This window comes from Lontra canadensis, unplaced genomic scaffold, assembly GCF_010015895.1.
Source record: "Lontra canadensis isolate GAN:19392208 unplaced genomic scaffold, GSC_riverotter_1.0 scaffold43, whole genome shotgun sequence".
Classification (NCBI taxonomy): domain Eukaryota; kingdom Metazoa; phylum Chordata; class Mammalia; order Carnivora; family Mustelidae; genus Lontra; species Lontra canadensis.
In genome coordinates, this window is record NW_022631037.1 from 6,317,633 (window position 1) to 6,605,990 (window position 288,358).

The window sequence follows — 288,358 nt, forward strand, 5'->3', positions numbered from 1 at the left end:
GGGAAATCTCTCCACTCTGTTAGGAACTGCTCTGCAGTGTTCCCAAAATTCACTGTCACTTCTGGTCATTTGACTCGGGTAATGCTTCTCTTGTGAAGGCTACATCCAAATTCACACAATGTTGGTTAGACTATAGGGAGACTGGTGTGAAAGAAGTTGTAGATGTCATGGCTTAAGCATCCGTGTTTTTCTTTAAGATCTTGTGATCGCATAACAACTTTTTTTTTTTTTTTTTTAAATAGAGCAGAAGTTGTATTTTCTAAGAGGAATGTACGAATGGACTAAATTGTCATTTGGGGATATCTGGGACCTACTGGAAGTAGGAGAAGGCAGAACCGTTTTCAGATATGACATACCCTGGCTTAGAACACAAAACTGAATCACTCTGTAGTCTAGGCCAACCTTAACAGAAGCTGAGGTGCAGAAAAACTGTATGTATACAACTGTTATCTAGGTGAAATGTACAAAAACTGGACATAGGCAAGAAAATATTTGAAAATGACATGTCTGACAAAGGACTTGCCTCCAGAATACATAAAGAACTCCCAAAACTCAATAGCAAGAGAATAAATAACCCGATTTTTAAAACGGGCAAGAGACTTGAACGGACATTTCATCAAAGAGGATATACAGATGGAAGATAAGCACATGAAATATGGTTCAACATTATTTGCCATGAGGGGCATGCAGATTTAAACCATGAAAAGATACTACTACATATCCAGGAGAAGGACTAAAATAAAATAATCACAACACCACCCAGTGCTAATAAGGACACGGAGCAACTGGAACTCTCCCACAGCACATGCAAATGTAAAATGGTACAGCCATCCCTGAAAATAGCTTGGAAGTTTCTTGAAAAGACGGGTAGACAGGAAAATGTTGCCCAAAAGGTGCTCATGCCCTATTTCCCAGATCCTATGACAGCACTACTTTCAAAGGCAAAAGGGACTTTGCAATGTGATTAAGGGCAGGGACTCTGAAATGGTGATGTTATCCTGGAATATCTGGGTAGGCCCAATCTAATCATGAGTCCTTGAAAGCACTGAATTTCTTGCTGGGTCAGAGAGAGGTGCAATGTAGATGGGACACAGCTGGCTGTTGTTGGCTTTGGATATGGAGAAATGGGACCTCGAGGCAAGGAAGGATTTAGGGCTCTCAGTTCTCCAACCACAAGAAACTGAATTCTGACAATAATGGAATGAGCAAGGAAAGGGGTTCTTTTTTTCTCTTTTTAAAAAGATTTATCTATTTAAGAGAGAGAGAGAGAGAGCCAGTTGGGGGGAGGAGCAGAGGGAGAGAATTGTCAAGCAGATTCCCTGCTGAGCACAGAGTCTGATGTGGGGCTCGATCCCACGACCCTGAGATCATGACCTGAGCCGAAACCAAGAGTCAGACTTTTAACCAACTGAGCTACCCAGGCCCCCCAAGGAGTTCTTTTCTAGAGCTTCCAGAAAGGGATGCAGCCCTGCTGACAGCTTGGCTGTCCCCACTAGATGTAGCCCACTAAGGCCCATGTTAGGCTTCTGACATATAGAATTGTGAGATAATAATACATTATGGTACTGTTTAAGCCATTAAGTTTGTGGTGATTTGTTACGGCAGCAATAGAAAACGAATACATCATATGGTCAAGCAATGCTGCTTTGGGGCATCTCTAGAGAAGTGGACACTTATGTTGACACAAAAAAATCCGAGATGCAAATTTTATATCACGGGTTTTCCTTTTTAGCCACCATTGCAAAACAAACACCAATGCATGACTATTTACAGCAGCTCTATTCGAAATAACCCAAACTTGGAAACAATCCAGATGTCTTTCAATGGGTGGATAAAGGAATGGTGGTACGTCCATATAGCAGAATGCTCCTTGATAATGAAAATGACCAAACTACCGATGTATGCAACAGCCTGGTTGACTGACTCTCAAAGGTATTATGATGAGTGAAAGAAGCCAGTCTCAGAAGGTTACACACTCTGTGGCTCTTTTATGTATTCTTGAAAGAAAAAACTGTGGTTATGGAGAATGGAGCAGTGACTGACCAAATTTGTGGTGTGTCTATGAGAGGATGACAGGAGGGAGTTGTGATAAAACCTTTGGTTATTTTGATTTCGACTGAATTTGAAAAAATTTGGTCATTAGGACTATGCTCAAATGTATATACACGTGTATTAAAGATTCACAGAATTGCACTCAAGAAAGTCAAATCTCTGCAGGATTATTTTAAAAATATTGAAGAAACCCAAACCATAACAACCTAACAACAATTAAGCAGAAGCAAAAACGGAGACAAAACTCATTGGCTGACACAGCTCTCTGCTCCGTGGTACAGGTATTTCCAGTCTGAGGGAATGTACCATGAACATGGCTTTCTTTACGCCCTGGGCGCCCCTCAATGTCCAAGAATGGAAGGAGTCCCAGCGGGAGTTCTGGAGACCGACCCAAGATTTTCTCCCCTCCACAAAAGGAGGGGTTGGCTTACGCAAGCTTGGGAGTCCTTCAGAGCAGGGGACTCACCTCGGCCTCCTGCTACTGGTACACGTTGACCTACCACCCTGGCTTGCCCAAGATGGAGGAGAGGTTCCCAGTTTGTGTGACCTCCAGTTTTTAAACTGGGAAAGTCCTAGGGTAAATTGGGATAAGTTGGTAAGCCTCACATGACTTGGGAAAGTCACTTCATTTATCTGAGCCTCTGTTTGTTCATATGCAAAATAGAAAGAATGAGTACCCTGACTTCTCTACCAGGTTATTGTGAGATGCTAACTTTAAATTGTAACTTCTATATAAATGTGAGTTTGGGGACATTATTATTAACAATGATGATGATGACAACGAGAAAAGCCAGGTGGTGGGTATTAGGGAGGGCACGTATCGCATGCAGCACTGGGTGTGGTGCATAAACAATGAATTCTGTTACACTGAAAAGAAATTAAATAAAAAAATATTTAAAAAATTCGTGAAAAGGCTCAGTGCTATCAAAGGAAATCATGCAGTTGGAGGATGTGTTTGTGCGTCTGATTGTACACATTGTTAAGATTGCGGTTTCAATTTTGTGACAATAAAAATAGAGGCACCTAAGAATGTAATTTTTGTCTTTGGCAGCCTGCTCCCTGGGAAGTTTTAGTTACCTGGATCCCATGACAGGCTAGGGGAATGATTCTCAACCTTGTTATACTCTGGAATCACCAGGAGATCTTTCAGACAGAGGTGCCTGGATCCCACTCCCAGAGATCCAGACTTAATGGATGTGGGCTTTGGCTAGGCTTCGTAATTTTAAAAATCTCCCTGAGTCATTCTAATATGCAACTGTGGGCCTTTGTTATATGAGGGCTGGACATCACGCCCATGGGGCAGTGGGAGGTTTGTTCATTTGTACTCACAGTCTAATGAGCTCACTCCACAAGGGAAGAATCAGGTACGCCTCCAAGGCAGCTGACTTCTGATCTCCATAGGACAAGAACTCACATCTACAAAGAATGATCAACCAGTCACTCAAGGTAGTTAATACTGTGATTATTACTGTTTTTCTAATTTAAATTTTTCTAATTTAAATCTAATTTAAAATTTAATTTAAAGGGGTCAATTCTGGATTTGGGCGGGGGGTTGTATTCTGTTTGTTGCTGGAACAAAGTACCACAAACTGAGTGGCTTAAACAATGGAAACTTACTGTCTCAAGGTGATGGTGACTAGAGGCAAGTGACTGAGGTGTTGGCACTAGGGAAGGTTTTGTTCCAGACTGCTCTCCTAGCTTCAGGTAGCTCCTTGGCTTGTGGTCATAGAACTCTAATTTCCACATGGTGTTCTCCCTGTGTATGTGTGTCTATCTCCAAATTTCCTCTTAATAAGGATACTAGTGATATTGGATTAAGGCCCACTCTTGTGACCTCATTTTAACTCAATTACCTTTATAAAGAACCTATCTCCAAATAAGGTCACATTCTGAGGACCAGGAGTTTGGACTTCAACATAGGATTTTGGGGAGGACACCATTCACCTCCTAACATGAGAGAGAGTCACAGTTTCCATGTAGGTGATGCCATTCATATGGGCTCTAAAACGCCATGGTGGGATGTGGTCAAAAGGGACAGGCGTCCAGCCCAGTCTTGTGGGAAGGCAGTCCCTGGTGGGCAAAGGAAATCCATGCAAGGAGGCCTATTCACAGATGATTTCTTACTGATAAATCAATATCTTGGTCGAACGTTGTAAGAGATGAGATTTAAAAAAAAAAAAAATCTTGGGCGCCTGGGTGGCTCAGTGGGTTAAAGCCTCTGCCTTTGGCTCAGGTCATGATCCCAGGGTCATGGCATCGAGCCCTGCATTGGGCCCTCTGCTCAGCAGGGAGCCTGCTTCCCCCTCTCTCTGCCTACTTGTGATCTCTGTCTGTCAAATTAAAAAAAAAAAAAATCTAAAGAAATAGGATCTGCCCACCAACATCATTTCATATTCCCTTTCAGGGAAATACTTGATCTGGACTGTCTATATGCCAAGGTAATAAGTCTATTATCCACCCAACTTGTTTTGTCTTCCTGTTTTCCCATCCTGTATTTTTGCTGATGAAAGATGGATTTCTCCATTGTGAAACACCAACAGTCGAGCGATTCCGGTGGGCTTAGTTATAGATGGCATAATTTCTGCATTTTCAGAGTACTGTGGCAACACACAGCTCCCTTGTGCTGAATCAATTCTTCAGCAACATGATTAATTAACCTGTGTTCGAACGCTGTTGCCTTGAAATGCGCTAATCTTGTATTTTGCTTTTAGGCTTTTTCTACCCTTCCATGCCAAAAATCATTCTGTGGTGTTTTTTGTTTGTTTTTTTTTTTTCAAAACCTTGGGCAAATGAACAATGTTTTAGTACGTGCTTTATAATCCTTTCACTGCAATCATACTGTGAGTTTTATGGCGAAATATAGGCAGTATACACTTTCTTCTTCAGCAAAATACATTATGTTGTTCTAACATTAGTAGTACTACCTAGTGTAGACAGGTTTAAACTCCCACCTCATTTTCTTTTTCATTCACTTTTTCTCTACTAGAAGCAGGAAACAGCTAAAACAGTTTTAGAGAGCAATAAACTGCCTTAAAAAAAAAGATTTATTTATTTATTTTAGAAAAAGAGAGACAATCTCCAGTAGCCTCACCACTGAGCACGGAGCCTGACACAAGGCTTGATCCCATGATCCTGGGGATCATGACCTGAGCCAAAATCAAGAGTCAGCCCCTTAACCAACTGAGCCATCCATGTGCCCCAACAGTAAATTACTTTAAAAATGTATTCTGTAATCATTTATTAATTACTGTACCATGCCTTGTGTGAGGGATAAAAAAAATATATACGGACTTTGACTTACAGGGCTTCAAGTCTAGTGGAGAGATACATGCCTCTGTTTGCTGGCCAAATTACTTGCAAATTTAGTATAATAAAGCCTTTATTAAAAGGTTTGCTGCTAGAGGGGGATGGTGTGGGATTTTAGAGTGTGACTCCTCCTAGCTAACATTTTCACCTTCCAGGGTTCTAGATAAAAACACCCAGTGCACCAAAGAGACACAGAAGAAATAACAGACTATTTGAGCCAGTTTTCTGTCTTCTCATTTCCCTCCCAATGATAACTGATTGATCCCCCTAGCTGTTGGTGTTGGGTGGGATAGCCACAGTGAGAGAGACTAGTTGCCTTTAGCCAGACTTTCGATTTTTGTTACCCCATGGAGAGAGGAAGCACAAGAACGTCGGTAGGACCAGATTTTAAGACTGTAAGATGCAGTAACCCAGCACACTGGGTAAAAATAAATTAGTAAATAAATGCAGTAACCCAGTGTGCATCTGGACAGACAGGTCAGCAACTTGTCTTGGGGTGGAAGTTCTAGGTTCAACCCTCCCGAGTGGGAAGAGGGGCCAGATGCACATGGAAAAAATGCAGAAGTGGCATTTGTAGAGCAGCAGTGCTGGGCACGGGGGACAGGACGTGAGGAAGAGGTGAAGAGAAAATGCGTCTTGAAGGATGGGAAGGGATAGATGAGGAAATGAGGCTGGAGAGAAAGTGGAAAGGGTGCTAGGGAACTACTGAAGAGTAGCAAGGGGGCAACAGACTCAAATATGGGCTTCACAAAGATAATTCTGACAGATATGTGGTCGGCTTATTAATGGGGACAGGTGTGCCAGAGAGGCAGGAAGGCATAGTGCCTTCATTGCCCTTATCCGGGTAATAAATGGGAAAGGCCTGAAAAACAGGCAGTGTTTGCATGGAACACAGGATTTAAGAAAAGTCCTAGAAACAGTACCTGTCTTATCCTTTGTTCCAAACTCACCAAGCATAGAAGTCATTGCCCGAGGGGGGCAGAGGCAGAGGAAGGCCAAGAGTGTTACTCTAAAGGAGCTTTCTCCACGTACAGGTAGGGATTAATGACCTTGAACCACACTAATCTCTGCCAACTTGCAGTTCCCTCTGTTCTTTGGAGTCATTGCTATACTCCAGGAGGTTTATCTAGTGCCATGGCACTCTGGGTTTGGATGGCTGATGTCACTGTCCTAACTGAGTTTCACTGGGAGGCTATGTGGGTTGAATGGAAAAAATCCTCACTCACATACTGTGGGGTTTCTGTTTTGTTACTCTTCACAGAAACCAATTTGATCTTCCACACTGGACCACACACACCAGCTGGAAGAAGCTCACTGAAGTGGTCCTAGGCCCCATCTGCCTAGACACACGATGCAGTCATTTCCATCCTAGGGACAATGAGGAATGGTTCTCCTCTGCTCTCACAGCTAATATAATTGGAGTTTTGCTGCTCCCGGAAAGTGGCCCAGGATGGGGGCCCCAGGCCTCCTTCTCAGAGTCCCCACCAACATTTTTGTTCTTTCTTCCCTCCCACAGCCACAGGAATTATTTCCTAGATGGAGAGTAGGAAAGCCTTGCTCTTCCTCCTCAGACACAGCCACAAAACTTTGATCTAAATCACAATTCCTTTCTGGTTCCCTAAGGAACCAGACTTTTTTTTTTTTTTATTAAGATTTTTATTTATTTATTTGACAGACCACAAATAGGCAGAGAGGCAGGCAGAGAGAGAGAGAGGAGGAAGCAGGCTCCCCACTGAGCAGAGAGCCCGATGTGGGGCTCGATCCCAGGATCCTGGGATCATGACCTGAGCCGAAGGCAGAGGCTTTTAACCCACTGAGCCACCCAGGTGCCACGGAACCGGACTTTTGAAACTCGAAAAAGTACATGTTGATCTCACACCCCGTTCTTGAGGCAAGAACATTAAATGGCCTACAAGTTCAAATACGTGACAAAGAAGCAGGAGAAAGAGGGGCGCCTGGGTGGCTCAGTGGGTGAAGCCTCTGCCTTTGGGCTCAGGTCATGATCTCAGGGTCCTGGGATCGAGCACCGCATCAGGCTCTCTGCTAGGTGGGGAGCCTGCTTTCCACCCCCACCCCCGCCTGCCTCTCTGCCTACTTGTGATCTCTCTCTCTCTGTCAAATCAATAAATAAAATATTATAAAAAAAAATAAAATAAAATCTTAAAAAAAAAAAGAAGAGGGAGAAAGAAAACAAATGAGAAAAGCTTTGGTTAATTTCAGTTGAACTTCCTTTATATAAACCACATTCACGTGGGGGCTAGGATCACGTCTGTTTTGCGTCGCCGTCTCTAGTACTTAGCAAAGTATCTGGCATCTAGTAGCACGTGTTAAGTGTTTAAGTGAATAAATGAATGCAAATGCATGAGGGTTAAACTGGGAACTAAGCCTTGGTAATGGTTAGTACATTACCCATTCAACTCGGCAAGTATATATCGAACACCTACTACAGGACAGGCAATGTGTGAGATCCTCCTTGATGGGGCTAGATCCTTCCTACAGTATGAACAAGACGAATAAATCCCAGCCTTCGTGGAGCTTACTCCCATTGTTAATAGGGAAGACAATAAACAAACAGATTACAAACTGGTAAGTAATTGATAAGAAACAGTGAAGTAATGGAGAATAATTTAGTGACGTGGGAATGGGAGTGGGGGGTGCAGTGAGAGCTCGTAATCTGATTGCACTTTCTCTCAAACTTAATCTGATTGCACTTTCTCTCAAACTATCCCAACCCCCAAAAGTAAAAATGAAACTTAAAAGAAGTTACAAAAGTAGTATTAGTTAAACATAAAGTCACATGAAGAAAGTGCCTACAGAATTTCATGTAACATTTAGGTAATCATCATTCAGGCACATGTGGATAGTTGTGTTTAAAACAGCTTGAGTATTTTATTTTTATTTATTTTATTTCTCAAGTTAAGTTTCCATGGGTATATTCTGTTTACAGTTCATTTCCTCAAAAGCTACATGCAATAGAGTATATAAATTGTTTTAATGGTAGTTCAGTTCTTTCTGTTCTGTAGATGGCAAAATTCACGTTTGTTGGCCCCTGAAAAAGTTGCATTTCACTTTAGCAGAGAAAATAAAAATGTCCATTTCCCCCCAGAAAAAGGATAATATTTTCTAATTTTGCAAACACTTTATGGAGGTATCATTTGATTCTGTATTTTTACAGCTGCCTAGCATTTATTATTGGAGAGCTCCTTCTCACAGTGTGTTTCTCTTTCATTTCTAGTCAGGGGGTGTTAATATTATTTTGGAATTATTCGAATTTGAGAGAGTGATAAAGGGCCTCTCTTGAGGGGTTCTTACTAAACAAACCCCTGACTTCTTACTCCTTTAAGGAAAAAATAAGGAAAAAAAAATAAGGAAAAAAAAAAGAAAAAAAAAAGGAAAGAAAGGAAAAAAGGTTTTAGATTTTGAGTTTCTTGGTTTGGGAATCAGAACTATTTGGTGTGGTAACTTTAATACCTTGCATCTTGTCTGGCATTTGGCAGGTGCTCGGAAATGGTCGATGAGTTGAACTGGTTTGGGAAGAGTCAGGGGATTACCCTCGTCCATATACAGATGGGGAAACTGAGGCTCAAAGAACTTGTAGATGTGTTTGCATTGTGTTTTGTACTTCACTAAGGGCTCTCACTCAAGTTAGCTCATTAAGAGTGGGTTTTCACCACCATTATATATAAAGTAAGAAATGTCAGTAAAAAGAGGAGAGTAATGATGTGTTCAACAGACAGTGAATTAGTCATTGCCAGACTCCCCTATATATAGCAAAGCATTCTCTGCTGCTAAGGGACAACTAAAACCTAATGATGAAAAAAATTCAGGTCCTCAGACAATGATAAAAAGAGGATTACTCTTCTAAGGACAAAAACAATCAGAAAAGCTATTGGCTATCTTTGCACTAAAAAAAAGTCGTATAATACATAGAAAACAAACTCACCTACACTATTGGTGTTGGTGTAAATTGGTCCTACTTTAATGGAGAATTTTTGAATATCTACCAAAACCTAAAATGAACAAACCTTTGACAGAGCAATTTGCTTTTATGAATGTATTTCCACTATAGCCCTACTGGCATAAGAGGGCATGTGTATATGAAGAAAAGGATTTAGTGAATGTAAGAATGTTTGCTATGACATTGTATGAGAACAACTTGTAACAGCTTAAGGGTTCATGAACAGACTGATGGCCGCCAAAACTATGAGTTATCTGGGTAGTGTTATTTTACGTAGACATTTGAAGTAGAACAATCTATATATTGACATGAAAAAGTGACCCCAATAAATTATGTCAAAAGCAAGCTGCTGAACGGTTAACTGTTAGTCAACAGTTAACTTTTGATTAACTTTGAGTAAAAAACACTCATCAAAGTATTTGTGATGACTATCTCTGAAAAGTGAGATGAGCTACTTTTTTCACTTTATTCCATACTACTTGATTTTTCAATAGAAATAGGTTAATTTTCACATCCAGATGTTAAAGAGAAGCTGTTCCAACTCTGGCCACTTGAGATTTTTACTTTTTAGCCAAGAATAAGAGGACGCAGGAAATGGATATTTTTGTTCTACTTTGCTATGGTGCCTCACACTGTGTCTGGCACACTGTGGGTGCTCAGTAAGTACCTGGGGAATAAAGGAGTAAGGATGACCAATCCTGGTCACTCTTTCATGAGGTGAGGTGGAAGGACATAAGAACATTTTCTAACCCTAGAATCTGAGCTAGTCGTCAACGGAGAAGCTTATCACATCAATAGGGCTGACTTGTGTTAAAGACTGACTGACTAGATAAACATCAACTCACCAAAAAATTATCTGGGGGTTCTACTTGCATTAGATAAGGATTCTTAATGAGTCCCCACCATGTTTCTTTGAGTGTCTCTTGGGGGTATTTATCTGTCGGGTTTGGAGGTTACAGAAGCATAAAGAGGAAGAAACCCCAGACATGCCAATTCACATCCTGAACCTCCTCTGTACCACTCTCATAAGGGGTCCAGATTGAGCACTTCCTGGAACAGTGCTTTCACTTGCTCTGGGGGAATTCTTGCCTGGTGAGCCCTAAATCCCAGAAAGTTCCTGACTGCACAGAACTGGAATCTGTCCCTTTGAAGAACTGACCCACAGACCCAACTCTGCCCCCAGAGTCACATACAATGGATCTAAGCAGCTCTGCAGAATAGTTTAAGAGAATGGGCTGTGCCACACCTGCCCTGAACTCTACCTTCCACGTGTAGGTGCCCTGTGACCCTTAGGCAAAGATTAGCAACTCTCTCTAATCCTAAATTTCTTCTTTACAAAATGGGGATGATTATAGTTTCTACCCTATGGGGTTGTTTTAAGAAGATAACAAAGTAACCTATGCAAGCTGCCCATCCCAATGTATGTCACAAAATGCCCAACAAAGAATATCAGTACAATTTTCATAGGCCTCTTCCATGAGGTATTCCATGAGGCAGGAAGGAAGGAAGAGGCACAAAATAGCAAAGTTAACATATGAGGTGTCTGTCAGTAAAATGCATGCCTGTGGACCTTGATTTCAAGTCTCCTCTGTTTTCTTCACTTAGAAACAAATTAGAAAAACACTCCCAGTAGGAGGAGGGAAATTTCAGACCATTAATTTAGCAAAAACAAAAAGCCTGCACTTTCACAATTATAGACACTAACTTATAAAAGTAACTCCGGGTGTTTGAGAATCTCACTCACCTCCGGGGAACACAAGGAAAGAGCTCCCTCAGGGACTTCTCTCAAAAATTGCCTCCCTGAAGCTGGCTAATATTCACGTAGCTGTCAGGGGAGGCACGAGTTTTCTTCAGCCATTCTGAAACTTCTCTCAGGGCTAATGACTGCCTATCAGCCTGGATTTGACTTTATGCTATTATTGAAGACGTAAATTGTAAGTCCTATATATAGTCAGGCGTGAATGGGGGGAACACAACACAGACCTGTATTTACGATACACATCCGTATTCTGTGCCATATGAAACTTAACAGACTAAGAGACTTTAGGATTAGGACTCATTTTTGACCTGGCCACTAACTCCATCTGTCACCTCTTAGGATCTCAGTTGACTCATCTATAAAATGGTTACAACTGAGAATTGTTATATTCTAAGGAGTTCTAGGTTTGCACAGCTGTGCTGGGGGCTGCTTTAACAGGGCCTCAGGCTTCTCTCTCAAGTACAGCAGCAATATTTAAAAAAAAAAAAAAAAGCCTGTTACATATATTAGGATTCTACCTAAGAATTCATTTTAAAAATGAGTCTTTTTCTCCAAAAGATATTTGAACATCACTGAATCCCAAGATCCTCAAGGTTGGGGTCCCTTTTCTCGTCACTGTTTTTCAGAGGTGGGGAGAGAGTGATGAGAACAAGGAGGAGGAGGAGGGAGGGAGGGAGTGGTGAGAAGAGACCATGGTGACAAACTGTAACTTCTGGGTCTTACCAGCCATGGTCTGGGAACAGGGTATTCTGATTAAGTAATGATTATTACTCACTTTCTTCCTAAGTATGTTACCTAACAATATCATAATAGTGGATATGAATAAATCCCTTTATACCATTCAGTGTGTACCTAACTAATGCCCAGGACATTTAAAATGACGTCCTACCCACTCCACCCCAGTTGCCAGCTGCAGGTTTAAATCCTTAATGGAGAGAAAATCTGTAGCCCTCCAAGTCAACGGCTCCTTCCTTCCAGGAACTGTCTAGTGGCATCCTTACAACAAAAGAGCTTAAGATGGAAAGTAATCAGTTTGGAGGGTGGTATCAGCAATCATTGAGACCAGTCTTGAACTCACAGCAGGGGAGTTCATGGAGGAGTCCCGACAGCAGAAGAGGTTCCAGATGCTTCTCTTCCCGTCAGGGACCCACACATGTTCCTTCTGGCAAGGTCAGCCTACACAGGGCAGACCCCTGATGGGAGCCAGTCCCTTTACTGGAGAAAAATGTGAGCTGCTCAAGGAAGACTGCTAGAAGGGCATTACGGAGCCGCCCTGACCTGGTGAAGGTTTGGGGGAGGAGGAAGCATTTATAGGAAAACAGTGGGGTTATGTGGGGGCTCTGTCTGAGGGAAGAAGGAGCCTCCTGGATCTCAGCGGCGGCTGGAGAGCACAACTGCGGAGCTCAGCTGTGTCAACAGAACCACAGCGGCCTGCATGTTGGGCTTTGACCTCCATCTGCAGGGACGGTGGGGAGCAGTGGAAAGGGGGCCGGACGCAGAATCACAAGACAGGTGTGACTTTCAGCCCCAGGAGAAGGTGCTTCATTTCTCTGAACCACTATTTCCCTAACTGAAAAACGAGAATAAAAATACCCACAGGATTGTCTGTGTTTTAGGCACGTTGTGTGGTTTAAATAAAAGAGGGTCTGAGAAGCTTTTGGTAAATGAGAAAGCCCCATACACATGTAAATTATATTCCATGGCTTATGACACGGTTGCCCACATGTGATCCTTAAGAAACCTCCAAAAGCTTGCTCAGATCACTTTCCTAAGATACTAATATAAAAGGCCAGTGACTTATCAAATAAGTGAAGTGCTTCACAGTGTTCACTAATTTTCCAGTCAGTCTTCATTACAAAAACCATGGTATCTGATATTCTAGAAAGAACTATATATAAAATTATAAATCTAATTGTATATGAAAAAATATACATATTATAAAATCTAATTATATGTGATTTCAAAAAATGCAACTAGGTGATTCTTAATTCCTATAGTGGCAGTTGATCTTGTAAATGCATACACTTGTATCAGAAAGTTTTACTGTACCATACGCTCATTCATACGTGGAATTTAAGAAACAAACCAAACGGACAAATTAAAAAAAGAGACAAAACAAAAAAACCAGACTCTCAAATACAGAGAACAAGAGGGTGGTTGCCAGAAGGGAGGTGGGTGGGGGGATGGACGAAACAGATAAAGGGGATTAAGAGTACGCTTATTGTGATGAGCACTGATTAGTGTATAGAATTGCTGAATCACTATATTGTACACCTGAAACTAATATGACACTATATGTTGCTGACACTTCGATAAAAAAAAAATTCTCATCATAAGCAAAAAAAAAAAAAAAAAAAAAATAAATATATATATATATATATATATATATATATATTTTTTATAAAAGTAGCCTAAATCCAGGTCTCTATTTCACAACTTCAGAAAGTAGGGTATGTTTTGCTCCTATTTTAGACCGTTGCATGTTGGGGGTCATCCACGTAGAATGAGATGTTAGAAGACCATGGAGCTCAGCTTCCTACAGAAGACCATCAGCTCTTATGATCGGGAAGTCCTCTGGAACAATCCTCTTCATTCTCCTCTGAGTAGGAGAGGTTCAGGGCACTCATCACGGGATGGATCCAGGATGTCGTCTGTGTTACATGACTTGAGAAGAACAAGGAATGCAATTATAATCCAAAAGACTGCCTGTCCTTCTACCCGTCCACGCACGTCCTGATCCCAGTGACACTGCTTCCTCCCTACGACAGCCCCTCGTGACAGGAAGCAACTGGAACTCCATCCAACAGTTTTAAAAATTCTTGGGGTAAGTTTTGAGGTTCAACCATGCCCACTTCTTTCTTTCTTCTTTGGTAAAAAGGAATGTGGGAGAATGTGTCATCTTTCACTCCTTGCTTTTCCTTTACCCAAAATTCAGTCAGCAAGTCCTGGGACTGTCTTCCTGAAATATCTGTGGGGTTTTTTGACCTCCTCTCCTCTTCCAGTGCTATAGCCTGGGTCACTGAAATTGCTTGTCTCTCTGTCTGTTCTGGTTCTTTAATTCAATCTCTACTCCAGCCAAGAGAACAAATCATATATTGTGACTCACCTGCTAAAAATTCAGTGCCATCCCATGCCTTCTGGATCAAATACATACTCCATAGTATGAAATACCTTGCTTTTTTTCTTACCTGCCTCAACAATACTTTCTTCTCTGCCACAGTCTTTTCCTCCCTCCCACTTTGTTTATCTAGTTAACTCCTACTAATTCCAAAGAACTGTCTCCCTCAAAATTCCTCCAATCTGTGCTCCTGATCTTATCTCTTGTTACACTCATAATATTATAAGTGCCTATTTATCTTCAATAAAGAAGTAAAAGAAGTTACTGCATAAGAAGCTCCTTGAGGGCAGGAACTGTGTTTCTTGTCTGAATTTACGGGTGCTTCCCATGTGCTCAGAATAGATGATGAGGCATTTCAGGGAAGAACAGAAGCAGAGGGAAGGAAGGATCCACCACAGGTACAGGGCCTGTTCAGGGAGTGCTGAAACATCACAACCGGGGCCCCTACCTGGGTGCATGCTGTTTCTCTGACTTATCCACCCCTCAGTCTAGCTGAATGAACCACCTCAATCCACCACTATCTACCCAGCTCCCGAGTGTTGGACAGGTGGCTGCCAGAATTAGGATGATTTGTTTCTTCTTCCTGGATACTTTTTCTTCCACTGGCTTACCCCACTGCCCTCATCCATCTAGATCAGTTTCCCCCAAGCGTATCTTATCCAAACTCAACCATGGAAAGTAGTATCATGTCTTAGATTGAGTCTGTCTGAGGGTTGGCACTTAGGAGGATCAAATACGATTGGTGGGGGGGTGGTGTCTAAAAGTTTCTCCTAAATCACAGAATGACATTTCCAAAATATGTTTTTAAAGGGTTTTTAGTAACTTTTATGTAAAGAAGATAATTCTATGATCAAATAAGTTTGAGATACAATAGGTTAAACAGAGCTAAACGGGTTTCTTTACTGTAGGATTCCCTTAAGCCTTAACTGTATTAACATGTTCTATGACTCTCCATGAGTATGCAGTGTTATTCAAACTAACATACCCCTGTTAGCACACATGGGACTAGCATTCCACAGACCACAATTGGGGAACTATCACAAAAATGCACTTACTTTATTGGCTGTTGATGACAATAATTGAAAATGTTGGACTTAGTACAAATGGGCAGTTCTACTGTCAATGGTGATTTGGTTTGTTTCTGACTCTCTATCCCAAATTCATTGCATACCCCCCCAATACAAATTGTTCAACTCCTGCATTTAAATATTAAAATTCATCTTTCCATGGAAGATCACTGATAGTTTCATACTGGGGTAAACGGATTCAAGGTGTTTTAAGGTGGCAAGGCCCAAACATCTTCGTAATTTCAAAAGCACAGAGTGTGGTTAAGTGGTACAAAGAATCATTCTTCTGTTGACAGTAATCCACATTACTATTATCTCTTTAAAATGGTTTATGGTTTAATGGAATTTCTTATTACGGAGGCGAAACTTACTAAAGCACTGGATTCTGCACAGGTTAACTTCATTTCAAGGTCTTGGGGGCCGGGGGTAGGGAAAGCTGGAAGTCTGCCTAAATTGAAAGTGGTTTTAAAGAAATACTAATGAGTGTAACATAAGAGGGCCAGGAGGCCGCTGCAAGGTGAAATGAGGACACATCATTCTGTATGAAGCACCTGTTTAAAACTAAAAGGAAAAACTTGATGAGACGGTTTTGCTAATTTTAAAATCTTGGTATATTTACTTTGATGTTTACCAGCACATTTATAATATCTTAGCCTAAAGAAGAGACTGTTATAAATCCTCCCTCACCACCAATGTCCCCTAATTAGGAAGTGTGGGAAGGAAGGCAAAGGGGAATAACTACCTGAGGGGCAAGTTCGGCTGCATGCTTTCCTAGTAGACTTTTTTTTCAAATATTATTTATTTATTTGAGAGAGAGACAGTGAGAGCGAGCATGAGCGAGGAGAAGGTCAGAGGGAGAAGCAGACTCTCTGTGGAGCCAGGAGCCCAATGTGGGACTCGATCCCAGGACTCCAGGATCATGACCTGAGCTGAAGGCAGTCACTTAACCAACTGAGCCACCCAGGTGCCCCCCTAGTAGACTTTTTGAAAAACAATATTCTTATGCTTAAACTAGTGTAACTGCCTTGATATGGACATTCCATTAAATTTATAATGTAAACTAAGCAAAAGCAAAATGTCTAAGGAAAAAAATGTAGTTATTGACTCTGAACAATGACTACGAGAAAGTTCCACTAGAAGGTTATCCTCGCCAGGAAACTTCATTAGCGCTTTTATTTAAATCAACAAATCTACATCTGATCTTTTCCCGAATACAAAAGCAACACCATTAAATATTAACTGATTAAGCTTATGTCCAAAGTATACTTCTTGGTATCTGTTTAAAAAACACACACCCAAACACTAAACGTGCAATTACAACAGCTACTTACTAGGAAACAAAACAAACAAACAACAACAAAAAACAACTAACAAAGGGAAACTAAACAAAGGTTTCTATGCTTCAAGTACATATTTCATTCTTAGGTCTTTTGTACAAACAAAAACCAAAGCTGCTAAAACTCAGGTGAAGTGCCTAGCAACGAGTACATATTCAATAAGTGATTATGGCTGTTTTTTTTTTTTTTAATAATTAGAACTTTGTGATTATTGCAAGAAAAATTTGGAATTCTTCCTTTGATGCTGGACAGGGCCAGCTGGGTGTATACCACTCAATTTTATGTCCTGGTGAGCATTGTGCCTAAAGAGCTTTGACATAATCGGTATGATGAGATAATCCCAGCTTTACTGGCTTGGAGAACATTCTAGTATTAGAGATATTTCCTCTCTGATTTGTGTGCTTGGTAGCTCAACTGAGAAGAGAGAATAAATCAGCCCTGTTGACTCTGTTTAATTAATAAAGACCCCATGGTTCATAAAGTGAGATGCTCCTACTTAGTATGAAAAATTTAGAGGTCTGGAGAATAAATGAGGCTGACTACGGAATGTAAAAATCTTCCATCTGAACATACACTACCTCTGGCAAATGTTCCTGCAGAGAGTGCATCTGACCTGATTTGGGGCGCAATCAACGGCAGTTCAGAGATATCTGAAAATCTAAAAAGCATAATACTACTTGCCTCTGAGTGTTTGCCAAATCTGTTGTTGGGAAACACTAATATTCGATCTAGGAAGAAGACAGTGTTGTGTTTTCTTTCTTCCATAATATTAGTAAATTGAAAGATATATTTTAGGGCCTATAAAAAAAAAAGCCCTAAGAGAACATGCTTTATTTTATTGGCAAAGAAATGTAAGTGAATTATTTAAATCCCATTATAATTACTCTCCTTATGTTTCTTACCCTCCTAGCATGCAAAATGCTTTCTTTCAAAATTAAAATTTAGGACAGCCTTTAAGAGAAAAGTGGTTTAAAGACAAAAAGTACACTAGCTTTGAAGAAATTCATTCTTAATAACTGTCTGTGATGATGAAAGAGGTTCTTCTGTTAAACTCCATTATAAATGTCACTATTTATATATCATCGTGAATTTAGCAAGGGTGCATATATGATTTTATCATGATGAAGATAAGGTTGCAAAATAATGTGATTAATTAACTTGCAATGTCTTTTTTGGGGGGGTGGGAGGTAATCCTACACATATAATATTCATATGAACAAGAAATTAAAGATAAGTAATATGTGTTAATTCAATCTGTTTCTAGCATCAATATCTTGGAATTACTGGAAAATTTTATAGCTGGCCATAAATGGCAAGTAGTAAAGACAATAAAAGATTTAAACTTAAAAAAGAATCCCAACTGAAAACAAATTGGAAAAAAAGAAAAAGAAAACAAATTGGAGGGTAAGAACAGAAAGTGAACCGTGTCAATAAAATTATTAAAAAGTCACCAAACCTTAGTGAAGCAGCACATAATCTTGCCAGACACTGGTTATGAGACTGACTAGGAATTAATAATAAGAAGAATCCATTCCAAAACATGCTTAAGAGAAAATCACAAGCTGTTTGTTCCCACTGACATATATAATTTTGGAAATATATCCCTAAATTCAAAATGGATATTTCTCAGTAATTAACTCTGTAAATATCACAATAATAGTTCCATATTTTGTAATTAAACATTTGGAAATCTAGTGGGACTCTGACCAAATATTAGCAGGATCCCATCCAAACCTTTATGGTCTTCAAGACAAACTTCTTTTTGCTACATATTTATGGCAATTTATATACAAAATATATATCTTTTGAAAATTGAAAACTAATTAAAAAACCTTTGTATCTCAGATATCACATTATTATAAGAATCTGAAGTTATCGTAACAAGTTACTTATGCATAGTATTGGAAAAAAATTGCTGTCTCTAGACCTGTAGAAGATGAACACTGAAAAGAAAATTCCTGAGAAAAATATGGAAAATATAAATTATATCCTTTTTTAATATCCTTTAAATCATATACACAGGTTTAGATTGCTGTCAATTACTGTACAGAGCGAAAACATCCCAGATCCAGAGCTGATACAAAGAAACTGTTCTACAGTCACAGATTACAGTTTTGGGCAACTCTTAAAAACTGATGCTGTTTTTCATTGTGATAGGATTACAGAATACAGAAGGCCTCAAAGAATATGTATTTATATACTGGACTATTAGATACTAATGAACACAGAATTTTCAAGTTTGTATATTTGTACCTTCTTACGTTCCCTTTGGCAGTGCCCACCAAACTTTACATTCTCCCTTCCATATCACAGCGTTGTTACCAGGAGGTAGCTGTCCAGATGCAGACTACCTGTCCTGACTATCCTTATGGGAGCCTGTGTCTAGGTCCTGCCAATCAAGGTGAGAGAACTGATGCTTGTCTCTTGTGGGCAGGGGTTTTTAAGGACCTGGAGTGCCTTCTCTACTCTTATTCCTCATCTGCTAAATGAAGGCAGAGGACTCTGAGGACCAAGGAAATGAGGAGCCATGAGTTAGGAGGAGCTGGGGTATCAAAGTCACCAGCCAAAGCATAGAAAAGCCACTCGTCCACCAGGAAGCTCTACATTGACTGGTATGTGAGCATTAAGCAAGTGAAAGGTGGAGGTTTGTTACAGCAGTTAATGTCATTCTAAATCATCATCAAGCAAGAAGAGAGTATTTCAAGATCAAGCTGTGACTATCATTCCCTCAGTACATATCACTTCTCCAAACTAAAGAGGTTGGCTTTCTAGAAAAATACAGAAGATGGGCAATATATATATATTTTCACGCTACTTTAAAAAGGTCAATAATCAAAAGACTGTCAGAATATAGATTAATGAAAACTAAATTTAATTAGAAATAACTTTGCAAGATCACTGCCAGTTTCCAGCTTAAATTCTCACTTATGAACAAAAGTGCATGAAATACTAAAGCTACTTCAATTTGTAATGTTCGGATGTTTCACTTTTTTATCCAATAAAATAAATTTAATGAACATCTGATTAAGTATGTTTTCTTAATTACCAAATTTGAAACTTAAAAAATACTAAAATTATTTGAAACAAAATTTCAACTAATTTTATACTTATTCTAATTTTCTTTTTCTTTTTTTTTTAAGATTTATTTATTTATTTATTTGACAGACAGAGATCACAAGTAGGCAGAGAGAGAGAGAGAGGAGGAAGCTGAGCAGATTGCCCGATGAGGGGCTCGATCCCAGCACCCTGGGATCATGACCTGAGCTGAAGGCAGAGGCTTTAACCCACTGAGCCACCCGGGCACCCCCTAATTTTATTTTTCTACCAAAGTTAAGTGAACTACACTAAAAATATAAGAACACGAATGTGCATATTTTATTAGAGAAGAATTGAACATTCTAAAATGACAAAACTGGATGGGACTTTGAGAAGTTTCCTCCCTCACCATCTCTATAGTCTTGACATGTTCTATCCAAATATTACCGACTCCGTAATGCATAAGTGCAAAAGCCACTTAACAGTGAGTGCTATAAAATAGAAACTTTCAATTATAGTAAAAAATTATGGGATGAACACCAAACACCAAACATACCATCAACTCATCGACTCTACAATACTATTTCTAGTAGTGTCATCTTGGACTTGTTAATCAATGGACTTAACTGACTTTTAGGAACTTAGTTTATTTTGAAGAAGAGAAAAAGTTATACTTACTATCCTCATGCTATATATGAGAAAACTAATACCGAGAGAGGCAAAATAACTTACTTCAGGTCATAAAACTGTGTTAGAGCCTGGATCTGGACTCAAATCTGACTTCTGAGAGTTTAGCCATTCTGTTAAACTCTTCCCTGAGGCTCTGTTATTTGGGTGGGTTTCAACAATAATGTGTATGGCGATTCTGGGATGGGTTAAATGATCACCTAAAGGGGCTCTTCAGACTTAAAAAATGAGGTAATTAAGGATGGGCTGACTGATCATAGATTACATAGTCTAAAATATTTTTTAAAGCACTTGCCACAAAACTCATATTTTTATTAAGTAGGAATAAAAAGTACTAGCATGAAGCCTGCTTCCCCAGAAGTTTTACACTTTTCACATCATGAAAATGAATTCTTACTATGTCTGTCTTCTTGCTCACCTGGCTGTTAACTTCTGGAGGGCAGATGCAACTTCTTTGCATCTTTACAATCTCAGTGTCAGGCTCACAGAAAATGGGGGTCAATAAATGGATGATGTATAGATCCACCAGACTTTTCACTGGTATTTTTATTAAACCACAAATAAAAAAATGCTCAGAAGTGGTAAACTAGCTTATTTATGATTGAGGGTCAGATAAAACTATCTTCAGATGGGATAATGCAGTCACCTCACTCTAAGAGATTCAGAAATATGCATAAAGAGACTCAACTTTATCAGGAAAGCGTTCAATTGATTTAAATATCCTAAACGTCACCAAATAGCCAGGACTACTAACCCTCTTCACCAATATTCTAATATCCAAGTAACTTGAAAAGGTCTATTCATCTATTTGGTGGAAGGTAATAACTGAACCACTATGATAATCCAAACAATTTTGATTAGAGTTTATTTCCTAAATAACCAGAGTTATATGTAAACTTATTCAAATCCCAGGATTTAAGTTATAGTTGCTTACATGGAACAAACACTATTGTTTTTTTGTTTTTTTTTTAAAGATTTATTCCATTCATTTGGTCGACAAAGATCACAAGTAGGCAGAGAGGCAGGTGGAAAGATAGGGGGAACAGGCTCCCCACTGAGCAGGGAGCCCAATGCGGGGCTCGATCCCAGGACTCCGAGACCATGACCTGAGCTGAAGGCAGAGGCTCAACCCACTGAGCCACCCAAGTGCCCCCGAACAAATACTATTGTTAGCTAAACAAATCTTGTGTTAACTGGTAGAATATACAATGTTAACAAAGACAAACAGATGTGATGGTAAGGGGTGGCTAAAAGCTTACACTACCCCTCAATTCTCTAACCATTACTGAAGTGATTTTACTATCCTGAAATTTTCAGCCTCTGAAATAACTCAGGATGCAGCCAAAGCCATGTTTCTAGGCATCCAACACCCAACAAAAGGATGCAGATTTTTCCTAAAGAGGCCTAGTTAATGCTGACCCTAAGTAATAAGGTTCAGGTAAGGTCTAAGAAGACCCTCCAGCCCCCTCAATGTCCTAGATCATTCATTTGATGTGGATGTTTGGGTGTGTGACAGCTAGATCAAACTTGACATCGGACAAGCATTTTGTATTTTACAATGTTTTTTTTTTTTTGATAGTGATTTCCCAATTTGCTTTTCATACAAAGCTCATAAACCTGACTTGTCTCTATAAGTATTACAACTGAAGAAACCGAGGCTCAGGGTGTTCAAGTACCCTTAGCTCACACAGTTTACTATTCTTTCATACAGACTATGCAGACCTGCTTTGAAATCCCAGATGGCCCATGTATTAACCGGGTTACTATGTGTCTCTGGGAAAGTTACTTGAACTCCGAGTCTCAGTTTCCTAATTGAGAAAACATGCAACACCTGCCTCAAATAGTGTTAAGAGATAACATGTATAAATCCTCTAGTTCCACGCCTGATGCATTCTAGGTGCAAGTCATAACCACGACCCTCTCCCCTCCACCTCTGACTCCCTGTATTAGTTTTCTATTAGTGCAGTAACAAATTGTCACATAAAATTTAGTGGCTTTAAACAACACAGATTCACTGGCTTACAGTTCTGTAGCTCCGAAGTCCGACATGGCTCTTGCTGGGCTAAAATCAAGGTGTTGGCAAGGCTAATGTTCCTTTCTGGAGGCTCTAGAGGAGATTTTCTTTCCTTGCTTTCCCAGCTTAACGGCCACCCACATACTGTGGTTCGTGGCCCCCATCTTCAAAGCCAGAAACACCGCCTGTCAGTCCCTGCTTCCACTTTCCTATCTCTTTTTTTGAACCTCTTCTTCTGTCTCCCTCTTCCACTGTTAAGGGACTCATGTGATTAGACTGGACCCACCTGGTTAATCCAGAATAATCTCCCTATTTTAAGACCAGCTGATTAGCAGCCTTAATTCCATGTGCAAACTTTACGCATGGAACCTAATGTATCCAAATATTGTGGAGATTAGCACGAGGACATCGTTGTGTGTGTGTGGGGGGAGGTCATTATTCTCCTTGCCACATTCCCCCTCCCCTTAGCTGCTTCATCCACTAAAGACTAGGGCACAAGGGAAAAGCCACTGGTTTGGATTAATTCTTGCAAATGTGCCTAAAACCTGGTTAAGTGTATAAGAAAATGGTATATTGCTCTGTAATGGAGATTATTAGATAAAGAAAAATAGGGGGCTGGAAAATTTATGGAAAGTAGTTTAAGATAAAGAAGCAACTGGTGTGAACTGAATTGTGCCCTTAACCCCTCCAATTCATATACTGAAGCCCTAACCCATTAGGTGGGCTATATTGAGAAACAGGGCATTTGGGGAGGTAAAGTTAGATGAGGTCATGGAGGTGAGGCCCTTGGGTCCAATGGGACTGATGTCCTTATAAGAGGAAGAGACACCATAGCTTGATCTCTCTGTGCACACATGGACAAGAAAAGAGGCCATGTGAGGACACAGTGAGAAGGTAACGATCTATATCCTAGGAAGAAAGGCCTCACCAGAAACCAATCCTGATGGCATGTTGACCTTGGACTTCTGGCCTCCAGAACTATGAGAAAATAAATTTTTGCTCTTTAAGCCAGTCTTGGCAGTTCTAGCAGACTGATAGAGCAACCGAATTTGGAAGGAAAGTGTTTGACGAATAAGTTAGTATTTGTTAATTAACTTAAATAAAGGGTCCTGGAGGCAGAGATAATTCCACATTTGGCTAAATAAAAGTATAACCCCAGAAAGATGATGAATTTCCCAAGCACTTCCTGCAATCCCGGAGGATTTGCTTACAGTATCCCAATAAAATGCCAAAAAACATGCTTGATGCCTCATACCTGTCACTGGTTAAATGGGGGGGAAAAAGGAGTTTCATGCAGGCTGTCTAGATCTGGATGTTTTATTCATTTCAGTGAGCTCTGCCACTCTGAATAACCCAAGCCAGCTGGCTGGCCTTTCGTTTAAATGACAGTTGCTCATCTAGCACTTCGTACTGCTATACCCCTTCGTAGATATTTATGGAAAATCCAGAGCTAGCTGTCTCAGGCTCCTGAGCAATGCAACCTCTTGGCTCCTGTCACAGGGCTTCTGTTTTGGCTAGTGGTTTCTATTTGCAGCTGTGCAAAGGTTGTCATTTACAGCCCCACCACTGTCCAACTAACCTCTGTTCAACACTCCCCATGTGCCAGGTATTTTGTCAGGGGCTTACCCCTCCCCACCCCCCGTATTTTATTCAATTCTCAAAACAAGCCTAGGAGATATAAACCACTATCATTTTTGAATGAGAAAAGGGGATATAGACAACTGAAAACAGCATCGATTATACCAAGGTCACCCTCGTAAGTTGTGCATAAATACTAGAACCCAGGTGTGTCTGACATTACAGTCTGTATTTTTTTCCCCCTCATCAATTGCTTCCCCAAATTGGCAATGACAGTATTCACGCATTTGATAAATGTTTATTCAGTCCCTATCCATACCAGGCACTGTTCTGGTTAATGGATATTCTAACTGATGGTTACATCCAAACCGGTGCGTTGAATACAATTTATTCATAAGTAAGAACTGTTTGGGGATAAAATATGTCCTCCTGCAAGCCATCTTTTGATTTCTTCATTACAGTCTCATGAAGAATGAAATGCTCAGGATTCTCATGTGTGTAGAAGGCAGTGAGGAGCTAACATGCACTCTCCTTATCTATGCTGAAGTTAGGTACACAGAAACTGCATCGTGCCTCATCAAGTGAGCCTTAGACTTATAGTCGTCTGTGAATGGGTATTTCTTAACGCACCTAAAATGAATCAAAGCAGCCAAATTAATGAGGTCTTCAGAAGGAGGGCTCCCGATAGTGTCCACTAAAGTGGACCTAAACTAGTCTGCCAAAGACTTAGGAAAAGTCAAAAGTAGCAGCTTATTATTTCCAATCCAGAAACCATCCGTTTCCTCTCCAACCTCCCCTCCAATCACCTGAATTTGTAATTACATTAGAATTACCCAGCATAGGCTATACTTGTAAAATAAAGTTAGGGGGTAAGAAAACATAACCTCCAATTTTTTCTCTTCTGTGTTCTCTATATAATTTATAAATGAGAGGACACCATGTAACTTAAGCCTTTAATTAATACAGTAAGCTGACAATGGCAAAGTCTGATTCAAATATAGGCTATGATCCACATTCTTTCCTCCCTGGGAACAACCTAATAGGATGTCCTACCTCAAGTCAATGAAGACAATCATTTAGGGTCATTAATTTCTCTGACTGGAGAGAAATGAAGACAGCCATCCTACCAGAAATCATTTATCTTTTAGAGTCATTAAAGCAAAGCTTTTAAATACTATCTTATAAGAACTTCTTTGGGTAGCTTATCATCATTTATTTCATTATTTCAACCTACCCTCTGTATTATTACTGCTCACCTTGGCAGAGTTTCTGCATTAGCAAAATGCTCTAGAAGACCAAAGATGCAAAGATGTGGCATGTGTCCCCTACACCTCTCCCCCCTGCACCCACAGCAGACCCTACTGACAAGACATCACCGAGGATGAACACAGCTTAGAATTCTTCACAAAACCATGTTTGAGACAGTGAGTTGAAATCTATTTGCCTTCCCTGCTCTAGACTGAAACTTGTTTCATTCAGAAATTACAGACTTCCTAGGTTCTACTGATAGACATTTGAATGTTCTAAGTATACTTCTTCCTATGTAATGGACAAAGTTTTTATAACACGAGGAGAGATCTCACATTGAAGGCATATCAACACAAACAGACACATGGAGAATTATAAGTTTAAGTAACTTTTAAAAACATATGATTAGGGGGTACCTGGGTGGCTCAGTGGGTTGGGCATCTGCCTTTGGTTCAGGTCCTGATCTTAGGGTCCTGGGATAGAGCCCTGCATTGGGCTCTCTGCTCAGCAGGGAACCTGCTTCTCTCTCTCTCTCTGCCTGCCTCTCTGCCTACTTGTGATCTCTCTCTGTCAAATAAATGAACAAAATCTTGAAAAAAAAAAAAAAAACAAACCCCAAATGATTATATCTACTGGAAAACTCACTAATCACTATACATAGCATCATTCCATGTTTGAAGCAAGTGTCTAATACTGACATATCTGTGTTACACAGATGTATAGGTTATACACACCCACATATATAAAACACACACATATAAACATATGTTTATATACAATACATACAAACTGTGTGTGTGTGTGTGTGTGTGTGTATTTACATATATTGTGAAATAGCACTGTGGTAGGCATCCTTTAAGACAGGTCCCAATGATACTCACCTTTTGGCAATCTTACTCTCTATACTGTACCAGGGTTGGTCTGTGTGACCAATTCACAGGAGTGATGGTATACCACTCACTTTTAGGATTGGTTATATAGACATTGTAGCTTTTGTCTTCATATTTCTTTTTCTCTTACTCTTTCTCTTCTCTCTTGTTTTGGAGGAAGCCTGCTGTTTTGTTATGTGTGGCCCTATGAAGAAAGGTCCATGTTTTGGTGAGGAACTGAAGCCTCCTGCCAACAGCCAGATGTGTGAGCTTGGAATAAATACACCAGCCCCAACTAAGGCACTCTTTAATCCCTAGCCTTGGCTAATAGCTTGATCACACCTTCATGAGAAACCCAGAGAGAAAGAGTCAGAATGATCTAGTAAAACCACACCTGGATTCTTGACCCTCTCAAACTGGGTGAGAAAATGTTTACTTAAAAGCTGCAAAATTTGGGAGAAATTTATCATGTGGCAATAGAATTCACATGATTATGATCATCAATCACAGTGAATCTGAATTTTTAACAGCAAAAGAAAAGAACACAATGAAAGCAATGTAGCAGTAATGTCTGATTTGTAAGAATTAAATTAGGTTTTACTGCTAAACATAACTCTCATAGTAATTTTGTTAAATTTTATAACACATTTTAAAGTGGAATCATACCAAAGGACTACTGTAAATCTATAATAGTATACCATTTTCAAAGGGAAGAAACTGGGTAGGAAAATGGTTAAGTAAATCAGATAATTTCATCATAGCACCATCACGGTTACTGACATTTGTTGCTAAATTTAAGAATGCTGCAAATCTCTAAGGAGAAAATATGGAAGTCTTCCCTTGAATGCACTGGTGTGTGTGTGTGTGTGTGTGTGTGTGTGTGTATTTATATGTACACACAAAAATGAGGCAATATGCATATCTATGCCTGTATGCATATATACACACACATTCATATATACAGACACATGTTTTTTAGTTCTGTGAAATGCTGGCTCTAGCAATGCCAACATTTTGATTAAATTTGTTTATACCAGGTAAAATGCTTTCTTCTCTTGCAAGAGAACTTAAGTAGATGACTACAAAGTATTATTAGGTGTGCAATGGACATGTGCAGGAACATTCAATGAGGACTATATTTGTCTGGGCATTCTTGGGACAGCACTGACAGTTATTCCTTTGCCTGAGGCTTGGCTTCCATCAGATGGAACAATTCAATTTCCGGGAAGACAGTGACAAGTGTCAGTTTCAGGGAAGAGATTATATGTATACAGGCCATTATCTCCTCCAGTGTCCTGGAAGGGCAATTTCAACCTGTTCTTTTTAAGTAAACGTGAGAGAGGCAATGACCTGAGTTCATTACTTGCTATTCCTGCCTCCAAAGTACATCTACCCGGTAAATGAACTACTCCTACCTCAAAATCTAAGGCTATCCAGGCTCAAAATTTCAGCTGGGGTAAATGGGAGGATGAAGATGAAAAAATACGACAAAAAAGCTACACAGTTCCATGAAGGACATACAATGGATGTCTGTGTATGCAGCCATTACGGACATGGCAACATCACCTATCTGAACCCAGCAGCTAGGAGCAGGAAGTAACCCTCATCAGAATGTTAAGAGTGAGGGGAGGGTGTGGGGTGGGCTGAACTGGGCTGGAAGTGTGTACTTTGGCTCAGGTGCTATGATAGGCTTTTCACATACATAAGCTCATCTGCTCTGGACAAGAACCCTATGAAGTGCTAATATTCTCTCCATTCTGCAAATATGGAGAATTAAAGCTCAGAGAGCTTAAGTAAACATGCCCAAGGTCGTGCAGCTATCCTGTGGAGACACCAGCATTTGGACCCAAGTTCCTCCAGATCCAAAGCTCAGGCTCTTCTTTCCCTGTATCAGATGGCTTTCCTATAATCAGCTCTACCTGCACTAGAACTCCTGAACTTGACTCACACAAACCCCTGCAGGCCCACACCTATTCACAAGCTATTCACATGAGTCTGATGGTCTGGAGTCCTGGCCTCCTCATATGAGAAATGCCTGGGGAAGAGGGTGAGGTGAGTAAAAGATAAAAAAGGAGAATGGGGATAAGCGGATGGCCAGGCACATTGGGAGCCGCAAGAGAAGATAGCTGGGTCTCGTTCTAGTTTATATAGCTTACCATCCCCCCGCAGAACTCACTAAAGATTTTGTTCAGTGGCCTCATTGTAGGAAGGCAGGGGAGTATGTAACACTTATTAAGTAAAACTTTGATCAAGAATAGTCAAGCTAAAATAAATACTGGTGCTTGAATGGGGTTAACTTCTAGCAGAAAAACTAACTCAGGCAAGCTACCCGTGCCTCCATGAGGCTAAGGAAAGGAAGCACTGTACAGTGTTAGCTTTTCTTATCTTTACTATTTGGCCTTTCTAGTCTCCAGGAGATAACTAAGTATTCTTAGAACCAAGTTTCTATTCTGCTATTTAAAAATGGATAAGGTAAAGAAGACATCCAAATGGCCAACAGACACATAATGAGTTAGATCTCAGGGCAAATGGCTTGTTTATTCTTTCTCTTTCCTCCCCTCCTTGGATGCTATTCTTCCTTGTGGTAGGAGCCCAGCCCAAGACTATTGTTCTAGTCCGCTAGACACAGTGGCTTAAGCCAGCTGGGTACCAGGCAAGGGGAAACACTCACCATTTGGCTGGCCATCTCTTGCTCCCTCTTTGTCTTTGGTGGTCAGTGATTGTGCCCTTGATATCCTTTCTTCACGTGGCACTAGTTAGGTGCTGACACTCAGCTTTGGGTTAGTATATACTACTGAGAGCTGGCTCTGGCTAAGGAGTCCCCACAGGGTCCAGATTCATTTACTTACATTTTTTTAAAGGCCTTTGAACCAGAACCCCGGTAAATAATTGAATGCTATGTTTGCCTTCCTTTGATCAGGCATTTCTTTTGGGGACTTTCTAGGAGATACGCGTGGCTGAAGGCAGGATGCAACTCACCACCACGTTAATACCATCCTGATAAAAGCCAACTGGTGTCCATTTTCTGAACTGTTGGGAGAACTAAATGATACAATGCACAGAAATATATACCTAACACATCCCTGGTTATCAGGTTTTGGTCAATAAATGGTCATTTTCGGGGTACCTGGGTGGCTTGGTCAGTTAAGGGTCTGACTCTAGATTTCAGCTTTGGTCATGAACCTGAGGTCATGAGATCAAGCCCTGTGTGAGGCTCTGCATTCAGTGGAGAGTCTGCTTGACATGCTTTCCCTTTGCCCCTCCCCTTGCTCACATGCTCTCTCTCTCTCAAAAAATAAATATATCATTACAAAGTTAATATGAGTGAAAAACCCAATGAAAACGTGAATGTGGTTTTTCATTTTCCTGCCACCTCTACAGTACCATGATTCAAATATTCCAGGAGCTCAACAAGGTTAACCCAGTGTATCAGGGCACAAATCTCCTTCCAGAAGAGACATGATTCATGTAATCCGTGCATGGGATTCCTGGGTTCTCTATTCCAAAAGTCCCTTTCTCCATTCCTTATAAACTATGTCTTTGTTTTATTACTTTTTGCTAGAGAACACAAGAAAAAAAATATATCACAAAAACACTCTGCCAGGTTTATCCCTAGTTTTTTTCCCTCAAATCTTTTAAAATATGAAGCTTTTGAATTCTCACTGTTTCCAATGGTCATATGATTTTTCATGCCCCCCCCACCTCATTATGGGCTTCTCCGAATGGCAAGTTAATCATAACTACTGGGCATCTACAATGTTCAGAGTTCTATGCTAAGAGCTTAACATTTAACGACGTATAAAGTAGGCCATACTTCTCTTACTTTATGATGACAAAATTGAGATAAAGAGAGGTACAGGAACCTGTGTAAAGTGACAGAGCTTGGGCATCCAGAATCTAGATACTTCTTTGGAAAATACCTGCACACCTGAAAGGACATCAAGGACATTATCTCCCCTTTCCTTTCCAAATGTGTAACAAGAGTACATTGCTAGAAGGGACGATAAAGGGAGTCTTTTAGGTCTCAGGGTCTTTGGGATTCCCATTTGCGTTCTCATAATGTCAATTCTGGCATGAATGGAGCTCCTCAGAACAGAGTAGAAGTAGATCAGTCTGCTTTGTCCAGGGTAAAACTAATAACCAGTTCAGCAGATAGAATATGTATTAATGTTGAGGCTTTGAAAGAGACCGAGCTTTGAAAGAGTCCAGGACAGAAGAATCCTGGAGTCAAAAGACTCTGATTCTATTCTGGTTTGGTAATTTTTTTTTTTTTGCCATTTTTTATTTATTTTTATTTTTTATAAACATATAATATATTTTTATCCCCAGGGGTACAGGTCTGTGAATCGCCAGGTTTACACACTTCACAGCACTCAGCATAGCACATACCCTCCCCAATGTCCATAACCCCACCCCCCTTCTCTCAACTCCCCTCCCCCCAGCAACCCTCAGTTTGTTTTGTGAGATTAAGAGTCACTTATGGTTTGTCTCCCTCCCAATCCCATCTTGTTTCATTTTGGTTTGGTAATTTAATAGCTGTGGATTTTTGGGCAACTCCTGCATGCAAGCTCTTATGTTCTTCATCCATAAAACAGCGAAAATAAGGCACACATACCTCAAAAGGTGTTCTGAACTGAGATAGGGTTTGTTCACATTATGCCCCATTTATCTTGTTAGTTATTTACGGCCTGTCTTTCCTCACTACTATATGAACTCCATGACATCAGACAACTAGTCTGTATATTCTACCACTGGATCTCCAAGGCACGGAACATTGCATGGCACAGAGCAAATGCTCAAAATATATTTGCAGAATGAATGAACTTTATAAACTGTAAAGCATTAAAAATGCTGATTATTATTAGTATTACTGCATTAAATATTAAGAAGTGTTAAGACATACAAAGTCGATTTTTTTCATTAGATATTAACTCTCATAAGTATTAATACTTTTAGCCAGAAGTGAATTCAGGCAGCCAATATTTAAGTTCAGACTGTGATCTTGTTCCAACTTTTTGCTGTTTCCCTTGAAATAATTACCAGTTTTCCCCCAACCCAACGATATCTGATATTAGCATTTAAATCACATGAAATGAAAATGGTGAGGCTTCATTTCTTGTTACTAATTTTTGTAACCTCCAAGAGGGTTTCTTGGTTTTGCTGATTATTCTGCAACTTCCAGGTTCTCTCCAGATGTGAAGGAAATTGCTTACTTGGTTGAGATGCTTGTACTTACTTGATGAAGTACTTGATTCCATCTGCTGTGTAAGCTTCCTCCCACCCATAAGGTAGATCTAGAGTGAAGGGAAACCAAAAATACATTTAATAAGATGATAAAGATAACTTTATTTCCTGGATGCAAACTTCCCACATCTTTACAATTATTTGAGTACATTTCTTGTACAAAATAATTTTCTCGAAAGGAGGAATTAAAACAATTCAGATGAGCTTTCAGATTCAGCATCTTTAGAACACAATAAATAAGTCTGGAACAGTTAACAATCTGCTTTAGTTGCATTAACTGGATTATGACTTGTCATTTACATGGGGTGAGCATTTTTGTCAGCAGGATTCAAGCAAAAATTTTTGGTGCAGGCGATGGTTTTTGCCTGAAGGCAGAAGGATGGACAAGACAGACCCTGCTTGTCTATTCTGGCTCGACATTTCCTTAATTGGCTCCCTTTACATGTTTTCGCTCAGCTCTACAGGGTATTGGTACATGAGTGCCCGATCAGCAGGGGCTTGAAAGTAGCTTCTGGACAAGACCGAATTCCTTGTGAAGTCTGAAAGTTTAGCAAAGTGATTTACAATGGATTGTGGTATTTTATTTTGTTAATTAAGAATTTTGCGTACTAAACATAAACGGCCAAACAATTTGCTAAACTTAGCTTTCATTTCTGTTAATGGGATTGAGAGTAGTTAGTGAGCTATAAAGAAATGCAGATTGAAGTAAGCAAGAAATTATTTGGCCATATTTCTGTAAATGAGTACACTTGTGTCCTCATATCGAGAGAACAGGCCCATGTTGAACAGCCACAGACTTTTATATTGCAGCTATGGAAGGCACCCCTCTAGAATACAATGGTTTCTATCCTTCTGCTATATCCCTGCGTGTTGCTAAGGATTTTAATTGACCGTTTGGATCAGTCTTTTGATCCTGGCTTGTCATGAATCCACTGATGGGTGTAATCTACATTAATGCACTAGAGAACAGACTCCACGGCTCAGGTAGTCTACTTCTTTGGAAAGAAACTGAGCTACCACAATAGCCTGCTGACTACCATTCGCCTAAGTCTCAGCATGAGGCTGAGCAAAAATGCACAAACTAGGGGCGCCTGGGTGGCTCGGTGGCTTAAGGCCTCTGTCTTCGGCTCAGATCATGTTCCCGGGGTCCTGCGATGGAGCCCCACATCGGGCTCTCTGCTCGGTGGGGAGCCTCGTTCCTCCTCTCTCTCTCTCTGCCTGCCTCTCTGCCTGCTTGTGATCTCTGTCTGTCAAATAAATAAATAAAATCTTTAAAAAAAATGCACGAACTATTTGAATGAAATAAAACATCACTCTGTCACCATTCCCTTCTTTAAGAATCTTCCTTGAGAACGGTTCTGAAGTTGCTTTTATAATTAAGGAAAACAAGAACATTTTTATTCTAGATCTATTTCCAGTCCATTAACACAAGTTGTATAAAAAAAGACCTTGGCTGAAAATTCTGTAATGGTATCCTTTGTCGAACACAGACCACCTAGGAGCGTCTTTGCTCTCTTGGTGAATAAATGTTCCTCTTTTAAGTAAAAAATGAGTGTTTCTGGGAAGGCAGCATAAGCGAATGGCTGGCTTCTTAGAAGCCCCTGAAGTGGAACCGTATCCATCTCTTCCAGCAACACATGCCCAGGCACACGGGTCCCGATAATCTGCTGCTGCACCTGTTCAAGGAGGCTTATTTTCTTTTTTCACACTTTCTGCGTTTTACACTTTCTGTGTGATCATTGATCACGGACAACCACCTTGCCTGCAGGGAAGAACGTCATGAGTATACAGAAGAATCTTGCTTTCGTGATAAAAATGCTCAGAAATACTAGACTATCCAGTCAATAAGGCAAAGAGACAGCTCAAGGTTAAGGAGAAAGTCATTCTAATAGGACTAAGGTTTTTGTCCAAATGATTTGTTTGTCCAACCATTATAGCTATAATAATATAGCTATAATAATGGTTGAACAAACAAATCATTTGGACAAAAACCTTCTGAATTTTAAATCACTGATTTTTTTTTTCATAAAAAGGAGAAAAAAACGTACACCTTAGTACCTTTTAATCCACAGTGTCCTTTAAAAATTGAGACTGACATTGGAATACCACACATTCTCTCTGCCATCAGAATAGAATTCCCACCCTGATTCTTTTCTCTTTCTTTCTTTTCTTTTTTAAAGGATTTTATTTATTCATTTGCCAGAGAGAGCGAGCAAGCACAAGTAGGAGGAGCAGCAGAGGGAGAAGCAGGCTCCTTGCCCAGGACCCTGGGATCATGACCTGAACCAAAGGCAGATGCTTAACCAACTGAGCCACTCAGGCATCCCCTGATTATTTTCTTACAATTATTAAACAAAGACTATAACTTCAAAACAGACTTATTAAAGGTACTAATCCATATTCATTTTAGTCACTATGGTTAATGAATGACTGTAGCCATAAAGATGATTCTTTTGTGTTAAATAATATGCACAGCTTATTTTAGGATAAATTCTCTATTCTGAAAAAAATAAGCATTTCTTTTTAGAAGACTGAATGGTTAAATAAATAAATAAATTGGCTCCCTTGCAGTTTCTTCTTTTTCATGCAGCTACTATAATCTGAAAAACAGAACTGGAGACTAAATTGATAGTAATAATCTCTTAGTGATAGCTTAGTACTAGAAAACACAATCACCGTCCAGTTATAAACTGAAAAACACAATACTGATAAACCAAGTAGCTTATTTTATACAAAAAGAGCATTTTTGATTTACACAAGCTTGTATGCTTAAGCTAGACCCCGTTTTCCATTAGTAAATGATTTCATTTCTTCACAGCAAGTGATCTGGGCAAAATCTAAATACTTTTCAATAACCATTATTATTCCGAGGCATTAAATTTTTTTCTCCACTCCTCATTTGCTTTATTCTTGTAAATATATAATGTTTCTATTTTTCCTTTTCACTTCGTATCTGTCTTAAAACTATTATTATAACCATAATCACTTGAAATTGTTTCTGATTGGAAGTATTTGTCCATAGACTCTCACATAACGTTCTCTCCACCAGAGATCATCTGTTTCCAATCAACCACTTCATGGGGATGGCTCCAAAATCTTCACGAGTATCTTGCCAAAGTAAGAGTATTGTACATATTTAGCTGTCACCTAAAACTCAACATATCCAAAACTAAACTCATCATGTTTTCGTACAAACTAGTTTCCTTCCAATTTTCCAGTCTATTTAGGTAATGAGATTCTCTTTGTCATATCTGGCCCATTCATCAGATATGTATCGATCACTTATTATATGTTCAGTATTTTACTTTGTGTTCAATATGCAATGATGAACAAATAAACTTGGACTTGGTCTATGGAGACTTAAAACATAATTATAAACAAAGACATCGTTAAAAATAGAAGTAAATACAATGACAGAAAAGTGTTGAATACTGTGAAAGAGTAACTTACAGCGCAGACAAAGACTAAATCCCTGAACACACAAAGAACTACACAAATCAGTAAGAACGAGGCCAATGATGAATAGGAGTCAGGGGAACATGCTGAACATTCAGGACACAGAAAAGACAAATGCACTTAAACACATGAAAATATGCTTAACTTTACTCCTTATGAGACAAATACAAATTAAACTGTTATGAGATGTCATGCATATCATGTTAGTAAAGATTAAAAAGTTGTTTAATAAGACACTGTGTTGAAAGTGTGAAGAGACAGTCATTCCGATACTGATGGGAGTATAAATTGTTAACATATTTATACGAACTTGTCAATATCTGTGTAAAATCTTTCTTTTTTTCTTTCTTTCTTTTTTTTTTTTTTAAGATTTTATTTATTTATTTGACAGAGATCACAAGTAGGTGGGGAGGCAGGCAGAGAGAGAGGAGGAAGCAGGCTCCCTGCTGAGCAGAGAGCCAGATGTGGGGCTCGATCCCAGGACTCTGGGATCATGACCTGAGCCAAAGGCAAATGCTTTAACCCACTGAGCCACCCAGGTGCCCCTATCTGTGTAAAATCTTAAGTGCTAATAATAACAGCTGACATTTGTTGAGTGGTTATGTGCTAGACTGTTCCAAGTACGACACATGTACCAGCTCTGTTCGGCCTCACGAACCTAAGAGGTACTGCGATCATCCCCATTTTACAGATGAGGGAACTGAGGCACAGAAAAGTGAAATCACTTGTCCAAGTTACATGGCTGGCGGGTGCCAGTGCCCAGAATCTGAAGCACTATTTCACTGTCCTCATGTACCTTTTAAACCTGTAATTCTTCTAGGAATCTAGCCCACAGGTAAGATTAATTGTTAAAACAAACAAGGATTGGCAATAATCTAAATGACCACCAATGGGGAGTGACTGGAGACAACATATCCAGATAATGGGATATTGTCCGGCTGTGAGAAAGCACGAGGAAGTAATTTATGTACCAATTTGGAAAGGGGGTGTGGGATAAAGGGCCTCTGGAGGAACTGTGGTTAAGGAGGTATAGACATGGGAAAGAACACTCTAGGCTGAGCAGACAGCATGTGCAAAGGCTCTGGGGATGGGACAAACTTGGCACATTTGAGGAAGTGAGACATCACTGTTGCTGGAGTATAGTGAATGAAGGAGGGGAGGATGATACAAGATTTGGCTGGACAGATAAGCAAATATGACTGTGCAAGGTTTTGCAGGGCATGTTAAAATTGTTTGAAAGTTTCTTAAAAAAGAAGCAGGAGATCTGCTTCTCATTAAGATGAGGAAAACTGCAAAGAATTTTGCTCCCACCATATGGGGGGAAAAGCTGTACAACCTAAAAAATATAATAATTTTTTTGAGTCCCTCAGAGACTGAGTTCCTCACCTGAGCTGACCCTGAGGTGAACTGAATTCCAAAGGGTGAGGAGCTCCTCCAAGGAAAGATGCAGCACATGAACTCTTTTCTCTTGGCAGAGCATAGTAAGAAACGAAGCCATTAAAGTGGGTAAGAAGGAAACATCTAAAATTTTAACAAATTTGTAAGACCTGATTATGGGCTAGCATGATAGTTTTTAGTATTCCTGGGAGCTCAGCTCCCTGCCCGCCCCAAGGAGAATCTGCTCTCCCTAAACAGCTCCTTGCTTACGAGAAAGATTGGGGATGGGCAAGAGACCCGAGAAAGCCCTCTGGGTGGTACAAGCTCATGCAAAACCTGCGAAGTTTTGAGAGGGAAGAGGGTGTACCATCCATGTTCTGGGCCTTGCATGAGTACAAGATGGTGGTCAACTACACTAGAGGGGGCAAGCATAGAGCTGCAGAGCCCTCAACCCTCTCTCTATGAAGGAATAGCTGGCTGTGGCCGGGGGAAGGCAGGAGACACTCCCCATCCTGGACAGGACACTGAGTGACATGAAGAAAAGTCATCTGTTCCTGGGGGATAGAAACTGTCACAGCCCCAACCCCTGCCCAAACTCCAGGAAAATCTTGTTTGTCCCAGTGAGGGGCACGGAGCCATAGGAAATCTGATGTCTTCTTCATCCTGCATGAGCACTAAGTCACTGTAGGGGCAAGGGCAGGAAACCTTTCAAATCCAGAATCCTATGCTGATACAAAGAAGAATCTGACTTCCACAAGGAAAGGGGCAGGAAACCCGCTTGAGCACTAAGTAGGAAGTAGGGTTGTCTGCCACCGAGGAGGGACAGAAGGCTGAGAAAGTTCTTACCCTGTGACTTGGGCACGGGTTCTGCTAAACCAGAGACTCGAGTAGGAAGACCGAGAGCCTCTCCCCAGCCCTTACTCCCCACATCCAGCTCTAACCTTGCATGGAACAAAAAGCAAGAGCCATCTGCTTGTTGCGGAGGGCAAGGGAACAACATTAAACATCCACATCCACTGTGATGTGTGTTCAGCCTGCTGCCTTCCAGCTGAGGACCAAGCAGGACACTGAGGAAAAACCCTCCAGCATTCCAGACCTTACATAAGCACAGGGGAGTGGCAGACAACCACTGGACGACTCTAAATTCATTGTGATTCTAGAAACGAAAGTAAACCCAGCTTGTCTACAAATGAGACCGAATGCCTACCCTCCCCCACTGCCATCACCTGCCACGCTAACGGCCTGACAGAGATGAGACAGACCCACTTCTGGGCTTAAATAATATTTATCCCAGTGTCCACGTTCTGTATGTTCAATGTCTGACATTGAATCAAAATTATGAGACACACAGGAAAAAAACAAGAGGAAAAAAAGAGATCGTTGTCAAAAGATAAAACTACCAACAAAATCAGATTCAGGGATAAATAAAATATTGGACTTTAAAATAATTATGATTATACAACAAAAGATCTAGTGGGATCTAGTGAATTATGGTTGTCTAACCTATATCAATGCTCGTTACTTACGTATATTGTGCAGAAGGTGGATGATTGAGCTTATGGATGCTTGAAATACCGCGACAGGACAGAGGGCCGAGTGAACTGAAGGGATTTGTAAGAATGATTGAAATAAGGGGCCCCAGACGATAAACTGAATGAGAAGATAAGTAAAAACTACAGTGGAGGCTGAAGGATAGAGAAAATAGCTGGGAGGTCTGACTGAGGACCATACAGCATGTAATGAGCTGGAAAAGTGGGAGGTTTGAGCCACTGTTGATGCCAAGGCTCTTGGTGAAAGTTGAGGACCACAATGTCAGTGGACAAAAGAACAGAAGAGTAAATGTGGTGGGTTCACATGGATGACAATGTCAGGAGCTGGGATGGGGAGCAAACTGGAGAGTGAGAATTCTGAGAATAAAATAAAGACGATACCATCAATCTCAGAATTCAAAGAGAGCCAAATTTACTTGAAAAACACTTGCTAGTGTAATTGTTATAAAGGTTCAAATACATCTTACTTCTAGGATCTGTTATCTTGAGAGGAAGAGAGGGAGGGAGAGAAGCAGAGGGTGAGGGAAGAGGGTGGGGGAAGGGAAGGGAAGGGAAAATAGAGAAGGTGAAAGACGTTTCTAACTCACAGTAAGGTTTCCCTAAAGAATATCACAATCATCACACAGTACAATTTTAACTTGATTTGCAGTCAGGAAATCCAAATCTGTATGTAATATTCTTCAAGTACAAGTCAAATAACCATGGAAAAGTAATAATTTATGAAGTCTCAACTTTCTCATCTACAGTATACAGTAGTGATTAATAGCTGTTGTCTCTCACCTGGGGGGTATCATGAGACTCTCATTAGATAATAAAACCTAAACAATGATATACAAAAGGAGACCATTATTAGTCATAGTAATTAAAATAACAGCTCATTCTTCAGAGCTATGGTTCTAGAGATAATATAGAGTAATGGATGCTTCATATAAAAAATAAGTATTTAAATTATCCACAGGGGAAATCTCTAATAAGGTGTATATCTTTATACAATCCTCTTAATACAGGAAATGATATAGTCTCTATTTCACCCATGATAACATCTGTTGAGTGGTGTGATGGTAAATATTTCACAACCACCTCTTGCGGGGGTGGGGAGGGTTGGAGAGAGCGCTCATTTGTAGCATTTACTGATTTCTGTAGTGTAATTACTCCTACCATGACTGATTTCAAGCTACTAATGTGATGTCACTGGCTACAGGGTTGGGAAGCAATGCCAAGTGGTACACCAATGCATCGTGTTCCCAGGTCTAACAGACTTAGATAAGAACAAAGATGATAGTACAGTGTAGGAAAATGATTAGGAAGTGGTGAGTTCTGAGTATTTTTAAAAATATTTTATTATTTATTTGACAGAGAGAGGTCACAAGTAGGCAGAGAGGCAGGCAGAGAGAGAGAGGGAGGAAGCAGGCTCCCTGCTGAGCAGAGAGCCCCATGCGGGACTCGATCCCAGGACCCTGGGATCATGACCTGAGCCGAAGGCAGAGGCTTTAACTCACTGAGCCATCCAGGCATCCCAAGTTCTGAGTATTTATTACCTTTTTTAAAAAATGTACTTTAAATTTACAGTTTAAATATTTTGATTTTTAATAAAGTCCATGTTTGACAGTCAGCACATTAAAAAGTACTAGCCAGCTCCAATATAATCTCTGTGGAGCCCATCTCTCTCTTAGTTTCTTAGTCCTAATAGAAAGTTCCAAAAATCAAAGGAGAGAAATACCATTTTGTCCATTAGGTGATTCCAGGAAACTGATTATTACCACCCTCGTGTGATGATGTGAAGAGTCACTGCCCTAATAGTGAATGGTGTATTTAGTAAATGTTTACATAAAGCTTTCTAGGTACCTGGCATTCTTCCAGGCATATCCTAAACATTAGCTCATTGTATCCTCCTAACAATCCTTCGCGATTGCTACTATTATTGACCTTATTTGACAGGAGAAAACTGAGGGGCACAGAGCTTTACGTAGCTTGCCCATTGTCACACTGCTAATAAGAGCAGTCACAGTTTGAACCCAAGCGATCTGATGCCACAGCCTAGGTGTTTAATCAGTGCTGTGAGGCTTTCGCTTCCCTAATTCCTGGGTGCACTGCCAACGATCGATATTTCAAAACGGTCAAATAACACCTTTGCCTAACTTTTTGTATAACAACAACAAAAAAAGAAAACAAAACTCCCATATCTCAATTTCTGCACTATTACCCAGAGAAATGCTCTTTTGAAAGGAACTAAAATAATTTTTAGGCTTGAACACAAAGCAGTCTATTTTAGAGACATTTTATGTTAGATTTACAATTGTACAAGTTAATTTGTAGGTCTGAATCGCAGTTCCAATTTTAAAAGAACTACCAGCTAATTTTACTATGAAAAAGGAATCTATTATACTGAGGGATGATTGTAATCTAAAAATAGCCAAATAATGCAGTATTTTAAATATAAAAATAATTTCTAAGGAAATAATCTCTTAAAAAACTATATAGATTTTCTGAATTTGTTTTAAACACTCCTTGAAATTAGACTTGCATAAAGTATAAACAGACATAATTTTAGACCCACGGCTTGAGTTTTTAACACATGGTTACATAAATCATTTAAACAAGCAAAGAAAAAAAAAAGCAAATGACACATACAATGTAGAAAGATTTTATATGTTTCGATATTTGTACGTCTCAAATTCAGAAGTTGAAATGCTAACAGATATAAGTTCTTTCTAGTTAGAAGTCACTCATTGAGCAAGTTAAAAAGCTGTAAAATATTAAATGAACAACATAGTAAAAATATTTCCAGAGGTTATTTGGTGGTTCATAGTCTTCTTTATCTTGTTGTCACTATTTCTGGTCAAATAAATACTACACTAATATCCACTTAACAGGATGGAAAAAGCTAATATTCATTTTCTATGTTTCTCTTCCTCACAGATGCAAAACTCAGTATTTTTACAGTTGGAAGTCCTTTATTTCCAGTTAAGATCATGGGGTCCAGATATTTGAGAAGCCAGTTTAAATGTTCTTTCTTAACACTGTTAACTCTCATCTCATGACCCAGACTGAGGAAGAGAATGCAGGCTTCTACTGTCAATTTTCTCTGTGTATTTACACAATGCTGGGGCAATGATCTGGTTTAGTTTGGTTTTGCTTAAAATCAATGACATACAATGGACTTCATTCCGTGTACTAACAGGACTGACCATAAAAGTTGCTGAAGCTATCCTCACAAGAGTGTGAGATCTTTCTCTGTATAATCAGTCTATAGAGGTGATATATGTGTGTGTTTGTGTGTGAGGGGGTCCTAATTCCTTTTAGTGTGCAAAGATAAACAGGATTTCCTCAAAGCACTTTTGTTATTAGAGAAATAAACATATTAAGAGGTTAGTGGCTGCTGAACATGAATTAATAGATCAACTAGAAGGGGGAAAAAAAAAAAGAGGAATTGCACCTCTTTTTTCTTTACACCATTCAGGAAAACAGATTTAGTGACTAGAGGTGGTAAAGTTGCTGTCAAGAAAGCTTGATATTCACTGGTTAAGACTAATGGCAGTATGTTGGGTATTCCAAAATAGACACCACTACTTGCCTCCAACTAGCAGGTTGCCTGAGAGTAATAGGAAGACAGACTTCCTAAGAAAACAGGAAGAACAGTTTGTTAACTAGGTCAAAATGCTAGCTAGATTCAAACCAACAGAGAAATTAGCATACCTCTTAAGGTGACTTCATGAGTACATCAATGGAATGTCATTAGCACTCTACTATCATCACAAACTTATAAAAGTATCCCATATCAGAATACCAGAATTCTAGAAATTATGTATTTTGGAAGTGAGCTTTCAAGGAAACATATGTTCATGATTGTACACTTTTTCTTATAAACTTAGCAGCCTGAGACAATACCCACTTATTAGCTCATCGTCCTGCAGGTTGGAAGCCGGGCATGGCATGCCTGGGTTCTCTGCTGAGGGTATGCAAACTAAAATCAAGGTGTCAGCTGAGGTGAGTTTTCACCCGAGGTTCTGGGGGAAAATTTGCTTCCAAATTCATTTTTGTTGTTGGCAGAATTCAGTTTCTTTCAAGCTGTAGGATTAAAGTCCCCATTTTCCTGTGGGATGTTAGTTGGGGCTTACACGTCGCTGGCATTCCTTGCCAGGTGACCCCGCCTCCATCTCCAAGCCAGCAATAGCATGGAACATCTTTTCATGCTTTCAATCTGACTTCTCTGTCTTTGACTTCTAGATTCAGATTTTAAGCGCTTGTGTGATTAGGCCTTCTGGGATAATCTCCCTGTTTTACCGCCAACTAAATATATATGCAACATCTCTTCACAGCAGCTCCTAGGTTAGTATTTGGTTGAATAACCGGTAGAAAGTGTGTATATATACCAGTGGCCAGGAATCTGAGGGGACATCTTAGAATTCTGTCTACCACAATGTTCATTTTATTTTATTTAATGTCTAAATCAGAGGTGTGACACTTTTTTGTCCCCAGAAAGGGAAATGTCACTAAGTGGGTTTGGATATCTGGCCTCAAATCTCCGTATTCCATCTTTCAATCTGATTGGGAATCTCATGCAAGCTGGTAAAGCCAGTTAAAATCTCCCCCAGAACTTGTCCAGCATGGTAAACTTAAAACAACCTTAGCAGGCTATTGGCTCCTTAAATGCCCAGACCCTGGATCTGCCAGGAACTTTGCTCAACACCTTTTCCACTCACATTTGTTGAGTGCTTACTATCCAAGGCCTGGTAGAATGATGACCAGATTCAGAACAGTGCCTCATACACATATACACTGGGCACTCAAGAAGTATTTGTTGACTAACTACAGAAATTTGACTCCCATGAGGCTGATGGTTCAGTGAATCCTGCACATATTTGAAATTCTACTGTTGTTCTAAGGTCTTTGTACTCACCAGGGGAACTTTCTCACAAATATTTGCACAACTGTTATTTGTAGATTTTGACAACAGGGTAGTGGAGGACCATCAGATAGGCAATTTTTACAAACACTGACACAGACCAGATGAAATTAAATCAAGATCGTTTAAAAAAGAAATCAAGATCATTGGTGTTTTCTGTATTGAGGATAACAATACCTCTAAGTATCACTAATTCCCAGTTAGCATTTTGCTGTTAATACTGTCTTTAAGTAAAAAAAAAAAAAAAGAAAAAAAAGTTTATCTGGAAATTTGTTAAAGATTTCCACGTAAAATCTGAACAAATCAGAAAACCAAAACTTTTGGATATTTGTCCTTAAGATTTAACTTTTTATTATACGTATGTTGTAAAAAGATTTAAAGAAAAGCAATAAAAACACCTTTGTAGAGCAAGGGAATATTTCAAATAATAACTTTCATGCAGTCAGATAAACTCAATATGAATGAAAGAGTTACAAACTCAAATAAAAGTGATCTGAACTTTGCCTTTTCTCCTCTACAAAGAATATTAGTTCTCACAGTATAATTTTTTTTTTAAACAAACCACAGTATAGCATTTAGGACCCTTTCAAAACACGTATTTATAAAAGGACACGTACTTGAATGTTCATTGAGCTTCTGTAAAATCCCCAGTTCAGCTGTCCATCAATTAGTGACTAGATAAACTGTGGAATATTAATCCAATGGGATACCACTCAGCAATATTGACACAGAACACCAAGGATGAATCCTAAAAGCACTATACCATTAAGTAGAAGATGTTACATACTTATAGCCTAATATGAAATTTTAGAAAAAGGGAAACTATAGTGGCAGAAAGCCTGGGACCAGAAGTAATGGAGAAGACTGATTACACAGGGGCACATGATAAAGTTCTGGAGTCATGGTGGTGGTCTATAACCGTACACATGCTCAAAACTCAGTGACTTGTATACTTACATTTTATTGCACATAAATTACACAACTTAATCTAAAAGAGCAGAGGGAAAGCTCTCAAAGCAGTGGTATGAATAACCCCAATTTAAATAAAACAAAACAACACTGGGGTGCTTGGGTGACTCAGTAGGTTGTGTCCAGCTCTTGATTTCAGCTCAGGTCATGATCTCAGGGTCATGAGATCAAGCCCCACATCAGGCTCTGTGCTCAGCACGGAATCTGCTTGAGATTCTTTCTTTCCCTCTCCCTCTGCCCCTCCCTCAAATAAATAAACAAATCTTTAAAAAATTAAAAATAAAAAAACCCTTTAAAATATGGCTCCAGTCTGTTTTGTTTTGTTTTTAAAGATTTTATTCATTTATTTGACAGACAAAGATCACAAGTAGGCAGAGAGGCAGGCAGAGAGAGAGGAATGGAAGCAGGCTCCCTGCTGAGCAGAGAGCCTGACTCGGGGCTTGATCCTAGGACCCTGGGATCATGACCTGAGCCAAAGGCAGAGGCTTCAAACCACTAGGCCACCCAGGTGCCCCTCCTGTCTTTGTTTTTATCTTCAAGTCCTATTAATCCCACTCATTGTCTTTCCACTGAGCTATTTCTTAGCACATACCATGTCTGTCTTTCCCTCTATGCTTTTCCAGATACTGTTCTTTCTGCCTGGAATGCTCATAACAATGGAATACAGTCACTCAATAATCACTTTCGAAGGAATTTCAAAGACCACAGTCATGTACCAGGGTTTCCTTGTCCAGCTTGTAGGCAGGTCTCTGATTTAGAGATTTTTCAATTGGGAAGTCTATCCAGAATTTTTTCCTTTGGTGGAAAAATCTACCCACAGTGGAATGCCCAAATCAGAGTGCACATTTACCGAATTTTGACAAATGCCTACAGCTATGTAACCCCAAATCTTTTCAAGATATAGAATAATACCATCATCCCAGAAAGATCCCTTTCCAGTGGATTCTTACTACCATTCCCCTAGAGACTAACACTGTTCCAATTTTTAAAAATATTATAATTTCTACTTTTTGAATTTCCACTTAGTTTTAAAAAATGATTTCTATTTCTTTGCTTAGATTGCCAATTTTTGCATTGATTGTGGGTGTATTTTCTTGCACATAGTTATATCAGACACTCTGAAATCCCTGTCCCTATATCCTCAACCTAAAAGTGGAATAAATAAAAAACTTATCCCATGTTGGTTTCTTGCTTTCAAGTTTTGACTAATCCCTGGAACCTGCCTGATTTTATTCACTCTCCAGAGGCTTCAGGTGGTTGTCTTTTATTTTTGCCCACGGTTTATAATTGGGTTAGACAGGATGGTTAGTCTGCCAGGAGCCTACCTGGCCATATTGGAAGTAAAACTGACAGATTTTTTGGATAGAAAGGGATCTTAGGAATCCTCTATCCAATTGTCTGATGTTACAATTTGGAGACTGACACCAAAATAGGTTGAAGGGCTTTGTCACAGAGTCGGTTACAGAGAAAGACAGTAATGTAACTTTCAATCTGGTGGCCATCCTCTATGCCACTCCACAACAATGCTGAAAGAACAATTTCTGTGCAGGGTGTAAAATGCAGACCTCTTCTGCAAATGTAAATAGTGTATTAGCTCTCAATTATTAACTACTGCCTGCTTAACAGTTTGCTATTACTATGAACTAAATGTTTGTGTCCCCACAAAATGCGTATGTTGAAGCCCCAGCCCCCAATGCCTGGTCCTGGCACACAGGGGCACTTAAGGAAGTAATTAAAGTGAAACGAGGTCGGGGCATCTGGGTGGCTCAGTCTGTTAAGCATCTGCCTTTGGCTCAAGTGATGACCACAGGGGTCTTAGGATTGAGCCTCATATAAGGCTCCCTGCTCAGTGGGGAGTCTGCCACCCGCTTATCTCTCTCTTTCTCAAATAAATACATAAAATCGTAAAGAAACAAGTTAAATGAGGTCATAAGGGTGAGGGCTCTAATCCAAGAGGATTACTGTCCTTATAAGAGACACTAGAGAGCACCCCACCCCTCCTCCTTCCCTATGCGTGCACAAAGGAGAGGTCACGTGAGTACACACAGAGATGGTGACTGCTCACACGCCAAGAGGTCTCAAAATGAAACCCACAGTCTATTCTGTAAATGCCTTTGTTTTTGGACTTCCCTGCCTCCAGAACTGTGAGAAATAAATCTCTGATATTTAAATCACCCAATCTACAGTATTTTGTTATAGTAGCTTGAGTTAACTAACACAGTTATAAAAATGGATCCAAATCTGCACACTGGTAAATCAGCTTACTTGACAGAATTACTTCAGCTTGACTACGCAAAGGTAAATTCATACTCTTTAAAAGAGCTTGAACTCAGAAATATAAAATCTGCCAATCAGTACTATAAAAGTAAAGTTGTTTTGAGGGCTAACTCCAGCACTTTCAGTAAATCTGTTATGAGGCTGGAGGGTAAATAGCGTTTCTAGAACAAATTCATCCTATTACTTTTCTTATTTTTTAAAATGCTTATATATAAACCTATTAATAAAAATCAGAGTCTAGTTTATAAATTCCTTAAATAGTCATACCTTCCAAAACAGCACATACACAGACACCATGGAAAATGAAGATCAGACCCAAACGCATACACTTTATTTGCAGACTCAGCTTCCTGATCTGTAATGGACCTCTTCTCCTCCCTCCTTAATTTCCACACCTCCTGGCCTCACAGCCTGCCCTATCATTTGGACCTCCATCTTACTCCTCAGATTCTCCACGAAAGCTGTTACTTCCATCTCTTCTCATGGTGTCACCGGGGCCCCATTTCCCTTTTTACCCAAACCGTTTTTTTTTTTTTTAAAGATTTTATTTATTTGAGAGAGAGAGAATGAGAGGGGGAAGGTCAGAGGGAGAAGCAGGTCCCTTGCTGAGCAGGGAGCCCAGTGTGGAACTCAATCCCATGGACTCCAGGATCATGACCTGAGCTGAAGGCAGTTGCTCGACCAACTGAGCCACCCAGGTGCCCCTACCCAAACATTCTTGATACTATGTGTCCATGGTGACCTGTCCTGGCATCCTGTCATATCTTTATGTCAACCCAACCCAGCACCGCCTGGACATGGAACAGTAACCAATCATTAATAAGTAAACGGCATTTTAGTGAACACAAATTAGGAAACACGGCGTACAATCGGGAACGCATTCTCTATCAGGATTTCAAGTCATACTTCTCTTTTTACATTATTCCTTCATTTCTCCCCCCACATTCTCTTTTTGTTCATTGCCACTTGCTGTTGTAATCAGGTGGTCTGTTATGGTAACATGAGGCTACAATATTTCATTTCTTACTCTAGCTTTCTTTCATCCTGCCTCTCTGTCTGGTAGCACTTAGTAAAGATCATCCATATCATAAGCTAAGAAACAGGAGAGTTATCTCTCATTTGATCAGTGATGAGTATAATTTCTGATAATTCTGGATGAAAACACATGCAATTATAGTTAGTTTTTATTTCTATACAGTGACTTGATTCGACTGATATAGACAACCATTCCAAGTAAGTTAGGTGCCAATTCTGCCAACTTTCCCTTTAACTACTATACTATACTGTTACATTCAGCTGTAGTAAGACCTCAAAGCGTTTCTTTTCCCGTTTATTGAATTAGCTTAATAAAATTACTGAACAAAAAGAAAAGTTGTTATATTTGGGGATCTTGATAACAAATGTACTTTGGCAAGAGGTTATCAACTATGTTGCTGGAATTTGGAGTCCTCTGAACAAGCCAAATTTTGGGACTGGCATTTGAGCAAACCTCCCATTTCAAAATTGTGTGTCTATTTTAATTAATAATAAAAAAGAAGGATAAAAAATGAATACAAGGGATATAAAGTCACACGAATTTGAATAAAATGAAGGGATTAGTGAAATCACTGGAAGAGGTTCACTAATTTAAAAATGGAGTTTCCTACTTTTAAGTGCACCTTGATTTGAGATAATGATCTTTAGGGATATATATATATATATGTATATATATATATATATATGATATATTTGTTGTTGTTAATTTATTTTCATCATCCTAAAAAATTTTATTATTTATTTTTATTTATATTATTTATTTATTTGGTGGGGGGATGCATATGAGCCAGGGAGGGGCAGTGAGGGAAGGAGAAAGAGAATCCCAAGCAGACTCTGTGCTGAGTATGCTGCCTGATGTGGGACTCGGTGCCACGACCTTGAGATCTTGACCTGGGCTGAAATCAAGAGTCTGACACTTAACGAATGAGTCACCCAGGCACCCCTCTTTCAGGATATATTTCAACAACTGGATAAATACCTGTAACTAAAAACTTTACATATTTATTGTTAAAGAAATGCTTCAAAAGTTCTTAAAAGTTTCTTCTTCTAAACTAATCCCTTTCTATTATTTCCATCTGCTTAGGAAATCAAACATCAACATACATGCCTAAATATGAAAGTTTACAACCTAGAGAGAAACTTCTGATCAGCTCCTGTGATGACTTTTATAAACTCAAATTACTTGGGAGCTTAAATTAACTGCCCTCTATGAATGATACGAATTGCTGTGTGGAATAAAATCTTTTTTCATTTTTTAAATATAGTCATACCTGAAAAAGAAGGAAGTAAAAATGCTCCCACTACTCTGAACTTTTGCTCTTCCCAATGGAGGTCCCACTCCTTCACTCATCTCTGCATGTGTACAGGCTACTAACTGTGCCTAGAGTCACAATTACTTCTTTTCTTCCCTGACTTTTAAGCTTCTGCTCATCAATCCAGAACCAGCTTAGATGGTACTGCCTGTGTGCATCCTTCCTGAGTTTCCTTGGCAGAACCCACCTTCCCCTCCTTTATGGCACTTACATGGTTTGCACCAGGTTCTATCACAGCACTAGTTCCTTAAGGGCAAGGACCATGTTTTATTTATCCTATATCACTTTCTGGCATGCAGGATAGTCCCCGGTGCACAATAAATGTTCAGCAATGGTTTGTTGAGTTCTTATACCCCAAGAACTAAACCTTATCCTCAGATCTTTAAAAAAAAAAAAAGAAAAAAAAAAGAAGCAAAATTGCCTGGAGAGACTTAGAAAAAAAATTGGCATTTTCATAAGAAATGCTTCCAGGTAAAAGGAATAGGCTATCCAATTAGCTGGGCAAACACACAGGGGTTTACTTTTAAGGAGTTGGGAGGTTTCTCAACAATAACAGCAAGGTCCCATGTTTTTTCTTTCTACTCTAGTATCCTTAGCGTATAGGTGGCTCATCTTCACACCTTTCACCTTCTGGTTGCAAGAGGGCCTCCAAAACTACAGACATTACATCCACATCAAAGGCAGAAAGGAAGGAAAAAGAGGTAGTCCAGTTCCGGCTGTCCTTATCTGTTAACTGAAAGCTTACCCAGAAATTCCCAAGCAGACTTTTGCTGACATCTCATTGGCCAGAACTGGGTTGTGGGGCTACCGCCAGATGTGGGAGGCTGAGAAAGCAAGTACCTGATTTTACAGTTTCTGGTGCGATAGACCTCGTCAGGCAAACACTGAACTGGCCATAGGTGATGAAAACAAAAAGATAATAGGAGAGTGGTTTAAGGTTTAGATATTAAGGTATCAGAATGAGTTTGCCTGAGACTTTGGAGGACCCTAAGGTATCAGTGCAAACGGGCATATAGTTAATTATTTTCTCAAGATATTTTCTCAACCGTGGTTGCTTATAATGGCATAAATAATGAGATAACGGTTTCAATCTTGCATCCCATAATTCTTCCAGTGCTTTTAAATTACGACAGGTTTCCTATGTCTCCCATTCACCTCAACTGCCTTTTGGTTCCATTCCTGCCCCTCAAAATTTCTCTGAGCCAAATCTTAAATGTTTCCTTCTCTATAAAGGTTTTACTGATTTTGAAATAATTTCCCTCCTTATTCTTCTGAGCTATTGGCACTTTGTATCACTCATCAAATACTTAGCGTCTTCAACTCTGCATTATGATAATTTGCATAGATATTTTGTTTCCCTCCTCCCATAGACTGCTAACTCCTTGAGGGTACTGAGTCTTCTTCCCCAGACATACTTGGTTCTAGACGTATTATCTTGTGAATTGAATATCTAATTCATTTCCTTTCATTTGCTTATGGAGACTCTAAGTGTTGGAAAGAAGGGAATGGAAGGAAGACCAAAATGTGTGAAAACAGGGCCACTGCTAGCTTGTGGCATGGCTAAAAAGTTTCCATTTTGTGTTGAAAATGGCACTCCCTTCCGTGGCTGGAATGTAACACCTCCTCTGAGCTGATGTGACTCTGAGGGCATGGAGCTTGCCAGGGTACTGGTCTTTCTGTGAAAATTATAAAATGGTGCCCCTTCCTCGGGAAACGAGGTCCTGTACCAGAACCTCCGGTTGGCTGCACTTCAGCCCCCACATACTCACTTGCCCTTTGTTTGCACAAAATGCTCAATGCTCTGCAGCAGCCATACGGAAGGGGTTTCAGAAGAAAAGACTCATTTTCACCCAGCATATCTACAAGTCTTTTGGGATTTCTCCAGGCTCTCAGTGATGGGCAAAACACAGAACTTCTCATTTTTGTATAGATCTAACTGTCCAAGGTTCTTGCTCAGAATTGAACCAAAATCTGTCCTTCTGTTGTTTCTATCTGATGGTCCAAAGACTTTACCTCTGATGCTATATATAATAACCATGTCTCAGAGCACTGGCATTGAAGCTGTCTCCTGAGCAACACGCAAGTAATAGCATGCAACTATTTATAGGCAGAAACCATGAACATTGTAATTGATTATCAGACATGTGTATGTATGTGTAAACACCTCTAAAATCCAGTAGATCAAATCTACTTTAGGAGTCTAATATATAAACCCTGGAAATCTTAACCTACCTTGCTTTTTCCCCACTGGATCACCGTCTTCTATTTTCCTCTATTTTATGACCTGCCTACTTTAATCACTTGCCACGCCACATCGATCACTGACCATCTAACAATTAACTATGGAGTTTAATTTGAAAATATGACTACTGATAAAAAGTTAAATGCTTGCAGGTAAATATACAGAACAGTAAGAACTGATATTTAAAATGTAGCAGTATTAAAAATTATTCTTTCTCATGTCCTCTAAGTAGCTTGGGAAAGGTCTGAAATTAATTGAAAAGAGAATTCCAGAAAATAAGGGGGGGTTGAGAGGGGATCCTTTTAATGTATATTTTCTACTTGAGGGGCATGCTTTGGTAACCTTAACTGTGGTTATGTGTTAAGAATAAAACTGGTTTGATCTGATGACTAATCAAATACATTCTTAAAAGTTTTCAGTATAACAAAGAAATACAAAGGGTAGGGGCAGAAACACAGTATGATTAGGAAATTCCACTTACTCAATAAATTTATTAGTACATTTTAGTAATGAACATAGGCTGAGTTCAAGTTTATCTTTGTATCATTTGCTAGAACTAGATACAAAGATACTTGGCTAGAGTAGAAGATTAACCATCAGTTAAGGTATAACATATATGAGATATATTTTTATTTTATATGCTTATATTTGTGTATTTTATTTTAAGTCAAAACATAAATATATATTCATTTGTCAATCTTTATTAGGTCAAAGCTTTTTCTTTGTTGACTAGTCCTCTGATTAGTGCTCTGGTTTTTTTGTTGTTGTTGTTGTTGTTGTTTTCCTTTTTTCTGCAGAAACCACACTCAAACTGCATCAGCTATCATTTTTACTTTCAGTTTCTTTAAAGTGGACGGAGAACTAAAACGTTATGAAAAATCCAATGGCAGAATTCTTCTAGACTTTTATAATTTCCCTCCAGTCTTTTACAGATGACTCCCTCACATCTAATCAATAGCATTATAAGCTCACCTTTATCAAATCTCTCTAAAGCAACCAACTTAATTTTTGTAAAAATAACTTTTTCTTTTCACATTATTTCATTAAATTACAAATTATGCAATTAATTTAGAGTAGCAAGTACACCTGACATTAATCCTTTTGGAAACAAAGACAACCAACTCTGATAAACATTCTAACTGGCAACAGCTTAAGTTCAGGGTGGCGCTGGAAAGAAGACAGGACAGACACCACCCACGGGCATCAGAGAGTATGCTTTATAGAGAGAAAAGATCGGCTGGTTAACCTTTAGGTTAAGACAGTTTCTACTTTTTTGGAGCAAGTGGTTCTAAAAACATACATATATACATACACACCGTATTAATGACTGTGGAGTATTTTATAATTTACTGAGATAATTTTTTTAAAATTTTACTATCTAACAGGACAATTACTTAACTATTCAAAAGCATATACTTTAATACCACTCAGTTTTTCTTGGGGGCACCTGGGTGGCTCAGTCAGTTAAGCAGCTGACTCAGTTTTAGCTCAGGTTCTGATCTCAGATTCTGGGAATCAAGCCCTGCATTGGGCTCCATGTTCAACGGGGCGTCTCTCCCTCTCCTTCTGCTCTTCCCCCAATACACACACATGCATGCCCTCTCTCTCTCAAACTAAATCTTCAAAAAAAATTAAAACCAGTCACTTTTTCTTGGTTTCCACAATACTATATTTATCCCAATTTCTATCTTTCTGACCACTACTCTTTTGTCTAGCTTCTTCTTTCTCTATAAGACCTTTAAATTTTGTTCTTCGGATTCAGTCTTGAATCTCCTTCTTTTCTTGACTTATATTCTCAGCCTCAGTGATCTCACAACTTCCCAAACTTAAAAAACTCTACCTGTGCTGCTGACTCTTCATATTTGGCGAGCCCAGCCCTTTCTTCTTTATTCCAGACTGGTATAAGCAACTCCCCAATAACATCCCCACTTAGAAGTCTCACAGGCAAATTAGACGTAATTCTTCTAAAATTAAGCAGTATTCCTCAAAAGCAGATCTTCCCTGAAATCTTCCCCATCTCACTAAGTCAATCTATTCTGGCCTTCTTTTCATTTCTTGGAGTAAGCAGCTTTTTGCCTTTGTCTGGGATGCTCTCTACTTAGCTCACTAGAGGGCTGGCTCCTAGTCATCCTGTAAGTCACCACTTGGAAGCTCATCAGGCGAACAGATCATCCCCGCCCTCCCGCCATTTCTATCAGAGCAACATACACACTAAAGCCACTGCACTTTCCTCAGTCTGAAATGCATTTACTGGTATTTCTGTTCATTTTTTGTTTTCCTCAACAGTGTGTAGGCTCAATAAGGATAGGGATCATGTTGTTTCATTCACCCTTGTTTACCATGAACCTGGCAAAATGCCTGACATATAGTAGGCCTTTGGAAATGTTTGCTGGAAAATAAATAGCACCTTATTCTTTTTTAGAACACTTACCACATTCATAGGTATATAATTAAAGTTTTAAAAGATATGCTGTTACTCCCTGTCAAATGTATGCTCTAGGGAGGCCATGTCCTAAATTTTATTCTCTCCCTCAACATACAGTGTCTAACACATAGTAGGTGCTCAATATTTGTTGAAGAAAGGAAGAGAGGGAAGGAAGGAATAGAAGCAGTGAAATGACTCACGGAGGGAACAGACCCTAAAAACGAATGCTTTACAGCAGTTCTTGGAGACTATGGTAACAATTCAAATGCAAGCTAAAACCATTCAATCCATCATTCAGTTGTTTTGCTCCTATAATGTCAACATCTGTACCTTTGGAAACAGCTAGAGGAGTCAGCATTTTACTCATAACACAGATGTTTGATGTTATATCTATATAGCTGAAACTATCATTTTATTGTCTATTAGTAAAGCCAATTTGAATAGATCTGTGTTTCTTTAAGATACACCCTTCCTGAATGAGGGCTGTGCTATTCAGTTAAAGCCACAGTGCTTCCCACTGTGGGAAGTGCATCCCACGTGTGATGCGTGTTCAGCGAAGGAACCTGGAGTTTGTCCAGTTTCTTGACAATAATGTTATGGCATAATGGTTGTCTAAGAACTTTGGTTATCATGAAAATCGGAATGGATCACAAAGGGAACATTTCATTACCCTGTCTTTTTTACAGAACGGGCTGAGACAAGAGGAAAGTTCGTAGCATGGCTGAAATCTGCTATATCACTTGACATGATAGAGCTGGAGAGTGTTTTGCTTTCCAGAGTGTGTACATTCTCTTAAAAGAAAAAAAAAGCGAGATCATAGTAGATTGTAATAACAGGAAAGATTCTTTGAAGAGAATCGCTCAAAAAATATTTGTTTACTTCAGTGTCAAATTAAAGAGCCAAAGTTTCTGCCCACCAAGAATTCTAACATGACATCAGACATAAAAATAAGAAATTTCTTTAAGTAGACCAAAAAAAAGCACATTAAAAAAACCAAAAACCAACAACTTAAGAGTGAATCTTTAAATATTTACCTCCTGAGAAATTTCCCTCTAGAAAGATTCTTAATTATACTTTGTTTATTAGCTCATCTGCATTATAATAGCACTAGGTACTTGTTTTTCATTAACAAAAGGTTTTGATTAAAAACTTTACACAGATAGTGCCTCTATGTAGCTGACTCATATTTTATTATTAGTGGTAGGTGTGCAGGAAGGGAATACACTGGTTTTGTACAGGAAATACTACAGAGATTTGGAAATCTAGGTCACATAACTGAGCACTGCTATTAAAGAAGAAAACAAAGGCCCATTTTTTTTTTGTCTTCCGCTCAAATAAAATTATGTTTAAACGAAAGTTAAAAACTGCTTTGTAATTACATTTGGTTAAGTTACATGATAATTAGTTATAGCCATAATTATCCTTTTTCACCTCCACACAGTCTTAACATGTTACTTTCATATTCAAGGAGGTTATGTTCAATGTGTACGAAGAGCAACCACTGCACAGAAAGCCAGATAATAAAATTTGTGCTTCTGTGAAATCTTTATCTGGAAATCTCAAAACTGTTTTAAACACCAGTGAAGTTTCTGCAGCATCATTAGGCAGTAGAGTTAAGATGGGGAAACTTGACATGTCACAGGGCAAGCCAACAACTATACAGGAAAGAGAGATGCTCACGGCCCTGTACATTCCAAGGGATTTGCTTGCTTTCATGGCTTCTGAATGTGATGTCACAGTAAACATCTATCTGTGTGCTTAATTTAGGGGCTCACGGTCTTTGGAAACAGCACAAGCAACACAAAATATTTTGACAGTAAAATATCTAAGCTATAATTCTCAAATGCAAATATACTCCACAGCAATGTTTTGCGTGCATTGATGAGTTTTTTGGGAAACGGTACTGTCTCCTTTGAGCATTTAAAAAAAAATTTGTTTACAAATGTGTGTTCCTCATTAAACTTCTTAGTTCTTGAGACATAAGAACACAGCTCAGATGTTTTAGTCTAAATATAAACAATCAAACAAGACATTATTTCCTGGAATGTGTCTTTACTCCTCTATTGGACTATTAATACTAAGGCGGGAGACCTAACCTATACCATGCCCACACTAACAATTCAGAAAAAGAACTGAAGTCTTTCTCTGTTATTTCCCACCATGATTAAACCGAGTGCACGGATCATTTCTGATCAGTCAACTTTAGTTCAGATTTGACTCCTGAACTGCAAATTTGAAGAATAATCCTAGGTGCTGGGAGATAACATCTCTGTCTCCTAATAGATGTCATTGTTTAGATCGGCTTCCTTTGCAATTGCTTTACAACTCTGAACTTCAGGTTCCTTACTGGCAGAACCCTCTGAGGAGTTATTATTATAAACTGTGACTGGGCCAGAGCTTCCAACACTTTAGTCAACAACTTATTTAAAAATAACTGTGTTGGGGCGCCTGGGTGGCTCAGTGGGTTAAGCCTCTGCCTCAGGGTCCTGGGATCGAGCCCCATGTGGGCTCTCTGCTCAGCAGGAGGCCTGCTGCCCTCTCCCGCTGCCTGCCTCTCTGCCTCATTGTGACCTCTCTCTCTCCAATAAATAAATTTTAAAAATCTTAAAAAAAAATTTGTGTCATTGCATTTCATTAAAGAGAAAACAAACAACGGTTTCCACTTCAAAGGGCAACAACAATAAAAAAAGAGGGTGTAGTTAAAAAATTCAGAAAATGAACGGAGTTTGCTCTTCTCTTTGGGAAGAAGTATATAATTTGTCAGTTTTTAGAGGAAAACTTCAAGGTCTGAACTGAGAGGACACGAGTGACCACACGAACAGGACCTTCCTTCTGGCCCACCTTTAACAAACAAGGACACAAACATGAAGCCGACAGCTCGGTGGGATTCGCCATATCCATGCTTTTTGTTGCTCAACTATCTAGGAAGTCATATCACATACCAATATATCTTTCTGTCTTCAGATTAGAAAAAAGAGCTCCATGATTTAAGGACTTTGTTCAAGGTATTTATATTTTTAAAAAGAGCCAATGTGTTTCCTAAGGAAGTCTTTGAAGGTTGATTTACTGCGAGATACTTAGAAAAACCTGCAGCAGTCTGTTTCCTTAAGTTAATGTCAATTCACCATCTTCTCAAGCAATAAAATGGCATTTTGCTGCTCAGAAAAACTCTCCAACCCAAAGCATAGCAATGCACTGGACAGAAGTTTGTCAGTACCTTATCAATAAAGACAGACCCACGTTTGGATCACAACCTATATTACAGGACTAGGACAGTGCAAAGATGTTTTCAAGAAGGCTGAAGTTGACAACAGCCTTACTCACAAAGAAAGGATATTACAGATACTTCAATCCTTTTTTAAAATTTTCTTCCAGAGCCCCAAATCAGGACAGTAATTAAAAGGGTGCCAAAACACGCAAAATTAAGGTTGGCTCTGTAAAATAGATCCATGATTGTAATATCCATGGGATCCACTGAGTTTGATGGGGAGAACTCAGGGCCTAGTTTTGTTTTCAGTCATGAAACCATGAGAGAGGTGTTGCATCTTTTATGGACATGTTCTGCCTTGATGGTATTTGACCAATTATCCTAAAGTAAACAGGATAAAGGGTAATTTGACCAATTACCCTTTCTTGAAGTAAAAAAAAAAAAGAAACAGAAGAAGAAGGAAAACTGTTTTCCCTTGGGTTCTCTATTACTTAAATAGTTCACAGCCTAGTCTCAGAGACATTTCTGTCACAAAGTCTGCACACAGCACCCACAGTTGTGATGTGCTGCCCTAAGGGACATATTATTGTTAATGGCCCATCCAGTCTTTTGATTATCATTGTATGGTTAATGGCTTTTTAGGATAATAACTCTGATACAGACAATCAAATGCTTTAATTAGTTTATTACCCTTTTTTAAATTTCAGAACAGATCCAGGCCATATTTGACTTGAATGTGAGAGTACAGGGCAATACAACTTTAAGGTCATTACAGACCAGTTTAATCCTCAACGGGGTTCCTCTGTCTTTCACTTTAGCTCAGTTTCCAGGAGCTGAGGTGGCTTCTAACCCATATTTTATTTGTAAACAATATTGGCATATCAAGACAATATGACAAACATATAGAACATCAGGAGAAAGATAAGCAAAATAACAGAAGGGATGAGAAGTTTTTCTAAATGACTGCCAGTGGAGGGGAAAATGGAACAAGTAAGACTGGAAAGGTGGAAAGGATATGGGATCAACTGTCTTTTGTACCCAAGATATCAGAACAAATGAATGTACAAAAGAATTCGTGGTTCGGGCAGCTGGGTGGCTCAGTTGGTTGGGCGACTGCCTTGGGCTCAGGTCATGATCCCGGAGTTCTGGGATCGAGTCCCAGATCGGGCTCCCTGCTCAGTGGGGAGTCTGTTTCTTCCTCTGACCCTCTCCCCTCTCAGACTCTCTCTCACTTACTCTCTCTCTGAAATAAATAAATAAAATCTTTAAAAAAATAAAGAATTTGTGGTTCCCACATTTTATAGGTGAGGAGACCGAGGCACAGGGAGGTTATGAGACACATAAAGGTCTTACTGTTCATAAGAGTCAGATGTAGGATTTGAACTCAGGATACCTGGTTCTAGAGCCACTGTATGACTTCTCCCATTACATAAAAATAACATGAAAGTGTTAGAAGTTTCAAAAAGCTGGGGGTAAAAAAAAAAAAAAGGCACCAAAAAGTAAGAAGGCCAAAATGTAAATAATGATAGCCTCTTGGTAGTGGATCATGAGCAACTTTTCCTGCTTATTCATTCTTTTCAGATCTTTGCAAAATAACAAAAATAAAGTTTAACACATTTTTTATGTCAGCAGACAATAAAATAAAAATATTGCTGGCCTAACTAACATTCTCCCTCTTATCTTAGCACTTCTCAATTTAGAAAAATGAAGCACATACTGAAATGACATGTTGCTGACAGCTATCAGAGCACATGGCATCCCTCCTTAGAAAAATCACAGAAACCTGGGCCCAGGCAGGGATGCGTTCAGATTAAGCAACTTTCAACACATGCTGTAGGATTGGTATAGGTTCAGTTCAGTTTCCTATACCTTTTCTCCCCTACCCCTACACCTTTTAAACTAGAGTTACATAACTGTTATTTGTCATATGACCAGGAGATCCTAAGAGATATTGAAATGCCTCATGAATCACAGAAGATTAAACTGACATTCAAGACAGTGTTGGTGTAAGATGTGTTTCTGCCCTCACCAATCTATCAGAGCTTCTCGCCTAAAGGTCACAAATGCTTACAATCTCAGCCGGTCCCTTGCCCACATATTGTCCTCTTATTACCAGCATTGAGCGATGCCTTCCACTCCCTCCTCGAAATTCTCTTTTCCTGGGCTTTTTTTTTTTTTTTTTTTTTAATCTCCCAGTATTCTATTCTTCATTTCTACTTCTATCATCCTGACTGTTCCCCATCTGGCCCTTCTCCCTCCTCTGAGCTGTCCCTAAAAGACTTCCTTCTTCCTGTTACACCCTTTCTCTGTAGGGCTTCAGTTATCAGAACTACCAGAATAATCCCCAGGGCAACATCTCCAATCCTGTGGTCTCTCCCAATCTCCCTGCTAGATGTCTACCAGCATTTCTAATGTCTAATACAGAACTCGTCTTTCTTCTATCCCAAAGTTGTCTTCCCTTCTGGGTTACTTGTGACTTTTAATGGTTCTACCACCCTTCAATAATCTGGGCTCAAAAATTCACGGCCATTTTGACTTCTCTTCCTTGTTTCTCTCTTCAGTTGTTATATAGTCCTATACCACCTACCTCCATGATCTTACTTAGTTGATTCACACATGTTGAGTAATTGCTGTAGGGATGGATTCTGGGGCTGCAGTAGTGAACAAGACAAGTGAGAACCCTGCCTTCCTGGAGTTTATATTTTAGTAGGGCAGAAACAATTTCAGGTGGCAATTAGTACTATTAGAAAAACAAATAACGCAGGGGTGCCTGGGTGGCTTGGTCAGTTCAGCGTCTGCTTTTGTCTTGATCCCAGGGTCCTGGGATCTAGCCCTGAGGCGGGGGGGGGGGGGGGGTGGTCCTTGCTCAGCAGGGGGTCTGCTTCTCCCTCTGCCCCTCCCCCCCATGCATGTGCGTGCATGCACACTCTCTTATCCTCTTTCTTTCTCTTAAATAAACATAATCTTAAAAAGGAAAACAACCTAGAGGGATCATGAGTGATTGATAGTGGTAACAGGGGCTATTATTTTAGATAGATTGGCTAAGAAAAGCTTCTTCAGAAGATGACATTAAAGCTCCCTGAATGTGAAAGTGAGCCTTGTGAAGATCTGAAGAAAGACTGTTCTAGGGAGGTGGAACAGCAAGTACAAGGGCACCGGGTGGAAATGAATTTGGCATATTTGAAGAACTACAAAAAAACCAATATGCCTGGTGTAGTATGAACAGGGGAAGAGTGGTAGACAATGAGACCAGATAGGGCAGAAATGAAGGACCTTGCAAGCAATGGTAAAGAGTTTGGATCTTATTCTAAGTGTAATGGGAAATGTTTGGGGAGTTTTGACTTAGGGAGTGATGGGGTCTGATTCATGCATTAAAGACCACTAGAGAACAGACTATAAGGGAAAGTAATATAGTACTTGTTAAACAAACAAACAAAAAAATCCACACCATATTCTTAGGCAATACACATGGCCATTAAGCCACTTTTTGGATTTTTTTTAAGTAATCTTTACATTCAACATAGGGCTTGAACTCATAACCCGGATATCAAGAGGCACATACTCTAACTGAGCCAGCTGGGTACCCTGAGCCACTTTTTTATAAATGAAAGTTTCAATTCAACAGATATGCAATTTCCTCACTCATAAATAATGACGTTATGAGTTGAAATACTTTCATTTCCTTAGTTTAGATTAAAATAACACCATGTTTCTGAAGTGGACAGTAAGCAATGGAGCATATAGGTTTGCTCATTTTCTACTTATATGTTATGTAAATGAAACCAAATCTTTTGGGCACTTTGCCATCAGTAATGTCCAATAGCACAATTAGCAATGAATTAACCAAAGTATTTATAAAAAATTCACAGACTGTGTGTAATGAGGTACAATGGACCAGGCATTCAGTGTGCCAAACAGGAATGAATAATGCTAAATTTATGTTTCCACTAGGGGTCTACAAAGAAGGAAGCTGAAAATAAAATGAATAAAAGATAAAGGCATTTCAATTATTGTCAGGTTATAAAAGGTTTGTACTTTTATGTCATGTGAAGCTAGAGAATGGAGGCATAGCAAATGAGTCTATTATGTCAGTATCATTTGGAGTCAGACAATTAAGCTTTTGGCATCTACCAACACTGAATATGTCGCCTATAAAACTGAACACAACGTGGTAGATTGAGAAGAAAAAAAAAGACCATTATGAAATAATCAGTATTCCTATTAGGCTTTTAAGGTTCCTTTTATTTACAAAAAGCAATTCACTCATCTCTGTATTCTCTGGGTTTATTCAAAAAGCAATTCACTCATCTCTGTATTCTCTGGGTTTATTCATTTCCTTCTATGTACATAAATAAATGTCATGCTTGCCTTTTCATTCCCAAAAGCCTAAAAAGGGAAGAGCACCACAGTAGGGAATGCTGACTTTCTTTCTTACTGGGTTTATGGGTGAGGTAACTTAACATGGAATTCATTCATCAAACAGTCATGGAGAATCAACCATGTGTCAAACACCGTAATAGGTAGCAGGAATACTAAGCCAAAAAAGACAACATCACATGGTGAGAAGGGAGAGCTGCTTCTCTGAGGAAGACTCAAGACAGCATTTCTAACATAACAGCAGCTGTTTCTAGAGGCTGGTGTCTTAATTAAGATTGTAAAAAAGTATCCTTTCTATTTTTTCTTCCAAATTTCCTTTGGTTGGATAGAAAAGAGTCAAAGAGGTGAAGGAGACAGAGAAGAGTCGTCTCATGAGGGGTGTGAAGATTGACTCGAAGCTCTAAATGTAATTCGTATCTCTTATTCTAATGGAATGGGATGCTGTATTCCAGGGAAAATTCTAGCCATGCCACTCTAAAGGTTGTCTCCTCAACTGAGAAGCAAATGGCAGTAGTTTATGATACTGATTTTCTATTGCTATTCCAAATGATCAGATATTTGGCAGCTTGGAATAACACAGATGTATTTTATTACCTCACAGTTTCTGTGGATCAGGATTCTGGGAAAAGCATAGCCAAGTCTTCTACCTAGGGTCTCACAAGGCTGCAGTCTCATCTGAGGCTTGACTGGGGAAGGTTTTGCTATTGTCAAAAGAATTCAATTCCTTGTGGTTATAGAACTAATAGACTTCTGTTCCCCTGGCTATCCACCTGAAGCTGCCTTCAGTTCCTTGCCATATGGGTCTCCCAACATAGCAACTCACTTCTTTGAAGCCAGAAAGGAGTAGGAGACTCTAGCAAAATGGGCACTAAAATCTTGTGCAATGTTAGTATGTGTATCTTGTCTTTGCTGTGCTCTATTGGTTAGAAATAAATCACAGGTCCTGCACATCCTCCATGGGACAGGATCACACAAAAGCATGAACACTGAGAAGGAGGGATCATAGGGACCCTGACTTAAAGAGGGTCTACCACATTACTTAGACTTGTCCCCTCTATGTTAATTTAACATACTGAACCTTCTTTCTTTTTATTATTGCTTCAAATACAGCTCTTCCCATCTTTAAAAATTTTTTAAAGTTGAACTTAATCCTCGCTTTAACATTCATGCCACTATTCTTAAGAGTTCTTGTTAGTTCTAGGTTGTTTGTCCAGCTTTTATACATTTGTTTGAACATCTAAGCTTAGCATAGAACTATAGGAAGTTTTCCTTGAATTATATGTACACTTCTGCCCTTTCCTTCTTGCCGAGACTATAAGGGTAATTCTGAATGGAATTCATTTTTTTAAGATTTATTACTCCACAAGTCACATTGCTATCCATGGTCTCTAAACATTAAGAACAAACCCATTTAACCCAAGTTTAAAGTAAAACAAAACTGGAATCTGGAATCTGTGGTATATGTCCAGATATGTACATAATTAAACAATTGCATCCTCTTTAGATTCTCTTAGTAGAACTACAATCCCAGCAGGCATTACAGTAGTTGAAGTGCTTCCCTATTACAATAGCTTGGCACACACCAGTTAACAATCCACCTTAATGAAAGCATCATCCACACTCTTTTCCTGCCTGGGCTGTTTGAGGTCCACTTTTACAGATTTACTTTGGTTTCTTTCTCTCTCTCTCTCTTTCTTTCTTTTTTCTTTTTTCAACTCTATTGCTCTTTCTGGAACATCACCCCCTTCACATTCATGGATTTCTGACGGGAAAATGCCTGTAGTCTTACGCCCCTTCTACCAGATCTGAAAAAAAAAAGGTGTGGTCATTCATGGAAATACTTTTTGGTCACAAATCCCCAGCTGATGGTGTGTAGCACCCACCTAGGGTCTGTATGTATGAGAGAGCAGAGTTAATTCTGTTCTTCCACAGGTCTCTCTTACCTCATGACTGAGCTTTAGCTGTTTACTCTCTACTACAGGGGCATCCTCAACACTGGCAGAGTCTGTTCTTAGTGTCTCATACGTAGGTGCTCAACAAATATTTGTGGGCAGAATTGGCCAGTGTATACTTCTATGTGTAAGTAGATAGTGCTATGTATTAGATTCATTCATATGGATGGGCATTTATTCTATTTCATAAATTCCTAGAAATGAAACTGAGGTTCAAAGAAAATGTACATTTTTGACTCTCAGAGACAGAGACAGACTGTTCTCTACAAGAGCTGAACTGAGTGAAATCTGTCAATGGTGTATAAGTGTGTTGGGGTTTCCTTATGTATTCACTAACACTACAGATATGTGGCCCTCTGGTGAATAAAAATGGCCTCATTATTTTAAACTCACTCCTAAGTGACATCAAAACATATATACTAAACATTCATATACATTAAGATCATTATTAAATAAATATTAATCACAGTTATAAAATAGAAATATCTCATGAACACCTACTATGTGCCATGTACTGTTCTAAACATTACCTAAATTGTAATGAAGATGATATTCAAGATCCCTATCCTCAAGTAGCTCATATTTTAATAGAAGAGACAGACAGTAAACAAGTAAGCAAACAAATAATACTGTGAAGTCCTACAAAGAGAATAAATTATGGGAGTGAAACATAGATCTGGAGGTAGAGAGGAGGCCAACATTAAATAGACTGTTGGGGCCCTTGGCTGACTTAGTAGGAAGAACATGTGACCCCTGAACTCAGGGCTGTGAGTCCCAACCCCACGGCGGGTGTAAGAGATTAAATAAATAAATAAATAAAACTCTAAAAAAGAAATAGATGGTTATGAAAGTAAACAGGCTGAGGATTGGATGATACCATGAACTGGACCTCTCCATCCATACTGTCCTGTTTTCTCAAGTATCAGGCACTCTCCTGCCTCAGGGCCTTTGCACTTATAACCTGGAACATTCTCCTAGCAGGTATCTATAAGACTTACTCCTTCCTTGTATGGGTGAAATGCCTGTGCAAGTCTAGTTTAAGGGTTTGCAGTGAACTGGTGCTAGCTGTACCCATTCTCAGGTAGTATTAGTACTGCTGTCTTCTATACAAGTTCAGCAAGGCTTCCCTCTCCATTAAAAGACTAGGACATCTGGAGAGCCCTTCTCTACTGCTCCTTTAAAGAATGAAATGTTACTTGGCAACTGTTTTTAGAGGCATTTTAGCACTTGGTTTCTCACATGTTCTCAGTGGAGTAATTTAATAATGATAGATTACACAAATTGACATGAGTAGATATCTTTCACCACCTTCTAAGGTTTCCAGCTCTCAAAAAAAAAAAAGGGAAGGAAAAAAAGAAAAGAAAAAAAGATAGGGAGAGAATAGAGAATAGTTTATTAGTTTGTATCGGACAGGGTTGCAGGGACAAAGTAAAATACCCTTTTTACACACTGACCATGAATGATGCAGGTGATAATGAGGAAGATAATGATGATATATGTATTGAGCACCTACCAGATGGGAGCCATTTTATAAACATCATCTTTAATCAGCTAACCTATTCAGATATATTAGTTTTAATCCTCTAAACAACCTTATGAGTTAGTGATATCTCCAATTTCATAGATGAAGAAAATGAGACTCAGGGAGATAACAGAACCCCCAAAGCATAAATCTATTAGGTGGAAGGGCTGATATTTGAACCCTGTAGCATATGGTCTTTTTAATACTATTCTGCCTTTTTACAAGTAACAATGAAACTATCTTTTTGATACAGACAGGGACGCCTGGGTGGCTCAGTTGGTTAAGCGGCTGCCTTCGGCTCAGGTCATGATCCCAGCGTCCTGGGATCGAGTCCCACATCGGGCTCCTTGCTCAGCGGGGAGCCTGCTTCTCCCTCTGCCTCTGCCTACCACTCTGTCTGCCTGTGCTCATGCTCTCTCTCTAACTAATGAATAAATAAAAAAAAAAATCTTTAAAAAAAAAAAAAAAAAAAAATGAAAAACACTACTAAAGATTCAGTTCTTGACTCTCTATCTTTAGTTTCAAGATCTTTATCAAGGCACATTTATTATTTCTTCTGTAGGCATTATTTTGTAAATGGTTTCAAAGAGAGCTTTTTTACTGTAAGTTTTCTATGATGCTTAAAAATTCTTTTACTTAATTTTTTTAAAAATTTTTTAAAGATTTTATTTTTTGACAGAGAGAGAGATCACAAGTAGATGGAGAGGCAGGCAGAGAGAGAGGGGGAAGCAGATTCCCTGCTGAGCAGAGAACCTGATACAGACTCGATTTCAGGATCCTGAGATCATGACCTGAGCTGAAGGCAGACACTTAACCCACTGAGCAACCCAGGGACCCCTCTTTTAATTTTAAAAAGGATGCTTTGAATTTCAGAATTAACAAATGCTCACTCCAAAAAAAGAGAAAAATTAAACAATATAAAGATTTCTAATAAAAAAACAAACCCACAGATATTTTTCCAATCTGACCTCCTGAGAAAAACATTGCTATCAATGAGTTAGGCTGGAATCTATACCTGTTTAGAAGCTATTAAAGCTCTTTTTATTCATAATATTTTTTATTCATAATATTTGTAAATCATGAAAATTATTTAAGCTGAGGGTTTTATTCATAATATTGTAAATATTCATAATATTTGTAAATATTTGTTTTATTCATAATATTTGTAAATCATGAAAATTAGTTAAGCTGAGGTAAATTTTGGTCAATGATTCTAATTAAAATAAAAAATGAACTCTAATGAAGCAATCTTATATTTACATAAGTGCTTTATATTTACAAAGCACTTTTGTACTAGTTCACTCAATCCTTGAAACAACCTTAATAGGAAGACTGTATCCCCACCTTCCATTCCGAAAGCCAAGACTCCAAGAGGTCATCGTAACTTATCAAATCTAAGACACCACTGAGGATACCACACTTTGCCATTTTATATGCTAAAAAACAAAACAAAACAAAAACAAAACAAAAAAAAAAACAAACAAAAATGCCAATTCAGTTGTGACATAATGACCTAAGTGGATTCTGTGAGACTCACAGGACTTAATATTAGAAGACCTGAGTCAGGGGTCTGGCATTACCCTTTCCAAGCGTATGACTGAGGCAAACCTTTTCTTTTCCCCTCCTAAAAATAAACATTTACTCAGCATCTGAAGTGTGCTTAGGGGAACAAAGCCAAGGAGAACATGAAGTAGTTGGTACACATCAGAAACGGGTAAGGTAAACCATTTAAGTTCTCTGAGCCTTGATCTTTTCATATCTTTTAAATTAGAAAACAATAATGCCTATCTCTCAGGGTTGCCTTGAGGACATATGGATGAAAAATAGTACTTTCAAACTACCTGTGGCATTATTATCTTTAAATATATTTATTTGTAGTAGTAATATTAATACTCTACTGTTCACGGCAGGAACTTCTGATCTACACTGGTGTATCATATTAAATCATTATTAAAGCCGTTCCTGCACATGACAACTACTGCCACTGTCTCCCTTGAGATGAGCTGTTAATACTCTGTCCTCATATGAACTCTGGAGAATACCTTTTCATTAACCCGAAAGAATGTATTCCGTTTGGATGAGGACATTTTCAGGCCTCGAGGGAAAATATTTCTTTCTGGCATCATTCACATTTTGTTTGTCGGGTTAGAGGATTGAAACATGAGCCCCATGGTAGACTATCACTGCAGTCAGTTCTAATTGTGAAGGAACTGGAGTTCCATTTTTCTGGAAGAGAGATGGTGTACTACACTCAAACATCATTGCCTTCTGGAAGTTTCAAAGCAGTCCTTGTTTTTTTTTTTTTTTTTTACCTTTGTGTTGGAAATCATTCTATGTTTCCATGTTAGTGCGAAGGTATATAGGCTTTTCCCTGAATAAATCCTAGATATTGCATATCCTGTAATCCCCTTGACAACTCTATTCCTGCCTGGTGGGAGGAATTGAGTCTTGTTCATCTGGACATGTCTTCATAGCTTCCAGCTGCTGGCAGTATACGTGATTAAAGTACGTATCTGAAATATTTTCCTGGAAATGGTCTCCTAGGAAGACCATGTGGTAGCTCTGGGACTGGTTCACACTAGGTATTTTGTGTCTAGGCTAAATACTGGAAATATGGTGGCTTTCTGATTTTATGACTGGCAAGCTGTATTATATCTGCTTCTTATGGACCAACAGAAAATAGTAGAGAGTTACAGATTTGGTATTGTTACATAACTTTAGCATTTCAACTCTCAGGAATTTGTTTAATGAAAAAGGCAAATACCCAAGAATTAATTAATGTGCAGAAGAACAACAGGAAAATATGCGATAGTTAGAGATCCAAGATGACAAGAGAACTGCTTTGTGCATCTGGACTTCTGACCCAGTCTGCACATGAATATCAAGTTTCAATATGAATACTGAATTTCAGGTGTTCCAAAATGTGATATACAGTGATGAACTACTGAATCTCTTCTTAAAAATGAATATTTGTTCCTTCCTACTCAAACTCAGTCCCAGCTACTATTCTGTTCCTTGTCAATCGCTGTAACCACCAACCAGTCTTCCTACGTTCTTTACTCTTGCTACTCCTATAGCCCAGTTTCAAACAAATGCCTGGATCATCTTTTAAAATGTAGATCAGATCAGGTTTTTTTCTCCTGCTTAAAGCCATCAGGGGCTCTTATGACACTCAAAAGAAAATCCACCCCTGAAGCAAATAATACATTATATTTTAAGGGAAAAAAAAAAAGAACATGAAAATCCAAACTCCTTAACATGTTGTTCAAATCCCTGCGTGGTCTTGCTCCGCTCTACATTTCCACCCTTATCTCATGCTTACTTGTCTGTTCCCTCCTACGTATCAGAAACCCAGGCTTTCTTCTGTCCCTCCAATATGTCAAGATTGCTCCTACCTCAAGGCTTTAGGATTTGGCCAAAAAAAAATCTCTTCCCATAGATTTTCTCCTGGCTGAATCTTGGCTCAAAAGTCACCTCTTCAAAGAGGCTTAGGATTCCCACTCCTACATCATCTGGTTTTATTGTATGTGTAATAGTCATTGCTGTCTGGAATTATTTACAGACTTGCTAACTTGTTTGTCCAATTCTACCCTTACAATGTACCTAAGCAGCTTAACAGCAAGGACTTTGTAAGCTAGTACCCCACTGCCTAGGTCAGGGTCAGGCTGATTGCAGATACTCAATAAATAGTTCATGAAGGAAAGAAGTAATAAGTCTAAATGGCTATATCTTTTCTTACATGAGGTATTTCTCTCTCACTTTTTTTTTTTTAACCCTGGAAATAAAACTGTGCCAGGAAAGAAATTACTTATTTTTATTGAAGCGAACAATAATTTGCTCATGTAAAGCAAAATTAAATAACCCAAGCCCAGTTTACTTTCCAGAGATCACCCGAGATTACATTCGATATATTTTCTTAATGGAACATCACAGCAGTGACCTACTTTCAAATTGCAACAATACAAAAGAATATGTGAGTTCATGGTTTTCCTTGAATGGTGTGACAACACCAGTATTTACAACAGGTATTATCTAGCTCTGAATGATCAAACCACTAGAGAACAGGTTCAACTCACTACAAAAACAGATGAAACGACATTAGAGTCACATAAACTATCCCCTTATGCTTGGAACAATCTGTCCCAATTCTAGGAGAAAAAAGATATATATATATATATATATAGCAATGATAACTTTATGAAGAAGGAAATACTATAATGCCCATTCTAAACAGGATAGCTGACTTTCACAAAAAAATCTATAGCTTTTCCTTTGATAAACTCATGTTAGTTAATAAAAATATGTGTGGGGGGAAATAGGAGAAGCAGTGATGATAGTATGAGACCTAGACTAAGTACAATGAGAAATGCTGTATCAAGTCTGACTTCTAAAAGGAAAAAAAAAAACAACTATTATAAAGTCCTTCAAATGTGCAGTACAACATTTCCCCTTTTTCTCATAAAACGTTTTCCCATATGCCTAAATAACTTCTAATTAGCGTCAGAATTTAAAGACAAAAAGCAGCTATTACTGACATTCTTATTTTAAAAGCTAAAATACTGCCAGTTTTAGACAGGAACACCTGAATTGATGGGGGAAGGTTCCATAGACAAATCTATATAATCACCTGGCCATTGTCTGGTAGGGGTAAACTTCACCTTTGTTTTCAACTGGCTGAGTGAAAATTACAGGATTATTGAACCAATTTTTTTTTTAAAGATTTTATTTATTTATTTGACAGATAGAGATCACAAGTAGGCAGAAAGGCAGGCAGAGAGAGAGAGAGGAGGAAGCAGGCTCCCTGCCGAGCAGAGAGCCCGATATGGGGCTCGATCCCAGGACCCTGGGATCATGACCTGAGCCGAAGGCAGAGGCTTTAACCCACTGAGCCACCCAGGCGCCCCTATTCAACCAATTTTTAACAGTTGAACATCTTTATTTCTGCCATTAAAAGAAATGCTGTGATGCAAATAATTATCTATGTATTTTTATGCACATTGCTCATTATTTTCTTTGCAAAATACCAACAGGTGGGATTATTGAGTTAAAATACATGACCACTAAAATATTATTTCAACTTTCAAAAACACTTTTCAAATAGATATTTTAAAAGCTCTTGATACATACTGCAAAACTGATTCCCAGGGATGTTGTGCCAAATTATATTCCCACCTGTAGTGGATGAGAATATTTACTTTCAACTTTAATTAGTGGCAGGCCCAGATGGCTCCTAAATTGGATGGATTTTTTTTTTTTATGCCTAATATATAACTTAAGAAAGTACATTCTCCACAGGAAGATTCCTGCTCCCTGCTTCCTTTGCTCAGGCATCACTTGGGTCCTCGTGGGTGTAGAAACCTTGGCTCCAGCTGCTCATCTCAATCTCAATCTCTGAAGCTTAAGGGCTTACTTATCATTACAGTTTTACCCTCTGTTCTTGGTGCAGAGAGACGCGCATTTCTTGGTTTTCATCTTTTAAATACACAAACATAATTTTAAATGTCATTTCTAAGTGTAGGAGCAGAATGGGGAGGTTTTGGCATGAGATCACTCTGCCATCTTGGTAGATGGTAGTCTATTCTGAATCCTGACAGCTCTATTTTCTTGCTTTAATACTGTGGACTTTTTCAGGATCATATACTGGTATGCTGATGGATATATATATTTGTTTAAAAGATCTTGAATGAAATGTGTGTGCATATATATATATACACACATACACACATAATAAATGCATAAACATAAAAAACATAACACACACATGCATGTGTGTAAGTGTGTGTGTGAGACGTATTTCTCTTTATAAAAGCTTGAATTTAGAGGATTCTCTACTCAGAATTGGTTTTTGACCTTTGAAAGGATACGTGGACCCTGTGGCTGCACTGACATTCAACCAAGTAGTTGTCGGTGTTACCCTCTCGCAGCTCTGGCAGGGAGCTGGCCAGCGTGCCCTTCTGTTGTGAGTAGAAAGATGATGCAGCAATCTGAGGGGAGTGAGAGGTGAGCCAGGACCAGAGGTGGCTGTCAAGAGCACTGTGGCATCTGGTGCAGAAGCCCTGTCCCGGGCTCCCTTTCCTATGTGCCCCAGTGCATGTCAGATGTCAAGTATGTCTACACTGCCTAAAGGACCAAGCCCCAGTTGGCCTTCTGCTTGACACAGAATCTGTGAATCGTGAGGATTTCAAAAATGTCACTGACTCACCAAGATAAAAGAAGAAAACGAGCCCAGTTACTCCCTCGCCAGTCGTTGGCTTTATTCATTACCCCTTCAAATCAGAATGCATTAAGGACTGTCCTCCTGCCACAGTGACCTCCAGTTACTCCCACAATCGTGACTATTGTTCAAAAGGGGGGCTAACAAGTTGGTGGTTCGTGTTTTCACTGTATGTGGTCCTACCTGCCCTATCGAAAACTTTTTGGGATTTGCCTGTAACGACTATTGCTTTTGAATATTTTTACTCTATTTTTACACTACATTTATCATTTCTTTGGGAATTTTGAAGGAACTTAAGATGCCTGGAATTGGCTGCCAATTTACCAGGAAGTCAATAAGTTCTTATTAAAGACCTCCTATGGAATATCTGGCCAGATATTATTTTATTATGCATTTAAAAAACAGAACTGCAGGGGCGCCTGGGTGGCTCCATTGCTAAGCGTCTGCCTTCAACTCAGGTCAGGATCCCAAGGTCCTGGGATAGAGCCCCACACTGGGCTTCCCGCTCTGCAGGCTTCTGCTTCTCCCTCTGCTACTCCCCCTGCTTGTTCCCTGTCAAATAAATAAAATCTTAAAAACAAAAAACAAAAAACTGCTTCTTCCTGCTTTTGTTACAGGATTATTTTGTCAATCTAGATGTTGGCCGAAGACTGCAGTTCAAAACAAGTAGCTCTTTCAAATAAAGATTACACTAACACATTACGATACTGACTGTAAATATTGATGGAGATCGACATAAGCACATCTAAGGGTTCCAATACCAATTGAAAAATGCCTATTTGTCTATATAACATTTCAGTGGAGGCAGTATAATGGAACACACCTAAGTTTTGTTATAGTTAGCAATAAACAACTGCAAGATAAGCTGCTGATTCAGACTCTTAACCACGGTTTCCTGTGATGGTTACATTTTAACTCAAAGTTGAAAGTAACATTAAATGTTATATATTAAGAAAAGCTCTCATCTACTCTATTTTCAAATGGCTCCATACTAAAAGATTTAAACAATAATTACTTAATACTCTGCACAGAGGAAAAAGTACATTTAAATGAGCTGCTTTAAATAATAGTAAGAATATGGTGCCAGCATTAGCAGCACCAGCAGCAGTGATGTCCACTGTGGACTATCTTCTATTACCTGGTGCTTGGTTAGCCACTTCCCAAGTATCTCACTTGATCCCCCAATCCTGTCACTTCAGATATCGTGAGCTCCACCTTTCACATGGCGAGAGAGAACCAGAGATGAAATCATTTGCCCAGTGGAGTTGGCTGGCTAACTGGGATGCTCCCTGGGGCACCTCCAGGGATCTGCAGGGCTTCTGCAGAGCACTGTTTATGTGGGTTCAGATTGGTCCTCTGGGCTGCCTCCAGGAGCCCCAGACTTCTCCATTGCTAGAGGCATCCTGACGAGAGCTGAAGGGCCAGGTTTGCAAGGCAATGGGAAGCATTAGTGTTCTCTACATTAAGATCCTACATCTTAAGTGGGGGTTTATGCACACGCTGAAGATGGATGCAAATGTGTGTGATTGCACATGTCTGGGAATAGGGCTTCTGTGAGATTTCAGTGGAGGCCACTATCCAAAAAAAGGTTCAGAATTATCTCCTACATATTCCCCAGGGACTGGTTTTAAGCTATAATACCCAAGAAATCTGATTCTCATTTCTGAGGAAATCCCATCGTATAACATCCCAGAGTGTACTTATGCTAAGAAGAAAGTAGAGGTAATTACCCAAGAGAAAATTCCAAATTGTTACTTGAGATAAGCAGACAGTCACACCAAAGGAAATGAGGTTAGAGACTGCAGTTGAATTATCTACCTCATGATAGTGATTTTCTGCTTTTCATTACATACAGAAAAAACCTACTGCATAAAGAAAAAGAAAAACGAGCTGAGTTTATCTGAATTATCAAACATAAAAAGACGTGTCGTAAAAATTATAAAAGGACTGGGAATATATGCCAATATTAGCAATTATATTTCTACATAAAAAGACAATGCAGAAACTATTTGTTAGTTTAAACAGCAGACTTGGTACAATCTTATGACAGATAAAAGGTGCAGATGGAATTTTTCACTTTTCTTCCAAAGAAGTTCTGCTGAATTTCAAATATTTTCTTTGAATAATCATGTTTGACAAATGTAAAGGTTAATGTTAGCGAGGTAATTAAAACTGATGATCGCAATGTCCGCTGGGCTATGTGTGTGTGTGCAGGTGTTTCCCTCCACTGTTCCCACCCTCACTTAAAAATGTCTAATATATAAAATTCTGAGTATACATATAATACATTAGAACTGATTATTTTCATCTACTCTGAAACCTACAGAATTTGTTTACATAAAGAGTTCTTACAGGGTTTTTGAAATATAATTTTTGATTTTTTAAAAATGTAATAGGTTATACAAAATTAAGAACAAAAGACCTCACTGCAGAAATTGAGCAGATACTATTAGAGGCATGTCTTTCAAACCTCTTTTTGTGACATAGTTTTGAAGTTAAAAATTACCCCCAAAGGGTGTTTAAAAAGAAAGCCAAACCATTTGCTACCTAGGACTTTACTCAAAACTTGGATACTTTGTTAACAAAGAATTTCATCTGTGCCTTTCCACACTTATATTTTTATATGTTCCCAGCATAGGGAAGATTAAGAGTGGCAAACAGGGATAGCGGAATGGGAGAGGCCAACCGGCAGACAGACTGACATCGCGGGAACAGACGTAAGAACAAACAGATAAAAACGGATACTAAATCCATGAAGAGCCAAAAGTGCTGGGAGGCAGGAGGAGGGACGCATGGCAATGCCCAATCATTTAAGCTCTCCCCAAGGATCTCCCTGTGTGCTGGGTTGTTGGAAGTGACTTAGCCAGTTGCCCTGCTTCTCTTTCTAGCCCAGTGCTGACTCTGGGGGTGTCCAGTGACAGATCATGCAGTTCTTTTAAGAAAGGTATTCTCTTGGCCCTGGCTTAGGAGTAAATGCCTGAGCCAGCAGCTCTGATGAGGAGGGAACTGGTTCAGCTATTCCACCGCCCTTTAATTAATTACCCTGCCGACTGCCCAAGGGTCTGTTCCTAGTTTTCCCTGCCTGTGATCCTGGAAGTTTTTTCATGGTTCTACTTAACTCACTGTTTCAGCAGTTTTGTTGTTCATCTTTATTGTGTTTTGGGGTCTTTTGTTCAGCTGGGCTATACCTTCAATTTTATCCTATCTGTTGCATATTATTCAAAAATTCCTCAATGTGGGTTCTAATCTTTGAGGTTTCCAGTGCTGCCGTGGATTTATTTTTCTGTTTATTCTCCCATTTCAAAAAGACTTTGGATGGAAGTAGAGGTAATCAGCGATCTTCTCTTGGAAGCCATTTCAGGCACTTTAAATAAAGTAAATATTCTCCCCCTACAATTAGTGTATTAAGATTGTTTTTTATCAATTAGCTATTAATTTTACTGTAGGCAAACCAACACATTTAACAAAATCAAACTGTCAAGCTTAGTATTTCTTTTGTTCTGTTAAATAAATTATTAAAGAAAGAAAGAAAAAAAAAAGTGAAAAATTGCAGAAAACTTACAATCCATGTCAAGTATGGCCCGAACAGATTTAACGAGCTCCTTAGATTCAAGAGCCAGCGTTGCTGGGATGTTACGTCCATTCCTTCCCAGTGGTGTAAGAGAAGTCTGAGAAGCTAACATGGCTCTTCTTTCACTGTGAGGGCAGTAACATAAAGTTGAAATTATCATTCAATAAATAACATCTATTTTGACTTAATCTGAATTCTTATGTATAAAAATATTTGTACTCCTGGGAATAGTGTATTCTTACAGCCATAAAATGAAGTAATCATAAAACATTTGTTTTCAGTTCTTTATTATGTAACAAAGACATATTTAAAGAATTAGATTGACCTCATAATAAGGAGGAATAAATCATTTCTTGGGCTTATTTTGTGAGTGCTTATGTTACGCTAACATGATGTAGCCTTTAGTTTTGTAAAAATTCAAATGAAGCATTAAACAGAAGATAGAGTATATTAAAAAGACTGAGCCATGGGGCGCCTGGGGGTTCAGTTGGTTAGGTTAAGCATCGGCCTTTGGCTCAGGTCATGATCTCGGGGTCCTGGGATCGAGACCCACGTGGGGCTCCTTACTCAGCGGGTAGCCTGCTTCTACCTCTGCCTTGCTGCTCCCCCTGTTCGTGCTCTCTCTCTCTAAAAGAAATAAATAAAATCTTAAAAAAAAAAAAAAGACTGAACCATATTTTTCTAGAGTTTAAGTTTCCAAGATGTGGTAAAAATTTGCTTAATGTTGTTTTTTAAGGTTAACCTTTCTTCTTGAACCAGTTTAAGGCAAGGGTAGGCTCTGGCTTTTAAAGATTTACTTATTTATTTGACAGACAGAGATCACAAGTAGGCAGAGAAACAGGCAGAGAGAGAGAGAGGAGGAAGCAGGCTCCCTGCTGAGCAGAGAGCCCGATGCGGGGCTCGATCCCAGGACCCTGGGATCCTGACCTGAGCCAAAGGCAGAGGCTTTAACCCATTGAGCCACCCAGGTGCCCAGGCTCTGGTTTTTAAATAGCCATTTTTAACCTTCATATTTAATGCCAAAACTTCTGAAATATTATTCAAGGGCATGAGACCTTGACGCTTGGGATGGGGTATATACCTAAACACACAAGAGGAATCTGCTTGCTAAGTATTTTAAATTCTTATTGAAAATAATTATCATGAAATTCACATAATTATCTTACATCATTACCAGCATGGATAGCAATAAAATGTCAGATTTTTCATTAGAATAAGGCATTATAATAAAATGAATTTAAAAATGTACTATTATCGCATAACATATGGAATAATCAAATTACTATGTTGTACACCTGAAACTAATATACATTGTATGTCAACTATATTTCAGTAAAATTTTTAGAAGTATACTACCATAGACATTCTTCTAAAGTAAAAAAAATGCCATGTGAAACCCTAAAATATAATAAGAACACAAAGATTCAACTTCATTTATTTATTTATTTATTTATAAAAAGATTTTATTTATTTATTTGGCAGACAGAGATCACAAGTAGGCAGAGAAGCAGGCAGAGAGAGAGGAAGGGAAGCAGGCTCCTCGCTGAGCAGAGAGCCCGATGCGGGGCTCGATCCCAGGATCCTGGAATCATGACCTGAGCCAAAGGCAGAGGCTTTAACCCACTGAGCCACCCACGTGCCCCATCAACTTCATTTATTAAACTGCTGTTTTTATAGTGAAGGGCAGAGTCTTCCTGTTTCTGCAAGCCTGTATTGCTAGAAGTAGAAATACATCGCTAGTGGCAGCTATTATAAGATGAGGGAAAAAACTGCTTTGAAAATGTATGAACAGGAAACTTTCTTTTGTCTATCTTTCATTATGTATCAAAATGACCATAAACTTGCAGTTTGAAATACATAAATCTTATTAGTAAGTTTGTAGCTCTTAGTAAGAAACTTTAAATTGGAAACAAACTGTGAATAATAACAAAACCAAGGTGTATCCTCCAAATGTATTCCTTTTATTTGTGTCTACTGAATGTTGAAAATGAAAGAAACTGATTGCATGAACATGTTTTATAAAATTCTGTTTGCCATAACAACTGATCTGCTGGCTTGAGACTGACCTTTCAAGTAATTTTTATTCATACACAGGATGCTTACAGAACTTCAAGGTAATCCCATTTTTACAGAATTCTTGATAAAAACAATATAGGTGATTCCTACCTCAATTTTCAAGTTCTAGGTTATAATAACTGGCTAAATCTCTCCAGGAATTTATTTTACAGAGATGGGGTCAAAACAACATGTCCTTGTATCTGTTTCCACAAAACATGAAAAAACAGCATCCAGTAGGAGTTATGTCACATTTTAAGATTATTTAAGAGATTTTAGTATTTTAATCAAAATTACCAAATGAAAAACGTAATCATACTCTACAGAAAACACATAAATATTCTTACCTTAAATTTGATAAAGGAGAAGTATTATCAGACAATAATTCTTGAATAGTCTAGAGACAAGACAGTAAAGGAGATTTTAAGTTTGATATTTTTAGGATGTCTTTTCTTATTTAACTAATATTTAAAACCTCACCCCCCTCTTCCCACTCCCAATTGATTAAAAGGTGTTTCTATTACATGGGGGAAAAATCAATTACATTGACACGGAACTCTACTCGGATGTGTAATAACTATGGAAACATTTCTTTATAGAGTAAATATTTATCAAATAACGTTTACATAGTATTAAGAGTTTTGAGAAAGTGTTCATAAAAACATAGTGTATATTTGGGATCATGTTATCCTATCTCAATTATTTCTCTTAACAATCTATTGGTTAGCTGGTCTTTTCATTATCTATGCAATTTTAAAAATGACTATAAGTTAGCATTGTTATTTTGAGGCAGAGAATGTTTCAATAGCCACCAAACACTAAGACACTTGTCTATATGTCAATCGTCTACAGATATCTTAAAAATGGACATAAAGTAACATAATGGGAAAGTTTACCTCTACAAAATGAAGAAGCTTTTCAGTGGATGCCTCAAAAGTTTTTCGAGCCATTTCTGATTTTCGCAATTGGCAGTCGAGTACTGTAATTCTCTTTTTTAACTCCTGAATACTTTCCTGGACAGAGGTATTAAAAAGAAGGTTTTACTTATTTCTTTGATTTTTACATCAGTGGCTCCTATTTTCAGTTTTTACTAACTGATACCAACATTACCGTATTATTTATTTTCTCTCACTGTATTTATCTTCTGATCTGGGGAGACATTTAACTAATTGCATATTTAGAAGTTGAACTGCATAGGGATGCTGCAAATTTTATGAGATAAGCTGTAGATGACTTTGTTGATTCTTACAGTAAAATACATTTAAATTAAGTTTATCAGGTTTTTTTGTTTTGTTTTGTTTTTTACAATATGGCTTGCCAGCTGCTGACAGAAATTGCTACCAGTGTGGGACAATGATAATTGCTGAAGATATACATATATATTTAACGTAATATGTCCAATGTAAAGCTGAGCTGGCAAGGGAGTAAAGGAATCCCATGGACAGTAAAGGAATTCCATGAAGACAAACAACAACAATGCTGGGTGAACTCAGTCATTAGAGTAAGCATACAGTGCAGCATAATTTGTTCTGAGGGTACATCTTTAGGCACAGATGGCAAACAAGAGAACTTTAATGGGTGAATTGGAAAGAAACAAACCTTATAGAAGTAAATATATGATTTTGATTTTGGTTCTGGCAGGTGGGTTAAAAAAAGTCTCCCCTATAACTTCTAATCACAAGCCCCAACTCAAGAAGGTTTGAGGTCATAATTTGTATTACCCATGTATCCTGTAAATTTGTAAGCTTAAATTTTAGTTTAAAACAGTCCCAGACTGGTAGAAGCAAACACAAAACTTCCGTGGAGGGATATTTTCTAAACTCAGATCCCAAAGAATGTGTACATATAATGTGTCAAAAGAACATGACCTCAGGAGATAAGCGACCATGAACAAAAGTCAGCTGAAGGAAATAAATTATAGACACATAAAGACAACAGATACTGTAATGATCAGATACAGACTAAAATGTTTAATGTCTTAAAAAATATGGAGGAATTTAAAACATAACAAAGGGAAAAGAAACTATAAAAATAGATCCATAGGACATAAAATAATGATTCTTAAAAATAAAAGTATAATCAAAATTAAAAGATCATTTATGGGTTTAATATTCAATTAGATATAGTTGAAAAGAGAATGGGTAAACTGGAAGACAGAGCCAAAGAAGGTTCTCATAATGTACCAGAAAAATAAAAATGGAAAATATAAAAGAAGGAGAAGAAGCAAGGAGAATATAACTAGATGAAAATCTAGCATACTCCCCATCTAGATCACACATGAGGGTTCAGAAAGAATGAAGGAGAAATTGCTCAGTATAATTTGGGGTTTTTCAGAAATAACAAAAGACACTGTTCCTCAGACCAGGAAGCTCAGTGAATCTCAAACAACATAAATAAAAATAAGTCAATACATGACTCATAGTCAAACTGCTGAATGCTGAAGATAAAAAGATTTGAAAATCATCTAGAAAGAAACAACGGACTGCAAACAAATAACAGATTGACTGCTGATACTGCAACCATGGAATAAAAACTGAAAGAAATTAAATGCCAACTTACTTTAAATGTAGCAAAAATGTTATTTCAAGAGCAAGAGTTCAATAAAGATGTTTTCAGACTGACAAAACTGAAGAGAATTTGTTACCAACAGATCCTCATTAAACACATTTCTAAAACATGTACTTCAGGAAGGAAATAATTTTAGCAAGAAGGTCTGAGATGCAAAAAGAATGCTGAACATAAAAAATGGTAAACATGGGCATCTATTTAAATAAAGTTTGACAGCACAAAATTAACTACAATAGTGTCTAATTTATGGTGTTAAAAGTCAAGAAAGAACTAAAATGCTGACAAAAATAGAAATTAAGTAGGAAGGGATGATAGGATTTATGTTTTAAAGTGCTCATAATATTTAGAAAAAGGTGAAAGCTAGTGATTAGTTTTATAGTTTATGTTAAAACAGAATGTTAAAATTTCTAAGATAATCATTAAAACTTAGAAACGGAGTGCATACCTTCAACTAACGGTCAAAAATCAGTAAGACGAGGAAAAAATTCAGATATATGCTGTTTTCCACACACACACAATTGAAACATAAGGACACTGCAAAATTAGAAGTAAAAGAAAGGAAAACACACACAGGTAATTACCAAAAGAAAGCTGCTGTAACTATTTTAATATCAATCAAAAATAAATATTGGGCGGAAAAAAGATTGCTAAATTGAAGAGTCACAACATTCCATAAAGGATGATAATGTAATTCTAAGCTTGTCTGTTGCTAAAAATATTACTTCAAAATATATAAATTTAAAAAAAACGGAGATTTTAATGCATTTCTCTGACAAGGAAATTAAAATGATTAGAGAAGAACTGAACTCTACAGTTAATGACCCCGATCTTGTAGACTATAGAAAATGATACATCAAAAAACTGCAGAATTCCTTTCAAGCTCACTTTGAAATGTGTGAACACTGGTCACATAGTAAACCGTGAAGCAGCCATCAACAAATTTTAGAGTTAGTATGCTATAGACTAGATTCTCTGGTCACGGTGCAATTAACCTTTCTGTGACTCACTGGTGTTCATTAATAAAGACTCAATCATAAATATGTAAATTTTCCCCAATTAATCTATATATTTAATGCACTTTCAGTAAAAGTTCCAATAGTTTCTTCTTTTTTTTCCCTTTTGGTTGAATATATAAGCCAAGTCTAAAATACATATAAAAGAGATCAAAGGGTCATGTAGCCAACATACTTTTATTTATTTATTTATAAAGATTTTATTTTTTTATTTGACAGAGATCACAAGTAAGCAGAGCGGCAGGCAGAGACAGAGAGAGGGGGAAACAGGCTCCCTGCCAAGCAGAGAGCCCGATGCGGGGCTCGATCCCAGAACCCTGGGATCATGACCCGAGCCCAAGGCAGAGGCTTTAACTCACTGAGCCACCCAGGCACCCGGCCAACATACTTTTAAAGGAAAAGAACTAGATTGGGTGATCAGATAATCAATTCTTACTATAAAAGATATCGTAACCAACACAGTGTATTATTGGCACAATAACATACAAATAAACCAATGAAAGACAAAAAAGGGCCCTCAGTAAGACAGACACACATGAAATCTTGATATGTGACAGAGCTGATTTGCAGATCAATCAGGAAACAAGAGACTTGAATAAATGGTGCTGGGATAGTTCATTCACTTAGAATAAAGTCAGAATAAAATGGATCCCCACCCACACATAATGCCACAGAACCAACGACAGAAGGATCAAAACTTTAAAACTTTTATTTTTTAAAAGATTTTCTTTATGGGGTACCTGGGTGGCTCAGCGGGTTAAAGCCTCTGCCTTTGGCTCAGGTCATGATCTCAGGGTCCTGGGATCGAGCCCCGCATCGGGCTCTCTGCTCAGCAGGGAGCCTGCTTCCTCCTCTCTCTCTCTCTGCCTGCCTCTCTGCCTACTTGTGATCTCTGTCTGTCAAATAAATAAATTAAAAAAAAAAGATTTTCTTTATTTATTTGAGAGAGAGAGACAGAGAGAGCCTGTGCATGAGTGGGGGGCCTGGAGGGGCAGAAGGAGGAGCAGACTCCCCACTGAGCAGGGAGCTGACAAAGGGCTCTGTCCCGGGACCCTGAGATCATGACCTGAGCTGAAGGCAGACACTTCACTGACTGAGCCACCCAGATGCCCCCAAAACTTTAAAACTTTGAGAGGCAAGTATCAAAGGATATCTTTGGGAATGGAAGACCTTCTAAAAAGACAGGAGGGAAAGCATTGGTAAGTTCAACTATCTGAAAACCAATGTTTATCTTACCATTGGGGGAAAGGCAAGCCATAAATTTGAGAAAAGCCTTCAATAATATGTAACTTAATATAGGGTTAGGAACTGGAACATATATGTACAATCACTACATATTAATACAAAAAGAGTAACCCAATGGGGGTTAAGTAACCCAATGGGGGAAAAAATGGCTGAAAGTAACGAAGAAGCATTTCACAAAGAAATACAAATGTTTAACAAGTATATAAATACATGCTCAACTGGCTACCTGGGCCAGGGGGAAAAGCCCTGGTGTACAGCATCTGGGGGTGTAAATACCTCTTCCCTGGGTGATTTCAAGCTACCAACCTGATAGCGCTCAATAAGCCATTAAGAAGAGATGCCCACATTCGCCAACTGTGAGCTGGGGCCAGCTGGTCCCAGCATGCCAGTGCCTTCAAGTCATTAGTAACCAGGGAAATCCAAACTAAACCACAATGAGATCTCCTTATCACACCTACCCAGATTGATATAAATTAAAAGGAAATGAAAACAAAATGTCGGCAAGGGTATGGGGTGAACGGTATCTCTCATTCACTACTGGTGGCAGTAAAAATTGGTTTGAAAGCTTTTAGATGCAATTAGGCATTACCCAGTAAAGTTCATCGATCACCGTTCAACCTAGCAGTTCCACTCGAAGATATGAACCCAAGACAAATTGTTACGCATACGGAGCACAATGTTATGTACAAAAATATATTTAGCAGCATTGTTCATAATAAAGAAAACAGAAACAATCGGACTGTTAATCAAATACAGAATGGACCAAGATAACTGTAGTATTTCCATTTAAGGGAGTACAAAAATGTGATGAAAAAAAGTGATGAAAATACATGAACTGGCTATAAATTTCAAATAGATGAATTGCGAAAATAAGAGGTTGAGTGAAGAACGCAAGTAGGAAGAATACATGTAGAACATTTCTATTTATATAAGGTTGATGAACAGGCAAGACTCAACAACATTAATTGTTAAGAGATATAAAGATACATGGTAAAATTATTGAGAAAGTGGTTAATACTAAATCTAGAAAAGCAGTTACTTCTGAGGGCGAGGGAGGGGGATGCCAACTGGGGAGGGACAATGGATCTTCAAAGGTATTGGCAATGTTTTACTTCCTAAGCTGGAGGTAAACAGAAAAAAACAAAAACAAAAAAGGTAATTAAGTAAGTATAGAGATGAGATAAGGGAAAACTTACAGTGAAAAATAAAAACATTGTTACAAAAAGAACCTGTGTCTTAAAAATGAATCTTTGAATCTGAGTTCTGTAATATCTTGGTCCATGTCTCTTAAAGCAATCTCAAATAATTTAAAAAAAAAACGCAAAAAACCAAAACACGATTCCTTCTCTTTCTCCACTGGCACTGAGTTTGGGAAATGTTTAGATGCTCTCAACTATCTTTTTTTTTTTTGGAAAATAAACAAACAGAGATGCCTATGTGGCTCAGTCAGTTAAGCGTCTGCCTTTGGCTCAGGTCATGATCCCAGGACCATATTAGTCTCCTGCTCAATGGAAAGCCTACTTCTCCCTCTGACTGCAGTTCCCCCCTGCTTGTGCTCTTTCTCTCTCTCTCTGACAAATAAATAAATAAAATTTAAAAAAAAAAAAGAAAAATAAAATATTTTTTTTTCAGAGATAAGTTAAGGGCTTAGCTTAGAATCCTGTTATGAAGAATGGCATGAGACCCCATTACGCTGAAAAAGAGAAAACATGAATTAATTATATTGCCAGACAACTTAGGACAAAAATGTGTCTCAGCTCGAGCTGGGACAGAGAATTGCAAATAACCTATGTTTAAAAAAAAAAAAAAGAATAAATTCATGAGAACTCTTTGAATATTACCTAGAAAAGTATTTTTATTTTGTTTATTTATTTATTTATTTATTAAAGATTTTTATTTATTTATTTATTTGACAGAGAGAGATCACAAGTAGACAGAGAGGGAGGCAGAGAGAGAGAGGGAAGCAGGCTCCCTGCTGAGCAGAGAGCCCGATGCGGGACCCGATCCCAGGACCCTGAGATCATGACCTGAGCCGAAGGCAGCGGCTCAACCCACTGAGCCACCCAGGCGCCTCTAGAAAAGTATTTTTAAAGACTGTTGATTATCCCTCCAAAAGTACATAGAGTTTTATATAAAACAGTACTTCTCAAATGTGTTTTTAATCCTTTTTAAAAATTTCATTAATTTAATTAAAAAAAATTTTTTAAAGTGTTCAACGATTCATTAGTTTTGTATAACACCAGTACTCATTCCAATATTGCAGCAACTTCAAGACACATCTCTAAAGGCAAGGGAAATGAAAGCAAAAATGAACTTTTCGGACTTCATCAAGATAAAAAGCTTTTGCACAGCAAAGAAACAGTACTTTTGATATTTTGATAATTCCCAGTATTTTCAGAATCATGTTAAAGTTATTCACATGAAATAAACATGTATCTCTGATTTCAGAATGTAAACATTGGGCCAAAAATAATAAATATATGTAATATTTTTGAGTATAGCTGCCTTTTCAAGTAATATGATTTTCCCTTGGCCTTGTGTATTATCAAAGAGCGACAAGAACATCAGCTGTCTTTTGGAATTGGTTTAAATGGGCAGATGTGAGAAATGTAATAGTGACTCATAGAGCTGACCAAAGAAAATTTCTGATTTTCTCCTGTATTTTACTTTTTTTAAAAGTGGTTTCATTTCCACTTGGTATATTTAAGGTATTTAACTGTTTTATATTCATATAAAGAAACATGAATTCTTTAAGTTCACTTTAAGTTTTCTTGAAAGTGAATTTTTAAATTCATTTTTTCTTGAAAGTTTACTAGATTAGAGATATAAATACCTATTCTAAGTGAACTCGTTAAAAGTTATAAAACATATATTTCAATTTACTTAATTTTCTATCTCGGTGAAATAAATGTCTATTACAGTTTTTGAAGACCTTTCAATGAATATAGTATGTATTATGTTATTAAAAAATCACAAACTAAAAAAATTCACATTAAAAAAAGATCACGTTGCTTTCTGAACGGCATTTGGTATTTTGCTATTGAAATTGGAGCCTATTAAATTCAAACTCAGTTTCTTTCTGTTAATTATCTTGGGCCCTGGGCAAAAATTATTTAACATTCACACTTCCTTGAGTGCTCTAATCAAAGAGCAAAACCCATCCCTAGACTCTTCTCCTCTCATCCCCACCAGGCAAATTAGCAAGTTTAGGAACAAAAGGGGAAAACCAATGTAATCAATTAGATGTTAAATAGTTCCAGGACTTTATGCCTGAGCTGTACAATGTTGACCAATGACCCAAATCAATTTGGGGCACATGCTTTTCCAACCCTAAGCTATGCGGATAAAGGGACACTCACAACCTTCACATGAGCCCTCCACCCCCATCCCATCAGGACACACCATCCTATCATTGAATAATAGAAGACAAACACTGACCTAGTTTAGAAGTGCAGATGAAAAGGAAATGAAAACAGGATACATGACAACGGCAAGGAAACCATGGTAACTAAAAGAGAGGACGGTTTTGCTTACTTTATTGTGGTCCGAATAATCAGCAAGCTGAGCCTTTAGATCTGTGATCTCGGCCTCTAACAGATGGATCACTTCTTCATAGTCCATTTCCATCCCGTGTGCCTGGCGCTGTGCAGCCTCGGCAAGGTGGATGCGACTTCGCAGGGCTCTGGTTTCTTCAACCACAGCTTTGGCTTCCTGAGGATTTCAAAATACAGGCCGTTGAAAAAAAAAATGCCATGTTAAAAAAACAGTTTGGCAAAACAGGTGGAACAAAATCTTTTACTTTATCTGGAAGTTATAATTCCCAAACTCAATCAATAGATACGTGCTCCTCACATCTCAATTTAAAACTTAGTATCCACCTTATTTTATTATGTAGAGCAAATGCCTGATCTTACTTTTCCTCTCTCGATTTCTTGGACAGTTTTCAGTATGGAATCCCCAACTTCACACACCTAGCATAACATTTTGGAAATAAGGGAAGTAGAAGGGAATTGGAGAACAGAATTAAGAACAGGTTCAACAGATACAAAGAGTAGGCTTCCACAGAACTCTAGTATGTGGTAGTGCTGATGCTCTAGGAAGAGTCTTGCAGCTTCAAAAGTAGCTGAGAGATCTGTGGTGTTGTGGACTTCCTTGTGGTCCAAGCCCAGGATCCAAAGCTTATTTCTAGACATCAGTCTGTTACATCCCCCTTATGATTTACAATGGTAAGGCCTCTGGTATCCTGTGAATCTTAACACATGAAAATCCTTTTGAAACCTCCTTTTTCCTTACCTCCCCCAACTCCCAAGTATATAATCAGACACCCCTCACAACCCCAGGACAGAAGCTCTTTCCGCCCATGGGTCCTGTCCCCATGCTTTAACGAAACAACCATTTTGCAACCCTTCTCTCTCTCTCAAAACAAACAAACAAACAAACAAAAAGCCAAAAGGTGGAATTCAGTAGCAAAACATCTTGTTATTTCTATAGGGTGCAATGCTCACAAGACATTTATTAGACATGTTATGTCTTAGATGATTCATGGGTCTTTTATCATTTAATCTTTAGAATAGTATCAGAGAGGTCATTATTAAAAACCATTTTATACATAATTAAACAGAGGCTCAGAGAGGTTACATATCCTCTCCAAAGACACAAAGGAGTGCCAGAGTTTAAATCCAGGTCTGCCGAACTCCAACATTAGTGCTCTTTTCACCATTTTACTTTGCTATTAAATGATGAAACAAATAAAACAAAACTATATACTAGCTACACTCTCCACCTTAGGAAGAAGATGGGGTGACCAAAAACACGTGCTCCCTCAAAATGTGCTTTGGTGTTAGGTCAACGACAGTCCCCTCCCCATGGACACCAATATAATTTAGCATGGCAGTTATTATACTATAAACCATTTATTTTCCTTTACTTGATGCAGAAATCTCATTTTTCTTTCTTTCTTTTTTTTTTTTTTAAGATTTTATTTATTTGTCAGAGAGAGAGGGAGAGAGAGCGAGCACAGGCAGACAGAATGGCAGGCAGAGGCAGAGGGAGAAGCAGGCTCCCCGCCGAGCAAGGAGCCTGATGTGGGACTCGATCCCAGGAAGCTGGGATCATGAACTGAGCCAAAGGCAGCTGCTTAACCAACTGAGCCACCCAGGCATCCCGAAATCTCATTTTTCTACAATGAAACTTTCTGCTCCACTCGCCATGGCTAATATTCAAGTATGGCTATTTTAATTTTCTTGGAGCTATTACAGGATGCCTACTTATGAGTCTAAATGCATTTGAAATGAAGGGAGAGTTAGAACATGGGCATATTTTTAAGGGTCAATTTTTCACTCATACATTCAATCAATGTTTATTAAGTACTTGCTATGTGTCAGGTTCTGTTTCAGGTACTGAGGTGGGAGCACCTAACAAAATAGACAAAAAGTCCTCCCTCATGTCCTTTTCAGACCTGAATTTACATTATAGTTTGGGGAGATATACAGTAAATTAGGGATTATCAGTGAAGATCTCCCTGAGATTATATGTAATCAGAGACCCGCACAAAGCATGGAGCCATGAAGGTTTCCCAAGGAGCTTTTTTTAGGGCAAACAGAATAGTTCGTGCAAAGGCCCTGAGATGGAATTGTTTGTTGCATCTTTAGAGAATAGTGAGGAAGCCAGTGTGGCATTACGTTGAGAGTGGTAAGAGACAGGCAGAAGGGACTCGTAGGACACAAGGAGTGAGGGCAGGGATGAGGCTGGGGTGGAACGGCCGATCTTAAGAGGCTTTGTAGGCCATGATAAAAACTTTGGTTTTACTCAGGGTTAGATGGGAAGTTACTGGAGGGTTTGGAGCAGAGAAATGATTATGATCTGACTTAAATTATAAGTGGATTAGTTTTGCTGTTGGGTTGAGATACAGCTGCAGGTGGGCCAAGGTGGAGCTGGGAGAAGGGGACAGGTGTAAAAACTATGGCTTGAACAAGGGTGACAGTGTTGGAAATGGTATAAAGTGGTTAGATTCTAAATGTAGTTTGAAAGTACAGCTAACAGAAGACTTCATGATCACTAACAATGTTTACTTAAGCAGCTAGTGCATCTAGATAATCATATTATGTGATTAAAAAAAACATACAACGGGGATAAAGGATACTTTCCTTTTCCTGGTTCCATTCAGAACATGAAGTATGCCTTACATAAGTGGAAGAACAGAGTAGGGCATGATAGACAAAAAGAACAATGTGAACAAAGGAAGAGAAGACAAGAAGGGATATAATTGAGAAATGGCACTAGATCGATTTTGACTGGAGTAGGTGCTTCCTGGGAGAACAATGGGGAAGAAAAGGCTGAGGAGAGACAGGGAAAGAGCCAGGCTTTGGTAGAAATGGCATGACCGGCAAGAGGGCTTGTATCAGGTAAATCTTAAGAACTTTTGAGCAGAAATTGATTTGAGATCAGAGGGCTTTAGAAAGCTAAACCTGACAGCAGGGCTCAGGATGGAGAGGTACGGCTGACCAACGGCCTCCTACACCTGATTCAAAGGGCTTGATTTCAGTCCCAGGAACAAAAGGTACAGCATGGGGAAAAGAATTAATGGTATCACACCAATGTTGCCTAGTGACAGACAGTAACTACACTTGTGGTGAGCACAGCATAACTGTAGTTGTTGAATCACTAGGCTGTATACCTGAAACGGAGGTAACATTGCGTGTCAACTATACTCAGATCAAACAACAGCAAAAAAACCCAAAGAACTTGATTTCCTTATCTTTAAACCCAGTGGTCTTCTCATCAAAGGGTACTGTTAGGAAGAAATACCTGGGGAAACAGAAGAACATTTACGAAGCCACATCGTTTGGTTCATGTCAGGTGACCACGTCACGAGTGTCACTGCTTGATCAACCCACATCAGGCCGCGGCTGTGCATACAGGATGGAAATGGATGCCAGTGCTGCTGTGCATGTTTTACACAGACCAGCTCAGTGGGAGGCATGTCTTTTCTTATACTCATTTAATAGGTGGAAGACTAAAGCACAGAAAGGTCAAGGAAGTTGCTCAGAATCACAGACCTAAAAAGTGGCTGGACTGGGGCGCCTGGGTGGCTCAGTGGGTTACCGCTGCCTTCGGCTCGGGTCATGATCTCGGGGTCCTGGGATCGAGTCCCGCATCGGGCTCTCTGCTTAGCGGGGAGCCTGCTTCCCTCTCTCTCTCTGCCTGCCTCTCTGTCTGCTTGTGATCTCTCTCTGTCAAATAAATAAAATCTTTAAAAAAAAAAATTAAAAAAAAAAAGTGGCTGGACTGGGATTTGAACCCAGGCAGTGCACTCTCAAAATTCATGCTCTTGGCTACAAAGCCATACTGTTTGTTCAAACTCAGAAAACTATTAAAAAAAACCACACACACACACACACACACACACACACACACACACACACACTCATAGATGACAATATCAGCCCAACCCTACAGGAGCTTAGGATGTGGACATGACAATACACTAAAATATCTACAAGGCTGCTACACCGCTCCCCATTTTCCATTCAATCAAGCTAGAAAAAAAATATCCTGCCGCTGAAGAGAAAGAGGAGGGGCAGAGAATTCTCCATAGCTGCAATGAATAATAACTAATTTGATGATTTGTCTCCTTCACACTCACTTCAAGCAGCTTTTATTCCTCTATAGAAACAGCACTTTTATTTTTGTTCAAAGAATGCTAGTTAATGAAATGAAGAATCTGGATGGAATTTATATAGCCATGATAGTTCACTGATGGTAATACAGTGTGAAATGCGGTTGGGTGGTAGAAGACGCAGAGGTTCTGATGCTGAATAAATTCATGCTATTTCTTTTGTCAATGTGTAACTGTCAGGTTGTGACCCCTTAGCAAAGTTCTAGCCCAATTCCCACTGAATGGCTGTTTACAAGATGAGTACATTGAAATGATGACTTTTAGAGGAAGCAGTAAAAAAAAGAGCAGCAGTGTGCTGTATTTAGCAATGTAGGACCACATAAATCCATTTTTTCCTTTTCCTCCCGGGTCGTCTTCTAATAAATTACTGTAAAGCCTCCCATGTCAGTAACAACTGAACCAGAATTTTCTGAGTCCCTCACCATGAGCCCTAAATCCCATCGGGGTAGATGCTGCAGCCAGTTCATTGAATTCTTTTGTATTAGGTAGAGATTAATTCAGCTTAGAAAGTTCAGAAATAAGAGAAACCAAGAGGCAACAACAATCAGAAAAGTCAACACAAGCATTACGTTTTTTTAATACTGAGCAGAATGAGCATGGAGACTGGAAGGGAATCTTGAGTTATGAAGTCCAATCTCTGACTTGGCTTTTTTTTTTTTTTTTTTTTTTGGTGACACTGAGGAAATACCTCCATCTCATGCTGTCTCATTGTAAAATGAGGATTTTCCACCTTACAATTTCACAATGAATCTTCGGGAAAGGTCACACCAAACACTCCTTTGACAAAGGAGACAAAGGGTATTATCATCTCACACAAAGGGCAGTATAAGCTCAGACAAAAGACAATGTGCTGTGTGTTTTTCCACATACAGCATTTCTTCCCCACAAGGAACATGACATAGAAGAGAAAACATGACTATTAGAATGAGCTATACCTAGGTCAGAATCTTTGATCTGTGATTTTTTTTTTTTTTTCCTGGCTGTGTAATTCTCTAATGCTCTAAGAAACTCAGTTTGTTCAGTTGTATAATGGGAAATAACAATGCCTACTTTATAATATCAAAACAACTCTCAGGAAGGTTAAAGAAACAATTACAGTTCTTGGTACAGTTCCTCTTTACTGCTTTTGAAAGATATACATAATCACCTATGTGATTAGAGAGTTAGACTAGACAATTTATTAAGGGCTTTCCTGAGGCAATCGATTAGCAATACCAGTTACTGAACTTTAGAGAAGTTGTTTGGGAACATAGTAACATAATGTGCACAGGTCTTTTTAATGTTAGCAACAATTGTGTAAAACCTTCTCTTCTCTAGTTATGAGTCGTAACGGCTCCCTAAAGTAGAAGGAAAAAGCATTAACAGCAGTTGCACGTTTGTAATTAGGCTAGTACATCCCATCAGTAACCTTCGAAATTCTGTAATTTTTAAGCTCATCAGTAAATCTTTCAAAATGTCAATGGCCAACTGGAGAAAAAAAGAGACTGCAAAGAGATATATGTCTTGGTATAATGTAACTTATGCTACCAAGCCTGAAAGAATACTTCTCTTATCAGCTTCCGACATGCACTCACTGGAGAACTCTTGTTGGTCCTGGTCCCATTACAGCTTGTAAGAAAAGATTAAGGGTTATTGCAGGAAGAAGGCTGTCGAAGGAAAAGTGTTTAAAAGCAAGTTATGTATAGGTTCCTTAACTCGTGTATCAGATTTATTAAAACGTGTATACTATTTCTCCCAATGGATCATCTCAAAGCAATTTGCAGCTATTCATGAATGCATCCACAACTCATTCTGTAAGCATAGATGCACTTGGGGGAAGAAAACGAATTCATGGAAGTTTCTATGGGCCTCTGAAATGTGCTCTCTCCTCTCTCTTTCCTTGCCCTTCCTCCATGCATACATCCAGCCCACTAGCCCACCTTCAAGCCTAACCACTTATTAAGCACTGTGAAGTCTTCATTTATGATGTATTTGCAGCCACTCCTTAATCTGCATTCTTGCCACCACATTACTGATTCACATTCTCATCACCTCAATGTTAGGTACTATGAAAAGTCACATAAATGATCACCCTGCCTACTGTGTTTCTCACTCTCATGTATTCTGCATGCTTCTGAAGGACCAATTTTCCTAAAATACTGCTCAGGTAACCTATCTCAATATCCATACTTCAAGGCTTTCCACTACTTGTTCCAAATCTGTCTTCCCAGCTTTAGCACCCTCTTACATGATTATCGTATCCAATTACACGACTTGCCAAATTTCCTTACACTGAACTCTCCTGCCTTGAGGACACTTTCCAGCACATTGTTTCCTCCACTTTACCCTTTTTTCTTCATTCGGTTCTTGTCTATCATTCAAATCTACTTCAGATTTTACCTTCTCTGAGCAGCCAGACTACTTCAGCTTACAATGATTTTTTCCTACTTTTATCTTTTATAGTATCTGTTGTCCGTAATTAATCACATGCTTAGTATCTCCTACTCCTATCTTGAGCTGTCATTAAAATGTTAAGTATTTTACTGCCTAACTTTCTAAAGCCAAAGAATCTTGACTGCCCAAATTAGAACACAAACTGAGAGTAAAACCCTATGTAATATGAACATAGGTACTCCACTTACCATAAAAATGAGATACAACTGGACTGACGGTAAAAATGACAACTTTGTTTTGCATATATAGTAACCACCTTAGAGAATTTTATTAGGAAAGAAGCTTTCATAGAAAAGTTCATAAAATGTTTCAATTTTATAAGACTATTAATAGGACTATATTTCATTTGAATAATCACAATAACAATCATAAACCATGCTATGAAAAGGACTTAATGGAAAGTAAATCATTTCATTATATTCTCTTTATATATAAATTTAAAAATCCTTTCATAGTATTTATCAAGCAAATGAGGTTATATTAAAACTATGTGGGACAAGGGACAGTTACACTTCACTGTGTTTGACAATTGTTATTTCTTGTTTTTTTCATTACATAGATAATTATGTACACTAGTTTGTATTTCCCTACAAAGTACAGTTTTTTATCGCAAGCTAATATACGCTCTCAAGGACTATATAATCGTGAACATCCTTTCCCACCCCCCACATCCCTGCTTCTGTGAATTACTTAATTCTATGAATTACACACTACTTTGTAAAGTGTGTAAAATGATAGACATTTGTAAATCCAGGAAATAAAGATTTTCTTCAGTTTGTCTGAAAAAGCAAAATCCTCATTTTGCAAAGGAAGATTTGGTTAAGCTTTCTGGAAGAAAAGCAGGTCAATCAAATTATAATTAGCTCTAATTAACCCTCCCAAGAGCTGTCAGCTTCTCTACCTGCACCTGCCTCTTTCTCCAAAAGGTGCAAAATTGAGCTCTGACTCTGAACATCAAAGAAAACCAAAGAAACAATTTTCAATCTCTGTCTATAAACAGAAGTCCCTAATCAAAGACAGATACACAGGTACACCTATCTGATAAATTTTACCATGCAACTTGTTCACAATATAAATATTAATTAGTTCAAATCCAGTTAAATGCATTTAACCCTAAACAAGCACTTTACTGGTTTAGTGAAGGTTGACATAAAAGAAAAAACTATTTTCCTACTTCTCCAATTCTGATTACAAAGGTGTTCAAGGAAACATTTACACTACTGCAAACTTCCTTTCCTGATCAGAATGTAAACTCTGCTTACTGTAACTTGCTACAGCTCAAAGGCTACTTTTGAGCTATCAAACATCTAGAATTTATCTGAAGCTTGGGGTTTAAGAGAGAGATGGCTGCAAACAAATACATTACTTTCAATTTAACTTTTAGAGTTTTAATTCATTTGAATCACATGACCAAGAGTTCTAAATTCTAATCTAGATAGCATGGTAATAATATTCTTAAGTTCATTTGGAAGAAAAAGAATTCAGTGAGAACTGGTATGTAGGTTTTGAAAAACAACAGTAATAACAAGAAAGAAGGAAACAAGGTGGGACACGGCTCAAAGATTTAAGGCACAAATAAAGTTATTCAATAGTTGGTACTGGCCAAAGGGTTAGCTAAAACACTCATTCACCCAATAAATATTTATTGACAAAGCAACTGAAAGATAAAATAGCCCCAAACAATGATCTCAGGTCCTGGGATAGAGCCCAGCATCGGGCTCTCTGCTCAGCGGGGGGTCTGTCTCTCTCTCTCTCTCTCTCTCTCTCTGCCTGCCTCTCTGCCTACTTGTGATCTTTCTCTGTCAAATAAACAAATAAAGTCTTTAAAAAAAAATAGCCCCAAACAGACCCTAGATTATGCAATAGTTTAATCTATGGTAACGGAGATACCATAACACAATGAGTAGTTGCAACAACAAATTATTTGGGAAAACAAAAGTATAAAGTGTAGCCCCTCATCTCATACCTTATACCAAACAAAATAATTTCATAAATGGGTTAAATAAAAACAGACACGAGGGCAGGGCAGTTGAAAACTAGGTTAATATGTGTCTGAAATCTGGCAAGGAATGGACTTTTAAAAAATTACTAAAAAGGAGAAAGCAGAAAGAAAAAGATCTGACAACACAAAAACACCTGTATTAAAAAAAAATCTTTGAAAAAAATCAGAAAGGCAATTTATATATAGGGGAACATATCTGCAACAGATTTGGTAGAAAGTAGGTTACTAACTACAATGTAAGGAGATCTATTGGGAAAAGGGGATAATTATTAAGACTATATGAGAAGTGAAGAACCAAAGGGAATAGGAGGGGATACAGGATAACATGAAGGCCATATGGTCAGGAGTAGCAGAATGCCACTAGCCATCAGATCAGGAAATCAGCTACCTTCAATATTAAAGAATTATGATGGAATTCACCATTTGATTTGAAACTCATGGTCACAGACAGTCCTTGGTATCTAATTTGGATGACAGTAAATCAAAGTACAGTATTTTTAAATAGGGTGATTTATTTACATAGGGTGAGATACAACTAGAGAAGTCTTGTTTTTAATTCTAAAATAGTTTGTGAATAAATCACTTAACCCAATGTCAAAAGTCCCATATTGAAGTAAGACTACCAAAAGCGTTTCTCACATAGTGAACCGTCAAGATAAGAGTTTCAGAGTGTCAACTGCCTTATCACTACTTCCTCCTTGGGTAAAATTTACTAGTTTGTCAGCAAATTAATATATATTGCTCTCACATCAAGAAACAGAAAATGTTTGGCCTCTACATATATGTATAGAACACACCCTGAAAGGTGCTCTCTTGGCAACTAATGAAATTTTAGAGATTTGTACTTCTTCTTCTTTTTTTTTTTTTTTAAGTAAGAAAAATTACAGGGAGAAATGCCTACATGGGCAGACAAACATGCCTCTGACAACTCACCAGCGAAAGGGCACCTATTCTGTAATGCTTTCTAGGAAGTGAGGGTGGTTTTGCTCTATTTTACTTTCTTCTCATTGGAATGAAAGTTCCTCATCAAGAGTACATCTGGCTTTCCCAGTGCATCCATAGAAAAGAGCATTTAATAAATGTGTCTTAGATTCCTTTGCCAAGTCTCCCTTGTAAGTCGCTACCAGGCATGCGTGGAACAATTGATAACAGAGCGTTGAACTGGTCCCTGAACAGCCAGAAAATAAGTGGCTCACAGCAGGGAACCCAGAACCCCAACATCAGTTCTAACTGAGCCAAAAAGCTACAGAAAATACGGTCACCAAATGAACTGGAAGGTTTCTGTGAAGAATAACATCACTTCCTTTCCAAATTCCTGAGACTTGGAAAATTCTGTGATTCTAGTTGATCTGACACCATTCAAATGGGTTCTGTACTATCAACAGGATAACAGAATTACTGCTCAGATTTTCTTAAAACGGTTAAGGCCTTTTCTACATTAAAAAAGAAAACTATTTGGGAACAGGGATTCTGAAAGAGACATCTTTGCCAATGCTTGATGAGAATACCACATTCACGTCCGGTGACTCACTGGAGATGGCTGGTGTCTGGGCAAACAAGGATGCCAACCGGGCTGCTCTTGTGTTCCTTTTCCAAGCAAGCTGTCTTTAACTTAGGCAGTTTCTTGGGCAAAGTCTAATGTTGGAAAATACATGGGTCATGTTTTGATTCACAAAAAGGGAATTAACGTTGAGAAAGAAATTCGACTGAGTTTTTTTCTTTCAAGTAAGTTTCTCCACTTAGATTGCTGCCTATCATTGTAAGAGATTTTTAATTTCTTTTCTTAAAAAGACTCTTTTTGGGCTTTAAAAAAATCATTTAAAGATAATTGTAGATTACATACAGTTGTAAGAAATAATACAGAGGGGTTCCCTGTATGCTTCAACAAGCCTCCTCCAGTGGTTGTAATTTGCATGACTATAATAGAGTATCACAATCAGGAAACTTCATTGATGCAATCCACAAAACAATCAGACCTTACCAGATTTTTTTTTTTTTTAGATTTTATTTATTTATTTGACAGAAAGAGAGAGAGAGAAGGAGAGAGAGAAGCCGAGGGAGAGACAGATTCCCCGCTGATGCCAGGCTCCATCCCAGGACCCCGGGATCATGACCTGAGCTGAAGGCAGATGCTTAACTGACTGAGCCACCCAGGTGCCCCCAGACTTTACCAGTTTTGTAAGCACTTGGCAATAAAAAAGAAAGACCTATAGATGCATGCAACAAGCTGGATATGTCCCAAGGGAATTATGCTGAGTGAAAAAAGCCAATGCCCAAAAGTGACACACTGTACGATCACATTTACATAACATTCTTGAAATGACAAAATTATAGAGATAGAGAACAGATTACTGGTTGCAAGGCGTTAGCGGAGGGAGGACAGAAGGAGGTGGCTGTGGCTATAAAAGAGGAGCATGAGGGATGCTTGTAAAGATGGTTTTTAACCGAAAACAAAAGTTGACATTTTGAGGTCACAAGTGACCATCTGAAATGGAAACAGGAATAATTTTACTATAGTACCCTTTTAGAACAGAAAAGACTGACACATCAAATAGATGTATTTTCTCCTTTCCTTTCTAAAGATGAGACAGCATCTTAGAATATCTACTAGGGCTATACTGAAATACTATAAAAAGTTCAGGTCACCAAAAGAAGAATAAAAAGGGTGTGGGGATGGATACCACTTCTAAACATTAGAGGCTTTACTGTTTCTTTAATAAATGTACAAAGGAACACAATCTCTCAAAGTGTGAAAACATGAATACTTCTTTAGTAATTGCATAGTATCGCTGTTCCCTTTAGAGATATATTTAATCTGTTGTTAGTTTCCTTTGTTGCTTCATCCATCAACCAAGACAGCTCACATGCCAGCGGCATCGGCTGTGACTAAGTTCATGTTCAACCTCAACTGTCCAGAGACTCCTGTGCTGAGCTGACCTTACGTGGCTGCCTCAGGACTTCATGCTCTCGTCAAGCGTTCAACCCAACCTCTGCACAGGTGAGGCCGACTGCAACTGAGCTTATCTGAACCTAAAGAAGCTGCCAAATGAGCAATTTCCCATGGTTTCTTTAGGGCAAAGGCTCGTTCAGGCAAGCCGAATACTTTGGCTTTGGACCGTTCACCGGTTCACAGCTGCCTTAGGTCATACATAACACACTGCTGAAAGGAACCTGAGACAACTTCGGTGTGAGAGTACATCTTAGAAAGTTGTTGATCAAAGGAAGTTGTTAGAAGAACGGCCCATGCCTGTTAAAAGTTGTTAGAACTTGAAGAAAAAAATAATGAGAAGTCTAATTTCATGGGAAATTGTGGCTTGTGATTTTAGACAGTAAGGTAGGGTTATTCTGTAAAGCATGAAAACTCACCAAAAATACTGAGATTTTAGAGAACAGTGCAACCAATTCCTTACAGAACAGTTAAGTATTCTAGTAGTCAGCCCTGGCTTAAAAAAAGCAATGTACTGGATCCTTCCAGTGAGAAAGGATCTCTGCATAATTTGTCCTTTCTTTTTTACTCATTTTTTCCCTCCCTCTCCCTCTCTTTTAGTTCTTCACAGCTTTCTTTTTGGGCCACTAAAAAAGGTAAATTAATTTCCATAATCTATAATAGCTAATGGACCTTCAAAAGGGGGAGATTATTCTGTTTTTAGGATCAGGCCACTGTCTCACAATAATTCAATTAAAAGTTTATAAATGAGTGAACAAAGGATATCAAATTGCGTTCTCTCCTCCCTTTGGAAGCAACTGGTAAGCATCATTATAAAACAAATTGAAAATCAATCTAGCTGTGTTTTAATAATCAGGTTAACTATGTATTTAAGGGATTTATATGGTGCAATTATTAGTACTGAGCTGACTTCATGTTAAGGCCTTCAAAAGGTTACCAAGAAAAGGGAAAGAAACTTTGCCATCAAATTTCTGGTTTTTAAAAGTTTTTAAGAGAAGAGTTATACACATTCTCTATTTGGAATTTTTAAAGAACTTTTTTGCTAACTGTGAAAAAAGAAACTAATTCTCGAGAAGTTAGAATTTTAGCAATTTCAACAAAGCGTAGGAACTCTTTCATTAACAATGCATCTGTATCACTGAAATCTTCTTAAATGGAATAATATTCTGTATACATAAGAGAAGCTGAATGGTGTTCGCAGTCAATATATTTAAATAAAGAAGAGTTTTAGGGCTGATTTTGGGTATTTTTTATTGCAAGCATGCACTTCTGAAAGGCACAGTCATGCCAGTATGTATGCATGTGTTTGTACAGACAAACACATACATATATTTTAAATTATTTTTACTAAACTGGATGCATTGAATAATATTATAAATACTGTGAATTCATCACAACATGAATAATCACAGCCCCTCAGCCTCAGTACAAAGCCTTGACTGCTCTATTACTATACCTTCTATCATGGTTAAGTCTGGTTGCCTTTACCTTCATGGCATCTTTCATATAGACCTTGTTGGTGGATTTCTATTGCTACTACCGGGTTAAACCCTCCATTGCTTATTTCCTGGACAAATGCTCCTCAAATTTTCAGGTGTACACAAATCACCTGAGGACTTGTTAGATAGGGACTGTAATTCAGTAGGTCTGTGGAGGCATGTGAGACTCTGCATGGCTAAGTTCCAGGTGTTACTGACACTGCTAGTCCTGGACCACATTTTGAGTAGCAAGAACACAGAATTCTAGATTTGCACTGCCCACTGTGGTAGCCACCAGCTATAGGTGGCTACTGAGCCCTTGAAGTACAACTAGTCAACTGAATTTTAAATTTAATTTTAGTTTGCACTTAAATTTAAAAATATTAAGTAAAAAAAATTTTTTTTTTAAAGATATTTTTATTTATTTGACAGAGAGAGAGAGAGAGATCATAAGTAGGCAGAGAGACAGGCAGAGAGAGAGGGGAAGCAGGCTCCCCGCCAAGCAGACAGCCTAATGTGGGACTCGATCCCAGGACCCTGAGATCATGACCTGAGTCAAAGGCAGAGGCTTAACCCACTGAGCCACCCAGGTGCCCCCAAAATGTTTTTTTATTATACAAAACTTTTTGTTTTGATAGAAATGTTTCACTTTAATTACTGCATCATTTAAGATATTGTTGTTGAACTGTAGTGTTCGATAGGTATGTAAATCATTTGAGTAGTATACATAAACTGATCTGGTTACTCCCAATGAATTAATTAATTTAACATTTTTAATGCAACAATGTAATAGTGGGCTTATCTGAATATTTTATGCAACAACATGAATTACAGTAATAGTTAATGTAAATTATGATTTGTATCTAAATTGAAATGCTTATTTTTATTGGAATATAATTACTTTTTCTATTTAAAACACCAGATATGGAAAAATGTATATTTAAATTGAAGACATATTTCTGGTGCAAAATACAGATAATTAACTAGTGACATAATCAGGACAATAGAGACTAGAAGAAAGTATGTTGCAAATTTCATGATAAATGTAATTGCAATCTTTAAAGCTGTCATGATGAAAATTTTTAAATATATAAAAAGTGAATAATATTAAGAGACATTTTTGCACCTACATGGTAAATCTGTTAAGAAGGATTCTCTTAATAGTCAAACAAGAACCAATGAAATCTGTCACCTGAAATCAGAAGTAAAATGTTCAACATTTGTAACTTTGGCTAGCTATAAAATGGCTTGGATTGTTGCACAAAAGAGTAAACTATTTTTAGATCAAGATTGTAATTTCATTTACGATAAAAGACTAGAGGAGATATTTTACCAAAAATGGAAGATCTTCAATTATGTCACAAAACAAATGCCTATAGAATACAAGAACTTTTCTAACAGCATCAATAATCCATTGATTCAAAATTTGGAAAATTACAAGTACCTTTCTTCAGGAGACACTACCCAATTCAAGCATCATGCATATATTTTCTTAAAGGACTTCCAAATTTATGACAAAAACCACCAAGTTTTGGTCTAGATATTTTTAACTTTAACACCTTTTGAAGAAGAATTTCACCTGCATAATGAGTAAAACTGTTTATCATAATGGATGGTGCTCCAGCTATGTTGGATCAAAAATTCAAAATTTATTGACATTTTCAAACAAGAGACTGTCTTATTGTTTCATTCCACTGTACTATACATGTGGAAAATATCTGTGCAAAGCTTTTTGAAGCTGACTGTGCTAAAAATATCATGGATACAGTTGTTAACAACTTGCAGTATATATGTGCAAATTCTATGGCTCTTTACTAAGTTTAGAAGACAGTGAATTTAATGATCCTGTGTTCCTTGCTAATGCTCCCTGGCTGAGTTGTGGGAAAAAAAAATTTTTTTAAAGACTTTATTTATTTGACAGAGAGAGACATAGCGAGAGAGGGAACACAAGCAAGGGGAGTGGGAGAGGGAGAAACAGGCCTCCTGCCGGGCAGAGAGCTCATTGTGGGGCTCGATCCCAGGACCCTGGAATCACTACCCAACAGGAAGGCAGACACCTAATGACTGAGCCACCCAAGCGCCCCAAGTTGTGGATAGAGTTTTATAAAGATTTACTGCACTTTTAATTTCAAATCAAAATTTTCTTAAAACAGAAGGAATGCTTGCCTAACATTCAATAATCAAAGACAAAAAAAAGTCATTATCACACTGCACATGAATGAGCTAAATTTAAAGCTCTAAGGGAAACCTTATTTGTGAAGCTGAACAAGTATAACAATTTATACTGATATTTAAACTTTCAATAATATACATCAATAATAATTTTACACATTTTTCTACCATAAATCAATATGCAGGTATTAATTATATATATTAGTTACAAAAACTAAGAAAAACTGGAGGTATGCTAAGTTGATACTGAAATTTAGAGTTGCTTTCAATGTATACACTACTATGAATTGGATAGTAATGGTATTAAGAATTAGTGATATTAAAAAAGAAAGAATTAGTGATATAGTTAATTTGAAAAGATGCACTTTTGAAATGGTTTTGCTTGAAATATGAAGTCTTTTAGAAAAACAAGGAATAGTTTTATCCTTATGGATGCAAATATTAAAAGACAAACATTTTGGTATTCAGTTAGTATAAAATTTTTAAATATGTTTGGAACATTTGGGTACATGAATTTATTTTTTTCAACTGCAAATCTTATTAAATCTAAACACAGATCCAGTATTTCCAATGAAAATTTAGTGTACAAAATAAAATACACTAAGTGACTTCAAAGATACAGTATGAAAAAAGAATATAAAAATATCTCTTTAATCAATTTTTAATATTGCATGTTCAACAATATTTTAGATATATTAGACTAAATAAAATATATCTAAAATAATTTCACCTATTTCTTTTTATTGTTTTAAAAATGTGCCTACTAGAAAATTAACAATACATAGATGGCTTTCATTATATCTCTATTGGATGGACAGTGTTGGTCTACACTATTACAAAAGTCTCTTCTCTAATTTTCAGTTACTTCCCAACCTACTGTTAATATTCTGAAGTATAGATCTTTTGGGGGCACTTGGGAGCTTGAACTCAGATCATGATCTCAGGGTGCTGGGATGGAGCTCTCCATTGGACTCCCTGCTCAGCGGGGAGTTTGCCTCTCCCTCTCCCCCTCTACATGCGTGCTCTAAGAAAATGAATAAAATTTTTAAGAAAAGTACAGATAGTCTTCATTCATCCCTTTATCTACTCATTAAATATTGAGTTCCTACTCTGTGTCAGATATTATTCTAATACAAATCTGTAAACATACCAAAGATGTGAAACTTACCTCTCATTGATAGATATAAGGACAAAAACATGACAAGCATGTAACATGTAAGAAAGCAATACCACAAAACTTTACACACAGTAAAGGTTGAAGGTCAGTGGAGGGGATGGTACAGGGAGGGGAAGGGGAGAGTTACAAGAGATGAGGTCACTGAGGTAAGAGGAGTGTGGGGATGACAGATCAGGTAGGCTCTTGAAGGCTGTCGTATTTACTTGTAGGATTTTGGCTTTAAGTCTGAGATGGAAATCCCTAAAGAGTTCTAACTTAAGCTTTGTATTTAAAAAAAAAAATAAAGCTTTCTCCTTTTTTTTTTTTTTTTTTTTACATTTGTGTATTTATTTTAGAGAGAGAGAGAGAGAGCCAGCATGAGTCAGGGGGCAGAGAAGAAAAGGAAGGAGAGAAAATCTCAAGCAGACTGCGCCAAGCATGGAACCCGACGCGGGGCTTGATCCTGGGACCCTGAGATCATGACCTGAGCCAAAATCAAGAGTCAGACACTTAACTGAGCCACTGAGGCGTTCCCTGTCTTAAGTTCTAAAAGGATACCCTGGCTGCTGTGTTTAGACTAGACCATATGGCGGTGGGGAAAGGTTAAGAGGAGGGTGATTTGGTAGGAAGATGTCATTATAACACAGGCAGCAGGTGACAGTGGATTAGACTAGTGATGTAAGTGGTGAAAAGTGGTAAAATTCTGCAGTTTAAAAAAAAATAGGGCTAAGAAGCTAGATGCAGAGTATGAAGTAAAGGGGTCAGATTGTAGGTTAAGCAAGTTGGTAATCTTTTCCCCTTGTCAAATATCTTCAGAGGCAGTCTGCTGTCTGAAATCTTAGACTGGTATTCAAGCACCTACATGCTTTGGTCCCAACATACCCACCCAAATATCACTTTCTAACACTTTTCATCTGTCCATAGCTCCCTTATGTTCCTGGGCCTTTGATGATGATGATGATGATGATGATAAAAGAATACAGATCAAAACTATTATTTTTGAGGAACCTACTATATTCCTAACAGTTTTAACTCTGCACTCTTGATTCCTATGAACAAATTATAACACGGATATCATTATACTTTTAGACATGAAGACACAAACATACTAACAAATACTGGTACAGTTAGTGTGCAAAAGGCCTATTCTGAATCTCAGGACTTTTTTTTTTTTTTTTTTTTAAAGAGAGGGTTGGGAGAGGGGCAGAGGAAGAGGGGGAAAGAGAATCTCAAGCAGACTCCACACCCAGTCCAGAGACCAATGTGGGGCTCAATCTCACGACCTTGAGATCATTATCTGAGCTGAAATCAAGAGTTGGACACTTAACCGACTGAGCCACCCAGGTGCCCCAAGACGAGACTTCTTTGGCAGCATGATTTGCGTGCCACGCCCTCTGTCTGGAATGCGCTTTCCTTTCTATGTCTGGCCCAGTTCATGTACGTTGTTATCCCCTCCATAAAAATTCTCATTATCCTTGCAGCCAGAATTAGATTTTCCTCCTCTAAATCAAATGCTTAAAACAAATAATTCTATCTTTTTTTCAGCACCTAATATTTCTTTTTCTGTTATTTATAATAATGACCATGATAGTTTGTATTTGTTGAGGGCTTACTATAAACTGTACATATTTATACTATTTATCTTAATGCTGCTGACAGTTTTGTGAGGGATCCTATTATCAAGCTCATTTGAAATGACAAAACTGAGGCTTGAAGAGATGAAGTAGCTTACGCAAGGTCAAGAGCAAAGAAGGAGGCAGAATCTGGATAAACCTGTGTGGTCTAACTCCAAAGCCCATTATCTCCTATATTACTCCTCATGCTAATTCACCATTCCTCATAAAAGATTCTTCTTCCTGTTTATTTTTTCATAAATGTTGCATCCTTTCCTATTGAATCTTGTTAAGTTCTGATACAGATTTGTCTTAGATAATTTATTCATGACGACCTGACCTTCCTTAATAGAAACTAATCCATTTAGAGAAATAAATACAGGAGGGCCTCAAGTGGAAGAAGTAGGTATTGCAAGGAAAAAAAAAAAGTAAAACAAAATTTTTCTTTAGATTCGTTTCTTGATCAGTCCTTCATGTAATTATTGTGTCAAGCATGCTTCACATTCTAAAGCTTTTAAGCTCTAAGCATTTAGGAGAAAAGAACATTTTAATTAAATGCAGGAAAAAAACACACCCTCTAATTTGTTCTAAATGTAAAAAAAAATGTTCTAAATGTAAAACAAAGATGTAAAATGTCTACTTTCAGGATGCAAAGAAACACTAAAAATGTAAAAAAAAAAAATCCTGTTCATATAAACTGATGCAGGTATCAAAGGTACAGAATTAAAATAGCTAACAAGGCAAACCAACCACAGTACAAAAATACTTAATGAGTCTGAAAACTGCCCAAAAAATAGAGGACTTTGAAACACTTTTTATTTGGAAATAATTTCAAATGTACCCAAGAGTTGCAAGAATTAGGAATAAATAGTACAAAGAACACCCTCACACCCTTCACCCAGATTTACCTCGTTCACCAGATGCACCCTTTCGCTAACACGTTCATGAATGAGAAATAAAGTACTCTTTCTTGTAAGGCACTGATACTTGGAGGCTGCTGAAATTCTGCATATTCTCAATCTCTCTCACATGTAAATAGACACACATTCACGCATACACATGCATACAGATGTGTATACATAAACACAACCACACATATACACACACACCACTTTATTAACCTTGGAGTAAGTTACATATATCATGGCTCTTCACCCCTAAAAACGTCAGTATTTTCCTGAGTATATTCTCACATAACCATAGTATAGTTGTCTAATTGAGGAAATTTAACACTGCTTCAATACTTTTACCTAATCTGCCATTTGTATTCCAATTTCGTCACTCGACCAATAATACCGCTGAGAACATTTTTCCATTTCAGGGCAGGATCCAAACTACTATAGTTGGGTCTTGTATTTACTTTCCCTGTTTAAGCTCTTTGTTGTTGTTGTTGTTGTTTAGGCTCTTTTAATCTGGGACCTTTTATTGCCTTTCCTCCTTCCTTTTTTAATGACAATGATATTTTTGAAGAATACAATCCTTCTTTCATACTCCTCTGTGTCTCTGTCTCTTTCTCTCTCTCACAAACACACATACACACACACACACACACACACACACACACCCCACTTCAAAAAAAAAATTAAAGTCTCTCTGATCTTGGGTTTGTCTAATGCTGCCGCATGGCTAGATTCAGGTTACGCGTTCTTAGCCGGACTACTACAGAGGTGATGAGTCCTTTTCAAGGTTCCACATTTGGAGTCACATTCTCCATCTATTCTTCATTGGTACTATCAATTTTTAGCACCAGTCAAGGTGTTGTCTTATCTCACTACTGTATAATTATTATTTTCCCCTAGCAATTAATAAGTAGTTTATAGAGAGCTACTTTAAAAATCATGTAAATATGTAAATACTCTGCTCTTCATCAAAATTTCCCCCTAGATTTAGCATCTGATGACTCCAGCCTGATTCAGTCTATACGAACACAGATGCAAAATGCTGATTTCCCAAATCTGGCAGCTTCTCTGCAGTTACATCAGCACTCAAGAGTCTATAATGAGCAAGAGCTCTCCTTTCTCCCCATTAATTAACTAATTAATCCATTTACTAATGGTACGGACTTATGAATTACTATTTTTTCAATGGTCTGCAATTCATTACTGTATTTAATTATTTTGGTACTCAAGTCCTTCCAGATTTGGCCAGCAGAAGCCCCTTTCAAGATTGTTGCTTGTGACAAAACTCCGTCATTTTGAGCACTTCCTTATTTTCTGGCAAAATGAGACGTTCCAAGTTTGTATTGTACTTACCCTCTACCAATGCTTAAATTAGTCATTTCTTCAAGGAAACTAGGTTCCTTTAGTAGGGAATGATACCTGGGCACTTAGATATGCTATGTGCTCACTGCTACTAGGTTGTCTGTTTCTGGCTCTTACAGCTGACAAAGCCAGGGAATGGGGGAAAAAAAAAAAAAATATATATATATATATAGGCATACAAGCAAACATACAGATAGATACGTGCACATGTACATTCATATGCACATATACATATATATTTTAGAAATGATGATACTTTAGAAATGATACCTCCAAACTGCAGTCCAACCCTCAGGTTTCTTTCATGACTTCCTTCATTCTGTTTTGTATATGTAGGCTTTTTCACTGAGATTCTGGCTCTCAATGACAGTCAACACATTTGCTAAAACCTATGCTACATCCAAAACGGGTTTCAGAATCGCTTTGTCTATGGGCGCCTGGGTGGCTCTGTCGGTTGAGCATCTGCCTTGACCTCAGGTCATGATCCAGGAGTCCCAGGATCAAGTCCTGAATCAGCCCCACTCATGGGGGGCTGCTTCTCCCTCTGACTCCCATCTTGAGCTCTCTCTCTCTCAAATAAATAAATAAAATCTCTTAAAAAAAAAAAAAGAACTGCTTTGTCTCTACCACTAAAACAACAAAAAATACTAAAAAAGGTTTAGGATTTGTTTGTACTTCTTTTCCAACTCAACCCAACCCGTCAAAGTCTGAACACAAATACTGTGTTCATAAGTTACTTGAATTGGTTTTCTTTAGCATGGACATGGTACTCATTTGAAATACAAATGGATTCATTTGTTTTGGTCTGCTTGTACCTTTAAGTTCATTTTCCCTTCCTTATCTTTATTGCTTTTCTTATATTTTTTGAATGTGTTGAATATTAACATCCACCTCAAAAAATAAAAATTATATAAAAAGTCATTCTCAGACAGGTGTCAGTCTCTCCTACATCTTATCTACCATCTGTCCACCCACATTATAGATAACCAGTTTCATCACTGTGTAGTTTATCCTTCCTTTGGTGTCTTTTGTAAAAGATAAGCAGATACATAACTGCTCTTGTTTATTAAATATTGCATAGTATTTATATTCTTTTGAAAAAAAATTTTTTTTTACTCAGTAGTATCTCCTGGAAATTAATCCATATTATTCAAGAGAGATTAGTTTTCAATATTTTCTAATCACAAATAATATTGTAATACTGTGCATATCTATTTTAATATTATTAGAGGTATACCTTCAGGGTAAATTCATAGACGTGAGATTGTCAGGTAGAAGGGTAAATAATATGTAGATTTGTTAAAACTACTAGTTCTTCATAGGGGTACCATTTTGCAATCCCAATGAGAATGCCTATTTTGAAATACCCTCACCAACAGAGTACTGTCAAGCTTTTGAATTTTTGCTAATGTGATTGATAAGAAATGGTATTTGCATGGTTTTCTTAAAAAAAAAAAAAAAAGAAAAACAACAACAATCAGACAAACCTTTGTTGAAGTAGAATTTACCTAAATTTCAATATAGTAAAATTTATTAATTTTAGGTTACAGTTTAATGATTTTGTTTAACCCAAGGTCACAAAAGTTTTTTAGAATTTAATTATTTTAGTTCTTATGTTTAGATCTATAATCCATTCACAGTTAGTTTTTAAGTATGACATAAGGGCTGAGATTCATTTTTTTTCCTCAAATATTCCCTTATTCTACCCCTATGTATTATAATGAGCATCTTTTCCCCAGTGAATTGTCTGTGAACATTTTAGAATACCAAGTGACTCGAAGTGTGGGTCCATTTCCACCAGTGTCAGACTCTGTTAGCTCAGGCTTACAGCCAGGAGGAGCAGTCTGTCTGATTATGCTCATTCTCCAATTCCTTTGGCAGTTGCCTACTGTATAACGCCCAGCTTTTTAAAAATCGTTTTCTGTTGGAAGATGTCTTCCACCAGTGTTTCCCTCTGTCATTACCAGAAGATGGAAGTCCTATCACAGTGTAGATTTTAACTGGTATTTCTCTTATTATGAGAAAGATTGTCTTTTCATATAATTAAGGGACATTTTTATGATGTTTTTTGGGTGTCTGTTCATGTCTTTTGCCAATTTTTCTACATCATTTTTGGCTTCTCAACTGTTAATACTTCTAACAGGTTATTATTTATGTACATGGATGCAACTGAGTTTTGTATATTAATTTTACATCTTGCTAGCTTGTGAATTTCTCACTGAGTTAGTTTTATCATTGATTGTCTATGGGTTTCTGGATTATTATTATAATCTGCAAGCAGATTATTATATATCTGCAAGCAGATGGTTTTATTTATTTTTTTCTAATTCATATGCCCCTAGTTGTTGTTCTAGTCTAATTGTATTTTCCTTTTTTGTGTGGTTTTATAGGTTTAGACATCAATGTTACACTAGCTTCAAAAAAAAAAAAGGAAATATTTTCTTTCTTCTTATTATTTTTTTTAATCCTTTCAGAGGATATTTATGTGGTTTTGGGATTGTCAAAGGTGTGGTTAAATTTCTCTGTGAAACATCTGACCTGATCTTTTTCTAGAGGGTAGTTTCTTGATAACTTTATTTCTTTTATAGAAATTGGTCTGTTAAACTTTCCATCTCTACTGAGGTCAGTTTTGGTAAACTGTATTTTCCCACGACAACCTTTTAATAGACGAGTTGATCCCATTCATGTTAACTGAGATAACTATTCTGTGTGGTCTCAATTTGATCATATTTTGTTGAAATTACTGTGTGGATATATTATATTTATATGGGTTTATTTTGTGTGTTCCTTTTGCTTTTTAAAAAATTCCTTTTGGTGGGGCACCTGGGTCTCACATAAATAAATAAGATCTTTAAAAAAAAAAAAGAAGAGGGGTGCCTGGGTGGCTCAGTGGGTTAAAGCCTCTGCCTTCGGCTCAGGTCATGATCTCAGGGTCCTGGGATCGAGCCCCGCGTCAGGCTCTCTGCTCAGCAGAGAGCCTGCTTCCCTCTCTCTCTCTCTTTCTGCCTGCCTCTCTGCCTACTTGTGATCTCTGTCAAATAAATAAATAAACTCTTTAAAAAAAAATAAGTTATTAAAATGCAAGAAGAAATAAAATGAGAGTTGGTAAAACTTAGGGAAGAAATAGAAGAAAAAGATAAAAGCATATCAGAAGTGAAAACTAAGTTTGTAAGTTGTTCAAGAAATTATACAAATGAAAAGGCATCGAAAACAACAACAACAAAACACCATAAGCAGGAAAATGATATTGAAATAAGGAAATAAAAGAGTTTCCTGAAGAAGTAAAACAACTGAGTAACACTAATATTTAGAACTATAATCCATGAAAACATTCCAGAAATAAAAGAAGACTTGAACCTATTAGTGAGTACTAGGTAATCTGACCTAGAAAGATCAACTCTAGGACATATCCAGTAAACTTACTAGGCTTCAGAGATAGAACAGAAAATGAACAGTGTCTCCAAGTGAAAAAAATCAGACAACTTACAAAGGCTATAGAATTTAACAGCATCAGCCTTCTCAACACAACAAAGTAAGGCCATAGGAGAGTAACATTTTCAAGAAACTAAAGGAAAGAACGTGTAAACCAAACTGTATACAGCCAACCTGACTTTCACATATCAAGACCCTAGAAAAACCATTTGGAATGGGCCAGTATTCAGGGAATACTTTCCTGAAGAATTTAGGAGAGGATGAGTTTCATCCAGCCAAAAAATTACTCGAGTAACTTTGTCCAGAGTTTCCCAGAGAGTGAGCATCTCACAGATGTTATTTTATCAGATGTTATTTTATAGCGAAGACCAAAATAAGAGTTTGCAGGTAAAAGAATAACACGTTAACAGTACATGTCAGACAAAAAAATCAAAAGATGCAATTTATTAAAAAAAAAAATCAGAGGAAAAAGGGGGGAGAAAAAAGAGGGAAGTAAAATATAATTGCTTTGCTGTATAAGTAAAGGTATCATTTAAAACTGATGTCAAATAGTAAAAAATTAGGTAAAAATAGAGGAGATTTCTGGCACTATAAAAAAGTAGTAATACAAAGGTAACTTATAGAATGAAAAGACAAATCTTCCTAAATACCAAAAGAAATTTTTTTAAAGATTTTATTTATTTATTTAACAGAGAAGTCACAAGTAGGCAGAGAGGCAGGCAGAGAAAGAGGGAGGAAGCAGGCTCCCCGCTGAGCAGAGAGCACAATGCGGGACTCGATCCCAGGACCCCGAGATCATGACCTGAGTCGAAGGCAGAGGCTTAACCCACTGAGCCACCCAGGCGCCCTGCCCCTCTTCTTGCATTTAAAAAATATTTCTATTCTTAGTTTTTAAAAAATTTCTGTTTGAGGTGTTTTTCTTTAGTGCCAAATGCTTTGTTTGAGGATATTTAATTGAATTGAGTGTTGTGTTAGTTTTCTTTAAGCTTTGTGGTTGAACTGTTTTGGAGAGTTTTCGTTGGAAGGAAAGCTTTAATTCATATTGTCTGATTTTTCAGTTGTTTTATAATAAGGGGGACAGATTTATTTATTTATTTTTTTCCTATTCCATATTTTTTCCCTTGCAGAGAAAAAGTTCTTAGTTCAACAGCATGCTCTTCTGTGCAGTGTCTTCATGGATCATGTTGTTGAAGGTCATGGTGAGGGCAGACGGAAAGGAATGGTATGTCTTGTTTCTCTTTCATTTTTGCAAGATCTTTAATTTTCCCCTCTTATTTCCTTATTGCTTCATCTCCAAAGGATACTACCCTGTTTCTGTTCATTTGGTTATTCCCCAGAAGCAATTATTTTCCAAGGCTGCCACTTCTGGTTGTACACTTTCTCAAGTCCTGAGAACCACTCAATACTGATCTGTGCTTAGACTCTGGCATTCATTGCTGCATTTTCTTTTTGGAGGTGATTGTGTTTGTACTTCATCTAATCGCTTTGTTTTTTCCTGATCTTTGAAGAGTCACTGAAAGCTTACCACCTCTATTCTTTGTATCCCAACTTCCATTAGCAGGAAGGCTGCAGGACTTTGTTGAAAATTTTTTACTCTATTTATATGTACTTTGAAGGATGTGGCATTTTACGTCACAGTCATATTGAAGGTATGAGTCCTATATGATTTTACTTGCTATGTTGACTTTGTTTTCTGGGGAGATAATGTTTGGGCAATTCAAAATCAGGTGACTGCCACTGCTTTCTAGCTAAGTTCTTTTTATCTTTCTACCCTTATCAATATTTTATTTATTTATATATCTGTTTTATAATGCCATTGTATTTATTTTGTTGCAAGTGACCAAAAATCCTGTGAAGAATGATGTAAAAATAAATTACTTTTTAGTATTAAAAAGTAACAGTAACAAATGCTCTGCCTTGGAGGTTTTCTTTTCTTGTTTTATTTTTTCTGTAATATAGTCAGGTATGAGTAACAGAAGAAAAGAGAAAGGAAAAGAAAAAGAGAAAGAAAAAAGAATAGAAAAGCAGTGAGATTGATCATTTGCTTCCGATAACCATGGGTATCTGCTTTTGAAAGCAATTTCTTTGAGCAATAGTAGCACGACTTCAGCACAGATAGCTCTGAAAGTGATTGCTTTTAAGACTTATGCTATTTTATACTATAGTATTCACATCTGTAAGGTCCAGGACATATATAGCATCACTGCTGTTTACCCACATGAACAAAAGCATGCATCCACACATGTGCGCATGTGCACACACATGCACACTCACACACCCACACACACACAAAACATGTACTTACTTGTTTCACATTCTGGAGTTCTTCTGCCAATTGTTTCTTTTGCCTTTCTGATTCAAATAACTTTTCCTATATTTAAAAACCAGTGAATTAATAACAAATTATGAAGTATCAATGAGCCTTATTTCAAAATTTATAAATTCTACAAACATCCAATTGTGACAATCTGAAAATGTAGTTCTTAGTCACTTTTCTGGCTTTCCACATACCATTTAAAAGTAATTATCTACAGTATGATTGTGATGTAAATGCATTTTCTGTTACTTTGATTAGTCATTTTGTATAATCTCAAAATCTGAGCTCCAAAATAATTCAGTCAGGATAAAAATGTGTAAATACTAACTAAATTTTGGGCAAAAGCAATCATCACCAAAGAGCTTCCAAACTGAAGAGGATGATTATCACAACTTAGAAGTAAAGGTCTCTTAGCACACTAAAGAGGACATATGAAATTGGACTGGCTACTGTTTTTCTAATTTACCTTGTGCTTGGAAGATTATCCATACAAACGAAGATATGACTAATGTAACCAAAATATAAAATAATAGTTACTGTCCTAGAATAAATAATATCACACATGTAAATTAAATGTTATCTTTGAAATTAAAATTTAAGCACATACCCTAAAATATTCAGCTTTTAAAAAATATATCATAAATGAATCCACATTTTATTGATCAAATCAGAAATACTAAGAGTAACAGAAGGACAATTTTACTATAAACTTGAGAAGAATTGCTTGAAGATTAAGTTGAGTGGTAAATATTCATGGCAATACTGCAATGTTTGTAAGAAGCATTCTGTTTCCTGGTATATTTCAGCTCATTCTTATCTAAGATAGGAAATGAAGGTATATGAAGATGAATTTAATATAGCAATCTAATGAATCTGCCACATACCAGGAGCCAAGAAACTGCTGGCTCTCGTGCTTTTATGCTCTAGCAAGTCACCTTCACTCTGTGTCCTAGTTTTTTTTTTGCATCTGTAAATGGAAAATACATCTATTTTCATTCAGCTTTGCAAAGCAGTAGCAATCTTGAACTTGGCAGAAAGGCTTTAAGTTAAATAAAGCCCACAGCACTTTAAAAAAAAAATCACTCTCGTCCAATAAAAATTAGCCACTGGCATCAAATGATATTGGTTTCATTTCTATTTGAGCCTCAAATCAGGCATGAAGAATAGAGATGTCGCAAGTGAGGAGAGAACACCTACGCCCTCTATGAACTTAACGGAACAACCTCTGTTATCTGTGTGTGTGTAAGACAAGTAGAAATAATGAAGGTACACATGTTACCTTGAAGAAGTATTTATGGCTGTGTACACTCTTTTACATGGCAAACCAAGTGGTTCTCAGCCAACGGATAGGTTTGTGGGTAAAGGAAATTATAAAATACAGAATATGCTGTTTCTGGGATTTCAGGTCCTGTCACATTAGAACATGTTTAGTTACGTGACATAGACTAAGTGTGAACCCTGATTTATTTAAGAGCTCTTTAAGGGAGCCCTGTTTAAATGTTACATAAATGCAATTTTAAGTTAAAATTCTAATAATATTGATATTTAAATAAAACTACAATGTATCATTAACAATGATATACTTTAAGAAAATGAAAAGATCTGAGAGCCTCCGAAGTTTTTCTTTTTTTTTCTTTTGAGAGGGAGAGACAGAGAATCTTAAGCAGGCTCCACACCAAAATCAAAAGTCCAGTGCTTAATCGACTGAGCCACCCAGGCACCTCTGAAAGTTCTGACGAACCATAAAATTTAATGGCTTATGTAGAGACGGACTATATAAAATGCTGTTTTACCAAGACAGCCATCATTGGCAATGTTTTCAAAGAGAATATGAGGAAATTATTGTCAATTTATTCTTAAAACTAAATTTATGTTTTTTCATTTTTATTCTCAAGTATTATAACCAAAAATGTAGAAGTGGTTTCAAAGTTGTAAAAAAAACTCTATAAAATATTCCTTTAGTAATGGGATGTTCGTACACACTTGGAAGGAACATGAACTGGTGAAGCCTTTTGAAGGGTAACTTAGTAATGTGTATAAAATTTTATGTGTCCGTATCCTTTGATAAAGCAATTCTACATTCAGAAATGTATTCAGTTTGTACATTTACAATTGTACAAATTGCCCCAAGATACATCTACAAAGCTATCTATAATGAACTTATTTTTAGTAGAGGAAAACTGGAAGTAGCCTAAATATTCATCATTAAGGAACTGGCTAGGGGTGCCTGGGTGGTTCAGCCCAGGTCATGATCCCAGGGTCCTGGGATCAAGCCCTACATCCATTTTGCTGCTCAAGCCCTACATCTCATTTTGCCTGGGAGTCTGCTTGAGGATTCTTTCCCTCTACTTTGCACCACCCCCATGCCCCTCCCATGCATGAGTGCGCGCTCTCTCACTCTCTAATGAATAAATAAAATCTTAAAAGAAAAAAAAAAAAGGAGTTGGCTAGATAACCTAGGACAGAAACACTGGATGATAGGAGAACCATTAAGAAGACTTTGGCAGGGGACACCTGGGTGGCTCAGTCAGGTAACCATCTGCCTTTGGCTCAGGTCGTGATCCCAGGGTCCTGGGCCTGAGCCCTAAATCAGGCTCTTCTCCCTCTGCCTCCTGCTCACTCTGCTGGCTCAGTCAGTCTCTCGCTCTCTCCCTCTGACAAATAAATATATAAAATCCTTAAAAAAAAAAAAAAAAAAAAGATTTTGGCAGATCTGCACATATTAACTCGAAAAGTAGCCCAAGATATAAGGCCAACAAAGAGAAAAAAGAAATAGGAAGCAAGTTGTAAAAAAGTGTTCAATGTAAAGAGATGTACATAAAAGCTAAAATGCATATATATACATTTATTTTTAGAAATATAATTGGCTGTAGAGAGAAAAAAGTCTCCGAAAGGCTAAACAAGGTGTGTTTAACAATGGCTTCCTCTAGGGGTTGGAATTTAAAAACTAAGGCAGGAAGGAATTTTTCTTCCTTTTTTGGGGAGGTGTAAAGATTTTGCTTTAATAAAAATTAAGTAGGGGCGCCTGGGTGGCTCAGTGGGTTAAAGCCTCTGCCTTCGGCTCAGGTCATGATCCCAGCGTCCTGGGATCGAGCCCTGCATCAGGCTCTCTGCTCAGCAGGGAGCCTGCTTCCTCCTCTCCCTCTGCCTGCCTCTCTGCCTGCTTGTGACCTCTCTCTGTGTCAAATAAATAAATAAATAAAATCTTTAAAAAAAAAATAAAAAATAAAAATTAAGTAAATAAACAGAGAATTTTACTTATTTCAGAAAATAATTTAAAATAATTGAAAAAAAGTACTCCTATAGTGAATTAAAGGTAAATCAAGTAGTTTATACAGCTTTTCTTGAAGACTTGAAAATACAATGGATTTCTGTGAAAATGACAGTATAATTTAAATTTAATATCCTATTAAAAACAGAATGAAAATATATAAATTCTTCTTTTTCTCTTAATCATATTACCTTAATTCCAAATTATATTACCAAAACAAGAGGCCTCTGAAACATGCCTACAAACATGAAAAAATGTATTTTCCAGTGAACATTTAAGGATTCAAAATTGTCATGGCTTGCTTGGTTGACTCATCTAATCTTTGTTGGTTTCTCATCTTTGCCACCAACACGAGAGCAAAAAGGTATGAGAAGCAGCCAGATCCTCAGGTATGAGCAAAAACCACTGTCTACACTGAGTCTTACATGGGTATTGGGAAATAAAAGTAAGTAAACAAACAAACAAAAAAAGGACCCTTTAAAGGCCTGCTGAATAAATGAATTATAAAATATTTGGTATTAATATGAACACAAATAATATCAAATATTTGATAATTTATAATAATATTTTTCCATTTCTTTTTTCTCAACAAAACGTAAGGAGGCGAAATTGGAGATTACCTTGAGCGTATTCACTTCCTCTAAGGCATCATTTCTTTCACGCTTAAGCCTTTCTATTTCATCTGCCTCTAAGGAATCACAGGGAAGAAGCTGTCAACATTAAAACATAAGAAAAAAGTTATGCATTAGATGCTAATTATGAGAACTAGCATAAAAACCCTTTTTGACGAGTGTTAAGCTTTTGCATTTTAATAACCAAATTTATTTTGTTACTTTGGAGTCATCTGATTAGATGAAAGCGAATGTTAAAGTAATTTGGGGTAACTTGATTTAAGCTTGAGTTTGCACTGCTGTTGTTTATAACAGAATCTAGATGATTATAAGGTATACATACTGTGTTGTCATCTTTATGTCATCAATTTTAACAATATAATTTCCCTTAAAAGTCCAAATTCTACGATTGGGTTTATGATGTCAAAAAGACTTCATGAGATCAGGAGGAAAACAAACCACAAGAGACTCTTAATCTCACAAAACAAACTGAGGGTTCCTGGGGGGAGAGGGGGTGTAGAGAGGATGGTTGGGTTATGTACATTGGGGAGGTATGTGATATGGTGAGTGCTATGAAGTGTGTAAGCCTAACGATTCACAGACCTGTACCCCTGAGGCAAATAATATACTATATGTTAATAAACTACTCCCCCAAAATATCCACCCCATGTACATGGCATCTGAGGCTAGCAAAACACTGGACATTATCAACCAAGAGAGTTTGTGTGAACCCAGTAAAGGTCACTGATTGATTCCACACCTTGTTTTAACTATATGAAATGCAATGTTAACAGCCAAGCAGCTTACAAAGACATGCACAGAAACTGTGGACTGAAGGTAATATTAATAATTCAGGCACAAGTGAACAACCACCACCACAAAATAGCAGAGGTGGCAATTCCTCTTCTCTTACTGCTAGCATGATCTCTCTGACAGTCAATTATAAGGTAAAAAAAACAATGACAATCTAATCAGAGATAAAAATCCAAGTCTAATTATAGCCATCTTATATGTATAAATTATAATAGAACTAAAAAATGTATAGAAAATATAATTTAAAGGATTATGTGGAGAAAATGATTGCTTTTTAAGTATGGGCTTAAGGCAGAGCCTTTCAGACAGGAGAGATGAATGCAGAGTGACAAAAGATAATAAAAATAATTAATGATAGGGGTGCCTGGTGGTTAAGCTTCTGCCTTCAGTTCAGATCATGACCCCGGATCATGACGGGCTCCCTGCTCAGCAGAAAGCCTCCTCCTCCCTCTTTCTCTGCCCTTCCCACTCTCTCCCTCCACCCCTACTTGTACATACTCTCACTCTAATATACAAATAAAATCTTAAAAACAAATTAATGGTATCACATTTATTACGAACTTACTATGTGCAGACACACTGCTAAGGGCCACATACATTCAATACTATATCCTTCCTATAACCTTGTCTCCATTTAGCAGAGGAGGAAACAGGCTCAGGTTAGCAGCTTATGTAAGGTTTCACAGCTAATAAATGGCCACCCCAAGATTCCCACAGAAGTCTGATGTTAGTCGGATTTTTACTAACTGCCCAAGAGAAATCATGATGGAATAGATACAATAAATTCAGGTTTGATTTCTAAATCCTAGCATAACTGAAGTAGGAGCCATTCCTCAATTTTGGGGGAGAAATATTTTTCCTGCACACTACTGTTTCCTTTCGTCCTGACAGTTACCTTTGAGTATCTATTTGTTTCATAACTTAAGTCATCACATCATCTTCATCTGTCTCTGTTACTCTACTCTTTCTTGAGTACTCAACACCCACTCATAGAATTCATTCTTATACTGTTTAGGATTAGTTTTTAAGACATTTTCAAACGTAACAATATTTCCCGAAGTATGTTCTAAAGGATATTAACTAGGTTTGCACAAAAGCCAAACTGAGTGGTGGTGACGATGGCAGCGGACCCTGTGGTCAGGTAAATTTGAGAAATGTGAGGATTTAGAAAAAAATGAACTTCTTTCCTGCAGGGCTTCCAACATCCGTAATATGCTAATGAGCATTTTTAATATCCCCAAAGGAAATAAAATTTAGTAACTTGTTGCTTTTCCTCAAGTTATTTGACCATACCCTTGACCACTACACCTTTATTTATTTAAAGATTTTTGTTTATTTATTTGACAGACAGAGATTATAAGCAGGCATAGAGGCAGGCAGACAGAGAGAAGGAAGCAGGCTCCCAGGACCCTGAGATCATGACCTGAGCCAAAGACAAAGGCTTAATCACTAAGCCACCCAGGTGTCCCACCTTTATTTATTTTGTGGCACCTCACTGGACTAATGTCTGCAAATACAAAGTGTTCTGGGAAACACTGCTACTCAATATTCAGATAAGCCTATTGTTATCTTGCATGCTACCTAAATGTGAAATAATTCAAAATGTGAAATGTGAAATGTGAAATAATTCAAAATGTGAAATGTGAAATAATTCAAAAGTTTAAATAAGTTAAAAAGTTTAAAAAGTTAAATAAGAATCTAGATAACAGAGCTTATTTTATATATACATATATATATATATTTTTGTTTTGTTTTGTTTTTTTTTACTATGTGAAATTATAGACAAGGATTTTAGGGATGCGATTGAAAACTTTTGAGCTTAAAACACGGTGGCAAATCATGCAGCAAAAGGTGCATGGTACCATTTTAGGAGGCAAAACACTAGGCTTCAACAATCACAGAACAAACTATAACTTAAAAACAAAGCAAAACAATATGTGTTATAATTCTATTGCTATTTTGGGCTAAGCAGTGAAAACTTATAGCCAGAGAACTGGTCATAGATGGTACCTGTGAATTCTGTGAAAAGCCTCTCTGTGCTCAGTCATATGTTAATAAGAGTTTGAATATGCTTCAAATAAGCAAGCAGCAGATGAAATGAATTTTTGCTATTTAATCTCAAAGGATTCAGACAGATAATTGTTTTCTAACCTCCTTCCAGTTCTTGGACTGTACCCTTACCTTTCTCCATTCCTTTCCTGTCTGGTTCTCCCAGTATCATTTGTGACCCTCAGGTCCTCCCACCTCTGAAACACCCCGTAAATAACATTGTAAATCATTTCTACTCTACTCTGGATAGCTACTATTTTACTGTTCTCATTCTGAAACTCAACTCCTCTTCAACAGAACAATCAAGTCTGTTTCAGGTCAATTTTTCCCCCCTAGATGAAAGCCTTCTATTAGAAACCCATTCAATTTCCTCCTTTCCTTAAAGTTTCTGTATATTCCCTGATTTTCTCCTTCCTTTCTCTTGCTCCCTCCTTTAACTTCTTATAACTTGCTTAATAAATCTTTCCTCCTGTCCCTGCATTTTGAAAATAATTATGTTCAATGTCAATAGTTAACCTAGCATTTGACAAAATAAATGCACCCCTCCATCCACTTATTTCCCTACTTCTACTGATAGCCAACCGATTATTAATCATCCGAATCAAAACTCTCAGTTATCTTTAACTCATTCTCCCTTGGTTCTTAGACCCAAATGCAAGCCTTAATGGTAATACACTTACTATTATATTACATATAATTATATATATAATTATATATATAATTATATATGTTATATATATAAAATGTTATATATATTATTATACCTATTATATATATTATATATAATATTATATACCTGTCTCTCTATTCCTTCCCATTATCCTCAACTTCACCATAGTTTAGTTCTTAATATTCTGTATTTGGACTCTTTCCTTTGTCCACTATCTAGGCTACCTACCACCAGTTTCATTCTCTTCCAAGATAACCAACACTATTACAAGATTACCATTTCTAATTGCTTTGATCATGTCATAAAATTCTCCCTAATGGCTCTTCATTGGCAACTAGTAAAGTATAACCTTCTAAGTGTAATATTTGCCCTTTTAGGCCCAACTCCCTTCACTGATCTGCATGTACTCACTTTTTTTTTTTTTTAAAGATTTTATTTATTTATTTGACAGAGAGATCACAAGTAGACAGAGAGGCAGGCAGAGAGAGAGAGAGGAGGAAGCAGGCTCCCTGCTGAGCAGAGAGCCCGATGCGGGACTCGATCCCAGGACTCTGAGATCATGACCTGAGCCGAAGGCAGCGGCTTAACCCACTGAGCCACCCAGGCGCCCTGCATGTACTCACTTTTAAAAAAAACTAGATACTCTCTGCTTACCATCACATTATATATATACATTTTTATTCATGCTAATTCTCTTAGCACGTTCCATCCACTTCTTAAGCAGATAAAATCCTGTATATCATTTAAAATTCATTCAAATGCCAAGTCTGTTAGGAATCTTCTCTAAATATTTTGAGCTCTGTTAGTACTACGGCCTTATCATGCCACGCTACAGTTTTTTAAACTATAATTATTTGTGTACATGCCTTTCTATACATAATACCCTTAAGTTCCTTGAAGGACAGGCTTGAGTTTTGTTTTAATAATATACTGGAGCAGCTAACACAATGCTACACGCTGGGGTTGTTCAATGTATATATCTAATGTTTTACAGAGGAGTACATACTGCTACATATAGTGAGAAATGCCTTTTCTATCATGACCCCAGTATAAGTGAAACATTATTCATGCACACACAATTCACTATGATATTTTCCACTCTATTCTCTCACTTGTTAAAATGGGGGTTGCAATCCACCAAATTGATTTAGCAAGAAACCAAACTGTGAAAAGTCTACTTTAGGGAATTTATAGTGTTAGCTCTGTGATTTTAAGATAATCCCTGTATGATATTTAATTAGGATGGTAAACCCACCATATTATTATGATAGACTCAAGTCTGTGGTTGCTAAGTTTAGAATTCTGCTAAATCTAGGCTCCAACCTTGTTTTTCTGTATGCAACCTTGCCCCAGCCACAGGTATAGCATGGTGTGAATTTTTAATATAGCAATGATGATTATAATCACAGTAGGATAATTACATTTTTAGAATTAAATGCTGTATTATTCCCAAATCAGTTTTTTTTTTTTTTTTTTTTTTTTTTTTTGTCAGCTAAACAAAAGTAGGACTGACTTAGACTGACCCAGCAATTCTTCCTTCTTGAAACATGGCATCTCAGGAAATTTTACGAGTCAGGTGAAATGATGAACAAAAGAAGCTCATCACTAAAGAGTATCTACTGGGTGATTCTATTTATTAGGACATTCAAGAACAGGCAAAAGTAATCTACACTAATATAAGTCAGAAGAGTGGTTCCATTGTGAAGATGGGAGTGGTAGCTAACTGGGACAAAGTTGATACAATGGAGTCTTGGAGTGGTGATAATACACAAGATACTAATAGAAATTCATCACATCATGAGATTTTTATACTTCACAGGGTGTCCGTTATGCTTCAGCAAAAATATTTTTAAAAAAATAAATTAAGGAAAAGACAAGCCAGAAAAAGAAAACACAAGTATAAAACAACCATCCCTAACAGATGGATTATAAGATTTGACTCTGTTGTTTTTGACAAGATGGTTGAGGGGGTAACCATAGTGGAATTTCCCTACTTTCACAGACTGTCAGCATCCTCAACCACAGATCAATTGATACTTCAGATGAGGCACTATGGTGATTTTTTTAAAACAACAACAGAAAGTTTAGGAATACTAATACAATATTAAGATATTTTTCATTTGTTTCTGATGAGCTACTTGACAAGCAGTTATTTTTATAGTATTTTTCAAACTGTGGTAGATGACCCATTAGTGAGTTTTAGGTCCAAATATTTAATGAAATAGAACTGAATATTAAATAACAATGCAATGATGTGGAAAATGGAAGTATTACATCGAGACTTTTGTTTCAGTTATATATGTAAGTGTGGTAAAGTAAAAGGTATTCTTATTACGGATTCAAGTGAAAAAAAAAGGTAACATTTTACGGGGATATCTTCTACATGTTGACAAGCAGAACACAACAAAGGAAGCCTTATAAATTGATATAATGACAATTGCGCAACATTTTGATCTGAAGCCACAGACAGGAAATTATTGGCATGCAGAAGACCTTGCACAATTACCACTGCCACTTGGCTTTTGTCATCAAAGTATCACAGACTTAATACACTTTTATCTGCCCTAAAATCATTGGCTAGAAAGGAAGTAAATTACTAATTCAGAGCACCAGTATTTTTTGCAGCTGCTGAGCAACCTTTGCACGCTCACCCAAAGTCCTCTGAATTCCCCGTTTCTCTTATGTTGTAAGCCACCCAACCTCCACTGTTGCCTTTCCTTATCAAAAGTGGGGACAGTAGCTTTGAGAACTGTTTGGCAGTAAGAAAACAATCCTCTGCTGTCAACATTAGCTAGGAAAATACAGAACACCTTAAACAGCAGAAGAAAAACAGTGCTCTTACAGGATCAGTTTTCCTACCTTAAATGCTACTAAATCAGTTCTGATAAATCAGTGCCTCAATTCTAGAAGACTGGGTGATCTCCCAAAGGTTTCCAAATACCTAGATCACGGGAACTCTCATTCTCAATGATATGAACTCTAATTTATTGCTCCTATGACGGCAAAATGGAATAGCTATTTTGGAAGACGGTTTGATGGTTTCTTATAAAACAACATCTTCTTATTATATGAAGAAGCAATTGGGCTCCTTGATATCTACCCAAAGGAGCTGAAAACTTACGTTCACACAAAAACCTGCAAATGGATGTTTATAGTAGCTTTATTTACAATTGCCAAAACTTGGAGGCAAGCAAACGTCCTTCAATAGGTAAATGGATAAACTGTGGTACATTCAGGTAATGAAATATTAATCAGCAAAGAAAAGACATGAAAAGATATGAAGGAACCTTAAATGCATTTTACTAAGTGGAAAGCCAATCTGAAAAGGCTACATACTGTATGATTCCAACAATATGACATTATAGAAAGGGCAAAACTATGAAGACAGTAAGAGGATCAGTGATTGCTGGGGTGAGGGGCGCAGGTGTGGAGAGATGAACAGGCAGCACACAGGAGTAAAAATCAGAGTGGTAAAAATACTACCTATGGGGGCGCCTGGTGGTTCAGTGGATTAAGCCTCTGCCTTCGGCTCAGGTCATGGTCTCAGGGTCCTGGGATCGAGCCCCACTTGGGGATTTCTGTTCAGCAGGGAGCCTGCTTCCCTCTCTCTCTGCCTGCCTCTCTGCCTATTTGTGATCGCTGTCAAATAATAAATAAAATCTTTAAAAAAAATACTACATATGATATCATAATGATGGATACATGTCATTTTATATTTGTTCAAACGCACATAGAATGTACAGCACCCAGAGTGAACCATAATCTAAACTATGAACTCCAGGTGATAATGATATGTCAATGCAGGTTCATCAAATGTAACAATGTACCACACTCTGGTGCAGGGTGTTGATAATGAAGGGGGCTATACATGTGTTGGGGCCAAGGGCAGGTAGGTAATCTCCCTATCTTCCCCTCAGTTTTGCTGTGAACCTAAAAATGCTCTAAAAAATGAAGTCTTAAAAACAAAAAAAGATACCATTTATTATAAAGGCAAAAAAGTGAAAGGTAACTAGAAACATAACAAAAGATTAATAAAGCTCATATTGGGAAAAATATATCAGATGTATTATTTGCTATTCAAGAAGATAAAATTAAGAAGTCAAAACATGCTTGCAGGTAGGAAGACTTAAATTTATAAAAATGTTGTTTCTTTCCAAAATAATGTAGAAATTCAGTATAGTAAGATTTTTGCTAGAATTTATTTGGACAAGAAAAAAGATTAGCCAAAGCAATATTTAAAAGGAAGAACAAAGTGGAAGAATGCATTATTAGATATCAATATGTATCTTTCTATTATTTTTTATTAAGTTATGTTAGTTACCATATAGTATGTCAGTACAGAAGAATCTAAAAATGCCCATGGAAATATGGAAATTTTGTAAATGACAGAGCTGGACTGCAATAATTCATCCCCTGAAATATGATTATATTTTAAAAGTTACCTTTATGAAAATAATTGATGAAAATTTATAAATTTGTATTTTTGATTGTGTACCAATAAGGCAGAATTACTACTCAATTCAGAAGAAAATTTTAATGTCAGAGCTTATGAATACAGTAAACTAAAACAAATACATTTTAATTATTTAAATTTTTACAACAGAATGTGATCAATGACTGATTTTTTTAATGACTGATTTTTAAGTATACCGTATTTTTAAATATTTATTTGTATTTATTTATTTATAACTTCAGTATACTATATTCCTGAAATTATGATATATCAAGATAATATTCGAGGGTAACATGGAATAAAAATAAAAGCAGGAAAAAAGGAAAGATGATAAATTTCTCAGAAGAATTCATGAATGAATTTTCTTTTAAATAAAATGATTATGAGTACCAAAAACTATAGTAGTTAGATTCCATTAGATACATTTAGAGGGTTATATAACAGGTTTTTTTTTTTTTTAAGAGAAATATTTATAGTCATGGGAAACCAAATCAAAACACCAACAAAAACAAAAGTGGTATTACTTTATGATTAGATTGAGTTGATATTAAGGCAGAAAACATTCTAGAGATGAAGAGATTCAATGTCCTGTCAGGATATAACAATTCTAAAATCATAATATACCTATAATACAGCCTATGATATGGAAAGTAAAAATTAGCAGAACTAAGGGAAACTTTAAAATGAAATGCCTCTTGCTCAATAACTGATAATAAAAGAAGATAAGAAATGAAAAAGGAAATAGAAAATTTGGGAAAAAACAAAACTAGGAACAGAAAATTTGAATGACATGATTAACAACCTTGACCTAATTTATATATAGGGAACACTAACACTATACTCACTTCAGGGCAGAACAGACATGCTTTTCAAAAGATGGGAAATATTTTATAAAATTGACTATATGCTGAATATGGTCAAAGGATTAATACCATGGAGAATGTGCTTCTGACTTCAGTGAAGGACACTAGAAATCAGCAACTGGAAGGGAACTATATAACTAGAAAATGTCTAAAACAGTTCAAAATAAGAGTCAAAGAAGCAATGACAATGAAAATATTACATACTGAATGATAATTAAAATATGATCTATAGAAATTTGTGGCTGTGATAACTTTGTAAAAATTGTGTAGTACCGTCTATGAGATAAAAATGAGTATCACAAAAATAAGCCTAAAAAAATTCTGTTATTTTTTTATCTTCTTATTTTATTTTTTTTTTAAAGATTTTACTTATTTATTTGACAGACAGAGATCACAAGTAGGCAGAGAGGCAGGCAGAGAGAGAGAGAGGAGGAAGGAAGCAGGCTCCTTGCGGAGCAGAGAGCCCGATGCAGGGCTCGATCCCAGGACCCTGGGATCATGACCTGAGCCGAAGGCAGAGGCTCCAACCCAATGAGCCACCCAGGCAGCCCCCGTGTTATTTTTTTCAACAAATTTTAGTATCTTGATGAAAGGGAAAATTTTCTAGAAAATATCCATTAACAGAATTATTCAGGAAAAGGACAAAAACTTGAATAAAATAATCCTAGAAGACATTTAAAAAATAGGAACTATCTCCTCTTCCAAAAAGACCTAGACCTAGACCATCTGGCATATGAAACACTTTCAAACCTTAAAGGAAGAGATAAAGTTTCTATTATGTAAGCTCTTGCAGAAAAACAGAAATGGCATAAATTTATTTACAAATTTAAAAATGTTTAAGTAATTTTTAAGTAATAAGATATATTACAAACATTATTTATTAAATAAGATAATGCTAGCTTCTTTTTTAAAAATTAAAAATATAAAATGGCTCAAATATCATGAAAAAGTTTTTTGGTCACTTTTGTAGCTCCTATTCCAACAGTAATTCTGAAAAAAAGTAAAATTTTGTGGGAGAGACAAAAATGTAATTAACTTAAAATGCCTACCTAGAAGGGGCACCTGGGTGGCTCAGTGGGTTAAGCCTCTGTCTTCCCCTCAGATCATGATCTCAGTCTCGCATCGGACTCTCTGCTCAGCAGGGAGCCTGCTTCCCTGCCCCTCTGCCTGCCTCTCTGCCTACTTGTGATCTCTCTCTGTGTGTCAAATAAATAAATAAAATCCTAAAAAAAAAAAATGCCTACCTAGAAAACCCAAGACAACTGGAAAACAGGGGAATAAGGGAGTACAATAAAGTTGTATTGTACAACATACACTCAAAAATTACTATCTTGGGGAACCTACTGATTCAGATGGTGGAACATGAGACTCCTGATCTTGAGGTTTTAAGTTCCAGCCCCACACTGGGTGTAGGGATTACTAAAAATAAAGTCTTTAAGAAAATTAATATCTTTACTAATTATCAATTAGAAAGTATAATTGCGGTGTGCCTGGGTGGCTCTGTGGCTTACAGCCGCTGCCTTTGGCTCAGGTCATGACCCCAGGGTCCTGGGATAGAGCCCTACATTGGGTTCCCGGCTCAGCGGGAAGCCTCTTTCTCCCTCTGCCTTTGCCTGCCTTTCTGCCTGCTTATGTGCTCTTTCCCTCTCTCTCTCTCTGACAAATAAATAAATAAAATCTAAAAAAAAAAAAAAAAAAGGAAAGAAAGAAAATATAATTGCTAAAAAAATCCCATTTCCAATAGCAATAAAACTATAACATACCTATTCAGACTAACAAGAAATATTTAAGACAATATGAAGCAAGATACAATTTTCTCTTTCCAAAATATCAACAAACACCTAAATGAATGGGGGAAATAAACCATGTTCATCTCTCCCAAACCACTCTCTAAATTCAATGCAATTCCAATTTTAAAAAGTCCCGATTAAATTTTTATTACCACGGCAAAAATGATTCTAAAGATCAACTAGAAGATCAAAGCCAAGAAGTTAAAAAGAAAAAAATTAAGGACTTAGCCTACCACATAGCAACAAACCTAGAAATAAATGCCTAGAATAATTAAAATAGTAATGTACTGGTAGAGAGAAATCAATTAATGGAACAGAGCAGTGAGTCTAGAACAGGTCTGTGTAATAGAGATTTAGTATAGGATAAAGTCTGTATTTCAAATTAGTGGCAAAAATGAAGAAGGATATTATTAAGTAAATGATTGTGGAACAAGGGCAAGTAGTTATCTCTCTGGAGCCCTAACTCATGCATAGACAAGAACAGATTTTGAGTGAACTAAATACATAAATTGGGAAGACCTTCCTGAATGATACAATAACACAGAAACTCCATAATGAAAAGGCCTGAAAAATCTCATATATAAATATAAATGTCATAAATGTCAAAGTTCTTTTTTTAAGATTTATTTATTTTGAGAGACAGAGAGTGGGGGAGAGAATGGATGAGGGAGGGGCAAAGCAGAGGGAGAGAGAGAATCTTCAAGCAGATTCCTCATTGAGTACAGAGTCCAAAGGGGGGCTCAAGCCCAGGATCCTGAGAGCATGACCCGAGCCAAAATCAAGAGTCAGATGCTTAACTGACTGAGCCACCCAGGCACCCCTAAATGCCAAAGTTCTGTAGAACAAAGGATGTGTTGAAGTTAACATGCTTAACAATTACATTTTACATAAAGCACAAAAAAGGCAAAAGAGGAGGCAAAAGAATACTTAAGATCATGACCTGAGCCAAAACTAGGAGTCGAATGCTTAAGGAACTGAGGCCACGCAGGCAGAGGCCACGCAGGCACGCCATCCTTCATGTTGATCTGGATGCTGATGTATGAGGATGGTTCAGACTGTAAAATTTCAGAGGGTATACACTTACGGGTACTTTCTGTGATAAATTTAGGGAGGAGTAACATGAGGAAATACTGAGAGAGGAGGAACAGAAGAGACCAAGATGCAATTTTACTTTTGATTTTAAATTAATCTATGTTTGCTATATGAAGAAGTATCTGTTATTTGCATAATTTTTTAAAAGTGAAAAATGAGAAAAAAGGCTACATCTATGACATATAACAGTCAAGACTTAGGATCCAGGCACAATCAAGACATTTCCATAAGGCATACCCTACCTGTGAATCTAATACGCTGGAAATTTCACGTGCACTGACATTCACTTCGTCCAGCTTCAAGCAAAACAAGTTTCTGGCAACCTGGACAAAATCTGAAATGGAATGCACTTCAGTAGGAACATGGCATTTAACCTCATCTAAATACATCTTACCTTTTTCTAAATGAAGTTGAAGCTATGCGTGATAACTAACACTTCAAACTTAACTTTTCAGTGGATTACCTCGAAGTGGTATTAACTGAAGCAACAGAAATACCACCTCAAATAAAAAGTGAGAGATAAACTGGTTTTAACTAATCTCAGTTAACTTTGCTGAGGTTAATAAGTCAGTTAAGATAACAACAAAGCACATACATGTCACAGGCATATCTATTTCTGCAACTCTTTTACCATGAGCAAGAACCTCTCTGAAACATAGGACAATATTGTGACTTGCAGCTTTTCTACCAGGAGCCAGAGGTTTAATAATAATAATAGCAGGCGCTAATATTTATAGCACAGCCTCTGTGCTCAGCACAGTGCTTTGCTATTTTATCCCCCCAACAATTCTCTGTGATAGGTCCTCTTATACTCTCCATTCTACACATGGCAGCTAAGACAAGTTAACGGCCAACTTCCCACGGCCACATGTTAAGTTAGTAGCAGACCAGAATTCCATTTAAGGTCTGACTCCAAGGCATATGATATACTCTTAACAACTGTTAATTAAGACTGCCTAATACTGGGGCGCCTGGGTGGGTCAGCAGGTTAAGAGTCTGCCTTCGGCTCAGGTCATGATCCCAGGGTCCTGGGATGGAACTCAGCATCTGACTCCCTGCTCAGCAGGGAGCCTGCTTCTCCCTCGTCCTCCACTGCTCCCCCTGCTTGTGCTCTCTTGCTCTGCCAAATAAATAAATAAAATCTTAAAAAAAACAAAAACAAAAAAGACCCCCCAAAACCTGCCTTATTGCTGGCTAGCAAACAAGCTTCTTCAAACATGAGTATGACCCCTTCATCTATGCATCTTCAAATTTTTTAACCTTAGCTATTACACTTTTAATTTCCAAAGATCCTTTTTTTGTATTCTCTGATGGTTCCTATTCTACAACATCCTATTCTTTATTTCCTGGATGCCTTATCTTTGTTTAACCTCTTCAAAGATGTTCACTATAGTTTGTCTGAAGTTCTCTCCTGATTTTGCATTATTCCTCCTTTTTCAGGGTTCTGTTTTTCTCTTTGTCAGAAAGTTTTGGGCTCTTCTATTTTACGTTGGAGAATTTCTCCAAATGTCTGGTGACCCTTGGCTATGAGTTCACATTTAAGAAGAATCACCACCAAAACACTGATTGGAAATTTTGTGTACATAACTTGCTTTGTCATCTGGCCAGTTTCACTACAGAGTAATCAGGGGGCCAACTGACATTTTGGTGCAGCTTCTTCAGCGAGAATCTTAGAGTCTCTTGCCTACAGAGGATAAACATGACTGCAAAGTTCACTGAGCAATCTGAGTGTGTGTTGTGATAACTAACCATACACTCCTCCAAATTCCCTGACTGCTGGCAACTATAGGTTCAGAAGCTCTCTGGTTTAACTTCTCAAGAGAATATACTTCTTTTCTTTTTAAGTATAAGGACTGTTACATCCTGGGCTGTTTGAGAGGGGACAGGTAACAGCTCAACAAAAACTTCTTATGCAGATTTTTAACAACCCTATTTGAAATGCCCTGCCTACATCTGGCCTTCAGAAGTACCTGATACTTTTAATTCCTAAGCCTTTTTAGGGGCAAATCAGCTTATTTCCTATTGTGTTTCCCCCATTGCTTTAGGCTGGGGGAAATATCACTTGGGCTTCTGGCCTCCATTCACCAATTCATTGACTATCCTTATCCACATTCCGTCCCTTCATATCATGGTTTTGGTTAATATATGCAAATCTGTTTTCTGTTTTCCTCCCTATTTGGGGTAATTTTCAAACAGGAGAGGAAGGCAAATGTTTTTTTTTTTTCTATCACTTTGAAACTAAAAAGTGAATTTCTTTTTAGTAATACAGATACTTTAAAAATGATACAATGTTGCATCTATCGTATAAGAAAAAAATTAAATACTGAATGTTATCAACGATATAAAAAACTGTTGTATTTAAACATTACTAGTGGCAGAATAAATGCCTACATATAATGTCTCTTGCAAACAACTTATGAATACCTATCAAATTTCTAAACCACTTGTGGGAATTTATCCTAAGAAAAAGAAGGAAAAAAAACTATGATGTTAAATATAGACTTATTTATACTATCAGCTACTGAGAAACCATCAAAATTCCCTAAAGAAGAAAGGCTTTATATTATAGTACATCAACTAAGTATGTCAATATTACACTAACTTTAATAAGAATAATTATATAGCATCATAAAAATATTTATTCTGTCATATTAACTGGAAAAAAGTATGAAATTTCACAGCAGTAGAATTAGAAGTTTGATATTTTATATTGTTTCTTTTGTTATTAGTGAGAAATGTTTACATTTCTCTACATTACAGTAAATAAGAAACAAAGAAGGATAGAATGAAAGTATTTTCGAGCTGGAAGATTCTAGGAAAGTCGCCTTTCTGCTGACCCAGCCAGGCCAAGTTAATTCTAGACAACATTTTAGGGTACTGACCAAGGAACTTGAAATATATTTGGTCTTTTTTTTCCCTCTCTCCTTCTAAAGAAGATGCACTCTTAATGAAAATAGGTCACCATAACTCTCCCACCAAGCTTCTGTGATGACACAACACGATAAACCTAATATTACCTCCAAAAGACACTGTCCCCTTTGGGTCTACTTGCACTTGCTGTCTCAGGGCTTGATGCTGTTCCTTTGTGGGATGAATTCCAAGATAATCTAGAGCCTGGAACGAAAAGGACTTATGTGAAGTAATTTTTCAAATCTCTGAAGAATAAAACTTTTCATTACAACTTTATTTTACAACCCAATGAAAAGAATCAATATCAGGAACAGGGACCAGGATTACATGCCCAGAGAGAGTCTGTTGACTATTTATGGATTAATTTTCTATAAAATATTAGCTTCCCAATTCTAACACCACCTCAATTTTTTGTGGTTTGCTTCTTTTCTTTTTTCTGTCTCTTTTTTTGCAAGACTAGCACTTTGGCTGATGCCAAATTTATAAGCATAGCTCTAAAACCAAAACTCAATTTCTTAGCTTAAAATATGTGATTATGGCAGAAGAAAAAATAGCAAGGAAATTCTATTAAAGCAGATTAAACATTAATTTCCATAAGTAGCACTACAAAACATACCTGTTCATGTATAGGTGGACGGGCACAGTGAGAAGAGACAGGAGAAATGGAGATTAGGAAAGAGTCATGGATTCATTCAATAGTGATTCTAGAGCTTAGCTAAGTATCATATTCCTGCTCCGTCTACATGGTCATAAATATTTGCCTTGTATAACATGGAATAATGGTTAACTTTTGGAGTTCTTTCCCTTCAGTTACAAAAATGTTCCAAGCACACAGACATACACAGAAAGACAATAATACAAAAAACATCCATGTACTCAAATACTCATTGGTATTTGCTTGAAATTATATATATTTTTAAGAAATAAACATTGCAGACTTGGTTGAAAGCTTTCGCTGTTGTTCCTCAGCAGGAACAACTATCCTAAGGTGGGTGTGTGCTTTCTGTCCACGATCTGATACCATTACTACATGTGTTCCCTAATGTTATGTACTCCCATGTACTTAAAATTTTATATCAATAGTGTACTATAAACATTCTTATTTATAAATTTATAAATTATTTGTTCACAAATTATTGTTTTTACCTCCATGTTATGATTTTGTAATTGCTCAATATTCTTATCTGTGAAACTACTTCACTTAACTTTAAATGGTATGCCACTGTATAAATACAAATTATATATTCTCTGATGGATGGGCTTTTATCATTACTCCAGCTTTTTAAAAAATTACAAAACATTATACATATCTCCTTGTATGGAGGTGTGAAAATTTCTCTACAGTATATCCCTAAAAGAGGAAATGCTGAATCATATGTAGTGTGTGTGTGTGTGTGTGTGTGTGTGTGTGTATACATATATATACTGTCAATTTTAGATATTATAAAATTATTCTCCAAACTGGCTGCAGCAATTTATACACACCACTGGCAATAAGACCTATTTTTCTACATTCTTAAGAGCATTTGTTGTTTTCACACTTTAAATTTTGTCAATATGTTGAATAAGATCTGGATGCTGTTGAATTCCTTTAGTTACAAGTGAGATTACACGTCTTTTGCATGTTTATTAGTGAAGTTTTTGACTCGTAAATCAATTAGCAATATGTCTTAAATTTTTACACAGTTTTGAGAAGTATTTTTTGTTAGTGATTTCTAATTTGGTGATGTTCTCCCAAATATAGAAACAAAAACTGTCTCTAGACATTGCAAAATGTCCCTGAGGGAAGGGGAAAAAAAAAAAAACTTCCTTGAGAACTACTTCTCCAGAGACAAACACTATTATTAATAGTTTGGTGTATAATTTTCTGAAAATTTTCTATGAATATAGAACCTAAATATTAAATATACATAAATTATGTATTTATTTATAATAATTATGCTATATAGTATTATACTTTTTTTAAAAATTGTCAATATATCATAGCTTTCTGTTCTGTACATTTTTGCATCTTTTGCATACTTTTCAAAACTGGTGTAATAGTGCCTTAACACTCAAGTATATATACTTCAAATTTTGAATGTAACAAAACATTACAAATTATGCCTCCATCCGAAAGGATGAATACCCAACTTTTGTAGCAACATGGACGGGACTGGAAGAGATTATGCTGAGTGAAATAAGTCAAGCAGAGAGAGTCAATTATCATATGGTTTCACTTATTTGTGGAGCATAACAAATAGCATGGAGGACAAGGGGAGATGGGAGAGGAGAAGGGAGTTGAGGGAAATTGGAAGGGAGGTGAACCATGAGAGACTATGGACTCTGAAAAACAATCTGAGGGTTTTAAAGGGGTGGGGGGTGGGAGGTTGGGGGAACCAGGTGGCGGGTATTAAGAGAGGGCACAGATTGCATGGAGCACTGGGTGTGGTGCAAAAACAATGAATACTGTTACGCTGAAAAGAAATAAAAAATTAAAAAAAAAAAGTCCCTTTTGAACTTCTCCCTAGAGGTAATACATCTTATACATTTGGTTCAATATTCCTGAGTATTTTATTATATAATATCTGGTATCTACTAAAAACAAATATGTAATAGATATACATGTTTTAAAGCAGGGCAATAAAATAAAAATTCCATGAGTACATTTAAGAATTATAAAACTGCCAATAGGGCTGAATTCACGTCATACTCCTGTCCTACTACACAAGAGATAACCACTACTATTGAACTGTGGGATTATCATCCCCATATGACTTATTTTAAGATGCCTGGTCACATACATAGGTATCCCTAATGTGTTATTTTTTTTTGCTATGTTTTAGCTTCATAAAAATGCTGCAGGTAGTCATAATTCTGAAACTTGCTTTTTTCACCCTATAGTATGGTTTCATCATTCATCTGTATATGCTATTTTAACATCAGCACATTCATTTTCATTGATAAGTACCTGATTAGATGAATATGTCACAATTTACTCATCTACCCTCCAGCACACTGAGGCTTTCTGCTTACCAGGAATGTTAACAATGAACATTCTTGTGCACATCTACTCGAGCACCTAGATACAACTTTCTTTTTTTTTTTTTTAAATAAAGGTTTTTATTTATTTATTTGACAGAGAGAGATCACAAGCAGGCAGAGAGAGAGGAAGGGAAGCAGGCTCCCTGCTGAGCAGAGAGCCCGATGCGGGGCTCGATCCCAGGACTCTGGGATCATGACCTGAGCTGAAGGCAGAGGCTTAAACCACTGAGCCACCCAGGTGCCCCTAGATACAACTTTCTTTAGGGTGTATACTCAGGAGAAGTATTGGTGGGTCTTTTTTGACTGACTGTAGGACATTTTTTTGTTTAAGATTTTATTTATTTATTTGACAGACAGAGATCACAAGTAGGCAGAGACACAGGCAGAGAGAGAGAGAGGAAGCAGGCCCCCCGCTGAGCAGAGAGCCCAATGTGGGGCTCGATCCCAGGACCCCGAGACCAAGACCCGAGCTGAAGGCAGAGGTCTCAACCCACTGAGCCACCCAGGCGCCCCTTATTGTAGGACTTTTAAAAGTATTTTGGATAGCAATATTTTATATTATGTTTATTACAAGTATTTTCTCCCAGTTTTCAGCACAACTTTTTACTATTTTATATTTTCTTTATGGATAGTTCCCAGGCATGTTTGCATACCATTACTTCATGTTTTTATAAACACATATAATAGGGTATCTGGGTGGCTCAATCGGTTAAGCATCCAACTCTTGATTTTGGTTTGGGTCATGATCTAGGAGAAGTGAGATAGAGCCCTGCGTCGGGCTCCATGCTGGGTGTGGAGTCTGCTTAAGATTCTCTTTCTCCTTTTCCCTCTGTCCCTCCCACTCTTCTTCCAAAAAAAAACCAAAAAACAAAAACAAAACAAACTTGAAATTTAAAACAGATTGTCTCTTGGGGAGAGGGAGAGGTGTATATGATCAAGAAGAAACACAAAGGCAATGTCAAAAATTCCGGTTCTTAGCTGGGTGGTGGGTACAGGTGGGTTTGTTTTATTATTCTTTAAACTGTACATATACAGTATAATCAATCTATGTATGACTGATGTTTTCATGTAAAGAAATAAAAACAATTTTACAAAAGTAATGCAAACAAAACACCTGTCACAGAAGGTACGAAATATGATTATTATTATACTAAGTATAATGGAACTTTATCAAGTACAATGGAACTTTATCTGGAGCCAAACTTTAGAAATTTACTCTAGATGAAAACAGCATATTGGTGAGGTAAGCTCATAAATTTAAATGGAAAATAATTTATTTTTGGTCAAAAAACAAGTTCCAAAAATTTCTTGAATAAGTAATGGGATCTTTTAACCTTAAGCAAAAATGCAAACTGTTTAATGGACAAATAAAAGTCCTTAACTCTTTCTAATGTCTGAAGGATGAATTTTAAAAATGTCACTTCTTTACAATATCCATCCCATACTTCCCAACCTAATATAAAGAACAAGTCATTAACTGTAATCAGACATGGGGTATGCCATTGCTCACTACAGCTTTCTTCAAACGCTACAGAAATGGCAAGAGGTAAAGTAAATATCAGCACAATGGCATCTGTATCCCAAAGCATCTTTCTCAGGTATAAAAATACACGTATAATGGAAGTACAATAATCCTTGGTCTTCGAGCCAACTAATAAATTGTATACCTACTTGCTGTGTTTACCATGCCTACTTATGAGTCTAACATTAGGATTAAATGAGACCCACAATACTCAGAAAAAGGCTTTAAAAATATAGCACTGCAAATACCTATGGTGAAATTATTTTAAAATATCTGTATATTAAATCATTCTCAGAATATTCATAGAAAGAGGCAATCCATTTTTCAGAAAAGGAATTAATAAATAAGTAGTTTAGCATTAGAAATTATTTTCTAGTATATCCTGATACAAAACTGGTTACTTAGACTGGTGAAACATAGAGGATTTCATGAAGACAATGCCATAAATATATGTATATATCTTGACAGGTAATTTCCTTTAGCAAATTCTAACTTTTTTCCATTTTTCTTGAGAATTGTACTGAGTAGGCTATTTACTTCATAACCACTTGATTAGTCAACACCTTTCCTTGTGGAATCTTATTATAACACAAATTTCCTAGATGCTATATGTAATATACTTATAGAAGATAAAGGAAAAGATAATTTTATTTCATTTTAAATATTTGATCCCATTGGCCTGATCTGTTACTGAATAGTAAATACGTTAAAAATATAATAGATAATAAAATTGAATCTGTCTACAAAATAACAACTGAAATAGAAGGACCTATTTCAAAAGGAATGATACAGATATTATTACATTATTATGCAACCAAACAAAAAAGGAAGAGTAGCTTAGCAAATATTTGGGTAAATAGGAGCTAATTTGGATTCTGGAAAAAAAAAATTCTTATTAAGGAAGATGCTGTTTCATACTCTGAAAACACAGAATGCTCTACTAAATAAAGTCACTAAATATACTTTGAATAAGAAGAAGCTGAATTAACACAGAATGTGGGTTGCCTTTGCTATAATACTGCCATTTTATTTTTCCAGAAAAATAATTTGTTTAGGCTAAAAGGAGGACCAAACCCTGGAAATTCTGATTCAACAGTCAAACAACTCAAATTTCTAAGAATCAATACAGATTTCGATGATTTTCATATCTAAGGCAATTAATTAGATTTTTTTAAAAAATCATGTGCTAGGAAAACTTAAATTGGGTAAGAAAACAAAGGCTGCCAAGTCAAGTCATTAGCTGGATAACTCTCTCCTTACCCAGAGAAACAGTATTAAATCTGGATGTTTAGAAATGCATATTAAAGCAACATCATTAAAAAACAATAACTTCTTTATTTTTTAGATATTTATAGGTGTTTTTACACCTCAAATAGACATTTTAAAAAAATGTTAATATTAACTGATTGTAAAACCTTGGCAGATTTAGTCAGAATTAGTCAGAACTTACATTTAAGTCACCAATAAAAAGAGAGTACAAGTTAGCAAAAGAGATTCAGGATTTTGAAAACCTAAACAAGCTATCTTAAGTATCTAATTAATTGGAAAGTTTAATGAGCACAGACCAGGTGCTTAAACAGTGGTAGGTATACTAGATATCATCATGAAGAAACTTAATCTTGTTGTCAAAACAAAATACACAAAAGACTGTACAGCACTACAAAGTCATGTTGTGCTATAGATGTGCAAACTAAGGCAATATTAACCCAAACTATAATAGTTAGCAAAATCTGGACACAGGAGTTGCAATTGAGTTAGCATGTGAGCACTGGGCAAGAGTCAAGTTGACTTTGGAAAAGGTATTTGGTACAGGACCATTCAAGCAAAGGTTTGACTGTGGGAATAAATGCAATGTGTATTTATGGTAGCTGTGCACTTTCAAACTCTCCCTAAAATGTAAAAAAAAAGAAAAAAAATCATTATTCATGAAAAATGATAGGAAAATAGAGGCTATGGACCTATAGCACTATATCCATTTTTATATTTAAACCCATTTTTATATTTAAAAAAAGACAGCACATTTTTGCTGTGAGCTCCCAGGTCACCTCATAGGAAAAGCTCTAAAATGCTTTTTTACTTTTACTTCTTCCTTTTTAATCACCTACATTTCTTTGACATACAGAAGCTCTCAATATTTCACTCTCCCCAGGACTAATTTTTGGTGCCTCTTAGTACACTGCTACCAGCTTCTTTATATTTAGTAAGCATCTATTTTGTTCTTTAGGATTTAGTTTCCCTTTGCTTTTTAAAAAGTTGCACTTACTGCTATTACACATACTTGGGCATAATTCATTCTCTGTTTCCTTTGATTCTACACTGTAAAACATCACGTTTGTTTTATTCCTACACAGGAGGAAACTGATTAATTTGGTGTCAATTTAGGTTACAAAAGGTTTTATTTCTATTTTGTACTTGTGAGTGGGCTGCTCAACTCAAACATAAATAATTAAAACTCAAACTGCCATTCATTTAATCGCAAAAAAGTAATTCTTCAAGAAAGTAATGGCTCCAGTCCTTCCTTTATCCTCTCAGAGAATGAGAACACTTCCTTACTTCTATTTTACAGAAGAAAAATGGAAATTTAAAGTATTTACCATTTCCAGTTTCTCTGCCTTGAGGCGAACAGAGGGATTTAGGGAAATCTTCTTTCCTTGTGGTCCATAATTATCAGTCCATGCAGGGGCAATATCTAAGAGACAACAGGGTGCACGTTAATTGGAAACTTAATTGGAATAGAACTTTTCATTTGACAGGATGTGTTCTGGGCTCCTGCTGTTCAAAAATAATTCTGGCTAATCAGTTGGCAGTTTTTACTTTTGTTTTCATTTTTTTTTTTTCTTTAAATCTAAAATGTATCATATAAATCACCCTCACTTGAGCACTAAAAGATCTAATACAAAAAGAATGGCCAATTATGCCTTAAATCCCATGGAAATATTAATTTAAAAGACAAACATACATCCTACCAGTACCCCATCATCAAAATGCCTTACTAATTGTAAAGTGAAGCCTTATCTTCCAAAATAAGTAAAATCAAGTTAGGAATTCAAAAATATCATGATATTTCTTTGGCAGAAGCGGTTTTGTTACGGAGTTCTGAAGGTACTATGGAAAAACTTCTAAGTGCAAATTGTTTCAAGTTTGCACATAAAGTATGATGCAGACTAGGAACTTTTGGAACCCCTTACTTTACATTAAGGTTATATTTCAGGAAGCATAGATGGACTTCCACGAGTTGAGTTTCATACACCTCTCACCCGTTCTAATGCCTTCTTAATCTACACTGATGATTTAGATGAGCCTTCGTCCTTTTTGCAGGAATAAGAGATCAGATGCCACAAAGGATTAGACCTTGAAAAATTATTTGTTTTAATATGCCAAAGTATGTAAAACAAATTCTTGTACTTCATGTCAATCCTTGTATCTAAATTGTCACTATTCTAAATACACTTCTAAATGGTATTTTACTAGTTCTACATAGAAACAAGAGGAAGAGAAAAAACTTTTTGAAATGTCACATCTTTATGCAGTGTTTTAATTTTTTTTTAATTTCTCAGAGCATCTGTCTCTAAGTACAAAATGATTTGCATTCTCTTTCTTAAGAACATAAGAAGCGCATATGAAAATAAATAGTCTTCCTCTAAACCTTTAACACATCCTTAACATTCTATGTAAAATCTTGAATATAGCTTATAGGTGTCAAGATCATAAAAAAAAAATGGTTACTGACTTTTAGCTTCAAATGGAATCAAACCTTGAGGAAGAGTGATTTTAGTATAATAGAATTTTTACATTTCTGATAAAAGCAGCAAAATCTCTTTTGTCATCGTGATACTTAATTGTTAGCCACGAGACAAAAAATAGTATATATGTATATATATGTCTTTTTTTCTTTTTTTCTCTTAAGAGAAATTCTGTGCCAAACCTACAGTGTGGCACAAAAGATCAGCATGGAGTAGCGTGGTATAGAAGACCAAAGAGCAGGGAAGTCAAACTTTATTTTTCATTTTTAATGTTTGGATTTGTGAGGCTTGTCAATGACCTTCAGCTTGACGCCTGACCTGCAATTAAGGAACACGAGCACTAGTAGGTGGACCCAAACTAGCCTAATCATGATTTCTGACCAATAATCCTCCTCCTGGGAGTGAAATCCCCTATGCAAGTGTTAAGTATGTGGAAGGGCTAGGGGTGGAAGGGAGACAGAGCAGAAAGAGACAGGGAGGAACAGGGACACACACACAGCAACCACACACACTGAGGCATGCATTCTCAGTTATGTATTCCTATACATAAGCATAAAAATTTGCCGTTTGTAACAGTGGAAATGACAGCAGATCAGCTCTTATTTATGCTTACTTTGAGCCAGACAATGCACTAAGTACTTCATAGAGATGAGCTCATTAAGCTTTACGATAGCTATAATGACATAGGTGTCATTATTGCCATCCCAAAGATGGAGAGATCAAGGTCCCAAAAGGTAAAGAAACCAGCCTATGATCACACAGCTAGGAAGTGACCATGTCAGGATTCTAGTCTCTTGTGACTCCCAAAGCCATGATTCCTAAATGTCGTCAGTATCTTTCATCATGTTTTCTCATCTGTAAAGTAGTTAGAATAAAATAGTGCACCTTACAGAAATTGTAAAGGTAAAATATAGAATCAGAGAAAACTACTATGAACACTAGAGAATATTGTTTGTTTGTGTTTAAGTAGGCTCCACGGCCAGCGTGGAGCCCAACATGGGGCTTGAACTGGTGACCCTGAGATAAAGACCCGAGCTGAGATCAAGAGTCACACGCTTAACAGACTGAGCCACCCACGCACCCTTAGAATATTGTTAATATTAACAAACAGACGTATAACAGGAGATTTAAAGTAAAATTACAGTAACTCCCCCCCCGCCCCGCATATTTAACAATATGCAGTCATGGCTTAACAAAATCCCACTTTCTTTCTGCCAACCTTCCCCTAAACCTGTACCTTTGAGCCAAAACCTCAGGAGGATTTGTGCATAAATCCGGCATGCTTTGGTGATTCAGAGGAGCTTGACCTGAAAAGCTGCTCATAGACAGACAGCTTTCCCCATTTGCTGGTGACATCTCTCAATTCTGGCCTCAAGCTCTTGACTTGCTCCTCTCTGGGGGAGTGAGGATTTTCAAAGGAAAGCTTATTATTCTCTTGGATCTTCTCTTCTATTCCTCTTTTTAGGGGAAGAAAGGGAATGTTTTAAGAGGGCAGGATCAAAACCATTTGGTTTATACCACGAACCCTCTATGGATATTTTCCCCCATCACTATTTTGTTTCAGTTATAAAACCTTAGTGTGGGAGGATTACAGTTTGTGTTCTGGTAAAGTTAAAGTAATGATAATATTTCTTCATGCAATAATTCTTCACTCATTTTTTCAGGAATGTCTGTAGTATGCTTTGAGCTCACAAGTTCATGCATTAGTCAGCTTATAGCAATAGTAAACGACTCTGAGTTCTGAAATAAGACATTTATATAATAGTTTTTAAAAAACATATTCAAGTATTATGGATTTTTAAAATTCTAACCAGTTTTACACTTTGGAATAATTTTGAGATGGGAACATGGGTAGATTTGCTTCAATTCAGTTTGTTTTGTTGAGATTAACATTAAAACTTATTTATATTTTTTGAATAAATACCAACTGGCTGAAGAAGTTTAGATGTGACAGTTAAGGGTCTAATTTGGGAAAAATCTATAATTAAGTGCTTATAACAGACAAATCACAATGTATGTAAGTTACCTAGAGATAATTTGGAGTTAATTTTGTTTTTTTTTTTCCCCCTAGAAAGATCTGGGCTACTACACTTACGTGAAAATAAAAAAATAAGACTACCTCAATGCTAATTCTACCCTACAAAAGTGTTCAATTTTAATTGTATTTTAATATTTACTTTTCAGAAGGAAAAAATGAAACAAGATGGGATCGGGAGGGAAACAAACCATAGAAGACTCTTAATCTCACAAAACAAACAGGGTAGCTCGGGGAAGGGGGTAGGGAGAGGGTGGTTGGGTTATTGACATTGGGGAGGGTATGTGTTATGGTGAGTGCTGTGAGAAGTGTAAGCCTGATGATTTGCAGACCTGTACCCCTGGGGCTAATAATGCATTATATGTTAATTGAAAAAAAATTTTACTTTTCATACAGCTCACTCAAATATATTTTCATTAAATCATTTTTCTATTATAAAATATAGCACTCTTTCTTTTAGTCACTTATGTGAATTTACCTCATTTTATTCATTATTCTGGGATCTCTTCATTCTTTTTTTTTTAACATTTTTATTTATTTATTTGACAGAGAGAGATCACAAGTAGGCAGAGAGGCAGGTAGAGAGAGAGGAAGGGAAGCAGGCTCCCTGCTGAGCAGAGCGCCTGATGCGGGGCTCGATCCCAGGACCCCGGGATCATGACCTGAGCCGAAGGCAGAGGCTTAACCCACTGAGTCACCCAGGTGCCCCAGGATCTCTTCATTCTAATCAGATCTGCTTCCTAGGATGACCTGATATCTAGCTCATCCTTTGTTCTGTGCTTTTGCTCACGGTGCTTCCTTCACTTAGGAAGATCTCCACCCATCAATCGATGTTTACCACTTCTTGCATGATCTGGATGATGTCTGATTTTTGCCAAGAAATTTCTACATGTTGTGACAAATTCTTTACTATGTACTAATTTGGGGGGTGAAGGGAGGATGCAAAACTGAATTAAAGAATGGGAGCTTTTGTTTCCAGTCTAAAAATATCCCCGAAATATTATCTGAGCTACGCTATAGTCAGTGGGTTCTGTAATATTAATAATAACAGCAAAATTTACTGAGCATATGCTATGTACCAATTACAATGCTAAGTGCCTGATATGCATGATCTCATTTAATATTCATAAAGACCCACGAGGCAACTATTTCAAGGTTACACAGCTAATAAGCTGGAAGCGAAGAAAAGAATCTTTACATTTGCATTCAGAGCCTGTGCCTTCCCTACACCACACTCTGGCCACTTCTTTCCTTCTCCACTTTGTTCACATCTTCACACTATCTGGACAAGATAGTATGACCCTTTGAATACAGAAACCACCCGTACCCCACTCTAGTTAACACAGAATACCACAAATGGTAGTTATTCAATAAAATAAACACATACATACATGTTTTCTAATCTGAATGATGAAGGTTTTTTTTTAACCTATGTTTTATTTCACCATAGACTCTTAAGTATCTCATGGAAAATATCCTTATTCCTTCATAATTCCTACTGAACTATGTTTTCTACATACATGACATGTTCGGTAAGTGGTTCTTGAATAAATAAAAGACTAAGAGAGGCAATGAGCAGTCCAATGACTTTCAAAATTAAAATCATGTTACATAAATGTATCCTTACCATTGTTCACTTCTTTCATCTATATTTTTTTTCTTCTTCACATGTGTTCACAGTTTAAAATAAAAACAATACATCAAGAGAATGGAAATTAATTCCATAAAAGGGATAATACTGGGACGCCTGGGTGGCTCAGTGGGTTAAAGCCTCTGCCTTCGGCTCAGGTCATGATCCCAGGGTCCTGTGATCGAGCCCCGCATCAGGTTCTCTGCTCATCAGGGAGCCTGGTTCCTCCTCTCTCTCTACCTGCCTCTCTGCCTACTTGTGATCTCTGTCTGTCAAATAAATACATAAAATCTTTAAAAAAAAAGAATACTAATAAAATTTCTAAGAGTCAAGGAATCCCTCTAAGTAGAAGGGCATTTAATTTACGGCTAGAGATTGCTACCAACCCACTGGTAAATACTGGTCTCAGAGGAAAAAACTGTGGAATCCGCTATAAATTCCCAATAAGTGTGGTGCCTGTGTGCTGTGGTCTGAAAGCCTGTGTCCTCCCCAAATGCCTATTTCAAAATGCTAACCCACAAGGTGATGGTATTCGGAGATGGGGCCTTTTGGGGGGGCTGAGGTCACGAGGGTGAAGCTCTCCTGAATGGGATTAGTATTGTGACTGAAGAGACCCCACAGGTCTCCATGTGAGGATACAATGGGAAGTCTGCAACCTGAAAAAGGCTCTCACTGGGACCATGCTAGCACCATGATCCTGGATTTCCAGCCACCAGAACTGTTAGAAATACATGTCTGCTGTTTATAAGCTACCCAGTCTGTGGTATTTTGTCACAGCAGCCCAAATGGATGAAGATACCATGTACTTTATGTTAATTTGTCCTTATTTTGCAATTCTGATCTAGACTAATGGTATTAAAAATTAAAATATACAGGTAACAACTTACATTATAATTTTTAGACATATGTAATTAACTCTTCCTTTCCTTAAGCATTGGTTTTTGATTGTTGTTGTACTTAATTTTTGGACATAATTTAAAGGGAAAGTTTTTTTCTTGATATTGGAGCTACAAATAGATACTTCACAGTTTGATAAAAAGCAATTTTTTTAATGGGTGGCTCACACAATTAACATTTTATTGTTTTAAAAAGTCAGTAAATCATTTCATGGTAATTATAACTAAAATATTCAATTCATAATACTGATATTCTTTTTAATTTACATCTATACGATCTCTTCTTAAAAAAACCAAAAACATATTTTTTTTCTTAAGCTATGCTCCCATCTATAATTTCTCTGAAAGGTGCATTTAATGAACCTCACCAGTATTTCCCTAAAAGGACAAGGCAACCTAATCTTGATTTAAAGAAGAGTTTACATTATTTGATTTCAACAGTTCATTGATTACTACAGCTTCACAGACACCGTTATGATAATGCATCTTAAAATTTCAACCCTTTGTTCAAGAAAATTTCTAATAAAAGATCTAATCTAACAGGGACCATTGCACAATACATTCATTTTGCTCTTTTATTCACTGAAGGAAAAAAGGCATAATGCACCCTTCTTTAAAGTCTATTAAGTCACATTATGTACTCCTCATTGAGAAAGAGTAATTGAAAGAAATAATAATAAAGAGGAATTAAATGTGCATTTACCTGTATTAGACATATCCGTAGGGCTGTTTCCCGAAGAAGTAATTGGAGTCTGTTCTGTTTTCTTGTATCCAGTTTTCATCTATGAAAGAAAAGGAAGAACATAAAATGTCATTTTCTAAAGTAGGTCAAAGACCAGACTAGAAGCTCACGTTAACATAAAAAGAATGGTTTAAGAGATTAAAGCAGTAATCCAAAAAAATATGAGATCTCTAAAATTTTGTTATATTTATCTCCAAGCAAAGCATTTCAGAATTAAAGAACAACTGCTTTCAGCTCTACCATGTCCAAGGACAACAAAATATTAGGCCACGCACCTTATCTTTGAAAAGGTATTACAACCCCAAATAAAAAAGTATAAGTAAGGGGCTGACAGAAAATCTTACACTCTGTATCTTACTAGCAGGTTCCCGAAACTGAAATTGCCTTTGACAAATTTTATTCCATTGACTGAAAGCCTACCTGAGTTTCCTATTTTGTTTTATAGCTCACATATATTTTAAGAGTACATGCTCTATTTTATAACTTTGACTTTTTAGGGCCCTGTTGCAATTAGTAATCAACTGTCGATTCTGATGTAGAAACTCCCTCTTCTGGGTGAGTCTACTGGGGTGAACTAGGTATTAGCATGCACACGTGAGGGAACCATAGCCACCTACACTGGGTAATTAGGATTAGCCTCATTGTGCAAGAGAAAAAGCTAAGGAACAAGAAGGAAGACTGACTGTCTTCAGTCAAGCAGGCAACAGAAATAAGAATAAATTAAACCATATTAGAGATTTTCTGAAAATAAATATGACATTCCTAACATAGTTTTGAATGACAACTAGACATATCTCCTCGAGGCCATTCCTGATCATGACTTTCCGGACAAAAGACACACTGACTTGAAAAATTATATTATTGATAGCACAGTATAAAAATATTAAACAGAAAAAAAAAGAAAAGCACTTTCAAGGAAATATAAATCTGTTAAAAAAAACTACACTAACAAAATTAAAATTCTATTGCATATAACAAACATAAAAACATACAGGGGATTTACGGACTACATAAATATACAGAGAAATGTAAGATTACCTGATTTATCCTAAAAGAAGGTAAAATGGTATCTGTAGTTTGGGGAGTAGATGAGGTCTTTGGAATTAGTGTTTCAGGGGGAGATGGAAGAAGGCTAAATGTCGAGACTTGAGGTCCATATTCTCCTGAAGCTTGTAAAAGAGATGTACAAGATGGATTTCCTGGATGACTGCCATCAGATTTTTGTCTTATGAATGCTATCTCCCAAACAGATTCTGACCTAGCATTAAAAAGAAATCACTTTATGGATATAGTGTGGATACAGTACAGCTGAATTTTAAGATAATGTTTCAATTATTATTAAAATATACTTGTTTTGGGGGTGCCTGGGTGGTCGGTTAAAGCAGCCAACTCTTGATGTCAGCTCAGGTCACAATCTCAGAGTTGTGAGATCAAGCCCCATGTCGGATTTTGCTGCTCAGTGAGGAGTTTGCTTGAGATTCTCTCTCTTCCTCTGCCCTCCCCCACCCGGCTCACATGCATGCTCTTTTAGGATCTAAACTATTTAAACCTCTTAAGTTACTGTTTTTGAGAAGACATGCTAATTAACTCATTCTATTTTATGAATAGGATAGTTACCTCAACTTGGCTCTGGTAATTATGCTTTTTGCTTCTTCAAAGGATACACCAATCATAGATTCCTTGTTTATTGAGACAAGTTGATCTCCTGGCTTCAAACGTCCATCCTAACAAAAGTAGTAATAAATATAAAGGAATTAATAATGATGGTGTTTAAAAAAAGAAACAAACTGATGCAACTAAACAAAAAAAAAAATTTAGTAAACAGTCTTTCTAAGAAGGAGTAAAAAGAAAATCTTAGACAAAAAAACCTCACTAGCAAAAAGTTTTTACTAAAGCCTGGTTTGCTTACATACGGAATGAAATGGAACAGTTCCTGTATATGTGAGCTGAATTTGCACAGTAAGGAATCCTGAAGACACACATGAAGACATAGCCAGGTACACCAGGAAAAGACCCATTTTAAAAGGTTGGTACTACAGTGCCTGGGTGGCTCAGCTGGTTAAGTGTCTGCCTTTGTCTCAGGTCATAATCCCAGGGTTCTGGGAATGAGCCCCCTGTCAGTCTCCCTGCTCAGTGGGGAGTCTGCTTGTCCTCTCTTAAGACTCCCTCTGCCCCTCCCCGTTCTCTCTCTCTCTCTCTCCAATAAATAAACAAATCTTAAATAGAAATAAAAACACACTTACTGCTATCTCTCAACACTGAATACTGAGTACACAGGAAGATATATAAATAAATATAAAATATTAATCAAAAAAACTTCATGGAAACATGTTATTTCAAATGCTATGTAAAAGAAACTATCAACTAAATGCATAATGACTCTATGACCTGTCTAAATTACAAACATTATTTTAAAAATTACACTGAAAAAGGAAACGATTTTAAAATACATAAAATTTAGAAATTTGTATTTTATTAATATAACTAGTAAAGTGAGAGAACACAATACAATTGCTATATTCACTATATTTTGCTATATAATATGCTGTATTTTTTCCCTTCCACTGATTAATGTATGAGGAGTAAAACGCAATAGTAATGCTGGAAAAGACTAAGCAGTATGGAGAAAGCATCCACCATAGGGATCCTACATGTTCAGTTAAATCAAAGAGCTGATTTTGTAAAATTTTGTAAACACAGTTCTGTACTGCTTGGGTCCAAACCTTAGTACAGAGTTCGGTTACATATGCATTTAAATCAACTCTACCAAGACATACTCAGACATTCACATACATTAGCTTGCAATTTAATATGTGAAATTTTACCTTCAGGACGGTTAACTCAAGGTTAAGATGAAATGGCAGTAAACAAGAGAAACAACCTGTTTCTTTTGCCACAGGCAATAGGATAAGGCTAATAATAGGGGAGAATGAACAAAATCCCAGAGTGCTTATTTCCAGGAGGAAGGGTGGGGAATGTGGGGAATGTGATCAGGAATGCCTCAGTAGCACTTAAGATTTTCTACTTTTTAAATCAAGTGGTGAATGCTAAGCAGATTCATAGGTGTTCATTCTATTATTATGCTTCATTTACATGTGTCAAGTATCACATTATAAAAAAGAAAAGAGGGGCGCCTCGTTGGCTCAGTTGGTAAAGTACACAACTCTTGATCTCAGGGTGGTGCGTTCAAGTCCTATATAGGGCAGGGAGTCTACTTAAAAAAATAAAATAAAATAAAATAAAAAAGAAATTCTCCATCTCCCAAAATAAAAAGAGCTCATAATATCTGCCCAAAATTAATTAGGCTGAATTGTGTTTGGTTCTATATTCCAAAACTGTTCTTGGAAATAAGGGTCAAATGGAGAAATTTTTAATCTAATTTTAAAATAAGTATATTAATAAATGAGTCAAATTAAATAAATGCCATTATTAAATCCAGCTCTAGCCTATTTGGAATCTACAAAGGAGTTCCTTACTAGAATCAGCTTAATAAAGTAGATTACAGCTGAAATTTAATGGCTATACTACTATTGACTTGTATCACAAAGCCTAGCAACAATTTAGGAGAAAAAGTGGAGAAAATGAAGAAAGCCCTGTTTCATTGGAGCAAAGCATACAAAGGCCATTGACAAGGAAAGAAAGGATTTTTTAGAATCGGGGTGGCAGACAGTAATAACAGTAAATATTGTCAGGTGACAATTTTTTCAACTGGCAGGAGACTTCAGAAGGCAGTGGACAGACGTGGAAAGAACACAAGGTTTGGCAGCCAGACAGACCCAATACAAACCTGAGCTCTACAACTTGCTAGCTAGATGTTCATAAACAAATAGAGGAAGAGGAAAGGGGCTGGGGGAGTCACACAGTCTCATCTACAGAACTACATTCAAAACTGTTGGAGGTAGCTCCTGTGTCCACGCCTCTCATACATACCACAGCTGCTATCAGGGTTGCAGAGAAAAAGGCTACAGAAAACAGAGGTAGGCAATAGGATTTCGGTAGACCTGCTATCTCCTACATCCTCCTTTCAGACGTATTAGCAACACAGCGGGAAAAGCTCTCATGAACACAACATGTATCTTATATTACAGTACACTGATGTCCAGCAGGACAAGGGTCAGAGAAGAAAGGAAGAATAATGCTTTCTGATGGTGGCTTCTGGTGTTTATATATATTTTTTCTCCCTAAAAAGTATTTACAGTGGGTTTTTTTTTTTCTTTGCCTCCTAGAACAAGATCTTAGCTGATCGTGTGAATTTCTGAACCTGTTTAAAAGTCAGAACCTGCAAACTCAAGCAAAGCTATTTCTGTTGGAGTCTGGCATTCAAACCAGTGAGCCCTGCCCCAGTTGGATGAATGTATATGTGAAGATACTAACTTTGGGGACATGCTGAGGCTTCTTCCATACTGTCTGGGTTTGGATACAGCAGTTACTGAGCAACTGTACAACTTTCACGTGCCCTCCTTCCACATGTCAGGTCTGCATTCTTTCCCATCAACATCTACAAAAGCGTTAAAAAAGTAATAAAGTACTCAAGACCATGTACATATTTCTACTGAAAACTACCTGTGCTGTTCACTTATAATGACCATTATATAGTTTTCTAAATAACATGTTACTATATTACCGTACCATGGACACGGACTGATTCTGATTTAACTAACTCCTTAGTCCTAAATACTAAGGAATGCTCCTGCAAGACTTCTGGTTCCTTTCCCACACTTTCAGAAACTGTCAACTTCTATAGCCTGCCAGTTATTAATTTGCACTTAGGCAAGTTGCATAATCTCTCTGAGACTTGATTTTCCTAGCTGTAAAGTGGAGATAAATACCTGTCACGCAAAGTTGCTATTAGTAATTAAATAACATACATAAAATCCTAGCACATTGTAGGTGTTAAATAAAAATGAGTTGAATCAAAACTCCGTGCCTGCTGTAATTCTCACGTTGTTAGCAAATTTAGTCCTGTTACTCCTCAAATTAAGAACCTTTAGGGATGCCTAGGTAGATCAGTCAGTTAAGTGTCGGGCTCTTGATTTTGGCTCAAGTCATGATTTCAGGATCGTGAGATCAGGCTCCCTGCTGGGTGTGGAGCCTGCTTAAGATTCTCTCTCTCCCCCTGCCCCTACCCGCCTCCTTCTCTTAAAAAACAACAAAAACCTTTAATGGCTGTCCATGGGTAAGAAAAGTTGAAACTCCTTAACTTTGCAAACCCAGCACAACAAGCTAGCTGCAACCAACTTTTTTCAGCCTTCCTGAAAAAAGCCTCACTTCCCTCCTCAACACATAAATGTTTCATTTGAGTCTCAAAAATGTTCTTCAAACCAGCCATGGTCTTTGGAACCTTAATGCTTTTACACATCCTAATTCCTGTCTAGAATGCCACCACCAACCCTGCCACTTCTGATAAACTCGCGCTTAAACTTCACAGCCAAACGCAAACATTTTCTCTGCGTTGTTTGCCCAACTGCCTCGAAATACTTAATTGTTCCTCTCTCTCTGCTCCAAAAGCACTTTAACTTACCTCTGTTATTATATTTACTTTGTACTGTCCCTGTTTACATATCTTTTTTTCTCCCATTAGAGCACCTTAATCCACCCATTTCCAAACTAACAGCACTGATTATTTCAGTCGGCCAGAACCATATCCTTTTCACAAGTTTTTCCCCCAGCATAGTGCCGGGTACAGAGTAAGTCCACAATCAGCTGATCAGGGGCAGGAAACAGTCTGAGGAAGTTAAGGTGGCTCTGACAGAAGTAATAATGGCAAAGGAGAGAAGAGAGTGACTTGTAAAGTGAATGCTCTTGGCCGCTACTCCTTCCTTCAGCTCCCAACAATGGGACTGGTTTCTTGACACTGTGTCATCCAGAGGCTCCCAGGGATATGCTCAGCATATTCTGAAACCAGACTTCTTCTGACAGATAAAGATGCCTAACTTCAACCCTTTGTGAACAACGACCAACCATTAGTATCTTACAGCTGCATGATCATTGTCTTTATCTGTAGAGTTTAACCCCCCCCAAAGGCCTGAATTTATAAAATTTAAAGTGACACTTGTAAAATACACCATTATTTTATGTAGCACTAAAATAAGAAAATGCTAAAAGAAAATGAAACTGATTGTTAAGACTCATCTCACAGAGCTTGTTTGTGTTTTATTATATGTCTTAGAATCAGTTAAATGAAATATAAAATGTAGTATCAGGTTTGAGGAAAAGCTTTTGATTACTGCCTGCTTTCCTTACACTAATAGCAGGAAACAAAGGCACAAACAAAAACATTTGAAAACTCCAAAGACATTTTGTGTTCAGAATCTGACACAAAGGGCCAGGGAAGAGAGGTACTTGGTATGGAGCCAGATGGTGGCAGTGGAATAGCAAACAAGGAGATTAGTAACTCTCAGAAAGATGACCGAATGCCTAAGGGGTCATTCATTCATAAATATTAACTGAGCAATTAGTATGTGCCTGGCATCATACTGGAGATGAAGGATATTATTATGAACAAAACTTTTTGTACTTAGGAAACACACTGTCTTCTTGTTCAGACAGACTTGATAACACCACTACAGATATGGATGCATGTTTACAAGCTGAGACAGGTGATACAAAGGAAAGGAACAGGATCTAGGAGCACATATAGGAGAAAAGATCTGGAATAAACTGGGGGCACAGGAGTGCCAGGGTGGCCCAGTCGTTTAAGCATCTGTCTTCGGCTCAGGTCATGATTTTAGAGTCCTGGGATCGAACCCTGTGTCTGGCTCCCTGCTCAGTGCGGGGTCTGCTTCTCCCTCTCCTGCCTCTCCCCGCCTGCTTGTCCTCTTTCTCTCAAATGAATAAATAATATCTTAAAAAAAAAAAAAAAGATAAAATAAACTGAAGGGCACAGAGAACACATTCCTTAGGAATTAGTCTTTGAATAGATATTTGGAAGTCATGGTAGTGGTGCCATGGGTGTGTTCTCAGTCAGAGGGAATTGCAAATGAAAAAGAGTTTTCAGGAACTGAAAGAATACCATTCTGGAAGCATAAAGATGGAGAGTCAGAGAATTATGGGGCAGAAGTCACATTATACAGAGCCCTGCAGGCAACTGAGTATTAGTATGATAGGCTGGTGGTGGGGAGGGGGATAGGCATGGTACATGAGAGCAGGCAAAGCTATTGTGTGGTCTGATAAACTATGTGATGATGGTGGAGGTCGAGGAGACTGATGGGTTTAAGAGATATTTAGAGAGTAGAAAAAGGCAACAGCACATGCTAATCAACTGGGTATGGGTATTAAGGGAGAGGAAGTAGTTAGGCTGCTTTCAGGTCTTCTGAGTGTATGCACTTGGAAGGTACGTAAAGACTGGGACTGGGAACAGAGGAAGAAGCTCTATTTGGGAAAGGATGGGCAGACGAGGATGTGGTATGACTTTTATGAGTCTTGTCTCAGATACAGTGAGTTTGAGATGTCTTAAGGAGATCCAAATGGAAATGCTGACCAAGCAATTGGATATGTGGGAATAAAGCTCAAAGGAGTGTCGCAGCCCGAGAAAAATTTGAGATCGAACACTGAGGACTTCAGACTGATAAGGGACTGGCTGGTGGGGTGGAAGTTTTCATAGTTCCTTAACTCAGTACCAAGCACATTTGTTCTCATCCTATAGGCTTCCTCTAACACTTAGCGTGGGAAGAATCTTTCCTTCTATTTCAACTGGAAAAAACATGTCAAGATGCCCCAAGTTTTAACTCTGAATATGTTTTTCAAAGAAACATGGTGTTTTGGTCACTGAACCAGTATTGTTTTTTGTTTTGTTTTGTTTTGTTTCTGCCATTGGGAAACTTTCACATATATTTATCCTTCTGAGTTCCAACAGCCCCCCTCAACATGTGAAGTTTGGGAATATAAATGTTATATAATCCATCTATAAGACTGGGGACTGCATATATTATTAGCTCTGAAACAATATCATATTAAAATAAAATTAAAGCAAGCAAAAGCAGTCACATGCATTTAAAAATATAAATATAAAAGTATATAATATAAAAATATAAAAAAGTATAGTATAAAGTATAAAATATAAAAATATATAAGTTGCTCAGTTTTGCAACTTAATAAGGATAATCTCATGAGCCCGTGTTTCCTATTGTATGAATACCTCTATTACTGCAGAAATTTTGTGCAGATTAGAATATTAACATGCCTAACAGTATTTAGAAGTATATGTAATAGTAAATGCTATTATTTACTATTATAATAATAGTAAATGCTACTATTATTAATAAGAACATTTAAAAATAAAATTGCATCAGTGTGCATTTGCAGAATAATGTGCACGTAACTCTCCATCTTGAGGAAGTACACAAAAATAAGTGTAAGTCTCCTAGAACTTGTACAGGAATTCAGTAAAGTGTCAGGATATAAAATCAATGCACAGAAGTCAGTTGCATTTCTATACACCAACAACAAGACAGAAGAAAGAGAAATTAAGGAGTCAATCCCATTTATAAATGCACCCCAAACCATAAGATACCTAGGAATAAACCTAACCAAAGAGGCAAAGAATCTGTACTCAGAAAACTATAAAGTACTCATGAAAAGAAACTGAGGAAGACACAAAGAAATGGAAAAACGTTCCATGCTCATGGATTGGAAGAACAAATATTGTGGAAATGTCTATGCTACCTAAAGCAATCTACACATTTAATGCAATCCCTATCAAAATACCATCACTTTTTCTCAAAGAAATGGAACAAATAATCCTAAAATTTATATGGAAACAGAAAAGACCCCAAATAGCCAGAGGAATGTTGAAAAAGAAAGCCAAAGTTGGTGGCATCCCAATTCCAAACTTCAAGCTCTATTACAAAGCTATCATCATCAAGACAGCATGGTCCTGGCACAAAAACAGACACATAGATCAATGGAACAGAAAAGAGAGCCCAGAAATAGACCCTCAACTCTATGATCAACTAAACTTCGACAAAGCAGGAAAGAATGTCCAATGGAAAAAAGACAGCCTCTTCAACAAATGGTGTTGGGAAAATTGGACAGCCACATGCAGAAAAATCAAACTGGACCATTTCCTTACACTGCACATGAAAACAAGACTCAAAATGGATGAAGGACCTCAGTGTGAGAAAGGAATCCATCAAAATCCTTGAGAACACAGGCAGCAACCCCTTCAACCTCAGCCGCAGCAACTTCTTCCTAGGAATATCACCAAAGGCAAGGGAAGCAAGGGCAAAAATGAACTACTGGGACTTCATCAAGATCAAAAGCTTTTGCACAGCAAAGGAAACAGTCAACAAAACCAAAAGACAACTGACAGAATGGGAGAAGATATTTACAAATGACATATCAATAAAGGGCTAGTATCCAAAATCTATAAAGAACTTATCAAACTCAACACCCAAAGAACAAATAATCCAATTGAGAAATGGGCAGAGGACATGAACAGACATTTCTGCAAAGAAGACATCCAGATGGCCAGATGACACATGAAAAAGTACTCCAAATCACTCGGCATCGGGGAAATACAAATCAAAACCACAGTGAGATACCACCTCACACCAGTCAGAATGGCTAAAATTAACAAGTCAGGGAATGATAGATGCTGGAGAGGTTGCAGAGAAAGGGGAACCCTCCTATACTGTTGGTGGGAATGTAAGCTGGTGCAACCACTTTGGAAAACAGCATGGAGGTTCCTCAAAAAGTTGAAAATAGAGCTACCCTACGATCCAGCAATCACACTACTAGGTATTTACCCTAAAGATACAAAGGTAGCAGGGCACCTGGGTGGCTCAGTGGGTTAAAGCCTCTGCCTTCGGCTTAGGTCATGATCCCAGGGTCCTGGGATCAAGCCCCACATTAGGCTCTCTGCTCAGCAGGGAGCCTGATTCCTCCTCTCTCTCTGCCTGCCTCTCTGCTTACTTGTGATCTCTGTCTGTCAAATAAATAAATAAAATCTTAAAAAAAAAAAAGTTACAAATGTAGTGATCCGAAGGGGCACATGCACCCGAATGTTTATACTAGCAGTGTTCACAACAGCCAAACTATGGAAAGAACCTAGATGTCCATCAACAGATGAATGGCTAAAGAAGATGTGGTATATATATACAATGGAATACTATGCAGCCATCAAAAGAAATGAAATCTTGCCATTTGTGACGATGTGAATGGAACTAGAGGGTATTATGCTGAGCGAAGTAAGTCCATCAGAGAAAGACAATTATCATATGATCTCCCTAATATGAGAATGTTGAGAGACAACGTGGAGAGCTTGGGGGATAGGAAAGGAATAAATGAAACAAGATGGGATCGGAAGGGAGACAAACCATAAGAGACTCTTAATCTCACAAAACAATCTGAGGTTTGCTGGGGGGAGTGGGGTAGGGAGAGGGTGGTTGGGTTATGGACATTGGGGAAGGTATGTGCTATGGTGAGTGCTGTGAAGTGTATAAACCTGGCGATTCACAGACCTGTAGCCTTGGGGCTAACAATACATTATATGTTAATAAAAAATAAAAAAAAATTTAAAAAAGAAGTTAAAAAATATAAAAAAATAAAATATGAATGAGACAGGAAAAAACAGTAAGTGTAAGCATCGCAAGCCTATTATGTTATTGTCTCCACCTTTCTCTGTTTTAGCTGTTTTCTTCCTTTGAACTTGACCAGATAATGTCAAGGAACATTAATAACTCTGTGCTGCTCTCTAGTGGTAAATACAGAATATAGTTTGTAAGTGACTGCTTTTTGAGACCCTTACAGTGAAATTATAAGAAAAACCAAGAGAAAGTATTTAAGTGTAATTTTCAGTCTGTTACCACTGATAACAGATGAAGAGTCATTCAGCACCCTACTATCAATTTATTATTTTAACTACAAATATTTTTCATGGGAATAAAAAGCACAAACTGACGCTCATCATAACAGCAAATTTTTATCACTTGTTAGATACCATGATCTGTTATTGCATTATATGAAGTGTGGTTTAGGGACTATCTTGGCTATAGTGAACATACACACACACACACACACATCCCTCAACTAAAGTAGTCCTAAATATCTCAATTCTTACAAGACTAATTTCTTTTTTTGTTTGATTTTGTTTAAATTTAGCATTTAAGTATACTTTTATTTAGTTAATAATTTAAATTCAATAGCTGAAATTTATATTATAATATCCTAAATTTATTGTATAATACTTACAACATGGTAAGTGTATCTTATTATCTCAACAAACTTGAAACAATTGAAATCATTTCTATTATTTCGCAAATCAATGGTGAAGTTAATTTTTTTCCTAACAAGGAAAAAAAAATGCAGTTGACTAGATAAAATGCTTGCTAAACAAGCATCTGGGATGAGGGTGGGGTAAGCATAAGACTATATATTGAACCAAAACAAATAAGAGAAAAACAACAATATGAACAAACTTAAAAGGATCCTTTCTCATGCTATATACCTTGACATTAATACAGTATTTTATTAAACTCTTTATATCCTATTTCTCTCCAGAAAGGACTGGAAGCAATTTTCAACAGTAGACATATAGAATCATGTTAGTAAAACAGAAATGGCAAATGAAATTCAAGAGAAATGAAAATGCAAACATAGTTAACTAGTTTCTTTCTTTTTTTTTTTTTAAGATTTTATTTATTTATTTGACAGACTGAGATCACAAGTAGGCAGAGAGGGAGGCAGAGAGACGGACAGGAAAGCAGGCTCCTCGCTGAGCAGGGAGCCCGATGCAGCGCTCGATCCCAGGACCCTGGGATCATGACCTGAGCCGAAGGCAAAGGCTTAACCCACTGAGTCACTCAGGCGCCCCTATTAGTTTCTTAACTAAGTTGCTGATATTGTGCTTCAAATTTGGAGAATTCCTAGCAATCAGAGCAAAAAAGAAATCACGATTTACATTATATCTTACAGCAAAGAGGAGAGTAAGGCTTTTTAATCCCCCACCCTTGGGCTCCTGGGTGGCTCAGTTGGTTGAGCAACTGCCTTCGGCTCAGGTCATGATCCCGGACTTCCAGGATCGAGTCCCGCATTGGGCTCCCAGCTCCTTGGGGAGTCTGCTTCTCCCTCTGACCTTCTCCTCTCTCATGCTCTCTCTCACTCATTCTCCCTCAAATAAATAAATAAAATCTTAAAAAAAAAAAAAAAATTAATCCCCCACCCCACCCTGAAAAAAAGTATGTTCTGGTCTTAATTCTAAATCTAATTTATCATATGGGCAACTAACAAATGATATAATTAACAAACTCAACAAGAGTTATTGCAAATTCAGAACTGAGCAGATTTTCATATGCTGAGTTTGCTTGTTTGTTTTGCACTTAGGAGAGGCTAAATGAATGTAGCTCAAGTTTAAATGATCCGACTTAATCCAAACTCTCAGAGCAATGGAGAGAGAACATGTCTTCAAAAACAATTTCTCTCAACCAGACTTTGGATAAGAGTTAAACAGCCCATAATTTAAAATATGTAACCTCGGGGCACATCAGTGGCTCAGTCAGCTGAATATCTGACTCTTGGTTTCAGCCCAGCTCGTGATCTCAGGGTCCTGAAATGGGTTCTGTGCTCAGTGCAGCACCAGGTTGTCCCTCTCCCTCTGCGCCTCTCCCTGCTCTTTCTCAAATGAAATAAAATTAAATAAATAAATAAATAAATTCCCTTTAAAAATATATATATACACATATATATACACATATATATGTGTATATATATGTGTATATATATATCTCCTTTAGTTAAAAGAGCCTGAAATCTATTAGTTTCCTATTTATTTCCTATTCATTCATTAGGTTAAAGCTCTTTGAAGGTAAAGGCCTATTTTCCAGTTCTTGTAGGATCTTTCACTGAGAATTGGTCACAGTGGCATTCAGTTAATACTAAAAATTTACTGATGTAGTAGTAAAACAAACCTCACCACTGGTGGTCTGGGTTTTTTTGTGAAGTGTTACTTTACTTTCATTTTTACCTTATAACAGTCTCCTCCAGGAATGATTTCCTGAATATATACCAAGGGACCTTCATTCCGGTTAATTCCTCCTAGGATCTTCAGACCAAGGCCTGTTTCCTTGGTAACTGTAATCATCTGAAAGGCAGGATCCCTAAGATAAAGTAAATTAGCATTCACAGGTTAGCCTAAAGATCTGTGCCTACTTTCGCTTTAAACTACGTGCTAAATCACATTCTTAGAACTAGATAACCCGAAATACTAGTATATACTAGCAATGACATTTAGAAAAGTATGGTGATAGAAAAACAATCAAATGGGTTCTGTTACCTCTATTATTTATTTATTTTTCTATAAAAACAAACCATAGAAGAAATCACAGCAATAATGCTTATTTCTTTGGAGCAGAACAAAGAAAAATACCTTCAACATAGGATTTAAATAAACATAAAGATGTATTGAAGGTAACTGAAGAGATGTGTTTTTAGCTGACTTTTAGACTACACTAAGGGATTCCAAAATTAAAGATTTTAGTGAGTTAGGTTAAGTGACTTTTGAAAAGACATGTCTGTGGCCATTTACAGCAAAATAAATCTGACCTCCACTTGAATCTCAAAGCGAAAAGTTTATCTTTTTAATTTAGGAAGAGTGTTTTCTCATAGAAAGCATGTGCTCCACCCATAATTTCCATCAGACGTAAGAGCAATGCCATTAGAAAAGAAGGAACTGTCAAAAGAATTCTGCAAAAGGTATACCCCCAAGTTGTGCTTCTGAACACTCCAGTAAGAGAGGAGACTTGTGCCAGTCTGAGAGAGCTTGAACAGAGTTTGAAATGAGGCTTAGGGCTGCCTGCTTTCCTCTGATGTACTAGGTACTGTGCTAAGAATATACACACATTATGCCATCCAACTTAGTATTTATACAACTCCTAAGATTATTACCCTCATTATTCTAAAAACACCAAAATCAAGGAAGGTTAACTTGGTGGTCTAAGGTTATGAAGCTGGAGAACAGCACTGGAAACCCAGTTTGTCTTACTCCAGAGGCAAAATGTGGTGTTAAGATCTCCTTGGTGGCTGTATTAAAGCCATTGTTGAATTACAGGACTTTCAGCTATCTTCAAACATATCAAAAAACTGAAACTGCTATTAAAAAAGAGTTGCCTCATATCTTACATATGATTATAGCTTTCAGAAAAGACTTTCTTAGCTTCTGCCATAGAAATTCTAACTATATCTTTACGAAAGTGTGTATTTAAAAGTTAAATCATAAAAAAATAGAATGAAAGAAATTAAAATATATTTTTAAAAAACCCAAACCCTTACAAACCTCCCTGCTTTTGAATATTTCGCTGTCTCTGCAGGACAGCCTCCAAGGCTGCATTATACTGATACTGAATCAGGCTCTAATGTTGGATGGCCTATCTGGTTACTAGGGCAACAGTCAATTAGCTAGGAAAAGAGGCAGTTGGGATTGGGTCCACGATGTTTCGCTGTTACAGATTTCAGAAGCTCAGCCCACTCTTGATGGAGTATTAAATTGTACGGGCATAACGGAGTGAAACCTAGAAATAAGAGAGTGGAACGGGAAAGGGAATTAAAGGACCTTATTCAGTGCCTCCCATAACCTCTTAAACCGTCTAAATGCAGGTTTCCTTCAATGGGGACAGCATATAATCTCCACCATATATTATTGTTTCAGTAAAGGGTCCCTCCTTTTCTAATACCAACAGAGTATCTATATTTCATACAGCATTTACTTGCTAGGACCCCCTTAAGTTAAGAATTTATATTATTTACTTTTTTTGGCTATTAAAAATAGTTTTGCTGCTCAACGTTAATCACAGAGAACTGCAAGTTAAAACCAGGCAGAGATATTGCTACTCACCTATCAAATCAACATAAAACTTAAAACTGAAAATGTACTCAGATGGTAAGGATATAGGAAAGAGTACTCTTGTACACTGCTGATGGGAATGCAAAATGGCATAACTCCTAATGAGATAATTTGGTAATCTCTAAATTTACCTTCTGACCCAGAAATTCCATTTCTAGGAATTCATCCCAAAGATACTCTGGCATAAAATACAAAATAACTTGTCTACAGGGTTATTTATTTTGACATAATTTGTAATCTCCAAAACTTGCAAACAATGGATGTCCATCAATAAGGTATTGACGGAGGGCACCTGGGTGGCTCATTCGGTTAAGTGTCTGCCTTCGGCTCAGGTCATGATCTCACCATCCTGGGATCAAGCCCCCCCCATCGGGCTCCCTGCTCAGTGGGGAGCCCGTTTCTCCTTCTCCCTCTGCCACTCCCCCTGCTTGTACTCTTTCACTCTCTGTCAATAAATAAATAAAATCCTAAAAAAATATTAAAAAAAAATAAGGTACTGGCTGAATAAATTATGGTACATTCACAGGATAGAATCTACACAGTTATAACAAAGTACAATAAAGACATTTACAGACTGATAGGATCAACAGGATATAATTTAAGTTAAAAAAAAGGGCAAGATCAAAAAGTATAGCTACCTTTTTTAAAGAATATGCTGGCACAGGGCACCTGGGTGGCTCAGTGGGTTAAGCCTCTGCCTTTGGCTCAGGTCATGATCTCAGGGTCCTGGGATGGAGCCCTACATCGGGCTCTCTGCTCAGCGGGAAGACTGCTTCCCCCCTCTCCCCTCTCTGCCTGCCTGTGATCTCTCTCTCTCTGTCAAATGTATAAAAAAAAAAAAAAGAATATGCTGGCAACTGGAACCTAAGAGGCGGAGCCAAAATATCTGGGGCCATCTTGCCTCAGTCATAGGATTCTTTCCCATTGGCTTGATTTTGCCTTAGGTAGTTGGACAAAACTCTGTGCTATCCCAGAAAGTCACTGTTCAGCACCAGAGCATAGAGCTCCGTGCATGGAGTTCTTTGCATACCACATAGATGGGCCTGGCCTGTGCCCCTTGGAGACTAGAGTTTTCCAGTGCTCTCAGGAGGAGGTGTCAGAGAAAGACATCCTGAATTTAACTGGCTTGATACTCATCTCCAGGGAAGACCTGTGAGCCTGAGCTGAAGGACTGGTGTGCACTTCTTTAGTGTTATATACACGCATATAACAACACGCATATATATTTATATGTATTTGCTTATACAGAAGAAGCACTGAAAAGGAACTAAGAATAAAAATGGTTATCTATAGGAAGAATGAAGTCACAGAGTGAATGAAGGCCAAGAATGACTTCTCTGAATATACCTTGTTATATGTGTGTTACATGTTTGCATGTCTGCATGCCCTTTGGAATGTGACTTTACTGTTCCTTCCATTAAAATGTAAAGTCTACATCTCTACCCTTTGAATTTGGACTTGGCTATCTGAATTGCTTCAGTCACTGGTACACAAGCAAATGTGAGGGAAACAGACATTTGAAAAACACTTGGGTGTGTTGCTTGGAACCATTCTGCCATCATGTGAAAGAGCCTGACCTAGCCTCCTAGAGCATGAGATCAGGTTCAAAGAGACACCAGTCTAGCCTTTCCAGATGAGGCACCAACACATGTGAATGGGGCCATCTTACACTTTGGGTACATACCAGAAGAACTGCTCAGCCAAACTCCAAATCATGAGAAAGAATAAATGTTGTTGTTCTGATTTGTTACTCAGCAAAAATTAATCTCTCATTATTTTTATACCAGGATCATAAAATATTTTAGATATTTAAAAAAAAATCAGATCAAAATTTTAAAAAAGTAATTTCTACAAAGAATTATAAAAAAGAACGCAGAATTTATCCCATACACTGATTTACATTAGAAGGTAATTATTGATCAACTTCCTTATTAGGCCACCTTAAACCACAATTAACTATATAAAATTTTCAATCAAAAGCTCATTAACATTCCACATATTTCAAACTAGGACAGCTCAAAACAAAGCAAATTTAATTTAAAAATTACTTTTCAAGTAGATTGGATGATACCACAGCAGATGTATTTTTATTCATGATTTTACCACAGGAGCCTTGGATTTAACTGGGTAAATAAAGATATTGATGAAGAGTCTAGAAATTCTTCTTTTCCTGAGAATGCAGAAGTAGAAAATAAATGTTCACATCTTAAGAACAGTCAAATTCAATGTCAACTTTGCATAAAACATCACATACACGTATATACATGTGAGGTATATATTATATATTCTGAATTATGGCACTTCAGTCAATGCTGATAATATCTGAAAAATACAAAGATAGTTCGATAGACAGACAGATAGATATAGCTATAGGACCACATCCACATGATTATCTGTATCTATATAAAATCTGCCTTTTCTGGCAGAGGTGAAGAACATAGCTAAGCTTCAGGTAACTATTATAGCTTCCACCGTTAATACACTTAAAAATCGCATAATAATAAAAGACTGTGACAAATATCTCTTATAATCACAAGGCTAGAAAGTTTATAGTCAGAATGTGTGTAAAATAATTATACAATACATCCTTGAAGGAAAAAAAAAAGAAATTCCTATCATCTTACCAGCTATCTTGAGGGACTTCCTGCAGATCTTATATTACTTTGATGCATATTATACCATAAGCTTCTTAAATACTTTCCTATGAAAAGAAAAAATATATATATATGATTTTAATGTCGCATATAGCTCCACTGTGAACATTAAAGAGAATGGTATAGTTTCGCTGCACTAAAAAAGTTGTACTTGAATAGACCTTTACCATCTCTGCATAAAAAATATGAATAAAGTACAGAAACTTTACAGACATTAAGAACATTTAGCACAACCCTCTTATTAAAGAAATGAATAACTAGATTCAGAAATTGTGTGCTGTTCTCCACACAAATAAGAAACAGAGGAAATAGTCAGTGGTTGTTTTTCTAGCTAGCGGGGAGGCTTCAGAGCCTAGAGCATGTACCTTGACATCAGAGATACCTGAACTCCAATATGAGCTTCTAGGCTTCTCCAAGCTGTAGTTTCTTCATAGGTACAGTAACTACCTTGTCTGTAGTGACGGTTTTACAAATGCATAAACATGTTAAAACTTACCAGATTTTCTAATGATTAATATGTACTATTTGTTATAAATCAGTTATATCTTGGGACACCAGGGTGGCTCAGCTGGATGAGTGTCCAACTCTTGATTTCGGCTCAGGTCATGATCTCAGGGTTGTGATATCAAGCCCTGCATGGGGCTCCATGCTGAGCATGGAACCTGCTTAAGAGTCTTTCCTTCCACTCCTCCCCACCTCCCTTGCAGGCTCACACGCTCGCTCTAAAAAAAAAAAAAAAATAATAATAATAATAATAATAAAATACACAAAAATAAATCATATCTTAAGAAAGCTAAATTTTTTTTTTTTAGATGTGATTTTCATTTAAAGTTGGCAGAATGGGCGGGGGAGGGGGGTGCCTGGGTGGCTCAGTGGGCTAAAGCCTCTGCCTTCAGCTTGGGTCATGATCCCGGGTCGTGGGATCGAGCTCTGCCTCGGGCTCTCTGCTCAGCAGGGAGCCTGCTTCCTCATCACTCTCTGCCTGCCTCTCTGCCTACTTGTGATCTCTGTCTGTCAAATAAATAAAAAAATTAAATAAAATCTTTAAAGTTGCCAGAATGGAAAGGGGCTGGGGGGATGGACAAAATAGGTGAAGGGGAGTGGAGGTACAGGCTCCCAGTTATAGAATAAGTCATAAAGAGCCCACTTTATAAGTATAAACTCATAACATTCATGACTAAATAGGAGAAGAACCATCACGTAAAATGTGTGACAAATTTCTGGAAGACAAAAAAAGGATGGTGAGATGATAACTCATAAAGGAGGACCACAGAAGCTGAAAACTAGGGGCAAGTCCTCCTAAACACTTTTTTTTTTCTTTCTTTTCTTTAGAAAAAGAATGTGCATGAGAGCGGTTGGGGGGGGGCGTGGAGTGGTGAGGAGACAGAGAAGGAGAGAGATGATCTTAAGTAGTTTCCATGCCCAGCACGTACCCTCATGTGGGGCTCCATCTCACAACACTGAGATCATGACCTGAGCCAAAAATCAAAAGTCAGACACTTAACCAACTGAGCCACCCAGGTGCCCTGACTTCTTAAACATTTGTGAGCTGGAGCACAGAGAGAGAAAATGGGAATATGTGTAAGGTGTACTGGGGTGAAGGGAGGTGGCATGCCATACCTCTAAGTTACTGCAGGGAAATCAATAACTCACCACACCAGTAACTGATTCAAAGCAAAATTCTGCCTCAAAAATAGCTGGAGGGAGATGCAGGAAGGAACCTGTCTTGCAGAATTCCAGAGAGGCCGAGGGCTAAGAAACCCAGAGTTCTAGGGAGAGCAAAACTAAGGCATAGAACTACAATCAAGGCAATCATCCCAGCTCTTCTCTAACTATTAAATGAGGAAGATATCACAGATTCTGCTGTAAATCATTTGAATGGTCCTCTGGGAACCCAACATAGTGTTGTTGCACTGGCCTGAATGTTAAAATCCTGCTTCAACTTTCACAGTCTCTGTGGTAGCAAGCAACGGGAAAAGGGGAAGCATGCAGATGAAAAGCAGCAGAGAAATGAAGCCAAAGTGAGTAAGATCCCCATCTAGTGGTAATTTTTCCTAACTGGATATAGAGTCCTCAAGTGATGAAACCTAACCTGGGTCTAATAGATATATCGTGGCTAAACTGTACAACAGATTTCATATAAGGTCAAACTTAACAAGGCATTTTAAAATATTACAATGAAATTTAAGTGTTTAAATTACTTCATTCACTTACCATGCCTGACAGTGTCCTGAGTGCTGGAGGTGAGATTAAAAAGCAAAGTCTGTTCCCAGAGAATAGTCGAGTAAACAGACATCAGGAAGGTGCTAAGTGCTCTGACAGTGGTGTGCGCAGGAGGGCTAGGAAAGCACTGATGAAGGCCACTCACCCAGAATGGAATCATCATTAAGCATCAATGTGGCCAAGAACCGTGTTAGAAGATTTTACCCTCCCTCAAAGGAGCCCCACAAGGCAGGTATTATTACATATTTATATTTATATAAATGAAAGGTATTTTCATAAATAAAAACCTCGTCATGGAGAAGCTATGTGACTTGTCCATGACCATAAGGCTAAGCAATTTTATTTATTTTTCTTATTTTTAATTTTTTTGAAGATTTTATTTATTTATTTGACACAGAGAGAGAGACAGCACAAGTAGGCAGAGCAGCAGGTTGAGAGAGAGGGAGAAGCGGGCTCTCCACCTAGTAGGGAGCCCAAGGCAGCCCTCTATCCCAGGACCCTCGGATCATGACCTGAGCCGAAGGCAGCTGCTTAACTGACTTGAGCCACCCAGGCAACCCAACAATTTTAAAGTGCAATGTGAATCCACTTCTCTCAAGCTCCAAACCCAACCTTTTTCCATGAAAGCATGCTGAGAAACTGATTTTTGTGGGAAAACATTCTCTGAAAATATAGGATGAGAGAGTATTAACAGTACTAGTAGGCTGTCTAGAGATGAAGATGATACTGTTGATTAAACTAACAGATATTGGGCACAGTGGGTTAAAGCCTCTGCCTTCAGCTCAGGTTATGGTCCCAGGGTTCTGGGATTGAGCCCTGCATCCGGGCTCTCAGCTCAGCAGGCTTCCTTTCCTCTCTCTCTCTGCCTGCCTCTCTGCCTATTTGTGATCTCTGTCAAATAAATAAATAAAATCTAAAAACAAAAAACAAAACAAAACAAAAAACCCTAACAGAAATGGGGCTTAATTTTATCCAACCAAACAGCAGGCTTTTTTTTTTTTTTAAATAAGCCAGGTATTCACTGTCGTATCTTTAAACCTTAAATAAGTAAATGAATAAAATGCCATAAAATGCCTTTCCTTTCTCTCTCTTTTATTTATTCCCTATTCCTTCCTTTACAGAAGCTAGCAAGCCCCTCACCCAAAAGGGGCTCTATGTTACAAACACACAGACAGACAGACAGACACACACACACCAAACTTCACATTATTAATGAATGACACAGAAGGAAAACATTCTATTCTTTTACATAAAATATGCCCATTCAAGGAAAATATACTGTTTTTCTAGTTTAGTGACTCATAAGGGGGAAAATGTGAGGTCAGCAAAAACAGAGAAAGTGGAACACTGGAGGAAAAAATTCTTGTTTCATACAATAAATCTATTCCAGAAAACTTAGAGCTTTACTTTGATTAAAAGTTTTAATTCTATATCATTAGAAAGCTCATTAGATAAAAAAACCCGCCCATCATGCATATGTTTGAATAACACTTAATAATTTATATTCCCCAAGAGATGGCATTCAATACTATCTAAAACTGTTCTTTTTACCAGACCAAAAATAGAGAAAATAAAAAGGAAAGGGATAAAAACATCTGGCAGAAAAGATGGTAAACATTGACTTGATGAAATTACAATATTGAATGAATAGTCATAATATTGATAGTGAAACAGCATGTCTTTTTAGTCTTTTAAAAATAGCTAATACATTCCAATGAGGTATATGTAATGGATGTATATATCCATCTTAACTATCTCCACACCATTTCCACACACTTAAGTACTCACTGTTTGTGTTTCTTGTGAATACTTTAAGTACTTTATGCATAAACAAATATGAATACATATTGACTCCTTTGCTTTTGTTTCGACTAAGAAAGTAGGTTATAGCCAGCACAAAGCATCTAGCTGTTCATGCTGAGCACTGTACAACTCCTGAGGGTACGGGTCATATACATGATATAAACAGGTCCTCTGGTATAATCTGTTTTTTTTTTTAATTAATGTACAACCTGGAATTATTTCCATATTTTTGCATAGCATCCTAATTCTTTTTTTTTTTTTTTCTTAAGAGGGAGAATCTTAAGCAGGCTCCATGCCCAGTGTGAAGCCCGATGTAGGGCTTGATCTCACAACCCTGAGATCTTGACCTGATCTCAAATCAAGAGTTGGACACTTAACTGACCGAGCCCAGGCAACTCCCCCAATTCTTATTTTTCATAGCTGCATGCATTCCATTTTATGGATGGACCATATTTATTTATTCCCTTATTGATAGATACTTAAATTGTTTCACATTTTTTGCTATTATAAACATGCTGTAATGAAACCCTATATATAGATCATATTGAATGTGTACAAATTTATCTGTATGACAAATTCACAAAAACAGATTATCAGCATTTACACACACTTGATATTTTGATTGAAATTGCCAAACTGCCCCCAATCATCAAATGCCCTAATTTATCATCCCTCCAATAATAGTGCCTGATACTCCCAATTCTCACCCACATGGTTTATTACATAATTATTGGATTTTTTTTTTTTGACAATCTTATTGATAAAAGCGGGATCTTAAGATCCTAAGTCTGATGGGGCTGAACATTTGTTTTTATGTCTTAAGAACCATTTATATTTATACTTTCCTCATTTAATTTCTAGGTATTTTAATCTTTTTGTTGTTTATTTAATGCCTTTAAAACATCTATTATTTACTTTAAGGTATCTAACAAGCTGCGTAGTTAAGGAACTCTAATCCCATTTAGTTGTTTTGCTAAAGTGAAAATGAACCAGAAGTAAAGGGAAGAAACACAAGGTGTGGCAGCAAAGAAGGACAGAAATGTGGACTTACTACTAAACCCAAACAATCCCTTCATCATCATCATCATCATCACCACCACCACCACCACCACCACCACCACCACCACCACCACCACCCTGGGCATGGAGCCTGCTTAAGATTCTCTCTCTTCGGGCGCCTGGGTGGCTCAGTGGGTTGAGCTGCTGCCTTCGGCTCAGGTCATGATCTCAGGGTCCTGGGATCGAGTCCCGCATCGGGCTCTCTGCTCAGCAAGGAGCCTGCTTCTCTCTCTCTCTCTCTCTCTCTCTCTCTCTCTGCCTGCCTCTCCATCTACTTGTGATCTCTCTGTCAAATAAATAAATAAAATCTTAAAAAAAAAAAAAGATTCTCTCTCTTCCTCTGCCCCTCTCCCACTGTCTCTTTCCCCCCTCTCTTGGAAAATGGATGGAAGGAAGGAAGGAAGGAAATTAGTTCTTTCTGGTTCTGTCTCCTTTAATGTCATTTTCCTTTTATGTCATTTTCTTCTTTTATCTCCATTTGCTAAAGTATCAGCAAATTTTGCAAGGTGAAAGAGAAAATAACATAGATCTGGTATTTACCAGAGAAAACTGGCTATGTCCTTTAAATAATTTCTCATAACTATTCCTTTGTAAGCAAACTGGCAAGCAGTAAAAATAAATAAAGGACACTTTTTCCCTGCTATAGTTTAGAAAGAAGTAAGTCTTATAGAGAAGAACTCGCAGTACCAATGGTGTGTAATGTTAATTTCCTCCCTCATTAACCATTTCTAGAATTCTCTTTGCCAGTAGTTGGTTATATATACACAAGGGCATTGCATTAGGAAGAGCAGTAGTTTAGAAGTTAAGATATCGAGATTTGAGTTCTATTTCTGCCATCCACTGCCGACCAAGGGACTCACTAAACAACTCTGCTCCCCAGTTTCTCTATATGTAGAATGACAAGATCATTCATAAAGTGATCTTTAAATGTTCTTCTTTGGTTCTATGAATCAAAAATCTGATTCCTGGCTTACTAAACTACAAGCCCCTCAATATTTTTTCAGGGGAGGACTTTCTTTTTAAAATGTGCATGCACCTCTAAGACCAGTCTTATCTGTGAATGGGATAGGGCAGCTGGCAGTCAGGTCATTTGGAAGGAATTGGGAGGAAGGAAAAAAAAAAAGGAGTTGGATAGTAAAATTTTACATTAAGGTAATTTCAAGAGAGGAGGAGGGAATGATGGTGCTGGTTATCTAAAATATATCTAAATAATACTAATAAATGATCCGTTTGGAAATTGGAAATGCTTAGTATATATAGATTAACTGGCATTACTATTAAACAACTGAATAGTTCTTATAAAGTTAGACCTATAGATTCAGCATTATACTTGAAGAGACAAAACAAAGGTTTAGAAACTGTGGCAAACTGTCCTATACCTTATCACAGCAGAGATTCTTTGAGATAGCGTTAGTATGTAAATAATTCCAGGTCTATATAATCAGGAACAGCTTCCTTTCCTGGGCTAGACTTAATTGATCTTTGAAAAATTTCATTAAAGTGGGGCACCTGGGAGGCTCAGTGGGTTGGGCCTCTGCCTTCAGCTTGGGTCATGGTCTCGGGGTCCTGCGATTGAGCCCCGCATCAGACTCTGCTCTGCAGAGAGCCTGCTTCCCCCCTCTCTCTCTCTGCCTGCCTCTCTGCCTGCTGTGATCTCTCTCTGTGTGTCAAATAAATAAATAAAATCTTTTTTAAAAATTACATGAAAGTTTTAGAAAATCAAGGTATAAAAGATCAAAGGCTTATTTTACTATCTCCTTTATTTTGTAGCCAAAGACAATATTCCTACTGCTAATGAACTTTTTTTCTTCCAAGAATCTAAGCAAAAAACAAAACAAAACAAAACAAAACAAAAAACTAAGTAGTTCAGGAATGCTGCTCATTTGCCCTGGGGGTAGACACATAGCAACCAGCCTGTAACACACCCACAGCCCTGTGGGAAACACTGGAAAACTGCTTGAAAGGAGGAGTCCTAATTTCAGGCGATCTTCATCAGAGCAAGAGCTCACGGCTCTCGGAAGTTTCCCTACATTAGCAGTCGGCCTTCTGCTTGCTTTCACTGGTGCAGTCGTCCCCCAAACATTTTACTCAGTACAACCATGTGCACTATGCTGAGTGCTTGTGATAATATGGTGTACCAGAGAAGGTCCCTGCTCTTATGGCATCTATATTCTAGTGTTGAGAGAAAAAATACTAAAAAAGGAAACAACAAAACAAGCTGGATTTCTGATACATAAATGTGACTGGACAGAGAAGGGCTGATTTAGATTGGGTAGTGGTGTTCCGGCTGAGATCCAAATGATAGGTCAGCCAGGAGAAAAACTGAGGAACAAAAGTGTTCCAGGCAGAGAAAAGGTCTCAAGGAAGCAAAATAGGTTTGGGGTGTTTACAGAAAGTGTGTGTGAAAGAAGAAAGAAAGAAAGAAGTGTGGCTGGAACATGGTGAATGGGGGGGAGAGAAATAGTAGATAAAATTCAGGAAGCAGGCAGGGTCTAACCAACCTAGGGTCTTAGGGCCACGGTAAGGAGCCTGGATTTTGTTTGATGTTATTTCATATATCCTGACTATTCTCAGGACACCTGAGTTTGCCTTTTGCCTTATCTCTTACCTTTCACTTCCTGAGATTCAGCTCTCTGCTTTTGCATTTTCCCTGGTTTTCTGCTTCTGCCTTTAACTCTGCTTATCTCAGGAAGGCTGACATGGCTTTATCCTGAATTATGTTAAAATCTCATTCCGGGGGTGCCTGGGTGGCTCAGTGGGTTAAAGCCTCTGCCTTTGTCTCAGGGTCCTGGGATTGAGCCCCCGCATTGGCCTCTCTGCTCAGCAGGGAGGCTACTTCTCCCCCATCTCTGTCTCTGACTGCCTCTCCGCCTAGTTGTGATCTCTGTCAAATAAATAAATAAAATCTTTTATAAAAAAATAAAATAAAAAATTTTAAAATGTCATTCCCTCTATTTGGGGCAAAAGTGCCCTTTTAAAAGGAGGCTCTTATGTGACTACACAGGTCACCTATCCACAAGGCTGGCCCTCATCTTAATAAACATTTATTTTTTAAAATGCCTTCTATGGATGGATGATTTCTGCTCTCATTTCACCTGGTCTATCAAATTTATAAACTTTTCCAAGATCTTTTAAATAGAGTAGCTCCTCAAACATGTGGCTTAAAGGAAGCTGCCAGGAAATAAGAAACTAGGATATCAAGACTTACTGAGACAACTTCATGATGTCATTACAATCACTAAAAACTGTGATGATCCAGCTTATTCTCAAACAAACTATAACTCACTTGTTCTTACTACTTATTGAGATGCATAATTCTTCCTCTTATAGGTATAAGGAGATTATTATATAGAAGCCGAATAAGAGTTGTTAGTACTTTTGGAATAACTGCTAGGTGGTTCACATTGCCAAGTGGATCTAGTTTTATTAGGCAAATAGCTAAGAAATGCAGCTATGTGACTAACACATTAAGATTTAACTAGAAATTTCCTTAGTTTATAATACGCATTAAAAATACTAAAAAATGTAATTACAAACCACATTTTTAACGTGATACATCTTCATAATCTTTAAGTTTTCATAAAGCCTGAGAACCAATAATCAGATAAGAAAATGTTTGACTATCGGGGGCTTGGGTGATTCAGCCTGTAAGAGTCTGCCTTCCGCTCAGGTCATGATTCTGGAGTCTCAGGATGGAGTCCTGAAGGAGTTGAATGGGGCATGGGGTTTCAGCTTAGCAGGGAAACTGCTTCTCCCCCTACTCTCCCCATCTTGTGCTTTCTCACTCACTCTCTCTCACATAAATAAATAAAACCTTTAAAAATATATAAAAAAAAAAAGAAGAAGAAAATGCGTGACTATCAAATGGTTTCTCTTTTTTTCCCCCATTTTTTTCCCTCTTTTCCCACCTTCACCCATTTTGCTCACCTCCAGCCCCCCAAATGGTTTGTGTAACAACCAATTTTACCTATTATGTAAAACTGGACACGATCATAGCTAACTAGGAAGGGTTCACAATGTTTAGTTACTTACTGCTAAAGAATGATATAAATTAAAGGTGCCAAGTCTGAAATGTCAGTCCAGCCTCTGATATTTTAAGTCTGTAATCAACATCTCTACCTGCAGAACAGGGTTGTACTAACCTTGCCCTGAGGTGCTCCTATTCCATTCACGGTAGAACTCATTACTTAGCATTAGTTATCATAATGATTTATGCAATATCACAAGCATACTCAGACTCAAGAGAATTATAGCTAATACCATTTTACTGCTATCAAGATGACCTTGGAAAGGAATAGTTTCATTTGTAATTACAAAACAACGTGACAGATGCCAAGACAAAGACACTATTACTGATACGTTTATACCGCTACCTGATGCTACATGGAAGGGGTGCCTGGAGGAAAAAAATGGTTAAGGGAATGTATTGTTGGTTTCAATGACATTAATGTTTGCATCAGGTCTGAGACTATGCTGTTAAGAAACTCAATATATGACAGGTCTTGTCCTGAAAAAGCTGACAATCTGGTATAAGAACTAAGGTAAGTACAGGTGAAAAGATTTTCAAACATAAAACAATACAAATAAATCTGCAGAATCATAGCATCTTGGTTTTTGTGCCACAGCAGGATCGAGTCCGAAGATACCTGCATCTTAGTGGCTTTGCAATTTTCTGGCCCTGTGACTACAAGTTAATCAATTACTCATACTCACTCAAGGTGACCACCATTACTCACCTCAACTGCCTCCTAACTGCTCTATTTCCATTTTTACCCCCTCCCTTTAATGGGTTCTCCACAGCATAACCAAGGTCTTTTAAAAAAAAGTGTGAATCAGGGGCACCTGGGTGGTCCAGTGGGTTAAAGCCTCTGCCTTCGGCTCAGTTCATGATCCCAGGGTCCTGGGATCAAGCCCCATATCGAGCCCCATATCGAGCCCCACATGGGGCTCTTTGCTCAGCAGGAGCCTGCTTCCCCTCCTTCTCTCTCTGCCTGCCTCTGCCTGCTTGTGATCTCTGTCAAATAAATAAATAAAAATCTTTTTTAAAAATGTGAATCAGATCATATCACTTGTATGCTTCAACCTAAACTCTGTAGTACCTTCCGATTACTTTTAGAATAAAATTCAAACCCTTGGACACGTAAGGCTCTTAAAAGGCTCTGTATTATCTGGCCCCTAATAATACCTTTTTGACCTTATTTCCTACTACTTTCCTCCAAGCTCACTATGCTAGGAACACAGTGGCCTCATTTGCTCTTCAGTGCTATCTAGCTCTTACCTGCCTCTGGGCCTCTGCACGGCTTAGAACTGTCATTGTGCAGGTAGGTTCCTTATCATGATTCAGGACTAGGCTCAAATGTCACATTTTCAGAAAGACTTCACCACCCCTTCTCATTATTATTCTCAATCACACTATCCTCTTCTATTGTCTCACTGTACTGATTGTTATCTGAAATTCCCTCATTTATATATCTGTTACTTGATTATCTCCAGAGTCCCCCAGGAGGAAGTACACTTCAGAAGAGAAGTGATCGTGTTTGCCTTTCTCTGTGCTGTAGTCCCAGTAGCTTGAGCTAGGTCTAGGCCATAGAAAAGTACAATAAATAAATTGTGTTTTTTTTATTAATGTTATTTATATATGTCTCAGGCTTTGAGTCTCCTCATCTGTTAAAAAAGGGGATAATTATACCTGCACCACTCATTAGAAATAGAGACTAACATTTACTAAATTTTTACTATATCTCAAGGAGAGTGAAAAATCACTTTATATGCATATTCTCATACTATTATGATTTCGATTTTACTAATAAGGCCGCCACTTCTTACAAAGGTGAAATAACTGGCCTAAGGACACAAGGTGATAGTGGGACACCAGAGCTGAACCTCAGAATGTGGGCTTTTCTCCACTCTTTGATAGTTTCTAGAAGGATGTTTCCTTCCATTACAGCAAAACAGGCTGTGCCGTCTGCTCCCCTGAGGTCCTACTTTGTCCTGTGCATCAAGCGAAAAAGGTATTACATCCCCCAAAGGGTTCTTTGCCAAGATGAATATCCCCATTTCTTTCAATCCTTCCTTAAAGCATCTTCATGCCTTGGTCATTCTCCTCTGGACAAACTCGTTTGACAACGTCTCTGCTCCAGAACTGGTTATTTTAACTGAACAAATGGTTAAGGGGCATCAGCGACGAGGCAGCCGATTCCCAGCGGCTGAGAAAATGCAGATGTGCAAGTGTAGTTGTGCGCTGTGGTGAACACAGGCAGGCTTCCTGGAGGAGGTGATCCCTGAGCTCAAGTCCAGGGCAGTAAGCAGCGATAGGAAGCTGAGGGCCGCTAGGTCGAGACAAAAGATGGTGCAGTGAGTTTAAGAAGACCTGGGACACAAGCTCAAAGAGTGATGTGTTTGCACCCCGCGGAGCGCATGGCGTTTCCCTAAAAGTAACTTTGAAAAGCACTGGAAGGAAGCAAAGTGGGAGGAACAGTCATGGAGCAAAACGCGAACCTACCCGTAATCTGGTAACCCGGCCTCCGTAGCCCGACTGCCAGCGCCACCACCTGAGGAGTCCTGTAGCCAGAGCAGCGGCACGCTCCTCCCAGTTGTCGCGAGACTGGCCAGGCATCGCGAGATCTGTCTTCTCGTCTCCGATGCCAGGAGCTCTCTCTGGGCGCTATGGGAGGACTCTGGCATGGGGCATGGAGGCGCGTCACCGTCTGTGGCTGGCGCTGGAGTCACCCTGGGTCCCCGACTAAAGTTGCCGAGAGCGCAGAGCCGTTTCTCAGGCCGAGAAGGAGTGGGACAGGAAGTGCTGAGAGGGGGCTGAGGCGGCTTGGGACATGGAGGCGCCCGAACCCGGGCCCAGACCTGGCCCTACAGCCGCCACGGCGGCCGAAGAGCACGAACCCTTTCACGCGCGCGCAGGAGGAGGACTGGCGGCGTCGGAACAAGACGGTCCTCACGTACGTGGCCGCCGCCGCCGTGGGCATGCTGGGGGCGTCGTACGCCGCCGTGCCCCTTTATCGGCTCTATTGCCAGGTAGGGGGCGGTGCTGCCTCCTGGGCGGTGTCATGGGCGGGGAGGTGCGGGCCAGGTCCCTAGGCTGCGATCGCTCCTCCGTGTTGTGTGGAAGGGCCTGAGATTGGCTACCAGAGGGGAAACAGGCTTTAAAAAGTACGCCCTCCCCCTAAAAAAAAAGTACTTTCCCAGGCTTACCAGAAGAAGTTAGTGGTAAAGCTACAAGTAGAACCCAAGCCCCTATAGCAGTCGTGCTTATCCTGACCACACTGGAGTGGAATTGCCTATCTCTGAGCTACACTACTGAAAACGTCCGCAGCCTATACTTTGCTCTCCACCAGTCTGCCTTACCCTTTGGCTGCTCACATACGTGTTCTTTTATAAGATGTGAGTTACATGAGTACATTGCTTCTGTGAACCATATATGGCTGATGTGCGATGGTTAACCCTGGAAGTGGGAGTATGTTTGTCAGTCGGGCTTAAGCGGGAAGTACTTTTAATCCCCACAAAGGCATGAGTCGGGCATTTGGGGCTTCCCTCCGCGGTTGATACGTAAGTGTAATCTGCTTACCCAGGGCCCCCTTTTAGATCGGAAACCCTAATTCAGTTCGTCAGGTGTGGTCCCCCAGAGAACCAGCGTCCCATCACCTGGGAGCTTGAGTGCACATTACCAAGTCAAACTCCAGAGCCACTGAATCAGAAACTCTGCGAGAGGGGCGCGGCAATCTGTGCTTTAATTAAGTCGCCTAGCTGTGTTTGATGCAGACTAGTATTTGAGAACCATAAACAAAGGCAAACTTTACGTATTTCACATATATTTTCCTTAAAAATTAAGGAATTAATTAATTAATTAATAGTTTGCTGTTTTGGCTAGGCATTAGGTTCACTAGTGGAGCTTCTTTAATAAATATGTTTTTGGGGCTTCCTCACCCCAGAGATTCTGATTAGGTGTGGGAAGGGGCCAGGAATTTCTGTTTAAGAAATAAAAGTGAGAGCTACCTTCCTGTCATTCACTAAGTGTTTGATAGTGGTTCTCCCAACTTTGTTGTGAGGGGGGCTCATCTGGAGAGCTTTTAAAAATCCTGACACCCAGGTCACATCCCTAACCAGTTAAATCAGAATGTCTCCCAGAGGGAGTCAGGCATTTGTAACTCTTTAAAGATTGTCAGGTGATCCCAGTGTGTAGCAAAGTTTGGGAATCACTGGTTAACTGCCAGTATTGTTAATGCCTCGCTTACTTCTCTTCTCCTTTTGGACATGAACATGCTATTTTCCATAATGACTAAAACAGCAAAAATCTAAAGGACTTTTCAGTCTCCAAATATTAGTATTCATGGGGTATGCAGTAGCTTAATTTGGGAGGATGAGTATAGAATGTGAATTAGTTTTAATCAGAGGGCAGTCTGGACCTAGCATGGATCCCCAAACTAGCAGTTAGTTAAATCATAAAACTGAATCCAAAATAGCAAGTATAAATCTCCACAAACCATGAGGGGAGAAGGGAGTCAGTTTTATTTTCAGGGAATATTTAGTAACATCTGAAGACATTTTTTGTTGTCATAACTTGGGAGGTGAGCAGGGAAGGTGCTACTGATGTCCTAGTGCGTAGAGGCTATGGATGCTGCTGAACGTTCAATACTGCACAGGACAAACACTTCCCCTGCCTCCCCCACCGAAAAAACCCAGAAAAACCCAAAGAATTATCCAACCTGAAATGCCCTTAGTGCCAAAGTTGAGAAACCCCCGGTTTCACACTTAAGTGAATGACAGTATTTTGTACGTGTGTGTGCAGATGCAGAGCAGGATAGTAAAAATTGTAATTTGTAATCCTAAACTTAAATCAAGTTGGACGTTACACGGTGACATTTCCAAAAGAGCCTCTTTTTTACTTTTGGAGTCACAGAACTTTAGAGCCAAAATTAAGGAATTATATAAAGTTTAATACAGTGACCACACATTTTATGAATGTGGAAAATATAGCCCCGCCAGGGGCACCTGGGTGGCTCAGTGGGTTAAAGCCTCTGCCTTCGGCTCAGGTCATGATCCCAGGGTCCTGGGATCGAGCCCCACATTGGGCTCTCTGCTCAGCGGGGAGCCTGCTTTCCCCTCTCTCTCTGCCTGCTTCTCTGCCTACTTGTGCTCTCTGTCTGTCAAATAAATAAATAAAATCTTAAAAAAAAAAAAAAAAGAAAAAAAAAAAGAAAATATAGCCCCCCAAAGTAAGATTTATTCAGTTCTTAGAGCTAGTTAGTAGCAGAACTAGACTAGAGCCCAGGACATATTTTCATTGCCCTTTTCTGTTTTTAAGTTATCTAATTATCAAATTTGCAAATTTGAAGAATCTATATGCAAAGACTGTCTGTCAGAATACATTAAGGAATCTTTATTCAAGTGACTCAAATTCTTCAGGAGTTACATCTTAAAACTTAAGCACTATAGCTCTCATGGGCAGAAGAATTTACTTACTAAACAGGATAAAGGCTTATCCTAGCAGCTTTTAGGTTTATAATGTAATTCAATAATGTTGCAGGGCAGTTGAGTGCAGTTAGTTGACTTGTGTAATACATGGAAGATAGTAATACTACATTTTGCTGGGAGTCTTCCCCTAGCCTCAAATTTGGTATTTTTTTCCTAGTATAGTAACAGATTAATTATCCGGAGACCAGAATTCTGGCAACCTCAAGCATCAGAAGAATGATGACCCTGGAAGTAAGGATTTTTCTTTTTAAACATCTCTGATGATAAGGAGATAATTAATGGCAATGAAGATAGGCAAGAAATGTCAGACACAGATTATTCTGTTGTCTTGTGATTTATTCAGTTGCCAAAGGGATCAGTTTTTCTGATTAACCAATGATATTTACAAAAGCTATACTATACAAAGTACAGAAAAAAATTACAAAAACATTTACCAACATGGAAAAATACTTATGATGCTTGAGAAAAGCAGAATACAGAAGTGAAACTACAAACTAATCTATGCTATTAAAATCATGATATGGAAAAGGATCAGATAGGACTATGGATAATGGAATTAGTTTCATTGAAATGATAGGGCCGTGGGTAATTTTTACTTCTGTTAATGAGTGGGTAATTTTTACTTCTGTTAATGACTAGTAGTGTATATGAAACACTAGCAATACGTAGAAATATGTTTACTGGAAAGTTAAGCTAAAATTCTGAGCTATATATTATCGGTGGGGAGTCTGCTTTCTCTCAAATGACTCATTTTTTTACTATGTCCAATAACCAAGTGATTACTGAAAAAATAAAGTGACTCTAACAAATAGAGGCCCTTGACACCCCAAAGGTGGTCAAGCCATTGACACATTCATAGGAAGTGGCCAGTGACAGTATATAAATTGGGCTTCTACTAGATTACTAAATTGTTTTTAAAATTTGTTTTTATCCAATAAACCATCACCTGAAAGTATTATTTGGCATATTACCCTGTAATATTCTTAATATCTTTAATACCTAGACTACTGGTCTTGGAGGATCAGCAGTAGCAGGTCATGCATCAGACCAGATTGAAAACATGGTGCCTGTTAAGGATCGAATTATTAAAGTCACCTTTAATGCAGATGTGCATGCAAGTCTCCAGTGGAATTTTAGACCGCAGCAAACAGAAATATATGTAAGTGACTATAAGTAGTTATTAAAAGATTATTTTTTTCGTTGTAAAAATTATCATCACTTAAACTGTTTAACAATTTAGGGAACACTCATGTAAACTTATCTCAAAATACTAAGACTCCATTAATGTAATTGTTTTATTCTCACAGACTACTTTTGACAGTCTCCTATACCTAATGTAACAGTATACTGTATGATACTGTAGTAAAAGTCTGTTTGGAATGATGGAAAATGTTATTTGTTCTTATTAGAGTCATATTAAGAATTCACTCTTATGCTATGTGGTTAACTTTCCCTCAGGTATAGATAAGGGGGAAAGTTTGAAAATCATTGATTACTATGAAAAGCAGTTTACTGATTTATATCAAAGATATGCCTGTATCAAAAAAAACTGAGAAGCTTTGAAGTAATCATATTAAATAGTCGTGTTCTACTTCAGAAAAGCTATACCTTAAAAGTTTCCTAAAATCTTGACTAACTGGAATCCTAGAGGATTTAATTGAAATTATTTCATGAACTGAGGAATAGCCAGAAATGCTTCATTGTGACCCTTACTGGAAAACCTTTATAAATACTGGTGTCTCCCCAGGTTGGTAAACATTACTGAATCTCTTCAATGATTGAAGGTTTTATAGGTTATGATTTTGAGTATTCTAATCACATAGTAGTGTTTAAGATATTAGTGGCTGAATTGGTATAAATGACAGAGAATCTTTTGGAAATCTGTTTTTTTAAAGCCTTGCAAGTTTTAAAAATGTGTTCTCTCAAAAAGAGTATTCATGCTTTTTGGTTAAATAAAAGTTCTATTCAGTCAGTTTTATTTTGGTTATAAGTTTAATTTGCTCTAGTTGGTAACCTCTTAAAAAGAATGTCAGTCAGGGTATTTGGTATCAGTGTTAAGAAATCAGGTTTGGGGGCGCCTGGGTGGCTCAGTGGGTTAAAGCCTCTGCCTTCGCTCCGGTCATGATCCCAGGGACCTGGGATCGAGCCCCACATCAGGCTCTCTGCTCAGTAGGGAGCCTGCTTCCTCCTCTCTCTGTCTACTTGTGATCTCTGTCTGTCAAATAAATAAAAACTTTAAAAAAAAAAATCAGGGGCGCCTGGGTGGCTCAGTGGGTTAAAGCCTCTGCCTTCGGCTCAGGTCATGATCTCGGGGTCTTGGGATCGAGCCCCACATCGGGCTCTCTGCTTAGCAGGGAGCCTGTTTCCTCCTCTCTCTGGGCCTGCCTCTCTGTCCGCTTGTGATCTGTCAAATAAATTAAAAAAAAAAAAAAAAATCTTAAAAAAAAAATCAAATCAGGTTTGGGCTGTGATAGGCTTGGCTGTCCTTGAACATTTAAAGTAATTTAATTTGCAGATTATTACTTGAAGATCTGAGATATACAAAAGGACAATGCACAATTAATAATGAATAGGAAACTGGTTCCACTGACATATGCAAGTAAAAATTGAAAACCAGATTAAAAAAAAAAAGATATTCATGGGTAGTATTCACAATTTATTTTGCTGATCCTCAGTATTAGTTTAGATAAAGTATTGTGGTCTGATGGATAGGAAAAATAATATGACTAATTTAATATAAGGGAAAGGAGGAGCTGTGAGATTTCAAATATTGATGATGTGTATTTCCTTAAAACAGGTAGTGCCAGGAGAGACTGCACTGGCGTTTTATAAAGCTAAGAATCCTACAGACAAACCAGTAATTGGAATTTCTACATACAATGTTGTACCATTTGAAGCTGGACAGTATTTCAATAAAATACAGGTACAGCTTATATATGCAAACTTTAGTATTAAACTTACTGCAGTGTTTAGTAGAAACTAATTTCTGAAAATTCATTTCTTCTAAACATTAAACTTTTTTCCCATTGCTTAAACAGGTATGCAGAGGTTGAGATGAACCAAATTTTAATTTCTTTAAAATTCAAAGAGGAACAGGGTGCCTGGGTGGCTCAGTCAGTTAAGTGTTGGAGTCTTGATTTTTGTTCAGGTCATGATCTCAGAGTCATGGGATCAAGCCTGGCACTGGTCTCTGTGCTCAGCTGGGAGTCTGCTCCAGATTCTTTTCTCCCACTCCCCATCTGCCCCCCACCCCCAACAATTTTGTTGAGTCTCAGTATTTTTTTTTTTGAAATTTTTAAGATTTTATTTATGAGTGAGAGAGCATGTGTGCATGCTCAAAAGTCGAGGGGAGGGGCACAGGGAGAAGTAGACTCCCCGCTGAGCAGGGGGAGCCCATTGAGTCTCAATTTAAAGCAAAAATCAAAGATACTGTCATTTTGTCTCAGAACTTAGATGATATTTAGTTATTTTTCTTATAATATTCAATTTTATGCTCACTAAAGCCAAGAAATGGACCATTATTAATATTTCTAATCTAAAAGAAATTAAATATCTTTCTATAACTTCTAGTGCTTCTGTTTTGAGGAACAAAGGCTTAATCCACAAGAAGAAGTAGATATGCCAGTGTTTTTCTACATTGATCCTGAATTTGCTGAAGATCCAAGAATGGTGAATGTTGATCTCATCACTCTTTCCTACACTTTCTTTGAAGCAAAGGAGGGACAGCAGTTGCCGGTTCCAGGCTATAATTGAAGTTAGCACCTAAGTCCTGCTTCAGATTTGTGATTTTTGAAAAATCATGTATCTACTCTTCTCAGGGGAGAAATATCCTACAGTAATGTGAAGCTATTTTAAATATTATTTAATGCTGGTTTTTTTTTTTTTCCTCAACTAACTTACCCTACTTAAAATTGAACGGTTTCTATCATAAGGAATCCACATGCCTGTTTGAATGTATGACTGTTCAAAGCCATAGAGTAATATAAGTAATACTAAAAGTAATATTGGTAAGTAATAATAAGAGAAACTCCTGTTTCTTAAATATGTAGGCATGGACTTGATGGTTCAGATTAATTCTATTTGCTCCCCTTACAGATTATTAGCCTTTCATACTTGTAACAGTGAATATTTTTGTTATTCCCAGGATTATCTGTTTTAGGCTCCAGGTCTTCTGCCCATTTTTATTATTTCTAAAATAGTCGGGTTACTACTTTTTTCTTTTATTGTGAATAGTCACTACTTTAAAAGCTCACAATGGAAGAAGAATCACTGAGCCCTAATAGCTTGCCTAGAGGTAACATACTGACTTCAGATTTGACTGTTTTTCCTTTAGGCCCTAGGGCTATTTTATATTCTGAAATTTTGGCATCATGAAATGAAATAAAATGCACAAATATATTAACTAGGATTATAGCATTTCCTTTGATGGTTCAAGTCCCTGAATGTTAAAATATAAGTGTGGAATTGTGAAGACTCCTATCAGAAATTCTATGAACAAACTGTTTAAAAAAAAAAAATGTATTAATTGTTTTAATAGGAATCTGTCATTGTAATTTATGACATAAATGAATGCACAATTTATTCTAAATATTTTCTAGTAGTGTTTGTTCCAGATAGAAATATTACAGTTAAAGGGAGAGAAAAAAGATCATCTAGTATTACAAAGAATTGTATTTAAAGGCAACTTTAATGAAGAGTCCAGTGACCTCTTCAAGGTATCTGAAATATAAACTACAATCATGAAGGCTTTTACAAGTTACAATTCTAAACAAGTATTATTTATAAAAAGTACAAATTGACTTTTACATTCAACTTAGTTAAATGAAGGCACTCAATAGTCTTCATAATTATTTTGTAATAAAATAATCTTCATCTACTCTTATCACAGCTGTGTGAGGATTTCTTTTCTAAAAGTAGGAAGCCCAATGAAACCTAAGCTGCTGTCATTAAACTAGTTGGCCTCAGTACAATGGATTTTTCTTCTGCTGAAGTTTTAACTGAGTATATGTTACAACCAAGTTCTTTTGAGATAAAGTTTAAACTGTGGTCTGGAAGCATAAATATTCCTGTGGAATTGTTACTCTTCTGTGAAGCTTCATTACTGCAGAGGAGAAATGTTCCACTAAGCTTCTGATGTGCTGGTAGGTCTTGTCTTCTGGGCCTCAAAGTTTCATAGGGTCTACCTTTTAGAGAATTGGCACCTTTAATGTAGTTAGTGAGCTGGTCATCCGCCTTCCCCTAGAATAGAAAGAATATAGCCACCCTTCATCCTTTCCTTTTCTTTCCCCATTCCTACATAACGAGAGAGTCACAATCTAATGCAGAAAGGTGGGCATGTACTAGTTCAATGGGGGTAGGTGTGAGGGGAATAAATAAGGTTAATGGGTCACTGATGGCCATGCATTCATTAGTAAATAAAATAGGATGACTGATATAACAAATAGGAAGAATCCAGACCTATCTGGATGAGCAATAAGTGGGTTTCACCAGTTAGTAGATATTAACTGTATGTAAAAAAATAAATGTCTATTTCAGTGCTTAAGAAGTTTCTATTGATCATTATTTTTGTTAGCATTAATATTTCTGTACCCATAGACCCAACTTCTACATTCCAAAGGTTCATTATTTTTAGCTAACAAGCTCACAAAAATTGTATTTCATTATAATTGGAGTGATTAGGAGAAACTTTTGTACTAAGATTTCACTCAAAGTGTCAGATTCAAATGGCCTTTATAAAATGTAAATACTGAAAACAAAGTGGCAATTACACTGGAATTCTATAGCATGGGGAATGTATATTGTATAAGTTGAAGTCTACCTCAGCATTCACTATGACTTTGAGCTCCTTTCTGCTGATGAACATCAATTTCTTCATAAACAGCTCTGAAACAAACAAACCATCATGGCAAAAGGGTTATTATATTTCAAAGTACTATTTTGGCTTTTAACTACCAACACCTTAACTAAAAATCTCCCATTTTTGGTATTCAGACTGTATCAGTGAATAAAAACAGATCTCTGCCCTTGAAGCTTACATTATATTATAGCTTTCTTAGAGCCTAATGTAATTCCCATGCATCTTACAAATATGTATCTCATATAACCAATTCATTTTAGTTGTGACTCAATGAAAAATGTGGCTCAAATTTGGACAGTTTGCTCTCTGCTTTACCCAAAAAAAAGCCCCAAAAAACAAACAAACAAACAAAAAACAAAAAAAAAACCCAAAAAACAAAAAAATCAGTTTTTCCAGGTTTCAAACCATTTAAAAATACTAACATTCTATCTTCTTAACCTATGTTATTACAGTCGAAACTCCTGAGCCCCCTTCAACTTATAAGTGTCATCTCTATACCTCATTTATAGTAATTTTTCATGGCATCGTTCAGTTCTTCATATCTGTCTTACATAGGCCTATACCTAAGAAAACATCTAAACCTACAAATACAACATTGATACAGTATAGTAAAACATGGCTGGGGAAAGAAAATCTTTTAAAAAAATCATAGCACTGTGAAGCCATGTTCATCAACATTACAAGGATCCAAGAGGGTCCAGAAATTTTAATGTATTTCCACAAAGCTATTTCAACTTCTTTCACTCCTCACATCTCTGGTCCCCCTCCTCTTACCACTCTTGGTCAGAAACCTCACTTAAAAGTAAATTAAATGCCGTGGTATGGAAACTCTCATCTCCCTATCACCATATCTTCAAGTCTTCATCTTCTTCACCTATACCACCATCTGTTTCTGGCTACACCTGGCTTCTCAAAACATGTTACTCACTCAGTCTTCCCCCTTTTTGAACTTCTGGTCTCCCTATCTATTAGATCCTACTGGTCAGCATTTACAGATGCTCCATTGTCTCCTATTTTCTAAAATAAGGCAGTCCTCAATCCCATGTCTACTGAGTGATCATCTCAGTAACCTCTAGCTACCAAGCCATTGTCCACCATCCCTTCATATGGAAGTTTATAGTGGCATCTATAATGACCATCCCTACTTCCTCCCCTCTGTTAACACACTAAAATCTGGCTTCTGTCCGCATCAGTCTAGCAAAACAGCTTACACCAAGGATTTCCTTCTACTTAATTCATTAACTAGTTTTCAGTCATCATGTTCTCTTTGATGGTTCATCACAGTTTTGTACTCCCTCCTGGTTTCCAAATTGCTCTTCCACATCGGCTAATAATAGTGTCCCTATTCTCTTTGCTCTTGGCATTAGCTGTTCATTTCCTTGAATGTGCCCAAACTCTGTCTACTCACAGTCTTTGTACCTGTTGTTCCCAGGGCCTACAAAACTGATTCCCAAACTTGTCACCTGACTGATAATTGCAGGTCTCAACCTTATTGTCACTTCCTCAAGCTTTCTCTACCCTTCATTTAAATTAGTTCTACCTGTTATAATCTTTCAAGTCACCATGTTCTTTCATACCATTAACATGATCTGTAAATATATGTTTCCGTTTTCTTTTTTTTTTTTTTTTTTTGAGTATGTTCCATGGATACAGGGCTTGAATTAATGACCCTGAGATCAAGCGTCAGACACTTAACTGACTGAGCCACCCAGGTTCCCTGATTTCTTCTTCCACGCTAGATTTAACCTCCATGAGGATGGGGAGGACGCCTCTCACTCAACATTATAAATTAGGCATCAGTCATTGTCCTTGGCATATAGTGTTCAAGCATTTGCCAGATGAATCATGTGCACATGTATGTATATAACTTCATAAATACTGTACTCATCCTACCAGAACAGAAATTCTTAACCTAGGGTTCATGGACAACTAGTGATGTGAAAATTCCACAACTTTTTCTACAAGGCTTTGTGGTTTTCCTTAGGGAGAATTTCCTAAGGTGAATTTTTAATGGAATGAAACACCCTACCCCTCAGAAAGTAAGAACCACAATGGTAGAGGATTCCAAAGCTCCACTTATCCAGCTTCTCACTCTCTCAAATTTAATATCTGTTGCACTGCCATATCTACTTATAATTTCCTAGTTAACTGGAATATAATAAACTCCACTTCCTCTTTGGATGGTATGTGATTCTGATTCCTTAAGTGACAAATATATTCAGTGATACTTTATCAACCAGAATGACTTAGGGAAATTTTGCAATCCTACATTAGGAAAAAAATATTTAATGAACTTCTAGGGGTGCCTAGGTGGCTCAGTAGGTTAAAGCCTCTGCCTTCGGCTCAGGTCATCATCTCAGGGTCCCAGGATTGAGCCCCACATCAGGCTCTCTCCTCGACAGGGAGCCTGCTTCCCCTTCTCTCTCTGCCTGCTGCTCTGCCTACTTGTGATTTCTCTCTGTCAAATAAATAAAAAAATCTTAACAAAAAAAGTATTTAATGAACTTCTAAGTCTGTTAAAATTCATAAATTATTCCAAAATGGATCACTGCATTATTGGTTTAAAACCAGGGGTCAAACCCTCAAATGTTTAACACATGCCAGGCTGATCAAATAAATGGACGAAGCCGGCCAGTCGGGGCCTGATCAACTGCAGCACATACCTTGCCTTAATGAGGCAGCTACTACTCAGTCCTAACGTAGTGCTAGCCATTTAAAAATGCAGGCCTTGCTTTGCCACAGTACCAAAAGAATCCACAAGACCAGATACATACATAATTTTTTTTTTACAATATCCCAGTTTTTTAATTTTTTGTCAATTAATTTTTAAATGCACGGTTTAAATTCCACATAGGTCAAACAGAACACAGCTGTAAGGAAGATACTGCCTAAAGGCTGTCAGTTTCCTAACAATGGTTTCTATAAACGTGCTTTAATCCTTTTTAAGAATTCTAGGGGTAATGGTCAAAGTATTAAAGCTCTAATGAGCCTACTTACTGTTGCATAAATATTTATATACACTTGACCAACATATCATAAAATAACGCTCTAAGAGCTTCAAGTTAAGAAGACACGTTTACACTAACTAATGCTTTATTAATCCGTTTTAAGTTGACATATAGAGTGAAGACTAACAACAATTTTTTTTCTGATTAGTAGTTAAAGAACAGTTAAAATAATCCATCAATGTGATATTACTTATGTCACCAATTAGCGAATATAGTGCCCTTCTCAAGCTGGAGAGAACCTTTTTCCCAAGGCATCTATAAGGAACCCGTTAATGTACACGATGGTTCCAGTTATTTCTTAATGTGCAGCCCCAGCATTTTTATTTTTTAGTCATAAGGCCGAGCACAATAAAACCATTAAGAGCAACAGCCTCCATAAAACCTCGTAAGTCATTTTTAATAAGGTCATCAATTTCTGCCAAGACCTAAACAAAATTAAATGTAAAACCAAACCCTGTTAGCTCTGTTACCAAAAGGAACCAAGATGAAAAATAAATTAATCATTTTGTAAATGACTTACTCTGTAGTGACAGCAGGAGCTAAGGGATCAAATTCCATTACCTCATAGTAATTGGGTGGCTGAAGATCATTCTTTGTCAATGCTTTAGGCAAAAAACAAAAACAAAACACCCAACCAGTAAACACACATTGTATTTTTCAAGAACACATGCATAATTAATATTCTCTTTATGATTCAGACTTCAAACATTAGACCCTAAGAAACCCTGACAACCAGAAATAAATGCAACTGGTATTCTAATGCTACTCCCACATGCAACAAATCTATATATAACAAAAGGTCTTCCAAACTTCAGCTAAAGATCCATTTACCTCAGCATTCCAAATACAACATTCAGCACAACACAAGCATTTTTATAATCTAATGTCGGTCATAATGGTATGTGCCATGCATTTACTTCATGGAGCTTAAAAGGGCATATGAAGTCTTCATTTTTCCTCTCTATATACCTATTTCCAATCAGAAGTAAATCTCTGACAGACTCCTATATTCTCACCAGTTTTCTTTTTTCAATGCAAATAACAGGTCTCAAGTACCTGGATGATTGCTGGGCAAGGAAGGCAATCTCTGGCTTGATAGTGTGGCTGGAATGTTCTGCAGACTAACTGGCTGTAGTACTGAATTTGAATATTCTGGAAACTGAAGAAAGCATAGCACAATGTTTAAATAAACATTCTACAATAAGCTTTTCTTTTGTTTGTTAGATTCCCAGGCTTCTAAGTGGCACTATTCCAAGAACCATTACTCTCAACTGGACAAGAATTAGAAATTACGAACTATTACTTTTTTAGATAATAACCATTTATAACACTTACTACTTTTTCTCTCTGGTTCCATGCCCACTGTACCTCATTTCCCATACAAAATGTAAAATTAACATGTTGCTTTAAAAAAAAAAATGTGTGGCTCAGTCTAGCTTCTGTTGTTTCCCATTGACTAAAAAATCTCACCCTCAAACAGGAAAATAAATCTTAACGCTACAGAAGGGCATAAGGTGATGACATCAAATCAGAACTAATAAAGTCTTAGAAATATCTTCTTATAAAGTCCTCATTCATTTCACAGATATATCCTGGGCACCTACTAGATGCCAGGCACTATAAATAAAATAGGCCAAGTCCCTGTACCCTTGAAGCAGACAATCAACAAATGTAAACAGATGTCCGATAACAAGTACTCTTAAAAACAAACAAACAAACAAACCCAGTGTAACAGGGAGAATAAAGCCTGGGGTAGACGGGTGGGCTACTGCTGTGATAGTAGTGGTCAGGGAATGCCTCACTGTCAGAGCCCTGACTGAGGTGGGTGCTGGGAGTACCTGAGGGGACACAAGGTCATCACTGAGGCAGAGGAGACCAGTGTGGCTGGAGTAGAGTGAGCCAAGGAAGAGAGGTGAGGTTAGAGAGGTAATGGGAGAGGAGAGATCAGCATTTCAGGTTTTTACAGAGTAAAACAGAAGAGGAAAAATCATAGGTGGCTTTAGAGCAGTTAATTAATACATGACTTTCCCCCCGCCCTCTCCTAAGACTGCTCTGGTTTGAGAACAGATTGTATGATGGGGATGGGGGTGGAGAGGGAGGTGAAGGCTTAGGCAGGGTAACCTGAGGAGGTCACTGCAATATCCATCTGATGGCCTGGACTGGGATGCAGAAGTGGAGGCAGTGAGAAGTGGCTAGAAAATAGGTATGCTGCAAAGGGAAAAGGTGAAAAGGTAGAGGTCATGCACTGTTTTCCAAGGTTTTACTTAAGCAACTGAAAGAGTGGAGGGGTCCTTTACTGAGGTGGGGAAGCCTGAAGGAAGAGCATGTGAAGAGACAGGACTGGGAAGAACACAAAAAGAGATAACTCGGAAGGCAGATTTGTGAGTTCTGAGTTTAGGGAAGGGGTTTGGCCTGGAGGTACCAATTGTAAATTGTCAGAGTCTGAATGGTATTTTAAGATACGAGACTAAAAGACTGGAAGAACACATGTGGAAAGAGAAGTCTGTAGCCTAAGCCCTGGGGTCTGCAACCCTGGAAGACCAGTAGAGGAGTGGAGGCCAGCAAAGGAGATAGAGAAGTGGAATTAAGAGAACAAAAGTGAGTGGTGTCTGAGAGGCACGTGTGCAAAAAAGGAGGAAGTGAGTGATTCTGTCACCTGCCAATAAATCAGGTAAGATGAGCATTGAAAATGACAGTAGTAGATTAGTAATAATGGAGGTCACTGGAGACCATGAGAAGAGCTATACCAGCACACTGGGAGGAATGAAAGCCTGTACGAAACCCATCAAACAGGATGGAAGGAAAGAAGAGGAGACAGCTACCATAAACACTAAAGGAATTTTGATCTGTAACCATTTTTCTAACTGAAGTAAGATTCAGCCTGCCTATTTTGAAAGGCTAAAAAGATGATAAAGAGAGGTCCTAACAAGGACTGTATCAACAGGTTATAGAACATATAATACAACACTGAACAGAACATGAGATTTAATGACCGGGAGTTCCTCCTCAGCCATGATAATCTGCTGCCTGGGGTGCTGCCTGGGACGGGTTTCAGTACTTACACTTTCATATGTAGGACTTGAGGTGATGTTTTGGCTGGTCCTTTGGGTAAACCTAGGAGAGTATGACAAGACAGCTTGATTACCCTACAGTGAGAGCACAAATGCAAAAAGATGACTTCCTATGAACAAAATCTAAAATAAACCTTCAGACTGCAATGAAATTTTATATAACAACAGCCATCTGGTTTCAGTGCCCATCAGCTTTTGATGCCCAAATACCAAAGAGAATAAAGACAAAGCACTATCCCATGGCAGTGGTAGCCCCGAGATCCTGAAGTATACATAATAGACTAGTGAGAACAAGCTGTCAGTTTTTCCATCAGAGAAGCTACCACCCTGTCATTTCCTGAAGGATGAGAAGCAATCCAGAGTAGAGGTTAGGAATGAGGTAGGAAGGGCCCTAGTTTAATGTAAGATAGCACGCACACTTCGGCTTGTCTTTCCCACTGAGGGCAACTAAAAAACCTGAACTAAAAAACCTGGAAAGGATGCATGGGACAAATATTTGAGGGCTGATAAGTAAATTGTTTATAGGCTAACTGGGAAAGAAGACTAGATTTTGAGTATCACCAAATCATTGTGAATTTAACTCTCCCCCCCGCCCACCCCTTGTATACCTGAATGCAATGCAGCTTAAAACCCAAGACTGGGCAGTGAGAACAGCCAGTTCCAGGAGAAGCTCTTTTGTTCTCACTCAAGGAGCAGGAGACAGAAATCCTAATGCTCAGAGATAGTGTGGAAATTCCTTTTCCCCTTTTTTCTTTTTCTGTTCTCTCATCCTCTAAACCTGAGGCAATCCCAAAGTGGCTGAAGTGACAGTAGAAGCAAGAGGGACCTGCAGAGGTTTATTCATCAGAAGTCTGGACCCTTCTCCTCCAACAAGTGTAACTGTGATCCCAAGGACAACACAAACACTGTCTTGCTGGTTTTTTTTTTTTTTTTCTTTTCTGTCCCACCACTTGGTCCCAGACACATGCACAGTCAAGGAAATGCATCGCATATAACAGAGCAACTGAATCTCAAGTTTTCTGACTGGAGGAACAAAAAGGCAAATCCTAGAAAAGCAAAGCACCAGAGAAATAACAAAGAGGGAGGAATTCAGAAAAATCTTAAAGTTGTTTATGACATCCTGTGCTCACTCCTTGATCTGTGCCTCTGTGGATTTGATCCCAATCAGGATGCCAAAGACACTGAGAACTAAACACATAGCCATCCAGAACTCAGGGTGGCACACATGAGACAGATCAGAATAGCACAACAAAGCTTTGAAAACATAACTACTTTGGAACCAGCTACCTCCATATTACCAAATCCAGCACAAAGGCAGTAGGCCAAAGTTGAAGCATGAACCCAAGGAGGTTGTTTGCCTTCTAAAATCAAAACAGCCCCATCCTCGACAGGATATAAATAAGAGGAAGTGTATCCTAACATTAAAAATGCCTAGGATACAATCCAAAATTACTAGGCATGTGAAAAACTGGAAAAATTTCAACAGGCAAAAGAAAAGGCAATCAACAGAAGTCAGTATCAAGAGGACACAGATGTTAAAATGATCTCAGATTTTAAAGCAGCTATTATATGAGTGCTTCAACAAGCAACTGTGAACACTCATGCAAAAGAGATGGAAAAATAGAAAGTTGTTTCAAAGAAAAATAAGATATAAAGAAGAGCCAAATAGTAACTTTAGAATCAAAAATATAACTGAAGTTTTCAAAAAAAATTACAGAATGAGCTCCCTACGAAAACGAGGATGACAGAGGAAACAGGCAGCAGAGAAATCCAAGATGGCAGAGGAGTAGGACACCTTAGTTTTGTTGGGTCCCAGAAATGCAGTTAGATAGCTATCAAATCATTCTGAACGCCTGTGAACTCAACCAGCAATCTAAGAAAATAATAGCTGCAACTCTACAAATAGAAAAGAGACCACTTTCTGCAAGGTAGGAGGTGTAGAGAAGTGAATCTGAGGTGATATATTGGAAGATAAACCATGGTGGGGGGGCTCTGTAAGCTGGCTACCCAAAAGTGATAGAGCAGCAGAGCACAAAATCAGGACTTTTAGAAGTCTGCTCTGGTGAGGGACATCCCAGCCTGAAAGGCACTCAGGTGGCAAAGCAGGGCAGAATCTTAGGTGGGACAGTGTATGGTCTCAGAATCAAGGTGCTAAAAGAAGAAGATATGTAGCCATGAATACTTTATTCAGCAAGGCTGTCATTCAGAATAGAAGGCGAGATAAAGAGCTTCCAAGACAAACAGAAATTGAAAGAATTTGTGATCACTAAACAGACCTGCAAGAAATATTAAAGAGGAGGGCACCTGAGTGGCTCAGTTGGTTAAGCATCTGCCTTTGGCTAGCACTGGGATCCTGGGGTCCTGGGCTCAAGTCCCACATTGGGCACCCTGCTTAATGGGGAGTCTGCTTCTCTCTTCTGCCCCTTCTCCCTGCTCATGCTATCTCTCAAATAAATGAATAAAATTTTTAAAAAATCTAAAGAAATATAAAAGAGGATTCTTTAAGCAAAGAACGGGCCCAAAAGTAACACAGACCAGTGACAATATAAAGAAACAGTGACTTTACAGGTAATACAATGGCACTAAATGTGTATCTTTCAATAGTTACTCAGTGTAAATGGGCTAAATGCCCCAATCAAAATACAAAGGCCATCAGACTGATGAAAAAACAAAACCCATTGATATGCTGTCTACAAGAGACTCGTTTTAGAACCAAAGACACCTTCAGATTGAAAGTGAGGGGGTGGAAAACAATTTATCATGCTAATGAACTCAAAAGAAAGCTGGGGTGGCAATCCTTATATCAGACAAATTAGACTTTAAACCAAAGACTATAATAAGAGATGAAGAAGGAAACTATATCATACTTAAAGAGTCTATCCAACCAGAAAATCTAACAATTATAAATACTTAGGCCCTTAACATGGGAGCAGCCCACTCTATAAACCAATTAATGACAAAACTAAAGAAACACATAATAAAATAATAGTAGGGGACTTTAACACCCGAATCACTGCAATGGATAGATTATCTAAACAGCAGAACAATGAGAAGCAAGATCTTATTATTATTATTTTAGCTTATTTTTAAATTAACATATAGTGTATTATTTGTTTCAGGGGTAGAGGTCCGTGATTCATCAGTCTTATACCCAGAGCTCATTACACCACATACGCTTCTCAATGTCCATCACCCATTTACCCTTCCCTCCAACCCCCTCCCCTCCAGCAACCCTCAGTTTGTTTCCTATGATTAACAGTGTCTTATGGTTTGTCTTCCTCTCTGGTTTTGTCTTGAAACAAGAGCTTTAAATGACACACTGCACCAGATGGACTTCACATATATATTCAAAGCATTCCATGCTAAAGCAACATGATACACATTCCTCTTGAGTGGACATGGAATTCTTCAGAATAGATCACATACTAGGGTCACAAGTCAGGTCTCAACCAGTACCAAAAGATTGGGATCATTCCCTGCATATTTTTGGACCATAATGCTTTGAAACTGGAACTTGATCACATGAGGAAATTTGGAAAGAACTCAAATACATGCAGGCTAGAGAACATCCTACTAAAGAATGAATGGGTCAACCAGGAAATTAAAGAATTAAAAACATTCATGAAGACAAATGACAATGAAAACACAATTGTTTAAAACCTCTGGGATGCAGCAAAGGCAGTCCTAAGAGGGAAATACATAGCAATACAAGCATTTATTGAGAAACAAGAAAGGTCTCAAATACACAACCTAACCTTTCACCTAAAGGAGCTGGAGAAAGAACAGCAAGTAAAGCCTAAACCCAGCAGGAGACTAGACATAACAAAAATCAGAGCAGAAATCAATGAAATAGAAACCAAAAGAACAGTAGAACAGATCAATAAAACTAGGAGCTGGTTCTTTGAAAGAATTAATACAAGTGATAAACTCCTGGACAGACTCATCAAAAAGAAAAAAGGAGGACCCAAATGAATAAAAATCATGAGTGAAAAAGGAGAGATCATGACCAACACCAAGGAAATACAAACAATTCTAAGAATATTTTATGAACAACTAACAACTATATGTCAAAGAATTAGGCACTCTGGAAGAAATGGATGCATTCTTAGAGACATATAAACACCAAAACTGAAACAGGAAGGAAGAGAAAACCTGAAAAGACCCATAACCAGCAAGGATACTGAAAAAGTGATAAAAAATCTCCAAGAAAAGGGGGCCAGGGCCAGATGGCTTCCCAGGGGGAATTCTACCAAACATTTATTTATTTTTTTAAAGATTTTATTTATTTATTTGACAGACAGAGATCTCAAGTAGGTGGAGAGGCAGGCAGAGAGAGAGAGAGGAGGAAGCAGGCCTCCTGCTGAGCAGAGAACCTGATGTGGGGCTTGAACCCAGGACCCTGGGACCATGACCGGAGCCAAAGGCAGAGGCTTTAACCCACTGAGCCACCCAGGCGCCCTCTACCCAACATTTAAAGAAGAATTAATACCTATTCTTCTGAAGCTGTTCCAAAAAATAGAAATATAAGGAAAACTTCCAAAGTCTTTTTATGAGGCCAGCATTATCTTGATCCCAAAACCAGACAAAGACCCCACCAAAAAGGAGAATTATAGACCAATATCCCTGATGAAGATGGATGCAAAAATTCTCACCAAGATACTAGCCAATAGGATCCAACAGTACATTAAAAGGATTATTTACCACGACCAAGTCGGATTTATTCCTGGGATGCAAGGGTGGTTCAACATTTGCAAATCAATCAATGTGAAACACTACATTAATAAAGGAAAGGATGGGAACCATATGATCTTCTCTGTAGATGCAGAAAAAGCATTTGACAAAGTACAGTATACTTTCTTGATTAAAACTTCACAGTCTAGGGACAGAGGGAACATACCTCAGTATCATAAAAACCATCTACCAAAAGCTCACAGTAAATACCATTCTTAACAGAGAAAAACTGAGAGCTTTTCCGCTATGGTCAGGAACAATGGAGGGATGTCTACTATCACCACTGTTGTTCAATACGGTACTGGAAGTCCTAGCCTCAGCAATCAGACCACAAAAAGAAATAAAAGTCATCCAAATCGGCATAGAGGAAGTCAAACTCTCACTCTTCGCAGATGACATGATACTCTATGTGGAAAACCCAAAAGACTCCACCCCCAAATTGCTAGAACAGGAATTCTGAAAATGGCAGGATACAAAACCAATACACAGAAATCAGTCACATTCTATATGTTAACAATGAGAGGAAAGATAAATTAAGTAGTTGATCCTAATTACAAATGTAGCACCAAAAACTGTAAGATGCCTGGGAATAAACCTAATCAAAGCAGCAAAGAATCTGTATTCAGAAGACTATAGAACACTCATGAAAGAAATTGAGGAAGATAACAAGAAATGGAAAGATGTTCCATGCTCACAGATTGGAAGAACAAATATTGTTAAAATGTCTGCTACAATACAATCTACACATTCATGGCAATCCTTACCATAATACCATCAACTTTTTTTCACAGAGCTGGAACAAATAATCCTAAAATTTGGAACCAGAAAAGACCTCATGGATAGCCAAAGGGATGTTGAAAAAGAAAACTAAAGCTGGTGGCATCACAATTCCAAACTTCAAGTTTTATTACAAAGCTGTAATCATCAAGACAATATGGTACTCACACAAAACCAAACATACCGATCACTGGAACAGAAAAGAGAACCCAGAAATGGACCTCTATGGTCAGCTAATCTTTGACAAAACTGGAAAGAATATCTAATGGAAAAAATACAGTCTCTTCAACAAATGGTGTTGGGAAATTTGGACAGCCACGTGAAGAATGAAACTGGACCATTTTCTTACACCATACACAAAAATAGATGCAAAATGGATTAGAAACCTCAATGTGAGATAGGAATCCATCAAAATCCTAGAGGAGAACACAGGCAGCCATAACTTCTGTCTAGACCTGTCTCCAAAGGCAAGGGAGACAAAGGCAAAAATGAACTACCAGGACTTCATCAAGATAAAATGCTTTTGCACAGCAAAGGAAACAGTCGACAAAACCAAAGACAACTGACAGAATGGGAGAAGGTATTTGCAAATGTCTTACCAGATTAAGGGCTGGTATCCAAAAATCTATAAAGAACATATCAAGCTCAACACCCAAAGAACAAATAATCCAATCAAGAAATGGGCAGAAGACATAAACAGACATTGCTCCAAAGAAGACATAAAAATGGCCATCTGACATATGAGAAATATTCCACATCACTCAGCATCAGGGAAATACAAATCAAAACCACAATGAAACACCACCTCACAAACCAGTTGGAATGGCTAAAATAAACAAGTCAGAAAATGACAGATGTTGGTGAGGATGCAGAGAAAGGGGAACCCTCCTACAATGTTGGTGGGAATGCAAACTGGTGCAGCCACTCCGGAAAACAGTATGGAGGTTCTTCAAAAAGTTGAAAGTAGAGCTACCCTACAACCCAGCAATTGCACTACTGGGTATTTACCCCAAAGATACAGATGTAGTGAAAAGAAGGGGCACATGCACCCCCATGTTTATAGCAGCAGTTTCCACAATAGTCAAAGTATGGAAAGAGCCCAGATGTCCATCGACAGATGAACAGATAAAGAAAATGTGACACATATATACAATGGAATAGTACTCAGCCACCAAAAAATTGAAATCTTGCCATTTGCCAATGACATAGTGAAACTAGAGGGTATTACGCTAAGCCAAATAAGTCAATCAGAGAAAGATGATTATCATATGATCTCACTCATACACACAGATCAGACAACATGAAAGTAGAGGCAGAAAGTGGAGTAATGTGGGCCAAGCCAAGGAAGGAAAAAAAAAAAAAAAAAAAAAAGTGCTAACAGTCACCAGAAGCTAGAAGAATGAAGAATGCTGCTAGTCTCTAAGAGTCCTGCAGAGAGTGTGGCCCTGCAGATTTCAGGCTTCTAGCCTACAGAAGTATGAGAAAATTAATTCCTGTGGTTTTTAACCACCAAGTTTGTGGTGATTTTTTTTTTTTTTGATGGCAGCCATAGGAAATGAACACTCTCAGCAAATCCCAAACAGAATAAACCAAAAGAAATCCATGTCCAGACATATCATAATTAAGCTGTTCAAAATTAGGGAAAAAAATTCTTAAAGTGTAACACAGAGAAAACAACATATTATCTATAGGAAAACAGTGATGTGAGTGCATATAGACATCTCATTAGAAACCACATAGGCCAGAATAGGGTGGAAGAATGTTTGAAAACTGAAAGAAAAAACAAAACAAAACAACTCATCAAGCCAGAATTCTGTATCCATTGCAAACATCCCTCAGGAACAATGATGAAGTAAAGACATTCTCACATGAAGTAAAAGGAGATTTTTCACTGCCAGTAAACATGCTCTAAAAGAATCGCTAAAGAAAATTCTTCAGAGAGAACGGAAATCATATAAGAAAATAAAAGATCAACAGAAACAGCAAATATTGGGTGGGCTCCTCTTCTTGAGTTCTTTAAAATATACTTGAGGTTGCACACAAAGAGTGTAACATTGTCTTGGGGTTTTTTTCAATGTGGATATATACAATAACTACAATATAAATGGAGGATCTCTAAATTTCATACCTTTTACTTTAAGTGGTAAAATACTGGGTGTACTTGAACTAAAATATTATGTACATTGCAATCCTTAGAGCAACCATTCCCCTCCCTCCTCAACATAAACTACACAGAATTACAGTCAAACTCATAATAGATAAGATGGAATAATGAAAACATTCAAACAATCCAAAAGACTGCAGTAAGGAGGAAACAGAAAAAACAACAACAAAGAGAACAAGTAAGTTACATAATGTTAAACCTAAATCCAAACCTAATTACATTAAATGTAAATGGTCTAAACGTACAGTTAAAGACAGAAATTACAAGAGTACATAGAAAGGCATGAACCAAGTGTATGCTATCTACAAGAAATGCAGTTCAAATATTTTTATTTGACAGACAGAGATCACAAGTAGGCAGAGAGGCAGGCAGAGAGAGAGGAGAGAGCAGGCTCCCCACAGAGTGGACAGCCCGATGCAGGACTTGATCCCAGGACTCTGGGATCATGACCTGAGCCGAAGGCAGAGGCTTTAACCCTCTAAGCCACCCCGGTGCCCCTCAAATATTTTTATATAGTTAAAAGTAAAAAAATGACAAACAATTCACCACACAAACACTAATCAAAAGCAAGCTAGAGTGGCTATATTAGTATCAAAGTAGACATCAGGGCAAAGAAAATCAGAAGGGATGAAAAGGAGACGATACAATGCTTTAAGGGTCAATTCACAAAGAAGACACAGCAATACTAAATGCACATGCACTTAATAATAGAACTTCAGAATATATGAAGCAAATGCCAATTTTACACAATGTTTTCTAGAAATAGGACACACTGTATGATTCTATTTAGATGCCATGTTTGAAAAGACAAACTACAGGGACAGAGAACAGACTGGTGGTTGCTGGGTGTGTTGGGGGGTGGTGAGTGTGGGACAGTATAACTATAAAGAAATGCCACAAGGGAATTTGGGGGGTGAAGAACTACCCTGTATTCTGTAGTGGTGGTTACATGATCTAGACATATGTTAAAATTCATAGGCCCACACACCAAAGAAAAACAATTTTAAATAGGTGAAATTTCACCTTATAGAAATTTCAAAAATAAAATTAATTAAAGCAGAGAAAAAAAAGAAGAAAGCAGGCACGGGAATCAGACCCACTTGAATTTGCAACACCTTTGGGCAGGTTAATCTTCAGCCTTGGTTTCTTCACTTTTGAAGAAATGAGAATGATGGTATATCTACCTCCCAGTCCTATAAGGAGCACTAGTAAGTAATTTAGTCAACCTTACTTATTGTTAGTCTGTTGCCGGATAGTAAGTGGACTGTAAATATGACCTATTATACTTTATCCCACAATCATGGTTTTTCAAGATTCGTTTCTGTTAGAATAATTCCATCACTCATTTGTTCCTTGGTGGTGAACAACAAACACAGAGGGGTGGAAAATTCTCAAGACTCTAACATATTTTTGATGGCTAATTTTGCCTTTCATGTGTGATCTCTGGCACAGTATTTAACCGACAGTACACACATTAGGTAAATTTAGTGCTTCAATTCCTGACACTATTATAGTTTCACTCAGGTATAAGCCCTTCTGAAAACTAGAAAATGGATACAAAAGTCTTAGTCTAAAAAACAAAATATTGATATTACACGTTATCTTTTATTCCAGTGAATTCTAAGAACTATAATTATTTTGATATCTGGATGTTGGGTGGACAACCATTATAGGGTTTCTAATGTATGATCAGCAAAGTACTGCTTTATGATTCTCCTGGGATGCTTTTTAAAACTAAGGAGTCCTGGGTGGCTCAGTGGGTTAAAGCTTCTGTCTTTGGCTCAGGTCATGATCCCAGAGTCCTGGGATGGAGCCCTGCATCAGGTCTCTCTGCTCAGCAGGGAGCTTGTTTCCTCCTCTCTCTCTGCCTGCCTCTCTGCCTACTTGTGATCTTTGTCTGTCAAATACATAAATAAAATCTTAAAAAAAAAAAAAACAAAAAAAACCACAAACCAACAACTGAGGAGTCCTACTACTGAGTCCTACTCAGTACTACTGAGTAGTAGTCCTACTCAGTCCTACTACTGATTCAGAATTTTGGGGGCCAGCAATTTTACTTTTTAATAACCCCCAAGTGATTTTTATGCACACTAAAGATCCCTGATACTACAGATTAAAACAAGCAGCTATTAGGTAGGATTTGATCTTTTTATAAGCTTTGTAGAGACATTTTTATAATTGGATTTCATCTATATAGTCACTTCTCATTACACAACACGATTTGCAGGATAAAGGAAAACAGAATCAGTTACTTTGGATCACATTATTTACTAAGCAACTTCCTGGAAATCTGCCTACAGCATTGCAGCATCACTTGCATCACAGTTATGTGATGGTACCGACCGACTAGTCGTTTACAACACAGCCACTGACACTATTCTTTCCCAACACATGAAGCTTTCCTCAGTCCCCTCCTTCCCTTTTGTTTCTCTTTCTTCCCATTTTGATTCTTCTTTATTATTTCCCTTCTCTGCCTCTTCCCCCCATTCCTTTTAAGTAGAAAAGTAATTCAGTCCTTGAGTACAAACACTGGGCAACTCTAAAAACATGTCTAAATCCACTGATGTGAAAACCCATGTATTTTTATCAAGATATGCCAAGCTATGGTGAGTGAAAAACAAATGAAAGGTTCACAGGGGTATGTAGAGTATGAGTATGCTGCATTTAATAAAGGAGGAAAAAAAATCATATTCATTATTTACTCAAAGACAGTTTGGAAGGACAAGTAAGAAAGTGGCTACCAGGGTAGGAGCAAGATGTGACATAAGGGGAAGCAATGGGGTGGAGTGAGATCAAGTACTGTCCTTGCAGATCTTTTTATATCATTTTGATACCTGAATCATGGAAATCCACTGTCTATTACCTAAAATACTACATTTAAAAGGAAAAAAAAAACAAAACCCAGCCTTTCATACAGAAAATCCAACTTCTGTTTATTTTTTGCTATATCTAGTGTATCCAGCTTCTCCTTGACCTTAAGGGAATTGTGCCTTTTTCCGTTTCTTCTGCATCCTTCTTGTTTCTTAACACAAAGAGGCAAATGTTTACATTATTTCTTACTGTCTTATGCAAATGTAAGAAAGTATACATACATTACTTTGCACACTTTTTCACTTCATCATAATATATTGGTGATTGTTCCTCACAGAGAGTCTACTTTTGTCCCTTGGTTGTGTAATAATACATTGTGTAGATATTTAGGCCACAGCTGATGCATAGTTGAGTCATTTCCAATTATTAGCTATGCCCAAATGTTGTCAAGAATAATCTTGTGAACCCCTCATTTTGCATAAGCAAGCATGAATTCCTAGAAATGAGATGGTGTGTTCAAAGACAAATGCATTTATAATTGTAACAGATATTACCACTTGCCCCTCGTAAGAATTGCATAATTTTATGATAGCATCTGTCTTTCCACAGCCAGTAAAGTCCGTTAACAAACATTCAGACTCTTACCAATCTGTGAGGTGAAAAATAAAAAGTCACTGTAGTTTAATTTATACTTCCACAATTTTAAGTAAGGTTGAGCATCACTGCCTCTGTTTATGCGCCATCCATCTCTCTTTTCTGGTGACCTATCAATTCATCTGACCTGCTTCTTCACAGCTTATGAACTTGGGCCGTTTCTATTCCCTAAATCTCAGCCTCTTCTCCTGTAAAATCGGCATAATGACAACAGCATAGATGCAAGAGTTTTTGCAAAGATTAAATGGAATAAACAAACACAGCTTAGCAAAGTGCCTGGCACATGGCAAGTGCTCCATAATTCCTGTGGCCATTTTTTTGTTTTACCTCCCTTGTCATTCAGTTCCCCTTGTTCTTCCCCCACTTCCTGTTACCACTGAAAAATAAATAATTTTTGGAAGGCTTACCACCTAGACTGCTGTATTAGGGGGTACATATAGCATCTCAAGGAATCTTTGCAAGAACCCTAGGAAGTATTCTCAGAAGAAAAATGAAGGTTCACCCTGGTGAGGTTTCTCATCCAGGGTCACACAGCTGGTAGGAAGCAGAGCTGAGATTCTAACTCAAGACTGTCTGATTCCCAACTCTCTACTTTTCCTCTTATGTCATGCTTTCTTAAATATAAGGAATCAGAAGAAGATGGTATTACCTCTGTGGTATTACTGGACATACTTACAAGGGTGTTTCCATATTTTCCAAGGCTAGCAAATCCACCTGTGGACGAAGACTGGGGTTCAAGTTGTTTGTTACGGCAGGACTTGGAGAGCTAAAATCTAGAACACAAAATGGACTTGTTTGGCTTTAAAAACATTTTGTCATTCAGTTATTCTGCTCAATTTTCCACATTAAAAACAAAACAAAACATATTTCTGCCACCATAAAATCATTTCCTCAAACAGAAATTAAAGGACATTATTAAATGGTAACTGGAAAGAGAAATGCTGCCACAAGAAAAGGATGTTGTGAAGGTAACAAATGTTATACTGGGTTTTCTGAAATCCCAAACTGATCTAGAATGGAAGGAATTTTGTGTGTCTTGTTCTCTCAGGTACAAAAGTAAAAAGCCAGGGCATATATGGAGCTCTACTCTCTTCTCCCCAAGCTCTCTACTTCCTATAATCCGGAGACACCCCAAAGTAGGAAAGTCTCAAAGGTTGGGTAGCTATACGGTGGCAGACAGAGGATTTCAACTTGGACTTCTACCTCAAAAACCTGTGTTTTTTTTCCTCCACATTTCACCACCATGTAGGTCTGTCCTCCTAATTCCTGACTTTCTCTATCAGCATCAAAAATATTCCCTTACCTAATGCATAGCAGAGAAACCCAAAGGTCATAGTGTGTGGTACAGAGTGGTTTTAAGTTTGGCCATGATGTTGAACCACCTCTAAAAAGTAGACCAGGTGAATTTGATGAGATTTTAAGCCAGAGGATGAGTTTCAGGATCCCCCTCCCATATATCCCACTTCTGGGTTTGACCCAACCATTTGCACATCTCCTGATACAGTTCTCTGATATTCAAACGGACTTCAGTCCTTCCCAGGTTGCATTTAATCATGAAACCAAGCAGAACTGTTTCACATCAAGCTCTTCTGCTGGTCTGAAAGGCCCATGTGCTTATTTACTTAAGTCTGAAAGCTGAGCATTCACGGTGTTGAGTTCTCCCAGAGTGGCCCTAGGCATTGGAGGACTAAGCCTAAGGTCCAAGAGATCACAGGATGGGGCAGAAGGTTCACTGGTAGTCTGAAAACAAACAAAAACACAATTCAGAAAAAAATGTCAGGTGGCTTTCTCCCCAGGGACTTTTTTTTTTTTTTTAAAGGAAAATCCTATTTGGATGCATCTCGAAGGAGAACTCTATTCAACAGGCAGCACTCGTACTAATAGCATCTCACCATCTACGTGAGTTGCTGCTTAATCAAACAATCTTTTTAAGACCTCTCACTAGTAGCTTAATAATATCGAGTTGTTAAGGCAAATACCACCAAAACCACTCCAAATTGTTAATAAATGTCTCCTCTGTTTTAAGACTTGTTTTAAGTAAGCCTCATTCCCTACAATTTGTAAAATGTTCAATTGTTTTTTATAACATTTCTGTTCACTTACATTAGCATCTTCCCTCTGGTTCCTATTCTGCTCCAAAATCCTCTGTTGGTTCCGAGTGAATCTGTTTGAGTTAGAAAAATGTAAGTATTTGAAAGAAAAAATATATGAACATGCTATAATCCTTAACAAATTATTACCATGCAAATATTCAGGAACAAAGATAATCAGCCTCATCCCCACTGATTCCCAATAAAGTATGTTAATAACTTAAAAAAAACTTCTTTCTATTTTATACGGGTAGTAATGCCTTTAGAGAAAACTGTGAGAAAATGAATATATATTAAAAACTAGTAATAGGGGTGCTTGGATGGCTCAGTTGGTTGAGCATCTGACTCTTGATAATTGGCTTGGGTTGTAATCTCTGGGTCATGAGATCAAGCCCCACATCAGGCTCCGTGTTGGGCGTGAAGTCTGCTTGAGGTGCTCTCTCTCTCCTCTGCCCTTCCCCTCCCCCACCCCTGGCTCATGCGCTCACTCTCTTGCTCTCAAATAAATAAATGAAATCTTAAAAAAAAAAAAAAACTAGTTGTAATTCCATCACCTAGAAATGGTCCCTATTAATAACACGATGTATTTCCTTTCGGTATCTTTTTCTGTAAATTAATCTATTTTTAAACTTATTTGCGATTATATTTCACATAGTTCTGTATCCTAATTCAGTTGTGTTGTGAGCATTTCCCAGTTATTCAGAAATGCAATTTTTAGTGGCTGCATATTTTACCTTATGAACATAGCACACATTTAACTACCTTTTTTTGGGGAAACAAACAACCAACCAAACAGATTTTATCTATCCATTTGAGAGAGAAAGAAAGAGAGTACACATGAGCAGAAGAAGAGGCAGAGGGAGAGAGGGAGAGGGAGAAACAGACACCCCACTGAGTGTAGAGTCCAACACAGGGCTCAATCCCAGGACCCTGAGATCATGACCTGAGATGAAGTCAGATGCTTAATCAACTAACCCACCCAGTGTCCCCACATTTAACTACTCTTAAATATTTAACTTGTTTCCAATCCCACCATTATAAATACTGTTCCATAAAAATTCAAATACATTCAACCTATTTTCATTGTTTCTCTTGATATTTATGATGCCTGGTATCTACTAAAAATATTGAACTTTACAATTTTACATTGCTCATACACTGGGAATAAAGAGAGGCAGATAAATAAATGAATAATAGCTTTGAAAGAATAGTGAAGTTGAAGGCAGTAGTCCAAGGATCAAGTGTCAGCTTTATTATCACAAAACTGTAGGATCGTGGATGTAACTTCTGATCCTCAGTTCTCTACCTGCTAAAAGAGGATAGCAGCATTTGAAGCATTTCCTCAGGAAGTTATTTTCAGGGGTGACCCCTAGGAAGATAATACAGGTGGATTAATGCAGAAATGCTTTGCAAACTAAGAGTTGCCTTAGAAACATACTAAATTAGAACATGCACTTAGGTTTAAGGATTTTTCCCTTTCTAAAACACGTTTTTTCCTCCACCTCCTTATGGCACTAGCTTCTTGTACACTAGTTATGTGCTGGGTATGAACCACCCTCACAGATCAACCCTCGAGTAACAAACTTCTGTTTTCTTATTTGCACAACTCTTCTCTAGATGTAATGAGCAGAGATTTTAGGGGATGCTGGAATAGGGCAAATGTATTTTGCACATGGATGGATGAGAATCTTTGGGGGAACAGAAGGCAGACTGTGATGAACAGAATGGAGATTCCCACCTTCTGAGATATCCATATGCTACCACTGGAACAGTGAATGTGTAAGCTTGGAAGGCATATGGAAGGTTGCCTTAATAGGAAGACCTTAATAGGGAGATTAGCCAGGACTGTACAGATGAGCAATGTAACCACAAAGGCCCTTAAATGTGAAGAGACAGGCAGAAGAGGAAGCAAGAATGATACAATATTAAAAAACTCAGTGAGACGATGTTGGCTTTGAAGATGGTGGAAAGGAGTCATGAGCCAAGGAGAGTGAGCAGCCTTGAGAAGTTGCAAAAGTTAAGCAAATGGATTCTCCTCTAGAGCCTCCAAAAACGAACGTACCCCTATTGACACCACGATGTTAGCCTGGCAAGACCCATTTTTGGACTCTCACCAAACTGTAGGGTAGTATGTTTATGCTGTTTTGAACCACTAAATTTGTGATGATTTGTTACAGCAGCTATAGGAAACTAATACACCAAGACTATGATCTTTTCCAGAGGTAAAACATTTTTCTCTGAAGCTTCAGACTTAAGTGTTTCTGTCCCACAGTTGACTGCAGTTGCTTTTGGCACACATGGTTCAGAGCTGAACCGGAAGGGGCCATTCACAGAAGGAACCCAATCTCTTGATATCTAGACATTCCCCTTCAGAAGTTATTAGTCCATGGTCTTAATGGTTTGTAATAGAATTCGCCAAAATGAAAACCAGAAGGCAGCACTCTGCTGACAGCCATGTGGTCTTCCTGAGCTATCTTCCCACTTAACCAATATTTATGCCGCACAAAACAAAAGGCAAGAAGTTGAGTTTGTTCAGTGCTCAGACAACACTGGTTGCTGGGCTCACATGCTCAGTCAATGCACAGTCATCTTTTCATATGAAGGGCCTGTGGTCTCTGATAAGGTAGTACATAAGAGACGGTGAAGGAAAAAACTCATTTCACAGCTACTGGTTTTATATCACTGATTCTCTTGGTTCATTTATGGATCAACAGAAAAATCTAATCAGTAAGTTAAATGCCCCAGTGGGATACTAATGGGGAGGAGGGAGAAATTAATACTTAATGAGTGTCAACATGCTAGCACTCCCCAAGGTACTTTTATATACATTAATTCATTTAGTTCTCAAAACAAAAATGAAACCCTGAAAATAGGTAATAGTATCCTCTTTAACCCACCGAGCCACCCAGGTGCCCCTAATACTATCCTCTTTAATACACAGGAACAAATTTAAATCTTAAAAAGGTAAGCAGTTTTCCCAGAAATCAAGATTTGATTCATAAAAAAAATTTTTTTGAATCCAGCCCTGTTCCCCTATTTCCCTTATGAACCACTAAGTAGGGTCCACACAAGGGAAAACTGTCTCACCCACAATGCCAACATCATTCCTATTGAGAAATGAGGATCTAGAAGAAGTGTGGGGAGCTCAGATGCTCTAGAATTACTAGGACAGGAAGTCCTAGGGATAGTTTTGGAAATAGACCACAAGACTTGCCTGGAGTTATAGGGCTTCCCCCCCTTCTTTTTTCAGGTTCTTAATAATGGATCTTTGGGTGCATTTATGTATACTGTTTTATACAATATTTTAAAAGCACTGAAATAAGTTGTTTTATATAGGTAACATTGTTAATTCAGAAAAAAACACACCAAAAAAACCCTCAAAAAAAACAAACAAAAAAAGATTTTGTTAGCTCAGATTCATTTGCTTTAACTTATTAGGAAACTTTCAAACCTATAGGAAAGTAAAGAGAACAATATACTGAACACACCCCTCTATTCCTCAGCTAAGTTTGATAACTATGTATCTTTTGCCATATTTGCTTTATGTATTTTTTTGCTGAAGTATTTAAAATTATGTTATATAAATTTATTACATTTATATTAAATATATTGTTTATTTAATGTAAATATATTAAAATATATAACTTTATGACATTTCATCCCTATTTTAGAAGGTGTTCTCCAAAAATAAAGACATTTTTCAGCTTAACCACTGACTTAACCATTATAACTTCCCCCTTAAGCACTTAATATTAATTAATATTCCACCCATTCAAATTTCTCCCATTAGCAGCTAAATGTTTTTTAATATTAGCGTGCTCAAAGTAGGATCCAGGCAAAGCCCACATACCACATTTGGTTGTTGTTCCTTTATTTTATTTTAATTTTTTTTAACCTTTTGACCCCCGTCTCCCCATTCCTCTCACCTCCCACCTCCTGTGTCTCTAGCAAGCACTACTGAATTCCTCTGTACCTACGAACCTGGTTGGTTTTGTGTTGTTCTTGCTTTTCTTGTTGTTGGGATTTTTTTGTTGTTGTTGTTAGATTCCACATGAAACTATATTTTTATACATTAAGACAGAGGAAAAAGGGGCACCTGGGTGGCTCAGTGGGTTAAAGCCTCTGCCTTCAGCTCAGGTCATGATCTCAGGGTCCTGGGATAAAGCCCGCATCCTGCTCTCTGCTCAGCAGGGAGCCTGCTTCCCTCCACCCCCCTCTCTGCCTGCCTCTCTGCCTACTTGTGATCTCCGTCAAATAAATTAATAAAATCTTTAAAAAAAAAAAAAAAAAGGAAAAAGTCACCTGTCAGTCTAGGCATGCCCCAGCTCCTGGTGGGGAGTGGGGGGTTGGATGCTGACTGCTCACTCTCTTCCAGGCCTGTGTGCTTTTCTGTAGCTTCACAAACCCTCCGAGCTCCTGCTCTGCATCTTGTCCCATCTATGCCCACTCATTCTGCAGTACTCACCACACCTGCACTTCCTCATCAACACTCCCCTCCCTCCTCTCCACTTGGATTACATCTGGCTGATACTCTTACCAAGCAGACCTCCTGCACTTTGTTTCACTGCACTTATTTCAATTTCCAAGTGTGTCTATTTGTACTTAAAGGTGTTTTTCTGACTTAGAGCCTTGTCTATTCCAATAGATTATAAGACTCTTATTTTGATGAATGAAGGAATTAGAAACAACTAAGATGCCTAATAAGTGAACTGGGAAAGACATAGACTATTATGGAGCACTTAAACATAACAGCTTATCAAAAGGAATTCAAAGCACAGACCACAAAGATACTTGTTACACGGTGAATAAAATCGAGAGAAACAGAAGCATACATTCTTTACATGATCACAACTATTAAAAAAGTAGAAAAAAGATGAAAACGTTAGTGACAAAATGAGGACTTAAAATGTTTGCCTTCATAGTTTTCTGAATGGAAATTAAAAAACAACAACAACTATGCTCATATACAAAATGTCCTCACTACTGCTCTGGTGTTGTACAGACTGTTTTCTTCATATACAATGTCCTCCCCTCTCCTCTGCACTGTTCTTTGTTCTTGTCCATCTTGAACTTAGGATAAACCTTACTCTTACTGAGATGCTGTTTATACCGTTCATCTGTTTGCGTCTACAATGTGCTCATTGCAGACGTTATCAGGTGAATAAGATCCAGGCCCTGCTGTGGTCAGATGTTTATGCTGCACGAGAATGCCCAAGAATGCTCCCAGCACTGAGTAGACGTGCCCTTACTCTTGCAAGCCGTATCACAACCTCCCAGAAGGCCAGGACCACATTCCTTCTCTTGGAAGGAAGGCGGTCTTGATCTTAACTGAGTATTTACCCAGCAGGTACTCTTACAAGAATGCTGAGTCACTGTGGAAGAAACTACAAGTGGGAGAGGGTGGAGAGGATGCACATCAGCTCACCTCTCACATCCAAGGAGGGCATTATTCAAATCCTCATTCACTTGAATTAGCTCAACGGTAACATCTTCATTCTCCACCACTATGAGCAGGTCCATGATCCTCTCCTGCATCTCCCGACCTGTCTTATAAAGTTTCTGTCAAAGAAAGGAAAGACATTTCGTTTTCCACACTAGGGAAGTCCTATTAAGAACTGATGCACCGATGCGTGTATGCTGGTTGATCACGTCCCCCGTGAGTCACCTATAGGAGATTACCAAAGTATTTAATTATGTAACACTGGTCCTTCTTATCAGAAGGCGATGAGTTAAGTTACACATGATTATATTTTCCTCTAAAAACCAAAATAGGTGTCATAAGAATACTACGGTACACTGCACAGAACACTAGACTAGAAATTAGAACTGGTATATGGGAATTCTAGAGGTACTGCTTACAACTGCAGAATATAGAAATCACCTGTTTTCTAAATCTCAGTTTCCTCATTTGATAAATGAAAGTTATACTGGTTGCCACATCTACCTCAAGGGGTGACATAAAAAGCAAATGAGATATGAAATGAGGAACTCTAGGACTATAAAGCACTACATAAAACACAAAATGCTTATTGTCACTATTAGTGATAGAAGAAAGTAGTAGTTAAAATACATTTATAGTGGCACAATTTTCCTATTACATTTTACTTAAATAAATATTTAAAGTTTACAATTACAGTATCAGATTCCAAGGTAAACTGAATGAAAATTAAAAAAAAAAAAAAAAGAAAGTCAGGGATACTATCCTTGTTAGGACTACTGGGAGTCACTGCATTAAGCCAGGACTGCATTCCCCAAACTAGCTTTTCCTCATAAGCATCACGGCACCTACAGCTGACACACTGATTCAGAATCTCCAGGGCTGAGGCAGGTCTGGGAATCTTTTTTTTTTTTTTTTTAAGTAAGCATCCTGAAGTGTTTCTTATGTACACTGACAATTTGAAAACTGCTGCCTTAAAACTTATATCCTTATAGGCAAGCCTGAGGAGCATATAACTAATACTCATATTTCTTCAAACCCACCCCAGCTAGAATTTGTAAACATAATAGTCCATTAAGGTGAGGCAAGAACACCTTCAAAATGAGAGTGACAGAACTTGCTAGATCACCAGACTATTCCATTATCTGACTCGTTTCCCCTCAAGAAAGACAGACAAAACCATTTAGAATCTCTAACCATCTATTACAAGAGTCCTGACAGGAAATCTCTAAATAAACCCATCAGAGCATTAGTCACTGACATTTGGACTGAGAAATAAAAGCCACTATCCTCTATAGAATCCTAACAAAAATATTTAGAAGACATTGGGAAATGAAAAGCAAAAAAGCAATAAAGACAGATAAAGGATAGATTCTGGTTTTTGTAACCCCCATCTGCTGCTGGAAAAACTGTCCTATTTGCTAATGACGTGGCCACTATCAGCAGAAGTTGGCAAACTTTTTTTTTTTTTTTTTTTGCAAACTTTTTTCTTAAAGGCCCAGATAGTATTAAATATATTCTGTTTTGTGGACCATATGTTGTCTGTCAGAGAACACAACTACCCAACTCAGCCATTATAACATGAAAGCAACCTTGGGTAATATGCAAATAAGTGGGTTTGGCCATATCCTAATGAAACAAAGACAGGTGGTAGGCTAAATTTGGCTTTCATATGGTCTCCTGGAATAGTGCAGAGAGAGCAGACTTTAGACTCAGTACACCAAAGGCCACTCCCATATGCGTACCTGACATGGGATTTATCTAGTTAAATTTTAGATTCGGTTTTGTTTTGCTTTTTACACATCTATAAAAAAAAGATAACAAGTATCTTGCAGGGTTGTTTTAAAAATAGGAAATGGGGGGGGGGGGACCTGGGTGGCTCAGTGGGTTAAAGCCTCTGCCTTCAACTCAGGTCATGATCCCAGGGTCCTGGGATTGAGCCCCACATTGGGCTCTCTGCTTAGCGGGGAGCCTGCTTACCCCTCTCTCTCTCTGCCTGCCTCTCTGCCTACTTGTGATCTCTGTCTGTCAAATAAATAAAAAAAGAATCTTTAAAAAAAAAACAGGAAACGGTAAAGTTGAAACCCCAGGGTGTCTGGCATATAGTGAGTAGTCAATAAATGTATTAATGATTGCATAAGGAAGTATCACTGGAAAGTTAACTAGATAGTTAATACAACCCTGTAATACACCTTTACTCAGGACCCAATATTATTCCAAGGAGAGAAAAAAGAACAGCATTTAACATAACCCCCATGATGAAGGGGAACTTTCCCATTACCGAGTATAATGAAATTGTTCTTGCTCACTGGCAGCCTTGCTAGAGCAATGTCAAGATCAAGGAAATACAAGGGCTGTTAGATGCCCGTGACAAAAATGTAGAAATTAATTTGAAATGAATTTGCAGCCAACATCAATAGCCCCCGGTCACAAAAAGACCCTCTCTTTGCCCTCTCAAAAGACAGATGGAATGGAAACATGAAAGGAACACCCCATTTCTCAGCAGGTTTGCAGAGCAGAATTTGAAACACCTCTTCAAAAGCCAGCCCACTCTGATCTCTGCAACTGATGTGTCTCAGAGGAGGGCCACGCCACCTGGAAAGAGCCTAGATCAAGCACCATGAACCAAGAGGATGGGTCAGAAGATCCCCCACGGCAGGCACCTGCAGGGCTGTGGATGCGGGGAACCAGAGGGGGAGAGAGTCAAAACAGAGTAACAGCTGCTGGTGCATATGTCCTTCACAGAGCCCCTGGAATTGCCCCCCTTAAATACCATATCAAAGCAAAGGTAGGCTTCTCAGTTCAAGGAAATTTAACAATCAATTCAAAAGTCTTTGGAGCAAAACAAAAGAGCTCATTAAGGGCTTCTCCTCCTGACATCCAGATGGCTCTTAGTCTTCCACGGAGGACCCAGGAATTAAGGAAGGAGGTCCTTTTGCACTTTCAACTCCAACTGTAAGCAGCCCACTTTCAGCAACACAGTGAAACTCGATAAAAAGAAAAATAGAAGTGCCTGAACATCTTCCCTGAAAAAGAAAACGGGAAGAAATGTGTTTCTTGCAAGCCTTCTCTGGAAATAATATCTGCATGGCAATACTCTTATTATCAGCCCATAACATATTTCCTCCCTCTCTGTCCTCCCTATCCAGACTGCAGGAGCTCCAGAGAACATCTTTATCTGAAAAAAAATTAAAAACTACCCCTCCCAACCTAAAACTGAGCAGTTCTCAGCGACACTTGCTTATAGTCCTTTCCCTTATACAAATATCAGCTGAATAAATTAATGGTCAAGGTTATATTCAAGGGGCGCCTGGGTGGTTTAGTGGGTTAAGCCTCTGCCTTCGGCTCAGTTCATGATCTCAGGGTCCTGGGATCGAGCCCCGCATTGGGCTCTCTGCTCAGCAGGGAGCCTGCTTCCCCTCTCTCTCTGCCTACCTCTGCCTACTTGCGATCCCTCTCTCACTGTCAAATAAGTAAATAAAGTCTTAAAAAAAATTATACTCAAAAAGATCACTAACTCAGTAGAATCTTGATCCTTTTTCCTAATCAAATATTATCAAAACTTTGTTTCCCCCAAAGCCTTTGTCTTCAGTAACTCCTTAGCTCCTTTGTCCTAAAATCATTAATTCTTCAACAAAGAGCATCAATCCATTCAATTCAACAGAAATGTAATGAACTCGGGACACCTGGGTGGCTCAGTTGATTAAGCATCTGCCTTCCGCTCAGGTCATTATATCCTGGGATGGAACCCCACTCACGGTTGGGCTCCCAGCTCAGGAGGAAGTCTGCTTCTCCCTCCCTCTCTGCCTCTGCCTCTGCCACTGTTTATGCTCTATCCCTCTCTCAAAAGGATAAATAAAATCTTAAAAAAAAGAAATTTAATGAACTCATTCAGTGTGCAAAGTATGTGCTATAAATAAACATGCATAGTTGTATGGATTTAAAAGCATACAACTTGGTTACTGCCTTTAAGTTGCTTCCAACCTAGCTAGAGAGCTAGGAAAAAACAGGTGAGCCACCTATACTAGAAAGTTAATTCTCGACTCAAAATGAGAAGCAAGTTGGTGTAATGGATAGAACACTGGTTCAGGTGAACAAGGTTCTCCCTCCAGTTCCATGACTTGCCACTGTAAAGGAAGGAAGATAGTCTCAGAGACACTACAAGTCCCTTCCCCAAGTTTCTGAATGGTAGAGACAGTAAGTGTCCAGTGGAGGGCTTTTTATTTTACTGTTTTACCCACCCCCCACCCCCCAAACTGGTAACAAATTATCCTTATAGGATGAAATTTTAGACTGACTTAATTTTAAATTTCTCTAATAAGTTAGACTAAGTCTTTCTCCAGTTGTACTTTTTTTTTTTTTAAGATTTTATTTCTTTGTTTGACAGAGAGAGAGAGAAAGATGTCAAGAGAGAGCACAAGCAGGGGGAGCTACAGGCAGAGGGAGAGGGAGAAGCAGGCTCCCTGCTGAGCAAGGAGCCGGATGAGGAGTGGGGCTCGATCCCATGACCCTGGGATCATGACCTGAGTTGAAGGCAGACGCTTAACCAACTGAGCCACCCAGGTGCCCCATCTCCTGTTATACACCGAAAAATCTGAGCTTGCTTTCTCCTACAGAAGACTAAAGCATTCTTTCATTGCCCTACTAGGGCTAGGCAAAAACAGAAGACTGAAACGAGAGGTACAGAGAAGTCAGCTTTTCAAGGTAAGAGTAAAGTAGCCCAAAGCCAAGTGTAAAACGCCAAGAAGGCAAAGAAGACTCGCTCCACGATGTTTCACCCCTGTGACCAGAGCTGACACACTTCATTCATCACAACACTCAGACTGGACACTGCTCAGAATCTTTGTACCCCATTCTGGGGCCACCCCCAATGAAGGTCAAAGCCCACGAGCAATATGGCCGCAGGGAAAGGTGTGTACTACACAAAATAGTTTTCCCACCTACGAGTTTCACGAAGAGCAGGAGCCTGGCTAGGTAGTGGGGCTTCAGGATCTAATTGTTTGGCCTGAAAGAACCGAGGAGGGAGTTCAGACATACCAGATCTCAGATGGAGGGACACAGACAGAGAACCGGCTCCAACAAACAGAAGAGCTAGTAGCAGGTAAGCACCCACAGAAAAAAACAGGAGAGATTCCAAGTACAGAGGCTGGTTTTAACATTAATAAATTGCATAATAAGACTGTGACCACTGCTAACGTGTATATACAAGAAAAGCCAATGAAATTCAGAGTTTTCCTACGCATTGAATGCTTTTTGTGCTCCAGATGCACCAACCACACAGTCTGGCCTGTTCCATGCCCTGGGGCCTGGCTGATAGGGAACACCTCACCAAGTCCCCTGCCTAGCAAGCAGTACCACTGGCAGGAAGTGGAAGGGAGGAAGGAGAGTGACATCTGGGTATATTTCCCTCTACTCCTTCCACCAAAAGCACCTCCATTATTTTTCCTTTGGGTTCTGGCAAAACTTCCCTCTTGCCTATTTAGGCCTTGGGATATTAGTTAATAGCTGAGGATAGTGAACTAGCTCCTGTGGTTTCCCTAAACCCTGCAATATCTTGCTGAATAAATAGTACCTTGATTAAACTCTCCTCAAATTATCTAAATTGAGCATGCCATCTGTTTCACTGACGAACCCTATGAAGGCATGAAAATACATACTGAGAACCATTAAAATAGTAGGATGCCAGCACAGAGCTGAACAAACAGATCAAACAAAACAGCCTCCAGAAGGATGTCCCTGTATTAGAATGCAGAATATGATGAAGGAGTGTTCGAAATTAATGGAGATGGTATGAATTATTAGTAAACGTTATTTGGACAACCAGCCATTGAAATGGGAAAAAAAAAAAAAAAAAGGATTCAGTCCCTCATAGCAAGGATAAAGTTTTTTTTTTTAAAGATTTTATTTATTTTGAGGGAGAGAGAGAGTGAACAAGTGGGAGACGGAAAGAATGTGAAGCAGTCTCGGCACTGAGCACAGAGCCCGATGCGGGGATCAATCCCACAGCTCTGAGATCATGACCTGAGCTGAAATCAAGAGTCTGACTCTTAACCAACTGAGCCACCCATGTGCCCCAAAGATTATTTTTTATCTTTTATTTATTTTTGACAGAGGCAGCGAGCAAGTGCAAAGTGGGGGGGTGGGGCAGAGGGAGAAACAGGCTCCCCACTGAGCAAGGAGCCAAATGCAGGGCTCCACCCCAGGACCCTGAGATCATGACCTGAGCTGAAGGAAGATAGTTAGCTTAACCGATGGAGCCACCCAAGAGCCCAAGATTTTTATTTTAAATTACATAAAATCTGGGGAAAGAAAACATTAATTTATCAAAGCTATTTTTATTGAGTGACTATATCATATCCAGGCACTACTCTGGGAGCCAGAAGCTGAGCTCTAGGTCTGATGACTTTTGTGGAGCTTCCATTCTGGAAGGCAGAGGCAGCTGAATAAATATTCAAGAAAAGCATCCGAGAGTTAGGGGGAGGATGAAATGGTGATGGGGCAGGAGACAAATCAAGAGTCCAATGCCTGGGGACTCAGGACAGACTTCTCAGAGGTGGTAACCTACTCAGCTCAGAGTCACGAGAAAAAGCTGACCTTTAGAAGAGAGGGGGAGCATGACGGTCGAGCACGAAATTCTCCCCAGTAAGAACAAATGGTGTGTCCACAGAACAGGAGTGGCCAGTGTAATGGACCAAAGAGAAGGGCTGTGTGGGCTGTAGAAAGAGAGGTAGCAGGAGCTGCTCAGGAAGGGCTTTGTGGCCAGGATAAGGAGTCAGGGGTTTTATTCCAAGTGTGATAGGAAGCCACTGGATGGTTCCAAGCAAGGATGACATGAGGTATTCTACCTTTTAAAAAGCTATATAGTGATGCTTGGTCTCATCAGTCATTAGGAAATGCAAATCAGAATCATAGTAAGATACCGCCTCGCACCTGCTAGACAGCTATTTGTTTAAAAAAACAAACAAACAAACAAACAAACAAACCAACCCAGAGAAAAACAAGTGTTGGCAAGGAAGCAGAGAAACTGGAACTCTTGTACGTTGTTGGTGGGAATGTAAAATGGTGCAGCCACCATGGGAAGCAGTTTGATACTTCCTTAAAAAGTTAAACCCAGAGTCATAATTACCATACAACCCAGCGGTGCTACTCCTAGGTATACACTCAAAAGAAATGAACACAGGAATACAAAATAAAACTGGTGGATGGATGTTCATAGTAGCATTCATTGCCAAAAGGTGAATGCAGCCCAAATGTCCATCAAGTAATAAATGCATAAATAAGAGGCAGCATATCCACACAATGGAATATTATCCACTAAAGGAATACAACTCTGACAGGTGCTACATGCGTGAACCTTGAAAACAAGTTTAGTGATGCAGAAGTGAAAGAAACCAAACACGACAGCCACACAGTCAATGGTTACACTTACATAAAATATCCAGGATAGGTAAATTCACAGAAACAGTAAGCAGGTAGGTAGAACTGGGCAAAGACAGGAAGGGGGAGAGACTGCTCAATGGGTATGGACTTTGCTTTTTGGAACTAGTTCCAAAAGTTCTGGCTCCATTGCGCACATACTAGATGCCACTACAGCATATACTTTAAAATGGTTAACTCTTTTTATTTCTTCAAAAAGATTCGTGAGCGAGAGAGAGCGCGCATGCACATGTGTACGCACAAGCAGGTGTATAGGCAGAGGGAGAGGGAGAAGTATGTTCCCCGCTGAGCAGGGAGCCCAATGTAGCTGGATCCCAAGACTCCCAGAGATCATGACCTGAGCTGAAAGCAGATGCTTAACCGACTGAGTCACCCAGGTGTCCTAGTTAATTCTTTATTGTGCGAATTTTATTTAAAGTTTTAGAAAAAGCGAGCTGTATAGTTTTTGGTTTCCAGTACAGTATTCTCCTCAGGAGCCTGAAAACCTTCCTGATAACAAAATACCTAAAAAAAAAAAAAAAAAAAAAATGCTGGGTACAATATAATGCTATTTTAACATAAATGCTTAAGCATCCAAGAGAAAAATGAGAAACCCTCAAAGGCTGAAGGAGAGGCAACAAAGGTACAAGGCTTGAAAAGCACCCATCTGTCAAGATACAGTAACTTTGAGAGGCTGGAGGCTATCAAGATGGGATGATGGATCAAACATGCCCATACACAGATGGGACACCCAAATAGCTAACCTATATGTAATATAAGAAATATATATATTGGTTTCTGACCCTGGTTCCTGACACAGAGCTCCTAAATCCCTGGGACTTCCCTGTGTGACAGGAGCATCTTAAGTTCTAATGAAGCAACCCTTGGTGGGCTCCTGGAAGGGGGGCTGGTCACCAGAGAGACGAAGCCACAATCAGAAGCTTAGAACTTCACCCCCAGCCTCCATCTTCTGCGTGGGGAGAGGGGCTGAAGATTAGAGGTAATGGTCAACACGTCTATGTGATAAAGCCTCCGCAAAACCCTGAAACAAGAAGTTTAGCAGGTTTCCAGATAGGCGAACACATCTACATCCCAACTCCCTGGGTACAAAAGCTCCTGCAGCACTTGGAAGCCTTCTGGACATTGTCCTATATATCTTACACCTGACTATTCATCTGTACCCTTCATAACACCAGCAAATGTAAATGTTTCCCTGAGTTCTGTGAGGCAGTCTAGCAAACGGTCCAACCAAAGGAGGGGGTTCTGGGAACCCCCTATTTACCGCTTACTGGTCAGAAGTATGGGATCCTCAGATTTTTGCAACAGGTATCTGAAGTGGGGATGGTGTCCCAGGACTGAGCCCTTCACCGGTGGGGTCTGTGCTAACTCTGGGTAGTTAGTGTCAGAACTGTCTAATGTGAGGGGGGAAAAAAAAAACCTCTCACACTTGGTGTCAAGAAGTGTTGTGAGAAGAGAAATAGTTTTCTTTTACGAACTAATTGAGTGTCCAAGAAAAAAATTTCAATTCTTGTCAAAAGAATATAAGAAGAGGGGGCGCCTGGGTGGATCAGCGGGTTAAAGCCTCTGCCTTCGGCTCAGGTCATGATCCCAGGGTCCTGGGATCGAGCCCCACATGGGGCTCTCTGCTCGGTGGGGAGGCTGCTTCCCCCTCTCTCTCTGCCTGTCTCTCTGCCTACTTGTGATCTCTGTCAAATAAATAAATAAAATATTTAAAAAATAAAAAAAAGAATGTAAGAAGAGCACTCCTCATGAGATCTCTTTGTGTTACTAACGAGAAACATAAAAAGAAAAATAAAGTTACACATTCAGTAGGCTCCATACAACAAGCTGGTCAGGTGCCAGAACCCATTCAGCTTCAATGGCCCATGAGTGGTATTCTAATGTTGATTTACACCCCAAGTCTCCTTATTATTCAAGGCAACACACAGCCCTAAGTGCTAGCATCCAAACAGCGTATTAGCATCATCCTTGCAAAATGCAATCAAACATCTATACCCTAAGACTCTGGCACAAAAACCATTTCTGTGTTCTCCAGGATGGCACACAGTATAATGCTGGATTCGCATATTTAAAGGGGATGTTTCAGCGTACATTTTTAATGATGGACTGTTTGCCACAGATGGATAAAGAGAGGAGAAAAGTCACAAATCATGTCACTTTAGAAGCTCTGGAAAGCCTGGGAAGCCCATGTAGACTGGAAATATTGCTGTGGTCATTTCTGAAAAATACTATTCATCCCACGGTCTTACTTTGGTGTTTAATTTTTAAATTTTAGTTAACATGCTTATTACACATCAGGAGTCACAAAATTTATTATCCGTAGGGGCGCCTGGGTGGCTTGGTGGGTTAAAGCCTCTGCCTTCCGCTCAGGTCACAATCCCAAGGTCCTGGGATCGAGCCCCGCATTGGGCTCTCTGCTCAGCAGGGAGTCTGCTTCTCCCTCTCTCTCTGCCTGCCTCTCTGCCTACTTGTGATCTCCATCTGTCAAATAAATAAAAAATCTTTAAAAACAAAAACAAGGAGCGCCTGGGTGGCTCAGTGGGTTAAGCCCCTGCCTTCAGCTCAGGTCATGATCCCAGCGTTCTGGGATCGAGCCCTGCATTGGGCTCTCTGCTCAGCAGGGAGCCTGCTTCCTCCTCTCTCTGCCTGCCTCTCTGCCTACTTGTGATCTCTATCAAATAAATAAATAAAATTTAAAAATAAATAAATAAAAATAAAAACCTTTTAAAAAAATTACCCATAAAACCTTCAGTGGAGGATTTTTTTAAAAAGGATTAATACATAGGAACTGTATTTAATGATTAATTTTCCTTTTTGTCTCCTAATCGGATATATTAATACTACCTTTGTTAAGTATCCTCTTAGCTCTTTATTTTATACATATAGAAACAAAGTCCAAAGATAATAAATGATCTGTCCAAAGCCAAGAACCCCAAGATTCCTTAGTAAAATGATGTGAGGTTCCTTTGTAAAATATTCTAAAAATAATATACTTTACAGCCTCTGATCTAAAATCTAAAATATTGTTTCTCAAGGCATATTATGTTGATGTTCTGTAGGACGCCAACATGCTCAGCAATGTAGAGTCTCTGGTCAAATACATTTGTAAAAAAGACTCTGAGGGACCTTTACTATACTAAGAAGCTTTATGAACCTCCAAGAGGAGAAATATAATAGGTAGTTTTGCAAACTTATTTGACCACAGAGGTCATTTCCCACAAACAGAATGTAATATAAGATAAATGGTAAATGATGTCTTCAACTGTTTCCTAGAATTTTGTATTACTTCTTTAGAACTTATCTCAACATCACCACATGAATCTTTTAAAAATCATATCAAGTTACTTTTTTTTATTTAAAAAAAATTTTTTTAAAAGATTTTATTTATTTATTTGAGAGAGAATGAGTGAGAGAGAGCATGAGAGAGGAGAAAGTGAGAGGGAGAAGCAGACTCCCCAAGAAGCTAGGAGCCCGAAGCGGATGAGATCCTGGAAGTCCAGGATCATGACCTGAGCCGAAGGCAGTCGCTCAACCAACTGAGCCACCCAGGCGCCCTCTTATCGAGTTATAGTGTCCTTCAGCTTCTATCCCTTTAGGGTTCCCTTCTGCCATTGTAGTGAGTAGAAAGTCCTCAATTACCTGTACAGACCAGATCTGACCACTCCTCACTTGGGGCTTTATGTTCTCAAGCTGTGGTTTTAAATCCTCTTCTTATCTCTCTGTACCTGAGAGGTACCACAAACTCAAATCCATTAATAGTGGGTGGGGGGTGGTGCAGGTTCCTTAAGAGGTTTCTCTGACTCCCTAGTAATCTCTGGAAGTGGGACTGCACAGATACAGCTTAAGACATGAACTTTTAAAAAATTTTAAAGATTTAATTAATTAATTTTTATTTTTATTTTTTTTAAAGATTTTATTTATTTATTTGACAAAAGAGAGATCACAAGTAGGCAGAGAGGCAGGCAGAGAGAGACAGAGAAGCAGGCTCCCTGCGGAGCAGAGAGTCTGATGCGGGGCTTGATCCGAGGACCCTGAGATCATGACCTGAGCCGAAGGCAGAGGCTTAACACACTGAGCCACCCAGGCGCCCCAAATGAATAAAATCTTAAAAAAAAAAAAAAAAAAAAAAAAAAGAAGCACTTGCAGGGACCCCGATGGGAGACTCAATCCACCCAGGATCATGACCCGAGCTGAAGACAGTCATTTAACCAACTGAGCCACCCAGGCGCCCAAAATGAATTTTTTAAAAAAGATTTTATTTATTTGCAAGGGAAACAGAGAGAGAGAGAGAGACAAACACAAGTGGCGGCGGGGGGGGGTGGTGACGAGGGACAGAGGGAGAAGCAGGCTCCCTGCTGAGTAGGGAGCCCAATGAGGGGCTCAATCCTAGGACCCTGAAATCATGACCTGACACAAAGGCAAACCCTTAGCCGACTGAGCCACCCAGACACCCCTGAACTTTTTTTTTTTAACAACATTTTAAAAATTTGAAAACCTTCTGAGTTCATAGGTGGCATAAAAACAGACCAAGGCCTGCATGTGGCCCACCGACCACAGTTTGCTAACTCCTGGATGAGGGGAAAGTACAACCCATGACATCAAAGACTGCCCACAAGGAGTACTGTGGCAGAAATCGAAGGAAAATGAAGGATGGATGCTCCATGCCAGAAACTACAGAGGCTAGAACAAAATGGCACAAGGGGCAGCTAAGAGACAGCTGAGGGATGGCTGTGAAACAACCAGGCAGGACAAGCAGGCCCATGCCTCTCTCCCCATCTGAGACCTGAGATCTGAGACAGGAGTATCTCTTACCAGGTGGGAGTCATGCTTGGGACAGAGACATGGGGTATTACTTCCAGTCACTGGTAGCATGAACGAAAGATAGGAAGTATATAACTCAGAAGACCAGCTACCAACGTATCCCATCCAGCATGATCCCCTGCCAATCCTGCACACTCTGAAAATGGTACCAAGCACAGGCCGCTGTGAGTGTCCTCCCTACGGGCACAGGTGAGCTGTGTCACACAGAATGCAGGCTGATGCCAGGGAATTGCACCCAAAAATGAGCTCACTATCAGTAATCCAGCACATACCTGAGGAACATAACTGAAAGATGTGATGAAGAATTTGCAATCAAGGAGTGAGAATCCATATAGCAAACGGAAAAAGCAACTTAAAAATAATTACTATCCTTAGAAAGACAGAAGGAGAGAGCATATCCATGAAAAAAAGTTACAAAAATCCAAACTTTAAGAAAACAATGTTTTAAAAGATTTACTTATTTGAAAGAGAGAGAAAAAGAGGGGGAGGAGGGGCAGAGGGAGAGAATCTCAAGCAGACTTCCCTCGGAGTGAGGAGCCCCATGCAGGGCTGGATCTCACGATCTCAAGATCATGACCTGAGCCAAAATCAAGAGTTGGATGCTTACCTGACTGATCTACTCCAGTGCCCTGAGAAAACATAGTTTTTGAAATAAAATGTTCATTGGAAGGGCTGAAGAGACAAACTGATGTGAAAATTTCAGAGAAACGCAGGAAATAGAGAAAATTGCCTAGAACTACAACACAAAATAATGAAGAGAAAAAGTATTAAAAAAATGTTGAGAAGAAAAATACAACTGGAAGCTTTGTCATCTAAGAAAAGTTGCATATGAAGAGACCACATGGTAGAAAAGAAATACTTGGAAAGCTGAGAATTTCCCAGAATAAAAATACCCAGATAGGAATAGGGTAAAAAGGCCTATTTTTAGAATTTTTAGAACACTTACCCATGTTCTAAGCAGGATAAATAAAGGGAACACACACAGGCACATACATAAACAGATATCCCTAGACGTATAGTGAAATTTCAGAAATATTAAGGTAAACAGAACTCATAAATGCAACAAGAAAAAAAACTTTTTATAAAATACTTTTTATAGAATCAGAATAACTCATACTTCTCATCAGCACCATTGGGTGTAAGAGAATAGTGGAGCAGTATTTGGAAGGACTGAAGAATTTTGTCCTGAGAATTTTGTGTCTAGCCAAACTTATTAGCACTAGATATGGCAGCAAAAAGACACTTTTGGACATGCAAATGCTCAAAGTTTACCACTCGTAGTGATTCAATGATATAGCAGGAATATTCAAGTAGTAATGTTGAAAGAGGAAATTTTTACCATTTACTTCTCAAGTAAGTAAGCAATGATCAAAGACAATGTTACCTATTAATAGTCTTAGGAGTTAAAGGAACGGTAACAGCAGCATGAGCAGTGGGGAGTGGGGAGTCAGAGAAATGTAAAAATAAGATAAAATTCTATAACTTGGTCTGGAGAAAAAGACTTAGAAACTGATTTCCCCCCCTCTAAGTTAATGTATTAAAGTGTGTGCTGAAATTTAAAATTGGAGGGGGGTGTGCCTGGGTGGCTCAGTCGCTAAACATCTGCCTTCCGCTCAGGTCATGATCCCAGAGTCCTGGGATCCAGCTCCCTGCTCTGCGGGAGGCCTGCTTCTCCCTCTCCCACTCCTCCTGCTTGTGTTCCCTCTCTCGCTGTCTCTCTCTCTCTCTGTCAAATAAATAAATAAAAAATCTTTAAGAAAAAAGAAAGAAAAAAATTTTAAATTGGGAATTAGAATTATTAGAGGGATATACAGACACAGGGAAACGTCTAGGAGGGCCATGGTTTCAGCAATAATGAACTACCAGTGGTTTTCCTCACATGCACATATAGGTACAAATGCACTGTTCATGTCCTCTTCCACAGCGTGAGTACTGTCTTCATCTAATCCTCTCCAAAATCCTTCAGCATTATCTTTGTACCCCCACCCCCTGATCCCGATGCATGATAAACAAATTTCTATTTCAGCATCTACAATACTTAATTTAAACTGGCTGTTGACAAAACAATCTTGCTTACTAGACATAAGTTCCTTGGGGACTAGAACAGCCTCCTTACTTCTATATCCTAGCACCATTGTTGTTACTCATTATGTTTGTTGAGTGGATGGATATAAAGACAACTTGTACATATTTAAAACAGCGACTAACAGAGATTGTACATGACCAAGAATATAAATGATTTAACATTGTTAAATCATTTATTGTGAGAGATTAAGAACCATGCCTAAGTAACAATTACGTTTATGATGAAGACCTCCTCACATCTCATGTTTAGAAATCACCGAAGATTAATTAGATAATATTAAAGTTATTCTTAGAGCCTTGAAATAGAAGACACCTAAAAAGACTGTGTGACTGTTCTTGAAATCATACTACACCTGTAGAAGCTCTATGTCTTCACGGTTTTCAGACCCAGGAACATTCTCCATCAATATAGCGGACATCACTCTCACATTCATTTTCACCATATCCAATTCACTGTGCAACTTTCCAATCTGTGGGGAGCAACACAATCACAAGTGTGACATGAAGAATGGTTACCTTGTTTTCTGCTACCAAGGAGATATTTTCTAGTAGAGAGAAGGCTTTTACGAATTTAATATTTCAAATTTATGTAAGTATCTAATTGTTTAACAAACATACAATTTGTTACCTTCTAAAAGGATTTGAGACCTTACGTAACAAATTTCTAGATTCATGCTAGAAATATGCGCTAAGAAAGTTAAAAGCGAAGGGGAAAAAAGTCAGATTAGAATCAATATAGAGAAGGGAAAAGGTGACTATAGTAGGAACCTGGACAAAATGGCAAATATCAGTGGCAAAACCCATGGGGAAAAAAAATATGAGCATTTTCTACTTCCCATGGTGTTAGAAAAGGGGCAAAAAAAATCAAAACACTTTTTTCCTTCTTGCATTAAATTCTAAGAGGAATCAATCACATGAATTTTTATAGAATATGAATAATAATACAAAGTCTTAAATGGCTGTTCCTTCAGAGCAGAACATAAATAAGCATCAGTAATAACTGATTAGCTGGACCTCTGATAAACAGTTATAAACAAAAAAAGTAAATGTAAGTCAGTTGGCCCAATTAATGCCAGTAATAAGGCTACCATTTACTGAGCTCCCTGAAATGAGATACAGTCCTATGGACAGCAACAGGAATCAGCTGGTTGACACAAGATCCATTCCACAGCCCAGCCTCCACAAAGACAAAGCCACTAGCCAAGCACAATGGCTAAGAGCTTGGGCTTTAGAATGAGACAGAATCCAAAGGATTCCTTCGACTTTGAACTGAACGATGATTAAGTCATACTAAGCTTCAATCTTCTCCTCTATAAAGTGAAGGTAATAATGTGCCCCTACCTCCTAACGTTGTTAAGAAGAATAAACAAACTGTAGGGGCAGTTGGGTGGCTCAGCTGGTTAAGCATCCAGCTCCTGGTTTAGGCTCAGGTCACGATCTCAGAGTTGTGAGACTGAGCTCAGGGTTGTGAGATTGGGCTCTGCGCTCGGCATGGGAGTCTGCTTGGGATTCTCCCTGTCCCTCTTCCTCTGCCCTTCCCCCTACACGCACACTCACTTGTGCTCTCTCTCAAATAAATCAATAAATAAATAAAAAGAAGAAGAAATAAACTATATATGGGGTGCTGGTAAGTTAGAAAGGGTCATCAATATATATAATTGTCACTATTGTTACCTGTTCTGGGACCAGGGTGAGAGTAGAGCTCTTGGGAACAATTACAGAAGAAAGAGCTGGTGCCGTAGGAACAGACGTTGATGGGTTCGAGGAGATCTGAGTGGCCTATCAATGTGAAATATGGAAATATTACTACTGAAATGAACACAGCCACCCCAAGCCCAGTTTTTCCATTCAGATGGCTCAATCACTTCTCTCAACCCAAGGTCTTGGGTAGAGGGTGTCAGCCCAGAGTCAAAATTGTCAAGTGTGCAAATTGCCCAGAATTTTTTGAGAAGAGTGCTATTAATGTGCCCATAATATGTAAGTGTTCAATAAAAGGTGGCTATTATAATTAGTAACTAAATTATAATTTAATAAAGTGCTCTTAGCTTCGAACAAAGATCTATAAATAAATAAAATGCCATGTGAGATTATTGCTGCCCTCTCTTTGGGTTTTTAAAAAGAAATGCTAAGTCAATTCATGTCTTTTTAGGCCACAACTGGAAAGACACCTCCTTCTCCCCTAATGAGTGCTTCTCAAAGTCAATGCCTCATTGACAACATTGAGCAGAGAACCCGAAGCACAGGGCTTAGGCCAAGGTTTTGACATTAGGTCCACAGAAGTCACCTAGAAATCTTGTAAAAATGAGTTCAATTACCCCAAATCACATAACAAGGTCCTACACCATTACTATATTTCGCCTTGAAAGAAAGACTAAAAGGGGCATGGTGAACAGACTCATGGAAGTTATGAAATTGGGGCAGGTGGCTAGTGGCCAGGGAACAGACAGCACAAGCAGAAGTGTGAGCCTTCTGGACAAGACCTCCACAAAGATCAGACTTCTGGTACACACCTGAACTGCTTTTCCATCAAGGCAGGACTCACTGATCTACACAAGGGAAGAATCACTGTTTTCGCATTATGGAAATAAATTACAGAGTTAATGAATGACAATCAGTACTCAACATATTACAAGTTCAGAACCTTATTTGCAAAAATTATTATTTAATACATGGCTCCCCATGGTAGAGATCCCTGCCTGTCTAGCATGAGTTCTTTCCTTTGAAAATTGGCCCCTCCTCGGCTCTTTACAAATGATTTCCACCTGGAGCCACCATGTTCTTATATGACCTCAGTTAATTTGTTCAGAAATAGGAAACCAACCTAGGTTGGTCCCTTTTCCAAGATTTTTGAGCTTGGAATCTGAAAAGCTAAAGCTCTTACATGACAATTTAAGACCTATGTTATCTACTATGTGGAGAAAGCTGGTCTGTAATGAGAGACAAGTCGTAAGACATTTGAGTGGTTGGTTCTCTGTTGTTTCAGAGATCCAACTAACACTAACCTTCTTGTGTCTTGATTATTTTAGAAGATATGGCAATAGCCTTCTCATAAATTCACCTTTTTGCCTAGAATGGACGGAGGTAGGACTGTCCCTTTCAAAGAGAGAAGACTCACAGCATATACTATCTCATTCTGTATTTGCCCAAGAAAGGTGTCCTACCTCTTGTCTCGCTGTTTCAGCCTCTGCCTCTGAAGGAGGAAACTGAACACCTTTCTTGAGAAGGTCAAGGTACACTTCTTTCACTTCGCTGACATCCACACCTCCTGGGAAACCTTGCGACCAAGTCTGAATTCAAGAGATGGTTCCAGAGTTAAAATAGCAGCAAAATCAAAACAGAATTTTTAAGCGGGTGACAGAAAATGAGAAAGTGACAATTATGTATCTTACTCAGAAAGAGAAAGCTGGTTTTGAATGCCATGGACAAAAATGTACATTTTCAGAGACTAGAAAAACAATATATTTTAAATCATCAAATTCCCATGCCTTAGAATTTTAAAGAAAGCCTGGAATAGGTACTTATTGTTTTCTTCACTGTACTGAATCCAGAATTAATTGACAGATTCTAAAATAGCATCAGTAGTTCCTTTGCCAAATAAATTAAAAAGCAGTCCGTTGTGTACTCTAGAACACAGTTTCCATGTATGTCAAATAAATGTACACAATACTCTCTTACCTGACATGAACAAGATAAAAACTGAGAGAAAGTAGGGAGATAACTACAAATTCCTCAGAAAAAGGGCACCATGCCATACCAAGAAATTATCATGACTCGGAAAATGAAGGAGTAAAATGCTCCCTGGCTTGATCCTAGGTTTGTAGAGGATCACCAAACCGATTGGGAGGTACATAATTAGGGCTCTAATCTTAGAGGCTCTAATCTTACCAACCCATAAGGCATACAATAGACTTACCTTAATGAAATTCAAGATTCTATTCTGAATGTCTAATGGCAAGTTGTATCTGGGGTTGAGCAGCTTAACGAGACTATCTTTAATGAATTCCTTCTTCACAATCAGAGATTGGAAACTTGGACCACAGTTCTGCATGCACATGTCAATAAGCTAAATTAGACAGAAAAATTAAAATTTAATTATATCTCTGGCAAAACCACCTCCTAATAGAAGATAAAAATGGCTAAATAATGATTTCTACCAGCATTACAACTAAACAGGATTTAGTGTCTACTAAAATTGACGGCAAAGCGTTAAGTTCTGGGAATGTGAGGAAATACATTAGGCATGAAGGAAGAGCTTTGAGGACAAACTTCTTGGGGAGTCGGGACACCATCATTAGAGCATGAACAATACAAGGTAGTAAGTGCCAAGGACCAAATGGGAAGTGGTAAAGACACATGGGCTTTAGGCTAGGTGACAGTGTCCTTGTTTTTCCAGAGAAGTTCTGGTACATTCCTGTTGTGGTGGCTTTATTAATGATGATACTCCTTCCACTGTCTAACATGTCCTGGTCTGGATGATAAATTACCCAGTCACCCTCATTATAGACCTTTACGGGTAGACAATTAACCAAGGGATAATTTAGGGCCAGGTGGTCTTAAGACTTTTGGAGAAAGCTGGTCCTAAGCTGGGTTTTTAAAAAATAGTTAAGTACAAAGGCATGCAGAGCTATATTCTAGGCAGGTAAATGGTATCTAAATGAATGAATCAATGAATGCATGAAAGCATTTAAGCTATCAGGAGGACAATGAGTACTCTGGTTTGCAGGGGCTTCTTCAAGGAGGGAGACTAGACACACTGGGAAGTGTCTTTATCCAGCACGGATAAAGTGTGGAGGGACATTATATAGACTTTAGAGAAATGTGTGGCAGTGAATGGGAAGAGTCTGACCACTGCACTAAGAAGCCAGTGAAGGGTTCTTGTTAAGTTTGTCACCATTATACCTCATTCTGAACTTGAGAGAAAGGTTTATAAGTGCAAAGTAATACTCTGGGAAGGTTTTCAAGCAGCACTCTACGAAGGGGACCTGGAAGGATGGAGAACCCAATAAGGACCCACTAGTCCTAGACCCACTAGAACCAAGGCAGAAAGGGCTAAACCAGGGTGATATGGGTACGAGGAAAGTAAAGACAGGAGAGATTCATGAAAGGCAGAACTTTACAATGGAAATGTGTCGGAAAAAGGACGGCTGACTGTTAAGCCACTGTTATTCTGCAGGACACTTATGGCACCTTGGATGAAAATTTGGAAGTGGATTGGGTTGCAGGCTTGGTCTGGGGTAAAAATGAGGAGATAAATTTTATTATTTATTATTAATTTTTTTCTTTTGGGAGAGAGAGCGAGCATGCGAGTGGGGCAGGGCAGGAGCACAGGGAGAGGCAGAGAGAGAATCTTAAGCAGGCTCCATGCTCAGCTCAGGGCTCAGATCTCATGACTCTGAGATCATGACTTGAGCTACAATCAAGATTCAGACACTTAACCTACTGAGCTACCCAGGTACCCCAATGAAGTGAATTTTAGATATCTTGAGTTTCACAGTACTTCGGATTAAGTGTCTGTATCCCTCCCAAATTCGTACGTTGACATTCCTAATCCCTAATGTGAGCGTATTTGGAACTGGGTCTTTTGAGAAATAATTAGATTGGGAGTGTGTAGACCTGAGGCATGAGATTAGTGCCCAAATAAAGAGGAGAGATGAGCTCTCCTGGCTGTGTGATGATGCAGTGACAAGATGGCCATCTACAAACCAGAAAGCGGGCTGTCACCAGACACGGGATTTGCTGGCACCTTGACCTTAGACTTCATAGCCTCCAGAACTGTGAGAAGTAAATGTCTCGTTTACACCAGGTAGTAGGTGGTGTTTTTATTATAGCAGCCCAAGATGATGAAGGCAAAACAGATGGTGGGACATTCAGGTAGAGATGTTTAATAGAGCTATCTATGAACAGCTCCAGCTGAGGAGGGAGGGAGCCTAACATGAGAAACCAAGGCTGCATGGGAACAGCAGGGAAGAATGGCTGGCACACTAGGGCTCACCTACCACACAGGCCAGAAGAAAACTCCATGAAGGCAACCAGAGAGCAACCAATGGAAACTAAAGCATAAAATATAGAGAACATAATATTGGGAAAGTCAAAAGAGGGTAGTTTCTACAAGAACTGTGTGTCAAAACAGCTAAGGATGTGCAGGGAGAAAAAAAAAAAAAAACTCAGCTAGGTCGATTATTGGGGTCATGAGTCCCACTAGGGGGGTTGAGGGGACCTTTTCAATCAAGCAACATGAGCAGAAGTCAGGCTAAGAAGAAATGAGCTGGCATTGAAGAAATGCATGCAGAATGTGGATTTCTACAAGTGATCTAAAAAACAGAGTTAAATCTATCTCCTGTGCTGCCCCCTCTCCAGTTAGAGAGGTCACAGAAACCATAATGCAACCAGGATAGGCATAATCATCTCTGCAGAAAAGCCTCCCTGAAAATGGACTCTCCACCCTGCTGCTCTGTGCTGTGTCCCTAGAATGGCAATACAAAAAGGTATGAGAGCTGTAGTTTTAAGGGCAATGTGGCTAAGAAGGCAATCAGAAAATACAGAAATGGAACACATGGGGCTAGTTATCTGAAACACAGAAAATATTTATTGATTTTTAACAAGTGTAGTACTTGTTCTTACCAGTTTAAAGATTATTTGAGTGAGAGAGACAGAGAGTACGTGCATGAGCTCGTGCACAAGTAGGGGGAAGGGGCAAAGGGAGAGGGATTCGCAAGGAGACTCTGCACTCTAAGTGCAGAGCCCTATGCTGGGCTCGATCTCAAGACCTTGTGATCACGACCTGAGCTGAAACCGAGAGAGGGATGTTCAACTGACTGCACCACTGGGCACCCCTGAAATACAGAAAATATTTAAAGTGAAGGAAAATAAAAACAAAACCTGAAACCTATTGAGATGAATCTTTGAAGGCCAGTTGTTTAGAGAAAGTTAAGTTGAAAAGTTGAATAACAAATGACTTTTTGCTGGATTTATTGTGATGAGTTATTAGCTGAAATGCAGAGAGGAAAATAATCCCTAGTTCAACGGGAATTTACAGAAATACTTCATCCATTCCATCAGGCAGCCTCATCGGAGAGCCCCCAAGTCTCACTTTCCCTAATGGTAAAATGAATGGGGAGTTTCTTGCCAAATATTTCACAAACTGATTTTTATCTTTGGATCACTGAGATTTTATGGTAATAGGTATCATTCCCAGGAGGTTACATGCATAAAATCAGAGAGTCAACATGAAATGCTGAGGAAGTTAACATCTGGAGATCACAAATCACGGCCCTTTGTGTTTTCCCACTGGAATCTAGAATTTCAGGACTCATTACTTCTAGCTCACCTCTTTCATTATGTCACTGGTACCTCTTTCACCCCACAACCCACAGAGATAAGCACTAAAATCTATTGTGGAAAATTGGAAAAATTAATACGTTGCTTTTACACATTTTAAGATTGGGCTTTGGTAGATTTAGGTGTTTAGATAAACTATCTTTGGAAATAGGACAACTAAGACACCACAATCTCAGGTGGGATAGGGAACCCAGAAACCAAGGGACCATGATAGACTAAAGAGAGTAAGACTTTACAGTCAAAGAAAGGCAATTATCATATGATCTCCCTGATATGAGGAAGTTGAGAGGCAACGTAGGGGGTCTGGGGGGGTTGGAAAGGAAAAAATGAAACCGGATGGGATCGGGAGGGAGACAAACCATAAGAGACTCCTAATCTCACAAAACAAACTGACGGTTGCTAGGGGAAGGGGGCTAGGGAGAGGGTGGCTGGGTTATGTACACTGGGGAATATAATTGCTATGGTGAGTGCTGTGAAGTGTGTAAACCTGGCAATTCACAGACCTGTATCCCTGGGGCTAATAATACATTATATGTTAATAAAATGATAAAAAATTTTTAAAAAAGAGAGTAAGACTTTAGGCCTCACTAATCTCCTCATTCAGAGGTTGCTTATTGTTCTAAGCTTTGGTATTCTTATCTGCAAAATGGGCCATGATACCTCCCTCTAGAGACTTCTTTTAAGGCCTAAATGAAATATATATGAAGAGCCAGACATCCATCAGGACTTAATGGTAAGTAACTTTTTTTTTTTTTAAGATTTTATTTATTTACTTGACAGAGATCACAAGTAGGCAGAGAGGCAGGCAGAGAGAAAGAGGGAGGAAGCAGGCTCCCCGCTCAGCAGAGACCCTGATGCGGGGCTTGATCCCAGGACCCTGGGATCATGACCTGAGCAGAAGGCAGAGGCTTTAACCCACTGAGCCACCCAGGCGCCCCTAATGGTAACTATCTTGATCATCCGTTTCCAGATAATTTCCTATCAGGAGAGAATCTGTTGATTAGCTGATACATGTATTCTTCTTAGAAAGACTGGAAAAAGAGCTACTTGGTAGTTTCAGTTCTTATAATAAATTTCTGAACCAAGCGCCGTAAACAAGGCTTTGGGGCCATCCAGAGTGGAAGACCCCAGCAAGGTATGGCCACACTAGAGGATGAGCTCTCTCTACTCATGGAGGAATGGACACACTTTACACATATTCTGAAGCCCCCACAGCTCACCACCTCAGTGCTGTTCCATAAAGGCCCATTAATTAATTGATTTCCGGAACCTGTTCAACAGCTTCCCACTTGACAATACTAGTGTCTTGCTGAGACTTATCACAATTGCCTCATTCAAAGGGTTAGCTTCCAGCTAAGACTTATGAAACTTGGTAACAAACTACTTTTTAAAACATAAAACTACTGGCTTCTTGACAAAACTTCACCAACTGATGGTAGGAAATCACAGTGTAGCCCAGTCCCGTAGAAGACCTAATCAAAGCTAACAAGTCCATGGAGGAATCAAATGACATATAATTCAAAGAACATTTATAACTGACTTTGACAGGATCTCATCACTTCAGAGTAATAAAATGTCATATTTGGGGATTTAATTTTAAAGAATTGACTGGTAAACATTTAATTGCTTTGACAGACATTAGATGATTCTTTCTGTGACCAACTTCCCTCATAATTAAGTCTGGCTTAAGTTAATATTAAAAGTCCATTCTGAAGCCATAAACACCTCTGCCATGCAGTGAGTAGTCAGAGGTGAGGCGAGGGGCAGATATGCAGGAGGCCATCAAGAGTCAAAGGGCTATTTAAAGAAAATCCAAGACTTCTTAATGGTACCTTAAGGTACCTTAATGAACTCTGACCCTAAAACTGAGGAGCTAATCCGATCCCCAACCCATGACTCTCCCCCTTATTTTCACACAGGTTTTAGATTCGCTTTTTCTCATGTTCTGGTGTGTAAAATACAAGGTGGAAGACATACAGTTAACTGAGGTGGGACAGGTAATGGGAAAGGGTCACTAGTACGGCTTCAGAGATCAGACTACCTGGAGGGAAGAAAGAATGGGAACCCAAAGAGAAATGGAGGGCCAGAAGAGACAACAATCTAAAATAACCCTGCTTTCCTCAGGGAAGGGTCCTAGCTAAGTATCAGAAGAAGGAACCAGGATGGAGAAAAACAGGGAGATAGGATTAGAAGCAAGCACGGAAATGCTAAGAAGGCTGGGTACCACAAGAAAGACACACCCAGTATACAGAATAAACAATTGTAAGAAGGTAAAATACCACAGGCTAACACATGGGTAGTATAAATTCATCTTCTGCCCTTATCTCCTTCAGTTAATACTCCAAACCTTCAGCAACCTTGAGATTGCCCAGATCCCCTCCATTTTAGGGCACAGCTACATCGCTTTCTACCCCAGTTCTATAGTGTATTCCATTAGCCCTGGAGTCTTCCTGGATACCAGGAGAGTGGGACGGGGGCTGAAGGACAATCAGCTCAGTCCCTGATACACGGATGTACCAGGTCTTGCACCAGGTACTAAGGAGTTGAAGATACCTATGAAACACAGCAGTCATTCTTCAGAGGAGGATGATCCATTCTGAGAAGCAAAGTGGTATGACATAAGGGCCTGGGATTTAGAGTCGGAGGACTGAGTTGATATCTTGCCTATGCCTCTTAAATAATGGGAGGAAAAGAAAACCCCGCAACCTCATGGAGTCTCAGTTTCTTCATCTATGAGTTAAGAACAGAACGACTCCAAAGGGTTGGCAAGAGCATCCATTAGTTACCAAAGGCTTTCCCCCATTATCCACCCACAGTTCCGGTAGTTCTACTTTAGCGCTTACTCATCTCTCAAGTTCTTCCATTCTGGGACCTCCCTGAGGTAGCTGCTATGAGTAAAGGACAAGGGAGAGGTAATTTAAAAAGAAACAAAAACAGAAACAAAAAAAAAGGAAAAGGTCTCTAAAACTATGTTCACATCCTAACTTGAAGGGTTTCTTCAGAGTTAGCACCAAGACCGTTCAATTTATCTCATTTCTTCTCATTCTGCTACTCTCCCAGAAAGATGTGAATGTTCCTCCCCCATGAAACTCAAACACTAGAGCTGTGCACACCTCAGCACCACCTCGGTCCTCTTGAAACACACACCCAGAGCCCCTAAGGGGAGGGTGATCCTGGCTAGTTGGGGCCCTAACCTTGTGGCCTGGGGCCTGGCTGAGGTAAACAAAGGCATGCGGAAGCAATGAGAAAGCCATCCAGCTCACTCTCAGGCGGCAGGCAGGGTTGGCAAAACATACCATAGTAAAAATGGCAACTCACCGAAGTGACTGAAGAGGTCATAGGGCCGAGGATGAGGGGAAAAATGGGAACGTATCCATTAAGTGCCCACACCCAAGTCATAAACAATAAGGTGTACAGCACTGTTTAAGTCAACAAAGAACGTTCTCTGAATTATACTCTGCAGGAGAGACTGGTTGAAACTTAATGAGCTCCCAGTACCTCAGAATTCCACGAAGCTGTTCAAGTGAGGTAAAAAGCTAACAGGGAAGCATTTTTCAAGACTTCAGTTCTCCTCATGGGTAACACATACACAGACTTCTTGACTGGCTCAGTAACTATAGGTTTTGAATTACCAGTTCCCATCTCCTGACCAGGAAAGGCTCATTTTCTAGGAACACGCTCTTTCCACGAAATTAAATGCTGTGACAATCAGCAAAACTCTCTCAATTCTGTAATTCTCAGTTTTAATTCATACTCTAAATAGCTTTTTGCTGATATATGTGTTTTTTTTTTAACCTAAAACTAAAAATGTGTCTATGGCTTGGGAAATCCTAGAGTCTTGATTATAACATTCAAAGTACTTACTGACAAGGTGAGTTGGATTTCTTTATGATTATAATTTTTGGAAATCCTTTTCTTCAAAGCTTTTATGGCATCTTTTGGCCTACAGCAATAAATACAGTGAAATCATCAATTAGGCATTGTTGAAAATAAGCACTCTCTGAAAAGTAATGTGCATTGTGGAAAGAGGAGTAGCTAAGGAGAAGACCAAGGCCCTGATTCTGCTTGAGCAGAGTACTTAACTTCTCACATGTGTTTCCTCCTACATCTAGGCAGATAATACCTACCACCTTGAGAGAATCAAACAGAATATTTACATAATAGTATTACCTAGAAAGCACTACATGTGAAATGCACTCATATTCCTATCCTTCTATCAATGCACAAAACTGGTTTACAGGAAATGTAATCCCCAAAACAATGAAGGTTACCATTTTCGATTAAGACTATATCCTGAGCACCCCCCAAGGTAGGTGATATGGGAGGAATTATGACTAATTAGGTCAACTACCATTTTACATTATAAAACAAAGGATTCTGTAAAAGTAGAGGATCAAAATTTACTTTGAGGTGGTAGAAAGGTACAAACTTCTAGTTATAAGATCAATAATCCTGCGGATATAAGGTATAATATGATGACCATAGTTAACACTGCTGTATGGTATATTTGAAAGTTGCTAGGAGTAGACACTAAAAGCTCTCACCACAAGGAAAAAAAATTTTTTTGTAACTATATAAGGTGACAGATGTTAACTTATTGTGGTAATCATTTTATAATACATGTAGGTCAAATCATTATGCTATGCACTTCACATACTAATTATATCTCAATAAAACTGAAGAAAGAATATAAATCCTTTTTACATATTACCTTCCAATTTTGTCTGTGTTTGTATGGGTACAATTTCTATTATGTGACAATTACACATGCTTACATAGAATTACAACTATTATAAATATATAGATATTATCTCCATTTCTAAAGAATTGCATATAGAATCTAGTATTAAACTCTTAGAAAAGTTTAGAATAAATATACTTTTTTGTAAGGAAAAGTTTTATTTTGAGATTCTGTTTTTGAATTATCAACGAAGAAATTAGTATTATCCATGAAGAAAAGTTTCGGAGGAACCAAATACGGTAAACATTATAGGGAAAACAACATAACCGCCTTAAAGAACTAACCTTAATACACTCAGTTAATATAGTCAATAATTAAATGGAATGCTTTCTTCATCAACAATCAGCATAAACTAGACCAAACCTTTTTGCTATCAGTTGTCACTTGAATGTGCTCAGGAAAATTAACATAATTGTATCCCTTACAACAACTTGTAATTAGACTAAAATCACAGATAGTTGGCCTTAATGATTTTTTAAAAATCTTTAATTCCTTGAAGTTTAAGAAGTGTAACAAAAGATAGCACATCATTTAAGAACACAGCATGAAGGTGGGTGAGTGAACATTAAGAAAAAGTTGTCTTATGAGGAAAAAAAAAGACTACTAGATTATTTCCTGGTTAATAATGACAACTGCCCAGGAAAGGTCACCACCAGGAGTTCACTAGCTTCTGGATAGTATTTTTCAGTTACAGTAGCATAAAATACTGGCAATCAGAGTAGGGGGAATTTCTAAAGAAGTTAACAATTCTGCTTTCTTTAAAGAAAAAGGAATTGGAGCTTCACAAAGACAAAATTTATAACTATTAAAGAAAAGGCAAAGAGAAAAATTATAATGGATTCTCAGATATTCCACATGCTGAAATAAGCAGCTGTCTTTATGTTTTCACCAGACAGGTCTTTAAAAGATAGTGATGCCCTAGGGGGGGATGAAAACACTCAACAAGAAAACCAAAAAGCATAAGAGAAAAAGTGCTGTGTTCTGATGTTTCTTATCAGAGACAAATTCGTGGACCACACACTGTACTCACCCATCGTGGACAGTGTTAATAATGTCACAGATGTGCATAAACTGGCCCCAATCTTCAGTCTGAACTCCAGCAAATGTAGCCTTTTCTGCAAAGAAAAAGCTCTTGTGTTGAGTCAGAGCTACAACAGAATGAAAAATGTCTGGTCTTCCTAAAATAATCTGCCTGGGGTTCACTAATAGGTACCATTAAGTTTATATTACCAAAAGGCAAAGAGGGTTTGTGTGGGTTTTTTTTTTTTGTTTTTTTCCTGAGCAATTCCCAGTAATTCGGGAATCAATCAGAACTCAAGTTCAGAGTGCTACGATTACTGCAGTAATGAATGACCTATTAATAAAAGCTGCAGACACAACACCTGGGGGTAGGGGCAGGACCGGTTGGCTAAATGTCCATCTGCTGGCCTTTCTGAAGACAAGCCCATATCGAGCAGCTACCCACAAAGTCAAGTGCATAGTGCAAAGTATTTTATCTTACACAACTTCATTTATCATGTGATCGATGGTGAAACAGAAGTTCAGAAAAGTTAAGGAAATTACCCAAGGCTACACAGCCAATACAAGGTAGAACTAGCATTCTAATTCAAATTATTTAACTTTTTTTTTTTTTTAAAGTCATGGTGGGGAGGGGGGCATGTTGAAAAAGAAAGAGATCAGAACTGAAATTGTCTGTGTCCTTGAGTATTAGAGCAAGGTCACTCCCAGCACCTGAACTAACCAAAGCTACCCCAGGCAGACTTGAATGCTTTTGAAACCCAAACAATCAGATATTTTCCCCTCTCCACACATTCTCCTTAAGAACACAAAATGCCACTTGGCAAGAGTAATAGAACATAACCTAAATGAACTTAATATATTCCCTTCATCAAAGGAGAAGATCCTCAGCACGGAAACATCAGGACTAGCAGGGAATGGAGAGAAAGTTAAAAAGGATAATGAAGAGGGAAGAATAGGGTTTGGCTGGAAGAACCCCAAAGCTTAGCCTGCTTCCGATCTAGGAAAAGATTTGAATTTGGCATTCCAAAGACAAATCTGACTAACTTCGTGTTGTTTAGACACACCTTGTTCCTTCTGCCAGATTCCCTGTTCTCCATTCCTTGCACTTCCTCCCACCTTCCCATCTTCCTAGAAAACTCCTATTCATCCTTCAAAAGCCATGACAAAATTTCTCCCTTTTCTGAAGTTTCGAGCGTTTTGAAGTTTTCTTGCATTGGAAAGGTACCATACTGTAGTTACTTCATAACTGGGTCTGTCTTCCCTACAAGACTGCACATTCCCTTAGGGTTGAGACCACGTCTCATCTCATTGAGACCTGCTTCATCCAGGTCCAGGCATATAACTGACAGTGAGCAAATATTTACAGTATTAGATAATTCATCAGTCTATGAAGTAGCAGTCTAAATCTATTTCTGCTCAAAATTCATTTTAATATCCATAGGAATACAGCCGGCCACAGTTTAGAAAGCATTTTGCCCCTCAGGGATAGTCACTCTCCCCATCTTCCAAAGATGGGGGGGAACCTTACAAGGTTCAGGTTGAGTGGTATGTTCCCTGTTAACTGAACTGCAGGCAAAACTGTCCAGACCTGAGTCTCCCTACTGTAACCGCCAGGTTCTCAGTTCTTAGGATTTCATCACCCCACTAAGTTCCTGACATTATCACGCTTTGCTTGGCACCCACAGGCACTGTGCCACACCCGGTTCCCAAGGGAGATTGGAGGCGAGCAGAAGGAAGGGAGCTCCCTGCTGGTAAAAACAGTCCAGTCTCTGGTTTCTGCTTCCCACTACGTTATTCAGAGCCACAGAAGAAAGGACACAGGCAAATACATGCGTGGTCCCTCCAGAGGCCTCTTGTGACCCCTGACGGCTCCCCTACTCCTCGCTTCCTTCGCTCCAGGACTGGGCATTTTCATTCTCTTTGTTTACCCAGAAAAAGTAACTCAGGTTGTGAAGGGCTCGACGCCAAGAGAGAACTGGTTTAAAGGGACCTGCCGCTCACAGTGAAGTCACATCACGCAACCTCCCTGAACCCGTCTTTCCCTCCCCCGTAAAACAGACACAGCCACACTCGGCCCTCCAGGGAGTAGCGAACTTGACGGACAACTTTCCCCTGGCTCAGAAGTTGACCCTTTCTCCCAGCACAGGCCGGAACACTCCACACCTGAATCCCGTGCGTGCTTCACCTGTTGGGTCCCACGTCCCAGGAAGCACCAAAAAGGAAGGCAGATTTTAAGGAGAGGTTCCAGGAGGTGTCAGCCATAAAGAAATGCCCCAAAGGGGCCAGAGATTGGGTGGGTGGGATTCGGGTGCCCTGGGAAAGTTGCAGGGGGAGGGGAAGGATTTCCTCAAACTTGGACGAGGCCGAGAATGGAGTCAAGCGGGAAGGGGGCCCCGGGTCCCCAAAGCCTGCCCGGGCGTCTCCCTCTCCCGCTCTTTACCTATGAGGTGGCCCACGGAGGTCGCATAGGGATCCCGGTGACTCTTCCCAAACGCCATAGTAGCCCCACCGAGCCGGGCCCAGGAAATCCGCCTCCACCGCTCTCGGGCTCCCGACTCCACCCGCTCGGTGCCCCTGGCTCCTCCTCTTCGGCCGGGCGCTTCCCGGGCTCTGCAGAGGCTGCGCGACCTGCCCGACCGCTGCGGGGCGCCGGGCACCCGGCGTGGGGCGCGGGGGCGGGGACACGGGGACGCCCGCGCACCTGCCACGTGCCCCGCGGGAGCGGCGAGGAGGCGGCGCTCGGGGCCGCGGGGGGTGTGGGCGGGCGGCAGCTGCCGCGTGGTGCCCGCGGGAGAACAGCCGGGCTAGCGCGGGGCCGGAGGACCCGGGTGCGGTTGTCGTCCCCGCGGAACCGGCCGCCCTGGGGTCACAGCCTGGGGATGAGAGACCCGTGCTCTGACACCGCCGTTTACTGGTCAAGTTCCTGCTCTTCTCTGCGGCTCTTGCTCCCCTTTGTAGAGAAGGAAATACGGGGTTAATAACAGAAATCTCAGGATTATTGTGAGAATTAAGGATGTAAACCGCTTAGGTCGGTGTCTGGTACCCACAAAATAAATATTTAACCACTGAATGAATCGAGTAACTAGAACTACTTCCTACCCCCTCCCTCAACCCAGATATCTTGAGGTGTGTTCCTTGTCCTTTAGAGGAGGTGACACATGGGAAGAGGGATTGTCTTCGAATGTAGGGACGCCCCAGGAGCCGGCGTCCTTTGTCTCGCCTCTATTTCCTGAGGGACTACAGGGCGCCGCCAAGGAGGCTGTGGGTTCCTAACCCTCCCTCTCTCCTGGGAGCTGTGTTTTCCAGTAGAGCTGAGAAGAGGAGAGGGGCTTTCCTCCGGCTCAGGCAGGGAGTGTGTTTGGCTGCAGAACTGCTTTGGAATGTAAATCTGAGCCTGAGCAGTCCAAGCCCTTTCCAGCTGCCTTTCAGAAGCAGAATTCATTTCCTTTTCCTGTGCATTCGATTAACATCTGATTAGCCATGTTAACCATCTCCAGCGATGCCAAAGACTGCTCAAGTGTCCCGTGTCACAGGTGATGGGCTTCCTGTCCCTCCGGACCTTGCTTTTTGCGGTCAGCTTGGGCCAGTGCTACAAGGCCTTCTTTGGCCCTGGAAATAGTGACTAAAGAGATCAAAGAGGGCTTGTTCTGACTTATGCCCTTAGTCTTAGATTTTAAAATAGACGTCAAAAGCAATTGTAGTGGTGCCAATGGGTTAACCAACTGGTTTTTTTCTTATTTCTGTTATTTCAAATTTTTCTTGACCTAAGTGAGCCAATACCTGGGATTCTGAAATCTAGAATGAAACCTCTTTATTGTGATGGCGTTCCTTTTGATGGGTTTGGTCCTACCTGTAACCGATCTTCTCCACCTGCTTATCCAGGGTGAGTGGCTGTTTCAGATGGTGCCAGTTAGCCACTTACTTAGTCCTAACTACAGCCTGCTGACACTGTTGAAAATCTCTTTTGTGACATCACCCCACCTAATCTCCAATCCATGTTTTAGATTCCAGAAAGATACTTCACCTTCTCTGAACCCTCAATCAAGCAATCTTAAAGGGAAAGTCAGCTTTAGTGTAGCCTGCTGGTGGTGTCAGTGGCCTTCCAACAGGGATTGAGAACTAGGAAGGAACCAACCATCTGAACAGATTTTTAACATAATTCTGCGACTTCTTCTGGGAGAGGTTTTGGGGGGTTTTTTTGTTGTTGTTGTTGTTGTTTTAATTTTCTTGTGTTACAGAATTGAGGCACTGAGAACAGGAGAAATTACACCAAGAAGTATGTTCAGGATGTTATGGCTAGATAAACGGAACCAGGATCTCAGCTACGCCTGGGGAGAAGTATTTCTCTCCCCATATAAGGATGTTATGGTGGCTGCAGTCTCCTTTCTCTGTGCTCTGCCACCTTCTGCAAGATCCCCCTATGTCCCAGGGGTGCAAATTAACTCAGGCAATGTTAATATGGTCTGGGAGCAGGACAGTAGGATTCACAACCAAGCTAAGGTCAGAGAAAGGGGCAGAATCCCAGAAAGAAACAATGGTGAAATTTCTGGATACCAGAAGCAAAACTCTCACCAAAATTTCTATTCCAGGGCGCCTGGGTGGCTCAGTGGGTTAAAGCCTCTGCCTTCGGCTCAGGTCATGATCCCAGTGTTCTGGGATCGAGCCCCATATCGGGCTCTCTGCTCAGCAGGGAGACTGCTTCCTCCTCTCTCTCTGCCTGCCTCTCTGCCTACTTTGTGATCTATCTGTCAAATTAATAAATAAAATCTTAAAAAAAATTTCTATTCCAAAGAACACTTTTATTTTTTTAAAGAAGTAATTTTTTTTTAAAGATTTTGTTTATTTATTTGACAGAGAGAGAGAGGGAACACAAGCAGGGGGAGTGGGAGAGGAAGAAGCAGGTGCCTTGCTGAGTAGGCAGCCCGATTCGGGGCTTGATCCCAGGGCTCTGGGATCATGACCCGAGATGAAGGCAGATGCTTAACAACTGAGCCACCCAGGTGCCCCCCAAAGAACACTTAAAAAAAAAAAAAGATTTATTTCTTCATTTGAGAGAGAGACTGAGTGGGTAGAGGAGCAGAGGGATGGAATCTTTCAAGCAGATTCCCTTGGGGCTTGATCTCCAGACCCATGAGATCATGACCTGAGCCAAAAACCAAGAATCAGCACTTAACCAACAAAGCCACCCAGGCACCCCTCCAAAGAACATTTTCTAAACATGTATTTAGGGGCACCTGGGTGGCTCAGTGGGTTAAAGCCTCTGCCTTTGGCTCAGGGTCCTGGGATCGAGCGCTGCATCGGGCTCTCTGCTCAGCTGGGAGCCTGCTTCCTCCTCTCTCTCTGCCTGCTTCTCTGCCTTCTTGTTATCTCTGTCAAATAAACACATAAATAAGTAAATAAAACTAAAAATAAGTAAATAAATAAAACTTTTAAAAAAACCCATGCATTTATATGTAAGTTAGAATGCAAAGTGGAAGTAAAGAAAAGAACCTTTATTTAAAGTATGTGAAGTACCTGGATTAGAAATCTATCTGAATGTAGTTTCCACATTCCTGGAAGCAAGTGAAATTCACTTTATTTTTTACAAATATGTAATCTGAAATTAAGAAAAATAAAGCTAATAACCTAGCTTGGCTAGAGCCTGAATAATGAGTGCCTGATTCTAAAGCTCATATTGCCACTAGGTAAATCTGCTCAATGAATATGACACCCCCCTCCACCCCAAAATAATCTGTTTGATTCTAACAGAAACCTCTCGAAGAAGATAGGAATAGGGGCGGTCATATACTTCGCTGGTACAGAGTCCTGTTGTTCTTTCTGTACTTGTTCGAGAATGCAATGTCTTCTGTACTAGAACTATATGCTAATTATGCTCTAAATACAAGCATTATCACTTAATCCTATCATAAGCTCTATGAAACCAGTAACATTATTACTGTTTTACAGATTAGAAAAACCAAAGTACACAAATTTTTCACATAGTCATTTTGCTAGTGAGGGGACTCTCTGATGCCCTTCCCATTAGCCATCCTTCTTCCCCCTACCCCTCCCTTTCAGGGCACTTCTCTATCCTGCACTCCTTTTTCTTTCTTTTTTTTTTTTTAAGATTTTATTTATTTATTTGACAGATATAGATCACAAGTAGGCAGAGAGGCAGGCAGAGAGAGAGGAGGAAGCAGGCTCCCCGCCGAGCAGAGAGCCCGATGCGGGGCTCGATCCCAGAACCCTGAGATCATGACCTGAGCCGAAGGCAGAGGCCTAACCCACTGAGCCACCCAGGTGCCCCTGCACTCCTTTTTCTGATTGCTATTTCTCATGATCTCCACTGGGATTCGTTTTCCTCTCTAGCCTTCCACAGTTCCATGTTCTGCCTTTTCCTCTTTCTCTGTTTTTTCCTCAGGGTAACTTCTCCTGGTCCCTTCTCTAGTCTTTTCTGACCATACCAAGGGAATTGAGTTTTTCTTTTCTTTTCTACACATAGATTTGTGTCTTATAGCCCACAACACTTTATATGACTTCTTTGTTTAGGAATCTGTTCCCTGCCTCTGAGATGTTAAGTCCCCCAACGGAATAGGACCCTGTTGATAGGACTTGCTATCCAGGCACTTAACAGGCCTTAAGGAATGTTGATGGAATACATAAATGGCTCTCTTAAATCTTGAACTTCTCTATTCTTTCCGAGATCCAGTCCTTAATTACCTCCTGGATGCCTTGTCAGAGCCCTAACCTTAATATACCTAGAATTATACTCATCTGCTTCCTCTATCATCTCAATACCCTATCTGACATTTTTGAGGAAGGGAGGAAGGCAGTTACTGATGCATTAGAGTCACATGGATTGCTGTAGCAAGTACTGATGTGTCTCAGTACTGTGTCTCAGCCTCAGAGACTCTGATCTCACAAGCCTGGGATGCATCAAGGGCACCAAGACTTTTAAACATCCCCATATGGGCTAATGGTACCATTACTCCACAAATAAAATATCTTAAAGTTGTTCCCAACTTTTCCCTTTCTGCCAGTTATTTCCTTTCAATACCTCCCCTCTCCCTGACCATGTGTTCTTTATATCTCTATCTCCTTATTTTTTTCCCTTTACGGACACCGATCAATCTGGCAGTTCTTAAATGCCATAAGCCTTAATACTGTTTAGGGATGAAATTGGACTGAAGCCTGAGTTTTCCCAAACATGGCCAAGAACCTGAGCATCTACAAATGTATTATTTAGCTTTAAAATTTACTGAGGCACCTCAGTGGCTCAGTCAGTTAAGTGTCTGCCTTCAGCTCAGGTCATGATCCCAGGCACCTGGGATAGAGTCCTGCACTGGTCTCCCTGCTCCGCAGAGAGCCTGCTTCTCCCTCTGCCTCTGCCAGTCTCTCTCTCTCTCTCTATCTCTCACGAATAAATAAAATCTTTAAATGAAATAAAATTTACTGTCTTTTACACAAGAATTTACCTATTATTTTTGAAAACCAAATATACAAACATATATGTTGACTTTATATCCACGGTTATTTTTAATATGCTCAATCTTGGCCACTCCTGATTCTGGAAATTACCTTCAAAGCTCAGCCCTCCCTCTCTTCCAGCTCTTGGGATCACCTGTATCAGCTTCCCATGAGAGGGCTTCTCTCCCCAAGCCCCATGCCAAGCACTTCTTTATTCTATGTCTGTGGGATTTCAGCCAAACTCAGAGACCCAAGGTGAGAGCGGACAAAGCACAAAAGAGTGGTGGAAGCTAACCCTTGTTACTTTTTACTGGGTCAGCCACTGTACAAAGTGCTTTGTTATCTCTAGTAAGCCTCATAATAATCTTATAGATTAAGAATTGTTCCTGTTCTACTCACTTTCCTAAAGTTACTCAGAATCAGGGGATGCATTTGGGCTTGTCTCATTCCAAAGCTTAGACCCTTTTCTGGTTTCATCTCACTGCCCCCAGAGAAAGGATCATGTCCTGGATCTCAAGGAAGACCTGAAGCATCTAGTCCAGTGGTCCTCATCCAGCAGTGACAAGTAGGAGTGTGTTGACTTTAAACATTTACCCTTGCTCTGAAATTGAACTTTAAACCACCCAAGTGCTCTTTAGCTTCCCTCATCATACTTACAATTAAGGATCTTCCTTGAGATCCGGGACAAAAGAGAATCTGTTGGCTGAATTCTGGTGAACCTTAAGATCCATTTTATTTGGAAAATAAACTAAGGCAACCAGTATTTTCATAACCCAAGCCAACTGTCTTTCTGTGGATTTCATGATCTCATCAGTTCACACTTAACTCATTTGGGGTTTGTAATTTAATTCCTGCGTGTTCTTTTGAAAATCTAGCTCAGATGTGCAAGTCAGCTCGCCTGGTTCAAATCCCAGCTCTCAGATGATAAAAATAATTCCAACTCCATAGGGTTGTTTCAAAAAATAATGAGATGATGAATGTGCGCACTTAAAATGGTGCTTAGCATGTAACAAAGCTAAATAAATATTAACTAGTTATCTTTTTTTTTTTCCCCTTCATCCAGCCTACCAGGTGGCCTGAAATAGTGAGGCTTGGCCATATCTCCCTAAACGTCATGTTTACATATGTAGGTGTTACCTGTCTGGGAAAAGAGGGTCCTATTAACACTCACTAACATTATGCCAGTCATCACACATTTAGTTTTTATTAGCATATTATGAATAAAGTGTAATCTGTTGAACAATTTACTTGAAGAAAGGTGTTGTGGGAATGGGGCTCTGAACAACCCAGAGACTCAGAAATGGGATTTCCAGCTGGAGTCGAGGAAGGGAAGGCCCAGGGGGCTGCTACTGGGAGCTTTATTCCACAGGAGAGCCTTGAAAGAGGAGGTAGACAGCAAGGTGAACAAAGCCATTTCATTTAGATGCCAAAATTGGTTCAAATTCCATTGCCACTACTCATCAACTATGGCCTTGGACCAGCAAATCATTGCTTCAGAACCTGTTTCCTTATCTAGAACAATGGAGCTAATTCCACATTTCTCAAAAAGCAGGTCTCAAGATTAAATGACATTTGAATACCTTTAACAAATGCCTTGGCATATCACTGGGGCACACTAATTGTTGAAGCCCAAAGCCTAAAAAAGGTAGGCTCCTATTCCCTACTTTCCACCGTATCATCATGGTTATGCCCTTTATGACACTGATTGTGATCTGAAATTGTCTTGTACAAGTATTTACCTGTCGCCTGTTTGCAAGACTTACTATTGCCTCCCTTAGGCTGCAAAACACATCCTCTAGCCACTCTGAATTGCCTGTGAGCAAGACCTGCCCCTGAGAGCAGACCCACCCCAAAAGATGAATATTTACTCCTACATCCACACTCCCCATTCATCCTCAGCCCACTTTAGCCCAGCTTTAAGGTCCCTTTCAAATGCAAATACTAAGGACAGACTGCTCTCGGTTCATCTAGCTTTCCCTCCTAATACCACTTGTCACCGCTAACTGTGCCTGTTTCTTGAGCACGCTTCCTCTCTTACCTCTTGTAATGGGATGGTGCACTTTCCTGGACTTCTTCTCCCTCTAGTAGTGCTATCTAAAGCCTTCCTCTCCATGCTGGCCCCTCTTTATCCTACTCCTCCGTGTCACTGTCTTCATAACACTTACGAGTATTGGAAATGGTCTCATTTCTTTATTTGCATGTGTATTGTTGTCTTCCCCTCATCTGGCGCTGTGAGGGCAGAGAAAGGTCTGTTCTGTCCATCATTGCATTACTCAGTACTTTCCATAGTTCACTGAACCTAAAATGCCTTCTGTTGCAAGATTCCTTGTTGTATTTTAGCAACTACTAAAAGATAAAAAGTTCTGAATTAAATGATGACTTCCTGCTTCCTTATCACTTAGAATGTTTATATTTACTCAAATAACCCCTTGAGACTTATTAGAACTAGACTTTTTTTTTTTTTTTGGTACACAGGACCTCTGCTTACATATGAAATGGAAAATGTAAGCAAAATAAATTTAAGAAAGATTTTTTTTCTTCCGATACAGGATCAAACTCTCCCGACTCACTCTTTGACTTCGAGATGTCAGTGTGTCAATGCGTTTTCTAGCACCATGTCATCCTCTGGGCCATTAAGAGCACTGGGAACACAGCATTTCTTAAGAGTGTCCCTTACACTCTCCTACTATCTTTTCTTAAGCTGTTGACACCTATTTTGCAAGTTTCAATGGTGGTGCTTTCTTTTCTATTTTTTTATTTATTGACTATTTTTTATATTATTATTATTTTCAGTGTTGCAAGATTCATTGTTTATGTACCATACCCAGTGCTCCATGTAATACATGCCCTCCTTAATAACCACCACCCTGCTCACCCATCCCCTCACCCCCTCTCCTCCAAAACCCTGTTTGTTTCTCAGAGGCCACAGTCTCTCATGCTTCATCTCCCTCTCCGATTTCCCCCAATTCACTTTTCCTTTCTTTCTCCTAATGTTCTCCATGATATTCCTTATGCTCCACAAGTGAAACCATATGATAATTGACTTTCTCTGCTTGATTTGTTTCACTCACCATAATCTCCCCAGGCCTGTCCATGTTGATACAAAAGTTGGGCATTCATCCTTTCTGATGGCTGCATAATATTCCATTGTATGTATATATACATACTACACACACACACACACACACACACACACACATACCATTTCTTCTTTATCCATTCGTCTGTTGAAGGGTATCTTGGCTCTTTCCACAATTTGGCATTTGTGGCCATTGCTGCTATGAACATTGGGGTACATATAGCCCTTCTTTTCACTGCATCTGTATCTTTGGGGTAAATACCAAATAGTGTAATTGCAGGGTCATAGGGTAGCTCTATTTTTAGTTTTTTGAGGAATCTCCATGCTTTCTTAATCTTACCAGAAAGTGTCGGGTACCTGGGTGGCTCAGTTGTTAAGCGTCTGTCTTCAGCTCAGGTCATGATCCCAGCGTCCTGGGATCAAGCCCCGTATCAGGATCAGTGGGAAGCCTGCTTCTCCCTCTCCCATTCTGCCTGCTTGTGTTCCCTCTCTCACTATGTCTCTCTCTGTCAAATAAATAAATAATATCTTAAAAAAAAAAATCTTACTAGGAAGTGTCAATGTAAGTTTTTTTTTCAGACAAGAAGCAGGACTTGCTCCCTCCCCAAATGGTCCTTAAATAGATTTGGGACCAAAACATCAAGGTGTTGCAGTGGTTTTGTGAGTCCTCAGCAATAAGAAGCAGACTGCACATGCCCAGGCAATGGCAAATACATACATATCTGTTGCCTGGTGAGAAATGATAACACACCATTGTTGTAAAAATGCATCAGAAATGTTAACATATGAGAGGAAAAAAAGAGAATATCTTAGAATTGTTGAAATTCCCTAGTAAAGTACTTACTTTATAGATAATTGCTCAGTGAATGAATATCTGAATGGAAATTGTGTTACTGCTGTGTAAGGCAACCAAAGTCTAAAATAAATCACGTGAGAAAGAAAGAAATCCCATCTATCAAGGAATTTATTCCATCTGCCTTTAAATTCTGGAACCAGCCATGATTACTTGATGATGATTATAATTCAATCTAGAGCAGGTTTTAAACTGTGAATGTACCTTATCTTCCAATCTTACTTATCACTCATTTTATCTTAGAAGTTTACTGCAGTGTGCTTTAAATTATCTGCTTTTTAGAAGCTATCAGTATTATTCATATTTTCAATAGGGTGCCCTAAATTTCTTGTGTATGGAAAATCAAATGCATTTTATTTTACATAGGTAATTTTTTTGACCACGAGAGGGCAGCCTTGTTTAACTTATCAAATTCTCCCAACCACTCAGCGGGGGAGCCACATTCTGGCAGTATGCTTCACCGAATGGGGAACGAGGTCTCCAGGAACCCCAATCAGTTGTGTTTCTCAGGGGTTTCACTAAAGGCTAGCTGCTCCGCAGGAAAGCACAATGATTCTTCTCGTTGTTTTATTTTCCTGAAATCTCACATTGGCAGTAAAACTTGGCATAACAGTAAAACCTGGTATTCTTTATTTAGCAGGCAGATAGGGGGTCTACGGGAGGTGGTTGTTTGGGAAAATTGACATGTATCAGGGGTCAGGTGGCTGCAGGAGGGGATGAATTAATAAAAGCCATGTACAGGATTTGAACTTCTGGATGACAAATTCATATCTATAGTTGTGCAAACTTTGAAATATCACTAAAGCCTACCTGGAGAGGCTACATCATTAACAAGGTGTGAAGTTGGGGCACCTGGCTGGCTCAGTCAGTTACATGGCATATAACTCTTGATTTTTGCTCAGATCATGATCTCATGGTCATGGATTTGAGCCCTGTGTCAGGCTTACCACTCAGTGGGGAGTCTGCTTAAGATTCTTTTCCTCCCCCTGCCCCTCCCCCTGCTCATGCGTATGATCTCTCTCTCTCTAATAAATAATAAAACAAAATTTTTTTAAAAAAAGAAAGGTGTGAAGTTGAAGATGGGTTTAGCAATAGAAGTGTGTCACAATCAATTAGCATAGCTAATTAGGAAGACACGAGAGAATCAAACCTTTTATTTTACATCCTTATTAAATTACTCATTCATTCATTCCTTCACTTAGCACACATGATTGAATTTTAACACACAGAAGCATAGCATGAACTTCTCAGCTAGTGAGACTGTCTAGTAAATGATAATCGCAATTCAGTCTAAGTGGTGACTAAATGTGTGCACACAGTAGCACTGGAGCACAGACTGGGAACTAGCTTTGCATGAAGGATTAGGTACCCACGTGGATTAAGGGTCTTCATAGTGTAGGATTAGAGCCAAGTCTGTTTTTAGGCCTGAGCACAAATAATGCAAGGACCAGGAAAGGAAGAGAGCTCTAGCGAGTCTGGATCTCACAGACTCTGTCCTTAATTCCTTAATAGGGAGAACTTTGCTTTCAGAGCTTTTCCATCCCTATAGGGGTGAAAGCAGTTATGAAGGTGTGCCCAATGTCCTTTACAGTTAAAGGTCCTTCTTTGTCAGCTTTGCTAACTGAGCTATGGGAACATTTGGCAACATTCACTTCTTCATTCTTCCCCCCCTTTTTTTTAAGGTTTTATTTATTTATTTGACACAAACAGAGAGATTGCACACAAGCAGGAGGAGTAGCAGGCAGGGGAGAGGGAGAAGCAGGCTCCCTGCTGAGCAAGGAGCCCCTTGTGGGGCTTAATCCCAGGACCGTGGAATCATGACCTGAGCCGCAGGCAGACGCTTAGCCAACGGAGCCACCCACTTCTTTATTCGATAAACACATAAGGAATCAGTGGTATGTGAAGGAGGTAAAATCCAATCTTTGTGCTCCAAGTACTCACAAGTAAGGAAGAACTTGTAACATATTTCTTTGTGCAGATGGAAAGAAAATTCAGTTTTCATCAAGTCCTAGTGATTACAGTTTTTCCTCATTGGCTTCTTTTCAAAAGAGTATCAGGAGGAGCTTTGGGATGCCTGAGATGGAGGTGGTAGAAATCACAGTATTTCATATTAGTCTCAGCCCCAGGTTAGAAGGTGAATGCTCAGACGTGCTCCTTACAAAAGCATAGTAAAACAACAACATTAATTTCATCCCAGAGCCAAAGAGAAAATGCTTTTCAGATTGTGTCCTGTTTTGCTATTTCTGTATCAGGGCTCCCCAACATGCTTGAAGGTATGTTCCAATTCACAGAGGGGGATAAAGAGTTATTAAAGAGATAATATAGGGTAAGTATCACTTTTAAGTGAATTATTTATATATTATTCACAAAATCATCTATATACATTTAAATGTATGTCCATTTATTCAGTCAATAGTGTGCATCTGTCCCCAAGGACTTAACTCTGAGCCTCCCTGAGGCCTTCAGTCTCAAAGCACCTGCTATACTCCTGAGCCCTTCCTGAGGAAACCCACATACAGAACATTTCCCTGCCTTAAACTTGGACATGTTCTAAATAAGAGCTCAGGAGACACCTTCTGTAAAAAGCCAGATAGTAAATATCCTAGGCTTTGTTGGGAACTACTTTACTCTGCCTGCCCCTGTAGTATGAAGGCAGCTATAGACAATACACAAATGAATCCGAATCCAAAAAAACAGGTGGCAGGCCAGATTTGGCCCGTGGGCCATACTTTGCAGATCTCTGTTCCAAATCACTGGATGCTACCATTTTCGCTAATTAATTAGGCTAGGAGAGGGCACTTGAAGAAAGGGTAGCAAATCTATTATCCAGTCTCCAGGTGATAATAAGCAGCCTTGAAAGGAACCTGGCATGAGATTTTTTTTTTTTTAACAGATCAGTGTTTCTTGATATATAGATGGAAGGATGGATAGTTCGATAGCCGATAGACCGATTGATCGATCAATAGACAGATATGGATAGATAGATGATAGATAATAGATAGATAGATACAAAAATTATTACTTGGATCAGTCACAGCAGGAGCCAAAGTAGTCAGAAAGTATCAGTAAACTAAAGCCAAAAGACAGAAAAATGATATCCAGGTAGAGGGTTGAGTCGCAGGTTAAGGATACCAATAGGAGGGAATCGGAGAAGATTACCACTGGTGGGGGTTGTCAAATTTTGGATGCTAATTTCCTGATAAGACAATGGGTCTTGAGAATTGTGTGTCCTGAAAAAAATTCTTACAGTTTTGAATCCATATTCCAGCTTCAGTCTGGCCACGGCTGAGTTCCTGGGGGAGACTTCCATTCTTCTTAGTTCCAACACGTAGCCTCATGGCTGATTTCTTGTTGCTAGAGGTAAACTCAATGAATCCCCATTTCTGGGAACTCCAAAGAGTCTAGCTGACACCATCCTCTGCCTGTCGGTTGGGAATCCGAGTCGTACATCAAATATTCATCACCAATATGGTGGGCTACATTAGGAGGTTTTTCCGTTAATCGTGTTTTATACTTTTCCTCGAGTCTTTGAATGGAGTAAGACTAAGTAAAACTTCCCTTGGAAAAGCACAGACATTTTCTCTGGGGGCATGTGACGAGGAGTAAGTGTGACTGTGCATCCCCTTCAGGCCCTTCTATGCTGCTCAGTGAAGCATTAGGGCTCCATATGGTGGAAATTGTTTCATGACAAGTCTAGTTCATTCCAGTTGTTGCTTCTTTTGAAGTTCTTGGGGGAAACCTTTCACATTTCTCACCTGAATGCAGTGAAGGATTTTGGGCTGCCTGGGAACAGGTTTAAAGGGAGGTTACATTATTAATCAATACTCTTTTATGTCCAGTTATCCCTGGCCAGAGATGAGTCCTTCACATCACTCTTAACAGTCCCCGGAATTTAATTCAACCCTTGTCATCTCTGACAGTGTTTTATGGTCCCATTCTCTGGCTGCCAATCTTAGAAATAACAGATTTGGGAAGAAATTTTTGTCCTTTTCTTCCACAAAATGGAAAAGAAACTACAATTTTTGCAGCTACTCAGGGTAGAAAGGTATTTTATTTTTGAAGGAGGCTTGGATGTGTTAACCTATCTTTTTTTCCAACAGCTATGCTGAAGGGTATTTTATTTCACTGATTCATTCTTATTCCTAAGTAAAAAAAAAAAAGTTTAGCCAGTTGCCAAACATTGCATTAAACAAGCCATTCCGCATTTGGAAACTTCCTTACAGATCAGAGAGTATACTGAAATTATTAATATGAATCCCTTAGCTAGCCCCTCTTGAGAGCAGGTGAAAATAGACAACATTACTATTTTTCTTTTAGGAACAAAAGTACATTAATAACATACCTAAGATTTGCAAAACTGCCATGTACTAGACACCAAGGCACAGAATACTGATAACTTATCCAAAGTCATGTAGTAAACAGCAGGTACATTTGTTTCTAGTGTATGTAACCACTGCACCATCCTGCTTCCAGAGTTATGCCTATAAGCTCAGGCTTCAGAAAACCTAAGAGAATTCTCCATGTGCAAAGCATGGAGATCTGAAGAAGAAAACTCATGTGATCAATGAGATATCTAATCCTTCTGAATTTCCATTTTTTCTGTAAACAGGAGAAATACATTCCCCTGGGTTGTGTGTTTTTTTTTTTAAGATTTTATTTAGTTATTTGACAGACAGAGATCACAAGTAGGCAGAGAGACAGGCAGAGAGAGAGAGAGAGAGAGAGAGAGAGAGAAGCAGGCTCCCCGCTGAGCAGAGAGCCCGATGTGGGGCTCGATCCCAGGACCCTGAGATCATGACCTGAGCTGAAGGCAGAGGCTTTAACCCACTGAGCCACCCAGGTGCCCCCTGGGTTGTGTTTTAAGTAACAAATCAGATAGCCAATCCCATGTATTGAAACCCACTACATGGGAGCCTCTGTGAGCCACCTTCAGAACGGATCAGAAAAGGCAGTTCAAGGACAGTGATGTGGGGGCACCTGGGTGGCTCAGTGGGTTAAAGCCTCTGCCTTCAACTCTGGTCATGATCCCAGGACCCTAGGTTTGAGCCCCACATCAGGCTCTCTGCTTGGAAGGGAGATTGCTTCCCCCTCTCTCTCTGCCTGCCTCTCTGCCTACTTGTGATTTCTGTCTGTCAAAAAAACAAGTAAAATCTTATAAAAAAGAAAAAAAAAAAAAGGACCAGTGATGTGGAAATAGACAGAGGCCTGTGGCATTCCCTTGTTTTACACGAGGCTTGTCTTTTCTTTATAGAAAGCTATGTTCCATGCTGCTCACATGGCTGTTTCCTGTCCTAATTAATTTTTGAGCTCTCTGTTGGATTTTAATTACAGACCTATTAACTCATGAGAAGAGTTGACAGATGTTGTAGGTTGGTCATAGCAAATTAATAGGCAGGTGCTAGGTAGAAAGTCCTGGACTCTTCAGTAATTGACTCAGAGAAAATCTTCCTACTTAGAAGTAGGACACTCAGCCCATAATCTATTTCGTTACCTGGAGCAGCATTTTTAGAAACTGAGGCTGAAAACACTGATCCCAGTGCTGACTTGTGTTTTCCACTGGGGAGGGGAAGGTGCATAGGGGGCATTTGGGGAAGGAATGGGGGTGATATTGGGCTGGGTCACTTGAAAATAGACTTGAACAAAATCCCTTGGAATGACATAAACACCATGGCGGCAAAGGAGGCTAAACACAAAGTGTTTAGCAAGATTTGTCTTCAAACCTCAATACAAAACTCTAGAGAGAGCTCACCTCCAAAGAGTTCCCTTTTTGCCTTAGTTAAGAACTGAGAAACAAAGGCAGGGAAATGGTCGAATTTATTTTTTTCCCCAAAGCCCACGTGCAGTTCTGGAACTTTGTCCCCTTGTTAGGAGGAGAGGCCATACCGAGGAAGCTAGAGTGCTAAAAAAAAAAAGTCCCTATGCCCCAATGTGAAAATGTCCCTGCTCTGGCTGTCCTGGCCCAGCCCTAGGAGATGGGGACACGAGAGGTGACAGAGCTGGTAGGTCTCTTCCCATTAGAAGCAGCTCTGCCCATGCCTGGTACCTGAGGGCAATCTACAGAAAGGGGAGAGAGACCCTGCCAATATGAAGACATTTTAACACTTGTAAAAATTCCACCCCTGCAAGCACGGCCTGTAGTGTAAGCATGTCATCTGGATCAGTGCTCCAGCCCCTTGAAGGCTGCCTTGTCTTCCCCCAACCCTGCCTCATCCTTGGAAAGGAGTCAGATGAGGGTGAGGAAGAAGGAACAGCCCTGAGCTGCCTGTCAATATCTGTCTCCATAGGGAAATCAAACCATCCAAGTGCTATGTCTATAAGCAGGATTTCTGTCAACGAAAGCATCCTCTTGGGAATGAATTGGAATTACACAGACAGGGAGTTAGAGCATCCAAGAGGAACTTTCTAATTAATAGAGTGGTGAGACTTAGAATAAATAAAGGTAATGGAAAATCTCTTTAACACCTAAAAGGTAAAGATAAATGCAATAAGCAGTTTCTTAATATACCCCTGCCTTTTCAACATAATTCTTACCAATCCTTTAAGACCCTCTGATGGGGCGCCTGGGTGGCTCAGTGGGTTAAAGCCTCTGCCTTCGGCTCAGGTCATGATCCCAGGGTCCTAAGATCGAGCCCCACATCGGGCTCTCTGCTCAGCAGGGAGCCTGCTTCCCCCTCTCTCTCTCTGCCTGCCTCTCTGCTACTTGTGATCTCTCTGTCAAATAAATAAACTTAAAAAAAATCTTTAAGACCCTCTGAGCAGAATTAGACACCCCTGATGCTTACTTCTAGCACACACTTGCATATTTGCATATTTATTATGAAACCTATTTAGTCAGGGACTGTCGTCTATTCTGCTATTCAATATTAGTTGCATTACTTAAAGAAACGGTATTATTCTTAAAGAGTTAACAAAACAACTGTTCAAATGGAATAAAATGGATTATTTTTCCTGCAAATTTTCAATAAGGAGGGTGTCTCTATCGACAAAGTATGTAATTATAAACCTCAAATATCACTGAGCAGATCCAGTGTTTAGTTTTCTCAAATGAAATGGTTTCTTTCCCTTTAACCACCAGCATCCTCATTAGCGGAGCAGCTCATACTCTTTTATCGTGACTTGTTATATTCAATGTTATTGCAAAACAAAGCTCAGGATCTTTCAAATAGAGCAGCTGCAACAGGTCAGCAAAAGCATTTTTGCTGTACCGTGTGGATGACAGATTTTTTTTTTTTTTTCTCCTTGTTGGCATTGTGAGTTCCTGGCCATCCCTTTATACCAAGATTGGTCCTTGCAATGCAAACAATGTGCCCTAATTTTTCAGTCCTATGATCGCCAAATCATGTCATGAAAACACAAATAGTGAGAGAACTGCATGTATTAGAGGTGTGCTTTCCACAACCAGCTGCCCATCAAAATCACCCCGGGGGGATCTTTCACACTCTGTAGCTTCTTACCTGCACATAAGATCAACAGAATCAGTGTCTCGGTGGTGGTGGGGAGAGGTCTGGTGAGCTACATATTTAAAAAGCTTTCCCCAGGATTCAGCTGCACACTGGATTTGGAGACCACTGTACAAGATTACTTCCTGCAGTCTCTCAGTGTTTAGAAATAAAGGGGGCCAAGCCAGGCTTGCCAAAGATTTGATGAGTTGATGAATAGATGAGAAAGCACCACAACGAAGGTTAGCATAGAATAGGGTAATAGATGCTCGATAAATCTAGTTCTTTCCTTTTTTATTTATTTTTATTTTTTTAAAAAAGATTTTATTTATTTATTTGACAGACAGAGATTACAAGTAGGCAGAGAGGCTAGCCGGGGGGCGGGGGATGGGGGAAGCAGGCTCCCAGCTGAGCAGAGAGCTTGATGTGGGGCTTGATCCCAGGACTCTGGGATCATGAACTGAGCCGAAGGCAGAGGCTTTAACCTACTGAGCCACCCAGGCGCCCCATGATCTTTCCTTTTAAATTTCCATTTCTTCCCTATTTTCCCCTCTCACCTTGCAGGTGACCAACCCTTCTATTTTCCATAAATACAAAGAACAAAAATATAAAGATAGTCTAAAAGTCAGACATTACAATTACATAATATTAGTTATTACTCTCTAGAATGTAATTGGTGCTGATATATTTCCACTTTGACTGCTCCACTGACCGTTCTCTTAGTGTCTAGCAAACTAGCCCTCTACAAGTCAATTCTCTATCCTTCATGAAAACAGTCCCAATCCTCCGCTCTTCTTGAAGATCAGCAACAGTTCAGACAAAAATCAATCCCTTTCTTCTCTTTGATCCCAAAGCACTTGGTACTCTTCTGGAGAGTTGTTACACTCTGGCTTTTACTTTAATTACCAAACTGCATTCATTTCCCCATTCTGATTAATCACTATATATCCCTACAGTACCCTACCCATCGTAGGTGTTCAGTAAATGTTATTCTGTTTTATGCATTTATCATAGTTGTAATTGGTTAGATTTGGGGTTATTCTTTTCTTCTTGCCTGACTGGCCTGCTGTACGGTGAAGCTGTCTGAGGCAGGCAGTGTCTGATGGACATGACCTGGGATGTGCAAACCTGACTCAATTCCAAATGGCCTACAAGTTCCTCCCCATTTCTCTACCCCTCTTCCCATAAAAAGCTGTTATATTCGTTTTCTCCATTTCCTTACCTCACATTCTCTCCTCAATCCATTTTAAGTGATTTCTTTCCCATAACTTCAGGGAAACTTCTGTCATCAAGGTTACCAATGATCTAGGATGATCCATTAATCATTTCTTCATCTTATTTTGTTGATGTCTTGGCAGCATTCAAAATAGCTGATGCTCTCTCACTCTCTTTGTGTTCTTAAACATTCCGTTTATGAATGTTTGATGATACCATAAATATAGTTTCTCAGTTTCTTCTTATCTTACAGATTATTATTATTATTATTATTATTATTATTTTTATGACCATGTTTGTCTCTTAGATCTGTCCATGTTAGATGCCCCAGGGTCCTGTTCTGAGCCTTCTTTTCCAATCTATCTTTGGACTCACTCCAGGTGATGTCATCCAGTCCCATGGGTTTACATACAATTAATGTACGGATGACTCCAAGCACAAGTCTTTGGCATCTTTTCTTGAAACTCCAGACCCTTCTATCAAATTGCCTAATTGACACAGCCATTTGGATGTCTGTTAGCCATTTCAAACATAACACCATCAAAAGGTTACTCTTGATTTCCACCTGCAAATATACTCCTTCTCCAGTTTTCTTTGCCTCAGCCAATGACATCACAGTCTACTTCATTGTTTGTGACCCAAACGTGGGCATTATCCTTGATTTCTTACTTTCTTTCACCTACCACATCAGTAAGTCCTGTGGATAACCAAAACATCCAAAGTATATAAACTTTTCTCCATCTCTATCCTTACAGTCATAATCTAAGATTACCCTAATTTATACTCTTCAAAAGTCTCCTGACTCATTGCCCTGCTTGAACTCTGGCATCTCTACGTTCTACTCTCTACAAAGCCAAAGAGAGTGATTTTTAATTTTTATTTAATTTTTTTTATTTTAAAAAATATTTTATTTATTTATATATTTGAGAGAGAGAGAGAGAGAGAACAAGCAGGGGGAATGGCAGGCAGAGTGAGAGGGAGAAGTAGGTTCTCTGAGGAGCAGGGAGCCCGATGTGGGCCTCGATCCCAGGATCCCAGGATCATGACCGGAGCTGAAGGCAGACGCTTCACCGACTGAGCCACCCAGGTGCCCTCAAAGAGAGTGATTTTTTAAAAACACAAATCTGATGATGTCACACTCCTCTCCCCGTAGCCCAGAAACATCAATGATCTTAACCCCATACTTTAGACTAAGATCTAAGTGACTTATCCTGATCTATAAAATTCTATGCACGTATCACATGGATAGATCACAATCACCTGGAGGATCTATTAAACCCCAGTTTCTGATTCAGCAGACCTGGAATACAGGAGGAAAATTCACATTTCTAAGTTCTTAAGTGATTTGATTTGATGCTGCTTGTTTGGGGACCACACTTTGAAAACCACTGTTCCGTACACGATAGTTCCAGCTTACCTCTCTGACCTCAACTCTTACTTTCTCCTCTCCTTCTATGTTCCTTCTACCCTGGGCCTCTTCCCCCCGCCCCCCAGTAGAAGTTTTGTATTAAGTCTCTAACTTTCTCATTTGAATGATAGCATAATGCATTGTACCTAATAAATGAACCATAAATATCTATGAAGGAATGAATTAAAGGATCCTATTATAGTATGCCTCACATTATCTTTCACCCTTTAGCTGGTCCACCATCCTTCCAGAGGATGAAATCCTTGAGGTTGGGAATGTATTTTTTATCTTTACACTGACAAGCCCAGTGTGTGCCATTTAGTAGGTAGTCAATAAATATTTGCCCATTTAAATGGTTTCTCCTTTCCAGTGTTGGGGAGGAACATTTGCCATGAATTCATGGCTTCTGTGAACTTCTTGACCTGTTCAGGTCTAAGTATGGTTAACCAGTGCTACATGGCTTTGCTATGTTGAGGCTAGTTTATACTGGTTCATAAAAGCCAATTGCTAAATTTTCAGGAATTTTGTGTCTGCTTGATGTCGTATTGGTGGCTCGAAATCAGCCATGGTGGGAGTCTTTACACCACAGAGATAAGCAAATGCTACAAATCAAGTATTTTAGTACTGGTATTTTTCTGCCTAGTTTTCCAACCCCTACGCCTCAATTTTCTAATAGCTTCTGGATTGGTCTAGGACTTTAAGAAATAAACATGTGATACAAATTGGCCCCTGATCTCCAACAGAGTAGCATTACCAAAGGGGACTGGGAGGGAAAGGTTTCCATTCCCTTGGTGATAATGCTATGAAGATTAGAATTAGGGGTGTTCATTAAGGTGGCTCTACCCTTGCCTTGCACATTGTTTGGTTATAATATTAAGCTAATGGATTTTACAACCTCCACCGGTCCTCCCACTCCCCTGTCATTAAAAAACAAAAACTTAAGTGGGATGCCTGGGTGGCTCAGTCTGTTAAGTGTCTGCCTTCGGCTCAGGTGATCCCGGGGTCCCAGGATCTAGCCCCATGTCAGGCTCCCTGCTCACGGGGAGTCTGCTTCTCCCTTTCCTCCCTGCTCATGCGCTCTCTCGCTCTCTCTCTCTCTCTCAAACAAAAACAAAAACAAAAAACCTTAAGATTGTTTGAATGGATTTTGGTCACTTATATGCTGAAGAATTCTGACCAATCCAATACATTTACTCAGAGTTAATATTTTTTTGAGAGTGTACCTATCAGTATGATATAGCATAACGCAGTTGGAGTATATGAGATGATTAAACCAGAAAACCTAAGTTGGTTGGAGTGTCATCTCACCCATGAGCTACTATGTATAGCTAAGAAAATTATCTAACCTCTCTGGCCCTCTGTTTCTTCAACTGTAAAATGGGGATAAATACTATCTACACTGAGTTCTCCACAGGTTTTCCAAATTGATCAAATTTGACAATAGAGGGGTGCCTTGATGGCTCAGTGGGTTAAGCCTCTGCCTTCGGCTCGGGTCATGATCTCAGGTCCTGGGATCAAGCCCCGTGTCGGGCTCTCTGCTCAGTGGGGAGACTGCTTCTCCCTCTCTCTGCCTGCCTCTCTGCCTACTTGTGATCTCTCTCTGTCAAATAAATAAATAAAAATCTTTTTAAAAAAATTTGACATAGATACAAAAGTGTTTTATAGAGCATAAAGATATCTATAATCTAGAATAGTATTATCAACCTGATGAAGAAAGAATAGGGTTTATAGAACACACTGATCACAGGAAGAATATTTCTGGTGTTTCTGAATGTAACTATTTATAAACATTGACAGTTTCAAACATCCCTAGGTTGTGTGTGTACTACATTTTATGGATGAACAGTAATAGCACCAAAACTGGTTCTCCTCCTCAGATACTTATTTTTAGAACGGTTTGTGATGAGAGTAAGGGAGAAAGAGGCGTTGGCTAGGGGCCAATTTGCTCAGCCTCCCCGCTGCGCGGAGACCCAACATGGGGCTTGATCCCAGGACCCTGAGATCATGACCTGAGCCGAAGAGAACTTGGTCCTAATACTTATTCACCAATCAATATATGACTCGAGAGCAGTTACCGGACTTCCCAGAACCTTGATATTCCCACTTGTACAATGAAGAGTTTGGCTTAAACTCTTCTTTAAAACGCCTTATGGCTCAATATGTCAATAATCCTAATTGAGTAGATAGGACATGCACATGAGAACAGACATAAGAACGCTTACATAGTAGTTTGCCAGCAAGTACACATAAGTTTCAGGCAGTATGTATTAGGCATTTTGGTGGGTCAACTGAAAGAGTGACTCCATTTGGGTGGGCCGACTCGGGAAAGATATTGACATCTTGATCGATGAGTTCTATGCCAGTGAACTTTGTACAATAAAAAATTTAAAAATAAATGTTCGCCATGCAAAACTTAACTGCATGCATTAAGGCTTCCACAGGAGGGGAACAGATCAAGCAAAATTCTACTTATATAGTAATCTTATATAATAGTGCCATATACTTTCATATTCATTATTTCACTTAATTCTAGAGAAGTTCAATAACTTGTCAAACGTCACTCTGCTAGCAAGTAGCAGAATGGAGATTCAAGTGCAAAGCTTTTGAATATAAGTTCAGCCTTCCTGCTGTTATAGCACTAGTGCCTACCTTCCACTTGACCTCATCTGTTGTATGCAAAGAGGTTTGACTCTAGACCCCAGAGAAACTGGTCGACCAACTGCCTCCTGTCCCAACCCCACATTTGACTTGCATGATTCTTTTACATGTTGAAAATTAAGTTACATTTCTTATAACTGCATCTCCATTTTTTTTTTCCTGTTGCTGATATTCCAGGAACTGGCAGTTGCTGTTTCTACTGATCCCCTGTATATCAGTGGGGACAACTAACCTCAATACACATCTGGTTTGCTTGAGTTGGCTCCCTATTCTTCAATCCCCACCATAGCCAGCTGATTCTTCCAATAGCAATTCCTTTACTGCGAAGCATTCTTCTCAATTTTGAAAACAGAGAACTAGAGAAAACACCACTAAGTTACTTTGTAATGCTTTTCTCCTGTCTATCTTGTTAGTCTTGACCACATACCCACTCTGCTTTGGCCACTGGAGTATTTCCTTGAGTTGCTACTAATAGATTAATGCACAGTGCTTTATAAAGATGTATGGATGTGTCACCCTAGTGCCATGCTAAGCATCAGCTGTTCTGGAGGGCAGCTGCCGTACTTCCCTTGATATGAGTCCCTCCTTGAGCTTTCTGCAGAATATTAAATGATGAGGCCATTCTGCCAGCGCCTGAAGCAGCCTCCTGTCTACCCCTTCATGAGTCCTTCATGGGAAATATTCCATACAATCAGATGAAAACAAACTGAGAGAGAAGTCTATTTTTCACGTGTCAAGCCAGATACTCTGCTTCCGAAAGCTCAGACGCAATAACGTGAAGTCATACTCTTTCTCAGTCTGAGGCATCTGTTGACCTTCAGATTGTACACGGTGAGCTGGAGTCATGTTGTGGATGTCAGCCTTCGTGAGCGTGCGATTGTAGCCGTGAGTCAGTAGTCTGGCCCAGAAAAGTGTGATTCTTCTTTCAGTATCGCTCACTAGGAAGTGTGCTGCAGACCACAGGTCACATGGCATGAACATGAGTTGAAATAACCCTTAAAATTAAAATGACATCAAGGGGCTCCTACTAATTACTATATTTTGTTCAGACTGAGAAAGTGGAAATGTAACCAGTGGAGCCCATTTGGTTCGGGTATCTGAACAGCCTAAACACTCCCATGAAATGGCACAGGGTTGCAGATTGGATAAAACGACATATGTTGTCTACAAGAGACCCATTTTTTTTAAAGGTGATTTTATTTATTTACTTGACAGACAGAGATCACAAGTAGGCAGAGAGGCAGGCAGAGAGAGAGGGGGAAGCAGGCTCTCCACCGAGCAGAGAGCCCGATACGGGGCTCGATCCCAGGACCCTGAGATCATGACCTGAGCTGAAGGCAGAGGCTTTAACCCACTGAGCCACCCTGGTGCCCCAAGAGACCCATTTTGAACTTAAGGATACATCCAGACTGAAAGTGAAGGGATGGAGAAGCATCTTTCATGCCAATGGGCCTCAAAAGAAAGCTGGGGTAGTGATTCTCATGGCAGATAAATTAGATTTTTTAAAAAAGATTTTATTCATTCATCTGTCAGAGGAGAGAGCGAGAAAGAGAGCACACACAAGCAGGTAGAGGTGGAGAGAGAAGCAGACTCCCTGCTGAGCAAGGAGCCTGATGTGGGACTCGATCCCAGGACCCTGGGATCATGACCTGAGCAGAAGGCAGCAGCTGAACCGACTGAGCCACCCAGGTGTCCCAGATAAATTAGATTTTAAACTAAAGACTGTAGTCAGAGATAAAGAAGGACAGTACATCATTCTTAAAGGGTCTATCCACCAAGAAGATCTAACAATTGTAAATATTTATGCCCCCGATATGGGAGCAGCCAACTACGTAAGACAACTGTTCAGCAAGATAAAGAGTCATATTGATATGAATACATGAATAGTAGGGGATCTTAACACGCCACTGTCAGTAATAGACATATCATCCAAGCAGAAAATCAATAAAGAAACAAGAGCATTGAATGACACATTGAACCGGATGGACCTCATAGATACATACAGAACATTCCACCCTAAAACAACAGAAAACTCATTCTTCTCGAGTGCACATGGAATTTTCTCCAGAATAGACCACATACTTGGTCACAAATCAGGGCTCAACCGATACAAAAAGACTGAGATTATTTCCTGTATATTCTCAGACAACGATGTTTTGAAACTGGAACTCAACCACAAGAAAAAGTTTGGAAGGAGTTCAAACACTTGCAAGCTAAAGACCACCCTGCTTAAGAATGTTTGGATCAACCAGGAAATCAAAGAACTTAAACACTTCATGGAAACCAATGAGAATGAAGACACTTCAGTCCAAGACCTATGGGATACAGCAAAGGTGGTTCTAAGGGGGAAATACATAGCCATCCAAATCTCCCTCAAAAAAATTGAAAAATCCACAATACACCAGCTCTCTTTACACCTTAAAGAACTGGAGAATCAAAAACAAATTAAGATATTTTATCATTCTACGGGGCACCTGGGTGGCTCAGTGGGTTAAAGCCTCTGCCTTCAGCTCAGGTCATGATCTCAGGGTCCTGGGATCGAGCCCTGAATCAGGCTCTCTGCTCAGCAGGGAGCCTGCTTCCCCCTCTCTCTCTACCTGCCTCTCTGCCTGCCTACTTGTGATCTCTGTCTGTCAAATAAATAAATAAACATCTTTAAAAATTAAAAAAAAGATATTTTATCATTCTAAAGGGACATATATAACTTGGGACTTTTTGAAGATGATAGATTAGCCAAGAATGATTAACTTCAAAGTGGGTAATGGAAAAAACTACAGTTTAATATACCTTCTTTTATAGGAGTGGAAACTTAGAGGCTCAGTAGCTCATGTATTTTTAAAAATTTTTTAAAAATACAAAAATATTGGGGCACTTGGGTGGCTCAATCAGTTAAGCGTCTCACTTTTGGTTTTGGCTCCTGATCTCTCGGTCGTGGGATCGAGCCCCGAGTTGGGCTCTGTGCTTAGTGCTGAGTCTGCTTCAGATTCTTTTGCCCTCCTGCTTTGTCCCTCCCTGCTCTCTCTCTCTCTAATAAATAAATAAAATCTATTAGAAGTATTTATTAGTAAATTCAGGTAGCAATTTTGTTTTTACTGTTGAATAAATGATAATTAATGATTTCCTATGTGACAATTTTAGTTGGAATCCAGGTTGTGTAAAATTATTTTCTATTACTAAACTTCAAGATAAATAAAATTAGTGTTTCACATATATCTTATTAAAGTCAGGTTGATTGAGGTATAATTTACAAACAGTAAAATTTATGTTTTTTTGATGTATAGTTCTATGAATTTTGACAGATACACACAGTTGTGTAACCACCATCACAATCAAAGTATACAATGTTTCCATCACTCTGGAGACTTTCTTCATGCATCCCTATAGTCAGTCTTCCCTCTCCTCCCCACCCCTCATCAGTCTTGATAACTACTGATATGTGTCTCTCACATTAGTTTTGCCTTTTCAGTATTAGATATAAATGGCATCTGCAGCATGTGCCTTTTAAATCTGGTCTCCTGGGGCATCTGGGTGGCTCAGTCATTAAGCATCTGCCTTTGGCTCAGGTCATGATCCCAGTGTCCTAGGATCCAGCCCCACATTCGGCACCCTGCTCAGTGGGAAGCCTGCTTCTCCCTCTCCCACTCCCCCTGCTTGTGTTCCCTTTCTCACTGTGTCTCTCTCTGTCAAATAAATAAAATCTTAAAAAAAAAAATCTGATCTCCTTCTCGTAACATAAAGATTTTGGGCTTCCTCCTTGTAGTTGCATGTGTCAATTGTTGATCCTTTTTATTATTAAGTAATATTCCGTTGTATGGATATTGTTTAATCATTCACACATTGTTTGTTCACTCACAAGGTGATGAACATTTACCCCTTAGTTTTTGGCCGAAACAAAGAAAGCTGCAATGGACATTCATAAAGAAGACTTTGTGTGGACGTGTGTGTGTGTGTGTATATGTGTGTGTGTGTTTAAGATTTACTTATTTATTTGACAGAGAGAAAGCATGAGCACGGGGAAGGGCAGAGGAAGAGGGAGAGAAGCAGACTCCCTGCTGAGCATGGAGCCCAACACAGGGCTTGATCTCAGGACCCCAAGATCATGACCCGAGATGAAATCGAGAGTCAGCTGTTTATCCGGCTGAGACACCTAGGCACCCCTGGACATATGTTTTTATATCTCTCAGGTGATTACCTAGAAGTGAAATGGTTGGGTCATGTGGTTATGTATATACTCAGCTTTTTAAGAAATTGCCAGAATGCTTTCCAAAGTGGTGGAAAATTTTATAATTCTCATCAGCAGTGTGTGAGATTTCCAGTTGTTCTATATTCTCACCAACACACAGCAGACTGTCTTTTTAATTTAGCCATTCTTACAGGTGTGCAGGAATATCTCATTGTGGTTTTAATTTGCATTTCCCTAACAAGGATGCTATTTGTAACTAGCAGGTACCCAGTAAATTATAAGATTTGAACATCTTTCCATATTCTTATTTGTCATCGGTATACAGTGGTCTGGCCTTATCCAGTTTCACTTGCTATGGTTCCAGTTACTTGTAAACCGACCATGGTCCCAGAAGCAGAGGACCCTCCTTCTGACAAATGGTCAGGTCAAGAGTAGCCTAATCACCATACCTATATCATTCACCTCACTTCATCTCATCATGTGGGCATTTTATCATGTCTCATCCTCACAAAAAGGAGGGTGAGAACAGTACAATAAGACATTCTGAAAGAGACCACATTCCATTACTTATTATTCTCATAACTGTTCCATTTTATCAGTTTTTGTTGTTAATCTCTTATTGTGCCTAACTTACAAGTTAAACTTTATCATAAATATTTATTATAGGAAAAAACAGCATATATAGGATTTGGTACTTATTTGCTGTTTCAGGCACCCATTGGGGGTCTCAGAATGTAGCCCCCATGGGAAGAGGTGACCTTATCGTCTGTGATGAATTGTCTGTTCAGGTCTTTCCCACTATTAATTGGGTCGTTTGCTTTTTATTATTGAGTTGTAAGAGTTCTTTATATATTCTGGATATCAGCCCATTATCAGACATGTGTTGTACAAATATTTGCTCTTAGTTTGTGGCTTTTCTTTTCATTTTCTTAGCAGAGTTCTTCAAAGAGAAGTGTTCAATTTTAATGAAATCAACTTTTTCTTTTATCAGTTTTCTCTTTGATAGTTTATCCCTTTTTATGCCTGGCTATGAAATATTTGCCTAATCTTCTTTGATAAAGACAATAGTTCTTTATAAAACCTACAGAACATTTCTCCATGACTTCAAAACTTTCCTGAAATTTATCTCTGTGCAAATGTTTTCAAGAAAAGTCTCTATTACATTTAAAATAAATTTAACTGAATTATTTTAGTTTACAGTGTTCTTTCCCTAATGAGAATTTCTTTATGTTCATAGAACCATCCTTAGAATTTTTATTTTTATACATGTGATTCATCATTAGGTACTAAGGTATGCATAGAGTTCTTTTGTCTGGTCAATCCATGAGCACATTTTCTTGTGGTAAGTTATTTGATATTCTTTGACTTACATTGTTTTTTTTTAAATTAGTTATCTATAACTACATTAGCCTATAGTCTAATGACATGTTGAAAATCACAGCCATTTTCTTTTTTTAAATTTTTATATAAGAACAAAGTCAACTCTACAACAGAGAATGTTGTATTTCCTAAGTATTGATTTAATTAAAATGGTGAAATTTCATTGTTAGTAATAATTATCATTGCATTATTGAATACATTCTTGCTCTTCTGCTTCAGTTTTGCAAGGAGCCTGACCCCCCAGATTCAGTTTTGATACACTGTGATAGATTTCATAAAATATTTCATAATCACATAGAGCTCTGCACAGAAACAAATGACAAATAACAGAATTAGAAACTACCTTGTTTGGCCTAACACTTTGTACTCCTCTCTGTTCTTAATCTTCTTATTGATGATACCAACTTCAAATATCCATAACTATTTGACAAAAAAATATTCACTTTGATTTCTTCTCTACATAGACAGTTAATCCCTCAGTGATATTATCAGTACAGCGCTTGGGCTCCTATGTTACTTTTCATTGTGCCTGTGTCTATTTCTTATGTTACATTGTAAGTTTCTTGAGATAAGGACTCTGCTTTATTCACCTTCATATCCCCAGTACCCAGTATAGAATCTTCACACAGGTACTGAGGATGTGAAGGTACATATTAAACTGATGTTTGGATTAGTGTAAACTAGCAAAATATAACTTTTTTTGTATTAATTTGTCCTTTTAGAAATAGATGGCAGTAGCTGTTGGGGATTAAAAGCTGAGTTTTGGAATCAGACGGACTTGGGTTCAAATGCCAACTCTGTCATATTCTGGCTATGCCATCTTGGAAAGCTACTTTATCTTTTGTCCATGACTTTTTCTCATTTATAAAGCAGAGGTAAGGACACTCGGCTTCAGGCTGTTTTGAGTGTTAAATGAAACGAGTCAAAGTACATGGCCCAGGGTGTTCAATACGTGGCAGTTGCTAGTAGTGGTAGCATATAAATTATTTCTGTGTTCACAGCACCACAGTATCCTGTCGGACACAAATTTAAGATATTGAGTTTTACAGACCACCACTAAACTCTGATATTTGTTTTAGATAAATTTGGCTTTTTCTGTCCTCTGAATCATCCAGAATTTTGCCACCTGTGTAGAATTCCACTCTCAGTTTCTCAGACCTTATAGTATCTATTGATGTTTGCTTAGATTGACTTTTCTTAATGGCGTTGTTATAGCTCAGTCTTATATCATCTCTAAGGGAAGTCTTATATCATCACAGCCAGTCTTGTATCATCACTAGGGGAATGAGGACTTCTCAAGGGAACAGATCATACAGTGGGTACCCATCTTTTCCATATTCTACTCACAATAGAGGACTGTTATCTGGTTTCTACTTCATTCATAAAGGGATGGACTCACCACCAAATATTGGAAAGTGGTCATAATCATTTAAAATGTTCATAAAAAATTAAAAAATAAAAAATAAAATGTTTCATAAAAATATTATTATAATTAAAATGTATTTTTAAGTTTTTAACTTTAATTCCAGTGTAGTTAACATATTGTGTTCTATTGGTTTCAGGGGTACAATATAGTGATTCAATAATTCTATATATTACTCAGTGCTCATAATGATACAATGTACTCTTAGCCCCCATCACCTATTTCACCCATCTCCCCCACCCAGCTCCTCTACGGTGACCATCAGTTTGTGCTCTATAGTTGAGAGTCTTCTCTTGGTTTGTCTCTCTTTCTTTTTTCCCCCTTTGCTCATTTTGTTTGTTTGTTTCTTGACTTTCACATATGAGTAAAATCACATGGTATTTGTCTTTCTCTAACTGAAGTATTTTGCTTAGCACTATATTCTCTAGTTCCATCCATGTCATGGCAAATGCCGAGATTTCATTCCTCTTAATGGCTGAATAATATTCCATTATATAAATATATATCACATCTTCTTTATCCTTTCATCTACCGATGGACACTTGGGCTGCTTCCTTAATTTGGCTATTGTAAATAATGCTGTGATAAAAATAGGGATGCCTATATCCTTTTGCAATAGTGTTTTGTTTTTTTTTTTAAATCCTTTGGGTAAATAGTAGTGCAATTACTGGATCATAGGGTAGTTCTATCTTAAATTTTTTGAGGAACCTCCACACTGTTTTTCACAGTGGCTGCACCAGTTTGCATTCCAACCAACAGTGTATGAGGGTTCTTTTTTCTCCACATCTTTACGAACACTCATTGTTTCTTGTGTTGCTGATTTTAGCCATCTAACAGGTGTGAGTTGATAGCACATTGAGGTTTTGATTTGCATTTCCCTGATGATTAATGATGTTGAGTATCTTTTCATGTGTCTGTTGGCCGTCTGTATGTTTTCTTCAGAGAAATGTCTGTTTATGTCTTCTGCCCATTTTTAAATTGGATTAATTGCTTCTTGGGTGTTGAGTTCCATAAGTTCTTTCTATATTTTGGATACTAACCCTTTATCAGATATGTCATTTGCAGATATCTTCTCTCCTTTAGTAGGTTCATTTTAGTTTTGTTGTTTCCTTCACCATGCAGAAGGTTTTTATTTTGATGTGGTCCCAATAGTTTATTTTTGCTTCTATTTCCCTTACTTCAAGAGACATACCTGGAAAAATGTTGCAGTGTGAAAGACATTACTGTCCGTGGTCTCTTCTAGGATTTTTGTGGTTTCAGGCCTCACACTCAGGTATTCAATTCATTTTCAGTTTATTTTTGTATATCATGGAAGGAAGTGTTCCAGTTTCATTCTTTTGCGTGTTGCTATCCAGTTTAGTCAACACCATTTGTTGAAGAGACTCTATATTCTGTCCTGTCAAGGATTAATTCACCATATAATTATTTATTTTGGTTTATTTTGGGGTTTTCTATTCTGTACCATTGGTCTTTGTGTCTATTTTTATGCCAGTATCATTCTGCTTTAATTATTACCACTTTGTAGTATAATTTGAAGTCTAGAGTTGTTATACCTCCAGTTTTTGTTGGTACACTCTTTATTTTTTTAAATTTTAATTTAATTTAATTTTTATTTTATTATGTTATGTTAGTCACTACATAGTAGATCATTAGTTTTGATGTAGTGTTCCATGATTCATTGTTTGCCTATAACACCCAGTGCTCCATGCAATACATGCTCTCCTTTTTTTTTTTTTAACGATTTTATTTATTTATTTGACAGAGAGAGACACAGCAAGAGAGGAAACACAAGCAGGGAGAGTGGGAGAGGGAGAAGGAGGCTTTCTGCCAAGCAGGGAGCCTGATATGGGGCTTGATCCTAGGACTCTGGGATCATGACCTGAGCCAAAGGCAGATGCTTAATGACTGAGCCACCCAGGCGCTCCAATATGTGTCTTCCTTAATACCCATCATGGGGTTAACCCACCTCCCCGAAACCTTCAGTTTGTTTCCTGGGGTCCATAGTCTCTCATGGTTCATCTCCCTCTCTGATTCCTCCCCCCTCGTTTTTCCCTTCCTTCTCGTAAGTCTTCCAAGCTATTCCTTAGGTACCACATATAAGTGAAACCATATGATAATTGTCTTTCTCTGCTTGACTTATTTCACTCAGCATAATCCCCTCCAGTTCCATACATGTTGATGCAAAAGTTGGGTACTCATTCTTTCTGATGCTGAGTAAAATACCATTGTATATATGGATCACATCTTCTTTATCCATTCATCTGTTGAAGGGCATCTCAGCTCCTTCCACAGTTTGGCTATTGTGGATATTAATGCTAGGAACACTGGGGTGCATGTGGCTCTTCTTTTCACTATATCTGTACCTTTGGAGTAAATACCCAGTAGTGCAATTCCTGGGTTATAAGGCAGCTCTATTTTTAACTTTTTGAGGGACCTCGACACTGTTTTCCAAAGTGGCTGTACCAACTTGCATTCCCACCAGTGGAGTAAGAAGGTTCCCCTTTCTCCACATTCTCTCTAGCATTTGTTGTTTCTTGCCTTGTCAATTTTTACCATTCTAACTGGTGTAAGGCGGTATCTCAATGTGGTTTTGATTTGAATTTCCCTGATGGCTAATGATATTAAACATTTTTTTCATATGTCTGTTAGACATTAGTATGTCTTCTTGGAGAAGTGTGACAGTCTCTTCAAAAAATGGTGCTGGGAAAATTGGACAGCTATATATAGAAGAATGAAACTTGACCACTCTCTCACACCATACACAAAGATAAACTCTAAAAGGATAAAAGACCTCAAGTGAGACAGGAATCCATCAAAATCCTAGAGGAGAACATAGGCAGTAACCTTTTTGACATCGGCCACAGCAACTTCTTTCAAAACATATCTCCAAAGGCAAGGGAAACAAAAGCGAAATGAAATTTTGGGACTTCATCAAGATAAAGAGCTTCTGCACAGCAAAGGAAACAGTCAACAGCACAAAGAGGCAACCCACGGAATTTGCAAATGACACTTCAGATAAAGGGCTGGTTCCCAAGATCTGTAAAGAACTTCTCGAGTTCAATACCCAAAAAACAAATAATCAAGTCCAGTTTTGTTTTTATTTTTCAAGATTGCTTTGGCTATTTGAGGTCTTTTGTGGTTTCCTAACAAATAAAGGATTGTTTGTTCTAGTTCTGTGAAAAATGATGGTGGTATTTGATAAGGATTGCATTAAATCTATAGATTGGTTTGGGTAATACAGACATTTTAATAATACTTCTTCTTCCAATCTGTGAGCATGGAATACCTTTTTATTTCTTTGCCTTGACTTGAACTTTTTTCATTAGTGTTTTATAGTTTTCACAGTATCACAGTAGAGGTCTTTCACCTACTTGGTTAAGCTTATTCTTAGGTATTTTATTGCTTTTGGTGCAATTGTAAACGGGATTGGGATTGTTTTCATAATTTTACTTCATGCTGCTCCATTATTTGTGTATAGAAATGTGAAGATTTATGGGGCACCTGGGTGGCTCAGTCGGTAGGCATCTGCCTTTGGCTCAGGTCATGATCCTGGGGTCCTGGGATCGAGCCCCACATTGGGCTCCCTGCTCAGCGGGAGGCCTGCTTCTCCCTCTCCCACTCCCCTTGCTTGTGCTCCCTCTCTTGCTATCTCTCTCTCAGTGTCACATAAATAAATAAAATCTTAAAAAAAAAAAAGAAATGTGACAGATTTCTGTACATTGATTTTGTACCCTGTAACTTTACTGAATTCATTTATCATTTCTAGTAGGTTTAGGTAGAGTCTTCTAGGTTTCCTGTACTATAAATAGTGAGAATTTTACTTCTTCCTTACCAATTTAGATGCTTTTTATTCTTTTTCTTGTCTGACTGCCGTGGCTAGAACTTCTATGTTGAATAAAAGTGGTGTGAGGGGACATCCTTGTCTTGTAGTTGTTAGGAGGATCGCTCTCAGTTACTCCCCATTGAGTATGGTGTTGGCTGTGCATTTTTCATATATAGGCTTTCGTGTATTGAGGCTTGTTCCCTCTAAACCTACTTTCTTGAGGTTTTTTTTTTTTATGATGAATGGATGTTGTTCTTTGTCAAATGTTTTTTCTGCATCTATTGAAATGAGCATATGGTTTTTATGCTTTCTCTTATTGATGTGATATATCACTTTGATTGTTTTATAAATATCGGACCACCCTTCCAACCCAGGAAAGTGATCATGGTGTATGATTTTTTTAATGTATTGTTGGATTCAGTTTGCTTATATTTTGTTGAGGGTCTTTGCATCAATATTCATGAGAGATATTGGCCTGCAGTTTTCTTTTTTAATGGCGTCTTTATCTGGTTTTGGTATTAGAGTAATTCTGGCTTCATAGAATGAATTTGGAAGTTTTCCTTCCTCTTCTGTTTCTTAGAATAGTTTGAGAATAGGTATTGACTCTTCTTTAAATGTTTGTTAGAATTCACCTGTGAAGACATGTGGTCCTGGACTTTTGTTTCTTGGGAGTTTTTTGATTACTGATTCAATTTCATTGCTGGTAGTTTGTTCAAATTTTCTATTTCTTTCTGATTCAATTTTGGGAGGTTATGTGTTTCTTAAAATTTATCCTGTTCTTCTAGGTTGTCCAATTTGTTGGCATGTAGATTTTCATAATATTCTGTTACAATTGTTTGTATTTCTGTGGTGTCATTTGTATTTCTCCTCTTTCATTTCTGATTTTGCTTATTTAAATCCTCTCTTTTTTGGGTGAGTCTGGCTAGAGGCTTACCAGTTTTGTTAATCTTTTGAAAGAAGCTTCTGGTTTTGTTGATCTATTGCTTTTTTATTTCTTATTTAAAAAAATTTTTTAAAGTTTTTATTTAAAATCTAATTTGTTGGGGCACCTGGGTGGCTTAGTCAATTAAGCATCTGCCTTCAGCTTGAGTCATGATCCCAGAATCCTGGGATCAAGCCCCACATCAGGCTCCCTGCTCAGCAGGGACCCTCTTCTCCCTCTTCCATTCGCCCTGCTTGTGCTCTCTCTGTCTCCCTGTCAAATAAATACATAAAATCTTAAAAAAATAATAAATTCTAATTAGTTAACATACACTGTAGTATTAGTTTTAGGTGTACAATTTAGTGATTCAACTTACTCATCACAAGTGTCTTCCCAATCCCTACCACCTATTTAACCAATCCTCCCACCCACCTCATATCTGATAACCCCATTTGTTCTCTATATTTGAGAGTCTATTTCTTGGTTTGCCCCTTTCTCTTTTTTTCCTTTGCTCATTTGTTTTGTTTCTTGACTTTCACATATGAGTGAAATCACATGGTATTTTTCTTTCTTTGACTCTTTAGCTCCATTCACGTCCTTGCAAATGTCAAGCTTTCATTTTTTTTTTTTTACATTTCTCTTATTTCTTCTCTAATTTTTCTTTCCTTTTGTTGGTTTGGGGTTTGTCTGCTCTTCTTTTTCTAGCTCCTTTTTCTATATGGTTAGGTTGTTTATCTGAGATTTTTCTCGCTTCTTGATGTAGGACTGTATTGCTACAACTAACCCTCTTAGGACCACTTTTGCTGCATCCCAAAGATTTTGGACCCTTGTGTTTTCATTTTCATCTGTCTCCATGTGCTTTTTAAAATTTCTTCTTTAATTTCTTGGTTGGCCCATTCTTTGTTTAGTAGCATATTATTTAACCTCCAAGTATTTGTGCTCTTTCCAGATTTTTTTCTTGTGTTTGATTTGTAGTTTCATAGTGTTGTGAATTAGAAAAGATGCATAAAATGATTTTGATCTTTTTGAATTTCTCGAGACTTGTTTTGTGGCCTAATATGTGATCTCTTTTGGAGAATGTCCCATGTGTACTTGAAAAGAATGTGTATTCTGCTGTTTGAGGATGGAATATTCTGAATATATCTGTTAAACTCATCTGGTCCAATGTGTCATTCATGTTTGAATGTTTGCTTATTGATTTTCTGATTGGGAGATCTGTTCATTGATGTAAGTGGGGTATTGAAGTCCCCTCCTATTATTGTATTACTATGTATTACTATGGATTATTACTTTATGTTTGTTATTAACTGCTCTAAATATTGGGTGTTCCCATGTTGGGTACAGAAATGTTGACAGTTGTTGTGTATTCTTGTTGGATTGTCCCCTGAATGATTATATAGTATTCTTCTTTGTTTAAAGTCTATTTTGTCCAATATGCTTTGTTATCCTTGCCTTTTTACATCCATTTGCATGATAAAAGCTTTTCCATCCCTTCACTTTCAATTAGCATGTATCTTCTAGTCTGAAATGAGTCTCTTGTAGGCAGCACATAGATGGGTCTTGTTCAGCATGGGGATAGGGTCAGCAGGGTTCAGCACAGCAGTGCTAGCAAGTTAGGTATGGAGTCCTGAAGGCAGCCCTATGTTTATACTGGATGGCCGGGGAGGAAAATGGCACCTGCCAATTCCTTTGTCCCTGGAGGAGTTCCCCAGTGATTTCTGCCCTGTGGTAGGCTCTGAGATGAGTAAACAACAATCCCTCCTGTATGCCTTGGCACCTTGAAAACTGCTGCTTCTATACTGTATCTTTGTGGGCTGTTGGTTGTGCTATCTCTTTAAGGGTGGGGACCCTCCATCTCTCCCAGAGCCAAGCCTACTGATTTTTTAAAATTCCAGGATTTAAGTGCTACTGGTTGAAGACCTCACAAAATTTGGCCCTTCTCATTTTCAAGGCCAAATGTTGTGGGGACTCATCTTCCCTGTGGAAGCTCTTCACTGTGGGGGTCTGTTTCTCTTCCCTTTCCATGTCCACAGTGTCCTTCCCTCCAGCAGACAGTCCCAGGAGTCTGCTTAGTTCCCCACCGGATCTCTGTCCTTCCTATCCTCTTCCATGTGGCCTCTTCTCTACATTAAGTTGTGAAGTTTATTCTGCCAGTCTTCAGGCTGTTTTCTGGGTTACTGATGTTGATGTAAGTGTTATCTATTTCTATCCATGGGAAGAGGTGAGCCTAGGGTCCTCCTACTCTTCTTAAAAATACTTAGTTATTATTGACCTACACCCATATGCATACAGAATGCTCTAGCTGAATGCAAATGAGATCTTTCATTCATTCACCCACCCATCTACCTTTCCACTTAAAGATTTCTTAAGCACCTACTACATGCTAAGCCCTGAGCTCCATCCAAGGAATTCTTAGTGGTATAAAAAATTGCTTCTTACAAGTGTCTTAAATCATAAAATTCTGGATTAAATTCACCTAGAAAAATCTATATTTTCTGAAAAATAACAACACATCCAGTAACATTTTTACATGTAAATAACTAAAAGGGCATCGTGTATCTTTTAAAAGTTTTAAAAATCAATCTCTGGAGATAGATGGATTTAAACTAGCTTCACCAGCACGCAGTGCTTGAAACCAATCTTCAAGAGTACCCCTGACCCTATCCAATTTCATATCTTCTAACCCCCCATGGATGTTAAGGCATCGTGTCTGTGCCATCAATTTTCAGATTTCTTGTGAACTGAAGAATTCAAGCACAGCACAGACAATCTTCGCTAGAACAGCCTGTTACTTATAATTTCTCCAGTGTATGTTCATGCCGATTCTTAGTTTGGCTCAATAGAGCTAAATACATATCTTGTTGCATCTGATAATTTAACAAAAGGAAGCCAAGGTTCTGGGAATCATCTGTGTGTTGTTTCACATGAATCTTTGTTATTTCACTCAGATGTCCTCTACCCCAAACAGCCAAGTTATTTTGGACTCGAGCAATGCAAATTTGCCCCTTATTTCCCCTCCTTTGCTCTTTGGACCCCTTCTCTGCCTCCCTCTTCTTTGAAAGTTCCCACACATACTTCTAAAACACCCATCCCTGGTTCTTCAATTCTCCACGTTTCCTGAAGTCTTAGGCTAATGTTTCCATTAGTTTGACTTTGCTTCCTTGAAGCAGGATCATTGATTTGCCTATATCCATATCCATCCATTATGTATTAGTAGATGAGAAATCACACACAAATGGCAGGACTTGGCAGGAGGCATCAACACAGATTAGCTCTAGCTGATCAAATAATAACCACAAGCCAGCTCTGCTCTCTGCTCAATGAGTCTCAAGAGAGAAATCACAGGAATCTTTTCTATTTTTCAGAATGGCTTTCCTTCTCTTGTATTCTTAATAAAAACATTTATTCCCTGGATATCCTGGGGTAAAATTTAGTCCTCATCAGTAACAGTCATCATAGCATTAAACATTAAAGGGGAGAAATGTGATGGGGGTTGTCAGGGTTCAGGAATAATGGAGGGAGGACTAAGCTGATATTAAAGCACCACTTAAGCACTTCCTGAGAAAAACGTGGCATTCTGGGAAAACCAGAAGGAGCTAGGTAGCTGACAGGTTGGACCTGAGAAGAAAGGTATCGGTGTACGCACTGAATCAATGAACTGAACCTGAGAAGGAGAGACTGCCAGAATTTCCTGGCAAAGAGAAAATGTTTTCTTAGCTACAACCTGGAGGTCAGCAGTGTAATTTTCCACTCAACCCTGAATATCTGAAAAGGTTCCTTCCTCTTTTATCTGCCACTTAACAGGTAGACTCTATATGGGTGCTTGACGAGGCTGATTCGTGGCCTCTTTTGGAACCAAAGAAAAAGGGATGAGGGGTTTTTAGGGCACCTAGGTGGCTCAGTTGGGCTCAGAGCCCAACCTGTAATCTAGGGCACCTAGGTGGCTGCCTTTGGCTCAGTCATGATCTCAGGACCCTGGAATTGAGTCCTGCTTCCCTCCCTGCTCAGCGGGGAGTCTGCATCTCCTCTCCATCTGCCTGCTTCTCCCCCTGCTTGTGCTCTCTCTCTCTCTTTCTCTGTCAAATAAATAAATAAAATCTTTAAAAGAAAAAGGGATGAGGGGTTTTTGAACTTACCATCATCAGAATGTCTCCTTAGAACTGGAATTTTTGCTCAGCCACAGCATTACTGCTGTTATAGGATACTGTGACCTCCTGCTTGGGTCGTAATCCTACCCCAATCGTGGGACAGGAGGGATGGAGTTAAGGGGTAACAAAGGAAAGGAAATCAGAGAAGTCAGGGGCCCATGTGTGTACTAAAGTTTTCAACTGGGGTTGGTGGAGTGGGTATATCTTATAGGAACTGCCAGCTATCAAGACACCTTACAGGGTGGAGATTAACATTCAGAGATTAACAAAGAATTTAGAAAAGTCTGTCCCTGGACCAAACAAGGAAAACTGAACCATATACTGGAAACTAGGGAATGTGAATCTAGCTAAAGGGAATCTGAAGAAGCATGAAAAAGCAAATGCATTGGTCATTCAGAACAAATCATCAGAGCTCAACATTTAACTTGAAATATTTAAAGGTCAACCAGCAGATGCCTTCATTTTGGTCTTGGCTTTGGCCTCTGATCCCTCTCTCGTCTTTGGTTCCCCTCTCTCTGACCCCCTCGGGGTCTGGGATGCATGGTGGTTAAATATTCAGACTTAGACACCATGCAAATGAAGTTCAAACCCCTGCTCTGCCACTTAACAAGTTGTGTTACCTCAGACAAATTCATTCACCCCTTGGAGGACTCAACTCCTTTCTCTGTAAAGTGGAGAAAATAATTCCTACCTTGTAGAAGTATTATGAAGATGAAATGGTATGAGGTAGGTAAAGCCCCTCTTATAGGATTTGACTTCGTGAATATAAAGTGCTTTTAACCTGGTTTCTTACTGAGTCAGATAGCCCTGGACCTAGGTCTGTGTCCTAAGGGAGCCTATTAATTTGTTGACTCCTTTTTAGGAAGAGCCATCCCTGGAAGGTACTAGTTCCTTGGATGTTCCTATCCCAGCATTTTGGTACTCTCCAAACTGAGAGTTACTTGCCATTTTGGGGGGGTTCACCATGGAGTGCTTTTAGTTGTCTTGGTCATCCTAACTTCTGGTTTGTTCCTGTGATATTGTGATTTGTAATAAGAAAGCCCTGTTTCTGTGGAAAGAGCCAAGATGCCCTTCAACAGAGGAATGGATAACGAAGATGTGGTCCATATATAAAACGAAATATTACTCAGCCATCAGAAAGGATGAATACCCAACTTCTACGTCAGCATGGATGGGACTAGAGGGGATTATGCTGAGTGAAATAAGTCAAGCAGAGAAAGCCAATTATCATATGGTTTCACTTACTTGTGGAACATAAGGAATAACATGGAGGACATTAGGAGAATGAAAGGAAAAGTGAATTTGGGGAAATTGGAGGGGGAGACAAACCATGAGAGACTATGGACTCCAATAAACAAACTGAGGGTTTTAGATGGGAGGGAGGTGGGGGGATGGGTGAGCCTGGTGGTGGGTGTTAGGAGGGCATGGATTGCATGGAGCACTGGGTGTTGTACATTAACAATGAATCTTGGAACTCACTGCATCAAAAACTAATGATGTGCTTTATGGTTACTAACATAACAAAATTAAAAGAAAAAAAAAAGAAAAAAGAAAAGAAAGCCCTGTTTCTGGCCCAGATCTTCTTTCCAATTTTAGTATATGTGCTGCCAAAGTGAGCACTCTGGCCCAGATCTTCTAAAACCCTTGAAATTTCCCAAGAGAGCCATAAAGGTGTCTTTTGTTATGTTAAGAGGCAACTTCTGGATCCACCTAAGAATGGGACTGGCTGCCAGGACAGTCAAAGATCCATTTGTTTGGCATTGGATTTTCGGTCCCCCCCCATGGAAGAGGGGTGGGAGGCTGAATCAATCACCAATGGCCAATGATTTAATCAATCATGCCTTCTAATGAAGTCTGAATAAAAACCCAAAAATGCTGGGTTCAGAGCAATTCTGGACTGGTGAAAACGTGTTGAGATTTGGCGAGAGTGGTACGGAAGCTCTGTGCCTTACCCCATATCTTGCCCTAGGCATCCCTTTCATTTGACTGTTCCTGTGTTATATCCTTTTATAGTAAACAAGGATCTAATAAGTAAAATTTTTTTCTAAGTTCTGTGAGCTGTTCTAGCAAACTGACTGAACCCAAGGAGGGGGTCATTGGGAACATATGATTTATAGCCAGTAGGTCAGAAGCACAAGTGTCAACGTAGATTTGTAACCGGCACTCGATGTGGAGGGAATGGTGGGAAGTCTTGTGGGACTGAGCCCTTAACCTGTGGCATCTGTATCAGAATTGAAGTGAATTGCAGGATACCCAGTTGGTGTTAGAGCATTGCTTGTCAGTGTGGGGAACCCTTACCCTTCCACAATGGAACTGGTTGCAGAACCTTAATGCCTTAGTCTTTTGATAATCTTATTAAAAGGTCTAAACTCCCTTCAGGACCACCTAAGCAAATTCCTAGTATTTCTTCTGCACTATTCAATAGTTCCTTTACAATTCAGAGACTATTTTAGGCATTATTCACATCATGCTGGATGACCGAGAGTTAATTCAAGAGCTACCGAAAAAATTCTGACATTATTTATTTTTAAACTGTGGCTATTAAGGTCTAATATAGTTTTTTTGGACATTAAGCATTTGGCTAAGTGTTTCAATATCGACTGAGATGTAGGATAATGCACTTTTACTTTAGCATAAGCAGCATATTTAAATAATCAAGCACTGTTTAATATTCCCAGATGTGGGACATAGAAAATGGTATTTTTACCTCCTCCCCCCTTTTAGTAGTCACCCTATAAGAGAGAGACCAGGGTCTGTAAACATAAACACCACGGAACTCACTGTAAAACAAAGAGTTGGTTGCAACAACTCTGATTTAGGAGAAACAACTGACCTTTACTAGCATATGGTCTGCTTTGCCTGAGGAGATTGGATTTTTCAACGTGATCATCTTCTTGGGAAAATTTCATTTTCAAAAACACTTTTTTTTTTTTTTTACTTGTGGGCTGTCAACTCCTGCATTACTTTTCTTACTTGTGTTTTTCTTTCACTGCAAATTGAAAATATCCTACTCTAAGCACTTCACATGGGATCATTCCTGCTCAGTCTGGTGGAGGCCAGACATGGCCCTGGAAGGATGGGGACTACCAGCCAAGCTTGAGCCACTACCGCTTTGATGAGGGACACCATTGACCGGGCTTCTAAATTTTATTGGTCATGGTAGAGAGATCAATGGCAACATCACCAAATTGTCCTCACCATTATGATTCTAAATTTTCCATTTTTGTAGAATGGCAGAAGCTGCATTTGTTCTATTGCCATCACTACTTTGAAATGTGTAAAGGGTGAGAGAATTAAAGATAAGATCAGAAATATCAAAGATTTGGTAATGTAAAAATGTAAGGACAGCCATAGAGGGTGAGTACTTCTCTTTTTCCTTAAAATTTTTTTAAAAAATTCATTTTAAAGAGAGAGAGAGAGAGAGAGAGAGAGATAAAGAGTGCACAAGAAGGGGGTGGAACAGAGGGAGAGGGAGAAGCAGACTCCCTGCTGAGCTGGGATCCCGATGTGGGGCTTGATCCCAGGACGTAGAGATCATGACCCGAACCAAAGGCAGACGTTATCCATCTGAGCCACCCAGGTATCCCAAGGGTGAATGCTTTCTAAATAGTTCCTTTCAACAATTCCTTATTTACAGGGGCACCTGGGTATCTCAGTCGGTGGAGCATCTGCCTTTAGCTCAGGTCATGATGTCAGGGTCCTGGGACTGAGCCCTGCATGTGGTTCCCTGTTCGGCGGGGAGTCTGCTTCTCCCTCTCCATTTGCCCCTCTCCTCTGTTAGTGCTCACTCTCTCTCTTGGAGAATAAATAGATGAACAAAATCTTTGAAGAAGAAATTAAAAAAAAAAAAAAAGAATTCCTTATGTACACACCAAGGCAGTATTGCTATAATCATAGGTATAGTTAGCACACTGAAAGGATGTAAACTGGAGAGGAATCTTTTGCTGAAGCAGTTTTATGGGCTTGGACTTTTGGTACTAGATAATGACAGTGATTCCATTGGTCTCATGTACAGACACCCGTGGCTATCAGGTGACAGACTCTGATTTGTTTGAAGATAGGTAATGGTACCAGATGCTTTTTAGAATTCCTTTTGCTCTATAACTGATTCTATTCTTGTTTAACTTGAGAGGTTGTATGTAGGTGTTTGGGTTTAATTACTTTCCTCTCGAGAAAACAGGCCAGGTCCCTTATGGAAAAGATGCTCTTGGGTAGGAGCAAATATGCAACTTGTATCGATAAAGTTAATCTTTACAGATTGGGGTAAAATGAAGGAAAAAACTAGTCTTTTGTTGATCACCTAGACCAGGTGCTTTCCATTCATTATCTCATTTGGTGCTCAAGTAAACTTGAAAACATGTAGGCATTTTATCAATGAGAAACAGCGCAGAGAGGTTACCTCACTTCTTTAAGATACTTACGTGAGTAATTGGTAGAGATAAGATTTGAACCACTAGTATAACTCTAGAGCACATGCTCTGTCCATGGAAACCCAGTAAATGCAGCAGATGTTTCAACAGAGGTATAAGAAACAAAATGAACTGGAAGACAGGGCCTAGAGATGTGAATGCCAACATGGGCATCTGGGGACATTTCCTGGAACAAGAAGAATTATAGTAACACCTTGAAGGATGGGTAGGACTTTGAGAGAAAGAGATGAGGGCCGGAGAGGAGAGAGGAGGTAGGCTGTAGGCTGCAAAATGAACAAATAAATGAGGTGAAAATAAGTGGGTTGTTTGGAAATGGCAGAAAATTTAGTGTGACTGAAATATAGGCTGTAAGGGATCAAAAAGAGTGTGCAATGAATGATAAGGCTGAAAAGGTGGGTGGAGGGCAGTGTGCGATTCGATTCCAAGTGGCTTATGCTGTAAGTGATGTGAGTTCAGAGAAGGGAAAAAGCAATGTGAACATTTGCTCCTTGAGTCATTTTTATAGCTGAAGTTCTATGCTGACCGTGCCTCTCCCTGGCTCTGTCTTCCCAAGTGATCTTTGCAAACATGGACCCTGGATCTGTGTGTAGCAGAGTCCTTAGCGAATGGCTAGTAGATCAAGGAAAATTCTGTCATTCCTCAAACCCAGGGGTATCTGCTTCCTCAGCCAGCATAGCTGTCAGAGGGCCTGGAGGAGTCTGAAAGGGCTTACCCATCTATGGGTTTACAAGGCAAAGCAGCTCAGAGGCTGTGAAAAAGACAAGATAGCAGGCCTCTCTAAAGAGAAGGAGGGAAATGAGATAGGAAGAAAAAGTGTATGTATTTAAGTGTGTGTGTATCTATCTATCTATACATGTGTCTATGTCCATGTGTTTCAAGGAAGTATGTGTATGTATGTATCTATCTATAATATATATGTATCTCTCTCTCTCTCTATATATATATAGATGCATACACACATACATATCTATTATCTATATGCTTTTTGGCTGGGCCTTATCATTTAGTTTGGTATCTCTAGGAAGGAAAAGGAGTCTAAAGAAATTGACATCAGGATTCAGGTGGGGAATTTCCTCACTCAATAAGGCTGTTTTCAAAGAACAGGATAGCAGTCTCAAATGAATTTGCAGGGGGAAAGTTTGAACACACAGGCAGATGTCTATGTCGGAGATTTCCAAGCAAGGCCAAGTGAGGAGGTGGCCAGTCTGGCAGGCAGGTGTGACTCCTGTCCCAGAAGGAATGAAGGAATCAGAGCATACAACTCACAGAGACAGGTTATTATTATATTATCTGGTGAGAACTTTTGTAGGCTCTAATTCAAGCTATGTGCCTGTGTGGCCGTAGGCTGAGAAGAAAGCAGATAGATAGATCATTCATTTAGCACATATTTATTAAGCACTTAAGTGCTAAGCCCCGTATTAGAAGCTGAGGCAAGACTAGGCAGCAATAGAGAAAATGTCTCTCCTGCATGGAATTTGCATTCCCTTTTGATCTATAGATGGGCGTCTTCTTAACCCCATTCACAGAAAACCTTCTTCTGAGAGGCTGACTGCTGGATTTGGTCCACTATGGCCCTCAGTCTAAATCTGGCCTGACAATCGTTTTCATGTAGTTTAAGAACAGAGTGGGTTTTGCATTTATAAATGTTTTGGGGGAAAAAAATCAAAAGACTATGTTTTGTGACATGGAAAAATTCTATGAAATGCACATTTCACTCCATAAAGTTTTACTGGAACACAGTCATGCCCATTTGCTTCCATGTTATCTGTGGCTGCTTTCACCCTGCAATGGCAAAATTGAGTAGTTGTGACAGAGACCTTAAGGTCCTCAAAGTCTAAAATATTTACCATCCAGCTTTTTACAAACGTCTAGTCTCAAGTCTCTCCACTTCCTCACAACACATTCTCCTTGTTCACTCTAAGCACGCTTCTGCCTCTATCCTTCTGCTGTGACTGCTCTTGTCAAACAAAACAATATTCTTCATGTTGCCAGATACAAGGATTTCCTGTTACTTGATTTTTCAACAGCCTTATACATAGCTGGCCTTTCTCTTCTTAGAACATCTTTTCCTCCTGGCTTCCATGACACTACATTCTCTTTTCTTCTTATTCTACTGTCCACTGTGCCACTCCCTCTCATTCCCTCCCCGCCGACTTTCATTCTCAGTACAGCTGAATGTCTAGAAGGGCTGTTTACATAGCCTGTACTTGACTCCTCTGAGACATTCTAATGTTATAAACCTTCTCATGGAGCCATGCCTATATCTGCCCATATGCGCCTTGTTTCCCACAACCTCTGGCAACCCCTTACTGTCAGCTATATACAAAGGAAGATGCTGGTGCATTTTAGGATCATTGTAACCTGTGATTTGATGATGACTCCTAGATCTCTGTTCCCTGTTCCACTCTATGCTACCTGGTCTAGAGGACAGACATAGAGCAGAAAGTCAGGTAAGGGTTAATCCTCTGCCTCCAGCTCAGGTCATGATCTCAGGGTCCTGGGATCGAGCCCCACATCCAGCTCTCTGCTCAGCAGGGAGCCTGCTTTCTACCGCGCCCCCCCCTCCACCTGCCTCTCTGCCTACTTGTGATCTCTCTGTCAAATAAATAAATAAATAAAATATTTTTTTAAAAATTTAAAAAAGAAAAAGAAAGTCAGGTAAGTTGTCTCACTACAACATAATTCTCTATAATGTTGATTAGCCAACATATGGTTGGTAGGTGAGGGAATGACATCACATAACGTGGATATTGTGTTGATTCCTGTGTGATTTTTTTCTCAGCAAAATGAACCAGTAGAGTAGAATTACAGCCTTCAGTAGGAAAGAAAAAGACATTCCATTGTCTCAGGCACCGACAGAAGACTTTTTAGCCCTATATGGAGCAAATGAAGCATCCTCTTCTCTCCTGGGGTGTCCCTCCCCAGGGTGGGGCTCTCCAGCCTTGGGCAGATTGCACTTCCTTCTCTGCAGATCTGTAGTCTAGATCCATGTGCATTTTCCCAGACCTGCAAGCAGCATTTCCAGTGTGGAGGTGGAGAATATTTCAGTGTCCCCTGGAGCATTCTCTAGTCCTGCTGAGTAGCCTGTTAGGTTTTCTAACTTACCTCTTGAGTTTCCAATTACTGATAGCAAAAGTGCTCAGGTTACAGAGCTACACATGTATTGGATGGTTTGCTCTAACCCCGTATTTGGCAAAAACCTTGTGATGTTTAAGTCTAACTTGGTAAAAATTGAGATTGTTCAGGAATGTATATGTCCTATCACAGTAATGCCTATACTGTGCAAAGGGCAGGTTTTGCTGGTGTTATAAAACTAGAGTTTGGGGTCTTGGGGTATGAATGAAGCTGTTTAGGCACTCCTCTAAGACCCCCAGCAGTAGCTGGTATATCAATTAAATGATATACTGATTTATTAATATACCTCTTTTTAAAGAGTTTTATTTATTTATGAGAGAGAGAGAGAGAGAGAGAGAGCGTGTGTCAGCAAACAAGTGTAGAGGGGGAGGAGCAGAGGGAGGGAGAGAAAGAAACCCAAGCCGACTCTATGCTGAGCACAGAGCCTGATGCAGGGCTGGATCCCAGGACACTGAGATCATCTGAGCCGAAACAAAGAATCAAACGCTTAACTGACTGAGCCACCCAGGTGCCCCTTATTAATCTACCTCTTAAAATGGTTATTAGGAAGTGTTAAAACCTCGGAAACCTGATTACCTTGGGTTGATAAATAAGAGTTCTTTCCCTGGCAGAGCTGAGGGGGCACCCTAAATCCTTGTGGACCCCTTCTTGCCCCAGAGAACCAGGGCAAAGAGCTAACTTTGAACACTAGCATCCCCCTTGGATTCTTCCAGGTGAGAGGCTGCTGCCTCTGCTTGCCTGTGTGATTGCCCCTGATTGTGTTCTCAAGCCAGACCCTCAGGATTAGCTGGGGGGATTTGTTCTTTATTTGGTTGTCTTCTCTGGGGACCACCAGGTCATTTTGAGCTTTTCTGTTTTCCTGTTTGGCTTGGTTATTTCATTTAGGAGGATTTCCTGCAGTTAATGCATCTCTTCTCTCCTGTCATTCTCAGGAGCGGGTGCCCCTTCTCCCCACACTGCACCCAAGGAAGATGGCTGGTGTCACAGCACCACCAAATACGGTGAATGGGTTATAGCCTCTTTGAATCCGGCAGAGGATAACTTTATTTCCTAGTCTATCATGCAGGGAACTGAAGATTCTTGGTGAAGACCTGTTACTCTGAAAACACATTCAGTGGATTTCGGTCACTCACGGCACATGTGGTAATGAAGGTGTGCCAAATGGGAAGGATTAATAATCAGTGGTGTTTGAGGGAGAAAGAAGATAATTCCATTATCTCAAGGCCCAGAGATGTATCTCAAGTTATGATATCAAGTGAGTGGCTTTACTCAGAGATTTAGTCTAGAAGAATCCTTAAAGGATCATGTAGAGGGGGCGCCTGGGTGACTCAGTGTGTTAAAGCCTCTGCCTTCGGCTCGGGTCACGGTCCCGGGGTCCTGGGATGGAGCCCCACATTGGGCTCTCTGCTCCTCGGGGAGCCTGGTTCTCCCTTTCCCACTCCCCTGCTTGTGTTCCCTCTCTTGCTGGGTATCTCTCTGTCAAATAAATAAATAATAATTTAAAAAATAATAAGAAATGTGGTAAATATATGGCCTTTGAAATGTTTGAGGATGCAGAAAAAAATACCATTCATGATTTTTAATACCAGAGATTCCAAATGCTCTGAGTATATTACATTATTCAGTATATCATGCAAAAGTTTTAACACATTTAAAAGTATAAGTTGATTTCTCCCCCAAGAGCAATTCCCTTAATTGCTGGTGTTTCTACAAACTAGAATCATAATCCTTTTCTGATATTACACGGCATGCTTCAACCAAGTATATCTTCCTTATATACTCTCATATGATGCAATAATTTTTTAAAAACAATAAACTTAAATATCTCCAAGGATGCTGTTGACATAATTCTCTTCTTCAGATATCACGGGGTTTCTAAATGAGATCGGTTTATGATAATATTATCATTCACAATTTCCAAAAGCTTTCATCTTTTTAAAAAATAGTCAAATATTAATTAGTAATTCATCATACTAGAGGGACAGTATTATTCCAAAAGGGGCTATAAATAGGAAATGGTAAGAGCGACTATGGTATTATGCTATTTTCAAATGAAGATGATAGGGATTTGTTTCAATTAGGAAGAAACATAGACATCATGCCCCATCATTGTCAACAGTATTCTGTCAACAGAGAACTCTACAGGGAGGATGTGGTTCCTGGGTTGTATCTTTTCCTTCCTCTCAAAAACTTACTTGATATTTTCAAGGACCCCAAATCTATCACTGGCTGCCCTTTACCTCAAGAACAATTAAAACCTTCTAACATGGCATGCAAGATACCAGGCATTCCATAACCTTCCTCCTCCACCTCCACTATTGCAATCCCCAGGGCAGCTGCATATGTGTTTTTTTCAGAAGCCATACAGAACTCTCATGATGCAGTAAATAGGTTGCGCTATGCTTATGCCTGTGATTTTGGACACGCATCTTGCATTTTCCCTGCAATTCCCTTTAACCCCTTTCCTGTCTGGAGAATTCCTTTCCCATGCTCAAGCTTTATTTCATTCCATGGTCACCTTTGCACGGAAGCCTTTTCCCATTCCCGTCCTACCTTCCCATTCTCTGCCTCCTCTCATGAAGCTATTGTTGCCTACTTTGTGTTACTCCAAGATCTTGTAAACATGACATTATAGTAATTGGTGAGCAATATTGTATTTATATATTTGCCTTTCTTCATTACTAGGCTATATATTTCTTGAGGGGAAGGGCTGTATTTAATTTAATTTTCTTAGTGCCAAGGATAATAGGCAGCATAGAGAAGGCTCTCTGAAAATAGAGAATGCTGATTAAGGAATTAAAATAATTTTCTCAAACGACACATATTTACTGAAATGCTCTATTTCCTGCTCTGTGCTGGTGCTATAGGGAATACAAAAGAGGCAATTATTTTTTTCCTCTTGGGGACTTTATGGTTTAACTTGAAAGACAAGGCTGACACCCTTGAAACAATTAGGCATTGTTTGCCAAAAAGCGTGCTGCAACACACTAATTGTGGGAGAGCAACCATCAGAAAGGGTTCTGTGGTCAATTAAATTTGAAATGTTGCATATTATATCCTCCTTCAGAGATTTCAGTGTCCTTATACACACCAAAAGCTCCAAGAAATCTTGTGATGAAGAAGCCTGCGTAAATTCCAAATCTAATGCTACCAGGAACCTTTTTTGTATGTGTGGGTTAACACCTATTAATATCCTGTGGGTCTGAGGAACACACAGACTTAGAGAATAGAAATAAGTGTTAAACCTCATAGATACAATTATGTGTCAAGTAGTTCGAAGAAAGAGACCTCATTGTGGTTTTGAATATGTAGGAAAATAGTACGAGTCTAGCTTTGGGGAATTAAATTAGGAATATTTTATGATCTGGATTCTTTATGTTTCTTTTATTTTTCTGTTCCAAATAGTGAAAACAGTTGTCTTCACCATTTCCTGGGCAAGGTTGGAGGACTTCTGCTGGTAGTGGTGGAGACCCATTATGTGCCAAACAAGCATGCCACATGCTCTATTTCCATTATTTTACTGCAACTCTAGGAGTTGGAGACATTATGAATTCTATTTCACGGATGAGAAACCTTTAAGTAGAAAGTAAATGTGACTTTCCTGTAATTACAAAGCTTGTAAGTGGCAGAACCAGAACTCAAAATTAGACCTGATACCAACACTTGGGACATATGACCATTAATTGATGTATTATGTTGCATCCCCCCAAAGACGGGGATTTTCCAAAGGAAAAGTCAACATGAAAAAATTTAGAGCCTGCTGGTATTTTCTTCTTTTGCCTAAGTGAGTATGATTTTTAACTTTGTATGCCAACTTGGCTGGGCCATGGTGCCTAGATGTTTGGTCATGTTTCTGTGATGTTCTATTTGTTTTTTAAAGATTTTATTTATTTATTTAAGAGAGACAGGAGGAGGACATGGGGAGGTATGGGGAGAAGGCAGAGGGAGAATGAGAACCAGACTCCCTGTCAGGGAGTCTGACATGGAGCTTGATCCCCGGACCCTAAGACCATGACCTGAGCCAAAGGCAGACTCTTAACCAACTGAGCCACCAGGTCGCCCTGTGATGCTCTTTTTAGATGTGATTTACATTTAAGCTGATAAAATTTGAGGGAAGCAGACTTCCCTCTATGAATGGATGGGTCTCTTCCAATCAGTTAAAGTCCATAAGAGAACAAAAGACTAACCTCCCATGAGTAGTAAGAAATTCTGCCAATTCAAGTTCAATTCTTTGTACCTGAATAGCAATATTGGCTCTTCCTGGGTCTCCATCTTGTCACCCTGCAGATTTTAGACTTGCCCACTTCCATAACAGCATGTTAATTCATTGATGCGCATGCACGCGCGCGCGCGCACCCACCCACCCACACCCATTGGGTCTGTTTCTTTAGACAACCCTAACATATTGAGGAAAGGAAAATAATATAAATACCTTCTGGGGTTATGCATCCTAGTCTTGGAGAAGCTAGCTCAAAGGAGAAACCAGGCACTATTTATTTAAGTGGATTGATTTGCAGTGAATGTAGCTCAAGAGGTCACAGTTTACTATCCTATGCACTGGGCCATCCTGTGGACATAGCAGTTAGAAAGTAGCTCTCTCTTGAACTTCAGATGGACTCATCTATCTTCCTTGATATTCTGGTTTCTTTTATGAAGGAGGTATTTCCATAAAACTTTTTGATTCATTTTTGGTGAATGTCAAAAATATCAGAAATACATTCACCATTCACAGGTAGTGAACTAGTAGTCCTGGGCCAAGGCTTCATGGTCAGTGTGGATTCTAATTTTGGCTCTGCCACTTCTAACAATGTGACTCTGGCAAGTTTGGACACTATTTGTCTTAGTTTCCTCATCTGTAAGGTGAGGATAATTAACAGAATCTACCTCATAGGGTTTTGTGAAGATTAACTGAAACAATACATGTAAGGTATCCTAAAAATGACACATTAATCTCTCAAATGCCGGTGATTGTAATGATAGTCATTATCATATCTTACCAGGAATTTGTTTTCCAGCTATGGTAGGCAGCCTGCTCAAAGTTCTTAGATTTACTGGCCCAATACCCTCATTTACATAATTTTTATTTGGTGTTGACTCAACAGCAGTCTACACATCTTTAACTACATTCAGTATTTTAGCTGGTGGATTACCAGATAAGTAATATGATCCCTACCATCAAGAGGCTTGATTCCTTTAAACCAGTAAGAACAACTCCTAAGACTCTTTAGTTTCTAAAAAGTTTAGCTTTTAGTTTCAAAAGCTCCTTGGGGTGCCTGGGTGGCTCAGTGGGTTAAAGCCTCTGGTCCTGGGATCAAGCCCCGCATCAGGCTCTCTGCTCAGCAGGGAGCCTGCTTCTTCCTCTCTCTGCCTGCCTCTCTGCCGACTTCTGATCTCTGTCCATCAGATAAATAAATAAATAAAAAACAAAACAAAACTCCCGTCTTCCTACTTTCGAGAAGACCTATGTCATTCAAGAGACAAAAAAGGAAACTATGTAATAACAAAGGGGGACAGCACTACAAGAGGCTCTAACCATTGTAATATTTATGCACCCAACATGGGAGCACCCAAATACATGACAATAACAAACATAAAGGAATTAATTAATAGTAATACAATAATAGGGAACTTTAACAACACAACAGAAAATCAACAAGGAATTAATGGCTTTGAATGATATGCTGGACTAGGTCGATTTAACAGATATACTCAGAACATTCGATCTTCAAACAGCAGAATACACATTCATTTCATGTGCACATGGAACATTCATATATTAGGCCATAAAAAAAGTCTCAACAAGTTAAAAAAAACTGAAGTCACGCTGTGCATCTTTTCTGACCACAACATATAAAACTAGAAATCAACCACAAGAAAATATCTGAAAAGAGCACAAACACATGGAGGTTAAATAGCATGTTACTAAGCAATGAGTGGGTCAACCAAGAAATCAAAGAAGAAATAAAAAATTACATGGAAACAAATGAAAATGAAGATACAATAATGCAAAATCTTTGGGATGCAACGAAAGCAGTTCTAGGAGAGAAGTTTATAGCAATAGAAGTCTACCTCCAGAGCAAGGAAAATCTCAAATAAACAACATAACCTTACACCTAAAGGAGCTTGAAAAAGAAGAACAAACAAAACCCCAAACCAGCAGAAGGAATAAAATAAAAAAAAATTAGAGGAGAAAGAAATGATACAGAAACTTGAAAAACCCAATAGAACAAATCAATGACACCAAGAGCTGGTTCTTTGAGAAGATCAACGACATCGATAAGCCTCTAGCCAGACTCATCAAAACACACACATAGACACACACGCACACACACAGAGGACTCAAATATACAAAATCATAGATAAAAGAGAAGAAGTAGCAAACAACACCACAGAAATACAAACAATTGTAATAGAGTATTATGAAGGCCCATATGCCAACAAATTGGATAACTTAAAAAAATGGATAAGTTCCTAGAAATATATAACCCACCAATACTGAAACAGGAAGAAATAGAAAATTTGAACAAATTACCAGCAATAAATGGAATTAGTAATCAAAAAAACTCCCAACAAACAAAAGTCCAGGACCACATGGCTTCCCAGGTAAATTCTTTTTTTTTTTAATTTAATTTAATTTAATTTAATTTATTTATTTGAGAGAGAGACAGAGTGAGAGAGCATGAGAGGGGAGGTCAGAGGGAGAAGCAGACTCCCCATGGAGCTGAGAGCCCGATGTGGGACTCGATCCCAGGACTCTGGGATCATGACCTGAGCTGAAGGCAGTCGCCCAACCAACTGAGCCACCCAGGTGCCCCTCACAGGTGAATTCTAACAAACATTTAAAGAAGAGTTAATACCTATTCTAAAACTATTCCAAAAAATAGAAGAGGAAGGAAAACTTCCAAATTCATTCTATGGAGCCAGCATTATCCTGGTACTAAAACCAGATAAATACACCACTAAAAAAAGAGAACTACAGGCCAATATGAATATAGAAGAATATATGATGAACATAGATGCAAAGACACTCAACAAAATACAAGCAAACTGAATCCAACAATACATTAAAAAAATCATACACCATGATCAAGTGGGATTTTCGCCTGAGTTGCAAGGTGATTCAATACTTACAAAACAATCAAAGTGATACATCACATCAATAAGAGAAAGCATAAAACCATGTGCTCATTTCAATAGGTGAAGAAAAAGCATTTGACAAAGAAGAACATCTATTCATGATAAAAAACCCTCAAGAAAGTAGGTTTAGAGGGAGCATACCGGGGCACCTGGGTGGCTCAGTGGGTTAAAGCCTCTGTCTTCGGCTCAGTCATGATCCCAGAGTCATGGGGTCGAGCCCCACATCGGACTCTCTGCTCAGCAGGGAGCCTGCTTCCCTCTCTCTGCCTGCCTCTCTGCCTACTTGTTATCTCTGTCTGTCAAATAAATAAATAAAATCTTAAAAAAAAAGAGAGAGAGCATACTTCAACATAATAAATGTCATGTATGAAAAACCCACAGTCAACACCATACTCAATGGGGAGTAACTGAGAGCGATCCTCCTAAGATCAGCAACAAGATAAGGATGTCCCCTCTCACCACTTTTATTCAGCATAGTACTGGAAGTCCTAGCCACAGCAGTCATACAAGAAAAAAGGAATAAAAAGCATCCAAATTGGAAAACAACAACAACAACAACAACAACAAAAAACAAACAAACCAAAAAAAACAAACATCCAAATTGGTAAGGAAGAAGTAAAACTCTCACTATCTATAGTATATATACTATATATAGAAAACCTGAAAGACCCCAACCAAAAGCTACTAGAAGTGATGAATGAATTCAGTAAGGTTGCAGGGTATATTGGGACTGTATCAAAATAAAAAGCTTCTGCACAGCAAAGGAAAAAATCAACAAAACTAAAAGGCAACCTACTGAAGGGGAGAAGATATTTGCAAATGACATATCTGATAAAGAATTAGTATCCAAGGGGTGCCTGGGTGGCTCAGTGGGTTAAAGCCTCTGCCTTGGGCTCAGGTGATGATCTCAGGGTCCTGGGATCAAACCCCACATTGACCTCTCTGCTCAGTGGGGAGCCGGCTTATTCCTTCTCTCTCCCTGCCTGCCTCTCTGCCTACTTGTAATCTCTGTCTATCAAATAAATAAATAAAATCTAAAAAAAAAAACCCCTAGTATCCAAAATATAAAAAGAACTTATGCAACTCAACACCCAAAAAAACCAATAATCCTTTTAAGAAATAGGCAGAAGATATCAACAGACATTTATCCAAAGAAGACTTACAGATGGCCAAAAGACTCATGAAAAGATGCTCATTCCTCATCATCAGGGAAAAGCAAATTAGAACCACAATGAGAGATGACCTCAGACCTGTCAGAATGGCTAAAACCAAAAACATAAAAAACAACAAGTGTTGGTGATGGTGTGGACAAAAATGAACACTTGTGCGCTGCTGGTGGGAAGGCAAACAGGTGTAGCCACTCTGGAAAACATTATGGAGTTTCCTTAAAAAATTTAAAATAGAACTCTCCTATAATCCAGGAAT

At 38.7% G+C, this 288,358-nt stretch overlaps 3 protein-coding genes across 6 annotated transcripts; 1 reads left to right on the forward strand and 2 right to left on the reverse strand.

Annotated features, from left to right (window-relative positions):
• Nucleotides 1-13,491: 13,491 nt before the first annotated feature.
• STXBP4 (syntaxin binding protein 4) lies at nucleotides 13,492-171,338 on the reverse strand. 2 transcript variants are annotated; one of them, XM_032872018.1, is made up of 18 exons: nucleotides 171,229-171,338; nucleotides 159,612-159,688; nucleotides 159,036-159,157; nucleotides 155,113-155,245; nucleotides 143,769-143,875; nucleotides 143,190-143,409; nucleotides 142,113-142,191; nucleotides 135,700-135,794; nucleotides 128,667-128,763; nucleotides 125,892-125,983; nucleotides 113,929-114,018; nucleotides 110,026-110,091; nucleotides 84,083-84,259; nucleotides 76,619-76,735; nucleotides 76,070-76,119; nucleotides 73,659-73,792; nucleotides 31,266-31,323; nucleotides 13,492-13,739 (listed from the first exon to the last, which is right to left on the reverse strand). In XM_032872018.1, the coding sequence occupies exons 3-18, from the start codon at nucleotides 159,080-159,082 to the stop codon at nucleotides 13,625-13,627; spliced, it is 1,677 nt and encodes a 558-aa protein (XP_032727909.1). In that variant the 5' UTR covers nucleotides 159,083-159,157; nucleotides 159,612-159,688; nucleotides 171,229-171,338; the 3' UTR covers nucleotides 13,492-13,624. The 2 variants fall into 2 exon arrangements, with proteins under 2 accessions (XP_032727909.1, XP_032727910.1); XM_032872019.1 differs by lacking the exon at nucleotides 171,229-171,338 and adding an exon at nucleotides 166,236-166,271.
• On the forward strand, nucleotides 171,337-179,094 carry LOC116876066 (cytochrome c oxidase assembly protein COX11, mitochondrial). Its single transcript, XM_032872025.1, has 4 exons — nucleotides 171,337-171,755; nucleotides 175,216-175,371; nucleotides 177,010-177,135; nucleotides 177,783-179,094. Exons 1-4 carry the CDS (start codon nucleotides 171,393-171,395, stop codon nucleotides 177,963-177,965), a joined length of 828 nt encoding a protein of 275 aa, XP_032727916.1. The 5' UTR covers nucleotides 171,337-171,392; the 3' UTR covers nucleotides 177,966-179,094.
• TOM1L1 (target of myb1 like 1 membrane trafficking protein) lies at nucleotides 178,881-236,141 on the reverse strand. Of its 3 annotated transcripts, none has more exons than XM_032872022.1 (16): nucleotides 236,105-236,141; nucleotides 232,265-232,349; nucleotides 230,358-230,436; nucleotides 223,069-223,218; nucleotides 222,317-222,442; nucleotides 220,830-220,934; nucleotides 219,509-219,625; nucleotides 204,801-204,934; nucleotides 199,389-199,449; nucleotides 198,908-199,025; nucleotides 197,962-198,058; nucleotides 186,140-186,191; nucleotides 184,134-184,236; nucleotides 183,598-183,679; nucleotides 180,031-180,095; nucleotides 178,881-179,450 (listed from the first exon to the last, which is right to left on the reverse strand). In XM_032872022.1, the coding sequence occupies exons 2-15, from the start codon at nucleotides 232,300-232,302 to the stop codon at nucleotides 180,032-180,034; spliced, it is 1,326 nt and encodes a 441-aa protein (XP_032727913.1). In that variant the 5' UTR covers nucleotides 232,303-232,349; nucleotides 236,105-236,141; the 3' UTR covers nucleotides 178,881-179,450; nucleotide 180,031. The 3 variants fall into 3 exon arrangements, with proteins under 3 accessions (XP_032727913.1, XP_032727912.1, XP_032727911.1); XM_032872021.1 differs by lacking the exon at nucleotides 236,105-236,141 and adding an exon at nucleotides 234,695-234,930 and having other exon boundaries at nucleotides 178,881-179,395; XM_032872020.1 differs by lacking the exon at nucleotides 236,105-236,141 and adding an exon at nucleotides 234,695-234,929.
• Nucleotides 236,142-288,358: the final 52,217 nt, after the last annotated feature.

Excerpts from the sequence above, each read along its gene's own strand:
- STXBP4 (XM_032872018.1), bottom strand. The coding sequence starts at position 159,082 with ATGAATAAAAATACATCTGCTGTGGTATCATCCAATCTACTTGAAAA. Across the intron at positions 125,984-128,666 it reads GGGGACAGTGTCTTTTGGAG|ATTTTGTCCAGGTTGCCAGA; the intron begins GTAATATTAGGT and ends ATTCCATTTCAG. Across the intron at positions 84,260-110,025 it reads AACTCCAGAATGTGAAACAA|GAAGCCAAAGCTGTGGTTGA; the intron begins GTAAGTACATGT and ends TGAAATCCTCAG.
- LOC116876066 (XM_032872025.1), top strand. The coding sequence starts at position 171,393 with ATGGGAGGACTCTGGCATGGGGCATGGAGGCGCGTCACCGTCTGTGGC. Across the intron at positions 175,372-177,009 it reads CGCAGCAAACAGAAATATAT|GTAGTGCCAGGAGAGACTGC; the intron begins GTAAGTGACTAT and ends TCCTTAAAACAG. Across the intron at positions 177,136-177,782 it reads AGTATTTCAATAAAATACAG|TGCTTCTGTTTTGAGGAACA; the intron begins GTACAGCTTATA and ends TATAACTTCTAG.
- TOM1L1 (XM_032872021.1), bottom strand. The coding sequence starts at position 234,752 with ATGGCGTTTGGGAAGAGTCACCGGGATCCCTATGCGACCTCCGTGGGC. Across the intron at positions 220,935-222,316 it reads CTGAAACAGCGAGACAAGAG|GCCACTCAGATCTCCTCGAA; the intron begins GTAGGACACCTT and ends TCACATTGATAG. Across the intron at positions 186,192-197,961 it reads GAAAATATGGAAACACCCTT|GTTTACCCAAAGGACCAGCC; the intron begins GTAAGTATGTCC and ends ATACTCTCCTAG.